Here is a 286,764-nt window from a genome sequence, read left to right on the forward strand (position 1 = left end):
TCATTCGAGTTCTGAATGCTGATGGCTAGACAGGAAAGTCATGGTATATCAGACAGTATACCACAGTAATGACACAAAATACATGTTTTACTGTTCTAATTACATTGGTAACCTGTTTATATAATAGTAATAAGTCACCTCTGAGGTTTGTGGTATATGACCAATATACCATGGCTAAGGGCTGTATCTAGGCACTCCGCATTGCAATGTGCCCAAGAACAACCCTTAGCCTTGGTATATTGGCCATATACCACACCCCCTCAGGCCTTACTGCTTAATTATAACTGTGGACACCCAAGGTACCAATTTCATAGCCTTTAAATCAAATAAAATTTTATTGGTCACATACACAATGTTAGCAGATGTTATTGCGAGTGTAGCGAAATGCTTGTGCTTCTAGTTCCGACAGTGCAGTAATATCTAACAGGTAAGTTAACTACCTAAATACACACAAATCTAAGTAAAGGGATGGAATAAGAATATATACATATATCAAATCAAATCAAATCAAATGTATTTATATAGCCCTTCGTACATCAGCTGATATCTCAAAGTGCTGTACAGAAACCCAGCCTAAAACCCCAAACAGCAAACAATGCAGGTGTAAAAGCACGGTGGCTAGGAAAAACTCCCTAGAAAGGCCAAAACCTAGGAAGAAAGAGAGGAACCAGGCTATGTGGGGTGGCCAGTCCTCTTCTGGCTGTGCCGGGTAGAGATTATAACAGAACATGACCAAGATGTTCAAATGTTCATAAATGACCAGCATGGTCGAATAATAATAAGGCAGAACAGTTGAAACTGGAGCAGCAGCACAGTCAGGTGGACTGGGGACAGTAAGGAGTTATCATGTCAGGTAGTCCTGGGGCACGGTCCTAGGGCTCAGGTCCTCCGAGAGAGAGAAAGAAAGAGAGAATTAGAGAGAGCATATGTGGGGTGGCCAGTCCTCTTCTGGCTGTGCCGGGTGGAGATTATAACAGAACGTGGCCAAGATGTTCAAATGTTCATAAATGACCAGCATGGTTGAATAATAGTAAGGCAGAACAGTTGAAACTGGAGCAGCAGCATGGCCAGGTGGACTGGGGACAGCAAGGAGTCATCATGTCAGGTAGTCCTGGGACATGGTCCTAGGGCCCAGGCCAGTTGAAACTGGAGCAGCAGCATGGCCAGGTGGACTGGGGACAGCAAGGAGTCATCATGTCAGGTAGTCCTGGGGCATGGTCCTAGGGCTCAGGTCCTCCGAGAGAGAGAAAGAAAGAGAGGAGAGAATTAGAGAACGCACACTTAGATTCACACAGGACACCGAATAGGACAGGAGAAGTACTCCAGATATAACAAACTGACCCTAGCCCCCCGACACATAAACTACTGCAGCATAAATACTGGAGGCTGAGACAGGAGGGGTCAGGAGACACTGTGGCCCCATCCGAGGACACCCCCGGACAGGGCCAAACAGGAAGGATATAACCCCACCCACTTTGCCAAAGCACAGCCCCCACACCACTAGAGGGATATCTTCAACCACCAACTTACCATCCTGAGACAAGGCCGAGTATAGCCCACAAAGATCTCCGCCACGGCACAACCCAGGGGGCGCCAACCCAGACAGGCTGACCACAACAGTGAATCAACCCACCCAGGTGACGCACCCCCCCCAGGGACGGCATGAGAGAGCCCCAGTAAGCCAGTGACTCAGCCCCTGTAACAGGGTAGAGGCAGAGAATCCCAGTGGAAAGAGGGGAATCGGCCAGGCAGAGACAGCAAGGGCGGTTCGTTGCTCCAGAGCCTTTCCGTTCACCTTCCCACTCCTGGGCCAGACTACACTCAATCATATGACCCACTGAAGAGATGAGTCTTCAGTAAAGACTTAAAGGTTGAGACCGAGTTTGCGTCTCTGACATGGGTAGGCAGACCGTTCCATAAAAATGGAGCTCTATAGGAGAAAGCCCTGCCTTCAGCTGTTTGCTTAGAAATTCTAGGGACAATTAGGAGGCCTGCGTCTTGTGACCGTAGCGTACGTGTAGGTATGTACGGCAGGACCAAATCAGAGAGATAGGTAGGAGCAAGCCCATGTAATGCTTTGTAGGTTAGCAGTAAAACCTTGAAATCAGCCCTTGCTTTGACAGGAAGCCAGTGTAGAGAGGCTAGCACTGGAGTAATATGATAAATTTTTTTGGTTCTAGTCAGGATTCTAGCAGCCGTATTCAGCACTAACTGAAGGTTATTTAGTGCTTTATCTGGGTAGCCGGAAAATAGAGCATTGCAGTAGTCTAACCTAGAAGTGACAAAAGCATGGATTAATTTTTCTGCATCATTTTTGGACAGAAAGTTTCTGATTTTTGCAATGTTACGTAGATGGAAAAAAGCTGTCCTCGAAATGGTCTTGATATGTTCTTCAAAAGAGAGATCAGGGTCCAGAGTAACGCCGAGGTCCTTCACAGTTTTATTTGAGACGACTGTACAACCATTAAGATTAATTGTCAGATTCAACAGAAGATCTCTTTGTTTCTTGGGACCTAGAACAAGCATCTCTGTTTTGTCCGAGTTTAATAGTAGAAAGTTTGCAGCCATCCACTTCCTTATGTCTGAAACACATGCTTCTAGCGAGGGCAATTTTGGGGCTTCACCATGTTTCATTGAAATGTACAGCTGTGTGTCATCCGCATAGCAGTGAAAGTTTACATTATGTTTTCGAATAACATCCCCAAGAGGTAAAATATATAGTGAAAATATAAATATATGGATGTGTGATGACCGAGCGGTATAGGCAAGATGCAATAGATGGTATAAAAATACAGTATAAACATATGGGATGAGTAATACAAGATATGTAAAGATTATTAAAGTGACATTATTAAAGTGACTAGTGATCTATTTATTAAAGTGTCCAATGAGTTCAAGTCTGTATGTAGGCAGCAGCCTCTCTGTGTTAGTGATGGCTGTTTAAAAGTATGATAGCCTTGAGATAGAATCTATTTTTCAGTCTGTCAGTCCCAGCTTTGATACACCTGTACTGACCTCGCCTTCTGGATGGTATCGGGGCGAACAGAAAATGGTTCGGGTGGTTGTTGTCCTTGATGATCTTTTTGGCCTTCCTGTGCTTATGTACATTCCCCACCTAGTTCATTAGCTATAATCTATAAACTGGTGACGATGGAGAATTGCTAGCTTGTACTGCTAAAACTGCCTCTTCTGAAGTTGCCATGATGGCCCTTTGGCCAGTGTAGCCATCTGGCCTGTTCATTGTATAGCTCTGCCCTGCTACCCTGTGGAGCTTTCCAGTTACTGTTTCCTTATAAAGCATTAGTGCATTTATATCTGTCAGTAGCAATGTGATTTATTTACTGTTATAACAGTTTATGTTATTTCATTGTGATATTGTATTTAATTACTAATCACTCACACATTTAGAACCCCAGGTGAAAATAATTGTCATTAAACATAACTGGAGTTGCTGACATCTTAACGAAGATTGAGGTCATCTTTTGTATAACTAGCAACATTTAGTGATGGTACTACGTTCCTTTACAACGTCCAATATTCACTGCAACTGTTTCAAATAGAACTTCCACTATCCAATCATCAATGAGGTGGTTCACCCATGGCAACCCAGCCAGTCTAAATATAGTAATTTGCAGTCCGGTCAGTACTAGAGTTGTAATGAAGTCTCCTTCCCCCAGCCCAAGCAAGGATTTGAATTGCTCATGCTGAAGTAGATAACCGCATGGCCGCTGCCAGCGTGATTTGTGCTGCTGTGTCTCTTTATAACCACTTACTCCTCATGCATAACACGGCCGTGGAAAGAAAACAGATTCGTATTAATTAGGGATTAAAAATTCCTGGAATTTTCAATAAATTCCCTGGTTTTCCCGAATCCGGTTGGAGGATTCCCTGATGCCTCCAATCAGGATTTCTGGAAAACCAGGGAATTTATTTAAATTTCAAGGAATTTTGCAACCCTAGTATAAATGTTTATCTCGAAAGTTTGGGGCTATGATGATAGGGTGGCAGCAAGGAGGGAGCAAGGAGGGAGCGTCAATTAATTAGCACAACAAGAATGGAGGTGACAGAAAAAGACTGACAGATTGAAAAAACACAATAGAAACAGCCTATTTCATGATTCATTTGAAGTGAGAAGAAGCACATACAGATTCTCTAATGATTTTTAAAAAATGACTCAGTTTCTCTGTTACCGTCTTCAGCCAAACGGGAAGAAATTCTGGTGATACCGGTATTCAGCAACGGTCTATGTATTTTTGCAAACGTGTAGCGGCAACGACGATACATGGAAAGGTATCCATGATTATCTGCTCGAGCAGCACGTGGTATCTTTGATGTAAGGGTTGGAATTCATGAATGATCTCATTGCTGGTATATTTATGTCTTTGATACAATGCTGCCCTCTACAGAAGAAGTAGCACCAAATACTACAGTTTCATTTCAGAGAAAACCAGATTCACATAGTTTGCATGTTCGAAACACAATACCTGCCGCAATAGTGACATATGAGGTTATTCGGGATCACAATACCTAGGGTTATGTCATGGTGATCATGTGTGCCCTCTGTTACTAATTCCGCGTTCAAAATAACTAAGAACTCGGGAAAAATATGAGTTCAAATCATGATGTCCGTGATCTTCAGGTCGGAGCTCTAGAAAGAGGCAGGAGTTCCCGAGTTGGAATACCGATCAAATACATTTTTCCCAGTCGGAGCTCGTTTTTTCCCGAATTCCCAGTTGTTTTGAACGCGGTATAAACATACTAGTCATCCTACAAATATGTATACTCGCTATGTCTGATTAATTAACTGTTCCATAACCTGTCTGAATTTAACATAAAAAGTAAGCGGACCAGATGTTGGATGCAAGTGCCGAGTATCGCCATTAGCGAGGCTGTTGTTGACACGCCGATGGTGTCCAGGAGTGACAGCATCTGCGCACCCGAACTAGTGTCTAGGAAGACAGCTTGGCTTTAGCAGGGTCCAGGGTGTCCTCTATTCTGAATTGAGTCGGGCCAGATGAAGCAGTTAATTGAAGTTCAGTTGATGGTGAACTAAATAATATATACAAAACGTAAAATGCAAAAGCATACCCAAAACGAAAAGTATTCAAACAAACATAAGACAGCCCCCCAGGCAGAGGCAACGAGTCCACCTCTCTCACTGATTACTTGCCGATCACTCACACCTCTGCGCAATCATCACTTACCAGAACCTGACCCAGTTGCTGCTGGACTCTAGGGATGAGATTTTGAATGTAGCCTTGGCACGAACTCCTTTCCTAACACCTCAAAAAATAAAATAAATGATTTTCAATCGATTGCTAAAGAGTAAGAACCAAATATACTTAAATTATTTAATTAAATTATGCTAATCAACACTACAAACGAGTAACATGGAATTCATTTATCAGTTCTTTATTGCGGAGAACATTTTCAAAATGCTTGCATACACCTGAATACTGAGTAAAATGTCACCTAACTGGATGTTGGACAGCAGTGCTGTGGAATTGAACGATCCAGGTTAATATACCCTAAACATGCCGAAAAAGAAAAATCCAGACTGCTCTTGATGGCTATGCTATTTTGTCCAGATTGTCAGAGAAAGTGAATTGACCTGTGGTTAAAGTCGTTTTTCTGTTAAATCTTCTAGTGCAAAGCTGAGGGGGTAGGCCTATACTACAATTGAAGTGAAATCTTTGTAGCACTTCCCTTCCTCTTTTTAAGTGAGATTTACTCAAGGTTTTCTAAGGGTGTTTTCACACTTGGTCCCCCCCTTCCAGGCAATTTTTGTGAACGCATGCAGTTTGCTTAATTTATGCTTTGTGAAAACTCCAAAAGGATCTCAGACCCCTCAAGAGCCCCTGAAGAGAATCAAACAGACCATCAAGAGCTGGTCAAAGTTCAGTTTGCTTGAATTCCACAGCCCAGTTCACTTTTTTAGGGCAATGTGAACACAGCCTGCCCTGGAGCTGGTTAGTTCTAAAAAGGACTCATTGCCATTTAAAAAATGTACCTGGCTCAAAGATGAGCCACTTTCGTGGTACCTATTAACTCAAGAGTTGCCCAAAGTTACCTTGCCAACTCCTCAAAACAATGTACGTAGGATAGAGCTCAGGTCAAGAGTCCCTGTAAGCTTTCCAAGATGCACAAATGCTTCCAAAGTTAAACTTCAGGGAGGTCTCCATACTTCTCTGTAGCTCTAAGTGGATGTAGCAAAGCATCAGGGTCCGTATTCATAAAGCATCTCAGAGTAGGAGGGGTGATCTAGGATGAGTTTTGCCTTAGATAATGAATAAGATTACATGGGCCAGGGAGGACCTGATCAATATCAGCACTGCTACTTTGTGAATACAGGCCCAGCTTAGTCTGCATTAAGCATGACTGCATTACAAATCCACGTGTTTCCCATCAAATGAGGTAAAACTAAATATATTACAAATGGTTAATGCATTTAAATATTTATATTATGCTGAACCAAAGGCAAAGTGAGAAGTTTCTCTTCCATGTTATGCTTCTTAATGAACTGGCATTTACAGACATCTGTTCCTTTACAGTGCTTTCATTACTGACAAATATGAAAATTACCAATTAAACAGTTCTCTCCCCTCCCATTATAACACAATCAAGCAGGTACTCACTTCGCTACCATTTTGTATAGTATTTAATGTGTTTGTGTATACAGTGATTTGCCTAAGTAGGCCTACATTGCTTTTCAAGAGAAATATCACTAAAGTATTTGCATAATATACCAATTTGAAAAACAATCACAGATATTAACCTGGTAATTACTATAAGTGTTAATTAAATGCACTGTCAAAACTAAAGTGCTACCGACGTCTGTGTTCCCACTCAAGAGCTGCCACCTTTCATGGAGCATGCCAAGAGGTGTGACACATCAGGCTGCTCCCCCCCCCCCCAAAAAAAAGCACATTACTTTTTTCAAGAAAAGGGTTGTGTCTAAAATGGCACCCTATTCCCTATGTAGTGCAGTACATTTGACCAGAACCCTATGGGCCCTGGTAAAAAGTAGTTTACTATATAGGGAACAGGTGACTAAACCAAGAGCTGGTGGAGCGCTACTACAGCAAATAAAGTCCACGACAAACCCCACATTATCAGTATGTGCAGTATTCTGCACACTGCACTTTGACATAACATCTGCTTCGCATTGAATATTTAATAAGATTAAAAAAACAAAAAAACATCAAGTGGGAATGTGAATATGTTCTCTATGTTGAAGTAGTGACATTATGAGGAAACTGATTCAGGGTCAGTTTCACAGTCCAGAGTTTGACGCTCCTCCCTGGCTGGGTCCCTCCTGTTTGACCAGGCAGTCGGTGGTCACCCCCTGGGAGGACAGCTCGGACAGCACATTTTCCAGATAGTTGGGGTCCGGGTAGCCGTGGCCTGACACGTTGGACATCATCTCAGTCTTGTGGTGGATCTCATTCCACACCACCGTGTCGGGCTCGCCCGTGGTGCTAGACGTGCCCACTGTGAAGATAAGGCGCCGCGTCCACGCTACCTTCAGCAGCTCAAGCACCTGATGTGAAATAAAAATTAAATTAGAGATGACATGCTCCACACATTTATGTTTTGGATCTTCCTGAAATCAAATCCATGGAAAGGTCCTTTGGGGAAAGGATATATTTGGCATACCTTTGAAGTCTGTATGCAAAACAATTAAGAAATTGATTGAACTGGGACATTTTGGCATTACCTTGGTCTTATTTAAGACACTACAATTACATAGATGCTACAAAGCCGGTCTTTGTGTCATTTGAAACCTTAACATGTGCTCTGAAATATGAGTAGTGTTTAGATTAATAGATCATTAAAAATAAATGTCAAAAGTACCCCTATTGATTGTACATTTTTACAAATTTAATGAGAACTAAAAGATGAACTAGAACATATTGTAATTTGACGATCTCCATAGATATCCAACAGCAAACTTTGCCAAGGTCGCACAACCGGCTGAAGCTATTTGGCGAAAGTGCGAGTTAGCGAATGAAGGTGATTAGGCCCATGTACATTTTACACATCCCAAGAATATGACTTGGTGAAATGGTGCTGCTAGCAATAGACAACAGAATACAGACAGAGGAATTTATACAAAGGGAGGATATATTACTAAGACATTCAGTTATAAAATAAAGAACTTTCCTTTAAATTAATCTGTATATTTTTTATCTGTTACGGTAGAGGTATGTGCATTTGATTTCACATTGACAGTGAGAGATCAGATATGGAAATTGATTTACTTTGCAAATGTATTGGGATGCATTATCAATATACCCAGCATAACATTTACCTCACTGTACAGTAAATAAGCATTCAATAAATTAAGTCAAAAAAAACCATTTGGAGTAGCAGATTTGGTTGCAATGAGTAGAAAATCAAATTAATATGGTAATGAGGAATTGGCACACTACATCAAGGAAGACATGTCATTATTAAATCTCACTCTGCATTTTTACTGAAACTGCATAATCAGACTTCAGACTATTTTTTATCACATACAAGGATTGCGTAAGCAGAGCAGAGTCAGGGGCTATGTTCATTAGAGACCAAATTAAAGAAAGCGGCCTGAAACAGAGGAACTAGGTGGTCTTAAGAAACGCTTATTTTTGTATTTGATTCTGTTTGCAGAGAGTCTGTCCGTTCTGCTATAGAGGCTGTGTTAGCTGCTTACCTTTCGGCCCTTGTCGTTGTCTGGGAGGAAGCAGAAGCGAGGGAAGCCTCTACAGGTGTATGGCTGCCCCGGGTTAGGGTGCTCTGGACCCTGGAGAAAGAAATAATATTTAGTCATTTATCCAGAGCGATTTACAGTCAATGTGCATGCAGTAGCCCCGGGGAGAACAGAGAGAAACACGAGATTAGAACATTGAGTGATGTTCTAGAGTTTTCCCTATTAACACCATCAACGTTTCCCTTTACTGTGGCAATTGTGATCGAATCAACGCAATAGCCACTTTAAATGCAACATACCGAAACAAAAACTACACAAGAGATTCTGTTGTAGGCAGAACGCATTGGAGTAGGATTTTATTGCCCACAACTCAGCCCATAATCTACAACCAGTGCGGCATAACCAATAAGAGCTGCAGTGGGCCTATATACAGAAAGACCATTGGCATATATGGATCTGTGCCATTTACTTTGAACTGGACTGTTTATACAGCTGTGGTCGTGAGTATATGCGCTTGTTTTGAGATCAAAGCAAGAGCTGCATGTAGCCACGTATGCATATTTTGCTAGTTAGTTATTAGCCCAGTTACAGCTAAATTTGTAGTCAGCAATAGGGGAGTGATTGCTTCCAACAAGAGTACAAAGCATGAACATTTCTGGACATATTGGAAAAGGGAGTCCGGTATAAAGAGCTTTTTTTGTCATTAAAGGGGTAGTGTTGTATTTTGAGACCGGCTTGAATAAGCTAAGTAGCCAATAGGCAGAGGGTAGCATAATTTGTGTCATTCGCTGTAATAAGTGGTATGGGAATAATAATGCATTTTATTTTGTAAAGTGGTTTCTTGCGTCAAACACCATAACATTTTCAGTCACCTTATCTGAAAGAGAAGTGGCTAAACAAGTTAATGTCAATCCTTGCATATTTTTTTTCTAAAGTACTATGGAATATAGGACAACATTGAACACCATACAGATTGGCTGCTACTGTAGGCTCAAGGATAGAGCAGCTATTTTCATGTTATGGGATGCATTTCCTCCATTTTTTTTTCCTTCCCCCCAGCAGACCTGAAATTCTCAGGGCCGAAAAAAAAAATAGAGGGAACATTGCTTACAGGAGCAATTAGAGTGTGTGTGTTAATGTGTGTTAATGAGTGAGTGGTGTGTGTGTGTGTCTACCTGTATCCCAGGGGGAATGCTGTAAATTATCTGGATAGTTCCACAGTCTGGGTGGCCGGGGAGGGACTGTGCGATACTATAGATCTCCATCTTGCCCTTGGGCTGGGTCCCAGTCTTCTCCCCGTAGATTGTCTTGCATGACGGGCACTGGAGGCTGCCATCCTGGGAGGGGACACAGTCAGAATCGCAGATAAAAAAAAATAAAAAAAAAATGGCTACACTCAACTGATAAGGTACACCAATCTAGTACCAGGTCTGAACAACCATTTCCTCCAGAACAGCTTGAATTCGTCGGGGCATGGACACTACTAGATATGGCAATCAAATGTTTCACAATTTGTATCAAGGGCCCTAACACGTGCCAGGAAAACATTACTCATAGCATCACACCACCAGCCTGTACCGTTGACACTAGGCAGGATGGGGCCCATGAACTCTCGCTGCTTATGCCAAATCCTGACTGCCATCAGCATGACGGAACAGGGATTCATCGGTACAGGCAATGTTTTTCCACTGCTCAGTAGTCCAGTGTTGGTTATCACATGTCCACTGGAGCCGCTTCTTGTTATTAGCTGGTAGGAGTGCAAACCATTGTGGTCATCTATTGCAATAGCCCATCCGTGACAAGGACCAACGAGTTGTGCGTTCCGAGATGCCGTTCTGCACACCACTTAGTTGCCTGTTTGTGGACTGCTTGTTAGTTGGCACGATTCTTGCCATTCTCCTTCAACCCCTCTCCTCAACGAGCTGGTATCACCCACAGGACTGCCGCTGACGGAATGTTTGTCTCACCATTCTTGATAAACCCTAGACACTGTCGTGCGTGAAAAGCCCAAGAGGCTGGTCGTTTGAGATACTGGAACCAGCACGCCTGACACCAACGATCATACCATGATCAAAGTCGCTTAGGTCACTTGTTTTACCCATTCTAAAGTTCAACCGAACAGTAACTGAATGCCTCGATGCCTGTCTGCTTTATATAGCAAGCAACAGCCATGTGACTCACTGTTTGTTGGAGTTCACAATTTTCTTGAACGTGGTGGTGTACCTATTCAACTGGCCACCGAGTGTATAAGAATATCACCATAAACTAAAATGTTAGCCTGATTTCACCATATGGGATAGTGTTTATGATATGTTGTGGGTAACACTTAACTTTTAGCCTGCAGTTATAATGGTTCATTACTGTAACTATTCAGTCTTTTTTCTTAATTTTTACAAAAAAATAGTTGTTGCTATAAATGAGAACGTGTTCAGTCAACTTAACTGGTAAAATAAATAAAAGGAAAGTACATGCCTTTATAGTTCCTTAAGTCTTATTTTACGTTAATGTCTTTTTAGGACAATATGTGGGCTCAAGACATCAAGCCATTGAATTACATTTGAAAGTCATTATTAGGATCTCTGTGGCGCCCACCTTGGTTCCATTGTTGTACATGGCAAGCATGCAGAGCATGTGCAAGGTGTGTCCACACTTGGTGAACTTTCCCACAGCGCCGGGTGGGATGGATTGTGCTCCCTCGGACGCCACGGCGTAATCCGACGGACACGACAGCCGGTCCATACAGATGATGCAGTCCTAAAACCACAGGGACAATATATTAAGGTGTGAAAAAGGATTTCATTGCTTCCTGTTACACAGAGGTCTGTACACACATTTGCACGGGCAATACATTTATGGTCCTAAAAGTAAAAGATTTGCCATTTAAGAGTTCATTTAAATGTGGCATAAACCAGTCATGTTGTCATCAGTTTGTCAAACAAAGCACTTCAAAAGACTCATGTAGGCTACCTGTGCACGTTCATCCACTCAAATAACTCAAGCATCCAAACATTGCATTGTGCAACCGCCATTTGATAAATGGAAAGAGACATGGTTATAAAAACATCAAAAAGTGTATGCCTAATGACATTCAGCAATTGTCATTAGGTCTTCACTTGAAGCCTTAAATGCTTGATGCCTCCACGGCTGTCCCTGCTCGCCTGTCAGTCAGTCATCGCTGCCTTGGCAAAAAAATTCTGTGCTCAAAAACCACACCGCATTTTGGAGTCCATTCGCACATTTTTCACGTGGTAGTAATACATGAGGGTGTAATAGCATCTTAGTTCATTTTCCACTATTTCATTTGTCGAGAATCTGTACTAGACCATACACTTTCACCCCAGGTTATGCTGTACATGTAATTACATAACAACAATGACAGGATCTGTATATGATATTATATCATGAGTCTATACATTGAGGTTGGGATGACTTGGTGATATGGATGGAGTATTGTTTATTTCTATGCAAAACTGCAGTTGGCTTGTTCAAACTACTTTAGAAATAACCTGTGTTCATTTTAGAGCAATCATATTTCTTTCAACTTGCATATTGCACTTTCTCTGAAAAATAAAATGTTACTTAATACAAAGTGGTTTAGTATAAATATATATATTTTTTTAAATCACCTGTGTCATATGAATGAATCGTCACAAAATGGTTTCAAAAGATCTGAGATGAACTATACCTGCTTTTGTTTACATATAGTTTATTTCATGCCTACCGTGATTCAGTGTACCAGAACGAGGAAACATGACTGATTCTCCTGCAAGAGCCCTTCTTCCGTGAGTGTTGCGTAAAGAGGGCGGGGAGAAGTTTTCCTAGGTACAGATCTAGTGGAAACCTAACCTTAACCATTAGTGGGGAACATGCTAAAATGACCAAAGATAAGCATCTAGGGGCAACTTCACCCAACACCAATAGAAAGAGGCGAGGGAGGAGGGGATCTTTGACATTGAAATGCGTACCTCGTCTTGAGCAGAGGCCACTTCCTCCATGTAGCGGTGAATGACATCCTCTGGTTTCTGGGCTGGGGGGGACAGCGGACAATGAACAGGGTTGGAGAGACGCCCACCAGACGACAGACAAAACCACACTCAGGCCCTCAATTTACAGACAGGACATAGGACAACACAGGAGGGATTATAATAAGAAATTAAATAAAAAACGTAGTCTTTAGTATTGCTTTTTTAAACCATTTCAGTGGAAACTAGTGGTAGCCTAGTTGTTTTGCAGTTTGCTATTGAACACATTATGTTCACCCCCTCCAAAAAATAGCAATAAAAAATAATAATAATAAATTCCAGTTATAAATTATGGCGCAAGTACCATTGAGTAAAAAACAAAACATGAACATGAAACCGCAAACAATGAGACAAGAAAAAACGGACAGAAACACTGACAATTCACTTTGTTGTATTTTATATTTCTGCAGAAATAACCGACTCATCCTGCAGATGTAGCCTACACACTTCACTGCAGCTCAAACTTTTGGCCGGCTTCGTTGGCAAATCTGTACCATACAAAAGTACTGCTCAAAGATGTAACATGAGTCGACAGACTGAGGCACACAGTATTAATGCATGACAGTTGTGGATGAATGGGAGAGAAGAGGGTTAGAGATTGACACTTATCCACCAAAAGCACACTCTTCCTTACTTAGGGGCTGATGTGTCCCAAATGCCACCCTATTCACAACATAGGGCTCTGTTCAAAATCAGTGCACTATGGGGAATAGGGTGCCATTTGGGATGAAGCTTCATTGTTAGATGATTTGTGAGTATCAGTCTGTTCTGGAACAGCTACAGGGTATGATGTCAGCAACTCAGCGTTGAGTTTAGGGGTTCTGTTTTGAGCTGCAACCTTTGTAACCAAACAGCAAGATTAGGGCCTAGTTCACACCATTGTTAGCTAATGAACACTGTCGACTGCCAAGCAACAATTACAACTCACTGATTTATGGATAGGATAGGAATGATTGAGTCACAGATTGGCAAATTATTCTTACAGAGAAAGTGAGCATTGGAATGCGATAGAAGAGCACACTATACAAGCCTGCAGAAAATCTAAACAGTGCCTTTGATTCAGGTTAAGAACACAATATTTGATTTTAAAAGGACAAGTTTGATATTTTTACAATTTATTGATAGAAGGTTCCTTACCCTGAAAGTAGTGTGCGCCAGGAGAAAATGTAAATCGATGGTTCAGGTTTCTTTAAACAGCCACGACAAAAAGCTGAAAGTCAATGGGAGTGATAGGGACACCGTGCAATGTCCATGTTTTTTGGCAAATCACCTTTAAGTAAAGTCAAACCCAGTAAATTTCAGTTTCCCCCCACCACTCCCATTGATTCTAAGAATTGTGTATTGAATAGAGAGATCCCAAAACTGAGTGAGAATAGGAATTACTGGCTCGGACGTCTCCAAGGTTTCACAAGGCAGGCATTCGTTTTTAACCACAAGGCACATAAAAAATATCAACATGCATAACAAGCCAAATATTCTAAATGAGGGATTTGGGATGACAACGATGGAAAGCATTGGATGTGACGAAGCACAGAGCTGGATGCAAGCCAATGGGGAGTTGGTGGGGGAAGGTGGCGTAGCTACCTGTCCTGTGCTGCCTCTTTGCCCTCCTAACCGAGCTGCTGCTGTGAGTTTTGGAGCCTGCGGGCCTGCTGGTGCTGCTGGGGGGAGGAGGAACGGAGGAGGGGTGCGGGAGGGGGGCACTCGTGAAGCGCACGCCGAGTCCCACTGCTGACATCAAAATGGAGGCCATGCCTGGAGTGATAGGCCCCGGGGAGACATGCAGAGGGGGTGGGGTCAGTCAGGGGGAGGAGAAACCAAACAGATGAGACATGGTGGATAAAGCAGTGAGTGAATAAGGGGGGGTGACTTACTCATGGACAAGAGGGCATTATATTAGGAAGTTTGGTAGGCGCTTCCAGCTTGGTATGGCTAGATAACGTCAGATTCAGGAATAATAAGTCATCAGGATTTATACAGTAAATAACATGTGTTGGACTAATAAATGTGGGCTGATATGATAGTGCATTTATTGCAGTTCTGTAATTGATTTCCTTTTAAAAAGCGCTATTGTTCGGTTCTGCCTCAATACTACATGGTATTGTGTAATTTTTATATTGGAGTAATTTCATGAAATGTAAAAAAATAAAAAAATATGCCAAAGGAAAATCTACAGAAACTGTCAAATTAACTTCACATTAGCCCTCCACAAAACATTTCAGCACAAATGTGTTCCTCACAGATCATGGCCCACAACCTTTTGAACAGTCACTAACAAAAGAAGCTGAATTGCTGTCAGTATCCATTTCTAGGCTAGCTGCTGGCTCAACGGCATAGTCCTCTTGAAAAAAAAAAGAAGAAGGTTTTAGCGCAAAAAGCTAAACTGCTAGCTAAGAGATTCTGGACATTCCTAAATAACCAGCAAAAAAAAAAAGTTTGGATGAAACACCACCCAAGGAGTAACGAAAATAAAAATAGTGTTCTGGGACTCCTGAGTGGCGCAGCGGTCTAAGGCACTGAGGCGTCACTACAGACCCGGATTGATCCCGGGCAGTATCACAACCGGCAGTGATCGGGAGTCCCATATGGCGGGGGGGGGCTTTACATGACTCATCGCGCTCTAGCGACTCCTGGCAGGCCGGGCGCCTGCAGGCTGACCTAGGTCGTCAGGTGAACAGTGTTTCCTCCAACACATTGCTCCGGCTGGCTTCCGGGTTATGAGAGCAGGTGTTAAGCAGTTTGGCAGGTCATGTTTCGGAGGACGCATGACTCAAATTTCACCTCCCAAGCCTGTAGGGGAGTTGCTGCGATAAGACAATATCAAAATTGGGGAGAAGGGGGTAAAATACAAAATAAAGTAACCCCTTTTCACTAAGCCCCCAAACCCAAGACTACATTGGAAAACAAAACGCCATCGTGGGTGGGCAAACGACCAGAGCAAAACAGGGCCTGGTCTGTGGAGATGATGTACAGCGATAGGCCAGCTGTCCAGAGAGACACAAATTACTTTCCCACCACCGACAGGAGCTATGGTAACTGCCATGAAATCACAAAAAAAAAGATGTATCGCTGCTTTAATAACTGATAAACAAAAAGGTGTGCCTCTAAAATCTGTCAGGTCTATAAGATAAGCTTACTAAACCACGGTTGCTGAACAGTGCAGTCGAATGTGTAAACCATTTCTGGTGTATCAGCAGTCTTTGTTAAGACTTCAGCTTGCTATAGGCCACACATTTGGCTGAAACAATGTATGCTTACTAATATTGATTTTAGAGTTGTTCTATTTTTGTCAAGTTTTGCCCCCGAACAGACTGACACTCAGAAGATAACTTGTCAGTGTAGACACGCAACACTCTTTACTGTTACTTTCAAACCAAGGTATAAAATTCATGGAGCAGACAGTTCTGCCATCACCACCAAGAAAAACAATGCTTGATCCAAACCACTACAATTCACATTGATAGTAACTGAAAATACAGGTAGTATCACCATGGTGGACGTTTGGATCAATTGCTTGGGACCGCTTTACCTGCAAGGGCTGAGCTCATACTGGTGGATCCATTCCGTTGCAGAGGGATGGCGGGGACACTGCAGCAGAGGAAACAGGAAAACGGACATTAATGAATCCATACACCATTGCTTCTGCAAACAAGTGAGAAACTGATGTGGTCGGGTCTCTGAAAGTTTGAACACACTAAATCAGGAGTCTCCAACCTTTTCTTACATGAGAGCTACTTAAAATATATACACTACCGTTCAAAAGTTTGGGGTCAGTTAGAAATGTCCTTGCTTTTGAAAGCAAAGCACATTTGACCATTAAAAATATCAAATTGATCAGAAATACAGTGTAGACATTGTTACGGTTTTTTATGGAATATCTACAGAGGCCCATTATCAGCAACCATCACTCCTGTGTTCCAATGGTACGTTGTGTTAGCTAATCCATGTTTATCATAAAAATAAAAAAAAGGCAAATTGATAATTTCATAACCATTTTGCAATTATGTCAGCACAGCTGAAAACTGTTGTTCAGATTAAAGAAGCAATAAAACTGGCCTTCTTTAGACTAGTTGAGTATCTGGAGCATCAGCATTTGTGGGTTCAATTCCAGGCTCAAAATGGCTAGAAACAAAGATCTTTCTTCTGAAAATCGTCAGTCTATTCTTGTTCTGAGAAACTAAAGCTATTCCATGCGAGAAATTGCCAGGAAACTGAAGATCTCGTACAATGCGGTGTACTACTTAAAATGATAAACTTGGATTAGCTCACAACAAGCCATTGGAAAACAGGAGTGTTGGAAAATAGCCATTTCCAGCTACAATAGTAATTTACAACAGTATCAATGTCTATCTACACTGTATTTCTGATCAATTTGATGTCATTTAAAAATGGACAAAAAAAATTGCTTTTATTTCAAAACCAAGAATTTCTAAGGGACCCCAAACTTTTGAACAGTAGTGTACATCCGAGGTGAGGATTTACAGATTTCCTGCCGTGTACACCTGTGTCACGGCTGGTGTCTGCCCCTATATGTACACCCCATTGCCACGACACACGTTCTCTACATCTTTGAGGCAACGTGGAGGATTGGAGTGATCCATATAGCTGGTTACATACAACCTTAATTATGTTTCACTATATCCAGAAAATCACATTGTATGATTTTTAATGAATTTATTTGCAAATTATGGTGAAAAATAAGTATTTGGTCACCTACAAACAAGATTTCTGGCTCTCACAGACCTGTAACAACTTCTTTAAGTGGCTCCTCTGTCCACCACTACCTGTATTAATGGCACCTGTTTGAACTTATCAGTATAAAAGACACCTGTCCACAACCTCAAACAGTCACACTCCAAACTCCACTATGGCCAAGACCAAAGAGCTGTCAAAGGACACCAGAAACAAAATTGTAGACCTGCACCAGGCTGGGAAGACTGAATTTGCAATAGGTGAGCAGCTTGGTTTGAAGAAAGCAACTGTGGGAGCAATTATTAGGAAATGGAAGACAAGACCACTGATAATCTCCCTCAATCTGGGGCTCCACGCAAGATCTCACCCCGTGGGGTCAAAATGATCACAAGAACAGTGAGCAAAAATCCCAGAACCACACGGGGGGACCTAGTGAATGACCTGTAGAGAGCTGGGACCAAAGTAACAAAGCCTACCATCAGCAAGGGCATTGAAGATGAAACGTGGCTGGGTCTTTCAGCATGACAATGATCCCAAACACACCGCCTGGGCAACAAAGGAATGGCTTCGTAAGAAGCATTTCAAGGTCCTGGAGTGGCCTAGCCAGTCTCCAGATCTCAACCCCATAAATCTTTGGAGGGAGTTGAAAGTCCGTGTTGCCCAGCAACAGCCCCAAAGCATCACTGCTCTAGAAGAGATCTGCATGGAGGAATGGGCCAAAATACCAGCAACAGTGTGTGAAAACGTTTGACCTCTGTCATTGCCAACAAAGGGTATATAACAAAGTATTGAGATAAACTTTTGTTATTGACCAAATACTTATTTTACACCATAATTTGCAAATAAATTCATTAAAAATCCTACAATGTGATTCTCTGGATTTTCTGTCATAGTTGAAGTGTACCTATGATGAAAATGACAGGCCTCTCATATTTTTAGGTGGGAGAACTTGCACAATTGGTGGCTGACTACATACTTTTTTGCCCCACTGTATACCCGTAACAGATATAGTTGGTGCTAGAGGGACATGGCCAGCCAGCGGCAAAGTCCTAGCCCGGGATGAGACACAGGGGGCGTCAATGTGGAAGGGGTGTCCCGGAAAGATGTCCCTGGAAGGGGAAGCGACACCCAGGACCGCCGAATCAACCGCAGAGGGAGGTGCACATTTACCAGATGGTACATAGCAAAGGTGCAAGATGAAGCCCAGCTGGCCGCAGCACAGATTTCAGTGAGGGGCACTCCTCTCAGTAGTGCTGCGCCACCTGGGGATGTAGGCTCCAGTCCCATGGTGGCTGGCCCGCACTCGAGAGCATATCCACTGCCACATTCAGGATGCCAGGTACGTGCACATAGAGACGCTAGATGTTCCTGAGCCCAGAGAAGGAGCTCCCGTGTAAGCCACCACTATGGGTGTTGTCCTGGTGAGAACGGACATGTCTTCACTTGAGATGTACAAAGAAAGACTGAAGGGCCAGCAGTAGAGCTCAGAGCTCTAGTGTATAGATGTGCCTGCCACTCCAAGGGGGTAGACGACAGCCGACCTGCTCTTGGTCACACCCCCCCAGCCAATCTGGGAGACGTCTGTGCTGACCGGCGGCACAATCTCAGAATCTCCACCCCACCTCAGAGAAAGGAATGACGTCGCCACCTCAATGCCCTGAGGCACTGCGTGGTCACTCACAGCTGGCGGTGCCGCTTCGGGTGCAGCCAATGGGAGTTGAACCACCATTGAAGAGGCCGGAGATGGAGCAGGCCCAGGGGAATCAGCAATGAGGCCCGCCATCAGCAAGCCCAACAGGAGTTGGCAGGTTAGGGGGGATACCACCCGCACCTGTCGAAAGTGGTCTTGGCAAGATAAGATCGCCTGAACACTTCTGGTGGACAGGCGTGCTCTCAAGAGGACTGAGTCCAGTTCCATGCCAATGAAGGCCACCCTCTGGGTGTGCACCAGACAACTCTTGTTGTTTGCAGTAATGCCTAGCCCACCGATGTGGGTCAGGGGCATGTCTGTCTGACAGGACCTGGGTCCTCGTTGGGGCACAAATCAGCCAATTGTCCAGGTAATTGACGATCAACAACCCTCAGGATGTGAGAGGTGCAAGGACAGCATCCATGCACTTTGTGAAAGTGTGGGGTGCCAAAGAGAGGCCGAAGGGAAGAACCATGAATTCGTAAGCCGCCCATTTGAAAGCGAATCGGAGATACTGCCAATGAGCTGGGTGAACAGGAACATGGAAGTACGCATCCCTCAGGTCCAGCTTCACAAACCACTGGTCCCTGGACACGGCCTGCAAAACACAGGCCGGGGACAACATGTGGAAACCTCAGTACCTTCAAGTACCCATTGAGGTTGCGGAGGGCCAAAATCGTACTACATCACAAAATAAGTGTAGTAGAACCCACCTAGCAGTTCTATTGTCTCGATCCTGTGGATGGCACCCTTGTCCAGGAGTGAGGAGATCTCCAGCCACAGGGTTTTCTTCAGTGGGTCGGCCACTGTGGTGACAAGAAAGCCCCTGAAAGATGGAGGCCGGCAACGGAATTGGAGTCGGTACCCCTTAAGCATTGTGGACAACACCCATGGGGACTCCACACGCTCCTCCCACTTTTCCCTGTGAGATCAGAAGAAGTGGCAGAGGAAGGGTGTATCAGGGTGTGCCCACCTCTCCTCTGGCGCCCCGAGCACCTGGGACTCCCAGGCACGTCCCTATGGCGGTGACAATTGACAGGCTGTTTCTCCACCACACGCTGTGCCCCTCCCAGCTTTCGTTCCTCAGCATGAGGCGATGGGGCAAGAGGGGGAATCCTCCACTTGGAGGAATAGGAACCTGGTGAGGGATAAATTACCCAGTACCTCTGCAAAAAACAGTGAAGACCCATGTGGGAAAAACAGGCAGACAAAATAAAATAAAAAACAGCAACCAGGTAATGGATTTGATATGCGTTTTATTTACTTTAATTTTTTTTAAATTATGCCAACTACAATATTACCTAGCCGGTTTAATATCCAAGCAGAAAACAAAACAGAACCATATGATGGAGTAACTCCGTTAAGGAACTCCAAAGTTAATGTCTCAACGTAGTGGCAGTCCACCACGATATTCTTACATTCTGCAGGGGAAGAACAAGAAGAAAAAAAAACCTGTAGGGTAATTAGCAGAGAGCCCGGGCATGTTAAAGCAATTCACAACATACATAACTTGCCGTCCGGCTTGTTCTGTGTAAGGAAAACAGTTTGTGGCAGCAAGAGCCACCAATATATTAATAGATGCACAAGGAGTTCTAGTGTAACGCTAACAAAATACAAGCATGACAAACCACGGGCGGAAGATACAGATCAACCGTGCACAGCAAGTGGAGCACTCAAGGGGGGGTGGCCACATGGCCAGCTGTTCCAGGCTACAAACAGCCAGTGAGTATACTTCCACGCAATATATTACACTTACCAGTGACTTACCAAGCGATTTTCAGAAAGTTTGTACCTCAAACCATACGGACGTCCACCGAGAAAATGAAAGAGAATGTGTGTCGCAGCCATGGGGTCTAACATACATACACATAGTGAAACATTACACACACAGAGGGCCTACCGAAGTTGAGCACATCCAGTGTCAGACGCTTTTCTGTGTGCTTTTTCTCCAAGTTGATAAGGCTCTGGAGTACAATGTGAATGTCACAGTATGTTCATTTTTATGTTAAACATTGCGCCATGCTGCCATCTTTTTTCCACAAAATGTATTTTAGCGCTCTGTGGCATCACAGCTGCCTCAAAGCTTTCAACAAAAAGTGCCAGGAAGGTATTCTTGAAAAAAAAAAAAAAAGAAGCAATAACTGTCACAAGAATAACATACTGGTATGCACACTTTCTTCGCTCTGCTTTGTTCGTCAGAAGGAGTGAGAAAGCTTAAGCCTACTACTATCAGGGACCGCATGGTAACAACAATGGGAGGAAGTGTGTGAGATGCACCAGTTAATGTAATGTGACCCTTACATCAGCTGGCTTACTGACCGAGCAGAGCTTTGGGTCCCAAATCTGGTTTCCTATCCACTGCAAAACAATTCTGCATATCACCACTTCCTCTTTAGAGGACATCAATCACTGTGACATATTGTAACCCCAAACCAATGTGTCAAATAGCTCAACATAACATTTTAAAACATAAATAAATTTATTCAAAACAACAATTTGGTTTAAGTATGCATTTACACAAACAGTCCAATTCTGATCTTTGCCACTAATTGGGCAAAATATCAGAATTGGACTGCCTGTGTAGACGCATCCTCAATGTCAGAGCCCCTAACAGTAGGCTGTTTAATTAGTGCTCGTCAACCGATCGCTGCCCGCACCTGCCCGCCCAGCATCACTACTCTGGACGGTTCTGACTTAGAATATGTGGACAACTTCAAATAAAATTGTGTCTGGTTAGATTGTAAACTCTCCTTCCAGACTCAGATTAAGCATCTCCAATCCAAAATTAAATCTAGAATTGCCTTCCTATTTCGCAACAAAGCATCCTTCACTCATGCTGCCAAACCTACCCTCGTAAAACAGACTATCCTACCGATCCTTGACTTCGGCAATGTAATTTACAAAATAGCCTCCAACACTCTACTCAGCAAATTGGATGTAGTCTATCACAGGGCCATTCGTTTTGCCACCAAAGCCCCATATACAACCCACCACTGCGACCTGCATGCTATCGTTGGCTGGCCCTCGCTTCATATTCACCGCCAAACCCAATGGCTCCAGGTCATCTATAAGTCTTTGCTAGGTAAAACCCTGCCTATTCTCAGCTCACTGGTCACCATAGCAGCACCCACCCGTAGCACACGCTCCAGAAAGTATATTTCACTGGTCATCCCCAAAGCCAATTCTTCCTTTGGCTGCCTTTCCTTCCAGTTCTCTGCTGCCAATGACCAATGAACGAATTGCAAAGATCACTGAAGCTGGAGATCCATATCTCCCTCTCTAACTTTAAGCACCAGCTGTCAGAACAGCTCACAGATCACTGCACCAGAACATAGCCCATCTGTAAACAGCCCATCCAACTACCTCATCCCCATACTGTTATTTTTTTTCTTCTCCTTTGCACCCGTATCTCTACTTGGACATTCAGCTTCTGCACATCAGTCCAGTGTTTAATTGCTAAATTGTAGTTATTTCGCCACTATGGCCTATTTATTGCCTTACCTCTCTAATCTTCTCATTTGCACACACTGTATATAGACTTTTCTATTGTGTTATTGACTGTATGTTTGTTTATTCCATGTGTAACTCTGTGTTGTTTAGTCGCACTGCTTTGCTTTATCTTGGCCAGGTCGCAGTTGTAAATTAGAAATTATTCTCAACTGGCCTACCAGGTTAAATAAAATAAAAATAAAATGTAAAAAAATCAGCGCATAGAGTTACTCAAGTGGGTAGTATAAATAGATAAGCTGCTAAATTAGACAACAATGACCAGTCAAACAAAGCCAACCTACCTTAAGCCATTGCCAGTGGTAGGGTAAGACAGTGGAGGTCCAGGGAACTGACTAGCGGAGGGTGTCGGGGGCCAGGGACCACCCCACGCCATGCCCCCCACAGAAAGAGGCCTCCTGGGGTAGGGCGAGTACACCGAGGTGGGGTGAGCTCCAGCCGCCCTGCTGGGGCCCTGGAAGCTGGGCCGGCTCAGCTGCCCAGAGGAGAAGGAGTGGCGTGAACGGCTGGGCATGGGGCCAGTGCAGCTGTGGCTCAGACACTGGTGGCAGGAGCAAGCCGGGCCCGAGTGGATGACGGAGGCGCCAGACGCCAGCGGGTAGGGGAAGTTACCCTGCCGACGGACCTGCCGCCTGAAGCCTGTGGCCTTGTTGACCTGGGCCAGCGCTGTGAGGTCCACTATGTAGTTATAGCCATGTGAGGCCATATCCGCAGTGGCCTGCCGTGCCAGGTAGCTGTGTTCTAGTAGAATAGAAGTGCGAGTCTCATACGGAGTCCATCCTCCTTCGTCATTTGCCCACTCCCAATATACTCCGCTACCCAAGCCTGAGGACTGGGCAAACAATTGACGGCGTACAGACCGCGTTTTCCCTGGAAAGATAACACAGTGAATTCATACTTAGAGGTAAAGGTGCCTCGCACAGACAATTTTGCAGTAGACGTCACACGTCAGTGAATGTCTAACTGTGTATTATAGTCTAGTACCTAGTGGTGTGCCTTCATAATGTCAGCTAAGCATTACACTACACATCCTGTGCTATTGAGAAGACTTCCTGCTGTTTTTCTCCCTTTTCCTGGACAAGTTTGTATCACAGGCTGCAGGTGTCAAAGGACATTTGGACTTGTCCAAACCGCCCCACTTTCCAACAAAGAGACTTGGCTGTATCACTGCCTACTATCACGTCTGTCACGTTCGTTTTCAAGTTAGCCAGCTACCCAATTAGTTACCCAAAGAAAACATTGACATCGCTGGACAACAACAAGACTGTTCGCTATAGATGTTAGCAAGATAAGCAATGCTATTATCTTTGGTTTATGGAGGCTAACTACAACAGCTAGCTAAAGTAAATTAAGGAGGCGTTAGCTAGGGCACAACAAAGCTCGAAAGCTTCAGTTAATTGGTAAATGTAATAACTAGCTACTGTTAGCTAGCTACATCACACACACACGCGCGCATAATTCCCTTACCTGTATCTTGGCGGAACTGGTTCAAGCTTGGTATGTCTATGAGATAAGGCGACAAGCTGGGATCGGATTGTCCTAGGCTGATGCTGGTAGAGCCAGGACCCCCACCTCTGTGTCCCCGCGGAGAGAAGTATTGTTCGATATAGCCGCTCACCTGGCCGCTATATGGTCGCCAGAAGCCAAGATCATCCTGCCATTCCCATACAACGACCATAGGCTGAGATTGTCCAGGTGCTACCAATGTCGGTGTAGAGAGAGAGGGTCCATTTCTAGACCCATTTATCCCCACACATGAGCTAGAGGCAGTAGCCATATTTTACAGATAGTAGCGATACGTCAAATTCAGTAAACGATAGAAAAAGCTGATGCTAGCTAATTCAGCTAACGTAGCAAGCTAGGCTAAGAAGCTAAGTCAGATGGACAAAACACGTTTTAACACTTTGCCAAACTACAGGACACCCTGCAGCTACCCTAGCAATAAATTGTAGCGATCAAACCTAACTAAGTTAGCTAGCTAGCTAGCAAAACATCTTCAATTTGCAAGATGTAGCTAAAGTTAGCTTGCTTGGATTATTAAAATGACCCATTTTTACAAGACTGATTCGAGGTCAGGCGGCAAACACTCAAGCAAATTGTTTAAAAGCATTTTGGCAAACCTTGCGAAGCAATAAATCTTTAGATGCGGAAATATATTGAGCTATGCTAGCTTACTAATCATTGCATTCCAACAAACTCAAACTGGCTAGCTACGCAAACCACAGATAAACCAAACAGTCGGAACAATCGTTGCTTGGCAAATGACGACATGCGCACATCATTGTATTTTTAAAGCTCCAATGCAGCCGTTTTTACCTCAATATCAAATCATTTCTGGGTAACAATTAAGTACCTTACTGTGATTGTTTTCAATTAAAATGGTCAAAAACAAACAAAATTATAAATTTCTCAAGCAACAATTTAGCTAGGACTGCTGAGAGTGGTGAGGGGTAAACTGACAACTAGCTGTCATTGGCAGAAAGCTTTGGAACTCTCTTTCTTATTGGTCTATTAACTAATTTACTGCCTGGTGATGTCACTACACAGGCCAAAATTCCATCCCACCAAAACAGGCAGACATTTCATGTGGCCTTTTCAAACAGCACTTAATACTAAAAGTGCATTATCATAATTTCAAAGTATTATTTCAACCTCAGTGTTGAAATATATATAAAACAAATTATGTTTTTGACGGCACTGGAGTAGTTTTAATAACTCTGTTGTCCTTTCAAACCTCAATGATTATATACTTTTCATTTCTCCATGATACCATGGCATTCTGAAGGAAACAATAATACGAAAGTAGTAGGTTTAAACTTTCTATAGATTTTTTTTTTTACACTTGCATTCATCACACACAAAGTCACTGCAGTCCTATAAAAGTGCAAGGCAACACATTTTATTTCAAAGGCCTAAATGGCATTAAGGTACAGCATATAAATACTGGTGAATCCAGAGATAGCTGTTACAGGATAACACAGACCATTCTTTCTTTAACACACATTACATTCATGTTGACTTTAAGATTTACTTAGCACAGATGTGCTACAAACATAAAAGCCTAGCTGAGAAAATCTCAACTCCACGTACAAGTACTCAGCAAAAGAAAAGCCATGAGGAGTTTTACAAAATATGAAAATTTGTCTTAGATATAGTGCTATCACCTTGGGTTATTCCTACCACGGAGTATACCGGTACGCACACCTGAAGGTGAACATATTTCAGTTGATATACTTTGAGTTACATACAGTAGTAGTTAGTGTTGTAGAGACATTTGATTCAGTACTTAGATTACTGAACATTGTAATTTACATCCCTGCACATGATGTTTGTTTTTAATCTTCAAAATAAATAAATAAATAAATCATACAAACAAATATCTGAATGTTGTAAAGCCAGATTGATCCAAGACATTTGTGCTGTAGTTACACCCCATAACAAAAGTTTATGATAGATCAGACAAAAATAACCTAAAATGGTGAATACTTCAATGATTGTAAATTCCATAAGCTTAGTGCCATAACATAACCCCAGTCGGTTGGAATCACTTTTCTTTTGGAGAGCATTTTGAAAAAGGTGTATCAAGAAAATACCACCAGTGCTTGTGGGGATGAACAACTGTATATAAACACTAGATTTCTGAAGCTATGTATTGGCCAATGAGAGGCTTTGAAGCCACAAATCGGCCATATTGGCACTCCTCAGAAGAAGCAGTCCTTCATTGGTATTCAGTATTTAAATTAAAATGTTTCAAGGACAAAATTACATGTATTTAAGTATTTATTTTGTTGTTGTAGTGGGGACAGTAACAATGTCTTTCTGTATTTTGTTTAGCGCACATAATATAATTTAAAAGTATGCATTAAGTTGTCTATAATAGAATAAACATGGCTAGAATGAATGCAGACATTAATAAATGCATTTATATAGCTTCCAAAATATTTTTTACAATGGTGGAGGAGTAATAAAATGGAGGCGCAGTGGCTTCAAAGCAGCACTCCCTGCCTGTCATCTAGTGTATATAAATCATTGAAAGAAACAAAATGAAAGAAAGCACTTATCTTGTAACAAATTATGCACAGATCCAATTGTTCCTCCTCACATTTCCACCCAAGCCACCATTTAAAAACATATCCAAACCTATATTTTCAGTCAGTAAAGTTTTTAAGCAATAGCACTCGGGCAAAGCTGAAACTTGGCAATACGATTATAAGTATTGGTTTGATAAAGTCCTCTCATTATATCCTCTTCCTGTAGCAGAGTATCTGTTTTTTTTAATCTTCTAGTATTTCACCTTCCCAGGGACTTGCCCATTCACTCCACTGTAGTCCACCATGTACATGGGCCATTGCTAAATGTAGACGGAGACAAAGCAAAAGGAGGATAAATTAAGAGAGAGCATGAGGGAGATCAGTTATGCCGTTGCAGAAGCAAATGATGGCCCATCAATTACACAACCTTATTAGTGCCTTTTACAAATGCCTTTAAAACCTACAAATATAATATGAATGTATCAATAAAGTCAACTGTATCAAAGTATCAAATCAGAGCATTTCCGTTATGTATTTTTGATAATGAAAGGGAAAGGGGGACACCTAGTCAGTTGTACAACTGAATTAATTCAACTGAAATGTGTCCACATTTATCACAACCCCTCTGAATCAGACAGGTGTGGAGGGCTGCCTTAACCGACATCCACGTCTTCGGGGCCCGGGGAACAGTGGGTTAACTGCCTTGCTCAGGGGCAGAACAACAGATTTTTACCTTTATCAGCTCGGAGATTCGATCCAGCAACCTTTCGGTTACTGGCCCAACGCTCCTACAAGCCAGGCTACAATAACCACTAAATATTGTACAACAAACTGTTATATAATAGCTTTATTAGTACCACATACCATCACTGGAATCTGATTGGTTGATACCCCTGACTCAGAGGGTAAGGAAACTCGGCTGCTCTCCAGGACTCTTTTGCGCTTGCGTCGATTGGTAGAAACCTCTTTCCCTTCTTAAACCACAAAAACAACATAACCGTTTTGGAAGTACTTCTAAAACACGTGTCCTTATGGACTGCATTACTTAAAACAAAACATTTATTGGCTACTGTATAACAATCCTTACCTGTGTTACATGTTTGGGTGCATATTTCCGCAAAAGGCCTGTAGAAAAGAAAATGTATTAAATATGAATTTCAATTCTGTAGATGGACAGAGAAGGGAGCCTGGCTTTTGCTCAAGAGTGAGTCTTTCTACTAAAATTTCAAATTGTAGTTATTTCATGTCCTTCTTTCACATTTTAGGCTTTTAATCCAAAATCTAGGATATTTCTACAAACTCCAGATTCATACAATTATTACACTGACAAAGACACTCACTGTAGCTGGCTCTTGATGTTGATGGTGATATCATCTCGGGCTTGAAGGATCTTTTCCAGGCGGACTATGTCGTAAGTGTTGGGATTTCGGAAGGGAATATCATCCGGAAGGCCAATAACTTCAACAGAGTCGGGACTGGCACGGATCAGCTTGTATGGGACTATGACGGAGCGGTCCAGGCCCAGAGCGTCACCTGAACATTAAGCTATTCAGTCAGTTTGGGCCAGATTTTAACTCCCAATAAATTAGAATTTTAACTAAGTTTGCATTGCATTGCATTGATGTCAATGGGAGATAAAGTGAATATTTAATTTATGTGTAAATTGGGATTTACCCCTTTAGGAATAAATCACTAGAAGTTTATACTTTAACTCAATTTTTTTAGTAAGGCTTATATAGATAAAGCAAATTGTACAAATGGAGGATATACACTGACCATATTTCTGGTTGAAGAGTTCTTTCACTTGCTCACGGAGGATCACTTTCTCCCCCATGCGGTTGACCTCCTCGTCATCTGTCGGTTCAGGAGGAGAGGAGTCAAACAGAATTGGTGGGGACAGTTTAGCAGATGTTACAGTGCCTTCAGAAATTATTTACACTCCTTGACTTTTTCCACATTTGGTGGTGTTACAGCCTAGTTTACAATGGAATAAATTGAGATTCATGGGCATTGGCCTACACATAATAACCCATAATGTCAAAGTGGAATGATGTTTTCAATTTTTATACTAATTCAATAGAAATTCATAGCTGACAGTGGTGTAAAATACTTAAGTAAAAATACTTTAAAGTACTACTTAAGTAGTTTGTTTGGGTATCTGCAATTTACTTTTTATACTTTTGATAACTTTTACTCTCCATCATTCCTAAAGAAAATAATGTACTTTTAACTCCATACATTTTCCCTTACATCCAAAAGTATTTGTTTAATTTAGAATGCTTATCAGGACAAGAAAATGGTCCAATTCACACACTTATCAAGAGAACATCCCTGGTCAACCCTCTCATCTGGCGGACTCACTAAACACAAACGATTGATGTCTGAGTGTTGGACTGTGCCCCTGGCTATCCATAAATTAAAATAACAAGAAAATCATGCCGTCTGGTTTTCTTAATATAAGGAATGTGAAATGATTTATACTTGTACTTTTACTTTTGATACGTAAGTATATTTGAGCAATTCCAATTACTTTTGATACTTAGGTATATTTAAAACCAAATACTTTTAGACTTTTAATCAGCTAGTATTTTACTGTATGATTTTCACTTTTACTCGAGTCATTTTCTATTAAGGTACCTTTACTTTTACTCAAGTATAACAATTGGGTACTTTTTCAAGTCAGTAAGTATTCAACCCCCTTGTTATGGCAAGCCTAAATAAGTTCAGGAATAAACATTTGCTTAACAAGTCACACAATAAGTTGCATGGACTCACTCTGTGTGCAAAAATAGTGTTTAACATGATTATTGAATGACTACCTCATCTCTGTACCCCACACATACAATTATCTGTAAGGTCCCTGAGTCGAGCACTGAATTTCAAACACAGATTCAACCACAAAGTCCAGGGAGGTTTTCCAATGCCGTGCTAAGAAGGGCAGCTATTGCTAGATGGGTAAAAATGTAAAAAGCATGCATTCACCATGAGGCCAATGGGGACTTTAAAACAGTTATGTTAAAACAGTAATGGCGATGATAGGATAAAACTGAGGATGGATCAACAACATTGTAGTTACTCCACAATACTAACCTAATTGACAGAGTAAAAAGAGGAAAGCCTGTACAGAATACAAATATTCCAAAACATGCATCTTGTTTGCAACAATGCACTACAGTAATACTGCAAATAATGTGGCAAAGCAATACACTTTTTTTCCTGAATCCAAAGTGTTACGTTCGTGGCAAATCCAATACAACACATTACTGAGAACCACTCTCCATATTTTCAAGCATAGTGGTGGCTGCATCATGTTATGGGTATGCTTGTCGTAAAGGACTAGGGAGTTTTTTCGGGACAAAAAAGAAACAGAACGGAGATAAGCACAGGCAAAATCCTAGGGGAAAACCAGGTTCAGTCTACTTTCCACCAAACACTGGGAGATTAATTGACCTTTCAGCAGGACAATAACCTAAAACACAAGGCCAAATCTACACTGGAGAGGCTTACGAAGAAGACAGTGAATGTTCCTGAGTGGCCAACTTACAGTTTTGACTTACAGTACCAGTCAAAAGTTTGGACACACCTACTCATTCAAGGGTTTTTCATTATTTTTTTACTATTTTCTACATTGTAGAATAATAGCGAAGACATCAAAACCATGAAATAACACATATGGAATACTGTAGTAACCAAATAAGTGTTCAACAAATTAAAATATATTTTATATTTGAGATTCTTCAAAGTAGCCACCCTTTGCTTTGATGACAGCTTTGCACACTCTTGGCATTCTCTCAACCAGCTTCATGAGGTGAATGCATTTCGATTAACAGGTGTGCCTTGTTAAACGTTAATTTGTGGAATTTCTTTCCTCCTTAATGCGTTTGATCTAATCAGTTGTGTTGTGACAAGGTAGGGGTGGTATACAGAAGTTAGCTCTATTTGGTAAAAGACCAAGACCATTTATGGCAAGAACAGCTCAAATAAGCAAAGAGAAACGACAGTCCATAATTACTTGAAGACATGAAGGTCAGTCAATGCGAAACATTTCAAGAACTTTCAAGTGCAGTTGCAAAAACCAATGATGAAACTGTCTCTCATGAGGACCGCCACAGGAAAGGAAGACCCAGAGTTTCCACTGCTTCAGAGGATAAGTTCATTTGAGTTAACTGCACCTCAGATTGCAGCCCAAATAAATGCTTCACAGAGTTCAAGTAACAGACACATCTCAACATCAACTGTTCAGAGAAGACTGCGTGAATCAGATCTTAATGGTAGAATTGCTGCAAAGAAACCACTACTAGAGGACACCAATAATAAGAAGAGACTTGCTCGGGCCAAGAAACACGAGCAATGGACATTAGACTGGTGGAAATCTGTCCTTTGGACTGATGAGTCCAAATTTGAGATTTTTGGTTCCAACCGCTGTGTCTTTGTGAGACACATAGTAGGTGAACGGATGATCTCTGCATATGTGGTTCCCACCATGAAGCATGGAGGAGGTGTGATGGTGTGGGGATACGTTGCTGGTGACACTGACTGTGATTTATTTCGAATTCAAGGTACACATAACCAGCATGCCTACCACAGCACTCTGCAGCGATACAGCATCCCATCTGGTTTACGCTTAGTGGGACTATCATTTGTTTTTCAACAGAACAATGACCCTAAACACACCTCCAGGCTGTGTAAGGGCTATTAGGAAAGTGATGGAGTGCTGCATCAAATGACCCAACCTCCACAATCACCCAACCTCAACCCAATTGAGATGGTTCGGGATGAGTTGGACCACAGAGTGAAGGAAAAGCAGCCAACAAGTGCTCAGCATATGTAGGAACTTCTTCAAGACTGTTGGAAAAGCATTCACCATGAAGCTGGTTGAGAGAATGCCAAGAGTGGGCAAAGCTGTCATAGAGGCAAAGGGTGGCTACTTTGAAGAATCTCAAATATAAAATATATTTTGATTTATTTAACTCCATTTTGCTGCAGGGGCAGTATTGAGTAGCTTGGATGAAAAGGTGCCCATTGTACACGGCCAGCTCCTCAGTTTCAGTTGCTAATATATGCATATTATTATTAGTATTGGATAGAAAACACTCTAAAGTTTCCAAAACGGTCAAAATATTGTCTGTGAGTATAACAGAACTGATATTGCAGGCGAAACCCTGAGGGAAATCAAAGCAGGAAGTGGCTTCTATTTTGAAAACTCCATGTTCCATAGCCCCCCTTTGCTCCATTTAAAGGGATATGAACCAGATTCCTTTTCCTATCGCTTCCTCAAGGTATCAACAGTCTTCAGACAAAGCTTCAGGCTTTTATTTTGAAAAATGAGCCAGAACGATAACATCGCGTCAAGTGGTCACATGAGTTTTCCTTGCACAACAGAATTTGGACAGCCATTGTTTCCCCCTCTCCTACTGTGAAAGACATTTGCGGTTGATATATTATCGATTATATATTTTAAAAACAACCTGAGGATTGATTATAAAAAATGTTTGACATGTTTCTGTGGACATAATGGAAACTATTTGGAATTTTCGTCTGCGTTGTCGTGACCGCTCTTTCCTGTGGATTTCTGAACATAACGTGACAAACAAACAGAGGTATTTTGGATATAAAAATCATCTTTATGGAACAAACGGAACATTTGTGGTGTAACTGGGAGTCTCGTGAGTGAAAACATCCGAAGATCATCAAAGGTAAACGATTAATTAGATTTTTGCTTTTCTGATTTTCGTGACCGAGCTACCTGATGCTAAGTGTACTTAATGTTTTATCGTGCGATCGATAAACTTACACAAACGCTTGGATTGCTTTCGCTGTAAAGCATAATTTCAAAATCTGACACGACAGGTGGATTAACAAAAGGCTAAACTGTGTTTTCCTATATTGCACTTGTGATTTCATGAATATACATATTTATAGTAATATTTATTGTATGTAGAGTCTATGCTATTCAGCGGTTGTTGATGACACTTATCCCGATAGGGGGATTGCAGCCATAACAGGTTAAAACTTTTTGGGTTACTACATGATTCCATATGTGTTATTTCATAGTTTTGATGTCTTCACTACTATTCTATATTGTAGAAAATAGTAAAAAGAAAAACCCATGAATGAGTAGGTGTGTCCAAACTTTTGACTGGTACTGTAAATCTACTTGAAAATCTATGGCAAGACCTGAACATGGTTGTCTAGCAATGATCAACAACCAATTTGACAGAGCTTGAAGAATTTTTTAAATAATAAATTGGCAAATGTTGCACAATCCAGTTGTGGAAAAGTCTTAGAGACTTATTAAAAAAGACTCACAACTGTAATATCAGCCAAAGGTGATTCTACAAAGTATTGGCTCAAGCGTGTGAATACTTATGCAACTAGCGCCTAACAGTGCAGCAAATGTCAAACAACTACACAAATAATAAATAATAAAAAACTAGAAACAAGAAATCAAGAATTTCAGATCTAATCAAATGCACAACCCAAATAACACTGTATCTGTAATCCAAATGCAATATATGCGTATATACATGTTTATAAAATAAATACATATATCTGGTGATAAGTATACTTTATTTTTTCTTGCTCTGGGCATCTGCATGCTCCTATTTAATGGATGCAATCATGACAGTTTCAAACCAGGTATTATTACAGCTGTTACATGCTTTGTTTTTCCATTTATGTTTTGGGGTTAGACTTTAGCACGTACAGCTCGTTAGCACGTATTGCGCACCGATTGGTATCACATCATTGGTCAGTATGTGTTACACCTCTGCAGGTTGCCATCTGGTTAGTGGGAAGGTGTTTCACCTGTGCTGGCCCAGGTGCTATTTAAGAGTGGCTGCCCCAGAGCTCTAGTTGTCTTGGTCGATGCAGAGGGTTATCACCTTTAGGGTGCCTTTGTTTTTTGATTTCTAGACAAACAATCTTTTATCTGATTTCCCTGATTTTGTTTTGCACCATCTTTTTGATGTGCTTCCTGTGTTTAAGTTTGGAGTGGATTTTATTTTGTTTGCCTCTTCTTGGGCAAATTTAGTGGGTGCTCATGGTGACTGTCTTAAGTTCTAGTTGCTGATGCTCGTCAACTTTTAGTGGACATCCCCATGAGTGTCTTTCAGAACCCCTCCTAAAACCCCACCTGTTTAGTTGTGGTTGTTGGTCAGATCCTTCTATTTGAGTGACATTTTTGTTTTTCTTGCTGGGGAACGTAACACAGCATCAAAATAAACAGGCAACACAATTAGAATGCTCACCACTTATTGAGGCGTAGGCCTTCTTCAATAAAGTGATCCGACGAGGTGCTAAGAGGGAGACAAATGTAATGTCATTTTTATATTACTACACTAGTAATATAAAACAAACAGTTGGGCCTGACATAGGATATTTCCTATCCAATCATGCTCTTTAATTGGAAATTCATAAATATGAATTGAATATGCCATTAATATAGTGTTACCTGGTTTAGGGATGAGTCCTTGGAAAGGTCTGCAAGAGACAAAGATGGAATCTTAACATCAGTAAACCAACTACCAGGGAGAAAAGAAAAGTAGCAGTATTTTGTCCACTGAGGGTTGGTAGTTGAGTAGCCCTGCCGTATGCCTTATTTTCACAATACCATGAAAAGGTGAAGGAGAACTACCCACCTGGTGATGGTGAAGCAGATCTTGTCAGCCACCGCCAAGATCCTCTCCAGGTTTTGCGAGCCAAAGGTACATGGTTTCCTGAAAGGGATGCCAGGGGGCAGGCCCTCGATGATCACCGAGCCCGGGTTGCTCTTGATCCTCTTGTAAGGCACCTGGACTGGGTATTTTATGCCAAGTGCCTCCCCATACTTCCTGTTGAACAGGTCCTGGACCTGCTCTCTCAGGGTGTTGGCAAGGTCGATCCTGGACAGCTTGGCCTCTAAGCTATCTGTTAACAGAACCACATGACGATATCAGATGAATGGATAAGTTTAATTACACATTTTCAGCTTTTGGTATTTTATTAGGATCCCCATAAGCTGTTGCAATAGCAGCAGCTACTCTTCCTGGGGTCCACACAAAACATGAAACAATATAGAACATTAATAGACAAGAACAGCTCAAGGACAGAACTACATCAATTAAACATTTTTTTTTAAAGGCATACATAGCCTACATATCAATACATACACACAAACTCTCTAGGTCAAATAGGAGAGAGGCGTTGTGCCATGAGGTGTTGCTTTATCTGTTTTTTAAAAGCAGGTTTGCTGTTCATTTGAGCAACACATTAATGTTTCTTATAAAATAAGAAGTGATGCAGTCAGTCTCTCCTCAACTCTTAGGCAAGAAAGACTGGCATGCATAGTATTATTATCACCCATCTGATTACAATGAACAGCAAGATGTGCCGCTCTGTTCTGGGCCAGCTGCAGCTTAATTAGGTATTTCCCTGCTGCACTCGACCATAAGACTGGACAATAATCAAGATAAGACAAAACTGGAGCCTGCAGAACTTGCTTTTTATATGTTATTTATATATTTTTTCTATATGTTTTGGCCATGACAGTTTACAATCTAAGGTAAAACTAAGTAATTTAGTCTCCTAAACTTGTTCAACAGCCACACCATTCATTGCCAGATTCAGCTGAGATCTAGAACATAGAGAATGATTTGTATCAAATACAATGCTCTCAGTTTTAGAGTTCAGGACCAGTTTATTACTGGCCACTCATTCCAAAAAAAGACTGCAACTCTTTGTTAAGGGTTTCAGTGACTTCATTAGCTGTGGTTGCTAATGCGTATATGTTTAATCATCAGCATACATGGACACACATGCTGTGTTTAATGCCAGTGGCAGGTCATTGGTAGAAATAGAAAATAGTAGAGGGCCTAGAGAGCTGCTCTGCAGTACACCACATTTTACATGTTTGACATTATAGAAGCTTCCATCAAATAAAATCATTTGAGTTCTATTAGATAGATAGTTCTGAATCCACGATATGGCAGAGGTTGAAAAGCCATAACACATACATTTTTTCAACAACAGATGGTCAATAATATCAAAGGCTGCACTGAAATCTAACAGTACAGCTCCCACAATCTTCTTATTATCAATTTATTTCAACCAATCATCAGTGAGTGCAGTACATGTTGAGTGCCCTTCTCTATAAGCATGCATTCATTTGTTTACAGAGAAATGTCATTGTATTTGGTGTCATGACGTTGGCCTGGGGGGTAGGTTTATGACAGTCATAAATACCTCTTTCCCCCTGTTTCCTCTCTCTACCTTACTGATGTGACATTTGAAAACCCCCCTACGTATATACTGCACTCTATATCATCTACTGCATCTTTATGTAATACATGTATCACTAGCCACTTTAAACTATGCCACTTTGTTTACATACTCATCTCATATGTATATACTGTACTCGATACCATCTACTGCATCTTGCCTATGCCGCTCTGTACCATCACTCATTCATATATCTTTATGTACATATTCTTTATCCCTTTACACTTGTGTGTATAAGGTAGTAGTTTTGGAATTGTTAGTTAGATTACTCGTTGGTTATTACTGCATTGCAGCATTAGCATCTGCTAACAATGTGTATGTGACAAATAAAATTTGATTTGATTTGATTCGAATGGTATGAACTTTGAACTCTTATTCACTACAGAAGTGATACCTCCTAGCCGTTGAGTTAGCAACAGCAGCTGCAAACGGGGGCTAGGAAAGAACAGACAGAGTATCCCATCTACCACACAACAACGTTACTACAGCGTATTCAATTTACCACCAGAGACATTCTTCAAAGGACTCGGTTGGGCAACACGGCCTTCCATCTACCACCAACCTACCGAAGCGCAGCTCAGAGTAAATATTTATTGCATTTTCCTTTTCCAAATGGGCGGTAATTTAGAATGCATAAGATACTGTATTTACGATAGTACAGCTTCTCCCTTTTTTCCTCAGTCTTCCCGCTCTTTCACTCAAACCCAGCCCTTTTCTTTTGTGTAACCAGCTGTCATATCTGTTCCGCCCGCTAGGGATGTTTTCCTTTATGATGTAATTTGTAATCAAGGTATAATTAATTCTGTGTATATTTAATGCTGTGTGATTAGTTAGGTATTTAGTAAATAAATAATTAAACACAATTTTGTATTGCTGATTCAACCCTTTAGCGGGGTTCCTGAAGATAACCAAGAATTTACAACTTTCAGATGAGACTGAATTAAGGTGACGATTAATATTGACTGCTATAGATGTAAAATATTACTAGGTCTTTAAGAGTTTATTCGGAAGATAACAGCTCTATAAATATTATTTTGTGGTGCCCCGACTCTCTAGTTAATTACATTTACATGATTAGCTCAATCAGGTAATATTAATTACAGAGAAATGATTTTATAGAATAGCATGTCATATCACTTAATCCGGCATAGCCAAAGACACGACATTGGTCAAAGACAATTCTTTCTAACAGTTTGCTAAGAGCTGGCAGCAAGCTTATAGGTCTGCTGTTAGAACCAGTAAAGGCCGCTTTACCACTCTTGGGTAGTTACTTTGGCTTCCCTCCAGGCCTGAGGACAAATACTTTCCTCTTGGCTCAGATTAAAAATAAGACAGATAGGAGTGGCTATAGAGTCAGCTACCATCCTCAGTAACTTTCCATCTAAGTTGTCAATGCAAGGAGGTTTGTCACTAACAATAATTTTACAAAATTCAAACTTGCAATGCTTTTCTTTCAATATTAGTTTTTTATGCACGAACACAATGACTCACTGTTCGTTGTTGGCATTTCCTGCCTAAGTTTGCCCACTTTGCCAATGTTAACATCAAATGGTTTTGAAATTTTAAAAAAGCCATCTGATTTGATAAAAGATGGAGTTGAATTTGTCTTTCTGACCATAATTTTATTTCAAGTACTCAAGTTTTTTTCCATCATTGTTTATATCATTGATCTTGGCTTCATAATACAATTTCTTCTTCTTTTTGTTGAGTTTAGACATATAATTTCTCAATTTGTAGTAAGTAAGTCAGTCAGATCTGCAGCCAGACTTTTTAGCCACTCCTCATCAATCCACGAAGCCTTCACAGTTCTAACAGTCAGTTTCTTAACAGGTGCATGTTTATCAATAATTGGAAGAAGCAATTTCATAAATTCATGAAGTACAGCATCTGGATGCTTTTGGAACTTTCGCTTTCCTGGATATAGCCACAATATTGTGATCACTCTAGCCAATGGGTACAGATACAGCTTTAGCAGTGGTGTAAAGTACTTAAGTAAAAATACTTGAACGTTCTACTTAAGTAGTTTTTTCAGGTATCTGTACTTTACTATTTATATTTTTGACAACTTTTACTTTTACTTCACTATATTCCTAAAGAAAATGAAGTACTTTTTACTCCATACATTCTCCCTGACACCCAAAAGTAGTTGTTACATTTTGAATGCTTAGCAGGACAGAAAATGGTCTAATTCGCACACTTATCAAGAGAACATCCCTGGTCATCCCTACTTCCTCTGATCTGGCGGACTTACTAAACACAAATTATTTGTTTTTACATGATGTCTGAGTGTTGGAGTGTGACCCTGGCTATCAGTAAATAAAAATAAATAAAACATTGTGCCATCTGGTTTTGCTCAATATAAGTAATTTTAAATTATCCATACTTTTACTTTTGATACTTAAGTATATTTTAGCAACTACATTTACTTTTGATGCTTCAGTATATTTTAAACCAAATACTTTTAGACTTTTACTCAAGTAGTATTTTACTGGGTGACTTTCACTTTTACTTTCGTCATTTTCTATTAAGGTATTTTTACTTTTACGCAAGTATGACAATTTAGTACTTTTTCCACCACTGAGCTTTAGAACAAAGTTCTACATTATTAGTAAAAATGTGATCAATACATGTGGATGATCTTATTCCTGTAGTGTTTGTAAACACCCTGGTTGATTAATAACCTGAACCAGATTACAGGCACTCATTACAGTGAGAAGCTTCCTCTTGAGCGGACAGCTTGATGAAAACCAGTCAATATTCAGGTCCCCAAGACAGTAGACCTCCCAGTTTACATCACATACGCTATTAAGCATTTGACACATATTATTTTAGATACTGACTGTTAGCACTTGGTGGCCTATAGCAACACCCCAAAAGAAAAGGCTTTAGATGTGCTAAGTAAACCTGCAACACTTCATTAACACTTGACATAAGATATTTTAAGCATTACAGGCATATGGCTCTGAATATATACAGCAACACATCCCCCATAAACATTTCTGTATCTTCTATAGATAACTTGAAGCTGAATTGCAGCATATAAATAGCACTTCTCTTCTCTATAAGTGAACAAGCAAGGGGAAAAACAAATCCTAACCAGGACTCCATAAGTACTCGACTATGTATTGCTTAAAGTATTGGAGGGCAAAGTAATCTACTGGTATTGGCTGAAGTATTTGGTCTCCCTATTACCTGAGAAGCCTGGTCTCTTCGAATCGGCCCCTGCATCTTCTGTCAAAGCATCTTTGGAGTCGAGGTCTGTGGAAAAAATATTAGCAGAGTTGTCTAAACTTGCAGTGAATACATCCAGTTCACCAGACCCATCTAAAAGCTACATTGAAAAATATGGATCCTAACAACTGGTTCAACTGTGGAATTACCAGTTAATTCTAATTAATTACAGCGTTAATAACATTGAATTACTGAGTAAATTGTAATTCTATGCGCTCAACATTTGTAGGCTAAGGGTTTCTTGAAGATTTGCTCACTGGGGTAATGGACCATCATGCCCCAGTAAGAAATCCATCTCCATGGATTGATGATGAACTGGGTGAGGCATTTTCTCAAAGAAATATGGCAAACGTCTTAGCAGCCAAATCTAAACTAGAAATCGTTTAACAGAATTATAGAACACTATGTAATTAGGCAGCTAAATTAAACAGTAAGAAAAACACTTTATTTTACAAAAATGGTTTTATTGATTGTAAAAATGATTTAAAAAAGGTATAGAATACAGTTAAGGGTATCACGTTCTGACCTTTATTTCCTTTGTTTTGTCATTATTTAGTATGGTCAGGGCGTGAGTTGGGGTGGGCAGTCTATGTTTGTTTTTCTATGATTTGGGTATTTCTATGTTTCGGCCTAGTATGGTTCTCAATCAGAGGCAGGTGTCATTAGTTGTCTCTGATTGAGAATCATACTTAGGTAGCCTGGGTTTCACTGTGTGTTTGTGGGTGATTGTTCCTTTCTCTGTGTTTGCACCAGATAGGGCTGTTTTGGGTTTTCACGGTTCTTGTTGTGTTCGTGTTTATCTTTGAATTAAACATGAATCAGAATAACCACGCTGCGCTTTGGTCCACCTCTCCGTCAATGGAAGAAATCCCTTACAAAGGGCTTACTTGGTACATCTATCTCATCATACCCATCTAGTGTGGAGATTGACGGGAGAACAATAACAACATCAGCTGATATTGCCAATCATTTTGCAGATTTTTTAAAATTCTTTTACAAATGTATTTACTCAGAGATAATGGAAATTCACCCATTCTTCTAAACAAGCTATTGTCCAAAAGATTGATGATCATATTTTGAGCAAAATAAATGCTATTTGAATCTACAAATGCTGTAAATAAAAGGTGTTAAACCTATTGAAGCTATTACCCAATGGTAAATCAATGTTTTACTTCGCTATGCTGCTCCCCAGATTCCAGCTCCACTGAAATACAGTGGCAAGAAAAGGTATGTGAACCCTTTGTAATTACCTGGATATCTGCTTAAATTAGTTATCAAATTTGATCTGAACTTCATCTCAGTCACAACAATAAACAAAAATAGTGTGCTTAAACTAATAAAACAAATTATTGTATTTTTGGTGGTGTTCATGGGAGGACACCACGGATGAAGCCACTGCTGCCACTGCTGAAGCCACTGCTGTCTACAAAAAACATTGCTGCACATCTGAAGTTTGCAAAAGTGCACCTGGATGTTCCACAGCTACTGGCAAAATATTCTGTGGACAAATGAAACTACAGTTGAGTTGTTTGGAAGGAAGACAACACTGTGTGGAGAAAAAAGGTACGGCACACCAACATCAATATTTCATCACAACTGTAAAGTATGGTGGAGGGAGCATTGTGGTTTGGGGCTGATTTGATTCCTTAGGGCCTGGACAGCTTGCTATCGTTGACAGAAGAATTAATTCCCATGTTTATGAAGACCTTTTGTTGGAGAATGTGCGCCAATTTAAGCTCAACAGAATTGGGTGATGCAACAGGACAACGACCCAAAACACAGAAATAAATCAACAGAATGGCTTCAACACAATACATTTTTCCTTCTGGAGTGGCCCAGTCAGAGTCCTGACCTCAAACCATTCACACCAGACATCCCAACAATATTGCTGAACTGAAACAGTTCTGTAAAAAGGAATGGTCCAAAATTCTTCCTGGCCGTTGTGCAGGTCTGATCCGCAACTACAGAAAACGTTTGGTTGAGGTTATTGCTGCCAAAGTGGGGACAACCAGTTATTAAATCCAGGTGTTCACATACTTTTTTCCACCCTGCACTGTGAATGTTTACACAGTGTGTTCAATAAAGACATGAAAACGTATCATTGTTTGTATGTTATTAGTTTAAGCAGACTGTGTTTGTCTATTGTTGTGACCTAGATGAAGTTCAGATCAAATTTCATGACCAATTTATGCAGAAATCCAGGTATTTCCAAAAGGTTCACATACCTTTTCTTACCATGCTACATATTTAATTGGTCACTGGAAAAGGGGACATTTGGCCTCCTGGGTGGCGCAGTGGTTAAGGGCGCTGTACTGCAGCGCCAACTGTGCCACCAGAGACTCTGGGTTCGCGCCCAGGCTCTGTCGTAACTGGCCACGAACAATTGGCATAGCGTCGTCCGGGTTAGGGAGGGCTTGGCCGGTAGAGATATACTTGTCTCATTGCGCACCAGCGACTCCTGTGGCGGGCCGGGCACAACCAGGGTTGCCAGGTGCACAGTGTTTCCTCCGACACATTGGTGCGGCTGGCTTCCAGGTTGGATGCGCACTGTGTTAAGAAGCAGTGCGGCTTGGTTGTGTGTATCGGAGGACGCATGACTTTCAACCTTCGTCTCTCCCGAGCTGAGTTGTAGCGATGAGACAACATAGTAGCTACTAACAATTGGATTTTTAGATTTTGTGCAGCATTTGATTCAGTGGCTAATGAAATAATTTAGACAAAATTATTGCATTATGGGTTTAAGGAGGCAGCATTGAATTGGGTACAGTCATATCTAACTGACAGGAAACAGTCCACCTATATAAATGGGTTGTTTTCTTCCACTCATGCTTTAAACTGTGGAATACCACAGGGCAGCTGCCTTGGGCCCCTTCTTTACTTCCTTATGCCTTATCTGAAACTCAAGCTACTATATTTGATGCTACAATTTATACAGCAAGACAATTGGTTCAACAGGTACATCAAGCTTTACAAGTAGATCTGGGAAATATCAGGGAGTGGGTTTGCCAGAACAAACTTGTTTTGAAAACCAAGGTTATGTTGGTCTGTTCCACCAGGAAAAGGCCAACACAGCATGGGATAGAATTAAGTATGGGGGGCGTAAAATTGGGGAAGTGTCAGAAACCAAACAACTAGGGGTTCAGCTAGACAACTGTTTATCATGTTCGTCTCACATAACTCATCTATGTAAAAAAAAATGCATGCATGCATGATCAGAAGGATAGCTAAATATTTACCGGGAAAGATTCTTAAGCAAACAACCCAAGCATTAATTGGGAGTCAGGTGAACTACTGTTCTGTGGTCTAGGGGAATGTATCAGCAAGTGAAATTAGGAGGCTGCAGATTGCACAGAACAAAGCAGAGATATGGTTATTCTGTTGTAGTCATGCACAATGCTCTTGGTTGGTCATCTATCAACAAGATCATTGAAAAAACATGCTTATTTTATTTCACAATGTACACCATTTAAAACAGTATTCCGTTGGTAAGAGACAGACATTCAGTAAATACTAGGAATTGTCCACCTGTCCACATGTGTTATCCAGACAGAACAGAGAAATAGGCAAAATAACATTGAGATTCAGAGCAATAAAGAAATTGTATATTTTTTATCTGAGCAAACCAGACACCTTTCAATATATAAATTCAAACAATACTTTATAACCATTTAAATATAATAAATTGAAAGGTTATGCAGGACTATGGTAGATGAAGGAATCAATCTATAATTTCAGACTGTTAGAGTATTTATCGGGTCAATATGTCAGTGTATTATGTTTGTTTGTAACAGTGTGTTACATGTGAAAATGTAATCGTATTATAAATTGTATTTTAACGACTCTTGGAAGATTAGTCCAAATTAGGACTAAAATATATCCTTATCAAATCAAATCAAATAGGAGGGCTTGGCTCATTTACTCTCAGTCAATTCAGGAATGAACTGACATTTAACTAATTTAGTTTGTAAACTTACTATTTTTAATAATAAAACATTATATTAACTGTGATATAATTATTAAATCAGCTGGCATTTAGAATGAAGATGTATTCACCTGAATCACAGGCCAGGAAAGGAGGCGTCTCTAGCTTGACTTGATCCGTTAAAAGTTCTGGCCTGGATAGGAAACCACAACAAAACATGGTTCGAACATCATAAAAAAAGTGTAACCTGTTGTCCTTTATTCCTGCACCAACATATACAACATTTCACCTATATCCTCTTCATACAACAACAATTCGCATACTAGGGCCATGTTCCAGGCTGACTACACGTTAGATGCCTTCCATATCTCACAACGCCTGGACAGGTGTTGAACATATCAGTTAACCACATCATATTATATACCAGTCTGATGCCGACTGCGCAGTTGATGATGCAACCGCTGGTTGATGTAATACAATGTCAGCAATGTAGTCAGCCTGGAACGTGACCAAGACCATGCGCGAGTCACAATGATCCCTACTTCCTCCTAAAGTGTACACTCGTTCACTACTCCCCACAAATGTAAAAGCATTGGATTGGTGTAGGCATTGGCTTAAGGGTTTCCATATACCAGTCCATTCCCTTCAAATCAATGAAGGGACGTGGACAAGTGCAAGCTTTCGGAGAAAGGAGAGATTATTGGGATGCACTCCTTGAATGACTTGCGAAGGTTCTTTCCCCTATGTGACAATGTATGATCTCTGACCTTTTGATGACAAACTGAATCTGACTGCCAACGGCCAGGATCTTGCGCAGCTTGGCCGCTCCGAAACAGTTGGGTCTGCGGAAAGCCACACCCTCCGGTAGCCCTTTGACACACAGCTCCTCTGGGTACATCTGAAACTTGGAGTAGGGCACCTTCGCAGGTTCAAGTAGTCCAAGCGCCTCGGCTACAGTGGGATGGTGGGATGGAAAATGGAGAGTGGAATACAGGTGAATTATTTTATGCAAAAGATGTTGCTCAGTACTTAACTATTCCCAGGACAGTCAAATAGATTTTTAGAAGAATCATTGCTTTCTCTGTGACACCTTAAAAAGGCTAGAAAATAACGTGGCTGTGTAGAAACTGTTGACTAAGTCGGTGTAATTTATGATTTAGTGCTCGAGTCAATTTCTCTTGCTTGGCCAGTCTGAACATTGAGCATGCAAGTAAGTGCATTGGGTAACTTACCGTACTTAGTGCTGAATATGCTTTCCACCTGCCTCCGAAGCTGGAGGATCATTTCACCTATGTCCTCAGCGATATTTCCTGTCAGGAAAAATTAAAATGAAGAGAAATGTTTAAGTGGGTTTTATTCAGAGCTGAAAGAAAGAACACGATTAGTGAATGTGTCTGAATCAGTCTGAATAAACAGTTGAACTAAGCTAATGAGGCATTTACTCTGAACAAAAATATAAACACAACATGCAACAATTTCAATTTACTACAATTAATTTAAGGAAATCAGTCAATTGGAAAATTCATTAGGCCCTAATCTATGGATTACACATGACTGAGAATACAGATATGCATCTGTTGGTAACAGATACCTTTGTTTTTAAGTAGGGGTGTGGATCAGAAAACCAATCAGTATTTGGTGTGACCACCATTTTCCTCATGCAGCGTGACACATTTCCTTCGCATAGAGTTGTTCAGGCTGTTGATTGTGGCCTGTGGAACACGCTATCATACACGTCAGTACAAAGCATCCCAAACATGCTCAATGGATGACATGTCTGGTAAATATGCAGGCCATGGAAGAACTGGGACATTTTCTGCTTTCAGGAATTGTGTACAGATACTGGTGACATGGGGCCGTGCATTATCATGCTGAAACATGAGGTGATGGCAGTGGAACAATGGGCCTCAGGATCTCGTAACGGTATATCTGTGCATTCAAATTGCCATTGACAAAATGCAATTGTGTTTGTTGTCCATAGCTTATGTCTGCCCATACCATAACCCAACTGCCACCATGGGGCACTCTGTTCACAATGTTGACATCAGCAAACAACTCGGCCACACAACACCATACACGCTGTCTGCCATCTGCCCGGTATAGTTGAAACCAGGATTCAGTGTGAAGAGCACACTTTACCAGTGTGCCAGTGCCATTGAATGTGAGCATTTGCCCAATTAAGTTGGTTAAGACCCTGGTGAGTACGACAAACACGCATATGAGCTTCCCTGAGACGGTTTCTGACCGTTTGTGCAGAAATTCTTCCGTATTGGCTGGTCTCAGATGATCCCGCAGGTGAAGAAGCCGGATGTGGAGATCCTGGTTTGGCGTGGTTACAGTTGGTCTGCGGTTGTGAGGCCGGTGGACGTACTGCCAAATTCTCTAAAACAAGGTTGGAGGCGGCTTATGGTAGAAAAATGAACATTCAATTCTCTGGCGACAGCTCTGGTGGACATTCCTGCAGTCAGCATGCCAATTGCACGCTCCTTCAAGACTTGAGATATCTGTGGCATTGTGTTGCGTGACAAAACTGCACATTTTAGAGTGGCCTTTAATTGTCTCCAGCACAAGGTGCACCTGTGTAAGGATTATGCTGTTTAATCAGCTTCTTGTAATGCCACACCTGTCAGGTGGATTAACTATCTTTACAAAGGAGAAATGCTCACTAACAGGGATGTAAACTAATTTGTGCACAACATTTTAGAGAAATAAGCTTTTGGTGTGCATGGAACATTTCTGGGATCTTTTATTTCAGCTAGAGGTCGATCGATTATGATTTTTCAACGCCGATACCGATTCCAATTATTGGAGGACCAAAAAAAGCCGATACCGATTAATCGGCTGATTTTTATATAAATATATTTGTAATAATGACAATTACAACAATACTGAATGAACACTTATTTTAATTTATATAATACATCAATAAAATCTATTTAGTCTCAAATAAATAATGAAACATGTTCAATTTGGTTTAAATAATGCAAAAACAAAGTGTTGGAGAAGAAAGTAAAAGTGCAATATGTGCCATGTAAAAAAGCTAACGTTTAAGTTCCTTGCTCAGAACATATGAAAGCTGGTGGTTCCTTTTAACATGAGTCTTCAATATTTCCCGGTAAGAAGTTTTAGGTTGTAGTTATCATAGGAATTATAGGACTATTTCTCTCTATACCATTGACTATTGGATGTTCTTATAGGCACTTTAGTATTGCCATTGTAACAGCATAGCTTCCGTCCCTCTCCTCGCCCCTACCTGGCTCAAACCAGGGACACATCGACAACAGCCACCCTCGAAGCATCGTTACCCATCGCTCCACAAAAGCAGAGCAGAGCAAGGGGAACAACTACTTCAAGAGTGAGTGACGTCACCGATCGAAACGCTATTAGCGCGCAGCCCGCTAACTAGCTAGCCATTTCACATCGGTTACACGAGCCTAATCTCGGGAGTTGATAGGCTTGAAGTCATAAACAGCTCAATACTTGAAGCACAGCGAAGAGCTGCTGGCAAATGCACAAAAGTGCTGTTTGAATGAATGCTTACGAGCCTGCTGCTGCCTACCACCGCTCAGTCAGACTGCTCTATCAAATATCAAATCATAGACTTAACATAATAACACACAGAAATACGAGCGTTAGGTCATTAATATGGTCAAATCCGGAAACTATCATTTTGAAAACAAAACGTTTATTCTTTCAGTGAAATACGGAACCGTTTCGTATTTTATCTAACGGGAGGGGAGGCATCCCTAAGTCTAAATATTGCTGTTACATTGCACAACCTTCAATGTTATGTCATAATTATGTACAATTCTGGCAAATTAATTACGGCCTTTGTTAGGAAGAAATGGTCTTCACACAGTTCTCAACGAACAGGCGGCCCAAACTGCTGCATATACCCTGACTCTGCTTGCACGGAACGCAAGAGAAGTGACACAATTCCCCTAGTTATAAGAAATTCATGTTAGCAGGCAATATTAACTAAATATGCAGGTTTAAAAATATATACTTGTGAATTGATTTTAAAGAAAGGCATTGATGTTTATGGTTAGGTACATTGGTGCAATGACAGTGCTTTTTTCGCGAATGCGCTTGTTAAATCATCACCCGTTTGGCGAAGTAGGCTGTGATTCAATGAGAAATTAACAGGCACCGCATCGATTATATGCAACGCAGGACAAGCTAGATAAACTAGTAATATCATCAACCATGTGTAGTTAACTAGTTAAGATTGATTGTTTTTTATAAGATAAGTTTAATGCTAGCTAGCAACTTACCTTGGCTTCTTGCTGCACTCGCGTAACAGGTAGTCAGCCTGCCACACAGTCTCCTCGTGGAGTGTAATGTAATCGGGCACAATCGGTGTCCAAAAATGCAGATTACCGATCGTTATGAAAACTTGAAATCTGCCCTAATTAATCGGCCATTCCGATTAATCGGTCGACCTCTAATTCCAGCTCTTGAAACATGGGACCAACACTTTACATGTTGTGTTTATATCTTTGTTCAGTATATAAATTATATTAATCAAGAATTTATGTAACAATCACAGATAACACCTTTTAAAAATCAATCATTTGAAATGGAGGTGAGGCTTTGTCTATTGTAAGCCTACAGTGAATCCAACAGATAGATCTTAGGGAGAGGTTGCCAATCCTACTGTACCTTCAGATGATCTTCTGAGGCCTTGCGAAGCTGGTTTAGGTGACAGTGCTTCAGTTTAAAGGAAGAGGGCAAAGAGGTGAGTAGGGTTGACAAGTTTCAAAGGTTTCACATAACTACTTTCGGTTCAGGTTACTACTGTATGTCGAGCCAAGAAATACTGTTTTGAATGAGACAAAGCCCAAACTACAGTAGAACCTCAAAGAATTACGGACTGACCGATCAACCAAACCGGCAATATCAAACTGGGAGGACATGTATTAGAAGAAGCACACTTCAAAGATAATTTACATATCTTTCAAAAAAATACTGCAGAAAAAATTGCATGATATTTAAATAAACACTGAAATCTAGTGTCTATTTTCTGCACTTACCCGCAAATTCTTCCTTCATGATCAATGATGGAAAAGAGAACTTTAACAAAACATGAAAGCAACCAAAATAAAACAAACAAAATGTCTAAGGATCTAGACTAGAGGTTAATGTGGACACTTGAGTACCATTCTTTTTCTTTCCTATTCTCTACAAATCTTCAAATATTAAATCTAGCCTGGTCCCAGATCTGTTTGTTTTTGACAATAAGTGACAAGGAGTTGACATGATAGCACAAACAGACTGGCACTCAGGCTAGTATATCTCTACAGCTATAGCACAACTTAGAATTGAGGTTAAGAAAAAGAGTGGTCCTTTGTAGCTCAATTGGTGGTAGAGCATGGCGCTTGTAACGCCAGGGTAGTGGGTTCGATTCCCGGGACCACCCATATGTAAAATGTATGCATGCATGACCCTAAGTTGCTTTGGATAAAAGGCATATATTATTATTATTATCGCATGTTGTGTACTCAAGTGTTCTTAGTTACCTCGTGCTACTAAACTACAATAAGGGCTTGGGGAAGGGTGACTAATGTAAGGGACATAATTATCTCAGAGTACTAAACTGGGTGTTCAGGTGTCTTAAAGGGACTCTAGACAAATCACAGGACTGGTAGAGATAGGGAGCATGAGAAACAGGCTAATTCTATACAGGGTTGGGCTGCAAGGGCTGGGGTTGAGACGAGAAGGTGTGTATGGTGAATATACTATACAACCAAACCTGAGACAGAGTCCAGATTTAAAACATACTCACAAACTGGACAAAATAAACCCAGGTTTGGTAAATGCTCCAATTTAAAAATATATATATATTGAGAGTTGCTATTGCAGTGTTTCTACAAATAACCTTTAGACTAGAAAACTGAAACTGCTCTGGATGTCTTGCAAAATGGTGTCATATGTTCCAATCCCAGTAAACAGATTCGATGGTGACCAATCTTTCTTTAAGTATGTTTTGTGGGAAAACAGGCTTGACTGTGAAATCTGTGTTTAATCTGAGGTATTGCTTATGGACACCAGCTCAAATATGCACAATCCATCATATTCTAATGACACAAAAATGACACATCCAATGATGAAAGCCAATTCGTATATACCATCAAAAATAGGATTCAAAATGATAAATCAAACTGATGGAAAGTGTCTAGAGCAGGCAGCCTATTACTTACTTAGTGTGCTACAGGTTTGGCAGAGACTCTTGTGGGTGGGAGGTGGGGGCGTAAGGGGTGATACTGGGTACTAGTGACTCTGGGTGGAGTACGAAGTGTGAAAGAGGGACAAGGAGACAGGGAGAGGGGAGTATCTGTGAAAAGTGGTTTCATACGTGTACTGGTAACCTAGCTCCCTAACAGAGGGAGAGAGCTTGTTGGCGGTGGTGGACCCAGGGTGGCGGCGGGCCTGGGCTGTCCTGATGCAACCATGCGGTGGAGGGGACTGGGACGGAAGGCGGGGCTGCAGTTACCTGCGTGGGTCTCCAGAGAGCGACAAGAAGCAGCCTGGGCTGGGGTGGCCACCACCACCACTGCTGCTGCAGCCGGGTCAGCATGAGACTCATTCGGCTCCTCCACTGAAACACTGGCATCTGGGGGAGGAGAAACAACACATTGTTAGGGTACTGGGTATCTTAGGGACAGACAGCACGTTGTTAGGCTACTAGGTATCAAGACAGAGTCACGTGAAGGAGGAGAGAAAGTACCAGCCTGGTCCCAGATCTATTTGTGCTCTTGCCAACTCCACGGCTGTCATCGTCATGCCAAACATGTTTAAGACTGGGTTATGGTAAAATGCTAGGCTGGGTAACAGAAAGCAACTGTAGAGACAAATTCGGGGAGTATAGGGTCAGGCAGACTACAGAGTAGACCTTAGGTACATAGCAAGTAAGGGGAGAGGGGAACAGCCTCACAATGCAAGGGGAATTATTAGAGGTCATTGTAAAGAGGAAATAACATGTGTCAGGATAACAGCAGGTGCATGCATGCACACACGTCCTAGCCCACACAGTCAAATCCAGCGGTGTTGGATTCCTGCTAGCATGTCGCATCTACTACCTCTCAAAACACGTTTAAATATTTCCAAGATTCACGACTCCCCAGATCTTATCTGGTTTAACAGCTAAAGCCATTTCAAATGTAATATAATGACAGAGGTGCACCACTTACCTGGTACAGTCACCTGGATGATTTCCCCATCTGGGGGCTCCGTTTTAATCTTTTTCAAGGGAATACAATCTCCCGAAGGCCCTAAAGGAGTAAGAGTAAAAACAGTTAATATGGCAAGGCGGCATCCCATATGGAACCCTATTCGCTATATAGTGCACTACTTTTGATCAGGGCCCATTGCGCTCTGGTCAAAGGTAGTGTACTATATAGGTAATAGGGTGTCATTTGGGACATAATCAGATCTTCCTCCCATAAAGTGACATTTGAAATGCATCTATAAAATCCAAAGTCACACATTCTGGGAGAAAGATCTGTTCAGTTCCAGACGGTTTAAGTTTTTCATTTGCAATTCCCAAGGGGTTACAGAGTGGATATGGAACATATTTCTTGATGTTAGACTACCATAAAAAGGAGTGCCAACCTGAGAGTTCACGTCTTGGGTTCGCATTACAGTAGTACTATAGTAGGCCATAGCATTGCCTTGTCACTTACCTGCTTCGAAGTCAGCCAATGGACTCACACAAGAGCTTGAAGATCTAAAAGAAAAACAAATCATTTGAATGCACAACTTCGAATTATGACATTGAAATGAACTGGCATAGATAAATTGTGGTGTGTCACTTATTGTGGTACATCAGGCTATGGCCTTCCATTACAAGTGATGGACACGCAGCATTTATTGAAAGGATCTATCAATATATCAAAATGGGTTGAAAGGGTTGTTTGTATTTTCTTCTGATCTAATTGTCTTTTATATCTCTGGATGCAGATTGGGTAAGAGAGGTGCGGAACAGATTTCTCTGATGATTTCAAATAACATCTTGTGTCACTACACCCTCTACATTACTGACTGAGGCCCAGCCGTTGCATACATACCTGCTGCTGTGAGGATTGGTGACCAGCTCCAGTGCAGCCAACGGGACCCGGAGGTTGTCAGGGAAACCGTCCTCGGACGTGGAACCTATGTCATGCTTGCCCTCTTCCTTGGCCACCTTACCAGCAGCTTTGTGACACAACATAACAGAATCAATCAGATCAATCAATCAGATTATCCATGATGCACAGCAAGCTATTACAACTAAACATACACAATATCAAAAGAAAAACAAGGAAATTGCATTGCTAAATGGCATACTAATGGCTTCTTTGGATAGATATCAACAACGCAAGATGAAAATACTCATTATAATCTGGGTGGTTCGAGCCTTTATTGCTTATTGGCTGAAAGCCGTGGTATATCAGATTGTATACCACAGGTATGACCAAAAATGACTTTTTACTGTTCTAATTATGTTGGTAACCAGTTTATAATAACGATACGACACCTATGGGGTTTGTGGTATATGGCCAATATACCAAGGCTAACGGCTGTATCCAGGCACTCCGCTTTGCGTCGTGCATAAGAACAGCCCTTTAGCGGTGGTATATTGGCCATATACCACACCCCCTCGTGCCGAATTGCTGAAGTCTTACCTGTGAAAATCCTTTCGTCAAACATTCTGGAATGAGAACAGAGATGGTCGTTATTGTTAATCAATGTGATTATTGACATTGGTCACAGTCAAGTAGAAAGGGCCCCTGTAGTAAACTGTTGGTGAACAACAGTGGACATGTCAACAGGGGAACAAGATCAAACAGACATCTCTACACGGTCTGCAGGGTTCATGTCTGGGCCATCTTGAATAAACAACAATGACAACAACGCATATCAACAACAACACCAGGAGTGTATGGCTCTTAGATAAAAATTGAATATTCAATCTGCTGGAATTTTATTAACATTAATGACCATGTCGCCTTATGCATGAGAGATGCGCTGATGGCGGTGTCGCCCCAATCTAAATGTATTTCATCACATGGGTTCAGCAACAGCGAGACGTTGGCTCAATATGCCAGAGAGCAGGGGGCACCATACTGTGTGGTTCATGCGGTGGTTACCAGTAAGTGGGGCATTGTCTATTGGAGGGCAGGGAATTTAACCAACAGATGGCCTGGGTTGACACTTCTCCCTTCGTTGAATCAGTTTGCCAAATAGGACATTTTAGATAAATGACAGATGCTGTGCTAGCTCTTGTAGCTCATAAAACAGTGGTTCTCCTCAAACAGGGTTGTTTTCATTAGGGCATGTTTCTTACTGGACAGCTGCAGTAGTAGTAGTTCTTCCCTGTTTCACTCCGTTTTTTTCATTTAGTGCCTTATCACGAAACCCTGGTATGATGCGTTATGCAGCCCTGATATGGGTGCCCTATACACTACAGTGTAATCTCTGGAGGAAAGAATGAGAGACTTTACCAGTATAATCTCAGATGGATCTCAGATCGTTTACCTTTTGACTACAAAGCGGACCCCATGGCGTTCCTCCAGGATGCGTTTGAGTTTGGGCACTCCGTAGGTGCAGGGCCTTTTGAAGGGGATGTTGTCCGGGATGCCGATGATCTCCACGGCCTCTGGGTCACAGGCTATCTTCCGGTACGGCACTGGAACCATGTGGTCCAAGCCCAGGGCCTCCGCTGAAAATACAGGAGTTGTCAGAAATCAGTGACGGACATCAATCATGAGACCCTACAATACTGTCTTAATAAGTATGTAATGAATGGATCAATTAATGGATGGATGGGTGGGTGTGGATAGATTAATAAGCAGTCATGACAGCTGAAAACGGAATAAAGACAATCATTCTATAGTAAAGAAATTACTTGAGAAAATGACCAATTGTATAAGGGACATTTTCCCAGAGACTAGGACTAACTTTAATATGGGTCTGGGAAACAGGAACGTTTTAAAACCCTAAACATTTTTATCAGCTAATGCCCTACAATAGGAAACCATGCTGAGAAAGAGTGGTTGACCATCTCACCATAGCGACTGTTGAACAGGATCTGCACACATTCTCTCAGTGTGTTTATGTCCTCAGTCTCTCGAATGAACGAGTCCCATTTTTCTGTTGAGCGCAAAAGAGAATAACGTAAACATAAAAATGTGGGTAAAAAATGGGAGAAAAAAAAGAAAGTTCTTCCATCTGTATGTCTACTTTCCACATGTATACTAACAGGGTTTTTTCCTTCTCAAAATAGGGCTTAGGTGGTGGGCATCAGGGTTGGGGTGAAATCAAATTTTAATTTACAAATAAATGATTTAATTCACTCATGAAGTGGAGGATTTATGTTGAATTCCATTCGAATTTCAACAATCTTAAAGTTATAAAATTTAATTGGAATTAGACTTTTTGTATTGGAATTCAATTTGAATTGTAAAAAATGTATTCTTTGGAATTTAATTGGATTTCAATATTTGCATATTTCCAAGTTAATGGAATTAATGCACTTAGTATCACAAACTGTCTACATGATTTGTTTTAGGTCAATTCAACTTGTATTCCTATATTTCAAGTATAGCTAGGCTGTCTAAACAGTGACATGATCAGCCACCTAAGGAAATTGCATTTGAATTTGTGGAATTGTTGGGGATAATATTAAATTGTGATTTTCATTTTTGGAATTGACCTAACATTGGAATGGAATTTACAGGGTAAGAGAATTGAATTAGAATTGCATTTGTGGAATTAACCCCAACCCTGGTGGCCATGTCAGGGTGTAATATGCCCGTGTGTGTGGCGCAAGGCTGAAATCCCTATTCAAAATTAGGTATACAGTATGACAGCAAGAGTCATAATACCCATAAAAGGCTCAAACAGGGAAATGGTTCCAATCACTTTTTACACCATTAATTTTTCCCAAAGGGGATTTTTAGAAACACTTGAAATAAGGGCTGTGTAAATCTCTCTAGGACAAGGTGACTGTCGTCCTTCGGTCTGGAGTCCAAATTGGAGATTTTTGGTTCCAACCGCTGTGTCTTTGTGAGACGTGGTGTGGGTGAACAGATGATCTCCGCATGTGTATTTCCCACCGTAAAGCAAGGAGGAGGAGGTGTTATGGGGTGGTTGTGCTTTGCTGGTGACACTGTCAGTGATTTATTTAGAATTCAAAGGCACACTTAACCAGCATGGCTACCACAGCATTCTGCAGCGATACGCCATCCCATCTGGTTTGGGCTGTGTGGGACTATCATTTAACGATGTGGCCTATAGGTGTGTGTCTATCTGTGTCTAGTTCCAGTTCAAGCCTACCTGACTTCTCATGAACTATGGAAAACAGGAGGCGCTTGGAGACGTGGATGCTGGGAGGACTCTGGCCCAACTCCCCTTGGAGTCCTATCCACTCACCTGAACAGACAAAATGGCAGAAATTAAACATTGATAAACATCATACTGATGCTTTCAGAGTCGAGCAAGTCTTGAAAAATCTAAATCCCATAATCAAAAGAGATTCTCTATCAAATAACTTATGTGAAATGACAGCCAGTAGTACAACCACTCACAAAAATGACAGGGAGAATAGTAACCACTCTCCTGCCAAATGAATAAAATCACAGACAATAATTAGTGCATAAACAAGTGACTCAAAAAGGTGAGGGGCTTTTCAGAAGTAACCTGGATATCCATCAACTGCTACCTCAGTAACAGCTTGTTCCTGTGGGGTCAAATATCTCTTACCATTGTCGGAACTGTCCTTGGCGGCCGTCCCTTTCTCCGCCCAGGCCCCCAGGCGGTCTTTACCCAGGTTGAAGAGGGATGTGGGCTTGAGGTCCAGCTTGCCGTCGGGGTGTGGCTGGGAGGACATGGGCATGCCATACAGGAAGCTGGAGAGCATGGAGTTGCTGGCTGAGACTGAAGCGTTGGACACTTCCTGGGCGGCGGCGGCAGGCTTGGAGGCCGGGCCATGGATAGCTAGGCTCTTGGTGGCGCCCGAGGAGGAGTTGTGGTTTCTGACGTCGCCGGCGGTTGACTTAGCCTCCCGCGAGGGCTCTGCTGTTGTTCTATAAACAGATGAAGAAGGAAACAGGAGAAGATAAAGCTGTGTGTCCATGTGAAACCTAATTATGACACACCAATAGCAACTTGTCACAATGTGCCTTATTCTTGGCAGAGAAATCCTCCAGTTACTTTCTGTTGTTCAAAAGTGATCTAGAATCAGCTCTCCTCCTATCGCCTAACCATGAAGTCAACAACAAGACCAGCCCTGTATCAATCCTAATTATGCTGCTACACTTCTGCCATTTTTGCACAGGATCAAGTAACGTAAGGGATTATACAGTTGAAGTCAGAAGTTAGCCAAAAACATTTAAACTCAGCTTTTCACAATTTTTGACATTTAATCCTAGTAAACATTCCCTGTGTTAGGGTCAGTTAGGATCTCCACTTTATTTTAAGAATGTGAAATGTAAGAATAATAGTAGAGAGAATTAATTATTTCAGCTTTAATTTCTTTTATCACATTCCCAGTGGGTCAGAAGATTACATACATTTGGTAGCACTGCCTTTAAATTGTTGGACTTGGGTCAAACGTTTTGGGTAGTCTTCCACAAGCTTCCCACAATAAGTTGGGTGAATTTCAGCCTATTCCTCGTGACAGAGCTTGTGTAACTGAGTCAGGTTTGTAGGCCTCCTTGCTCGCCATCGCTTTTTTGTTTCTCCCCACAAATGTTCTACAGGATCCACATCATTTTCCTCCCTCATGATGCTATCTATTTTGTTAAGTGCACCAGTCCATCCTGCAGCAAAGCACGCCCGCAACATGATGCTTCCACCCCCGTGCTTCACGGTTGGGATGGTGTTCTTCAGCTCGAAGCCTCACCCTTTTTCCTCCAAACATAACGATGGTCATTATGGCCAAACAGTTCTATTCTTGTTTCATCAGACCAGAGGACAATTCTCCAAAAAGTATGATCTTTGTCCCCATGTGCAGTTGCAAACCGTAGTCTGGCTTTTGTATGGCGGTTTTGGAGCAGTGGCTTCTTCCTTGCTGAGCGGCCTTTCAGGTTATGTCAAAATAGGACTCGTTTTACTGTGGATATAGATATTTTTGTACCTGTATCCTCCAGCATCTTCACAAGGTCCTTTGCTGTTCTGGGATTGATTTCGCACAAAAGTACGTTCATCTCTAGGAGACAGAATGCGTCTCCTTCCTGAGTGGTATGACGGCTACGTGGTCCCATGGTGTTTATACTTGCATACTACTTGCGTACTATTGTTTGTACAGATGAACGTGGTACCTTCAGGCATTTGGAAATGGCTCCCAAGGATGAACCAGACTTGTGGAGGCCGACAATTTTTTTCCTAAGGTCTTGGCTGATTTCTTTTCATTTTCCCATGAGGTCAAGCAAAGAGGCACTGAGTTTGAAGGTAGGCCTTGAAATACATCCTCAGGTACACCTCCAATTGACTCAAATGATGTAAATTAGCCTATCAGAAGCTTCTAAAACCATGACATAATTTTCTGGTATTTTCCAAGCTGTTTAAAAGCATAGTCAACTTAGTGTATGTAAGTTTCTGACCCACTGGAATTGTGATACAGTGGATGATAAGTGAAACAATCTGTCTGTAAACAATTGTTGGAAAAATGACTTGTGTTATGCACAAAGTAGATGTCCTGACCGACTTGCCAAAACTATAGTTTGTTAACAAGAAGTTTGTGGAGTGGTTGAAAAACAAGTTTTAATGACTCCAACCTAAGTGTACGTAAACTTCCGACTTGAACTGTATGTACGTTATGGTGTACTGTATGGAGTCAGGTCACCTTTTGACAGTGAAGTGGATGCGGTTGCTCTGCTCAAGGATCTTCATTAAGGTCTTGGTGTCGTACTCGGCAGGTTTCCTCAGGGCGATCCCCTCAGGCAGGCCGTGGGCCACCACAGAGCTGGGGTCCTTCAGGATCCACTCATAAGGCACAGGGACCAGGCTACTCTTCCCAACGGCCTCGCCTGGCAAATCATCACATACATACAGCATCAAATGAATAATGACTAATGAAGGTAGAAATGAGAAAAGGACATGTCAAATGATTGTTTGACACGTAGACACTGTAAAAATCAACATTCAATCACATCTGAAATTTGATTTCAGTTATGAGAAGGTTGAAATTAGAATGTTAAATGAGAAATTAGAAAGAATTCAAATGGTGCAGACCTATACAAATTATATTTGTTCTGTGCTGTATTTTGAAGCCCTTACTGTAAAGCACACTGAATACTTCTTCCACCATTTTTCTCAAGACAAAGATGTTAGATTGGGCATCTGTTGAGGCCCTCTGTTTGCCGTGCCCGCCCTCTTTGCCAAACTTGCATGATTCATTTTCCTGGACACTGACATGGGCATTCACTGTGGTCAGCCCTTGTAGACAGGGCATCTCTGAAAAAGAGTCAAGCATGAGAAACTGAAGGGATTATATTTCTACTTTTCACCCTGTAAGTTTCACACAAGGAAGGTCTATTCTGGATCTCACTTGCTTTAGAAGAAGTAATGCTCTGGATAAGAGCCAATGGATAATGACAAAAAAATAAAACTAAAGATCATCTTACTTATTTAATTCAAAACCTTAATAGACTCAGATAAAAACTGTTCAGCTCCAAGACAACAGTAGGATCTGTGAGCAAAATGTAGTTGCAATTTTGATCCAAGTGAAAAATCTAACCTAATCGTTAACCTGATTCACCTTTTTTTGCCCACTACACAGGGAACACTCACTGCAAAACTTGTGGAAGTCTGTTTGTATTTCCCTCCGCGAGTTGAGGAAGACTCTTCCCTTCTCTGTTCCCACGGTGATCACGCTGTCCTCGTGCACGGTGACGCAAGCTACCTCGGCATTGAGCTTTGACATGGCTGTGCACTGGAACACAGGTTAAAGACAGGGTCATAGGTAAATCCACCTAATGGTCAGTTAATAAAAACAAAGATCTGCTATGGCTACTGTGAAGCTCAGGGTACACTTTATCCATTAAACATTTAGCCTATCATCCTATACACAGGTTGGTTGTTTAGCAACAAAACCGTTGAGTGCGCAATTATGGGGCAAAACAGACTGGTCTGGCTTAGATTGTTGACAACATGTACACTATATTCTCCAATGTTTATTGAAAACATAAATAAATGTGCGAGTCGAAAAAAGCTAAATTAGCATGATACAAGCTGAATTAATTGGAAAAGGCTGTGAAAATAAAAAGCCCGGTACACACTTAGCGCTCTGTTGACATTTCAGAGATACGCTTTGTTTTGGTGAGAAATCTCCCCCAAAAATAACAGGAATTTCAAATGAATATGAAAAGCTCATACTAAAATATCTTAAAATTGATAGCCATCTTATCGATATTGTTTTATGTCCTGCGGATTCAAGAAGAGAGATGACGAGTTCAACAGGAATGTCAGCCTGTCAGGTAGCCAGTAGCCTTAATTCTTAATTATTACACAGAATCTTTTTAACACTTTTTTTTCTCTGGCCTCCATTCATTTAAGTCACCCTAATTCTGGTCATCCTACAAGGGTAAAAACTCCAGTTTTACCTATTGGTCAAAATATGTGTTTTTGAAAAACAAGATAAAACTAGCTGAAATTAGCCATCTACGATTCCCCACATTGCAGCTTCTTGTCATTGTTGCTAGCTATCTGGCCATTCAGAATCACAACAACACAAAGACTTCTGCCCATTGAAGCATGCGAATCGTTTTCGTGACGTTGTCAGCTAACCCATCTATTCAATTACTCTTCTTCCGGCTTCATCAGTGGTTCACTTCACAATGTTTTCTAAGGTCAATTTATTTTTGTAAAGAGTCATTGAAATAAGACGTCATCAAAATAAGACTGACTAATCAGTCTTATTCATATGGTTTTCCATGGCCAGATTAATAATGTGTGTGTGTGTGTGTGTGTGTGTGAGACTGGTCATACCACTGAGTCCAACGCAGACACTAGGCTGGTGAGGATCTCCTGTCTGGCTGACACCTGTGGGACCCGCAGCTCAGCCCGGGAGTTAGTTCTTATCCCATCACATCCTGACTTCCTCATCTGCGCCATTCCTCCACTTAGGGGACACAAAACAGAGAGCAAAGTTGAGTAATCAAGAAGATGAACCGAAACGGTCATTTGTGTGTGTCTGTGTAAATTCAATAAATGTGTAAGGTGTCTCATCTGCATTCCACCAGTCACTTCTGGGAGTAGGGTGAAGTTGTCCCCTGACCTTGATCTTGGGTCAGTTTTGCATTTTCCACACTGATGGTTAAGGTAAAGATTGGGGAGGGGAAACTTCACCCTGGAGCTTGGTCTGAGTATGACAACAAGGAGGATGTGTATACGTGGTCAAAGTAAATTGGTTATGCTTGATAGACAAAGGCATGTCCTGCCATTTAAGATAGCTAAAGCCTACAAATGAATGAGCAGTAACCAAATGCACATGACATTGATCTGGAGGGAATACGGTGTCACTCTGCCATTCATTGCTTCAATAAAACAACAAGTAATCAATTTTGTTTGATTCTGACAACATGGTCAGGCTGCATTTTGAATTGTGATGAAACATGGCAGTTGGAGGGGGGGAGGGATGTCGTTGGGTTGGAGGGGGGAGGTTTCTTCTCATTAAGAGGCTTTAAAAGTGACGGTAATACCCTGCATGTTATGCTAATGCCCAAATCCGTCACACACGTGAAAGTACCTAATTACGATAAGCCTTTGTCAGCCAATTAAAGGTAGCTCAGATTATTTATTTGAATCCCTTCATCCTTAACTTGCTCTCCTTAGACGGTACTCTTGGCAAAGAAATTATGTTTGCCCCCCCCCCCATTGGGCCTAATTTCAATGTAATTTGGAAATGGATGGCCGAGTAGGAGCAAACTCGTAATTAGCCTATTTGCAGGGAGTAACCTAACATTTTCATCACAAACATGTCAGCTGGCCACTACACACTCCGTGTCAAGACAAAGTCAAGGAAAGATAGGGTAAATAGAAGAGGGCTGGAAAGAGTGGGGCATAAAAATAATAAAATCGCAATCCTAATTCCAGGCCCTGCGTTCTCATGGCAACTGCAATCCGTCTCCTTGGAAACTAATCTCGAGGCATTTGAACAATGCAGCTCTGGCCTTTAATCTCTTCAGACACTGGGAGCTATTATCCTAGCCTCCGGGCAGCCCCAAACCACAGACTCAACACTGGGGGAGGACATAGAGAGAGAGAGATAGCCTCAGCTGCACCAATATGCCTGTCTGAAATCGGCATCCCCTGAGCCCACAGCAAACATGAACCCCCTCCATCTATTTCGGTGGCGTAATCGTTTGTCTCTTCCACTCGTTATCTTTAAGGCAAAAGAGGCACGAAAAATGAGAGAAGGGGGCACCGTCATTTTGTTCGCAGCCAGAGAAAGCCACCGCTAGTGAACTTAAAGGATGACTTTTGTGGCTGGCAGAGTTTAGGATACTTCAAATGCAATGTCACTCAGTCACAAGCACAAATGTCAAAACAAAGAACATAATAGACAATGACAAAAGCCACTGATGTTGAGATTGAAAAATGCAAATGAACGAATATGGTTCCAGTTCCAATTTAGCTACTGGAAGTCAACACAAATAACCTATTTGTGTCCTACTCCTTTCACAGAACAGCACAAACTGGCTCTGACCAGGAAGAGTGGGAGACCCCGGTGCACAACTGAGCAAGAGGACAAGTACATTGGAGTGTCTAGTTTGAGAAACAGATGCCTCACAAGTCCTCAACTGGCAGCTTCATTAAATAGTACCAGCAAAACACCAGACTCAACGTCAACAGTGAAGAGGCGTCTCTGGGGTGCTGGACATTAACAATGTCTACACTGTATTTCTGATCAATTTGATGTTATTTCAATGGTCTTTTTTTTATTTTTAGCTTTTCTTTAAAAAACAAGGACATTTCTAAGTACCACAAACTTTTGAACGGTAGCGTGTGTGTGTGTGTGTATATATATATATATGAACTCAGCAAAAAAAATAAACATCCTCTCAATGTCAACTGCGTTTATTTGAAGCAAACTTAACATGTGCAAATATTTGTATGAACATAAGATTCAACAACTGAGACATAAACTGAGCAAGTTCCATAGACATGTGACTAACGGAAATGGAATAATATGTCTCTGTACAACGGGGGGGGGGTCAAAAACAAAAGCAACAGTCAGTATCTGGTGTGGCCACCAGCTGCATTAAGTACGGAAGTGCATCTCCTCCTCATGGACTGCACCAGATTTGCCAGTTCTTGCTGTGAGATGTTACCCCACTCTTCCACCAAGGCACCTGCAAGTTCCCAGACAATTCTGGGGGGGAATGGCCCTAGCCCTCACTCTCCGATCCAACAGGTCCCAGACGTGCTCAATGGGATTGAGATCTGGGCTCTTCGCTGGCCATGGCAGAACACTGACATTCCTGTCTTGCAGGAATTCACGCACGGAACGAGCAGTATGGCTGGTGGCATTGTCATGCTGGAGGGTCATGTCAGGATGAGCCAGTAGGAAGGGTACCACATGAGGGAGGAGGATGTCTTCCCTGTAACGCACAGCGTTGAGATAGCCTGCAATGACAACAAGCTCAGTCCGATGATGCTGTGACACACCGCCTCAGACCATGACAGACCGTCCACCTCCAAATTGATCCCGCTCCAGAGTACAGGCCTTGGTGTAACGCTTATTCCTCCGACGAAAAACGTTAATCCGACCATCACCCCTGGTGAGACAAAACAGCGACTTGTCAGTGAAGAGCACTTTTTTGCTAGTCATGTCTGGTCCAGCGACGGTGGGGTTGTGCCCATAGGCGACGTTGTTGCCGGTGATGTCTGGTGAGGACCTGCCTTACAACAGGCCTACAAGCCCTCAGTCCAGCCTCTCAGCTTATTGCAGACAGTCTGAGCACTGATGGAGGGATTGTGCATTCCTGGTGTAACTCGGGCAGTTGTTGCCATCCTGTACCTGTCCCACAGGTGTGATGTCCGGATGTACCGATCCTGTGCAGGTGTTGTTACACGTGGTCTGCCACTGCGAGGACAATCAGCTGTCCGTCCTGTCTCCCTGTAGCACTGTCTTAGGTATCTCACAGTACGCACATTGCAATTTATTGCCCTGGCCACATCTGCATTCCGCATGCCTCCTTGCAGCATGCCTAAGGCACGTTCATGCAGATGAGCAGGGACCCTGGGCATCTTTCTTTTAGTGTTTTTCAGAGTCAGTAGAAAGGCCTCTTTAGTGTCCTAAGTTTTCATAACTGTGACCTTAATTGCCTACCGTCTGTAAGCTGTTAGTGTCTTAACGAGCGTTCCACAGATGCATGTTCATTAATTGTTTATGGTTCATTGAATAAGCATGGGAAACAGTGTTTAAACCCTTTACAATGAAGATCTGTGAAGCTATTTGGATTTTTACTAATTATCTTTGAAAGACAGGGTCCTGAGAAAGGGACATTTCTTTTTTTGCTGAGTTTATTTTATATACACACACACACAAAAAAAAAAAAAACATAGCAAACTTTGACTACTGGCAAGGTTAAAACAAATATATTAAACTGGTTGCAATATTAGCTTATTTCTCTACTTACGGCCAGTCATTTCAGACTGTAGGCTAAACATAGACCTAAAATGCAATGATACCAACAGGCTACAGTACTTAAAATGTGTTGCCTGTTCCTTAATTGTAAAATGAACTAGTCTAGACCTAAGAAACAAAAGGAACAGTATAGCTACACTTCAGAACACTGGTCTGCCACTGGTATGTGAGTACACCCTGATCTTAAAATGATACAACTCTGCTCTGGCTGCCATCCTTAAATGCTCCAGCTAATGACATCCTAAATCCTAACCCATTTGAGTCTCCCCTGAGGAAGCTGGCAATGTTATTTTCTTCATGCCATGCAAACCTCTCCAGGCTGCAGGGGGCAGAGCTTATCCTTTACTTGTTGAATAATTGCCCAAGCAGTGTTTAGCCAGATATATTAGGCTACAATGTTCTCAGAAGAAGGGGTATCGTGGTTTTCTGAGCTAATTTTAGTAATTTTTTAAAATTCTAGCCACTCCCTTGGCTGAGAAGCAACCCCACACCTGAATGGTCTTAGGATGCTTGCACGACACAGGACTGATGCTAGTGCTCACCTTGTCTTCTCCGGACAAGCTTTTTCCCAGATGCCCCAAACCATCAGAAAGGGGATTCATCAGAGAAAATGGCTTTACCCCAGTCCTCAGCAGTCCAATCCCTGTACCTTCTGCATAATATCAGTCTGTCCCTGATGTTTTTCCTGGAGAGAAGTGGCTGCTTTGCTGCCCTTCTTGACACTAGGCCATCCTCCAAAAGTCTTCGCCTCACTGTGCGTGCAGATGCACTCACACCTGCCTGCTGCCATTCCTGAGCAAGCTCTGTACTGGTTGTCCCCCTGATCCCACAGCTGAATCAACTTTAGGAGACGGTCCTGGCGCTTGCTGGACTTTCTTGGGCGCCCTGAAGCCTTCTTCACAACAATTGAACCGCTGTTGAATTAGGTGCAATCTTACTGGCAGCAATATCCTTGCCTGTGAAGCCCTTTTTGTGCAAAGCAATGATGATGGCATGTGTTTCCTTCCAGGTAACCATGGTTGACAGAGGAAGAACAAGCACCACCCGCCTTTTGAAGCTTCCAGTCTGTTATTCGAACTCAATCAGCATGACAGAGTGATCTCCAGCCTTGTCCTCGTCAACACTTGCACCTGTGTTAACGAGATAATCACTGACATGATGTCAGCTGGTCATTTTGTGGCCGGGCTGAAATGCAGTGGAAATGTTTTTGGGGGATTCAGTTCATTTGCATGGCAAAGAGGGACTTTGCAATTAATTGCAATTCATCGGATAACTCTTCATAACATTCTGGAGTAGTATATGCAAATTGCCATCATATAAACTGAGTCAGCAGACTTTGTGAAAATTAATATTTGTGTCATTCACAAAACTTTTGGCCACGACTATACAGTTGAAGTCGGAAGTTTACATACACCTTAGCCAAATATATTTAAACTTAGTATTATTTTTTACAATTCCTGACATTTAGCAAAAAGTCCATCTTAGGTGAGTTAGGATCACCACTTTATTTTAAGAATGTGAAATGCCAGAATAATTGTAGAGAGAATGATTTATTTCAGCTTTTATTTCTTTCATCACATTCCCAGTGGGTCAGAAATTTACATACACTCAATTAGTATTTGGTAGCATTGCCTTTAACTTGTTGAACTTTGGTCAAACGTTTCAGGTAGCCTTCCCCAAGCTTCCCACAATAAGTTGGGTGAATTTTGGCCCATTTCTCCTCACAGAGCTGGTGTAACTGAGTCAGGTTTGTAGGCCTCCTTGCTTGCACATGCTTTTTCAGTTCTGCTCCCAAATGTTCTATAGGATTAAGGTCGAGGCTTTGTGATGGCCACTCCAATACCTTGACTTTGTTGTCCTTAAGCCATTTTGCCACAACTTTGGAAGTATGCTTGGAGTCATTGTTCATTTGGAAGACCCATTTGCGACCAAGCTTTAACTTCCTACCTGATGTCTTGAGATGTGCTTCAATATATCCACATAATTTTCCTACCTCATGCCATCGATTTTGTGAAATGCACCAGTCCCTCCTGCAGCAAAGCACCCCCACAACATGATGCTTCCACCCCCGTGCTTCACGGTTGGGATGGTGTTCTTCAGCTCGAAAGCCTCACCCTTTTTCCTCCAAACATAACGATGGTCGTTATGGCCAAACGGTTCTATTTTTGTTTCATCAGACCAGAGGATATTTCTCCAAAAAGTACAATCTTTGTCCCCATGTGCAGTTGCAAACCGTAGTCTGGCTTTTGTTTGGCAGTTTTGGAGCAGAGGCTTCTTCCTTGCTGAGTGGCCTTTCAGGTTATGCCGATATAGGACTAGTTTTACTGTGAATATAGAAACTTTTGTACCTGTTTCCGCCAGCATCTTCACAAGGTCCTTTGCTGTTATTCTGGGATTGATTTGCACTTTTCGCACCAAAGTACATTCATCTCTAGGAGACAGCATGCGTCTCCTTCCTGAGTGGTATGACGGCTGCATGGTCCCATGTTGTTTATACTTGCGTACTACTGTTTGTACAGATGAACGTGGTACCTTCAGGCGTTTGGAAATTGCTCCCAAGGATGAACCAAACTTGTGGAGGTCTACAATTGTTTTTCTGAGGTCTTGGCTGATTACTTTCATTTTCCCATGAGGTCAAGCAAAGAGGCAGTTTGAAGGTAGGCCTTGAATTGCATCCACAGCTACACCTCCAATTGACTCAAATGATGTCAATTAGCCTATCAGAAGCTTCTAAAGCCATGACAAATTTTCTGGTATTTTCCAAGCTGTTTAAAAGCACAGTCAACTTAGTGTATGTAAGTTTCTGACCCACTGGAATTGTGATACAGTGAATGAAGTGAAACAATCTGTCTGTAAACAATTGTTGGAAAAATGACTTGTGTCATGCACAAAGTAGATGTACTAACCGACTTGCCAAATCTATAGTTTGTTAACAAGAAATTGTGACGTGGTTGAAAAACGAGTTTTAATGACTCCAACCTGAGTGTACGTAAACTTCCGACTTCAACTGTAAATCGTTAGACTCAGTGTTGATCATTGACTTTTAATTGTACTGAACTCTGGGCATGCCAGGAATAATCCCTGAGGCTGTATGCCTACTAAATTTTATACATGCATCAACTAGGCTATTATGCCTGCGTTGTGGGATAGGCCGAGCCATGAGAACATGTCCTCTGGTTGGGAGATCCAGCTAGTTCTGAAATAGTTCAACTACATGGAACGGCTTCAAACCTCTTCTCTGGGACCCCCAGTCGTTCCATGTAGTTGAACTATTCCAGAACTAGCGCGCTTGATTAAATTTATCAACTAGACTAATCATCAAGCCCTTAAATACTTGAGTCTCCCCTGACAAAGCCAGCACTGTTATTTTCTTCATGCTAAGCAAACCTCTCCAGGCTACAGAGCTTATCCTTTACTTGTTGAATAATTGCCAAAGCAGTATTTAGCCAGAGATAATAGGCTACAATGTTCTCAGAAGAAGGGGTATCATGGTTTTCTGAGCTGATTTTGCACTAAGAGGCTTGTGGTGCTTGCTGCCATTGATACACAATACTTTGCTAATATCCCTTAAAAAGCCATTCCGGTCACAGACCTTTTGAAGACCACAACTCCATCTAAATCTTTGGGCTCGGTGCTGAACATTGACTTTTAATTGTATTGACCTCTGGGCATGCCAGGCATGATCCCAGAGGTTGTAGGCCTACTTAGCTGTATACATACATCAACTAGGCTATTATGCCTGCGTTGTGGGATAGGCAGAGCCATGAGAACATCTCCTCTGGTTGGGAGATCCAACTAGTTCTGGAATAGTTCAACTACATGGAACGACTGGAGGTCCCCATGGAAAGGTTTGAAGCCGTTCAATGTAGTTTAACTATTGCAGCAGTACCTGAGGATGGGTTTTTTAAAAGGCTGACCTAGAGCCTAGACATAGCCAGGGGTGTCAAACTCATTCCACGGAGGGCCGAGTGTCTGCGGGATTTGGGTTTTTCCTTTCAATTAAGACCTAAACAACTAGGTGAGGGGAGTTCCTTCCTAATTAGTGACCTTAATTAATCAATCAAGTACAAGGGTGGAATGAAAACCCACAACCACGTGTCAATCTAGATAAATGACAGCAAGTACGCCTGCAATTCAGCTAGCTAGGGAAAACATCAGGTGAAATAAAATATTGGGATCATTCAAAAATAGGAAAGATAAAGTCCTAATAATTGAAATGGACCTGTGGCTTTCACAAAATACGTTTAAAATCAGTTACTTTGTGGCAGAGTTTAGGCTAATTATTGGAAGTGACAACCTGTCGCGGGGTGAAGGTCTATCCAAAACTGTTTGTCCAGAAGATATTCTGGGTTGATATGTCCTTATGCCCATATTTGCAATTGCACCTTAGGGTACTTCAACTGTATTGAAATGGTTTAAAAACATGCTTCAATCCAGGAATAGAAGGTGATGTTGTACTCTTAATAATCCCACAACAATTTACGGCAAATGGAGAAGATTGAAATAGGGCTAGTTTTTATTAAACTTTTCTGTCAGCATGCTAGGCTATAGCTAATGTTAAAGCAGCTCATTAGATTCCATGAAAATGTGTCACTATAGTTGTGGTGAGTAGCTGCCAGAAGTGTTGTGGAATTAAATGGGCTGCTTTGGCATTAACTACCAAGAATGAAGATGAAAAGAGCAGTTTACTAAAAATAAAAATATTAAAATTTTCTGGATTTGCTGTAAATTGTTGTGGCATAAGAGTTCAGCAACACCTTCCATCCCTGGATTGCGGTCCATTTTCATACCATTCCACTTGAAGTTCAGAGGTTCACATATGGGCATATGGTTGTTTTCTACTAGAAGAGTATACTCTCTAGTCAGTGTTTTTACTAGTGAAAATCAAGTGCAAATTTACTGCATTTAAAAAAAAAGATTAAATGTTGAAGTCTATCTCGTTAAATCAGTGAGTGGCCAGCTCACATGGGGGGAAAAAACAAAGAAATAAAAGGCACAAGATCCACAAAAATGCTCTTTTTATTTTATTTTAGCGAGCAATTTTAATTGTATTTGTTCAAGCTCCTAGCTAGCTACCTTCCTATCACCTAACGTTACTGGATAATGAGTAGGCTATATGGAGTTACTGCTTGAAACCTTTACTGAGACAGCATGGAGATTGGCTACTGTAGCTAGCTGCCTTTACACACGTCTCAGGTAATGTCAGAAGACCTTGCATGCATTAGGATGTGGCTCTTAGGTAAACTGCATGTGAAGCTTGTTTCAGGTGAGCTTCAGTGATATGTTCATGACATGAAAATCAGCTACACGCCCAACTCCAGATTAGCTAGCTACATTCATTGGGGAGGTTTGGATCCTGACTGTAGCTAACTAGCCAATGTTACAGAAAAGTAGAACGCAAGAGTCACGTTAGCTAGCTAAATGAGATCGGGAAGACCAAACCACAGATGAAATAAATATATTTGACAAAATTGAGCAAGACCGTTGTGAAAGCGTTTTTCAACCAACAATGAATGTGGTCTGGCTAACTACTGTTAGCTAGCTAGGTAATATTGACATGATTGAACAAAACGCTTGCTGCTGAATAATTTAATTAACTAGTTACTGTAGCTAACTAAACTAGCAAGCTACCACCAAAGTAAAATGGTTGACGTGCTATTGAATAAGGTCTTAATGTATCCTCAAACTGTAATGTGCCATCTGCAGGCAACAAAAACACGACCGGAGGGCTGGCTAGCTATATTATCTAGCTAGCTTTCTTTCTTGATAATGTTGGCTATCAAGATAGCTACATTTATCCACGCCAAAACAAGACTTCTCGTATCAGTGTGCAGAATTTAGTTGCAGTTGGCTCGCTGTGAATATAACGCTGTAACGTTACACCGTTTAGCTAGCTACAGAAATGTAAATGAGCTCATACCATTGATTTGCATCTAGCTAGATATATAGCTAAATATAGCGACGAATTAGCTAGCTAGCCACAATAACGGGTTAGCTAACTGGCCCATCTCCTCCCCCAGAATTATAATCTGTAATTTCACAATTTGTACAGTCATAAAGTCACGTGCTCACAAAACACGGTTTTATGTTCGAAGTTAATAAATATTACAATAGCATGAGGCATACCTTACCAAAAACACGTTTAAATGTCGTTATGCTGTCAATCCCGTAATAGGGTTATTCCCCGTTTAATCCAACCGCAACTGTAGAATTCCCATCTAAAATGTAGCATTATCGTGTTTTCGAAACCTTGTGATCTGAAGCATTATGGCACAAAATCGCTTGCAAAACGTTATCGCCGAGATTATTTGTCCATTTTCCCCGTTTCTCTCTCTTTTCTTTAACAGTGGAGTATGTCCCCTTTCCCCTTTGTTCTGTAATCCAGTAAAATTGAAAGTCATTCGCCTCCGCTAATCCCAGCCCAACTCAACAACAGCATCTATTGGCTGTAATTTACATATAGGATTAAGCAACCTCTGGGAAACCATGGGGGGGAACTACCTCAATGGGGGAAACTCGTCCGGAGAAGGACGTGATGCGACAAAAACAAACAGGATATTTCACTTTTCAGATTTAAACCTCTGGTAAAAACAAATATACCAGTCAGCATTAAACATTTTACTAAATAGCCTTACAAAACATTTAGACTAGACTGCACCGAAATTACTATTAACACGAATTGACTAATATAATCATATTTATTATAGCGGACAATGTATTAATTGACAGGTTAATAATGTCGGTGAATTATTGGTATTGACTCTACAATAGTGAAAAAGGGAACACCTAAATAATGCATTAGGATAGCAATACAATACCTCTGTATGATATCAAGAGTTTAATTGTGAACTATTTTGGTCAGCCACCTGAGCAGTGCCATAACTGTCCCTATGCATGTGATCCTGCTCGCTTTATTGGTTACATTGGCCAAGTACATAAATCATGAATAGCAGTTTACTTTGCCCCTAGAGTTCGAGAGCAGTATTTTACTCTCAGGTCCCACTTGTAGAAATACATTTCTGGAAACCTTCAAACCATTTGTTGCTACACTTTTTTCACCCCCTCACTTCACAGCCTCTACTTTGGAAAATGTTCCATGAATGATATCCATCACTTCCACAAGTGAGCCAAATTGTTTACACAGTCAGCAGTGGGAGCTTAGGGTTTGGTGTGGGCTAATGTGCATGTGCAACAGTATTTATTCGTGAGTGATTGTACTTAAAGGTTAATAAGTGTTCAATAAAGGCATAACAAAACTTCAGAAAAGACCATCAAATGTCCACTTGAAATAAAACACCACAATCATTTTCCCACATTGTTAATATTTAATGACTCAATCTCAGAAATCATTACAGCAATAAAGGGTATGAAGTGTTTCCCATCTGAAAAAAGGCAATATACATTTTCCAATGACAGTTTGTAGCTTCAGTTTCGCTGAGCGAGGGCCAGCCCAACACTTTGTCCAAGCAATGTCAATCCCAAGTCTTACATTCCACATTACTCACATCAAGATAATGTTCTCCCAAAGACAGTGCATTTCAAATCGCATGCTATTCCCTATATTGTGCACTACTTTTGACCAGTGCCAAAAAGTAGTGCACTATATAGGGAATAGGGTGCCATTTGAGACAGACCAGAATGTCAACCAATATCCCGTAAATACAGTAATGGACTACACTTAGTATTTCCCTGTTGGCTTGTTAAATGGAGATGATATCATTTTGAAGACCATAATGTAACAATTCTGTACGTTATGATTAGGATTTGTTTAAACGTCATCCAGATGTGTGTTCTTCAACCAAGGGAGGGAGCAGTTACAGTAGGGTTGTGTCATAAATAGCACTATATTTCACTACTTTTGACCAGGGTCCATAGGGCTCTAGTCAGAAGTAGTGCACTATATTGGGAACAGGGTGCCATTTGGGATACATATTAGAACATTCCATTGTTTGGATTGTGCTCCAAACAGCCCTTGAGTGGCCTACTCTAATCAAAGGACAAAGTGATCCCATGGCATGGTCAAATGTCTTTAGATAAATGATCAACAATAAGAAGTTAATACTGGTATTTTTTAAAACCCCTGTTTACGGAAACACTACAAAGTGGTACGGTTTCCCACTATCTAGTGAAGCCATAGTGAAATTAATGGATAACTCAGTTCAAATTAGTAAACCATTAAACTGATAGCTATTTGATGCAAATACGGCACTAAGTTGGATTGGTTCAGTTGGCTAAATACACGTTTACAGTATGCACAATTCTGATAATGCAGCTATTTCACAACATCAGCCAAAATCCAGCAGCATAATCGTTTCATTCACGTTCGCTACAGAGCAAGAGGAGGAGCTTGAGAAAATTGTTCTGAACGTAACTGGCCAAATCAAATCAGCTACAGTACTCTAAGAAGGTTCAAAAGCAGTGTGGCAAATAAATAACAAAAAGTGGTGGATTGAGGCCAAATTCTTCTTCTTTGCTTTCAATCAGACACCAGAGTCATTCCATTCTCTGGAGTCACAATTAGTAATTCACAAAATAGTTTCTCATGAGTTGTAGGGGCATGATCTCTAATAAACTACCATAAAGGGTTCTCCCATGTCCAATACCATCCTTGGAGGTAGTCTGCAGGGTAGGTATCAGTTTACAAAGGTCGTACCGATTTATTATTCACCTCCATGTCCATTTTACAGTATCTTTGATCTGTCTTAAGATTGGCTAATGGGTGATTTTATTTTTTGCAACAGATTAAATGTACATATTGAGAGTCATTGTTTTGGTAGTCATTGTTTTGGTAGTAACTGTAAACAGAAAATGGCATCTGGAGTCCAATGGAGTGCTAGTCCCAAGTCTTAACGTCGTAGTGACTTATTTTTCTTTTAAAATGTAGCTATGTATTTCCCCAATTCAAGATGGGCTGTTCTTCTCCTATATTAGTGTTGTTCCTGGGGAGGAAGCCATGAAGTTGAAGAAGAAAAAGTTCAAATAATCTATCAAATACATACTTCAGAATATTAATTTATGTCACAGATGAAATGGAGATTCTCTATTGAGCATGCTTTTAAGTCTAGAACGGGTAGGCAACCCTGTTCCTGGAGTGCCGCAGTATTTTGTTCCAATTAGGCACCACACCTGACCAACTGAGCTAATTGATCAGTTCAGTGATGGTCTAAATTCAACGCACCTGGTCTTCTAAATTCAACACACCTGGTCTTCTTATATCCAAAACATGAAGTGCTTGCGGCACTCCAGGACCAGGGCTGCCTGCCGCTGGTCTAGAACTAGGCTTTATCTGTGTTCGGTAAGCAAGCCATTAATGTTGTATTTATGTAACTCATTGTGGGAATGGCAATAAAGAATAAAAAAGTGCAGCATGCATTCAGCGCATCTCTAGACAGTGAGTTTATATTTAACTGATCTATGAAGCTAAGATACATTTAATTGATGTGACATAGAACATGCATGATTGATATAGGAGGTGTGGTATATGGCCAATATACCACGGCTAAGGGCTTTTCTTATGTACGACGCAACATGCAACATACCTGCTGGATACAGCCCTTAGCCGTGGTATATTGGCCATATAACACAAACCCCTGAGGTGCCTTATTGCTATTATAAACTATTACTAGCATAATTAGAACAGTAAACAAGTCATTCTGCATCATACCCGTGGTATATCTTCTGATATACCACAGCTTTCAGCTAATCAGCATCCAGAACCCAACCTATCCAGTTTATAATGATAAATTAATACCTACATCTTGAGTCAAGGAAGAATCCTGTTGATAAATCCCATTGGCTGAATTTGCTCCACCATGCACCTGAAAGAGAATCATTAAAGAAAACAGCTTGTCAAGCTACTGGTGCATTTTTACATTACTCAAACTCGTATATCCTGACTTTTGTATCAAATGACCTATGGTACCACTTTATATTAAAGGGATACTTCAGGATTTTGGCAATGACACCTTTTATCTACTTCCCCAAAATCAGATGAACTCGTGAATACCATTATTATGTCTGTGTCCAGTAAGAAAAAAGTTAGTTTCACGAGCCAATGCTAACTAGCGTCAGCACGATGACTGGAAGTCTGAGTATTTCAAATCAACTTAAAAAAAACGGAATCAAACTTTATTTGCCAAATACAACAAGTGTAGACTTTACTGTGAAATGTTTACTTACAAGCCATTAACCAACAGTGCAGTTAAAGAAGAAGAAAATATTTACCAAGTAGGCTAAAATAAAAAGTAACAGCATCTGCTAGCGATTTCCAGTCATTGCGCTAGTGCTAGTTAGCAACTTCCTTGTCAAAGTCCCGAAGTATCTGTTAAAATATTACTAAAACCATGTATTTACGGATTTTACGTTTTAGTTACAAAAGGCAGGTACAGTGTAATTACAGTGTTGTTAGTTAGTTCTTTATTACATGGTACATGGACTGATACCTGTTTGACGTAATGTTTTTCATTTGTCAATCAAACTCAGTTGCGGGGCCTGCACACACATTGCAGCAATTGCCAAAAACAGAATGCGACCTAACTGCTGGTAAGACTTCTTGACTTCATTCATTTTTGCCAACACATGGCTAACCTTTGTTTAACCAGCTAAACAGCTGGTATTAGCGAAAATGTGTTTGGAGTTACCATTCTATCGAATTGCTGCAATGTGTGTGCAGGCCCCGCAACTGAGTTTGATTGGCAAATGAAAAACATTACGTTATAGTTTACACTTCCTCGTCCAATTTTCAAAAAAACTATCTACCAAATCTATTAATTTAAAAATGTTGATTACTTCTCCTTGCCATTCAATTGATAAGACAAGACATGTAAAACATCTATTTTTTGGTAATATATGATGGGGTCCATGGGTTGCCGATTTGCCTGGGCAGAGATCCCTGTGCAAGAAAAGGTTGAAGACCCCTGAAGTCGACTCTTTTTCTAAATGGCTACTATGAACAAAATCAGTCCTGGAAAAGACAAAACAAGTACTAGCTAGAGTTGATCCTGGGCTTGTTTACCTGGGTCTTGTCTGGGTGCGTGCGCATGGCTTGCACCAGCTGGTCCACTTCCTGGTTGTGCTCCAGAGCTCCCCTCAGGGCCTCCTCGGTGCTCAGGAGCCGCTGGCGCAGACGGCTCACCTCCGAGTCCAGAGCCGACGGGTCCAGCATAGAGTAGCGCCGGTGGTCTGGGGACGAGCCCCTCTCCCTGCCCTGAGAACACACACATATCATGTGTAGGAATCAACTGGGTGTTCATTAGGCACCAAAATAAAGAAAATGGATTGAAACAGGAAGGATCTACCTTGTCTTTTATAGTGTGCCCTAATGAACAACACTGTTTAGTTATTAAAGCCCTTCCTGGAAAAATGTGGAGGGTTATATCTATCATTGCTAGATCTGCCTTTAGTACAAATACAGGGAGCACATTGTTTTTTTTAATCATATAGAATACAGACCAGAATGAAACAATAGCCATGTAGTGTATCCACTTTGAATATGAAACATGAAATTATTATAATCTTAATCAAGTAGACTTTTCTACTGCTAGACCAGCTTTCATCTGTGTGTGAACAGAAAACACAAAACTTTATTAGTGCACACCGGAGTAAAACGTTTTGCAGCGAAAACAAACGTTCCTCGCGGACTCGGTCTGTTTACTTTCATTTGGTTGCAAGTGAATAACCCTGGGTTGATGCACACATGATGTGCTTCAAGACGGGCGGAAACAATGTGATTGACATCTCCCAGAACCCCCTCCCTCTCACCAGCAGGAGCAGTTTGTCTCTCAGGGTCTTGATGTCATCCTGGAGTTTCTGCTCCTTCACCCTCCATTCCGCCTTGTGCACCTCTCGGCTCAGGTCTCGGTCCAGGCCAAGCGAGTGGCGAGGGGAGTCCAGCAGTAACACCCTCAGCTCGTTCAGACTTCTGAAACAAGAGGACGATACAGTAAAGAAAACCATTAAGATTTACCCTTGCCTTCCTGATTCAGGTTAGCCTGGTCCCAGACCTGATTGTGCTCTTGCCAACGCCAATGCTGTCATTGGCATGACAATTCCATAAGGAGTTGGCAAGAGAGCAGAAAGAGACTGGCACCCAGGCTAGATTAAGAGTTGTTTCATCATCAATGACCCAAACCTATCGACGATACAGGGAACATGCTTTATTGAGCTGTGCTAATAAAAGCGTGTATATATATATATATATATACAGTACCAGTCAAATGTTTGGACAAACCTACTCACTCAAGGGGTTTTCTTTATTTTGACTATTTTCTACATTGTAGAATAATAGTGAAGACATATAAACTATGAAATAACATATGGAATCATGTAGTAACCAAAAAAGTGTTAAACAAATGAAAGTATATTTTAGATTCTTCGAATTAGCCACCCTTTGCCTTGATGACAGCTTTGCACACTCTTGACATTCTCTCAACCAGCTTCACCTGGAATAGTTTTCCAACAGTCTTGAAGGAGTTCCCACATATGCTGAGCACTTGTTGGGTGCTTTTGCATTTGAGCCAATCAGTTGTGTTGTGACAAGCTAGGGTTGGTATACAGAAAGTAGCCCTATTTGGTAAAAGACCAAGTCCATATTGGGCAAGAACAGCTGAAATAAGCAAAGAGAAACAACAGTCCATCATTACTTTAAGACATGAAGGTCAGTCAATGCCGATAATTTCAAGAACTTTGAGTGCAATCACAAAAACCATCAAGCGCTATGATGACACTGGCTCTCAAGGTAGACCCAGAGTTACCTCTGCTGCAGAGTACACGTTCATTAGAGTTACCAGCCTCAGGTTACACCCCAAATAAATGCTTCACAGAGTTCAAGTAACAGACACATCTCAACATCAACTGTTCGGAGGAGACTGCGTGAATCAGGCCTTCATGGTAGAATTGCTGTAAAGAAACCACTACTAAAGGACACCAATAATAAGAAGAGACTTGCTTGGGCCAAGAAACACAAGCAATGGACATTAGATCGGTGGAAATCTGTCCTTTGGTCTGGTGAGTCCAAATTTGAGATTGTTGGTTCCAACCGCCATGTCTTTGTAAGATACAGAGTAGGTGAATGGATGATCTCCGCATGTGTGGTTCCCGCCATGAAGCATGGAAGAGGAGGTGTGATGTTGTTTTGCTGGTGACACTGTCAGTGATTTATTTAGAATTCAAAGGCACACTTAACCAGCATGGCTACCACAGCATTCTGCAGCGATACGCCATCCCATCTGGTTTGTGCATTGGGGGACTGCAATTTGTTTTTCAACAGAACAATAACCCAAAACACACCTCCAGGCTGTGTAAGGACAATTTTACCAAGAAGGAGAATGATGGAGTGCTGCATCAGATGACCTGGCCTCCACAATCACCTGACCTCAATCCAATTGAGATGGTTTTGGATGAGTTGGACCGCAGAGTGAACGAAAAGCAGCCAACAAGAGCTCAGCATATGTGGGAACTCCTTGAAGACGGTTGGAAAAGCATTCTTCATGAAGCTGGTTGAGAGAATGCCAAGAGTGTGTAAAGCTGTCAAGGAAAAGGGTGGCTACTTTTAATAACCTAATTTGTTTCACACTTTTTTGGTTACTACATGATTCCATATGTGTTTGGATGTCTTCACTACTATTCTACAATGTAGAAAATAGCAACAATTATGAAAAACCCTTGAATTAATAGGTGCATCCAAACTTTTGACTGGTACTGTATATACTGTATAACAAATGTATGTGGACACCCCTTCAAATTAGTGGATTTGGCTATTTCAGCCACACATTTTGCTGACAGGTGTATAAAATCGAGCACACAGCCATGCAATCTCCATAGACAAATATTGTAGAATGGTCTCACTGAAGAGCTCAGTGACTATCAACGTTGAACCGTTATAGAATGCCACCTTTCCAACATGTCAGTTTGCTAAAATTTCTGCCCTGCTAGAGCTGCCCCAGTCTACAATAATTGCTGTTATTGTGAAGTGGAAACGTCTAGGAGCAACAACGGCTCAGCCGCAAAGTGGTAGGCCACACAAGTTCATAGAACGGGACTGCCAAGTGCTGAAGTGTGTAGCACATAAAAATAGTCTGTCCTCGTTTCCAAACTACCTCTGGAAGCAATGTCAGCACAAGAACTGTTCGTCGGGAGCATCATGAAATGGGTTTCCATGGTAGAACAGCCGCACGCACACAAGCCATTGCCAAGCGTCGGCTGGAGTGGTGTAAAGCTCGCCGCCATTGGGCTCTGGAGCAGTGGAATCACGCTTCACCATCCGGCAGTCTGATGGACAAATCTGGGTTTGGCGGATGCCAGGACAACACTACCTGTCCCAATGCATAGTGTCAACTGTAAAGTTGGGTGGAGGAGGAATAATGGTATGGGGCTGTTTTTCATGGTTCGGGCTAGGCCCCTTAGTCCATTGAAGGGAAATCTTAACACTACAGCAAATATATATTTTTTATCCATGAAAGGCAAGGTGACACGGTCAACTACTGCAAACTTAGGTGACCGAAGAGTCACTGAGGTACCTCATGTTGCGTTATTGTCTTTTTAATTCATTTTAGCTTATATTTCCAGCCCTAAATTTACTAAGTGCTGTGCGTAATCTCACTAAACACCTTAGAGTAACATAGGATTCTCAGCCATGACAATGCATTGATTTGAAGGCTAAAAAGGCATTTTGGCCCTACTTTTAATCAGGCTAATTATCTCCATTACCTTAACAGCTTTTAACCTAAGTAGGTTGATCCTCATAAAACAGATGTCTAGTGTACATCTAGTGACTGCATATCACAAAGAAGAGTTGTGACCGTTTCGTCAGTCTTTGAAAATGCAAGATTCTAGAAGGAAATTCTGTATATCTAAAGAGTGGGGGCAGTTTCACATGCTTTATCAAACATCTCATCTCCTGCAAAGGAATGTAAGTTCTCTCTTGTAGCAGTGGGTGGGCTGCTGTGAAAATTCTGCGCTGTGGTAGAAAATCAACTGTTCTCTCTCTTTCTCTCTCTCTCTGTCAAATTACCTCTCCTTCTTCAGTAACTCCTGGCTAATGACGACCAGCTGTCCCGATGCATCATGGGACTTCTTGGTCATGGACTCAAGGTCGGCCTCCAGGCGCATCTTCTCCTTGACCAGGGTGTCAGCCTTCTTCTCACCTGAGCGAACTTTGCCCTCCAAGGCTGGTGGACCAAGACAGGTTGGAGAAGGATTTAGAGTTAAATGTTTAGTTTGAACCAAACAGTGCTGCAGTGTTGGAGCTTCAAATATGTATATTCAAAAAAAGATATGTATATTCAAAAAAAGATATGTATATTCACAAAAAGATATGTATATTCACAAAAAGATATGTATATTCAGTTGCCAGTCAGTGACATTTTTTATAAATGTTTCAAAATTCAGGGATTGACATTTTTTACATGCAATATGTTTGAGTGAACATTCAATCTCAGGCAACCAAATACTTACTATACATGTAGTTGATAAAGAGTGAATGTGTCGTATTTGTCAAGACATTCATAGAGTGCAAAATATCATAAATAGAAGAGATTACATACGCACAGAGCAGGTTCTGGATATCAAATCATGTTAAAGGGATGAACTTGTAGATAACATTTTCATGTCTCTGTGTCCAGTATGAAGGAAGTTGGAGGTAGTTTCGCGAGCCAATGCTAACTAGTGTTAGCACAATTACTGGAAGTCTGAGTATCTTGTGCATTGCCAAAATCCCACGGTATTCCTTTAACTAAAACTGCATTCAATGCTCCCATGGGAGTTTATTTGACAATGTTTGGACCACTCAAATCTTCATCAGTTGTAGCAGCATAATTTACCAGTTATCTGTGATTTGAGGGCATCAAACTGTGACGTGAGAGTGGAGACCTCTTTTTCTCTTTTGGTCAGGTTCTCCATAGTTTCTGAAAGAAACGTGAAACTACCATTGGTCAAAAACCTTGGAATCTAACTATGCAATGTCCTCAAAGTACAATCAAAAGCCTACAGAGGTCTGACATTTGAAATACTTTACTATAACACAGGTTTGTTTTAAGGGTCTTTAAAACCATTCTCATTTACATAAAAATATGTGTACAGTAACAACACAACTTAATTAACTAGGTTAACATTTACGATACCTTCGACATTCTGTTTTAGCTTAATCTTCTCCTCTGAGATGTCATTATTTTCTATAACCTGAGTGGGAGACAGAATGGAGAGTTAAAAAGCAAATCCATGACAACTCCGTGCTTCATTTGTTTATTGAGGGCAAAGATGTCGAAACACACAAGGAAGTAGAAATGCATGGATATCATGTGGAAGTGATATTATTTACTCGTGTAAAGAGTGTTTCTAGAAAGTGCTCTCTAATAATGACTGTGAAAAGTAGCTAGCATTAGATCACATGAATAGGGGCTTTAGTTCCACTCTAAACACAACCTTAGTTAATTTTATAGTTGGGTCAAAGGACTCTAATCTCATATGGACCACAGCATAGCATCTACAACTAATTTCTACCACAGCTATCCCCTGGAGGACTCACGTTGGCATCTTGTGGCATGTGGTGGTCATCCTGCACCGCCTGCAGTCGGTTCTCAGTCATCCTCAGCTTTTCCTCCAGGCTGTGGAGCTCGGCCCGACTCTGGGCCTCAGCTTTCTGCAGGGCCTCATAATCCACCATCTTCTTCTCAGCCAGCTCAAGGCGCTCCTGGAGCTCATCCTGGGCCCCGTCCTTCTCTCCCTTCTGCCTCTCCACCTCGCCCACCCTCAGCTGGGCCTTCTGGAGCTCCTCCCGGGCATCTCTCAGCTCCAGGGTCAGCTGGTTGCTTCTGGCCTCCGTCTGGGCCTGGTTCTTCCCGTTCTGGCTGCTCTCGCCCAGCTGGTCCTTGGCGTCCTGCAGGCGGGAGCGCAGATCCTCACGCTCCTTGGCCAGCACAGCCGCCTCGATCTCGTGTCTGGCCTTGAGGTTCTCCAGCTCCAACTGGTGCTCCATGCGCAGACTTTCCAGGGTGGTCCTCAGCTCCTGAGGGTCCTGCTCTTGGCCCTCGGCCGAGCCGTTCTGGCTGGATAGCGAGGTCTTCAGGTCCTCCAGAGAGCGCTGGTGGTCGTTGACCAGGGTGTCCAGCCTGACCTTGAGGAGAGGAGGGGATACACGATTATTAGTACTAAAAAGACACACCCATGCACACACACACAGAGTAAAAGAGAGAAAAGGAGAGTGAGAGAAGCCAAATTGTTGATGTGAGAAAGATGAAAGATTACATTTTAATATAAAAATAAAAGAGAACAGTGCCTCTCACCTTCCAGTTGTCCATCATCTCCATGTTCTCTGTAGTGGCCTGCTGGACTCTCTGCTTCAAATCGATGATCTCCTGGCTCTGTTTGTCCACTGTGGCTTTTAGTCTGTTTGTCTCCTCCTGGCCCGTCACCACTGCCGCCTCGTACTTCTCCCTCAGCTGGCTGCTCTCCTTGTGGTGCTCCCGACCCGCTGTCAGGAGCTGCTCCCGGAGCAGGAAGGTCTCCGACTGGGCCACCGGCCTCTGGGTGGGGTACCCGTCCTCGGCCGTGTTGGGGTGAGAGTCGGGGTCCCTGAGCTGGACATGGAGCTCCTCGATCTCGGCCTGCCTCAGGGCCAGCTCCTCCTCCAGCTGCATTACGTGGCTCTTCTCCTCAACTGTGCTTTGCTGTGTAGGGAGAGAGAGAAAGAACACTTCGTTGCCGTAACATGGTTTGTCATTAACGAAACCGACATGGGTGTCTTTCCCGTAGCGTGGTGATGTCATTTCAGGATGACATCATTCAAGCATAAATCGTTTCGATAAAATGCTTGACTAGAGCATGCATGTCAAAGGAAAAGAGGCATATTGAGAATGATATGAGTGTACAAGCTGGGCCTGTAGAATACAGATGAAATTCCTTGGTTTCAGGAAATCCTTTGTTCGCAGATGTAAAAAAAACAAGTAGAGCTTTTAAATCAGCAAGTGCAATGCAACATATGAGATGAAGTTTGTAAGGAAAATGAAAGGGAAAGCAAGCCATTCTCTGCAGGTTTCTCACTCTACAAGCCAGGCAGAAGCACAAAGCCCATAGCAAACCCCAGACATAACACTACACATAGATAGGAAATCACTAGGAGCACACATAGTAATTAAAGTGTGACATTTACAAACATCCAATTAAAATGACTGAACTCCATGTTTGACCGAGCAGATCTGATGGCACGCAGTGCATAGTATGTTAATGTGGCCATTGAGAGAAACGCAACTCTACAGTTGATCGGTTTCTAGGAAAAGGAGTTATCAGAAAGTTCCCTAATAGCATTCAGACAATAATTAAGTCCAAGAAAAATGCAAGATTGAATGTGCAAGACCCATGTCGTCAACAATAGACAATTGAGAATCAAACAGTTTAGATAGCTTAGCAGATGAGCAGAGCCGAACGAAACGACGAGTCCATTTTGTTTCACCTTGGTTCTTTTATCCAACCTCAAGGGTGCCGCATCAAGTCTGCATCTTCCCTGTAGGTATAAGCAGTATATTTGTAGCTCTATTTAACATTCATGACACAACTGTGCTGTCTAAGTACCTAGCCTTGTGTCTCAACACAAAATGATTGTATAGTTATACACTCAGTAGCCAGTTTATTAGGTACACCCATTTACACTGAACAAAAATATAAATGCAACATGTAAAGTGTTGGTCCCATGTTTCATGAGCTGAAATAAAATAGCCCAGAAATGTGTTGTGTATAAATTTGTATACATCCCTGTTATTGAGCATTTCTCCTTTGCCAAGTTAATCCATTCACAGGTGTGGCATATCAACAAGATTATTATATAGCATGATCATTACACAGGTGCACCTTGTGCTTGGCACAATAAAAGGCCACTCTAAAATGTGCAATTTTGTCACCCAACACAATGCCATAGATGTCTCAAGTTTTACAGGAGGATGTAATTGGCATTCTGACTGCAGGAATATCCACCAGAGCTGTTGCCAGAGAATTGAATGTTAATTTCTTTACCATAAGCCGCCAATTTAGAGAATTTGTCAGTAAATCAATTTTGGCAGGCCTCATAACCGCAGACCACGTGTAACCACGCAAGCCCAGTACCTCCATATCCGGCTTCTTCACCTGCGGGATCATCTGAGACTAGCCACCCGGACAGCTGATGAAACAGAGCAGTATTTCTGTCTGTAAAAAAATTCCTTTTGGGAAAAACAAATTCTGATTGGCTGGGCCTGGCTACCCAGTGGATGGTCCTAAGCCCTCCCAGGCCCACCCATAGCTGCACCCCTGCCCAGTAATGTGAAATCCATAGATTAGGGCCTAATAAATGTACTGATTTCCTTAAATTAAATAGTTGAAGTTGTTGCATTTATATTTTTGTTCAGTATAGTACTGGGTCGGACCCCCCTTTGCCTCCAGAACAGACAGAATCCTTTGGGGCATGGAAACGTTGCTCAATTGGTATCTAGGGACCTTACGTGTGCCAGGAAAACATTCCCCACACTATTGCACCACTGCCACCAGTCTGTACTGTTGAAATCAGGCATGATGGGGCCATGGACTAATGCTGCTTACGCAAAATTCTGACTCTGCCATCAGCATGACGAACCGGGATTCGTCGGACCAGGCAATGTTTTTCCACTCCTCAATTGTCCAGTGTTGGTGATCACGTGCCCACTGGAGCCACTTCTTTTTATTTTAGGCTGATAGGAGTGGAACCCGGTGTGGTCATCTGCTGCAATAGCCCATTCGTGACAAGCATCTACAAGTTGTGCAATTCGAGATGCCAACACCACTGTTGTACTCTGACGTTATTTGCCTGTTGTGGCCCACCTGTTAGCTTACATGATTCTTGCCATACTCCTTCGACCTCTCGTCAACAATCTGTTTTCACCCACAGGAGTGCCATTGACTGGTGTTTTTTTGTTGTACCATTCTGGGTAAACCCTAGACAGTGCTGTGCGTTTTTAAGGCCGGCCGTTTCTGAGATGTTGGAACCGGTGTGCCTGGCATCTACGATCATACCACGCCCAAAGTCACTTAGGAGTGGGGCTCCTTTTGCTCATTCTAACGTTCAACGAACAGTAACTGAATGCCTCGATGCTTGTCTGCTTGCTTTATATAGCAAGCCGCGGCCATGGGGTGGCAGGGTAGCCTAGTGGTTAGAGCGTTGGACTAGTACTAGTAACCGAAAGGTTGCAAGTTCGAATCCCCGAGCTGACATGGTACAAATCTGTCGTTCTGCCCCTGAACAGGCAGTTAACCCACTGTTCCTAGGCCGTCATTGAAAATAAGAATTTGTTCTTGCCTAGTAAAATAAAGGTAAAATAAAATAAAATAAAAATGTGACTCACTGTAGGAGCGAACCATTTTCATGAACAGGCCACCGTGTGTATATTACTATATAACTGTATAAGATAACATTTTGGTCCTCAGCAGAACTCAATGGAAGTGTGACATTTGTGCTAATTCTAACGCAAAATTATGACCAAAATTATGACCTCAACCGCTCCAGCAGTGCACCCTGAGAAATCGAACAAGATTTTGCGAGTGAGCAGCAAAAGGAACAAGGAAAAAGTGATCGCTGCAGGGCAGAGTGAGTGGTCTCCAACACTCCGACACTCTACAGCTGATGGGAAACCGAGTAGGAGTGGGGCTGAGAGCCAAGCGAGATTAGATAGAGGCGGTGTCTCAGGCACCCTATTTCATTATAGAGTGCACTGCTTTTGAACAGGGCTCATACGGCTCTGGTCAAAAGTAGTGCACAATAGGGAATAGGGTGCCATTAGAGACGCAGCCAGAGAGAGAGGGAGTGGTTTTCCCATTACGATGATTCACACTCTGATAGCAGAAAAATTGGAACATGATTTGTGCAATAGAGACCATGAGGACAATTCAATGAGGGGGATTTACCAGAGTTGACTAATATAGATCTACTATTCCACAACTTATATACATGTAGCATCATGTTGTTTTCTCAATTCTTATACCAGAATGTACATTCATTAATTAATTAAATAATCGGTTCAGGTAACACTTATGCAATTTGTTTCTCTCAACATGAAACCTAATGTCATGTTCTAGGCATCTGTACAGAGCATCCTTGATACATAAATCAGGGCAATGGCACCACATTCTGATTGTAGTCTATGCCGTTTGATGACGTAACTGACATAGTATTTTCTGTATGAGTGACTGAGTTTGGGGACCTTTGGAGACAGGTGCTGGACAGGAATGACAAAGACTTGTGTTCAAGTCCCACTGCAACCAAAACAAAAGATACAATCGAAAAGCGCAAAGTAAAATGGATACAGGCAGGAGCTCTAGGCTGGGCTAGCTTTTCCATTTACCCGCTTCACCTCTAATTCTTTCTGAAGCTTTTCTGCTCTCGACTTTTCGAGGAACAGATTCTGCTCAAGTTGCCGAATACGGGCATGCTCCAATTTCGTCTGAGTCTACAGAGAGGGAGAGAGAAAGGAGAGAGACAGGAGGTGGAAAAAAAGACATAGAAGGACAGAAACCTGTACAGGTTGAAGAGACGTGTGAAATACACATCACATGGGATTCTCTGTAACAGCAGTCAACAAATTGAAGGATGAGACATTTTACAGACAGAAACACTGAAAATGTGAAACGTCCCTCTGTCTGTCTTTCCTCACTTACTGTTTGACTCGCTATATGTTTGGCACAGCCTTTTGGTCACTCTAACATAACTGTTGTTATTAGCCTACTAGACTTTAATTAACAGCTTTCACATTGCACTATAGGAAGAGCCAAATTTGATCACTTTTTCTAATGTAATCTTATAAACACACATTCTCATCCCTTCAAAACATGTTAATCAAACTGTTTATCTAAGCTTTTTACCAAACGGTAGACAAATACCTCAAGGTCTCCTTTGGTGATGGACTCCTCCTCCACTCTGAACTGAAGGTCTTCCACTTTCCTGTAATAACACGTCGGCCACTAGGTGTCAGGGAAGTGCCACAGAAGAGCATCACAACCCGACAAAGGCTTTCATTCAAAGCAATTTACAGTAGTGAATGCATACATTTTTGGCATTCATATTTGAGTCCTGTGGAAATTGAATCCAATGACCTTGGCTTTGTTAGCACCACTCTTATCAACTGTGCCACAGGAACACACCTGGGTCAAATATATATGGTCAGTGCTTGAAGTGGAACAAAATAGGGTGACACCATTTTGGGTGACAGCACTCATATTAGAGCGAATGTTCTTTAAACGGTGCCGATACTCCAGCAGTAGAAAATTTGAGTCGGATTCAGTACTCTACAGGAAAGCATTGGCCCACTTCAAAAACTGCATACAGTATGTAAATGCAATCTCTTGATGTACACTTGATTGAGCATGACCAGTGCAATGGAACCAATGGAATAGTCCCCAAAGTAAAAAATCCTCCCACCTTGAAAACTGGACATGCTAAATCAAGCTCACTTCAAGTATATGAAAGATTTTTTCAATACTGTTTTTTTGGGGGGGGGGGGGGGCACGTGCTACGCCACAGCTTATAACTATGAGTTAAATATAACTATACTGAACAAAAATTTAAAGGCAACATGCAACAATTTTTTGTATTTTTATTTTAGCCTTATTTAACTAGGCAAGTCAGTTAAGAACAAATTCTTATTTTAAATGACGGCCTAGGAACAGTGGGTTAACTGCCTGTTCAGGGGTAGAGTGACAGATATGTACCTTTTCAGCTTGGGGATTTGAACTTGCAACCTTCCGGTTACTAGTCCAATGCTCTAACCACTAGGCTACCCTGTCGCCCCCATTTCTTCATATGAAGAAATCAGTCAATTTAAATACATTTATTAGGCCCTAATCTATGGATTTCATATGACTGGGAATGCGGATATGCACCTGTTGGTCACAGATACCTTAAAAAAAATGGGTCTCACGATGGGCCTCAGGATCTCGTCACGGTATTTCTGTGCATTCAAATTGCCATCGATAAAATGCAATTGTGTTGATTGTCTGTAGCTTATGTCTGCCCATACCATAACCCCACCGCCACCACAGGGCACTCTGTTCACAATGTTGACATCAGCAAACCGCTCACCCACATGATGCCATGCACGTGGTTTGCAGTTGGGAGGCCAGTTGGACATACTGCCAAATTCGCCAAATTTTCTAAAAACGATGTTGGAGGCGGCTTATGGTAGAGAAATGAACATTAAATTCTCTGGCAACAGCTCTGGTGGACATTCCTGCAGTCAGTATGCCAATTGCACGCTCCCTCAAAACTTGAGACATCTGTGGCATTGTGCTGTGTGACAAAACTGCACATTTTAGAATGGCCTTTTATTGTATCCAGCACAAGGGGCACTGTGTAATGATCATGCTATTTAATCAGCTTCTTGATATGCCACACCTGTCAGGTGGATGGATTATCTTGGCAAAAGAGAAATGCTCACTAGCAGGGATGTAAACAAATTTGTGCACAACATTTTAGAGAAATAAGCTTTTTGTGTATGTGGAACATTTCTGGGATATTTTATTTCAGCGAATAAAACATGGGAGCTAGACTTTACATGTTGCGTTTATATTTTTGTTCACTGTATAAGAAATCTAAGATGCTATGCATTTGGTTTGCTAACTTGCTAGCTAAGTGGCTAGATGTCAAGATCAAGCTTCTTGGTTCCAGCAAAGACATTCAATCCCCTCCTGGAGCAAGATTCCTGTTGACTAAACAGTTTTGTGCACAATCGGTAATACCGTTTACCGCGGTATGGTACAGAAACGGTATGAACATCTGGATAATGCCCAACCCTAGCGGCTAGCTAATAAACGGTTATGTCTTTCAAAAACAAGGCATATGACAATGAGCTAGAAATGTTCTTCTTAGTACCCCAAATGGATTCTGTTTTAGGGTGTAGGTGTGCAGAAGTTTTTAATCTACAGGTCACAGGAAGGTTTTTGCATTAGTTTCAATGGCCAAGATGTGAATAAGGTCTAAGGCAATAATAATATCCTGTTGTCATATTTTTATTTTATGACAACAGGATATTGAATAGGGATACCTATATTAAAATAGGATATTAAATTGCTCTGTGAAATGTAGTATTTATATATTTATGTGTCACATCTTGTTCACAAATGATTGCCCTAACAAGGCCAAACCAGCCAGATTACTCCATAGAAATCCCAACATTGTACCTTTTCTCTTCTTCGAGCTGATTGGCTAGCTCTACTTTGTCCTTCTGAGTGCTGGCCAACAGAGTTTTGACTTGATGGAGGTTGCTCTCCGTCTCTGTGACATACTGCAATCAGAGAAAACAAACAATATCAGTGATGAAGTGTACCATGCTATCACCGAGAGTGATTTGACAAGTTCTCAGTAAGTAGACACACACTTACCCCTACTAATTTAGGCCTGGTTCACATGTACAGTGACAGAAACATTGATTAAATGAATCATGTTTTCATTGTCAAGTTGAGTAGATTTCTTTGTCAAGTCTGTAGATTATACAATAAGGGTCGGTTTTCCGGGACAAGTTTAGTCCTGGACCAAAAAAGCCCTTTCAATGGAGAATTACTTGATGCAAATCCTCGGGCGAACAAGAGCACATTGGAGATGCTTTCTTGACAGGTAAGTAGCGCTGCGAGTCTGGCAAGCAACACTAAGTACAGTAACGACTAAGTGTGTGTGTGTGTGTGTGTGTGTGTTTGTGTGTGTGTGTGCCAAGGATTTACAGCACACACTACTACAATAGCATTCTTTCATTGGAGCATCACCATTGAGAATGCTTTTTAGCCCTGGACTATGTTTAATGCACAGCTTAATGTACAGTACACATTCATACTGTGTGTCTGACTGATATGTGAAAAATCTGTCTGTGGCCTTGAGCGAGGCACTTAACCCTAATTGCTGCCGTAAGTCATTCTGGATTTAAATTTAAATATGCACTTGCTTTTCTCTTATTGCAGTCAAGAGCCCAGCCATTGACTAATCAATATGGGCAGACTAATGGCAGACTAATTTAGGACTGAGCCACAGAGTGGGTGACAGCATGCAGTGACAGTTACAGCATGCATCTGAAATGGTACCCTATTCCCTTTGTAGTGCACTATGTAGGGGAAATGATGGCATTTCAAATACCCGTCACTGCACACAACATACTCGCACCCATAGGGCTCTGGTGTAACGTAATGCACTATATAGGGGATATGGGGCCTTTTGGAAGCAGCTACACTGTCATCACTGTACCATCGTTATCCCACATTCTGAACAAAAACTATCTTTGTCGGGCCAACCTACATTATATAACAACATGCTGGTCCCAGATCTCTTTGTGGTGTGCTGCCAATTCCTATGGCCAATGTGCAATAGCAGCTCAAACAGATCTGGAATCAGACTCAACATGCAGTGGCCCCTGGGAAGAGTAGCTGTTGTTGCTAATGTAACATCTAATGGGGATCTGAATAAACCAATAGACCAAATATTTTCCTTGTAAGGCAAAAAAAACATTCTTCCAGCGTTCTGTTTCACACAGTCATCACAGTTTTATTGTTTTTGTGAATCACGTACAAGAAAGGTTTGTGTGGCATGCTATTTAATGCTTTGCCATTGCCACTGTCTTGCTATGGTCTTTCTAGGGAAAAATATGAAGTTCTCTAAACTTTCTAGTGAAATAAATGCTAGTTTATTTCCTAGCCATGTGCCTTTGACACAGCATGGTGAGAGACATAAACTTTGGTATGGCTAGCTCAAGGCCAAGATCCTCTTTCTTACCGCTATAAACACTGTCACCTGATTGGTTGAGAGCACTGGACTTACTTGCCTTGGCCACATTCGTTTTGCATCGCGGGTGGGCGGAGTTTGCACATTTTAACCCGTTCCATTAGTGAACTCGCCAACCACCTAGGGCAATGCAAAACGAGTGTGCACCTTGTCTAGCAAAGAGACATCATGGAAGATAACATTCCACTTTGAATTGCTTCATGAATTTGAGGCTCGGGCTTGTTTATGAACGATGCAGATCTCCAGGCGAAGCATTATTCACAGGCTAGTACATCTAGTAAATGAGTCTAGTAAACAAGGCTAAGTACAGTATAGACAAAGTAAATGTGTATGTGTGTGTGTTGATTTATTTGCTTGCATGAGTGTGAACATGTTTGTATGTGTGTGTACTGTACATGTGTAAATGTGTACATGTGCATGCAGACATTCGTGCGTCAGTCAGTTCCAGGGATGTACAGCATTACACACCTGCTCCACTACACCAAACTATTTTCAGTCCATATAAATCCCAAACAGACTGGCACTCAGGCTACTGCCTACCTGCAAGTGCTGGGCCTTGAGGGCGTTGAGCTCCTTCTCTACCTCACAGATGTGGCTGGTGGCCTTGGCCACCTCGGCCCGCTCCAGGTCCCGCTCGGCCAGCAGCTGCTCGATGTGCTGCTGTTTCTCCTTCAGTGCCTCCTGCAGCGCAGTGGTGCCAGAGATCTTGCGGGCATAGCGCGACGACGTCTCCGTGAGCTATGGAGGGGGAGTGGGGAGGGAGGTGGTGGGGGAAGGAGATGGCAGAATGAGAGAATAATGGAGTGAGAGAAGGAAGAAGTGTGGAAAAACGTAGAGGAAGGGAGGCAGAGAAGTAGATAGGATTAGAGGAAATGTGTCTTGTAGCATTACACATGAACTAATAGATACATACTCAATTAAAAATACAAGGAAAAGGAGTGCTTACATTACCAAATCACATAAGTTATTTTATTCTGCATGGATCAGTGCTTTCATGATATGGTTGGATTATTATTTCATTTAGGTTGAGGGCTTTAATTAAGTCTTGGAGCATTAGAAAAACAAATTAGGAGAAAACTAAACATAAATACAGGTCTGGACCATGGGTGGGCAACATATGACACCATGCCGGATCCGGCCCACAAGCCAATAAAATGGTAGATGTCTGTGGATTCCTTTTTTTATAATATATATATATTTTTAAATTACATTATTTTGGATAAAAAAATGACTTGAAGTTGACTCTTGAAGGTCTAAAGCGAAATAGAAAGTATGTAGACATGATAATACATATATTTTCCCCACCCGCAAATTACTTTGATGAACCAAGTCCCGATATGATCCTCGAACCAGAATTGCCTACCCCCGGCCTAAACACGTGATTTGAACAGATCTGCATTGTCATCAAAATAGTATTTAGGGAGTAAGTGAAGAAGGGGACAGATGGAGGGCCAAACTGGGTCCCCCAGGGGCATGTTCACACACACACACCTGAGGCAACGAAAGGTATAGTGACAGTGTGACTACAGCAGACTGTTTGATGACAATAGAGAAGGTGTGTCTGTATTGTACATCAGCCCTAGGGCAAGCACTAAGATGACCGCCTGAGTGAGAGCATGCCAGACAGTTTTAATTAGATTGTCCTAATGCTGGCTGATGGGAAACAGTTAATTAACCCAATGTGCTACATGCACATCCTATGCCTACTCTTCCAAATATGTCACCTGACTGACAGGATGGGGAGGGGGTTCAGAGTACTCAGAGACCTTTACATAAATACTCATAAGATACCAATACTATCTCGCTGTTTCTCTTGTGTATGTATGTGCTGTTCCTCAATAGCCAACGTGTTTTTAGTATTCTATGTAATGTGTCTCTACTGCGTTCATCTGTGATTTATTTTCTCTTAACATCTTTCTCTTTGGCCAAATACCGTATGCATCTTGTTTCATGTATTGCATGTCTCCTTTGTCTTTCATGCAAACATCCCTCTTTGTCCTCTCTAAATATTTTTCTCTCTGTCTGTCTCTTCCTTTCAGTCTGTTTTTGTGTGTCAGATTTCTGAGGGTCTGCAAAAATGTGGAGAATGCAGTTAAACACTTGTCCTATAAAACACTTTGGGATCGTTGTCCTCTCTGATCAAGAACCTGGGAGAAGTGTTTAATGAATGTGCACATACAAGCCCATTAGACGTGCAGTTATAGTCATGAAAATACATTGGTGTGTGTGTGTATGCATGCATGTGTATCTCTCACCAGGCCAGTGCGGCTTGGCCGTCCGCCCACCGAGGAAGCCACAGAGCTAACAGAGCTGATGGATGAACTGCTGGGGCTGTGGGCTAGCGACGACACCCCCATGGCCATCCGCTTGCTCTTCTTAGCCTTGGCTGGGCTGGTGGAGGGGAAGCCGATGCGGATCACCTTGTGGATGGGTGCGAACAGGCCAAACCTGGGCGGACACTGGAAGTACCTGGGTTAGAGGAGAGGAGAAATCTCGGTACCAATTTATTTGGATAGTCCATCTGTAGACTATCAGTAACATTTCAACTAACTATCTACTAACCCTAACCTTAACCCTTAGTTTAACCATTATTCTAAACCTAGCTCTAACCGTAGGTAGGTAGTACACTTTTTGGAAAAATACCATTGGCAACACATACACTACCAGTCAAAAGTTTTAGAACACCTACTCATTCAAGGGGTTTTCTTAATTTTTTACTGTTGTCTAAATTGTAGAATAATAGTGAAGACACCAAAACTATGAAATAACACATATGGAATCATGTAGTAACCAAAAAAGTCTTAAACAATTCAAAATATTTGAGATTCTTCAAATAGCCACCCTTTGCCTTGATGACAGCTTTGCACACTCTTGGCATTTTCTCAACCAACTTCATGACGTAGTCACCTGGAATGTATTTCAATTAATAACAGGCGTGCCTTCTTAAAGGTTAATTTGTGGAATTTCTTTCCTTCTTATTGCGTTTGAGCCAATCAGTTGTATTGTGACAAGGTAGAGGGTATACAGAAGATAGCCCTATTTGGTAAAAGACCAAGTCCTTATTATGGACAGAACATCTCAAATAAGCAAAGAGAAATTACAGTCCATCATTACTTTAAGACATGAAGGTCAGTCAATACGGAACATTTCAAGAACTTTGAACGTTTCTTCAAGTGCAGTCACAAAAAACAAAGCGCTATGATGAAACTGGCTCTCATGAGGACCACCACAGGAATGGAAGACCCAGAGTTGCCTCTGCTGCAGAGGAAAAGTTCATTAGAGCTACCAGCCTGAGAAATTGCAGCCCAAATAAATGCTTCACAGAGTTCAAGTAACAGACACATCTCAACATCAACTGTTCAGATGAGACTGTGTGAATCAGACCTTCTTGGTCGAATTGCTGCAAAGAAACCACTACTAAAGGACACCAATAATAAGAAGAGACTTGCTTGGGCCAAGAAACACCAGAAATGGACATTAGACCGGTGAAAATGTGTCCTTTGGTCTGGATTCCAAATGGGAGATTTTTGGTTCCAACCGCCGTGTCATTGTGAGACGCGGTGTGGGTGAACAGATGATCTTTGCATGTGTATTTCCCAACGTAAAGCATGGAGGAGGAGGTGTTATGGTGTGGGGGTGCTTTGCTGGTGACACTGTCTGGGATTTATTTAGAATTCAAGGCACACTTAACCAGCATGGCTACCACAGCATTCTGCAGCGATACGCCATCCCATCTGGTTTAGGCTATTATTTGTTTTTCAACAGGACAATGACCCAACACACCTCCCGGCTGTGTAAGTGCTATTTTACCAAGAAGGAGAGTGATGGAGTGCTGCATCAGATGATCTGGCCTCCACAATCCCCTGACCTCAACCAAATTGAGATGGTTTGGGATGAGTCTGACCACAGAGTGAAGGAAAAGCAGCCAACAAGAGCCTAGCATATGTAGGAACTCCTTCCAGACTGTTGGAAACGCATTCCAGGTGAAGCTGGTTGAGAGAATGCCAAGAGTGAGCAAAGCTGTCATCAAGGCAAAGGGTGCCTATTTGAAGAATCTCAAATATGAAATATATTTTGATTTGTTTAACACTTTTTTGGTTACGACATGACTCCATATGTGTTATTTCATAGTTTTGATGTAGTCACTATTATTTTACAATGTAGAAAATAGTAAAAATAAAGAAAAACCCTTGAATGAGTAGGTGTTCTAAAACTTTTGACCGGTAGTGTATTACTAAAATGTAAACTTGTGTACTTGCTACGTCTCGACCACTACCTCCGGAGGTAGCGCACGACACTTGCCCGACAGTTGCCCCCCTTGAAGCAGGGTAGTGTAAACAGAATTGTCTAGTTGAGCCAACAGCCCCACAGTAAAAATGGTAATAGCAGAGCAATGTTTTTGAAACATTTGAAATGTATAGACATTTTCCTAATATTTGAGACTTGTTTTATTAAGTTTTTACCTGAAATTGCAGTTACAGCCTGATATATTCTGAAATTGTTGCAGTAACTGCCGGCTGCACTGAGCCACATAAAACTATGGAATCCCATCCCCATCACCAAAAACATGTCAAATGATCATACAAATAGTAATATTATGTGGTGATTTCAGAGGTGGCACGACAGGTCCCAGAGAGGTGGCACGACAGGTCCCAGAGAGGTGGCACGACAGGTCCCAGTGAGGTGGCACGACAGGTCCCAGAGAGGTGGCACGACAGGTCCCAGAGAGGTGGCACGACAGGTCCCAGAGAGGTGGCACGACAGGTCCCAGAGAGGTGGCACGACAGGTCCCAGAGAGGTGGCACGACAGGTCCCAGAGAGGTGGCACGACAGGTCCCAGAGAGGTGGCACGACAGGTCCCAGAGAGGTGGCACGACAGGTCCCAGAGAGGTGGCACGACAGGTCCCAGTGAGGTGGCACGTCAGGTCCCAGAGAGGTGGCACGACAGGTCCCAGAGAGGTGGCACGACAGGTCCCAGAGAGGTGGCACGACAGGTCCCAGTGAGGTGGCACGACAGGTCCCAGAGAGGTGGCACGACAGGTCCCAGAGAGGTGGCACGACAGGTCCCAGAGTGGTGGCACGACAGGTCCCAGAGAGGTGGCACGACAGGTCCCAGAGAGGTGGCACGACAGGTCCCAGTGAGGTGGCACGACAGGTCCCAGTGAGGTGGCACGACAGGTCCCAGAGAAGTGGGGGGGAATTATTTTCCTGGGGCCCAGACTTTTTCCTGATCTGGTAGTAGGCTAACCTGACCAACTCTGGATCCTAGTGGTAGCGTATGACATTGTAATAAATCAGCTGTAAAAAAAAAAAGATTATACGGGCTATGATGGGAACAGATTATTTTTCTAATCAGGTCATATGGTAAAAAAAAAAAAATAAGTCCTGGAAAAACTCCTGGCCCTAGGGAGGATGAAAAATCAGAACCCTTTACACAGACAAAGAGACAAAAACTGCAATTGGACAAAAACGAACAGGTTTCAGCTTGCTGTATGCAGGCTTGCATCGTGTAGGCCTTTCCATTTGTAATTACAAATATTCTCATACAGTATGTCATCATGTTTGTGTTGATTGATTCATTCCAGTCAATCATTTTGGATTAAAAAGGCCTAGGTAGCCTAGCCACCCGAAGTATGAATATAAACCAAATTTGATCAAATTCTAATTTTCTCAGAACACAAATAAATGTGGCCTATTTTACGCTATAAATATATAGCTTAGGCTATAAAAACATGACATTTTCCCTGGCTGAGATGTGAGTAAAGCGCATACTGTAGGCTTCTCTAGGCTACCTGCAGCTGTGGTTGTTATCAGTAGGCTACCGTTGATCAGACTGAAGCACAGACTAACTGTGCATGTTGACAAATCATGAGGCTTAAATTTTTTAATGTTTTTGCAGCGGGTATGGGTTACCATATAAAACAGCTTGTTGTGGTGAATTCACTTGTACCGTATTGTGGCATTTATAATATACTACTGTAAAATGCGTTGCAATGTGATTTGTGACAAGTCATGTCTAGTCGTTGTCGAGTATTCCCTTACATCAACAGGTATTTTATTAGAAATCAGTCACTTTGAGGGCAGAAACCATGCTTCTGGTTAAGTGAGTTGCAATATTTGCAGTGGTAAAATCTTTCAAAAGCAGGTTTCAATAAATCAAATATGAAAGTGGAGGGAACTGGAGCATGGTTCCGCTAGTTTATGCCTTCACAGCTACTGTTCCATCTCAAAACAGAATGTGACATTCATTTTGTAATTAGAAGAAGAGTGAAGCCATATTCTGTTTGCACGGCGATTCATGTTTTCACCATTTTGAAAATAATTCCATTTAATATTGTGTTACAGAGGGGAGCGCCTAGCTCTAATCGTCTACCATACAGAGGAATTGCACCTAAAATTAGAACGATGCCGTCTTGTCTGACACTAAACCACACATAATTGATTTTTGTTTGAAGACACTACTAAGCCAACAGCTAGATCTGCCAGACAGGTGTATGTGTGTGGGGGGGTTTGTGTGTGTGCATGTGAGTGTGTGTGTGTGTGTAGGACAGTAAAGGAGAGAGTGAGAGACAGAAAAATAGAAATAAAGAATGAAAGAGAACGATAAAGGGGGAATAGAGGAGGAATACAGAGAGAGCTTACTGCAGAGATCCAGCAAGAGAATGAGAGAGTGCAACATGCAAGGGATTTAAATCAAGCAGGGGAGGGAGATAAAGAGAGATAGACATAGAGAAAAAGAGGGAGAGAGAGAGAGAGAGATGGGTGACAGATGCTGTATACCTGGTTCCAGCCACTGCACCGTCGTTCTTCCCCAGGGGCTCGTCCAACTCCACACCGCACCACTCACCCTTGGCAAAGTCAGTCTCCCCCACGTAGCGCACCACTCCTGTCTTAGTGCCCCCCACCTGACAAGACAAAGGAGCATGGTGAACAAGTGCAACATCTTGGTAATGATCATGTCCAAAATACACTGCATAGTAAGAGAAAATATAGAAAAACTGCAAATGCGGTTGTCACAACTTCCGCTGAAGTTGGTGCCTCTTCTTGTTCGGGCGGCGTTCGGCGGTCGTCGTCACCGGCTTTCTAGCTGCCACCGATCTACGTTTCTTTTCCCATTTGTTTTGTCTTGATTGTACACACCTGGTTCCCATTACGTTATAATTGATTCCCTATTTAACCCTCTAGTTCCCACATGGTTTTGTGCGTGTCTGTTCTTTGTGTAGTGTTCAAGACTTCTGTGAGCTGGTGTGTTTGCCCTGCGTGGATATATTATTTGTTTCTTTTCGAGTAAAGTACGTATTTTACTCAGTTCTATGTCCTGCGCCTGATTCCGTTCTACCCGCTGCACATTGACACTTGACAGCGGTGTACTTGAGGTTGTCTTTCTTTTTCATTTTGCTTGTTTGTTTTTGGCATGTGGCCCCCAAATGTTGTATAGTTTTAAAAAAGTATTATAGTGCGCAACATACTTTTCCTTCTTCTCATAAGCAACTGCGGTAAAGATTACAGGTTTAAAAATAAGGTATGTATACCACACAAAAGGTAACAATAACTAATAGGCTACTTTCAGTGACAATGGAGTCTTGCCATTTTAGGTGGAAGTGGAGTGTTATGCATAAATACTGTATCCCATAGTGACACTAAAGGACATCAACACTTAAGGGTGAAATCAGACAGGCATCTTAGTGTTGCGAGGGGAGACTTCGGTGTTGACAACTCGGAGGTGACAATGGAGCGCATGACTGGAAAAGCTGACATGGCCTACATTCGGGTGCCTGAAAAGAGGTCACAGCCAGTTACGCTAGTGCGATCAGACAGACTGAGGGATAGACAGAGAGCAGGTTCAGGGGGTTTGAGAAACACAAAGACCACCATGCTACTTTGGGGGTGATCAGTCTCGGCTCAGTGCTGAGTCTCTCCCATGCCGTAACACAAATGACTTCACCTCTAAATGATGCATTGAACGCACCACCACCAAGGGATGCAAATGCAGTAACAGTTACAAAATATTGCAGCTGAGAATGGAAATGGCCAGTGTTTAGACATGATAATCTGAAAACATAAACCCTACTGCTTTATCATTTCTTTCAATTACATTTTCAATAAATTTGTAATTAGACAACCTCAACATGCCTTCAGACTGAGTCATCTCTTCCCCATCTCTGCCCAGGAGGGTCAGGAGCAGGAATGGATAGAAGAACAGGAAAGATGATAAAGAAACATATTCACGGATTCCCTAGGATCACATTTCTCAAGTAAACCGCCCAACCCTGATTACCCAAAACAATAACCTAACAAACAACCAACAATCATTGTCCTAGAGGCCAAACAATGACATCTATGCCAGCGAGTATCTCTTACTCAAAGCCCTGCAAGGAGCAGGACAATGAAATTGAGTCTAAATTCACGTGTGTGTGGTTTTAATCTCATGGCAAAAGCTGGTAAAGCTTTCACTCTCTTTTCAGTCCCCCAAAGGACTTTCCTGTTCTTTCACAGCCATATTGTTTCGCTTCTGACTGTGAGGATATATTTTTCCAAACAGTATGAGATAACACAAAAAGGCAAATAACAAAAGAGATACTGAGATATTGCTTCCCAAGGTTTACAGTGCCTTGTGAAAGTATTCACACCCCTTTCATTGTTTCTACTTTTTGTTGTGTTACAGCCTGAATTGTAAATGTATTAAAATGAAATGTTGTGTCATTGATTAACACACAATAGACCCAGAATGTCAAAGTAGAAATGAAAAGCCTTGAGTCAATAAGTATTCAACCCCTTTCTTATGGCAAGCCAAAATATGCTTAACAAATCGCAATTATAAGTGGCAAGGACTCATTCTTTGTTCAATAAAAGTTGTTAACATGATTTTTTTAAACACTACCTCATCTCTATACCCCACATACAATTATCTGTAACGTCCCTCAATCGAGCTGTGAATTTCAAGGAAAGGTTGAACCACAAAGACCAGGGAGATTTTCCAACACCTAGCAAAGAAGGGCACCGATTGGTTGATTTGAAGAAAAAAAAACACACAAAAAAGCATGGTGAAGTTATTAATTAGGCTTTGGATGGTGTATCAATCGACCCAGTCACTACAAACTCAGTTCACGGAGAGGAAGGGAACTGCTCGGGAATTTCACCATGAGGCCAAAGGTGATTTTAAAACAGTTTCAGTCTGATTTCCAACAGACACTGGGAGTCGAATTTACCTTTCAGCAGGACAATAACCTAAACCACATGGACAAATCTACACTGGAGTTGCTTACCAAGATGACATTGAATGTTCCCGAGTGGCCTAGTTACAGTTTTGACTTAAATCGGCTTGAAAATGTATGGCAAGACTTGAAAATGGCTGTCTAGCAATGATCAACAATCAACTTGACAGAGTTTGAAAAGCTCTTAGAGACTTACCCAAAAAGACTCAGCTGTAATCGCCACAAAAGATACTTCTACAAAGTATTGACTCAGGGCTGTAAATAGTTATGTAAATGAGATTTTTCGGTATTTAATTTTCAATAAATTTGTAAAGATTTCTAAAAACATGTTTTCACTTTGTCGTTATGGGGTATTGCGTGTTGATCTTTAAAAAAATGTTTTAATCCATTTTGAATTCAGGCTGTAACACAACATGTGTAACAAGTCAAGGGGTATGAATACTTTCTGAAAGCATTGTATATACTGGGAAAAATTAGTTCCAAATCACAATTTGGTAACACTTCCTATTGATACCATCTTCATATGTATTAAAATAATTGAGCTATGCATAATGCATTATAAGGCTGTATAATGCCTTATGAAGCAAAATGTTATAATGCCCTCACGCTGTTCTCATCACGTTGTAACGCAATATAAAGAGGAAGAGGGAATTCACAGGGAATGACATTTACAATCATATAAATAATACTAGTTTTTTTGTGTGAATGTAGTAGCCTAGAGAGGGAAAATGTCTGTCACTGAAACGAGTTGGGGAGAACAGCTCTTTGTTCAATTCACAACATCTGACTCATGACTACTGCCCCAGTGTTTGGAATCACATCTTCTCCAGACTGATCCCGAAACACAGAGGCCTTTTTGTGAGTGGGTTAGAGAAGAACCTACTGTAATTGCCTTAATGGAAAGAGCAAAAGTTATTTACAGCACACTGCCCTTATGGATAACATGTCATTGTCAGCACAGGGCAGTTTTTTCCAGTGGATTACAAGTTTGTATTCATCAAATGCATACAAATCAGTTGCACTGTTTCAAGAGCTAACTGCAGATGTTTGAGGATGAAAACTGCACAATTAATGTTGAGGATTGTGAATTGATCGATAAATATGTGCTAATAATAATAATACATTTTTAAAGATAGGGTGATAGTCATCAACAGTGCCCATGTGAGTCAAAACAGGTTGAATATGTGAGGAATGCCACTCTATCACATCCACAGTAAATCACTGAAAACAGTGACGCACATATATATCACATATGGTGCGCATTTGTATGTGAAATACGACTACTGTCACTGGAACATCCTCACTTCCTGCCTCTGAGAAGAGAAGCTCCAACTTGACAAGGCAGACGGACACATTCATCACCCGTGAATCTACACAGAGATAACAAAAACACTCCCAAAGAATGTCCAGTCCTTTCCTCCTCACTCAGGTTGTTTACGTAAACCTGTACGCACTGCGTCCAAAACACTCTTCACGCCAAGGAAAATATACTGCATGAAACAGACTACAACCTAGCTTGTCAAAACACAAGGAGAAGACCTCAGTTTCAAAATAGTAGACCTTGCTGGTTCGCCGTTATAAGTGTTCCCTGGCGTTCCAGAACTTCCATCCCTAACCCGTCCATTTCCTTGGACTTGGATGAGAAAACCATGATGGAAAACAGTGAGGCAGTCTGAAAGCAGAAAGGTAAAACACAGTAGTGGGCAGCTTGTGGTGCAGGTTGGATGGATGGATGGATTCACATATTACAGCCTGAGTGTGCCTGCCAGCAGTGCCCAGACATAGAGTCGGCAACATATGCCTCCACTTGGCTACTGCTTTCTCGAACTTCCTGTTTATCTGAAAGTTGGCCTGAGACATGACTCAGAGCAACTCCGCTTTAATGCCAAGACACAGAGAGCTTCACCAGAGCATTAGGCTCTGATATTTGTTATCTATGATTTCAAATGCAGGTTAGATAGATATCTTAGCCCTTATGCTAGTCTCTCGTAAGACATATTGAGGATGTGTAAGACCAGTCCTATGAAACAGTTAGTTTGCCTCACAGGTCAAATAAAGATAAAGGAAGTTAACTACCAGAAATTATTCACACCCCTTGACGTTTTCCACATTTTGTTGTGTTACAGCCTGAATTTAAAATGGATTAAATTGAGATTTGTGTCACTGGCCTACCCAAAATACCCCATAATGTCAAAGTGGAATTATGTTTTTAGAATGTCAATAAGTACTCAACCCCTTTGACATGGCAAGCCTAAATACATTCAGGAATAAAACATTTGCTTAACAAGATACATAATAAGTTGCATGGACTCACTCTGTGTGCACTAATAGTGAGTGTTTAACATGATTTTTGAATGACTACCTCACTCAAGTGTTTTAGTACTATATCTCCTGACACATTAATGAAATGGCCTCTAAACCTTCAATCTGCATACTGGACTCTATTCCATCTAAACTGCTGAAAGAGCTGTTTACTGTGCTTGGCCCTCCTATGTTAACCATAATAAACGTCTCTCTATCCACCGGATGTGTACCAAACTCACTAAAAGTGGCAGTAATAAAGCCTCTCTTGAAAAAGCCAAACCTTGACCCAGAATTTTTATTTATTTATTAATCGGCCTATATCAAATCTCCCATTCCTCTCAAAAAATATAGAAAAAGATATTGCGCAGCAGCTCACTGCCTTCCTGAAGACAAACAATGTATACGAAACGCTTCAGTCTGGTTTTAGACCCCATCATAGCACTGAGACTGCACGTGTGACAAATCAACTGTAAATGTCAGTGTTCCTCAAGGCTCTGTTTTAGGACCACTATTATTGTTTTCACTATATATTTTACCTCTTGGTGATGTCATTCGGAAACATAATGTTAACATTCACTGTTATAAACTTCAGTTAGTGCTAAAACCGGAGGCTAGAATCTTGACAAGAACCAAATATATTGAAAATATTACTCCAGTGCTAGCCTCTCTAAACTGTCTTCCTGTTAAGGCAAGGACTGATTTCAAGGTTTTACTGCTAACCTACAAAGCATTACATGGGCTTGCTCCTACCTATCTTTCCAATTTGGTACTGCCGTACATACCTAGACGTACGCTACGGTCACAAGACGCAGGCCTCCTTACTGTCCCTAGAATTTCTAAGCAAACAGCTGGAGGCAGGGCTTTCTCCTATAGAGCTAAATTTTTATGGAATGGTCTGCCTACCCATGTGAAAGACGCAAACTTGGTCTCAACCTTTAAGTCTTTACTGAAGACTCATCTCTTCAGTGGGTCATATGATTGAGTGTAGTCTGGCCCAGGAGTGTGAAGGTGAATGGAAAGGCACTGGAGCAACAAACCACCCTTGCGGTCTCTGCCTGGCCGGTTCCCCTCTCTCCACTGGGATTCTCTGCCTCACACCCTATTACAGGGGCTGAGTTACTGGCTTACTGGTGCTCTTCCATGCTGTCCCTAGGAGGGGTGCGCCATTTGAGTGGGTTGAGTCACTGACGTGATCTTCCTGTCCGGGTTGGCGGCCCCCTTGGGTAGTGCAGTGGCAGAGATCTTTGTGGGCTATACTTGACCTTGTCTCAGGATGGTAAGTTGATGGTTGAAGATATCCCTCTAGTGGTATGGGAGCTGTGCTTTGGCAAAGTGGGTGGGGTTATATCCTGCCTGTTTGACACTGTCCGGGGGTATCGTCGGATGGGGCCACAGTGTCTCCCGACCCCTCCTGGCTCAGCCTCCAGTATTTATGCTGCAGTAGTTTGTCGGGGGGCTAGGGTCAGTCTGTTATATCTGGACTACTTCTCCTGTCTTATCCGGTGTCCTGTGTGAATTTAAGTATGCTCTCTCTCTTTCTTTCTCTCTCTCGGAGGACCTGAGCCCTAGGACCATGCCTCAAGACTACCTGGCCTGATGACTCCTTGCTGTCCCCAGTCCACCTGGCCGTGCTGCTGCTCCAGTTTCACCTGTTCTGCCTGCGGCTATGGAACCCTAATCTGTTCACCGGACATGCTACCTGTACCAGACCTGCTGTTTTCAACTCTCTAGAGACAGCAGGAGTGGTAAAGATACTCTGAATGATCAGCTATGAAAAGCCAACTGACATTTACTCCTGAGATGCTGACCTGTTGCACCCTCGACAACCACTGATTATTATTATTTGACCATGCTCGTCATCTGTGAACATTTGAACATCTTGGCCATGTTCTGTTATAATCTCCACCCGGCACAGCCAGAAGAGGACTGGCCACCCCTCATAGACTTGTTCCTTTCTAGGTTTCTTCCTAGGTTCTGGCCTTTTAGGGAGTTTTTCCTAGCCACCGTGCTTCTACACCTGCATTGCTTGCTGTTTGGGGTTTTAGGCTGGGTTTCTGTACAGCACTTTGTGACATCAGCTGATGTAAGAAGGGCTTTATAAATACATTTGATCTGTACCCCACACGTACAATGATCTGTAAGGTCCCTCAGTAGAGCAGTAAGTTTCTAACATAAATTCAACCACAAAGACCAGGGAGGTGTTCTGATGCCTCGCAAAGAAGAGCACCTATTTGGGGAGACAGGGTTTTTTAAAAAGCAGACATTGAATATCCCTTTGAGCATGGTGAAGTTATTAATCAAGCTTTGGATGGTGTAGCAATACACCCAGTCATGACAAAGACATAGGCTTCCTTCCTAACTCAGTTGCCGGAGAGGAAAGAAGCCGCTCAGGGTTTTTAACGTTGACATTTTTACTTTCTTTTTTGACATATTGTGTGTACAAAATCTCAATGTAATCCATTTTTAAATCAGGCTGTAACACAAAATGTGGAAAAAGTCAGGAATGTGAATACTTTTTGAAGGCACTGTACCTGTGGGGTATGGCTGTGAGATTTTCACTCCACGTCAATTTGACATTTTTGGATCCTAGTGAAGTGCAGGCCCTTAAGGATGTATTGTTTGGAGTCCATATGGAAAAAGCAATATGAGGAATTAGATTGCATCCAGTTTAAATGACATTGAGTTGTCCTTGGTGTAGAGCAGCACAGTCAGTCATGGAAATAGGATACCCGGGAGCAGCGCTGGGAATTCTACAGGAAAAATCTTATTTAACAAAAACATTTTTTAGGGGGTAGATCGGCTTTAATATTGCAGATAGATTGTAGCTTCCATCAATGTAATTGTCTGCATCACTTCCAATCCCCCATATATATTTTTGCAAATATATATACTGTATATTTATACATACATACTGTAAATACATACATACACTACTGTTCAAAAGTTTGGGGTCACTTAAAAATGTCCTTGTTATTGACAGAAAAGCATTGTTTTGTCCATTAAAACAACATACAATTGATCAGAAATACAGTGTAGACATTGTTACTGTTGTAAATTACTATTGTAGCTGGCATCTGTGATTTTCAATGGAATATCTACATAGGCGTACAGAGGCCCATGCTGATGCTCCAGATACTCAGTCTAAAGGCCAGTTTTATTCCTTCTTTAATCAGAACAACAGTTTTCAGCTGTGCTAACATAATTGCAAAATGGTTTTCTAATGATCAATTAGCCTTTTAAAATTATAAACTTGGATTAGCTAACATAACGTGCCATTGGATTGATGGTTGCTGATAATGGGCCTCTGTACACCTGTGTAGATATTCCATTAAAAATCAGCTGTTTCCAGCTACAATAGTCATTTACAATATTAACAATGTATACACTCTATTTCTGATTGATTTGATGTTATTTTAATGGATAAAAAATGTGTTTTTCTTTCAAAAACAAGGATATTCCTAAGTGACCCCAAACTTTTGAAAGGTAGTGTAGTGCATCCCTATAAAATATATTTTCCTTTATTACTTTCTAACACTACCACCCCTCCCCTAATTGGAGTAAACTAGTGAAGAACAACACTTAGGCTTCTACTTCCAGCTTATACATACTATATACATTTTACGGGCACAGTCTATTTTACAATAGTTATATTTTGTTTGTTTTTTACTCCTGTCCTTCCTCTAACGTCAACCTCTCCCATTGATTTATTTCACAAAAGTTCTGAAGCTATATACATTTTACAGACACAGTATGTTTTACATTAGTTACCTTGTTGTTATTAGTTGCTATTTTTCCCAACCTTCAGCTCCATTCCTATTTGACATATATGTTTTCACTGTGCTGTTTCACAAAAGTTCTGAACCTTTCTATTCCTATCATTTCTACAGATTGTAAAAAAAAAAAGAGAAAAAAGCTGTTGCTAAAAGTATTATATTATTGATTGATTGACTATGACTTTTCAAATCACCCAATAGTGCAATCTGCAGAGTCAACTACAGGTAAATGTTGCAATTCTTCAGCCAGTCCTGGACCTACGACAAAAAACAAGCTACATATGGGCAGTACTAAAACAAATGATGAAATGATTCTGTCTCTTCACAGCAAATCTGCAGAGCTGGGAAGGTTGTATCCCCCATATCGATAACAGTCTATTTGTTGCAAAAAATTTGTATAATAATTTAAATTGAAAAATGTAATGTTTGCATCCGGTGTCGTTTTGCATATCAGTTCATGTGCCATGGAATCGGTACGTCGAAAATCTCTGCTCAACTATTTTGCAATCTACATGGCACAGCTGTCAATATTTTGGTCCTTAAATTAAACTGGTATACTTTATTTATCACAATTTTCTTTAACCAATTATGGTCTTTAATGCAGGGCTGACAGACAAGTTCCCTATTTTTCCCCCTTCCACTTCCATTTTTGCTGTAATGCTGCAATTAATTGGTTGTAATTTTGAGTAGAGCAGACATTTCCATATATTTTTGTTGTGTGATATAACTCCACCAGTCCTATTTATGATATAATTTACAAAGATTATATATATATTTTTTAGTTTAGAAATAATGTTTATTAGTATACTATATTAGTCACTATTCGTTTATTTGAGTTTAACCACAATATTTGTTGTATTATTTATTCTGTTTTTTTCTGGTCGATTAAATTGAAATTGCAACCAACTTTCAAAGGCTTGTTTTAAAAATAGCAATATTTGAGATTATTTCCTTTTCAAATAACTGAAAGTGTGAGGATGTAATCTGAATAAAGAGAAAAAGGCCATTCTTGGACATAGGGTGAGACATTCTTATTAATTTGTTAGAGAACCAGTTTAAATTTAAGTATAACTTTTGTATGACTGAAGCCTTTAGTGAGAGGTCTAATGCTTTAATGTCTGCCCTCCGAATTAATATTGATTATATAAATAGGCCTGTTTAATTTTGTCTGGTTTGTCGTTCCAAATAAAAGGGAATATTTTGAAATAACTGTTCGCTCGGTGTAGGCAAGAATGTAAGCAAATAGGTAAACTGGAATAAAGAGTTAATCAGGGTGATTTTTCCACAAATAGACAGGTATTTTCCTTTCCATGGTAGCAAGATTGTATCCATTTTTGTTAACTTTCTATAAAAATGCATTGGAGTGAGATCATTTCTTTATTTCAGGATCTGTATACCGAGTATGTCCACATCACCATCAGACCATTTTATTGGTAAACTACACAGTAATGTAAAAGTTTTATTTTTTAGTGTTCCAATACATCATTTGGTTTTAATCCAGAGGTTAGAAAAAGTATCTAGATCCTCTACGAGGCTGTGGAGGGATCAACATAGTGGACTTAAAAGAAAACATGAATCATCAGCGTACCATAACATCTTTGTTTTTAAGCCTTGGATTTCTAAATGCTTGATATTATTGTTAGATCTCGTTTTACTCCTCTTGACAGTTTAAAACTTTGAGAAGTAGCCATTATTTACTATTTTACACCTAGAGTTACTATACATGACTTTAACCCATTTTATAAGGGATTCTCCAAAATTGACATATTCCAGGCATTTATATATAAACTCCAGTCGTACTTTATCAAAAGTCTTTTCAAATGAATCTATGAAAACAGGCCTGGTTTCCCAGATATTTCATAGTATTCTATTGTTTCCAGTACTTGTCTTATATTATCTACAATGTATCGTCCATGTAAAAAACCTCTCTGATTAGAATTAATAATATCCTAAAATACCTTTTTGATTCTATGTGCTATACATTCTGCTAGAATTTTTGCATCACAACACTGAAGTGTAAGGGGCCTCCAATGTTTTAAATAGACTGGATCTTTATATTTACTACTTGTATCCTGTTTCAGTAATAATGAAATTAGACTTTCTTGTTGAGTGTCCGATAATCTACCATTTATATAGGAGTGGTTAAAACATGCTAATAACGGTCCTCTGAGTATATCAAAAAAGTTTGGTATACTGTACCTCAACTGGTATGCCATCCAGCCCTGTAGTTTTCCTGGACTAAAGGCTTTAATTGCATCAAGAAGTTCCTCTGTAATTTGGCCTTCACATGAGTCTTTCTGTACAGCTGTTCATTTTACATTATTCATAGAAAAAAATCCATACAATTAGCTTTGGTTAGAGGATATAGAGGAGACTGAAACAAAAACATATGCTTAAAGTACTTTGCTTCCTCTTTCAAAATATAATTTGGTGAATCATGGGTGACTGTCATTTTTAACAAGTTTCAATAAATTATTTTTTGGTAGCATTTCTATGTAGAAGATTTAAAAAATAATTTGGTGCATTTTTCCCCATATTCCCTACAGTTTGCTTTATTTTTTAAATAATATATTACACTTGATCTTTCTTGAATAAGTTCCTCAATTTTTTCACCCCCCACTAACTTATTCTGAGCCTCTGTTAGAACTTCTGTTTCCTTTGTTAATATGGACTCTTTTGACCTAAATTGCTTTTGTTTTAGAGCTGAGTACTGAATTGCATGGCCTCTAAAGGCACATTTAAGTGTCCCATACAATGGGATCTGCTGTACGTACGTTATGTTGGAAAAATTCAGTTATAAATTCCTGTCCTAGTTTTTGAAAAGTTATCATTCAATAGGCTTTGTGTACCATAGTGATTGAGTGTCCATTAAGCTGTACCATGATATTTGCATTACTACTAAAGCAACCCTCCAATTGTTCTCCACTCTTCCACCCGCTAAAGCCCCTCTCCATCCCAAGTTGGGTTGTCATCCCAGTGACCAGCAGGCCATCCCCACGGATCTCTTTCTAATGGGGTTCAAGAGGGCTCCATCCTGGCCAATTGATCCTCAAACGTCCCCTTCACATTGACAGCTTCTCTAGCTTTTTGACTGAATGTTGATCAAATAAAATTAGCTGCCATTCATTACAGTAAGAGACTATAGACATACGCCTCTAGAAGTGGGGTTAGTCTTAAACAGCCGTCAGAAAAAAATTGTACAACCCCGCTAATCCTGCAACTGTGTTGCGAATGGATCTGAAATATGTATGAAGTACAAGTTAAACACAACTCTTGTCAGGACGAAGTTAATCAAAAATGATTCTACATCTGCAGAAGTTTGCTCCAGTGAAGTGAACATAACATGGCCGACTACAAGAAAACGATCCCATGCAGGCTCTGGGTGGCCCTAGGGAGCCATTTGGGACGCAGGCATTGTTATGACCAAAACACTTGATAACGGGATCCTTCTAACAAGCCAGGGGATGGTAATGCCCATTGTTAGTGACTGAGTGTCCATTATAGGCCTTCAGATCCCCTCTACAACCTGAGGGAATAGGCCCTGGTGTGCTTTCATTTTGTGCTACCTTGTCATTAAGGTACTGCTGAATGTCAATGCTGAGGGGACCTGGTCCACGAAAGCTGTTAATGGTTGATGAGTAGTTTTAGTGGGTGAAGGCTGTTGAGAATGTTGGGAACAAAAATATAAACACAACATGAAACAATTTCAAAGATTTTACTGAGTTACAGTTCATATAAAGAAATCAGTCAATTGAAATTTAATTTATGGATTTCACATGACTGGGAAATCAGATATGCATCTGTTGGTCACAGATACCCCCAAAAAAAGGTAGGGGCGGGGATCATAAAACCCGTCAGTATTTGGTGAGACCACCATTTTCCTCATGCAGCGCGACTCATCTCCTTTGTAGAGTTGTTCAGGCTGTTAATTGTGGCCTGTGGAATGTTGTCCCACTCCTCTTCAATGGCTGTCCGAAATTGCTGGATATTGGCGGGAAATGGAACATTTCGATCCATGTCGATCCAGAGAATTCCAAACACGCTCAATGTCTGTCTGACATGTCTGGTGATGGAAGAACTGGGACATTTTCAGCTTCCAGGAATTGTATACAGATCCTTGCGACATGGGGCCGTGCATTATCATGCTGAAACATGAGGTGATGGCAGAGGATGAATGGCACGACAAAGGGCCTCAGGATATCATCACGGTATCTCTGTGCATTCAAATTGCCATTGACAAAATGCAACTGTGTTCGTTGTCCGTAGCTTGCAGTTGTGAGACCGGTTGGACGTACTGCCAAAATTCTCTAAAAAGACAATGGAGGCGGCTTATGCTAGAGAAATGTACATTCAATTATCTGCAAATAGCTCTGGTGGACAATCCTATAGTCAGCATGCCAATTGCACGTTCCCTCAAAACCCGAGACATCTGTGGCATCGTGTTGTGTAATACAACTGCACATTTTAGAGTGGCCTTTTATTGTCCCCAGCACAAGGTGCACCTGTGTGATGATCATGCTGTTTATTCAGCTTCTTGATATACCACACCTGTCAGGTGGATGGATTATCTTGGCAAAGGAGAAATGCTCACTAACAGGGATGTGCACAAAATTTGAGAGAAATAAGCTGGATGTTTTATTTCAGCTCATGAAATATGGGACCAACACTTTACGTGTTGCATTTATATTTTTGTTCAGTGTATATACATAGAGATCATTGAAGGTGGAGGCCATGGCAAGTGGTTAAAAACTGTGGTCAGACATGAGGTGGTCAGACATCAATTAGACCTGTATTTATGCATGCAAATGGAATGCTTTGATAAACCTTTTAAGGATTTCTCTAAAACAAGGTTTTTAGATTACCATTGTGCAATGTGTAATGTGTACTAAATCGGAAAACAAGTCAGAGCCTAGCACAAAGCTTCAAGATTCAAAGCAGTGCACCAAAATACATATCTCACATTGCAAGAGAGGCTGGCGGTTTTGAGACGAGTTTCACAGCTCCCTATCCAGTATCCATATTGACCAACACACTCACAGAATAGCTGTGAGTTAGAGCAGAGCGGAGAAGCACGGTAAAATGGTGTCAGCGGTGGGATCTCCTGACAGTAATCCAATGTGATTTGCAATATTGACCAGTGGGAAAGCTTTAAGTCCAACGGTAAATGGAATTTGACCCAATTGTTGTTTGGAGATTGTGGTTGGGTTGAAAGAACGTTGTGTAAATGGCAGTCCTTGACCTCTTGTGGGAGTGAGGGTCAAAGCAAACAGGCTCTTTATGTGTGTGTGCGTGTGTGTGTGCACGTGTGCATGTGTGGGGACATGGACTCACCAGCACACGGTCTCCCACTCGAAGGTCCTTATCCCCGCCTTTCTTGACCGAGCCACTGTCGGACATGTTGGAACCTGACTCGTTACCTGTCTTCACAGAGCTGTTGAGCATGCCCTCCCTGAGTGGCATAGCCACACGCTGACCAGCAGGCGAAGTGCCATTGCCGCCATGGAGTGTCAGGTTCTGAGCTGTCAGCGAATCAGTGGAGTGGACTTCGCTTCCGTCGCCCACCGGTTGCCGGGTGAGCTTGGAAGGGCGCGTGAAGATGCCCTGGTGGGGCTGGCACTCAAAGTAGCGCACGCCGCCCACAGAGCCGTCATTTTTCCCCAACAGGTCATTGAGGACCACCCCAGCCCACTGTCCTGGGGCGAACTGGGTCTCACCCAGGTAGGCAATGACGCCTGGTTTGACCCCGTTGACCCAGACACGTTCGCCAACCACGTAGTCCCCAAGGACGTCGTCTCCCACCTCGGATGTCTTGGAGCTTGACTTGTCTGAGGCATTGCTGCTGGGGAGTGGGGAGGTCTGCTTGTGTGGGGAGTCTGTGGAGGTAGAAAGAGAGATTATGGAATTCCTATCTACATCCATTTCTATGGTAGAGATCACAGAATTCTTATATTCATTCAAAATGGCCATGGATCTACAGTATGGTCTTTGATTACAATGCTCTAGAGCAGTGCAGAAGTGGGGAGAGAAAAGGCGATACATACAGGTCTACAAACAAATAATGTGAAAAATAATAAACAAAACAATGTAGCTCGTCTAGAGGATCAATATTTGTGTTGTATGCAGGTTACAGTCCAGTATTCTCATGCATGCAACGTAAACTGCTGAAATAAGGAATTCAGGCATTATAAACACAATGGAACATAAATACAACTTGTCATTATTCACCTTAATCCTCAGCATACTTCTACACATTTTGTTAACGCCAAATATATTTGTTCAAGCCAAACCTGAAGTTGAAACCATTCTCAGTCTGAAATAGTCACTTTTCCAGTATCTATTTATCCAATTTGATCACATCACAAAACGGATCGGCGAAGAATCGGCCGTGCTGCATCCAACACAACAGTGGAGTTTATGCGAGGTTAGGCATTGCTCTACTTCCTATTGAAAACTGGGTCAGTGAGATTTACTCTAATGCACTGATGATTAACGTTGTGATGCTGCACCACAGATGCGGTGCTTTGCTGTTTGGCACATGCTGTTTAGATGAGCACTATCCATTCTGGTGAGAGACACTGGAGCTGTTAACTGTAGCAGGGCACAGAGAGCATGTGATCTGCTGCGCTGGCTGCACTGTAATATATATGTGTGTGTGTGTGTGTGTGAGTACAGTTGGTGCCAGAACTGTCTCTCTGACTGCCCAGGAGTGCTTTTATGCCCCAATTGCTCCCATATGTTGTGAGACTGATAGACATGGTTGCAAAATGGGTACTACAGTGAACTAAATAATGTGTTTTTAGTTTTACCAATAGGCATGATAATTGAGTTTTTAAACTTAATGGGGTCTTAAAATGGCATTTATGGAGGTATGTTCTCCTGCAGGAATGTAACATTCACCACTTAGAAACATTTCGATATGGGCAAAAAAATCTAATTGTGATTTATTTGACCAAATATTGCGATTTGACCTGTGATATAGATCAAAACACTTGGGTGAACTGTTGGAATGATTGAAATAGAATGATTTATGTTAATAAGCAAAGTGGAAAGGAGCATCATTCTTGTTTGAAACAATCTGTTGACTGCATTTGACCTAACAGAACAGCATGCAAAGTTATAGTGAATCTTACAGCGAGGAGGAGGAACTGTGCTGCTTGATTGACAGGGGGCGGGGCTCGGGTGTGTGGGAAGCAGCCACAAGAGAAGAGGGAGAGCGACGACAAACAGAGTAAACTATAAAAATTGACATTACACACGGCTTAGTGGCGTTTGAAAATATTTCATGCTATATGGATCTCTTGTGATATGGATATTGCACATGTCAATATTGCGATTACTGGACTGAAACACTGCCTACATCATTTTTGCCAGGACCCATAAGGCTCTGGTACTATTTAGGGAATAGGGTGCCATTTGGGACGCAATCCCTGTAACAGCTACTCTCTCTGGCCATGACTAATGTGTATTTGTACAGGCTTATTAAATCTCAACTTCCACTACATTTGGGCCTGTTATAGAAAAGGGCATAGCATACAATTTTCAGTTGCTAATGTCATTGAAATAATATTTTAACCCCAAATACTGTGATTTATGAGACGACGAACGGCACTTGTACCCTTCTTATTTCAAGTAACTATACTGAACAAAAATATAAAGGTAACATGTAAAGTGTTGTTCCAATGTTTCATGAGCTGAAATAAAAGATCCCAGAAATGTTCCATACTCACAAAAAGCTTATGTCTCTCAAATTTTCAGAACAAATTTGTTTATGTCCTTGTTAGTGAGCATTTCTCCTTTGCCAAGATAATCCATCCACCTGACAGGTGTGGTATATCAAGAAGCTGAATAAAAAGCAGGCTCATTACACAGGTGCACCTTGTGCTGGGGACAATAAAAGGCCACTCTAAAATGTGCAGTTTTGTCACACAGCACGATGCCACAGATGTCTTAAGTTTTTCTGACTGCAGTAATGTCTACCAGAGCTGTTGCCAGATAATGTTATGTGAATTTCTCTACCATAAGCCGCCTCCAACGTCGTTTTAGATCATTTCTCAGTCCAACTGGCCTCACAACCGCAGACCACGTGTAACCACGCCATCCCAGGACCTCCACATCACATTTCTTAATCTGCGGGATAGTCTAATACCATTCACTTGAACTGTGGGTTTGCACAACCAAATAATTTCTGCACACTGTCAGAAACCGTCTCAGGGAAGCTTATCTGCATGCTCGTCGTCCTCACCAGGATCTTGATCGGACTTACGTTCGGCAACATAACCGACTTCAGTGGGCAAATGCTCACCTTCGTTGGCCACTAGCACGCTGGAAAAGCGCGTTCTTCACAGACAAATTCCGATTTCACCCGTCCCGGGCAGATATCAGACAGCATGTATGGCGTTGTGTGAGTGAGCGGTTTGCTCACCCACACGACGTTTTGAACAGCGCGCCCCATGGTGGCAGTGGGGTTATGGTATGGGCAGGCATAAGCTATAGACAATAAACACAATTGCATTTTTTCAATGGCAATTTGAATCCACACAGATAACGCGATGACATTCTGAGGTCCATTGTCGTGCCATTCCTCCGCCGCCATCACCTCATGTTTCAGCATGATAATGCACGGCCCAATGTCACAAAGATCTGTATAGAATTCCTGGAAGCTGAAAATGTCCCAGCTATTCCATGGCCTGCATACTCAGACATGTCACCCATTGAGTATGTTTAGGATGCTCTGAATCTACATGTATGACAGCGTGTTCCAGTTCCCACCGATATCCAGCAACTTCGCACAGCCATTGAAGAGGAGTGGGACAACATTCCACGGGCCACAATCAACTCTATGTTAAGAAGATGTGTCACACTGCATGAGGCAAATGGTGGTCACACCAGATAGTGACTGGTTTTCTGACAGACTTTTTCTTTTTTAAAGGTGACCAACAGATGCATATCTGCATTCCCAGTCAGGTGATATCCATAGATTATGGCCAAATGAATTCATTTCAATTGACTGATTTCCTTATATGAACTGTAACTCAGTAAAATCTTTGAAATTGTTGCATGTTGCGTTTATATTTTAGTTCAGTGTATAATCTATAGATACAAAAAGATATTATACCTTCAAAACAAATATGATTTTTTTTAACCAAACAAAGCTTTACACATCTCCCTATGATGGTAATGTCCCTGTGAGGTCATGTGTGTGTGTGTGTACAATGTCAGGAATGTGTGCTTGTGTAGGTAATGTATGTGTACTATGCAGTATTTTTGTGCTGGTGTTATTTGTGAGGTAATGCAGTATCTACAGTAGCAGTGTGTGTGTGTGTTGTTTGTATGTGTGTGTGTGCACACTCCTGCTTGTGCATGCATGTGTGTGTAACATGTGTGAGCTTTGTCAACAGCATGGCCCTGGTCCAACACAGAGAAGACCCCTACCCACCCCCTACCCAAGTCCCAGCCAGTCAAACAAGCGTGCACCCAAAAGACTGATGCAGTGCTAGTACAAGTGGTTGGGTTGCCGTGGCAACGGAAGATCGATGGGGAAATGAGGCAGGCAGCAGGAAGAGCAAGAACAGAGGCCTCACTTTCACTATTGTGCCTGGCTACCTCCCACAACCATCTGAATCCCACTATTCACCAGCCCCACACAATGACCCCACCACAACTCCTTAGAACACCCCCGCACACTCCCTCTCTCTTCTCCCTCTCTCCGCCTCTCTCTTTTCCTATTTTTCTCTCTCTGAGAACCAAACTCTTTCATACTTAAGTCCAATAATGTCAAATAAGTTGAAAATAACTTTGGATTCCCTAATAATATACTGATGTTATTTCCTAATTAAAATAAGACACATGTGGGGGGCCTCCCGGGTGGCGCAGTGGCTCTGTGCCACCAGAGATACCATGAAATTGGGGAGAAAAAAAGGGAAAAAATAAAAAATAAGAAAATAAAAATAAGAAACATGGTATCCATTCACTGTTTTGGGGCTGTCACTTCAGATTTCAGGGACAGTCCAAACGGCAACAGAAGAAGATACTAGAACTAGGCCTTTAGGGGCGACTCATTCCTAAACACTTTTGTCTCTGCAACGATGCTTTGGTTCTCGACAGTCCACGAGGATGTGACCTCTAAAGTCAGAACTTTTGGGAGCAGCTTTTGGGAGCAGAGGTAATATAACATCATTTTTTCCTGAGATTGACAGAAACATTTTAGCAGGGTTGGGGTCATTCCAATTTAAATTAGTCAATTTAATTCTCAAGCCAATTTTCCCCAATTTTTCTCTATGAGAAAAAAATATAATTCGAATTTCAGTCTATTTCCTGAATTGAAATTGAATTTACCACCCCTGATTTTGTTGTCCGTAATATGTTGGTGCGCCATCATATACAATCACAACGGATTTCTAAATCGGTATTGGTATTGAAATCCAAGGAGAATGAACATAGGGACAACAGGACATTATCTAGGCCTACTTTCTTATTGTAAAATCTATTGGAACTCAATAAATGGAAGACCATGTACTGTATTATATCACCAATCAACAACAGAAAACCCAGCAATGGTCTTGAACCAAAAGGAAAAAATGAGCAGGGATTTTAGTACACAAGTGGAAATGTGCTGACCAAACAGCTATTCATTCAATGGGCCTATAGCCCTAACCTAATTCAGTGGGTGTGCACTACAGGCAGGCGGTTGATGAACACTGTGGGAAATGCTGACAGTCAATTAGTAGGATTAGCTAAATGACTATGACTACCAGCTGTTCCTGAAATGACACTAATCTAGAAAATAATATCTAAAGGCTATGTTTGGATTTTTTTTGCAGGGGGGAAGGGGGCATGGTTCCAGATGTTCAAAACAGTTTTAAAGATCATTCAATGACATTGCTGCCTATGACGCATGTTATAATGGAATGTAGCAGTTATAAAAGGTATATGAACGTATACATAGGTTAAGTTTGGCGATTTTTTTTTGCAGTGGGGCCATAGTTCCAGATGTTCAAAACTTTCTTAAAGATAATTTGAAAGACAATGTATTGTGTAGCTGTTGTAGGTGTTATGTCTAATGTAGCTGTTTTTGATGTTATAATGTCTTATGTCTTACCTCCTAGAAAAGCGCTGCCTTGACATTAAATAATTAAGATTATATCAAATCTAATTTTATTTGTCACATGCTTCGTATACAACAGGTATAGACTAACAGTGAAATGCTAACATATAGGTACTTCCCAACAATGTAGAGAGAAATCAAATATAGAAATATTACAAAAGTATAAAAACATAATAATAAAAGTAATAATAAATAGACGATGAGTAATGATAACTTGGCTAGATACACGGGGTACCAGTACTGAGTTAGTGTGCCGGGGTACGAGGTAATTGAGGTAGATATGTACATATACAGTTGGGCAAAAAAGTAAGTTCTCCCACTTAAAAAGATGAGGCCTGTAAATTCCATCATAGGTACACTTCAACTATGACAGTAAAAATGAGAAGAAAACAAATCCAGACAATCACATTGTAGGATTTTTAATGAATTTATTTGCAAATTATGGTGGAAAATAAGTATTTGGTCACCTACAAACAAGCAAGATTTCTGGCTCTCACAGACCTGTAACTTCTTCTTTAAGAGGCTCCTCTGTCCTCCACTCGTTACCTGTATTAATGGCACCTGTTTGAACTTGTTATCAGTATAAAAAACACCTGTCCACAACCTCAAACAGTCACACTCCAAACTCCACTATGGTCAAGACCAAAGAGCTGTCAAAGGACACCAGAAACAAAATTGTAGACCTGCACCAGGCTGGGAAGACATAATCTACAATAGGTAAGCAGCTTGGTTTGAAGAAATCAACTGTGGAAGCAATTATTAGGAAATGGAAGACATACAAGACCACTGATAATCTCCCTCAATCTGGGGCTCCACGCAAGATCTCACCCTGTGGGGTCAAAATGATCACAAGAACGGTGAGCAAAAATCCCAGAACCACACGGGGGGACCTAGTGAATGACCTGCAGAGGGCTGGGACCAAAGTAACAAAGCCTACCATCAGCAAGGGCATTGAAGATGAAACGTGGCTGGGTCTTTCAGCATGACAATGATCCCAAACACACCGCCCGGGCAACGAAGGAGTGGCTTCGTAAGAAGCATTTCAAGGTCCTGGAGTGGCCTAGCCAGTCTCCAGATCTCAACCCCATAGAAAACCTTTGGAGGGAGTTGAAAGTCCGTGTTGCCCAGCAACAGCCCCAAAACATCAGTGCTCTAGAGGAGATCTGCATGGAGGAATGGGCCAAAATTCCCACAAGTGTGTGAAAACCTTGTGAAGACTTACAGAAAACGTTTGACCTCTGTCATTGCCAACAAAGGGTATATAACAAAGTATTGAGATAAACTTTTGTTATTGACCAAATACTTATTTTCTACCATAATTTGCAGATAACTTCATTAAAAATCCTACAATGTGATTTTCTGGATTTTTCTTTCTCATTTTGTCTGTCATAGTTGATGTGTACCTATGATGAAAATTACAGGCCTCTCTCATCTTTTTAAGTGGGAGAACTTGCACAATTGGTGGCTGACTAAATACTTTTATGCCCCACTGTAACTTGACGTTGAGGGAGAGATTTTTGTCCTGGCAGTCTCTGACCTCCTCCCTATAGGCTCTCTCGTCGTCAGTGAACAGATCTACCGCCGTTGCGTCGTCAGCAAACTTAATAATGGTGTTGTGGGTGAATAGGGAGTACAGGAGGGGACTAAGCACACAGCCGGAGGTGTTCAGTCCCAGGGTCCTGAGCTTAGTGATGAGCTTGGAGGGCACTATGGTGTTGAATACTGAATACTCAATGAACAGCCATCTCACATAGATGTTATTCTTGTCCAGGTGGGAGAGGGCAATATGGAGTGTCATTTGTGGATCTGTTGGGGCAATATGTGAATTGGAGTGGGTCCGGGGTGTCTGGGATGATGATGTTGATGTGAGCCATGACCAGCCATTCAAAGCATTTTATGGCTAAAGATATGAGTGATAGTCAATTAGACAGGTTACCTTGGCGTTCATGGACATCAGGGACTATAGTGACTGCTTGAAACATGTAGGTATTAAAAACTTGGTCAGGGAGAGGTTGAAAATGTCAGTGAAGACACTTGCCAGTTGGTCAGTACAAGCTTTGAGTATGTGCCCTGGTAATCGGCCTGTGAATGCTAACCTGTTTAAAGGTTTTACTCATATTGGCTATGGAGAGCCTGATCACACAATCGTCCGGAACAGCTGGTGCTCTCAAGCATGGTTCAGTGTTGCTTGCCTCAAAGCAGAGCATAGCAGGCATTTAGCTCGTCTGGTTGGCTCACATCACTGTGCAGCTCATGGCTGGATTTCCCTTAATAATCCATGATAGTTTGCAAGCCCTGCCACATTCGTTGAGTGTCAGAGCCAGCGCAGTACGATACGATCTCAGTCCTGTATTGAGGCTTTGCCTGTTCGGTGGCTCGTCGGAGGTCAGAGCAATATTTCTTATAAGCGTCTGGATTTGTGTCCCGCTCCTTGAAAGCAGCAGCTCAAGCTTTTAGCTCAGTGCAGATGTTGCCTGCAATTCATGGTTTCTGGTTTGGAAATGTACGTAGTCACTGGAGGTACGACATCGTCAATGTACTTGTTAATGATGCCGGTGACTGATGTGGTAACTGTTTGTTTGATGTTTGTTAAGTTACGGTAATTTCTGTTGATGCAATAAAATATAAATAATTATGTCACGTCTTGATTGATGCCTATCTCAGTGGACTAATCCATTCCGGAGGCTGAGGGGAGGCACACCAGTATCATCAGTTTGTACATTTACCATTAATTCCCATAATTTCTACAATGTTTGTTTGGTTACGGTAATTTCTGGTAATGCATTCAATATATTATTATTACAGTCTTTTACAATTCTCATTGTAGGAGTGGACATGTTGTTTGCAGAGGGCACACCCTAGGCTACACTTAAGCATAAAAGTAGGCCTAGGCCACCTGGCCTGCGCAAATGAAGCCTAAATGTGCCCATTTGGGGATTTTATAGTATGGTCTTAACTCACCACCACTAATGAGCTGTGGAGTTTCTCAAAGTAATTTTTTCTTCACCTCATACAGCAAGTAAACAAATTATATTTTTTACATCCATTGAGAATGACAATAGTTCTACAATGTAGCCTATTTGAAAAATCTTTTCAGCTCTCTCCCTTTCGATAACCAAACCACTCCAAGTGAAAAGAAGGAGAAAAACATTCATGCTGATCTGGTGAAAACGTAATAAAATAGGTCTACCTGATTACTTCTTATGCCTTGCACAAATAGCCTACAGCTGTGTCTGTCCGGACCTCACAATCACAGGAAACTCTGAGGGTCCCGAATATTTTATACAATGTTGCAAGTTTGTTAGTGCAAGCTTTTGGCTGGACCAAGTTGATCTTAATTATTTAATCATAGTGTGCTTAAAGCATCATACAAGCTCAGTAGCCAAGAGTGTGCAAAGCTGTCATCAAGGCAAAGGGTGTCTACTTTAAGGAATCTCAAATATAAAATATATTTTGATTAGTTTTTAACACTTTTTGGTTACTACATGATTCCATATGTGTTACTTCATAGCTGTGATGTCTTCACTATTATTCTAAAATTTAGAAAATAGTAAAAATAAAGAGTAGGTGTGTCCAAACTTTTGACTGGTACTGTAGTTGGTTTTTATTAAAACACATAGGGTGTGTCTATATATGGAAAAATTAATGTTTTAACATTTCGACCAGTCGATTGGTTGAAAGAACAGATGACTCTTGGTCAACCAAGATTTTTTTGAGTCTGGGACAGCCCTACTAACACTACAAAATAGTGTTTCTGAAGGAGGCCCTCGAAAATAACAGCCATGTGCACTGCTAAAGGCATTACTGTGTTTTTTCCCCTTTCCTTTCCTCACAGCATTCCACCATCAACTTAAACCATGACATGGTTGCCTCTGATACAACTCTCCCATACAGACTAATGCAAATAACAAAACAGCAGAAGCAGCCCAGACACCCCCAGACTGTGTTTGGCCTCCTGTAGGCTCATATCAGCCTAGTTCAGCTTGGAGGGAGAGAATCTAGCTGTAATTTAGCGGAAAGCCGCGCCAGTGTAACACATGCGTCTGTGACCCTAGGGTCCGGGCTTGTCATGTGATCTAAAACCAGGAAAAATAACAGTGGGAAACGTGTTTGGGTGTCCTATTTCTATTGGCTTTGCACAATGTAAACACTTGGGTCAATGGGGAGTAGGTTTAGGTTTTGTCATATCAAATCAAATATATTTAGCCAAAGTTATTGCGGGTGTAGCGAAATGCTTGTGTTCCTAGCTCCAGCAGAGCAGTAATATCTAACAATTCACAAAAATACACACTAACAAAAAGAATGGAGGAATATATAAACATTATGATGAGCAATGTCTGAGTGGCATTGACTAAAAGACAGTAGAGTAGAATACAGTATATGAAATGAGTAAAGCAGTATGTGACCAGTGATTCCATTTCTGTATATATATATATATATATGAGAGAGAGAGAGAGAGAGAGAGAGAGAGTGCGATAGAGATTGCATCGTCTGTGGATCTATTGGGGCGGTAGGCAGATTGAAGTGGGTCGAGGGTGTCAGGTAAGGTAGAAGTGATATGATCCTTAACTAGCCTTTCAAAGCACTTCCTGATGACAGAAGTGACTGCTACGGGGCGATAATCATTTAGTTCAGTTACCTTTGCTTTCTTTGGTACAAGAACAATGGTGGACATCTTGAAGCAAGTGGGGACAGCAGACTGTGATAGGGAGAGATTGAATATGTCTGTAAACACTCCAGCCAGCTGGTCTGCGCATCCTCTGAGGACCCGGCTAGGGATTCCGTCTGCGAGGGTTAACACGTTTAAATGTCTTACTCACATCGGTCACAGAGAGAATGAGAGCCCACAGTCCTTGGAAGCGGGCCGAGTTGGTCACGAATGTTTGATCTTGAACAGAACTTACAACATCAATCAACATGTTTCAATCAAAATTGTACAGAAAAGAGTGGGAGTCTGTACCTGAACAAATGTATTTTGTTGCAGAGATGGCCAGTCAATTTACGTAACGTTATTGTGTATTCTACGTAATGACGCAGTTTTACGTTATCATGCAATGACTTCACAACGTCATTTAGCAACTTTTAGCAACAAATCAACCTGCCTCTAGCAACTTACCCTGAAAATTAGTTGGCAACACTGACTGTGTTATCCTCAAAGTGGGGCGAAGAAGGTGTTTAGCTTGTCCGGGAGAAAGACATCAGTGTCCACGACGTGGCTGGTTTTCCCTTTGTAATCTGTGATTGTCTGTAGACCCTGCCACATACGTCTCGTGTCTGAGTCATTGAATTGCGTCTCTACTTTGTCTCTGTACTGACATTTTGCCTGTTTGATTGCCTTACGGAGGGAATAACTACACTGTTTGTTTTCGACCATATTCCCAGTCACCTTGCCATGGTTAAATGCAGTGGTTCGCGCTTTCAGTTTTGCGCGAATGCTGCCATCTATACACAATTTCGGTAGGTTTTAATAGTTACAGTGGGAACAACATCCGCTATACACTTCCTGATGAACTCAGAGCCTACCCGGAACATATTCCAGTCTGCGTGCTCAAAACAATCTTGCATCATGGACTCAGACCAGTGTTGAATAGACCTTAGCACAGGTACTTCTTGTTTGAGTTGCTTAATACGGGCAAAACTAAATAAATGTTGCTTTCATGTTCTCATAAGATTGTCTCAGATGGATTACATCGTCATGCATTGGATGGTTCTATAATCTAATGAGTCTCTGCATACAAATACCTTGGTATTTGGATTGACAATGATTTATCGTTTAAAACAACATACAAATGAGCTTGTTAAGAAACTAAGATTTAAAGTGGGATTTGTTTTACAGAAATAGATCTTGTCTCTCTCTAGTCAGCAGGAAGCAGATTGTGCAGTAAACCTTTCTACCTGTTCTCGATTTTGGTGATACTATTTATCAAAGTGCAACTGCCTCTACTCTTAAACTGCTGGATCCCGTTTCTTCAATAGCGCTTTTCGTTTTATCACAGGAGTTTTATTACTCAAAACTATATTCTTTGGCTGGACCTCTTTGAAGTCACATCATTACACTCTTCTTCTTTTTTTTTTTACAAAGCCCTACTCCACAAGCTTCCGACTTAACTTGTAATTTTAAATCTTAATAGTGAAGTTATCAAACCTGGTCACAATGGTTGGTTAACTCTGGAGACTCCTTTGGTGTCTTCAAAGTTAGCTAAATCGCCCTTTCATTTTTATGCTCCGTATGTTTGGAATAATCACCAAAAAACAGTACACATAGAAACCATAGAAACCTTAGAGAGTGGACAGAGGAATTTTACAATGAAGAATTTGTTTGTTTTAAGTGATAGTGTTTTGTGTACATTTATGTTTGTCTGTGTTTTATTTCTATGAAATTGTATATGCAGGACTCTCTTGAAAAAGAAACACTGGTCTCAATGGTGACTCCCTGCTAAAATAAAGATAAAATAAATATATATTTTTTTAAACCTCTGACTGGTACCGGGCCTATCCACAAGGGGTTCTTGGAAAGACTCATAAGAATATAGGCCTAATGATCAATTGCACATTAGGGGGTACTTTGGGCAGAGCAAAATGTGATTGGGGCTACATTAACCAAAGAAGTTTGAAAACCGTTGACCTAAAGCATAATAATGTACCTAGGGCCCTGAGTTTTTACTGACCACAGCTGACCAGAAACAACTCAGGGCCCTGACAACTAACAAACAATCAATTACAATAATCAAGGAATCAAGTCATTTCCAATGATGAAATGCCACCAAGATTGATAGGCTAAGCGATAGGAAATCAGATCTCTTCCTGAGAGTCTAGAGGAAGTCTTGAGGAATGAAGAAGTGACTTACTGTCTTTCTGGCCCACAGTGCCGGAAGCGGACCCCCCAGCAGAGGTTCGTCCCACAGGGCCAGGGGAGTGCTTTGGGCCCCTGCCAGGGATCTTCAGTCCACTGGACTTCAGCATGTTCATCATGTACAGGGAGAAGTGCAGGGATTAAGGCTTTCGGTTTGAGGCACTAGAAGTCGGAATGGTGGCAATACCTCTCCATTTTAGCTGTGGAGATGAGTGGAGGAATCAATGTCTTAGTTATGATGATAGCTTCATCTGTCTGTATATATTTTTTTTCACCTTTATTTAACCAGGTAGGCTAGTTGAGAACAAGTTCTCATTTGCAACTGCGACCTGGCCAAGATAAAGCAAAGCAGTGCAACACAAACAACAACAACAGAGTTACACATGGAATAAACAAACTTACAGTCAATAACACAATAGAGGAAAAAATAATATATTCCGTGTGTACAAATGAGGTAAGATAAGGGAGAGAAGGCAATAAATAGGCCATAGTGGTGAAATAATTACAATTTAGAAATTAAACACTGGAGTGATAGAAGATGAATGTGCAAGTAGAGATACTGGTGTGCAAAGGAGCAAAAAAAAAGAACAGTATGGGGATGAGGTAGTTGGATGGGCTATTTACAGATGGGCTATGTACAGGTGCAGTGATCTGTGAGCTGCTCTGACAGCTGGTGCTTAATGTTAGTGAGGGAGATATGGGTCTCCAGCTTCAGTGATTTTTGCAATTCGTTCCAATCATTGGCAGCAGAGAACTGGAAGGAAAGGCGGCCAAAGGAGGAATTGGCTTTGGGGCTGACCAGTGAAATATACCTGCTGGAGCGCGTGCTATGGGTGGGTGCTGCTATGGTGACCAGTGAGCTGTGATAAGGCGGGGCTTTACCTAGCAAAGACTTATAGATGACCTGGAGCCAGTGAGTTTGGCAACGAATATGAAGCGAGGGCCAGCCAACGAGAGCATACAGGTCGCAGTGGTGGGTAGTATATGGGGCTTTGGTGACAAAACGAATGGCACTGTGATAGACTGCATCCAATTAGCTGAGTAGAGTGTTGGAGGCTATTTTGAAAATGACATCGCCGAAGTTAAGGATGGTCAGTTTTACGAGGGTGTGTTTGGCAGCATGAGTGAAGGATGCTTTGTTGCGAAATAGGAAGCAGGTTCTAGATTTAATTTTGGATTCAAGATGCTTAATGTGAGTCAGGAAGGAGAGTTTACAGTCTAACCAGACACCTAGGTATTTGTAGTTGTCCACATATTCTAAGTCACAACCGTCCAGAGTAGTGATGCTGGACAGGCAGGCAAGTGCGGGCAGCGATTGGTTGAGGAGCATGCATTTAGTTTTACTTGCATTTAAGAGCAGTTGGAGGCTACGGAAGGAGAGTTGTATGGCATTGAAGCTCGTCTGGAGGTTAGTTAACAGTGTCCAAAGAAGGGCCAGAAGTATACAGAATGGTGTTGTCTGCGTAGAGGTGGATCAGAGAATCACCAGCAGCAAGAGCGACATCATTGATGTATACAGAGAAAAGAGTTGGCCCGAGAATTAAACCCTGTGGCACCCCCATAGACTGCCAGAGGTCCGGACAACAGGCCCTCCGATTTGACACACTGAACTCTGTCTGAGAAGTAGTTGGTGAACCAGGCGAGGCAGTCATTTGAGAAACCAAGGCTGTTGAGTCTGCCGATAAGAATGGTGGTGATTGACATAGTCGAAAGCCTTGGCCAGGTCGATGAATACAGCTGCACAGTATTGTCTCTTATCGATGGTGGTTATGATGTCGCAAAGGCTTTGCAGCTAACAAATGTTGGTTCCCAGAACATTCTGTGCTAGCTGAGTTTTCTTGTTGAACACTCCAGCCCTTTTAAAAAGCAGAGGGTCTATGCCTTTTCGGTGTACAAGTCAAGCCATGTCAAGGTGTACCCAGTGTAGCCTATACTATACTACTATATACAAATTGAAATAGTTGAGTGGTCCCTCTTCAAACAAATAGCCTATCTATAGATCAGAAAACAATATTTGTGATTTGGGTTAATCATCTATGTTGCTGAGTCTACTGGACTTAGTAAATCCAGTTTATTGTTTCAAGTGTGTTGATGGTGAATAAATACACATGGAGTTAAATGTGTCACAAGGCTAAAATATGTATTTCAAGAATATTCACTGACAGAAAGAAACATATTTGGTATTGTCTTTGGTTATGCATACATTCTAAATGAATAACCTAGGCCTATGTATTAAATAGTGTTGGTTGGTTATTAGACTACTGTAAGGATTAGGGTGGCTAGTAGCTAGGCCTTGCTGCAACCTGGACTCAAGGGTAGACATAGCAAACGTAAAGCCCTGGTTGGTTTAAAACGTGTACTTAATGCAAGCAAGACTCAGTATATGTTGTTCTCTAATACTCGCAATTAAATTTAAAAAAATCAGAGATGAACTACATATTTACTAATTGGACGGTTCCCTCATCGATTGGGGGCCCGCCTATAAATATCTGGGCATTTAGGTTGACAAAGACTTAATGTTTAAAAAAATGTATGGATGAGCTAGTTAAAAAGCTATGATTTAAAGTGGGCTTCTTTTTTCAAATAGATCTGCCCTCTTTCTAAATAGCAGGAAGCAGATTGTACAGTCAACTTTCCTGACAGTTATTGATTATGGTGACACAATTTACCAGATTGCAGCAGCCACTACTCTTAAATCATTGGATGCCATCTACTATAGCGCCTTTCGCTTTATCAAAGGTGACAGTTTTAATACTCAATACTGAATGCTGTATCAAAAGGTTGGTTGTCCTCATTAAAGTCCTGTAGATCACTTCATTATTCCCTTTTTGTTTACAAAGCTCTACTACACAAGCTTCTAACTTACCTAACTTCGTTGATAACATATAAAAGAATGTACTACCAAACTGTCTCACAGGAACTCTTGAGGTCATGTGGTCTTGTCCAATTTTGGTAAATACTCCTTTTGTTTTAATGCCCCCATTGTTGGAGTAACCTACACAATTCCTTGCATCTCGATTCCCTGGTACCGCTAGGGCAGTAATGACTTCATTATGCATTGCAGTTGTTTTGATTGATTGTAGTGGTTAATTTGTTGAAATTGTGGTGTTGAGATTGTTTTATTTTAAACTTAATTTATTTTCCTGTTTGTGTGAACAATTTGGCACCATTGGTCTCACTTGGGCTACCCTGAATAAATAAAAGTTAATAATAAAATATAAAATCCTTTGGGTTGCTAGACTTTCATGATTTTTTTTTTTTACCTTTATTTTACTAGGCAAGTCAGTTAAGAACAAATTCTTATTTTCAATGACGGCCTAGGAACAGTGGGTTAACTGCATGTTCAGGGGCAGAACGACAGATTTGTACCTTGTCAGCTCAGGGACTCGAACTTGCAACCTTTCGGTTACTAGTCCAACGCTCTAACCACTAGGCTACCCTGCTGCCCCAGGTTATACGCCCATCCATCCTCTCAAACTGGCATAAAGGGAGACTTAAAGATTTTGGCGATGAGGCCCTTTACCTACTTCCCCAGAGTCAGATGAACGTGTGGATACCATTTGTATGTCTCTGTGCGCAGTTTAAAGGATGTTCCTAACAAGTACAAGCACAATTGCTCAGCACAGTTAGCACAATGACTGGAAGTATACGGGTATCTGCGCTACCAGTCATTGCGCTAACAGTAGTTAACATCGGCTCAAGAAACTACTAACTTCCTTCATACTGGACACAGATATATAAAAATGGTATCCATGAGTTAATATGACTATGAGGAAAGGCCTCATCGCCAAAATCCTAAAGCATCCTTTTAAGTAACCTGTTTTATGTAACCATATCAAACATAAATTATACTACTCACAGATTTACATTTACTATGTTACATCTAGTCGTTGAGGCCAGGCTGCTTGCCGAAACACTGAGACCTGATCAGCTGTATTCCCAGTTGCATGCATGGCCTTCAAGACAAATATTTTACATCTCTCCAACTATAATATGTAATTCATGACAACGTTACATCACTATTCTAGCACCACATCTCGCATTTATGCTGGTTATCGAGATGAGATGTCTGAAGAATGCAATAGTGCTTTCACAGTATCAGCACCATTCAGTTTACTCATGTATCGACATCAATTTGTATGTTGTTTTTCGCAATAGGGCAAGGCTTAAATCCTTTTAGAATATTTTCTCAGGGCAGTTTTATGACAGCTCTGCGAAGGGGCTATATTCTTGACAATGCGAAGTTGCTACATGTAGCCTGCTATATGACAGTGCAGTAGAGCTAGGCTACAATGTTACAATTTGATGCTCTAAACATTGGACCATTGGGCTGTTAAATGACACATGGTTGTCTGCTAAGCTTGTTGAATACATTGTTGCTGTTCACACAATTATATTGCGAATGTATATATTTCCGTGACAGGGAAACATAAGGTGCACCCGAGAACATACAACGCAAATGTTTTTCTATTGTTATACCCACTGCAGCGCGGTGTGTATTTCTACTTGAGCTCAACAAATCCCTTAAACGATAAAGATGCAAGAACGAAACGCTTACCTTTTTATATCCAATTTACGCATAAACGTGTCCAAAAAGCGGCGAACTTGCTTTTTTCCTAGAGAGGGGTCCGCGGATCGGTTGATTTATCAGGTTGCCACTCCCTATACCCCCACACAGGGATGAACAAAAAATATGGATGCTTAGATAGAGCTGGAAGGGAGAGTGTGGCAGGATGCGAGCCGCAGTAGGCTAAATCAGGCGAAGATGCCGGTTTATTTTGAGAATGCGACTTTCAGAAATAAAATTAGATTGTTGCTTCAGTTTGCTGTGAATATTCAATGTAACTATATGCAAATCCCTAGGTCTCTCTTTTTGTTAGCGGTTTGGGGGTGCAAAGCAGCAACAGCAACTTCAACCAGCTTCAATCCGCCGTTCAGGACGCTTTAAAACGTTAACCAGTACACACATGTGGCCTATTGAATACAGAGGGATGAGGTTTTCAATGTTTCGCTTTGGGCGCAATGGATTTTCGGTCTCTTTTTTCGCCTCTGTAGAGGATCCTCCCCCTTCGCTGGCTTCAGCCAAACAAAGAGTTTAGGAAGTGGACGGTAATGCTGTGAGAGAAGGCTACAAAGCCAACATTTAACCCAACCAAGCTATGAAGATACAATTGTGTTCTCTGGTTTGAAAGGCATTCATAAATAGTTAAATATGTTGCATAAAAATGTAAGGTGCAGGAGAAAGTAGTATACTATAGGAATTTATCCAGATTATTTACTGGTCCAGATCTCCAATTTGCTCACAGGAATTAATGTGCATCCGGTGCTGAATCACTGCGAATTAGTTATCATTCCTGGAAATCCATGGAATGCCCTCGCATCATAAATTAGTTCCCACTTTGCAATAGCCTAGTGCCCCTAATACGACTTACATACAGTTCTCACTTTTTTGCAATGCACACTTTAAAGGATTTTCAAATAAACAGAGATAATAAACTGACTATGTAATAACATTGTAACAACACTGACTAATGTTATACTACCATGCAGGCTAAAACCCAATGACTGTATATACACATATTTGTGTTAGGAAAACCTTGCCCTTGCCTATATTTTGTCATATTCATGGTAAAAGAAAAAAATAATATTCGGAGACATTTCAACAACTCTCAATAAGTTACTAATGTAATGTGATTTTGTGTCATAAATGTAATGTGCACTGGTCCATCAAATTTCAACAATACCCCTTAAAGCACACAACAATCATTCCCTCAGGCATCTCAATGGCTGCCTGTGGCACAACTTTGATAGACTGAGGCAATTTGTCAGCGTCTAATCTTCACAGTGGCCCTGAGTGTCAAGGATGAGGTTAGCCCTATTGCATGCTTATAAAAAATGCAATTGACAAAGCTGGTAGTGCAATTATAGGCCAAAGATCTTGTTGAAGTGATGCCTCATGGTTAGTAATGTTTGGTCTACAAATTAACCTTGGCTTAGCGGTGGTGAATGATGAATGTAGCAGGTCAAACGGGTAGTTCTCCTCAAATTCAAAGTTTATCAGATGTAAATTGAGCTAAATCCATATTCCAATCCATATCATTGATTGTGTAGACTCCCCTATACTTGTCTGTGGAAAAATCTAAAGGTCTCAATTCCAAATGAATGAGAATTGGGAAACATTGAAATAATTGCAACCTAGATTACTCTTGCATATGAAAATGTCTGACTAACTTAAACCCCTGTTCTGAGTGAAAACAAATGGACTTATAGCTGACAACCAAAATTATGAATAAAGCTTATGGATAAAAATATCAAATTACATTTTCCCATTGATAAAGCTACATTATTGATAGAAATATTTTAAAAAATGAATAGAACATGCACTACAAATTTACAAAAGTAGAAAGTGGATAACCTATCCAAAGTTTGGTTGTGGCATAAACAATTATGTGATATTTTGTCAAATCAGTGGCGGCACCAGGAATTGTTTTGCTTGGTAGTTGCGTAGGGGTGCTTGCCGTCTATGGTGTACATATGAATGTACTAATACATTCTTTCATGGGTGTGCTAGGTCTATTCTTGAGGGTGCGTCAGCACCGGCAAGACCCTCCCTCTGCTTGAGAGGTTTGAGGCCACAACAGGAAGTGAATTCTTTCTGTATGAGCTGAAGACTTCCAATATGAAGGGGTTTCTGTGAATTTGACAGTAATTTACAGGCAGCTAGTGGTAAGTTACTGTATTTCATATTGCAGTACACAACGTCAAAATAAGTACTGTGTAATGACAGTAAAATAACATTTAGTAAAATACCTTAATTGACTGTATTGTATTGCTACTGTAATTGTAATGAATTGATGAATGAAATTCATTGAGGGGAGATGGGGTTTGTATTTCACAGTATTTTACTGTAATTACATGGAGTTGGTGCAAGCAGGTTGGCTGCTAGGTACTGTGTTTACACATTACATATCATGAGAATAGCACTGGAGGGAATAGCAGTGGAGGGAATAGCAGCGGTCTCCTGACCAATTGTGCTATTATTTCTGAACTTTTATTTCTGAACTATTATTTCTGAACTTTTTTTGTACATAATGTTTCCGCCATCGTTTCCTATGACTGGAAAGAGCTTCTGGACATCAGAACACCGATCACTAACCTCAATTTGGATAAGGATTTCTAATTCATTGAGTCGGTGGCGAAGGACATACTGTTCATCCCGGACCAGGCCCAAATCCCCGGAACTCGAAAAATGAAGAGTCAGCTTTATAGAAGCCAGTGTGCGGGATACCTGACGAGACAATGTTGGCGAGTGGATAGACCACCTCTGTCCTCTGTTCTATTGGCTAAAGTGCAATCACTGGAGAATAAACTGGACAAGCTCCGTTCAAGACTATCCCATCAACGTGATCTGAAGAACTGTAATATCCTATGTTTCTCCAAGTTGTGGCTGAACAAGGACATGGAAAATATAAATCTAGCTGAATTTTCTATACATCGGCAGGACAAAACGACAGCGTTGAGTAAACTCAAGGGGTGGTGTGTCCTTTTGTTAACAGCTTGTGCGCAATCTCTATTATATTTTTTTGTTGTTGCACTGACTCTATGCACACTCACTGGACTTCTCACATACTCATACATACTAAACTGACAGGGTTTAGACTGTTTAGTGCCAAAAATAAGGGGTTAAATGATGTACAAAAATAATATATAGAACAGACACTTCAGAACAAACTTCCTTTAGATTTTCTTTGGGGGGGACTATCTGTAGTTCCATAGTGAATCAGTGATTCTATGCATTTGTATGTGCTAATAGCAGTAAGGCCAAAAAGAATACACTTGCTGTTAATAATACAATTATGCATGTGCTCTGGTCACATGCAAAACATTTGAAATTGTTAGAATCTAATATACATTGCACTTGATTAAATCTTAAATTAATGCATTTGGTTTGTAAATAGACAATATTCTATATGGTTATCTACAGTATATCCACACAGTCACTATCCAAGCCAGCACCATATTGGTGTTCAATGTTTAGGTCTACTTTTCTAGCTGGTTTGAATTACATTTATCAATTTCAAACTGTACTTGCAGGTGCTATATGATTTTTTTTTTACTCATATGCCACATGGAGGTAGATACTGCAGAAAGTCCTCCGGTCCTCTGTAGCGCAGTTGGTAGAGCATGGCGCTTGCAACACAAGTATAGTGGGTTTGATTCCCTGGACCACCCATACGTAAAAGATGTATGCACTCATAAATAAGCTGCTTTGGATCAAGTGTCTGCTAAATGGTATATATTATTAAGTACCCTGTACCGTCCAGCTCCAGCTTAAAGTTTCACCAAGGATCAGCTTCTCTTCCCCCAATCATAACATTAACCATTATTGGTTAAAATGCTAAGCTGACCCACGATCAGTGTCTAGAGGCAACGTCAGCCTACAGTTTAACATGGCAGTATAGCACTTCACAAGTAAACAAATGAAACTGAGCCACCTAGTGGTTAATAACAATAACCTATTTTAATGGTTGAACATTTTACATGGCAAAACGGACAGAAAATGCAAACTCAAATGCTCAATATATAAAAATGTACAATATTTAAAATAACACACACACATTGACATACACATAAAAAGGTTAGAATTTACACTGAATGGCAACAAAGGATTTACAATATATTCCACAACACATTTCTGAGAACGTATGAGACTAATCTTTCAGGGGTCTGTCCATTCATTCTCAGTTAACACATGCATTATTATATTTTATACATAAACAATGTATTTTGGTATGCATTTCTCTCCTCATCTGTAAATTCTTTGTGCATGTCAAAAGTCTGTTTACATTAGATCTTGACAACGTTAACACTGTTGCGCAGGTTTGTTCTTTACAGTATTTCAAGCACATAGTCACTTTGAAATGGCACATAGAACACACAACAACAAAACACAGATGTAGCCCATGGCATTAAAAGCCTGTAAGAAAGATTTGGGAACATTACAGTTTCACAAGAAAGACAAAAAAAAAATCAATTTTCTGACAATAAATTAAACTCCTGTGACAATGGTGTATGATCAATTCAATCACTCTTAACAAAGAAATTAATAAACAACCACAGAAAAAAGAAGATGCACCCTCATGGAGAGAGAGCTACTCTATTGATATTCAGAATGTCACTGTTGCCATCAGTTGATATGCTTTCACTAGGCTGATCCTTTTACAAATACTTCAGCGATACTGCTCTTGGTCTCAATCTACTCTTTAGTGTCGCTGCATTATGCATGTACAGTATAAACCCCTTTGTTAACATATCATGTTAAAATTTCCAAGGGTAATATTGACCATACAATCATAATCTTTACATCTGCACTATGTATGGGGGGGGTTGAACCTCAAACACAATCAAATCCAGTCCCCATCAGTGCTTCTTAAAGGGATGTTGCTAGTAGACCTCCTATGAAGTTAATATGAAGAGCAGAACATCGCCCAACACAACTCATCTACAAGAAGAAGTTTATGATGAACATGGTGTAATGACCAAAATGTCTTCACTGATGTTCCATACAAGTTTTCTTGACAAGAAGTCAAAAATAATTAAATGTCAAGAGCTGAGTAAAAAGAATAACATTGAGACTAGGGCTTTGTCCCTTTATAGCGCAATTACCCTATGTGCCCTTGTCACAAGTAGTGCACGATAGAGGGAATTAGGGTGCCATTTTGGACACTAGGCCTGAGAACTGCCTGTTGCATTGACATTATGTTACGTTTGCAGCTCCAGGAGAAAGTTCCTATTCTTTAACCTCTCCTCCTCCTCCACTGCAGTGTGGGAGTTCTGCAGGTCCTGTAGGACACTGAACAACCTTGTGACCCCGTCCAGCTTCTTCTCACCTGGGACATGAGAGGTCAGATAACAGAATGGGACCAACCAGCACAGAAATACAGACACACATCTTTCAAAACACACTTTAGACTCAGCGATATGACGTTGCACGAGCATCACCGCAAATGAACACGATGCACTCGTATACACACATGTGCACGGGTAAGCTTCAAAAGCTATTACCTGAAATCTGCAGGACCGGAAACAGCAGAGAAGTTTAACCTCGCACTTCAATGCTCTTAGTTGTTGCAGAAATCAACCCGATGTTGTTGTTCACTTTGTCGATTGCTGACTCTACCTTTAAACTATAGGGTGGTAGGTAGCCTAGCAGGCAGTGTTAAGCCAGTAACGGCCGCTGGTTCAAATACCCGCGGCGACAAGGTTATAAATTTGCCTTTTTTCTTTTTACTAAGTTAAAACAGTGCAGTATATAAAACATTATAGTTAACCATGACAATCGTGTGCCCTCTTCTAGGAAGGCATACAAGGGTATAGGAGGCCATATCATTACATTTTTTTGATTGTAAAGAAAGACGAGCCATAGAAGAGGCTTTTGTCTTTCTTTACAATCATTTTTTTTAAATGACATTCATTCAAAAGAATAATAACCATTATCTTGATTATATATTGTATATTATTACAGTATCTTTATGAAAAGAAAAAAGCTTCAAGAACCCTACCTTCCAAAGTCTCCCTGTCATCCTCTTCTTCTGGCTTGATCATCGCTTGGTATTTTTTCCTGAAAGAAAAACAATCAAACGTAAAATGTGCATCAGCCTACAGTACCAAAACACAGGAACCTGCAATGCATCTGTGAACAGACTTGGGTTCAAATAGTATTTGCTTTCTTTCAAATACTTTGAGCAATTGATTGAGCCAGAGGAGTGCCAGATGGGTGGGGCTTGCACTTTTGGGACTATTCCATTGGATCCATTGCGCGAGACAAGCTTGATCGAGCGCAGCTAAGTATTTGGAAGAAAACATACAATTTGAACTCAGTTCTGTCTGTGAGAACAAACAAGGGGGATATAGGTTTCTCCAATAGGTTTTGAACTGTACCTCATAGCTTGTCGGACTCCAATAAGGTGTCGATAGATGAGCTGTGATTCCAGATCTGGGTCGAGGGGATCGTACCACTCCTGTAACGTCACCCCGTGTTTGGTCTTGTCACATCCTGGGTCTGGACAGACAAGAGCAGCTATTGACTCAACCCCATAAACATTATTAACCTCCTGTCCAGTACTTGCCACTGGAGTGGCCAAACCACCTCTGTGAGCACTACTATGTGCGCAGAATTTTGTTCCAGACCTACTCCAACACACCTGATTTAACTTATCATCTGGAGTTCGATTTTCTGAACCAGGTGTGTTAGAATAGGGCTAAAACCTTGTACTGTATTCATACGGTAAGAGATCAATGGAACGCAGACCATGGGTGATTGCACCGTGGGTGGTAGGAGGTGACAGCCTAGTGGTTAAGAGCGTTTGGCCAGTAACCAAAAGGTTGCTGGTTTGAATCCCTGTCAATATGCCCTTTACCAAGGCACTTAACACTAATTGCTCCTGTAAGTCACTCTGAATAACAGCATCTGCTAAATGACTTAATGTAAAATGCAAATGTGACATGAACATATATTGGGGTTGACATCCCATCCAAGCATTTTACCAAAACAGTGTGAAATACACATGAATAGTAACCTATATTTAGGCTAATTTTGATGCGCTGCAAATGAGGAGATTCTGGATCTATACCCCACTCTTATCTGATCTATTGTAGCATTGTATTGCATTGCATGGCAGACACGCCAACCTGTGGTACCTGCTTTGTCCTTCTGGTGGCAGCAGCTCCATCGATCTCCTTTGTATATCCCTGGGTGGTAGGAGCTCATAGTGTCTGTGTTGTGGCTGCAAGCTTTTCTCAGGGCCGAGAGCCACTGATTCAGCTCATTCACACTCTAAGGAGCAAAGAGATAGAGAGAGGGGGTAGAGACCCAACTGGGTGCTACACAATGGTGGTGGATGAGGTGAGCATCCCGCTTACTACAATATGTAAAGTGCTTGGGTGTCTAAAAAAAGTCCAATCATTTCTAATTATTATTATCATCATCAATTAATTATTATTAATCCCATAACTCAAATCTGGGCCCGTATTCATAAAGTGCCTCAGAGTAGGGGTGCTGACCTAGGATAATTTCTGCCATTTAAATCATAATGAATAAGACTACATGGATAGGTCAGACCTGATCCTCGATCAGGACTCCTACTCTGAGACTCTTGATGAATACAGGTACTGTACTAACAGTGACCAGCACCAGTGCTGTATGTGGTATGGGTTGTGTGATAGTTAAGTGTTCATCTTGCATGTGTTACCTTATGTATACTGTATTGATGTTTCTTAACTCTGCATGGCTACCCTATTCCCTATATAGTGCACTACTTTTGACCATAGCCCAATGCTGGCCTGGGTCAAATGTGTTCAATATAGGGAATAGGGTGTTATCTGCTTTGGGGGTCTTGTGAAGAAGCTGACCTTACAGTCCAGGTACAATTTCTCCACCAGGCCGTTGTCTCGGCTGGAGATAATCTGCATGACGTTGGCACTGCCAAAGCTCTTCTCCTCCACCTTCTCCACTGCTCGGATTCTGGGAAGGGAGATGAAGGAGCTCTTCTGTGATAGCAGGGAAAACAATTTCATTCAATTTAACCATCTGTCACCTTACCTTAGAATTACTACTGCCCGAATTCCAGTCTGTTTGTGCTATCATGCCAACCCCTCGTCACTCATGTTCATGCAAACCATGACAAATAACATGTATGGCTTGACAAAGACAGCAACGGAGTTGGCAAGAGCACAAACAGATCTGGGACAAGGCTAGAATGACTATACTACAGTGGTGTTTCAGACATACAACACACAGGCACAGAAATAGACAATAAGACAAGAATACAGTAATAAAATAAATTCCTCCATGATAGTGGGAAGACAACAGGGGATGTGGGAGAGATTGTGTTTCATGTAGCGTTTTTCACTTAAGAGCCTTGTACTAGCTGCCATTGGACGCCTGGAAACAAATTCCTGGGTAATGTTCATTATAAAGCAAAAGGACAATAATGGGCTGAAACAGAAATTTTCCAATAAAAAAAGTCTACAATATCAATAAATGTCAATGATTGACTTTAACTACAACAGGTGATCTTCCCAAGCTGAGAAGGCACTCACCTTGGAGTGCTGGGTCCGGGCGTAGGACAGGGTGTCTTTGTTGAGGGTGACGTAGTACTTCTTAAAAGGTGATGTCATCAGCATGCTCTTGTCCTTGGTCCTGTGTAGGAGAATGAAGCCCTCCTTCTCCATGGAGCCATACTGGAGACTCATCCTCTGCTGCAGGCCCAGGTCTGGAATACACAGTAGTGTCAAGCCATAGGGAATCACTCACAACTAGCTAGCATGGCTAAAATCTTAGCATCCCTAAACATAACAGTAGCGTTTGACATAACCTCTACTATAGCTCTAGAACACACAGCAGAGTCATGTCAGCCAATAGGGAATCAGATGAATTAAAAAGGAAACAGCACATTGCTCTTGATAGTATCACTGATCTTTAATAAGCTTACGTATCGGCCTCAGTCAGAGATTTTGTCAATTTTAAAAAGTTTATGTAGACCTAGCCCCACCCACATGGGTGGCTCATAGGGAATCACAGCTAGCATATAAGGCTAACTACTTTGTAAGCAGAACTTGTGTTCTGTTATAATCTCCACCCGGCACAGCCAGTAGAGGAAAGCCACCCCTCATAGCCTGGTTCCTCTAAGTTTCTTCCTAGGTTCTGGCCTTTCTAGGGAGTTTTTCCTAGCAACCGTGCTTCTACACCTAATGCAGGTGCAATGCGCTTGCTGTTTGGGGTTTTAGGCTGGGTTTCCGTACAGCACTTTGTGACATCAACTGATGTAAGAAGGGCTTTATAAATACATTTGAATGATTGATTTAAACAATACAGCAGTGTCAGTCCATAGGAAACCACACACAGCTAGCATTGCTAACATCTTAGCAACCCTAAAAGGTAACATACGGTTTGATTTGATATCTACTATCTAAAAAGATAGCTGAATTATACTGAACAAAAATATAAAAAACACACCATGTAGTGTTGGTCCCATGTTTCATGACCTGAAATAAAATATTCCAGATATTTTCCATATGCACAAAAAGCTAATTTCTCTAAAATGTTGAACAAATTTATTTACATCCCTGTTAGTGAGCATTTCTCATTTGTCAAGGTAATCCATCCACATGACAGGTGTGGTATATCAACAAGCTGATTAAACAGCATGATCATTACACAGGTGCACCTTCTGCAGGGGACAACAAAAGGGCACTCTAAAATGTGCAGTTTTGTCACAACAGAATGCCACAGATGTCAGTTGAGGGAGTAGTAAATCATGTAGTAAACAAAAGTGTTAAATCAAAATATATTTTAGATTTGAAATTCTTCAAAAGCCACCCCTTGCCTTGACAACTTTGCACACTTGGCATTCTCTCAACCAGCTTCACCTGGAATGCTTTTCCAACAGTCTTGAAGGAGTTCCCAGTTTTTCTGAGCACTTGTTGGCTGCTTTTCCTTCACTCTGCGGTCCAAGTCATCCCAAACCATCTCAATTCGGTTGAGGTCAGGTGATTGTGGAGACCAGGTCATCTAATCCATCACTCTCCTTCTTGGCCAAATAGCCCTTACACACCCTGGAGGTGTGTTGGGTCATTGTCCTGTTGAAAAACAAATGATAGCCCAAACCAGATGGAATGGCGTATCGCTGCAGCAAAGCACCCCCACACCATAGCACCTCCTCCTCCATGCTTCATGGTGGGAACCACATATGTGGAGATCATCCATTCACCGACTCTGCATCTCACAAAGATACGGTGGTTGGAACCAAAAATCTCAAATTTGGACTAATCTGACCAAAGGACAGATTTCCACCGGTCTAATGTCCATTGCCCATGTTTCTTGGCCCAAGTAAGTCTCTTCTTATTGGTGTCAATTACTAGTGGTTTCTTTGCAGCAATTCGACCATGAAGGCCTAATTCATGCAGTCTCCTCTGAACAGTTGATGTTGAGATGTGTCTGTTACTTGAACTCTGTGAAGCATTTATTTGGGCTGCAATTTGAGGCTGGTAACTAATGAACCTATCCTCTGCAGCAGAGGTAACTCTGGGTCTTCCTTTCCTGAGGCAATCCTCATGAAAGTCAGTTTCATCATAGCGCTTGATGGTTTTTGCGACTGCACTTGAAGAAAGTTCTTGAAATTTTCCCGGATTGACTGCCCTTCATGTGTTAAAGTAAAGTAATGATGGACTGTCATTTCTTTTTGCTTATTTGAGCTGTTCTTGCCATAATATGGACTTGTTCTTTAAGCAAATAGGGCTATCTTCTGTATAACACCCCTACCTTGTAACAACACAACTGATTCCACAAACTTTTAACAAGGCACACCTGTTAATTTAAATGCATTTCAGGTGACTACCTCATGAAGCTGGTTGAGAGAATGCCAAGAGTGCGCAAAGCTGTCATCAAGGCAAGGGGTGGCTACCTTGAAGAATCTCAAATATATTTTGATTTGTTACACACTTTTTTGGCGTTATTTAATCATTTTGATGTCTTCACTATTATTCTACAATGTAGAAAATGGTACAAATAAAGAAAAACCATGGAATGAGTAGGTGTGTTCAAACTTTTGACTGGTACTGCATATGCACATCCCTTCAAAATTAGTGGATTCAACCATTTCAGCCACACCTGTATAAAATCAAGCACACCGCCATGCAATCTCCATAGACAAACATTTGCAATACAACAGCCTTACTGAAGAGCTCAGTGACTTAACGTGGCACCATTAAAGAATGCCACCTTTCCAACAAGTCAGTTCGTCAAATTTCTGCCCTGCTTGAGTTGCCTCGGTCAACTTAAGTGCTGTTATTGTGAAGTGGAAACGTCTAGGAGCATCAATGGCTCAGCCCCAAAGTGGTAGGCCACACAAGCTCACAGAACAGGACAGCAGAGTGCTGAAGCTCGTACAAATCGTCTGTCCTCGGTTACAACACTAACTACCGAGTTCCAAACTGCCTCTGGAAGCGACATTAGTGCAATAACGTTTTGTCAGGAGCTGCATGAAATGGGTTTCCATGGCCGAGCAGCCGCACACAAGCCTAAGATCATCATGCGCAATGCCAAACGTCGGCTGGAGTGGTGTACCGCTCGCCGCCATTGGACTCTGGAGCAGTGGAAATGCCTTCTCTGGAGTAATGAATCACACTTCACCATCTGGCAGTCATAATTCTGGGTTTGGCGGACGCCAGACCAGGAGAGCGCTATGTGCTCAAACGCATAGTGCCCACTGTAAAGTTTGGTGGAGGAGGAATAATGGTCTGGGGCTGTTTTTCATGGTTCGGGCTAGGCCCCTTAGTTCCAGTGAAGGGAAAACTTATCGCTACAGCATAGAATCATCTAGAATGTAATTGTATGTTTCCAACTTCGTGGCAACAGTTTGGGGAATGCCATTTCCTGTTTCAGCATGACAATGCCCCCATGCACAAAGTGAGGTACATACAGAAGTTGTTTGTCGAGATCGGTGTGGAAGAACTTGACTGGCCTGCACAGAGCCCTGACCTCAACCCCTACGAACACCTTTGGGATGAATTGGAACGCCGACTGCAAGCCAGGCCTAATCGCCCTACATCAGTGCCCGACCACACTAATGCTCGTGGCTGAATGGAAGCAAGTCCCTGCAGCAATGTTCCAACATCTAGTGGAAACCTTCCCAGAAGAGTGGAGGCTTTTATCAAATTAAATGTTATTGGTCACATACACATATTTAGCAGATGTTATTGCGCGTGTAGTGAAATGCTTGTTATTGCAGCAAAGTGGGGACCAACTCCATATGAATGCCCATGATTTTGGAATGAGATGTTCAACGAGCAGGTGTCCACATACTTTTGGTCATATAGTGTATGTTATAGTGTTTACCTTCAGAGTTGTCACAGCTGACCAGTCTACTGATGAAGTCTTTGAGCTGGGTGATACCCAGCTGGATGGCTGGCTGCAGTGGCACCATCCAGGGCTCTTTGGAGCAGCAGGTCAGAGTGTCCAGGTTACCAATGGTCTGAATGGCCTGTAGGGGTATGGCGGATGGGAGAAGAAGAGTTGACCACAAAGTATATTTCTAACACAGAGGGCAACCGGGAACTAAATCCACAATTTTGTGCCTACAGTAGCCAGTAGCAGCAGTGCGTAGTACCACCATTTTGTGCCTACCTTAGCGAGTAGCAGCAGTGTGCGGCACCACCATTTTGTGCCTACCTTAGCCAGTAGCAGCAGTGTGCGACTGGTGCGGGCGTCCGCATGTTTCTCCCGGAGGTGGAAAAGCTTGGGGGACATGATAGCCGGAGAGATGAAGCGCAGACACAGGAAACTGGTCACGGCTATAAATTTGACCTTCTGCAAACACAGGCCACACAACAGAGATTACACTGAGTGGGGGAGTTATCATTATCATTTAAGGTTCATTTTGATTTCAACATCCAAGGTATCGAAAATAAACCATTTTTTATTTTTTTATGAGAAATCCCTTCAAGGATGGGATTAGGGCTGTGGCAATCAACCAGTGATTGTCATGCAAATAACGGGCTGTTTTACTGTAATTTGCAGGTAATTAACAAACACATTTAGCATCTCCTGGTTTCCACGCATTGCCTACAAACTACTGATTTGAACCTTCAGCACATCTACATTTTAATAAGTCAAATCCATTTAATATAGCCTACGCCATCACAATAAATCCATTATATATTTTAGATAGGTCTAAAGAAACTGTGTGCTCAGTTGGTAGAGCATGGTGCTTGCAATGCCAGGGTTGCGGATACAATTCCTACGGGAGACCAGTACGAAAAAAATATGAAAAATGTATGCACTCACTACTTTAAGTCGCTCTGGAAAACATGCATATGTTAAAATGTACAAGCGAAGCAATGTGCTTAATATTAGAAAAGTTGAGAAATAGAGGAAGCTGATGGGATGCACTTCCTTTCAATAGAGGCCATCAAACGTCGTTCTCCCACACAATTGTGACCCAATTTGGGAAACTAGACATATGTAGCAAGTCACAACTTCACAGGAGAGCGTGAATAGGAATATTTTCTAGTAATATTTAGGTCCGTTGCGTTATGCTAATTAGTGTCAGTTGATGATTACTCTCCCGGACCCGGGATGGGTAGTATCAAGAGGTTGACAGAGCGCGCATCCAACCAGGAAGCAAGCCGCACCAATGTGTCGGAGGAAACACCGTGCACCTGATAACCTTGGTTAGCGTGCACTGCACCCGGCCCGCCACAGGAGTCGCTGGTGCTCGATGAGACAGAGATATCCCTACCGGCCAAGCCCTCCCCAACCCGGACGACGTTATGCCAATTGTGCGTCGCCCCACGGACCTCCCGGTCGCGGCCGGTTATGACAGAGACTGGGCGCGAACCCAGAGTCTCTGGTGGCACAGCTGGCGCTGCAGTACAGCGCCCTTAACCACTGCGCCACCCGGGAGGCCCCCAGCCCTGCCTTTCTAAGGGCGTCTAACACTGCCTGTACACGGAGTAAGTGGGATTCCCAATCTGGGCTGTAGATCCCCACATCATCTAAATAAGCTGTGGCGTATGCTTGGTGCGGTTTTAGGACCTTGTCCATGAGCCGTTGAAAGGTGGCTGGGGCCCCGTGTAAGCCGAATGGCATGGCGGTGTATTGAAAACAAACCGTCAGGGGTTGCAAACACTGTCTTTTCTTTGGGCCTGGGGGTCAGAGAAATTTGCCAGTACCCTTTTGTCAGGTCCAGGGTCGTAATGTACCAAGCTTTACCAATTTTCTCCAGTAGTTCGTCTACTCGGGGCATGAGGTAAGCATCAAAGTTGGAGATATCATTTACCTTCCGAAAGTCATTACAGAACCGCAAAGACCCATTGGGCTTGGAGACCATCACAATTGGGCTAGACAACTCACTATGTGACTCTTCGATCACTCCAGCTGTCAACATTTTCTCCGTCTCTGCTCTAATCACGGCCTGTCGAGCTTCGGGTTCCCGATATGGCCTCATGCTCACTTTTCTCCCTGGTAGGGAAATTATATCATGAGTCGTAACCTCAGTTCGGCCGGGTACCTCTGAAAACACATCTGTTTTCTGTGTCAGGGTCTTTACTTCCTGTACTTGTGCTGGGGACAGAGTAGGTGAAATATTTACTTCGGCTGTCTCCTGAGTGTGTGTGGGGTACGTGTCCATTAGTGTTTCTCTCTCTCTCCATGCTTTTAACAGGTTTATGTGATAGATCTGTTCCTGGGGCTGTCGACCTGGCTGTCGTATACGATAATTAACTTCTCCTATTCTCTCCAGTACTTCATATGGTCCTTTCCATGTTGCTAGTAGTTTGCACTATACCGTGGGGATCAGCACTAACACCTTATCTCCCGGTTGAAATTCCCTCAGGGTAGCCTGCCGGTTATAAGTGTGCCGCTGGTGCTCTTGTGCTTGTCTCATGTGCTCTCTGACGATGGGCATGACTGTGGCTATCCTGTCTTACATTGCCGTGACGTGCTCTATGACACTAGTATATGGGGTGGATTGGTGCTCCCAGGTTTCCCGGGCGATGTCTAAGATTCCCCAGGGGTGCCTCCCATATACCAGCTCAAAGGGAGAAAACCCCAGCGAGGCTTGAGGAACCTCTAATGGCAAACATCAGATACGGCAACATGCAATCCCAGTTTTTCCCATCCTTATCGATTATCTTCCTGAGCATTGACTTCAGGGTCCGGTTGAATCTCTCAACCAGCCCACCCGTCTGAGGATGGTAAACCGATGTCCTCAACTGTTTCACCTGCCACAATTTACAAAGGTCCGCCATAAGGCGGGACATAAAGGGGGTCCACTGGTCAGTAAGAATCTCCTTTGGAACTCCTACCCTGGTGAACAAGAGCACAAATTCCTTATATTTTTGGAAGCCATCGTCTGAAGGGGAATGGCTTCTGGGTAGCGAGTGGCATAATCTAGAATGATCAGAATGTATTGGTGCCCTCTGGTGGATTTGGGTAGTGGGCCCCACTATATCCATTGCTATCCTCTCAAATGGCATTTCAATTATGGGGAGTGGCACTAACGGGCTTCAAACAGCTGGTCGGGGAGCTGTTAACTGGCACTCCGGGCACTCTCCACAATGCCGAGCCACTTCAACCTGTGAGGTTGGCCCTTAGGAGACCTCTTTTCTTGGCTTTTGTTTGAAGGCCCCATGCTTCTTCCTGGTTGGTCAGGGTTGTTGGCTTCTCAAATATGCCATTCTTTTGGCCTAACTTCGCAAACTTAGGAAAGTATCTACCCAATATTACATCATATGGCATCTTTGGGTCCACGCCGACCTCATAATCCAGCAGACCGTCCTCTGTATGCTCACTAAGGTTGTGGGGTACAGATGGGTATCCCCATGAATGCAAGTAACACTGATATCCTGACTTGTATCCAGTCTATGAGTCGGCACTAGGTTTGCAACGACCAGGGTTAGCATACTGCCGGAATCCAGCAGTGCTTCAACCTCTTTCCCTTCAACCTGCACATATGTTTGTTTCTTGATCTTTCAAGTACAGTGGCTACCACAGGACATGCATACCATATATATCTTTTTCACAGAGGTTACATTGCATTGGCTCTTCTTTAATAGGGCAGTAGGTTGCAATATGTCCTGGTCGATTACAATTGTAACAGATAATAGGGTTTCCTCCACGTCTCCTGATGTACTGGCCTGTCTCCTGGTAGCGCCTCCATGTTCTGGACACTACGCTGACAGACACAGCAAGCCTTCTTGGTTTTGATGTGCCATCCTGGATGAGCTGCACTACCTGAGCCACTTGTGTGGGTTGTAAGACTCCATCTCATGCTACCTCTAGAGTGAAAGCACCGCCAGCATTCAAAAGTGACCAAAACATCAGACAGGAAGCATAGGAACTGAGAAGTGGTCTGTGGTCACCACCTGCAGAACCACTCCTTTATTGGGGTTGTCTTGCTAATTGCCTATAATTTCCACCTGTTGTCGATTCCATTTGCACAACAGCATGTGACATTTATTGTCAATCAGTGTTGCTTCCTAAGTGGACAGTTTGATTTCACAGAAGTGTGATTGACTTGGAGTTACATTGTGTTGTTTAAGTGTTCCCTTTATTTTTTTGAGCAGTGTATTACTAGAAAACATTAATATTCATGAAATCACAAGTGCAATATTGCAAAACACAGCTTAGCCTTTTGTTAATCCACCTGTCGTCTCAGATTTTGAAATTATGCTTTACAGCGAAAGCAATACAAGCGTTTGTGTAAGTTTATCGATCGCTCGACAAAACAATAAGTACAATTAGTATCAGGTAACTTGGTCACGAAAATAGAAAAGCAATCAAATTAAATCGTTTACCTTTGATGATCTTCGAATGTTTTCACTCACGAGACTCCAAGTTAGACAACAAATGTTCCTTTTGTTCCATAAAGATATTTTTTATATCCAAATACCTACATTAGTTTGGTGCGTTATGCCCAGGAATCCACCGGAAAAAGCGGTCACGACAACGCAGACAAAAATTCCAAATTATATCCACAATGTCCACAGAAATATGTCAGATGTTTTTTATAATCAATCCTCAGGGTGTTTTTCAAACATCTATTCTATAATATATCAACCGGGACAGTTGGCTTTTCACTAGGACCGGGAGTAACAATGGCTGCCTTTCTCTTTTGCGCACAATTCACTCAGAGCCCCCACCTATCCACTTACGCAATGTGGTCGTTCACGCTCATTCTTCAAAATAAAAGCCTGAAACTATGTCTGAAGACTGTTGACACCTTGAGGAAGCGATAGGAAAAGGAATCTGGTTGATATCCCTTTAAATGGAGCAATGGGAGGCTATGGAACATGGAGTTTTCCAAATAGAAGCCACTTCCTGGTTTGATTTTTCTCAGGGTTTCGCCTGCAATATCAGTTATGTTATACTCACAGACAATATTTTTACAGTTTTGGAAACTTTAGAGTGTTTTCTATCCCAATCTGTCAATTATATGCACATTCTAGCATCTGGTCCTGAGAAATAGGCCGTTTACTTTGGGAACGTTATTTTTCCAAACATAAAAATAGTGCCCCCTAGCTTCAAGAGGTTAAGCTAAAGTATACTGTTAGCTAGCTAACGTAAGCTGGCTGGCTCCCTAGCTGACATTATTCGTATCCCAGAACCATTTGCTTTTCTAGTTAGAGACTAATGTTACCTGGTTGGTTAGCTCACAGCACTGTGGCATTGTTGGCACTATTCATTGTTGTTTAACTAGCTAATGTTAGCTGGCTGGTTCGTTAGCTAACGTGACATGTGTGAACATACACGGCTGAAAACAAATCATCGCGGGATGAACGAGTGCCCTGCAAAAGTATACTCATCAGGCGTCATCATACGTCATCAGTAGTGTCCACTTAATTTGAGGTCTGAGGGGATAGGGTGTGTCTTTTAAGTGTTTGGACTGCAACCATTGTTCACCTAGCTAGCTAGCTATATGTCTTTATCTAAAGTGTACTGTTCGCTAGCTAGCGTCCCTAGCTGACGTAAACAAATCATCGGCCAGAGTCAAGTGTGCACTCCGAGTGTGAAATGAGATGTGTGGAGCTAAAGCTTAAGAGGGTGTGAACGATGCTGAATGGGTGTATACAAAGAATAGCTATTCACTAGATACCAAAACATTCAAAGGCCATTTTCTCAAAAGTGAGTTTACAAGTTGATCAACTTTCAAAGCAGAATTACTTTCACATTGTTCCTCAAATGCAGTGTATGATATACCATTTTGTAGCTCTGAGTCTCTACGTTTATCCAATGTAAAAAACAATTTCAAAATGTTGCTACATAAGACTGAATCCAGGTAGTGAGTCACAATTGCATAGACTATAGAAATGTTGAGCAAAAGGAGCTCATGGGCTCTCATGAAGTGTTTCATTTGATTTTGGATTTAGTTTGCATTGATGACCGAGTGATTAGAGGGACAATAGAGTGCTGAGTACCAGGCCATTAGCGACTGGCAGTTAGCAAGTTTGGTAGGCTACTTATGACCGTCAGCGGCATCAGAGACATTTTGGAGCCTAGTTACCGTGACCATCGAATTTGACTAACTGCGGTCGTGGCACATGACCTCCGGTGTGGCGGTAATATGGTGACAATAACAGCCCTAGATGGGATTCATATAGGACCCCACCTATACAATGCTAGGAGAAACACTGTTGTTGTACTAACCCTATACTCAGGCTCAGGAAAGCGCTTGTTGACGCAATGGTAGAGCTGTTGGAAGGCCTGGCAGAGTGCAACAGGGCAGTAGGAGGCTGACTGGACGATCGCATGGAGCAACTCAGAAAGGTAGGACTGCAGGAGGCTGGTGCTCTGCTGGATCACCTCAGCCTCAGTGTGCACCCGGTGGAGGCCCGTACACCTACACGCACACGCAGGCAGGCACACACGCAGGCACACACACACACACACACGCAGGCACACGCACACACACACGCAGGCACACGCAGGCACAGGCACACGCAGGCACACGCACACGCACGCACGCACGCGCACGCAGGCACACGCACGCAGGCACACGCACGCAGGCACACGCACGCACACGCAGGCACACACACGCAGGCACACACACGCAGGCACACACACGCAGGCACACACACGCAGGCACACACACGCAGGCACACACACGCAGGCACACACACGCAGGCACACACGCAGGCACACACGCAGGCACACACACGCAGGCACACACACGCACACGCAGGCACACACACACGCAGGCACACACACACACACACACGCAGGCACACACACACACACGCAGGCACGCACACACGCAGGCACACGCAGGCACACACACGCGCAGGCACACACACACACACACACGCAGGCACACACACACACACGCAGGCACGCACACACGCACGCAGGCACACACGCAGGCACACACGCGCAGGCACACACACGCAGGCACACACACGCAGGCACACACACGCAGGCACACACACGCAGGCACACACACGCAGGCACACACACGCAGGCACACACACGCAGGCACACACACACCATTTACAGTAGTCAGAGACTGAATAATGAGATGTAGCATGTGTGGCTAAGTATAAAAATTAAGATGCATCTTATCTTGTGAAAACTAGGAAAAAAAGTCTCTGCACACTTCCAGTCAGATGAACATTTCTTAATTTTACCTGAGCTTTTCGGTCAGTCGACCTTCATCGGAGCATCGACTGACTGAAAGCTCAGCTACAATTAAAGCAATGTGTATTTGACGGGAAGTGTACAAAGACTTTTTCCTATTTCTCCAGTTGCCTTTTGCCTCCAGCACCTTCACTAAATCAACACTGGGTGTGAGGTAGATTCTGCCTACATCATCTTCAAATCTTACCCAGCCTCCTTCAACTCCACTTTGTTAGGGTCCAGCTCTACATACTTCTTCTCCTCAAAGATCCTGTTGATCAAGGGGCCCAGAAGCCTGTGTAGATACTGCATGCCTACCACCTGTGGTAGTCAGATAGCAAAATGGCCACCATGCTACAGTATTTGTGGGATAACATTTTAAGCATCTGTCCAATGCTCCACTTTTCAATGAAAACATAGCTTATGAATTAAAATCATAATAAAATGGATATCCTTCAATACACATGTATGTACACCACCGGTCAAAAGTTTTAGAACACCTACTCATTCAAGGGTTGTTCATATATATATATATATATATTTTTTTTTTTAAATAGAAGACATCAAAACTATGAAATACTACATGATTCAGTATGTGTTAACCCACCCCCCCCAAAAAAAGTATCAAACAAATCAAAATATATGTTATATTTGAGATTATTCAAATAGCCACCCTTTGCCTTGAACTCTATTATGTCTTCTACAGCTTTGCACACTCTTGGCATTCTCAACCAGCTTCACCTGGAATGTTTTTCCAACAGTCTTGAAGGAGTACCCACATATGCTGAGCACTTGTTGGCTGCTTTTCCTTCACTCTGCGGTCTGACTCATCCCAAACCATCTCAATTTGGTTGAGGTTGGGGATTGTGGAGGCCAGGTCATCTGATGCAGCACTCCATCACTCTCCTTCTTGGTAAAATAGCCCTTACACAGCCTGGAGGTGTGTTAGGTCATTGTCCTGTTGAAAAACAAAATGGTAGTCCCACTAAGCCCAAACCAGATGGAATGGCGTATCGCTGCAGAATGCTGTGATAGTCATGCTGGTTAAGTGTGCCTTTAATTTTAAATATATCACAGACAGTGTCACCAGCAAAGCACCCCCACACCATAACACCTACTCCTCCATGCTTTGGGAAATACACATGCGGAAATGATCAGTTCACCCACACCGCATCTCAAAGACACGGCGGTTGAAACCAAATATCTCAAATTTGGACTCCAGACCAAAGTACAAATTTCCACCGGTCTAATGTCAATAAATGCTTGTGTTTCTTGGCCCAAGCAAGTCTCTTCTTCTTATTGGTGTCCTTTAGTAGTTGTTTCTTTGCAGCAACCAGGAAGGCCTGGTTCATGCAGTCTCCTCTGAACAATTGATGTTGAGATTGAACAGCTGCCTCCGGTAAGACAAGGGGTAAAGGTCTGTGTCTATTTGTGAATAACAGCTGGTGAACAAAATCTAATATTAAAACCTCTACGGGATCGGTGTCCCTAAACTGGGATAGTTGTTGCTAACGTGCGCTAATGTGACTAGAATGACGTTGTAAATAAACAGCCAACTTTCCAGGACATAGACATGTCTTATATGGGCAGAAAGCGTAAAGTCTTGTTCACCAAATGCAGTGTCCAATTTACAGTAGCTATTACAGTGAAAAAACACCATGCTACTTATCACGGCAACTGGTTTGATACGTTCACCTCTGAAGGTAAATAATGTACTTACATTCAGTAATCTTGATCTGATTTGTCCCCCTGAGGGTCCCAGAGCTAAAATGTAGCATCGTTTTTTTTTATTATATTCAAAATGTAGGAACTGGGTTCTACAGTTTGCACAGACTGCTGTCACCTGGTGGTCGAAATAAAAATGACACCTAAACCTATCTGATTGTATGGTCTTTCTATTGCATGTCAAAGATGACAAATCATTTTTTTAAAGTGTACACACACACACACAAATTCAGTTTTTCACAATTCCTGACAGTTAATCCTAGTAAAAATTCTCTGTTTTTAGGTCAGTTAGGATCACCACTTTGATTTTAAGAATGTGAAATGTCAAATGAGAGAATGATTTATTTCAGCTTTTATTTCTTTCATCACATTCCCAGTGGGTCAGAAGATTACATACACTCAATTAGTATTTGGTAGCATTGCCTTTAAATGGTTTAACTTGGGTCAAACGTTTCAGGTAGCCTTCCACAAGCTTCCCACAATAAGTTGGGTGAAATTTGGCCCAATCCACATGATAGAGCTGGTGTAACTGGTAGGCCCTCCTTGCTCACACATGCTTTTTCACTTCTGTCCACAAATTGTCTATAGGATCGAGGTCAGGGCTTTGTGATGGCCACTCCAATACCTTGACTTTGTTGTCCTTATGCCATTTTGCAACAACTTTGGAAGTATGCTTGGGGTCATTGTCCATTTGGAAGACCCATTTGCGACCAAGCTTAAACTTCCTGACTGATGTCTTGAGATTTTGCTTCAATATAAGCCACATAATTTTCCATCCTCACGGTGCCATCTATTTTGTGAAGTGCACCAGTCCCTCCTGCAGCAAAGCACCCCCACAACATGATGCTGCCACCCCTGTGCTTCACGGTTGGGATGGTGTTCTTCGGCTTGCAAGCCTCACCCTTTTTCCTCCAAAAATAACGATGGTCATTATGGCCAAACAGTTCTATTTTTGTTTCATCAGACCAGAGGGCACTTCGCCAAAAAGTATGATGTTTGTCCCCATATGCAGTTGCAAACCGTAGTCTGGCTTTTTTATGGTGGTTTTGGAGCAGTGGCTTCTTCTTTGCTGAGCGGCCTTTCAGGTTATGTCGATATAGGACTCGTTTTGCTGTGGATATAGATACTTTTGCACCTGTATCCTCCAGCATCTTCACAAGGTCCTTTGCTGTTGTTCTGGGATTGATTTGCACTTTCCGCACCAAAGTACATTCATCGCTAGGAGACAGCATGCGTCTCCTTCCTGAGTGGTATGACAGCTGCGTGGTCCCATGGTGTTTATACTTGCATACTATTGTCTGTACAGTTGAACGTGGTACCTTCAGGCATTTGGAAATTGCTCCCAAGGATGAACCAGACTTGTGGAGATCTACAATTGTTTTTCTGAGGTCTTGGCTGATTTCTTTTGATTATCCCATGATGTCAAGCAGAGACACTGAGTTTGAAGGTAGGCCTTGAAATGCATCCACAGGTACACCTCGAATTGACTCAAATTATGTCAATTAGCCTATCAGAAGCTTCTAAAGCCATGACATCATTTTCTGGAATTGTCAATTTAGTGTATGTAAACTTTTGACCCACTGGAATTGTGATACAGTGAATTATAAGTGAAATAATCTGTCTGTAAACAATTGTTGGAAAAATGATTTGTGTCATGCACAAAGTAGATGTCCTAACCGACTTGCCAAAACTATAGTTTGTTAACAAGAAATTTGTGGATAAGTTGAAAAACAAGTTTCAATTACTCCAACTGTATATAGTATATTTCTTGCATTAAATGTCAAATACAGCCATTTTTATCTCATTAGCAAATAATTTCTGGGTAACAATTCAGTACCTTACTAACCGCGTTTCCATCCACAGTTATGTGAAAAAAGTCACGACATCTGTGATGGAAACAAAGTTTTGGTGCAACTTTATAAATTCCGACATGGACATGGTGGGATCGTTTGTCTGTAAAATTAATTATGTGAGAAATTGTGGTGTAAACACCTTTAAGCACAAATATTGATATAACAACCATCATATTGAATTACATTTGGAGTCATGCAATATGGTGTGTGTGGTCCTTCCACGACGACTCGGAAAACCATGCAGTTTATTAGGCTACTGATTAAATCAATTATGATGAACTTCACAGGGTGGTGAAAGTGCACAGTGATCTTGATGCTCCTTTCCAATAAATATTGAGGTTCTTATTCTGGTGACATGATGATCGACGCTTGACTGCAGTTTGACAAATAAAAATATTTCGCTCTTATCCTTAATAATCTCATGCGTAGACTAACCTACCCAGCCACACAGCCTACCCACACTATCTGCGAGCAGTTGGCTAGAGTGCACATGCCAAGACCAGAGTAGGCACATTTGCTATTTAACACAAGTTTGTGACAACTATCGGTACAGTTAAATGCAATGGAAACACATTGAACTTTATATTTTTATTCGGTACATGAAAACTTCAGCGAAAAATTACATTTTTTGTAACTAGTCAATTTAGTGGAAACACCACTTATGGAAAAATGTGCGTATTTTTGAAAATTTGCCTGAAAATCTGTTGCCAATTGGATGGAAACTAGATACTGTGATTGTTTTATGTTTGACCATTAAACAAACAGCTTCTTAGCTAAGAGCAATTTCTCAAGCAAGAATTTAGCAAGGACAGTCAGTGATCTGAGTGGTGAGATGAAAACTGAAATCTAGCAGAGGTTTGGAACGCTTTCTTATTGGTCTATCAACTAATGTACCACCTGGTGATGTCACCAAGCAGGCCAAAACACTATCCCACCAAAACAGGCTCTTACACTAAAAGCTAATCATAATTTTCATAGTATTATTATGCACAAAGTAGATGTCCTAACCGACTTGTCAAAAATATAGTTGGTTAACAAGAATTTTGTGGAGTGGTTGAAAAACGAGTTTTAATGACAGGAGTCTCCCTCAGGAGACTGGAAAGATCTGTCATGAGTCCCCAGATCCTCAAAACGTTCTACAGCTGCACCATCGAGAGCATCATGACTGGTTGCATCACCGCCTGGTATGGCAACTGCTCAGCCTCCAACCGTAAGGCATTACAGAGGGTAGTGCGTACGGCCCAGTACATCACTGGGGCCAAGCTACCTGCCATCCAGGACCTAAATACCAGGCTGTGTCAGAGGAAGGCCCTAAAAATTGCCAAAGACTCCAGCCATCCTTGTCACAGACTGTTCTCTCTGCTACTGCACGGCAAGCAGTACCGGAGCGCCAAATCTAGGTCAAAAAGCCTTAACATCTTTTACTCCCAAGCCGTGAGACTCCGGAACAGCTAATCAAAAGGCTAACCGGACTAGTTGCATTGCCCCCCCCCCCACATTTTTACACTGCAGCTACACTGTTTATTATCCACACAGTCACTTTACCCCTACCTACAAGTACATCTTACGTTGCCCCGCTCATTGACTCTGTACCAATACCCCCTGTATATAGCCCCACTACTGCTATTTTATTGTTGTTCCTTAACTTAGTATTTTCTTTATTTTTTACTTCATACTTTAACATGTATTTTTCTTTAAAATGCATTGTTGGTAAAGGGCTTGTAAGTAAGCATTTCACTGTACGGTCTACACCTGTTGTATTCGGCACATGTGAGAAATAAAATTAGATTTGAGCTGTTCTTGCCATAATATGGACTTGGTCTTTTACCAGATATCTTCTGTAAACCACCCATACCTTGTCACAACACAACTGATTGGCTCAAAGGCATTAAGAAGGAAAGAAATTCCACAAATTAATTTAACAGTGCACACCTGTTAATTGAAATGCATTTCAGGTTACCTCATGAAGCTGGTTGAGAGAATGCCAAGAATGTGCAAAGCTGTCAAGGCAAAGTGTAGCTATTTTGAATAATCTCCAATATAAAATATATTTTGATTTGTTTAATTTTTTTAGGGTTACTACATGATTCCATGTATGTTATTTCATAGTTTGATGTATTCACTATTATTCTACAATGTAGAAAATTGTAAAAATAAAGAAACCCTGGAATGAGTAGGTGTCCAAACTTTTGACTGGTACCACACACACACCGCCCCCACTTCAGAAAGTATTCAGACCCCTTGACTTCTTCCACATTTTGTTACATTAGAGCCTTATTGTAAAATGTATTACATTTTTTTAAAGCCTCAGCAATCTACACAAAATACCCAATAATGACCAAGTGAAAAACAAAAATACCTTACATAAGTATTCAAACCTTTTGCTATGAGACTTGAAATTGAGCTCAGGTGCATCCTGTTTCCATTGATCATCCTTGAGATGTTTCTACAACTTGATTGGACATGATTTGGATAGGCACACACCTGTCTATATAAAGGTCCCACAATTGACAGTGTACGTCAGAGCAAAAACTAAGCCATGAGGTCAAAGAAATTGTCAGCATTGAAGGTCCCAAGATCAGTGGCCATAATTCTTAAATGGAAGAAGTTTGTGACCGCCAAGGCTCTTCCTAGAGCTGGCCGCCCGATCAAACTGAGCAATCGGGGATAAGGGCAATGGTCAGGGAACGGACCAAGAACTCGACGGTCACTCTGACAGAGCTCTAGAGTTCCTCTGTGGAGATGGGAGAAGCTTCCAGAAGGACAACCATCTGTGCAGCACTCCAATCAGGCCTTGGAGTTCGCTAAACGGCACCTAGAGACCCTCAGACCCTCTGGTCTGATGAAACCAAGATTGAACTATTTGGCCTGAATGCTAAGCATCACATCTAGAGGACACCTGGCACCATCCCTACGGTGAAGCATGGTAGTGGTAGTAGCATCATGCTGTGGGGATGTTTTTCAGTGGCAGGGACTGGGAGACCAGTCAGGATCGAGGCAAAGATGAACAGAGCAAAGTACAGAGAGATCCTTGATGAAAACCTGCTTAGGGACCTCAGACTGGGGCAAAGGTTCACCTTCCAAAAGGACAACGACCCTAAGCACACAGCCAAGGTTTCGGGACAAGTCTCTGAATGTTCTTAAGTAGCCCAGCCAGAGCCCGGACTTGAACCCGATCGAACATCTCTGGAGAGACCTGAAAATAGCTGTGCAGCAATGCTCCCCATCAAACCTAACAGAGCTTGAGAGGATCTGCAGAGAGGAATGGGAGAAACTTGCCAAATACAGGTGTGCCAAGCTTGTAGCGTCATACCCAAGAAGACGAGGCTGTAATCACTGCCAAAGGTGCTTCAACAAAGTACTGAGTAAAGGGTCTGAATACTTATGGAAATGTAATATTTCCGTTTTTATTTTGAATAAATTAGCAAAGAATTTCTAAAAACCTGTTTTTGCTTTGTCATTATGGTGTAGTGTGCAGATTGATGAGGGGAAAAGACAATTGAATACATTTTAGACTAAGGATGTAACCTAACAACAACAACAAAAAGTAAAGGGGTCTGAATACTTTGAAGGCACTGTATATAGCGATGTTGCCGGAAAGAGGGTTTACCTTTAAAAATGACTCCATGGACTTCGATGCCAAGGAGTTGCTGCGAAACAAGGTGTTGGGTTCACCTGAGGAAAGAGGTCAAAGAGAACAGCCAGCAATGAAATATGTACGGGAAAATCAACGAGGTGCTATGTGTACTCTGGAAAATATAGCACAATGTGGATGCTGAGTGGGACTTAATGCAACTCTGTTGATGGTATCTTACAGACAACGCATAGAGCCCTGAGTTTATTATCCCCTTTATACCATGGATATAAATCTACATTGCTAGTTTAGTAAACCAAAGCATCCTCCTTGCTTGCTATTTTGAAAATCTAATTCAACAATGCCAATGTTTTCAATTCGACTTTTGCAATCAAAAGCAGCTCAAAATAATTAACTTCATAGTCATTGAATTATACCGGGCTTTATAGGGAATTATACAACAGATGGGTCTAATCCTGTATGCTGATTGGTTAAAACCACATTCCAGCCAGTGTGTATTTCACAAATAACCACCAGCTAAATCTATGACGTTGAAAGGTCTATTTACTCTGTTCCATCTGACTGAGCAATCCACTGTCTCATCAGCTCAGCCAGGCAATTTATATACTAGATCTACACTGTAAAAAGCATCTTGAGAGTATCTTTAAGACTAGCAATTGGTTTTCAACAGCGGAGATTTGTAATAACGTTGCTGTCTCTCCTACATTTGCAGCATTGTTTCAATATTTAAAGTTGATCTCCAGCTTTCTGAGACAGACAGGATGGCAGCTTTTCTCAGCCAGTCAAAATCATTAATCAGCATAATTTTTATGGATATAATGTATAAAAAGATGTCCTTTAAAAAAAAAACGAAATGCAGCTAGTTTGCTGTCATTACAGCTTCAGTTTGAAGTGAATGTGTTAGTTGTGTAGTTAGCGATCTCTTCTGAACAGTGGTCTGGCGATAGAAAATGTTCTATGCCAGGCGAAATCGCTCATTTGCTCATTGTTATGATGTATCCCAAACAAAATAATTAGAAAAAAGCTTAAACGCAAATGCAGCTATTTTGCAGTTATTATGGCTTCACTGTTTGACGTGACTGTTAGCCAAAGTTGGAACATTGCCAGCCATCATGGCAACGGATCATTGAGAACGAAAAACTGTGCCCATACATTTAGAACAAAATATAGATAGAACCAATAGCACGAGCTGGCTTGGATAGCAACCCTAGATGTGTGTCGGGACTATATCTCGTGGAAGGATGAAAGTGTGAATAAATCCATAAAAATAATGTTTTTAAAATGAAAATGTCAATCATTATTTGAATAGGTTCATAACGCGTTGTATAAAAGTGATAATACCCCCGAAGCCGGTATTTGGAGGATGTGTGAGACCAGTTTCAAGAAGCCAGGTGTATGTCGCACATCACTACTTCACAGGAGAGTCATTTTAAAGTTTTTTACATTTATTTTTTTAAATCAAGATGGGTTTTTTTATAGCAGAAATGCCTTCTGGAACATGTAAACTTTCATGTGTCTTAATAACAAACCTGTAAAAAAAAGTTAGCCTTCTTGTCAGGACACTCATCAACACTGACTGTTAATTATGAGGAGATCACATTACATTGCATGAAAACAGCTTGTCAAACTAGAAACGTGGGAGGATTTGACATCTTTAGCAGCAGAGGGGACAGGATGAATTCATGCATGTTCATCGCTCACCACGTTAGGTCACCAGATGCTCCCAAAAAATGTCTCTGATTTGTTTTGTAATGCTAGCTAGCATCTTTTCCCTTGTTGAACATGCTTTTACAATGTATCCAATTTCAGTTTGTGTGGTTGTTGGTTTACCTTTTATGTCCTGTTATCTGGTTTTAATGTTCATTCTATAATGCCCTTCTAGGCAATCAGAAAAGAGTATTCACCAACACTGTGGTATTATTAAGCAATAAGGCCAGAGGGGGTGTGGTATATGGCCAATATACCACAGTGAAAGACTCATTTGACATAATATATTTAAATCTAAACATTCCACATTATTGGGCTGTGCTGAACAAGTTTTGTCCAACTCCAATTTAGGTGTGTGAAGTCTGACTTACTAGTCTTGTCCAACTCCAGCTTGAAGAGAACATCAAGGAACTCCTTGGCCAATCCCTGACCCAGGAAGAGCTTCACTAGGTTGGAGGCCACTTCCTGTCGACTCTCTGCTGTAGTGGTCTCATCGACGAGCATGATCAAATCTGGCCAGTTGCCCTATGATACCAAGCCAAGATTTATCATTACAAGCGCTTGTGGTCCTGAGTGACTCAGGTGGTAAGAGCACGGCATTGGCAACACCAAGGTTGTGGTTTTCATTTCCTACAAAGGTACACCAACTAAAAATGAATTCTGTACTGTAAATTGCTATGGATTAAACAGTCTGCTAAGAGGCACATTTTATTGTGCCACATACCATGCAGTAAATCAACACAATATTGGATTTAATGAATCAGGATTAACACCAAGCATATTAAACTCAGCAAAGAAGAAATGTCCCTTTTTCAAGACCCTGTCTTTCAAAGATAATTTGTTTAAACACTGTTTCCCATGCCTGTTCAATGAAAAATAAACAAATAATTAACATGCACCTGTGGAACGGTCGTTAAGACATTAACAGCTTACAGACGGTAGGCAATTAAGGTCACAGTTATGAAATCTCAGGACACTAAAGAGGCCTTTCTACTGACAATGAAAAACACAAAAAGAAAGATGCCCATGGTCCCTGCTCATCTGCATGAACGTGCCTTAGGCATGCTGCAAAGAGGCATGAGAACTGCAGATGTGGTCAGGGCAATAAATTGCAATGTCTGTAATGTAAGATGCCTAAGACAGAGCACAGGGAGACAGGACGGACTGTTGATCGTCCTCGCCGTGGCAGACCATGTGTAACACCTGCACAGGATCGGGACATCCTGCGGGACAGGTACAGGAGGGGAACAACAACTGTCCGAGTTACACCAGGAACGCACAATCCTTCCATCAGTGCTCAGACTGTCCGCATTAGGCTGAGAGAGGCTGGACTGCGGGCTTATAGGCCTGTTGCAAGGCATGTCCTCACCAGACATCACCGGCAAAAACGTCACCTATGGGCACAAACCCACCGTCTTTGAACCAGACAGGACAGGCAAAGAGTGCTCTTCACTGACGAGTTGCGGATTTGTCTCACCAGGGGTGATGGTAGGATTCGCGTTTATCGTTGAAGGAATGACTGGGGCGTTGTTTCACAGCATCTCTGACTGAGCTTGTTGTCATTGCAGGCAATCTCAACACTGTGTGTTACAGGGAAGACATCCTCCTCCCTCATGTGGTACCCTTCCTGCAGGCTCATCCTGACATGACCCTCCAGCATGACAATGCCACCAGCCATACTGCTCGTTCTGTGCGTGATTTCCTACAAGACAGGTATGTCAGTGCTCTGCCATGGCCAACAAAGAACCCGGATCTCAATCCCATTGAGCACGTCTGGGACCTGTTGGATCGGAGGTTGAAGGCTAGGGCCATTCCCCTCCCAGAAATGTCTGGGAACTTGCAGGTGCCTTGGTGGAAGAGTGGGGTAACATCTTACAGCAAGAACTGACAAATCTGGTGCCGTCCATGAGGAGGAGATGCACTGCAGTACTTAAAGCAGCTGGTTGCCACACCAGATACTGACTGCTACTTTTGATTTTGACCCCCCCTTTGTTCAGGGACACATTATTCAATTTATGTTAGTCACACGTCTGTGGCACTTGTTCAGTTTGTCTCAGTTCTTGAATCTTGTTATGTTCATACAAATATTTACAAATGTTAAGTTTGCTGAAAATAAACAGTTGACAGTGAGAGGATGTTTCTTTTTTTGCTGAGTTTATTTAATGTACTTAAAATAGCTTATAAAAACTGTTAATTCAGTCTCTGGTTAAAATGCAAAGGATAAAAACCAGCATACATGGCCCGTGGCTCTCGAGGACTGGAGCTGTATACCCCTGATCTTATGCAACCCAGGCGACACTTGAGAGACTGAGGAGTGGTATTGACTTGGTGCTCACATTAAGATGGGGGCCCACGGATTGGCACAGCAGCTCCGTAAGTGGTTGGTAGTGGCCGGAGGGCAGGACCGTCTCATCTCGGAGGCGCAGCTGCAGGCGCAGAGATCCTAGAGTGCCCCTGGAGCAGAGTAGAAAAGAAATTAACGGGAAGTCATATCAAAACAAAGGAAAATATTTTGGGGGCAAACCCTTACAGAAAATACGAAAAAAGAAAAAAAAAATCTTCAAACATAAATATCTTGAAAAATATATACAGTATCAGTCAAACGTTTGGACTCACCTACTCATTCAAGGGTTTTTCTTTACTTAAAAAAATATTTTCTACATTGTAGAATAATAGGGAAGACATCAAAACTGTGAAATAACACATATGGAATCATTTAGTAACCAAATAAAGTGTTAAATCAAAATATATTTTATCTTTGAGATTCTTCAAATAGCCACCCTTTGCCTTGATGACAGCTTTGCACCCTCTTGGGATTCTCTCAACCAGCTTAATGAAGTCGTCAACTGAAATGCATTCCAATTAACAGGTGTGCCTTGTTAAAAGTTAATTTGTGGAATTTCTTTCCTTCTTAATGCATTTGAGACAATAAGCTGTGTTGTGACAAAGTAGGGTTGGTATACAGAAGATAGCCCTATTTGGTAAAAAAGACCAAGTCCATATTATGGCAAGAACAGCTCAAATAAGCAAACAGTCCATCATTACTTAAAGACATGAAGGTCAGTCAATTCAGAAAATTTCAAGAACTTTGAATGTTTCTTCAAGAGCAATCGCAGAAACCATCAAGCGCTATGATGAAACGGTCTCATGAGGACCACCACAGGAATGGAAGATCCAGAGTTACCTCTGCTGCAGAGTACAAGTTAGAGTTATCAACCTCAGAAAATGCTTCACCGAGTTCAAGTAACAGACCCATCTCAGCATCAACTGTTCAGAGGAGACTTTGTGAGTCAGGCCTTCATGGTCAAATTGCTGCAAAGAAACCACTACTAATGGACACCAATAATAAGAAGAGACTTGCTTGGGCCAAGAAACATGAGCAATAGACCGGTGGGAGTCCAAATTGGAGATTTTTGGTTCCAACCACCGTGTCTTTGTGAGACGCAGAGTAAGTGAACAGATGATCTCCACAAGTGTGGTTCCTATTGTAATGCTTGGAGGAGGTGGTGTGATGGTATGGGGGTGCTTTGCTGGTGACACTGTCTGATTTATTTAAAATTCAAGGCACACTTAACCAGCATGGCTACCACAGCATTCTGCAGCAATATGCCATCCCAGCTGGTTGGTGCTTAGTGGGACTATCGTTTTTTTTTTCCAACAGGACAATGACCCAACACACACCTCCAGGCTGCGTAAGGGTTATTTGACCAAGAAGGAGAGTGATGGAATGATGGAGTGCTGGATCAGATGACCTGGCCTCCACAATCACCCAACCTCAACCCAATTGAGATGGTTTGGGATGAGTTGGACCACAGAGTGCAGGAAAAGCAGCCAACAAGTGCTCAGCATAAGTGGGAACTCCTTCAAGACGGGTGGAAAAACATTCCAGGTAAAGCTGGTTGAGAGAATGCCAAGTACTATTTCATCCTTCCACAAGATATAGTCCTGAAACAAATCTACGGTTGCTCTCAAACTGGCTGGTCGGTCGTTCTATTGTTTCGGTTGCCAGAGATGCGACCCAGTCGTTTAGTCTTTTTGTTCTGTATCTACGGACACGACCCATGCTAATATATCCTCCAAACACCGGCTTCTCTGGCTTTATCATTTAAATTAGGGAAATTTACTCATCAAGCCATATGGAACAAAATTGACAGTCTTACTAGCACTGTGAGCAAAACCAGCTTAATTTTATAGAAGCTAGGGTGTTTGGTGAAGCTGAGGGAATCGTACAAAGTGGTAAAAAATCAAGAACATAATGGCTTGTAAAGTTCAGGGGGAAAAAAATAATATTTTTTTTAAAGACATCTACAAGCCCACACGCATTAGGGTTTCAAAATTCCAGTAACTATCCAGAAATCCTGGTTGGAGGATTCACAACCCTCTACTGAGGAGCTGGCATATAAAGGATTGGATGAGTGATCCAGACTTGACACTCATCATTTCCTGGCACAAAACACACACGACTAGTCAACAAGACTGCAGGCCCCAGATGGCAACCGCCTGTCAGAAATCTAATCAAGAAGTCCAGAGGTGTTTTTTTTTAAAGAGACAATATAAACAACAGCTTGACTGGCTGAAAAGAGTGGGAAGAAAGAAGATAATTTGAGAAGACAAGGATTACGTGGGCTTAATCTGAGAATTTTACCACAGAGTTGATCAAAGTCCTCTGGTGAAAACCGACTTTCATTGGGTTGCAATGCCGACACTGCCCAAAATGTAAAAAAAAAAAAAAGTTTTTATAACTTTCATAAGCATTAATAAACTATTTAGGAATAGAGTATTATCGGTAAAAAATGATAAAGCATTTATAACATGTATAAGAATGTAATGGCTTATTCATGAACATTATTATATAGTGTAACCACGGTTTGACATCTCAACAGCACCAGTACTCATCATGGCATTTGATTTCAATTGTTGTGATTTCATAACTAAGGGTGACATCATGAATATGGAGGTAAATCTTGTTAGAGTTATTGCTTGGAGAGCAGCATAGACACCTCTGAATAATCCTTTGTTTGGGATTGGCATGACATTTTAACAGCCCTCCCTTCTTTCCCGGTTATGAAAATGGAAAGTGAGACAGAGCAGTGACAGACAGATGTCCATCAATAATCGTGACCGGCCACAACAATGTTACGCATCGCCTGAGGGGGAAATGTAGGATTTTTTTCACATGAAAACCTAATTCAATATCCCCAGAATGTATTTAAATCCTTTATTTTCCTCTTGAACAACTTGCCATTACATCATCGCTACAGATTCAACTATACTACTTTCGAGAACCAATTTGATAAATAGAATCCAAAATAGAATGAGCATAAAAATAAAAGGAAGACAGAAGACATTAGAATGAGGCCATTGGGGAAACGTTAAGTTGGTGGAGTTATACTGATTAATTGGGGGGGGGGGGTTAAATCACTGTCTGCATTCTAAATGCCACCCTGTTCCCATAAAAGTACTGCACTATAAAGGGAATAGGGTACCATTTGGGATGCATACACTATGTTCATACAGTACAGTAAAAGCTTTGGCTTTTTAAATCTTACAATTACAACCACTTCCTGATGTATGCAGCACTAAATATATAATACACTGACCTATGGTCCCTGTGACTAATAGCGCATCTGGTCACCTCAGGTCCTTATTTGGTAGTTATTTCCACAGGTTTATACAGTGTCGACCAATCTTCTCCTAGTGAAAGCCACTTATTGGTTAGGGGTTAGGGTAGAGAGACCAATATTTTGGATTTCCCTTTATTAATGGGAAACATCAAGTAAACAGTGAGAATTGAAAGCAGCACACACGATCCACAACCAGTCATGCACTGGTCTATAATACAACCACTTATGAAGTACTTACATGCATAACAATTAGCATTTGTTTACAAACACATTAGGGCCAGATCATAAGCTGCATGCTTGTAAGCTGGTAATGATGATTAAAGACGCTTATGGAGAAGCATGATGACATGACATCAGTTATACATAACGTGATTCTTTATGGTGTTCACGAAAAAGATTTGATGAATGGCTGCACAAAATGACCTAAAGCAGTTCTAATTCTATGGCCATGTACTGCACCAGGAAGAGCATGCCCTCTCAAATCCTCCCCAACCATGATCACATTCAGAGGTTAACGGAGATTCCTTGTCTCTCAATACCAGCCACCAGCTGAAAGAACAACATCCAATGGCCGCTAGTGGCAGCGAGCCATGTAGCCGGCCCAATCGCCCTACATTGCCCTGGTTTCTGGCACTAATCTGGGTTCCCGCGGGGGCATACTGCTTTTGTACCCTCCTGTCCAAAAAGGATGCATATCCTGCTACAGCCCTCTTCCTTTTACATAAGCCCCACTCCTCCTCTCCTCACAATTTCCCTCCCTCTCTCTCTCTCTCTCTCTAATCCCTGCCCAGAGTCCACATGGCCAAATGATCCTTTATGGAGGAGAAATAAACCAGGGATTTAGCCCGGGAAAAGGATTAGCACTTCCTGTCGGCACATGGACCGGAACAGACACACCCGCCCACACATGCATACACACATATACACGCGCACTCACACTCCCATGCGCATAAAAAGCTGAAGCTGGCTAGCTTCAGAAAACCCTGAATAGATCTAGCTTCAATCTTAGTATACCCCTTTGGACTGTGAGATACAAAAATGACTGGAGCCTGCTTCCTCCACCTAATTTACAACACTACTCTATGAGGATACAACGCACTTATCACTCTTCTTTACACTGTGTGTTTCATTACATATTTATTGACATTGGCCAATACCAATAATTATTATTATTATTATTATTAGATTTCAATGTCTATGACTGCCATGTGGGTATAAAATAAAACAAAAAAAATTGGATAGAGGAGTTTGCATGTCACCAAGCCATTTCTATATTGTCAGCTAACAGTTGTTTCCTTGGTGCAAAAAACTTTTTTGCATTTATGATAATGGTGGCAACCCATTGATACTCACTCATGCTGACTATGTTTGGGCTTATCAGGGACCAGGCGAAACCAGCCCTCCTCCTGGTGGGCTGACTGCAATCTGTGGATGTTGAACAAAACCTGAACAGAGGAGAATAAACATCAACACATTTGATTATAATACATTGTAAACTAATTGTATTCAATGTATATGGAGAGTAAATGTTTATCATGTTGTGATCCTGTGTGTCTAAATCTGACGTCTACAGAACATGGCCCAGAGTAAGAGTGCTGATCTAAGGTCAGGTCCCCCCCCCTGTCTAACAGGATAAACTCAGCACTGCTACTCTGAGACTCTTTTTTTGAATATGGACATAACCAGGGTTCCAATTATCCATTCAACATTCATATTTAAAACCCTTGTGGGGGGTGCCCACATATTTTTCACTTTTCAGCTGTGAATGACCGGACTTCAAACCCCAGGTGTCCTGCACAACATAATACCATTCCTTACAAAATATGCCAACTGAGTTAAAGCCTAGGTATTAGCTTAGGGAGATGACTAAGAGCGTAAGACTTGCGTTAAGGTTACACAACCAAACCACCTACATTAAAAAGTAAGTGCTTCACACCACTGTTATTCAGACTTGGTACTAGGGCTACAAAATTCCAGTAACATTCCAAACGTTATCCTGCTTATTCCTTTCTGATTCCGGGAATCTTCCAACCAGGATTTCTGGGAAACCTGGGAAAGTTACCTCAACACATGACTTCTCACCTTTCCCAGGAAGTCATTCTTGCTGACCAGGTCCCAATCCCACACCTCAACACTCAGAGGGGTGTCCAGGGGTGCATCGTCCAGCTCAAACTCAAAGCTCTCGTTCCAGCGTGGATAACAGGACTTCTTGATCACCTGAAACCACAGAAACAACCATTTGCAGATTCCTATATTCAATTCACAAGTCAAAAGGGCTGTTTCAAAACGTTTTTCCAATGAATGTATTAAATATCTTAATGTAAGGACCATGGGTGTGGGCAGGTCTTTGGCTTACCGCACTTTCGTGGGTTTTGCAGTTGTATCGTACTCTGACAAAAGGGTCCGACGCTCCATTGCGATCCTTTTTTGCAAGGTCTCTGAAGCACAAACCCACACAAAAAGGAAAGTTGAGCATTTTACAAATGAGTTGACATTGAAGCACATTGTATCTCCACTCTCCATCAGATCTGGGTCACTTAAAACAGTATGTCTTCTTTCAAACACGTCAGAAGGAGTTTGATTAAGTTCTCTCCGGTGCAATGGGATCAAAGGAATAGTCCCAAAAGTGCAAACCCGCGCACCAGGCAAGCAAAATCAAGCGCACCTAAAGTAATAAGAAAACCAATGTTATATTTTAACCCATAACCACAAGTCTAGTCTCAATCACAAACAAATGCCCTCCCACGCACCATTTGAGATGAGGTCAGTATGAGATCATTGGGGTGAGCTCAGAGAAAGTAATCAACACGCATCATAGAGGAGAGTCAGCCGGGCGTATGTCTGTCTGTGTGAATCCAGCTGCTCTGGCAGATGGGCTGAAATACCCACAGCACAGACGATGCCCCAGGTATTTATGAAGAATGAGTTCACGGAGTTTGGAAGCAGTGTGCCCAGTGCACGTAATGCTCAAACCTGTGAACAATACATAGATGGAACTGTAAGTTTGTAGTAGCCTAAACCAGACTGATTTATCAAGCTGTTTACAGCGCAAACTCAAAATAAAACATTTTTAAAAAAGGCCCAGTGCAGTCAAAAATGTGAAAAATAAAAAATAAAGGGAAAAAAATAAAAAATAAAGGGAACACTTAAACACCACAATGTAACTCCAAGTCAATCACACTTCTGTGAAATCAAACTGTCCACTTAGGAAGCAACACTGATTGACAGTAAATGTCACATGCTGTTGTGCAAATGGAATAGACAACAGGTGGAAATTATAGGCAATTAGCAAGACACCCCCAATAAAGGAGTGGTTCTGCAGATGGTGACCACAGACCACTTCTCAGTTCCTATGCTTCCTGGCTGATGTTTTGGTCACTTTTGAATACTGGCGGTGCATTCACTCTAGTGGTAGCATGAGACGGAGTCTACAACCCACACAAGTGGCTCAGGTAGTGCAGCTCATCCAGGATGACACATCAATGCGAGCTGTGGCAAGAAGCTTTGCTGTGTCTGTCAGCGTAGTGTCCAGAGCATGGAGGCGCTACCAGGAGACAGACCAGTACATCAGGAGAGGTGGAGGAGGCCAACAACCCAGCAGCAGGACCGCTACCTCCGCCTTTGTGCAAGGAGGAGCACTGCCAGAGCCCTGCAAAATGACCTCCAGCAGGCCACAAATGTGCATGTGTCTGCTCAAACGGTCAGAAACAGACTCCATGAGGCTGGTATGAGGGCCTGACGTCCACAGGTGTGGGTTGTGCTTACAGCCCAACACCGTGCAGGACATTTGGCATTTGCCAGAGAACACCAATATTGGCAAATTCGCCACTGGCGCCCTGTGCTCTTCACAGATGAAAGCAGGTTCACACTGAGCACATGTGACAGACGTGACAGTCTGGAGACACCGCGGAGAACGTTCTGCTGCCTGCAACATCCTCCAGCATGACCGGTTTGGCAGTGGGTCAGTCATGGTATGGGGTGGCATTTCTTTGGGGGAGCCGCACAGCCCTCCATGTGCTCGCCAGAGGTAGCCTGACTGCCATTAGGTACCGAGATGAGATCCTCAGACCCCTTGTGAGACCATATGCTGGTGCGGTTGGCCCTGGGTTCCTCCTAATGCAAGACAATGCTAGACCTCATGTGGCTGGAGTGTGTCAGCAGTTCCTGCAAGAGGAAGGCATTGATGCTATGGACTGGTTCGCCCGTTCCCCAGACCGGAATCCAATTGAGCACATCATGTCTCGCTTCAACCACCAACGCATCAAACTGTCCAGGACTTGGCGGATGCTTTAGTCCAGGTCTGGGAGGAGATCCCTCAGGAGACCATCCTCCACCTCATCAGGAGCATGCCCAGGCATTGTAGGAAGGTCATACAGGCACGTGGCGGCCATACACACTACTGAGCCTCATTTTGACTTGTTTTAAGGACATTACATTAAAGTTGGATCAGCCTGTAGTGTGGTTTTCCACTTTAATTTTGAGTGTGACTCCAAATCCAGACCTCCATGGGTTGATAAATTTGATTTCCATTGATAATTTGTGTGATTTTGTTGTCAGCACATTCAACTATGTAAAGAAAAAAGTATTTAATAAGAATATTTCATTCATTCAATCTAGGATGTGTTATTTTAGTGTTCCCTTTATTTTTTTGAGCAGTGTACTATACAGTGCATATAGAAAGTTCACACCCCCTTGAACTTTTTTCACATGTTGTTGTGTTACAAAGTGGGATTTAAATAGATGTAATATATATAAATATATATAACTAAAATATAGTCATTGCATAAACACTCACACATTTTGTATTGGCAAGTCTAAATTAGTTCAAAAGTAACATCACTGTGTGAAATAATAGGGGTTGACATGATTTTTTAATTACTAGCCCTTTCTCTGCCCACCATACACATGACATCTGTAAGGTCCCTCAGTCAAGTATTGAATTTCAAGCACAGATTCAACTAAAGACCAGGGAGCTTTTCAAAAGCCTCAAAGAATGGCAGTGGTTGGTAGATGGGTAACAATAACAAATCAGACATTGCATTCATCTTTAAGCATGGCCAAGTTCATAATTATGCTGTGGATGATGCAGTCGTCCTTCTGAACTGAGCTGCAGGACAGGAATGAAACCGCTTAGGGATGTCAACATGAGGCCATTGGTGATTTTAAGACACCTTCAGAGTTCAATGGCTGAGATGGAGAAAAAAACAAAACAAGGATGGAGCAATATTGTAGTGACTCCACAATAATGACCTAAATGACACCGTTACAAATAAACAGAATAAAAAGTGTTAAACCCTGAATTAAAAATGTATTATATTGAGATTTTTTGGGTCACTGGCCTACTTGCCCACAATAACCCATAATGACAAAGTGGAATTGTGTTTAATTTTTTTTTTTACAGATTAATTAAGAATGAAAAGCTGAAATGTCTTGAGTCAATAAGTATTCAATTGTTATGGAAAGCCTAAATAAGTTCAGGAGTAAAAATGTGCTTAACAAGTCACATAAATTTCATAGACTCACTCACTGCGCAATTATAGTGTTCAACATGATTTTTTAAATGACTACCTCATCTCTGTACCCCACACATACAATTATCTGTAATGTCCCTCAGTCGAGCAGCGAATTTCAAACACAGATTCAACCACAAAGACCAGGGAGGTTTCCCAATGCCGTGCTAAAAAGGCCACCTATTGGTAGACAGGTTAAAAAGCAGACATTGAATATCCCTTATTAGCATGGTGAAGTTATTGCACTTTGGATGGTGCATCAATACACACAGTCACTACAAAGATACAGGCATCCTTCCTAACTCAGTTGTCGTGGAGAGGAAGGAAACCGCTCAGGGATTTCACTATGAGGCCAATGGTGACTTTAAAACAGTTACAGAATTTAATGGTTGTGATTGAAGAGAAATTAGGATATATAAACATTGTAGTTACTCCACAATACTAATCTAATTGACAGAGTGAAAAGGGAGCCTGCACAGAAGGAAAATATTCAAAAACATGCATCCTGTTTGCAATACAGCAATAAACAAAAAATTGGCAAAGCAATTCACTTTCTGTCCTGAATAGAAAGTGTTTCGTTTGGGGTAAATCCAATATGTTACTGAGTACCACGCTGCATAATTTCAAGCATAGTGGCGGCTGTATCATGTTATGGGTATGTCTGTAATCGTTAATGACTGGGAAGTTTCTCAGGATAGAAAATAAACAAAACTGAGTAAAGCACAGGCAAAATCCTAGAGGAAACCTGGTTCAGTCTGCTTTCCACCAGACACTGGGAGATTAATTCACCTTTCAGCAGGACAATAACATAAAATACATGGGCAAATCTACACTGGAGTTACTAACCAAGAAGACAGTGACTATTCCCGAGTGGCCGAGTTACAGTTTTGACTTAAATCTAATTGAAAATCTATGGCAATACCGGAAAATGGTTGTCTAGCAATGATCAACAACCAATTTGACAAAGCTTGAAGAATTTTGAAAATATATATTTTTTAAGTGAGCAAATGTTGCACAATCCAGGTGTGGAAAGCTCTTCGACTTACACAAAGACTCATAGCTGTAGTCGCTGCCAAAGATGACTCTACAAGTATTGACTCAGGAGTGTGAAAACTTATGTAAATGAGATATCTGTATTTTCATTTTCAATAAATTAGCAAACATTTCTAAAAGCATGTTTTCACTTTGTCATTATGGGGTATAGTGTGTAGATGGGTGAGAAAAATGTTTACTTTAATTCAAGCTATAACAAAATGTGGAATAAGTACTTTCTGAAGGCACTGTATATTAGTGTTTTATTTTTGTATTAATCTAGAAAAATAGTATTGTGTAGATAGTTGACAATTTTCTTACAATTAAATACATTTTAAATCACACTTTGTATCACAGTAAAATGTGAAGAAATCCAAGAGATGTTCTATAGGCACTGTATATTTCCACTATGAGGTTGGAATAATACTGTGAAAATTATGATTATTTTCTTTTAGTGTAAGAGCATGTTTTGGTGGGATGGAGATTTGGCCTGCTTGGTGACATCACCAGGTGGTAAATTAGTTTATAGACCAATAAGAAAGAGTTCCAAACCTCTCTGCTAGATTTCAGTTTTCCCCTCACCACTCGGACTGTCCTTGCTAAATTCTTGCTTGAGAAATTGCTCTTTGCTAAGAAGCTGTTTGTTTTTAATGGTCAAACATAAAACAATCACAGTATCTAGTTTCCATCCAATTTGACAGATTCAGGCAAATTTTCAAAAATCCGCATAAAGAAAATACACACATTTTTCCATCAATGGTGTTTCCACCAAATGGACTAGTTACAGATACAATCAGTGAGGGATTACATACAGCACAAAATGTAATTTTTCGTTGAAGTTTTCATGTACCGAATAAAAATATAAAGTTTAATGTGTTTCCATTGCATTTAAATGTACCGATAGTTTTCACAAAAACTTGTGTTAAATAGCAAAAATAGCGCAAAAATAGTTTGTCCTCAGTTAAAACAATCTACCGAGTTCCAAACTGCCACTGGAAGCAACGTCAGCACAATAACTTAGTCGGGAGCTTCATGAAATGGATTTCCATGGCCGAGCTGCCGCACACAAGCCTAAGATCACCATATGCAATGCCAAGTGTCGGCTGGAGCGGTGTAAAACTCGCCACCATTGGACTCTGGAGCAGTGAAAACACAATGACATTCTAGATGATTCTGTGCTTCCAACAGTTTGGGAAGGCCCTTTCCTGTTTCACCAAGACAATGCCCCATTGCAAAAAAGTGTGGTCCATACCAAAATGGTTTGTTGAGATCAGTGTGGAAGACATTTTATTTAACTAGGCAAGTCAGTTCAGAACAAATTCTTATTTACAATGATGGCCTACACCGGCCAAACCCGGACGACACTGGGCCAATTGTGCGCCGCCCTTTGGGATTCCCAATCACAGCCGATTGTGACACAGCCTGGCCTGCACAGAACCCGGACCTCAAACCTCATCGAACACCTTTGGGATTCATTGGAATGTCGACTGCAAGCCAGGCCTAATCGCCCAACATCAATGTCCAACCTCACTAATGCTCTTGTGGCTGAAGGGAAGCAAGTCCCTGCAGCAATTTTTATCTAGTGGAAAGCCTTCACAAAAGAGTGGAGGCTGTTATAGCAGCAAAAGGGGGATCAACTCCATATTTAATGCCTGCGATTTTGGATTGAGATGTTTGACGAGCAGGTGTGCACATAATTTTGATCATGTACTGTATATAACATCCAAAACATCTGAATTATTCATAAACAATTGGTTATACATAGAGAAGTGTTAAAAACATTTTTTTAATGTATACAGTGATGGTAGACCCCACCTCATTCACTACCAATGAGCGATGTAGTTGCTGTACAAAGCGATGCCGTCCGCGTATATAGAGTAAAACCTGAGAAGTAGGTCCACCCTAGATCCCACAGGTAATTTGTCACCTAGGTAATGAATGTGTATGTACGAAGACATTTAGTAGGCAATTTTATCCAACTTCCTGTATGAGATGCATATATTTTGGTATGGATGGCCACCGCGAGAATTAAACCCACAATCCTGGCGTTGTAAGCGCTATGCCCCAACAAATGAGCCATACAGGACTAGCCCAACATCCATGTCTTACCTGGCCTCCAGTACTTGGCAGCGCAGTATTCTGGGGATGTCCCCTAACACTGATATCTGGAGGTGAATCTCCCCTTGCACCTCCTCATCTGGGTCAATCTCAGTTAGGTTCACCCAGCCGTCCAGCCCTTCAACACACAGGAAAGTTAGTGTGGGGACGAACACATGAGATATATGGTCCTATAGCAAATGCACTTTACACGCGAATAAAAAAAATAAAAAAATATATAGAGAAGAAAACATGCTCATAAAAACACTTTCCTGTTTGGGATGGCTTGTGTATTGCTCTGATGAGATAAGGTAATTCATGGAGGGGAATACAGTATGTCGTACACACACATGCTGTGAATAAATCCCACCAATAACATCCTTTCTCTGTGTCTCAGGCTTTTGGAGGCTTAATGTAAAAGACCTAATGCCTGTGATGCATTCGCTTCTGCGAGAGTAGATAGTCTACCCGGTTTAAACCTGCATTCCACAGCCTCCGAACTGGAACAGATCTACATGCACTGCAATTTGGACTCCAATATACTTGTACTCTGAATTAATATCAGACCTGGAAAACCTCTGGATAATACCAATGACTAAGGATAATAACAGATTTAGTCAACCAAGCACAAGCAATAAATTGACGACTTATCGGGAAATAAACCACAGGCAATAAGTTCCTTGATTAAAAGGAAAACATTAGGACAGCCACAGTCTCACTAAATCTGTTATTATCCTTACAGTCATTGGTATTATCCAGAGGTTTTCCAGGTCTGACATTTCAGAGTACAGTAGCTATTTCACATTTATTTCTTACATACGACTCATGTATTTGGTCAGAATTCAGCTCATCATAAAGTCAATGCAGAGAATACAGAAGCTGAATGAAACAACCAGTGAATTGACTCTTCAACCCTCCAGATAACTCTTCAACCAGTAGGCCTATTTCTTCCAGCTTCCCAATGATTTATGAAGTGTCCTATCAAGTCAGCAAGATTTCCCAGAATCGTTCTGCGTTTACCCTTGAAAGAAGTGCTATTTCTGCTGATTGATATTCCAGAGTATGTCTCTAGTCAAGCAACATTATTCTTTATTGCCGGCTGAGTGTAAGACAAAAATAAATCTGGCTACAACCACAGACATTTCCACAAAGCAGGACGGAAAAAAAGATTTGAGGCTTTTTTTTTATTAGGCTGTCTTGTTTCTAATGCAGACACAGATCATTGGTTCAGCGGACTGTGCGTGGGTTACAAACAGCCTGATCATTGGTTCAGCGGACTGTGCGTGGGTTACAAACAGCCTGATCATTGGTTCAGCGGACTGTGCGTGGGTTACAAACAGCCTGATCATTGGTTCAGCGGACTGTGCGTGGGTTACAAACAGCCTGATCATTGGTTCAGCGGACTGTGCGTGGGTTACAAACAGCCTGATCATTGGTTCAGCGGACTGTGCGTGGGTTACAAACAGCCTGATCATTGGTTCAGCGGACTGTGCGTGGGTTACAAACAGCCTGATCATTGGTTCAGCGGACTGTGCGTGGGTTACAAACAGCCTGATCATTGGTTCAGCGGACTGTGCGTGGGTTACAAACAGCCTGATCATTGGTTCAGCGGACTGTGCGTGGGTTACAAACAGCCTGATCATTGGTTCAGCGGACTGTGCGTGGGTTACAAACAGCCTGATCATTGGTTCAGCGGACTGTGCGTGGGTTACAAACAGCCTGATCATTGGTTCAGCGGACTGTGCATGGGTTACAAAACAGATGGAACATTGGGCAATGGTCTATGCTGATAGCTACTTGTGGCCATGGAGGCGATATGGGACCCTATTCCCTACATATTACATACACTATTTTTGTCAAGAGGTGCACAATATAGTGGAAAGGGTATGATTTGGGACAATCGTGGAGGCCTTAAAATTCAGACTGACAGCAGTAGTTTCATCGCCTTTATTTTGAGGGCTGTCTTGATTATCATTTATTTTTCAATCTCCATCTTAGAAGTCAAATTCCCGTTGCACTGAAAAATGTACAATTAACCATCTATTCCAGAACAAACAGTGAGAGGAGTAAGTTGTGTTGGTGACAAAGGCTTTTCTCTGAACATTGTGAAATGTTGGCTGGCATTCAGCCAGGGAACAGAAACTGGAGGAAGCGAGACTCCTGTCTACAATGGGTACAACATTGATGAAGTCATTTCAGAAAAAGTGAACTGAAACAAGAGTCGGTCAGTTTCCATTTAGAGCACAGCATGAAAAGTAATGTCAGTAGTTTTAGAGTAGAAAAATACACCAGTAACACTGAATAGTACATGTACCGTCTCTGGCTCACTAGTCCCTTTATAGGGCACTACATTTTACCAGAGCCATATGGACCCTGGTCAAAAGCAGTGCACTATAAAGGGATTAGGGTGCCATTTGGGACAGAAACCATGTGAAGACCATTCTGAGGAAACGTCGCCATCCTGTCTGTGGTATATGCTATCTCCACAAACATGTACAATGAGGGAAACTGAACTAAAAAAAAACAGAATTATATCAAATATGGATGAGTACGAGTTGACTTGACTTAAAACATTTTAAAATCAAATCACATTTTATAAAGCCCTTTTTACATCAGCAGTGCTTTACAGATACCCAGCCTAAAACACCAAAGAGCAAGAGATGCAGAAGCAGTGGCTAGGAAAAAAAATCCCCAGAAGGCAGAAGGGGTGGCCAGTCCTCTTTGGTCTGTACCAGGTTGAGATTTAAGAATATCAGTGGCCATAAAGGTCAGATAGTTTTTCCAAGATGTTCAAACGCACAAATGTTATCCACAGCATTCTGTTTAGGATTAGTATACACTTGACCAAACCTTGGTAGAGGCCAGTCGGCATCAGTGAAAGGTCTCATCCATGAAAGTGTTCAAACCGTGACTGGCAAATACACACACACACACACACACACACACACACACACTAGGGGTCTCTAACCTTTCAAGCCTTGACCTGCCTGCTTCAAAAGGTGATTCATTGCGCTCAGTCCTCTTTCCCACCCCCTTCCTCAGAGGTCCCTCTCCATACAGCCTGCTTCTCTCAAGGTTACTTCCACAGTAATCCCCCAGACACCTCAAGTGTGAGGCCCCTAGCAGAGAAGCACATTCCCACTGTCAAGCAGTAGAACATGGTCTGACATCACACAAAAGGGATCTATTTTTGTGACGGTTTTCAAACTGGAATGATTCTCATTTAATTATGTCTTCAGAAAAAAAAAGTAACATGTTGAAGGCTCTGATGGTGTAGCAGATAAAAGGGTGAGGCGTGATGACTGTTCGTCTCCTTTAATGTTTGGCCTACCGTTTAAACAAGGACCAATGAAGTCACTGTTCATCCCCTTTAATTTAAGCCTTGGTCTCTCCTTTAAAACTTCTCTGACCAACCAGGCGAAGCCTTTGTTTCCAAAGCAACGCATCTGCAATGGATTACAATGCGGAAACAAGAGGGTAGGAATATGCTTGCCCAACCCGTTATGTATAAGGACTTCCCTTAATCAAAACAATGAGAAAGCAATAGACCCCTGGACAAGTGCTCCATCTAGCCTTTGTGATTATGAGTAAGAGATGTTCTTTCGCTGTTTGTAAATGATTACCAGTCCACAAAACTGAGATCCAATGACACTGTATACAGGAGATGCAATATAAAGAAGCTAACGTTTTTCGTTGTCTTGTAGTGTACGTTGTTTGGTAAAAATGTTTGATCGTAACGCAGACTACACCAAACTGGTACAGTGGGGAGAAGAAATATTTGATAACCTGCTAAATCAGCAGTGTTTCCTACTTACAAAGCATGTAGAGGTCTGTAATTTTTATCATAGGTACACTTCAACCGTGACAGACAGAATCTAAAACAAAAATCCGGGAAATCACATTGTGTGATTTTTAAGTAATTAATTTGCATTTTATTGCATGACATAAGTATTTGATCACCTACCAACCAGTAAGAATTCCAGCTCTCACAGACCTGTTAGTTTTTCTTTAAGAAGCCCACCTGTTCTCCACTCATTACCTGTATTAACTGCACCTATTTGAACTCATTACCTGTATATAAAAGACCTGTCCACACACTCAAACAGACTCCAACCTCTCCACAATGGCCAAGACCAGGGAGCTGTGTAAGGACATCAGGGATTGAATTGTAGACCTGCACAAGGCTGGGATGGGCTACAGGACAATAGGCAAGCAGCTTGGTGAGAAGGCAACAACTGTTGGCGCAATTATTAGAAAATGGAAGAAGTTTAAGATGAGGGTCAATCACCCTCGGTCTGGGGCTCCATGCAAGATCTCACCTCGTGGGGCATCAATGATCATGAGGAAGGTGAGGGATCAGCCCAGAACTACACGGCAGAACCTGGTCAATGACCTGAAGAGAGCTGGGACCACAGTCTCAAAGAAAACCATTAGTAACACTACACCGTCATGGATAAAAATCCTGCAGCGCACGCAAGGTCCCCCTGCTCAAGCCAGCGTATGTCCAGGCCCGTCTGAAGTCTGCCAATGACCATCTGGATGATCCAGCGGAGGAATGGTAGAAGGTCATGTGGTCTGATGAGACAAAAATATATTTTTTTGGTCTAAACTCCACTCGCCATGTTTGGAGGAAGAAGAAGGAAGAACACCATCCCAACTGTGAAGCATGGAGGTGGAAATTCTTTGGGGATACTTTTCTGCAAAGGGGACAGGATGACTGCACCGTATTGAGGGGAGGATGGATGGGGCCATGTATCTCGAGATCTTGGCCAATAACCTCCTTCCCTCAGTAAGAGCATTGAAGATGGGTCGTAGCTAGGTCTTCCAGCATTACAATGACCCGAAACACACAGCCAGGGCAACTAAGGAGTGGCTCCGTAAGAAGCATCAAGGTCCTGGAGTGGCCTAGCCAGTCTCCAGACCTGAACCCAATAGAAAATCTTTGGAGGGAGCTGAAAGTCCGTATTGCCCAGCGACAGCCCCGAAACCTGAAGGATCTGGAGAAAGTCTGTATGGAGGAGTGGGCCAAAATCCCTGCTGCAGTGTGTGCAAACCTGGTCAAGAACTACAGGAAACGTATGATCTCTGTAATTGCAAACAAAGGTTTCTGTACCAAATATTAAGTTATGCTTTTCTGATGTATCAAATACTTGTAATGCAATAAAATGCTAATTAATTACTTAAAAATCAATGTGATTTTCTGGATTTTTGTTTTAGATTCCGTCTCTCACAGTTGAAGTCTACCTATGATAAAAAATTACAGACTTCTACATGCTTTGTAAGTAGGAAAACCTGCAAAATCGGCAGTGTATCAAATACTTGTTCTCCCCACTGTATATCATTGGCCTGTCTTAAGCATTCATGATGCCCTACAAAAATCCTGTATAAACAACATATCAGTCATATTATAAGAAGTAATAAACCATTATACCAGTTGGCTTGCTACCATATGAATATCAGAGTTGATCAATCAGCTCGTAATTATCTAGAAGTATCTTAGGAATTTAAACATGCTGCCACATCTTACAAATACACAATGCTCATTGGAGTTATTAGCTACACCTTTGGCAAGTTCCAGCCACCAAGACTAATGAGTGGTCCCGCCCTCGTGAGTGGCAGAAAGTCACCATCATCCCTGCGTGGGATAAAACGGAGTAAGACTACCCCCCCATGACCAGCATCGGTGTCACAACCCTACTGTGACTCAGGCCCCTCTCTTCACGAAGCTCAGTAGTCACCCCTGTGTTTTGCCCAGTGAGTCAGCCTGCCAACACTAAGGTAAGCCAGCAGGTAGAGACGATCAGACAATGGCTCAAAGCAGCGTTGGTGGGATAAGTGTTATTCTAACCATGTGACCCATTCAAATCCAGTGGGCCTTTTCTCAGTGAAAAACCAGACTTGTGAAACGAGTAAGACTTTGTTTAAAGCGCTCATTCAAGGAGTGTCCACTTGTGAACCTATGTGATCATCGTGTCCGTTATTTAGAAAACAAAAGTATGCTCTAGGGCTATGTGATGACTCACCACACCAGCGTCATGGCAACAGTGGAATGCGGGGATCCTTGAATCAATAGTCCAGATAATGACTAAGCACACAAGATGACTTTACTCCTGAACTCATCTGATCCCTTTTACTCTTACAGGGTAGAGGGAATTCCTTTACTGGAAGGACGAGTTGAAACATACACTACTGGTCAAAAGGTCTACATTGTAGAAGAATAGTGAAGACATCAAAACTATGAAATAACACATATAGAATCATGTAGTAACTAAAAAAAGTGTTAAACAAATCAACACATATTTGAGGAATCTCATTTTTTAAATAGCCACCCTTTGCCTTGATGACAGCTTTGCACACTCTTGGCATTCTCTCAACCAGCTTCATGAGGTAGTCACCTGGATTGCATTTCAATTAACAGGTGTGCCTTGTTAAAAGGTAATTTGTGGAATTTCTTTCCTTCGTAATGCGTTTGAGCCAATAAGTTGTGTTGTGACAAGGTAGGGGTGGTATACAGAAGATAGCCCTATTTGGTTAAAGATCAAGTCCATATTATGGCAAGAACAGCACAAATAAGCAAAATAAATGACAGTCCATTACTTTAAGACATGAAGGTCAGTCAATACGGAAAATGTCAAGAACTTTGAACGTTTCTTCAAGTGCAATCGCAAAAACAATCAAGCGCTATGATGAAACTGGCTCTCAAGGGGACTGCCACAGGAATGGAAGACCCAGAGTTATCCTCTGCAGCAGAGGATGAGTTCACTAGAGTTACCAGCCTCAGAAATACCAGCCTAAATAAATGCTTCTTAGAGTTCAAGTAACAGACACATCTCAACATCAACTGTTCAGGAGACCACTGTCTTGTTTTGAACGCTTTGTACAAAATAATAAAATGCAGTACTACAGGATATGTCTTAACATAGCTCTTTATTAGCTAGCTACAACTTGCATGTTCAGGTATCTCCAACCATGACCAACTGACCATGACCTAACCATCTGGGTGGTCTTAACCAATCATAGGACAGTAAGATACAGCGGTAAGATGCATCTAATATAATTCTGTATGTTTACACATATGAATATTACATCCCCCTTCTTTTAAAACAAACAAAAAATGTTTACATATTATATTCTATGCGTTTCTTTTGAAAACATGCTCTGCAGTTTGAACTCAAGGTAAGTAACCATTTATATATTGCATACTAGACCAACTGAATCAACATAGACTCTGAACAATAATCCAACATACTGTTACTTTTCGAACAAGGGATTCTCAGCAACTCAGCTCTCACAGTAGAAATGACATCTTAACATTTCAAACAAATACAATACCAAAGCATTTAAAGTGAACTTTCAATAACAAGTTTACAGTCTGAAACTCTTCTCGGGCAGCGATCCGCCTACACCCTTTGACATTTCACAGGTCTAGGACAGCTCTGGGTTTGACCTCTCTCCCTGACCTTATGCGATATGATGCTGAGCATGCTTGTGTGTCAGTCAACAGCTCTTGTGGTGTGCAGGTAAGTATGTTGTGCGGTGTGTGTGTGTGTGTAGTTCATCACACTCTCTTTCAGGGGAACAGTTCATCTCATCAGTGTGTTGTTCTTTTGTGTTCAGTAGGTGACGACGATTGCAACTGCTGGCTTCCAGAGGCCATTCTGACTCTCCGTCGATCAGTGGTGGCAGTGGTCTGGCTGACCTGTCGTAGTATCACTTTTGTTGTTGTTGTCTCTGTGCACGTTTTTCATGCATTTCCTTGTAGCTGACGACCTCAGGTTGCAGCTGCTGGTTGGTGCTGGGAAGGATGGAGCGAAGTCTGCGGCTCATCAAGAGCTAGCCCAGCTCTCGAAGTTGTCAACTGGAGTGTTGCGGTATTCAAGGAGACTGAGCTAGGGGTCTCTCTTGTCTGCTTTTGCTTTGTCCATGAATGATTTAGCAATCTGCACAGATTTTTCAGCAAGGCCATTACTTTGAGGGTAATGTGGGCTTGTGATGACATGTGTGAACTCCCATGCTTTTGTGAAGGATTCAAACTCATTTGATTTGTAACAGGGCCCATTGTCAGATATTAAAGTCTCTACAATACCATGCCTGGCAAAGGATGCTTTCAGCTTGTGTATCACAGCTGCAGATGTGGTGCTGTGAAGCTTGTCGAGTTCGAAGTATCTGCTGTAGTAGTCCACTGTTACGATGTAGTCCTCGTTGATCCAGGTGAACAGATCGGTTGTCACGACCTGCTAGGGTCGGTCTGGGATACAGTGAGGTAACATTGGCTCTTTGGTGTTTGAGGGGCGTCATTCAAGACATATGGCGCATTTACTAACAATGTCCTCTATTTGTTTGTACATTCCGGGCCAAAACAAAATGTCCTGTGCTCTCTGTTTGCACTTTTCCATGCCCATGTGTCCAGCATGGATCTTTGTCAAAATCTCTTCTCTGAGACTGGTAGGAATAATGATTTTCTCTCCTTTGAAAATGATTCCGTTGATCTGTGATTGTGATGAACTACGGTTCCAGAATTCCAGATGCTCAGAGGGCATTTTCTCCTCAGGCCATCCATCCTGTATGACTTTCCTCAGCTGTGCGAGTTGTGAGTCCTTTTCTGTTTCTGCTTGGATCTCCTTCAGTTTTGTGTCACTAACTGGTAAGTTGCTGTACACAGTGTGCACTTGCATGTCCATGCCTTCACTGAGGCTGCTGTCCTTATAGGTAAGAAACTTCCTGGAGAGCGTGTCTGCGACAGGGATGTCTTTGCCTGGATGGTGAGTGATTGTGAAGTCGTATTTCTGTAGCCTTGGCGGGGCTGCGGCTAGTGGTTTCCTCATAATTGACTCAAGGGGCTTGTGGTCGGATTCCACAATGACTTGTCGTCCATATACGTACTGATGGAAACATTTACATCCAAACAGAATGGCGTAGAGCTCCTTTTCGATTTGAGCGTAGTTGATTTCACAGTCCAAGAGATTGGGAAGCGTAACCAATGGGCTTTCCTTCTGGCAGTAGCACTGCACCTAGTCCATACTTCACTGCATCCACTTGGGAGTCTGAGCTCTTTGTTGGGGTCATAGTAGGCAAGGATTGGTCCTGGTTCTCTCGTGATCAAGAAACTCGCTGGACTGCTTTAGCAGTAGACGCAGGGGTGCATTAGCCAAGTTCGCACCCAGGCTCTCCAATGCTAAGTAATTGACCATGCCAAGCACTGTTTCCAGCTCTGCACGGTTCTTTGGTGGCACCATTTCTTTTATAGCTAAGATCTTCTGTGGATCTGGCTTGATTCCAGTCGCTCTGAGAAGATGTCCGAAGTAGCTGACCTCTGTAGCGCCGACTGTGCTCTTCTCGGGGTTGAGCCGGACTCCTCTTTAGTTCGACCAAAGACAAGGATGTCGTCCACAATTGTCACAACTCCGTCGAGGCCTTCATACACTTCATCGATCTTTCGCTGAAACTCGTCTTGGGCTGAGATAATCTCAAAAGGCAGGCGACGGAACCTGTAGCGTCCAAACGGTGTGTTGAATGTTGTGAGCTTAGATGACTCTTCTGTGAGCTTGATAACCCAGTAGCCTGATCTAGCGTCCATGACACTGAAGTAGTGTGCTCCCGCTAGCTTGTGTGCGATGCCAACTAGCGTCGGTAAAGGATAATGGGGGCGTTTGATAGCCTTGTTCAAGTCTCTTGGGTCGAGGCATACCCGGAGCTTCCCTGTGCGTGGTTTCTCCACCACCACTAACGCGTTTACCCAGTCAGTCGGTTCTGTAACCTTGGTGACTATGTCAGATTTGGAGAGCATGGAGCACTCTTTCTTCAGATGGGCACGGAGAGCAAGGGGAATATTTCTCAGTGGGTAGACCACAGGGGTTGCGTCTGGGTCAAGATGAATGGTATATTCTCCTGGGAATAATCCTATTCCTTTAAAAACATCAGCAAACTCCTCCAGTACATTTTGTCTCTACTGGTGCTGTCACTGATAAAACTAGCTTGAGGTCCATGTCTAAACATGCTTTAAGACCTAGCACTGCAGGTGCTCCAGTGTCAACAACGTAAAAGTCCAACATCATGTCACTTTCCTTGTATTTGCATTTGAAAGTGCATGTACCTTTTACTGGGAGCTGTTCACCACCATAACCAGTCAGTCTGCATGTGGTGGGCTGTAGCTCGCATTCAGATGTCAAGCTGCGGTACTTATTCAGAGGAATAATGTTTACTTGTGCAGCAGTGTCTAGTTTGAACTTTAGCTCTTTGCCTTGTGTTCCTATCTCAATATCAGCGAAGGCTTGCTCTGTCTCTGATATTTGACTTTTCTGTGTCACTTAATCAATAAACAGTTCATCAGCGTTTGACTTTTTGATTGACATTTCATCTTCACTCACTGCGTGTAACGTTTTTTCCACGGTAAGCTCTGCACACATTTGCAAAGTGATTCCATTTTCCACATTTAGTACACTGTTTGCCTTTAGCTGGGCAATTTCCTTGTTCGCCATGCACTTTGTATCCACAATATCCACATGTTTTGGGGCGTTGTAAGAGTCAAACAGTGTACTAAATGTGGTAAATGGAATCACTTTTCAAAAGTGTGTAGAGCTTACCGTGGAAAAACATTAGAGTGAAGATGAAATGTCTGGTGGATCTTTGTACTTTGGTCTGGATTCCAAATGGGAGATTATTGGTTCCAACCGCCATGTCTTTGTGAGAAGCGGTGTGGGGGAACGATGATCTCCACATGTGTATTTCCCACCGTAAAGCATGGAGGAGGTGGTGTTATTGTGTGGGGGTGATTTGGCTGGTGACACTGTCAGTGATTTATTTAGAATTCAAGGTACACTTAACCAGCATGGCTACCACAGCATTCTGCAGCGATACGCCATCCCACCAGGCTGTGGAAGGGCTATTTTACCAAGAAGGAGAGTGATGGGTGCTGCATCAGATGACCTGGCCTCCACAATCCCCCAAACAAATTGAGATGGTTTGGGATGAGTCAGACCGCAGAGTGAAGGAAAAGCAGTCAACAAGTGCTCAGCATATGTGGGAACTCCTTCAATACTGTTGAAAAAGCATTTCAGGTGAAGCTGGTTGAAAGAATGCCAAGAGTGTGCAAAGTTGTCATCAAGGCAAAGGGTGGCTATTTGAAATATATTTTTATTTAACACTTTTTGGGTTTCTACATGATTCCATGTGTTATTTCATAGTTTGATGTCTTTACTATTATTCTACAATTTAGTGAGTGTTCTAAAACTTTTGACCGGTAGTGTACCGTAGTTCAACAATATGGGTTCATTTGACCCGACAACATGCTAAGATCAACTAGCTTACTCCAGTCTCCTCTCTGTCGTCATTTCTGAGAACATGGAAGTTGCTATAACTCAAAGAAATTGGTCAGTGTTAGCATAAAGGAAAGTGCACATGACTAAATAATTGGACATGTTTTGGGCCAAAACACCGCTTTATATTGCCTCAGGCCATGATTTGAGGAAAACACAGCCACAGCGAGGTCTCACCTTGTGGTTTGGCAGCCAAGGCTTCCTTATTGATCGATACCTTCCCGATGACGTCATCACGGCTGGAACGACACAAGGGCTACAGGTTAGGTATATTCCACTGAACTTGCTCTTCAAGTTTGTACCACTGTCAATAATAAATTCATATGAGTCTGCAGTGTGTATGTTTACCACAATGCAGGCTAGCAGTCACGGGTTTTTCTTGCACAATAGTGTAGTTTTAGCAACTTCTCATGTCCAAAGGTCTTATGATAAGTCAATGGGTCACTTGTATATGCTAGCTCAATCAGCTTACTGGTTTATACCGGCGCAGCCGTTTTTTGCACACCGCAGCTGATTGCAAGCCCAGGGAAAAGAGGACGCTAAATACCCCTGAAATTTGTTGAGACAACTAAATTATAATTTAAAAAATAGGTCTACAGTGCATTCGGAAAGTATTCAGACTGCTTGACTCGTATCACATTTTGTTACGTTACAGCCTTGTTCTAAAATGTATTCAATTGTTTTCCCCTCAAATCTACACACAATACCCCGTAATGACAACGCAAAAACATGTTTAGACATTTTTGCAAATGTATATAAAAAAACAACAACTGAAATATCACTTTTACATAAGCATGCAGACCCTTTACTCAGTACTTTGTTTTAGCATCATTGGCAGCGATTAAAGCCTTGCGTCTTCTTGGGTATGACACTACAAGCTTGACACACCTGTATTTTGAGAGTTTCTCCTTTCTTCTCTGCAGATCCTCAAGCTCTGTCAGGTTGGATGGGGAGCGTTGCTGCACAGCTATTTTCAGGTCTCTCCAGAGATGTTCGATCGGGTTTAAGTCCGGGCTCTGGCTGGGCCACTTAAGGACATTCAGAGACTTGTCACAAAGCCACTCCTGCATTGTCTGTGTGCTTAAGGTCAATTTCTTGTTGGAAGGTGAACTTTTACCCCAGCTTTTGCCCCAGAGGTCCTGAGCAGGTTTTCATCTAGGATCTCTGTACTTGGCTCCGTTCATCTTTGTCTCGATCCTGGCTCCCAGTCCCTGCAGCTGGTGCCAGTTTCCTCCAGACATGATGCTTGGCATTCAGGCCAAAGAGTTCAATCTTGGTTTCATCAGACCAGATAACCTTGTTTCTCATGGTCAGAGTGCTTTAGGTGCCTTTTGGCAAACTCCAAGCGAGCTGTCATGTGCCTTTAATGAGGAGTGGCTTCCGTCTGGCCACTCTACCATAAAGGCCTGATTGGTAGAGTGCTACAGAGATGGTTGTCTTCTGGGAGGTTCTCACATTTCCACAGAGGAATTCTGGAGCGCTGTCAGAGTGACCATTTGGTTCTTGGTCACCTCCCTGACCATTGCCCTTCTCCCCCGGTTGCCCAGATTGGCCGGGCGTCCAGCTCTAGGAAGAGTCTTGGTGATTCCAAACTTTTTCCATTTAAGAATGATGGAGGCCACTGTTCTTGGGTACCTTCAACGCTACAATTTTTTGGGGTATCCTTACTCAGATCTATGCTGACACAATCATGTCTCAGGGCTCTACAGACAAATACTTCAACCTCATGGCTTGGTTTTTGCTCTGAAATGCACTGTAAACTGTGGGACCTTATATATAGACAGGTGTGTGCCTTCCAAATCAGTTGAATATACCACAGATGGACTCCAATCAAGTCGTAGAGACATCTCAAGGATGATCAATGGAAACAGGATGCATCTGAGCTCAATTTTGAGTCTCATATCAAAGGGTCTGAATACTAATGGAAAGAAAGGTTTCGTTTTTTAAAATTATACATTTGCAAACATTTCTAAAAACCTGATTTCACTTTGTCATTATGGGATATTGTGTGTAGATTGATGAGGGGAATTTTTTTTTTTTTTAATCCATTTTAGAATCGGGCTGTAACGTAACAAAATGTGGAAAAGGGGAAGGGGTCTGAATACTTTCCGAATACACTGCATGTTTCCACGTAGCAGATATGACATGGACACCTACTCATTCAAGGGGTTCCCTTAATTTTTACTATTTTCTACATTGTAGAATAATAGTGAAGACATCAAAACTATGAAATAACACGTAGTAACCAAAAACATCTTATTTTAGATACTTCAAAGTAGCCACCCTTTGCCTTGACAGCTTTGCACAATCTTGGCATTCTCTCAACCAGCTTCATGAGGAATGTTTTTCCAACGGTCTTCAAGGAGTTCCCACATATGCTGAGCACTTGTTGGCTGCTTTCCTTCACTCTGCGGTCCAAGTCATCCCAAAACATCTCAATTCGGTTGAGGTCGGATGATTGTGGAGGCCAGGTCATCTGATGCTGCACTCCATCATCACTCTTCTTCTTGGTCATATAGCCCTTACACAGCCTTGAGGTGTGTTAGGTCTTAGTCCCACTAATCCCAAACCAGATGGGATGGCGTATTGCTGCAGAATGTTATGGTAGCCATGCTGGTTAAGTGTGCATTGAATTCTAAATAAATCACTGACAGTGTCACCAGCAAAGCACCCCCACACCATAACACCTCCTCCATGCGTCACGTGGGAACCATACATGCGGAGATAATCATTCACCTATTATGGGTCTCACAAAGACATGGCGGTTGGAACCAAACATCAAATTTGTACTCAGGCCAAAGGACAGATTTCCACCGGTCTAATGTCCATTGCTTATGTTTCTTGGACCAAGCAAGTCTCTTCTTCTTATTGGTGTCCTTTTGTAGTGGTTTCTTTGCAGCAATTCAACCATGAACGCTTGACTCACAAAGTCTCCTCTTAACAGTTGATGCTGAGATGGGTCTGTTACTTTAACTCTGAAGCATTTATTTGGGCTACAATTTCTGAGGTTGGTAATTAACTAACTTATCTGCAGCAGCGGTAACACGATCTTCCATTCCTGTGGCGGTCCTCATGGGAGCCAGTTTTATTCATAGCGCTAGATGGTTTTTGTAACTGCACTTGAAGAAACTTCAAATTTTCCGGATTGATTGACGCTCATGTCTTAAAGTAATGGACTGTTGTTTCTCTTTGTTTATTTGAGCTGTTCTTTCCATATTAAGGACTTGTTTCTTTTACCAAATAGGGCTATATTCTGTATACCACCGCTACCTTGTCACAACAAGTTATTGGCTCAAACATTAAGGAAAGTAATTCCACAAATTAACTTCTAACAAGGCACACCTGTTCACCGTAATGCATTCCAGGTGACTACCTCATGAAGCTGGTTGAGAGAATGCCAAGAATGTGCAAAGCTGTCATCACGGCAAAGGGTGGCTACTTTGAAGAATCTCAAATATATTTAGATTTGTTTAACACCGTTTTGGTTACCACATGATTCCATGTGTTATTTTATAGTTTTGATGTCTTCACTATTATTCTACAATGTAGAAAAGAGTAAAAAATAAAGAAATCGTAGAATGAGTAGGTGTTTCTAAACTTTTGACTGGTACTGTACCTCCTTGAAAAAAGCAGAAGACAACTTCTTCGTAACTTATTCTTTAACCTTTTGGACTCATACCTGTATACTGGTTGAAACTGGCAGATTTTGACACTGATAAGCGCCTAAATTGGAACGGAGTGGCTTTACAATAACATTTCATAAAACAAAGTCAGAGTTCAAGCACTGCGCTTCACAGTTCTGCATGGGTTTTGATTGACAGCCGTTCTGAAATTCAGCACCGCACACGACAAGTTGCCGCCCCCATCTCTCCTGCTAATTGGGCAACTTTATGCAAATGTTTTGTTGTCTGAGTGAGGGAAATGCTGTAAATTAAGAGGACTCAATGTATTTTGCAAGATCAAATGTCATACAAGCAAGCCAAATACCCAAGCACAATATTTTTAGATTAACAAACGTGGCAATAAGTATAGTAAAAATCAACAGCGTAATGTTTATGTTCAGTATTGTGTCAGGTGAACTGTTGTGTCCTCAACCTGTCTAATAATGTTCCCATAATCTCAAAACTGTTTTTCAATTTCCACCATGCTTATGCTTTTCATATTTCCTCTGTAAGAAACATTTAAATGTAGTCCTATCCATATAGACCAATTCCCATGAGTGTAAAGGGTTCATGTACTGTAGTGTTTTGAAATTAGTATTTAAAAAAAGGACTTAAATATATTTGAATAGGGTCCATAATGGATATAAATAATATCAAAATTAAAATACAGTACGGCATAGGACTTGAAAGGATGGTTTACTATTGCTGTAGTAAAAACCTTGTGTGGCAATGATATAAAAGTTGACTTTGAGAAGATACAACCTCCTCATTACCTCAGTGAGTCCTCATCCAGCACATGGAAGGAGATGGTATGGAAGGACGGGGGCAGGTGAACGTTATACTCCTCCCCCCAGAAGGGAGAGAGCGTCTTCCATATCGTAGCCGTCCTGGGAGAGATAGATAAGGTCATACTATTATCAACATTGAAAGGCATATTGAGATAAGGTCATAAGACAACACCATAAAGGCATATTAATAACGTGATGCAGGCATAAATACACAATAATCTATACTAGTCCCCGTATTGATCTGGTAGCACATCTGAGTCATTCAGGAGCCCTGAATTTAAGTAACGATGTGTTTTCCAATGACAGAGATTTATCTTAGTTTGCGTCATTGACCAAACACAATAAACCTTGATTGTTTGTTGCTAATAGGTATCCATCAAGTAATTTGACTGTCATATATTCTGCTGGCTAGCCAAGGATTTATATTCCTGCTAAATGTCTTAAACAACAGGACCATCCAACATTAAGAATGGCTGAGGTATTCATTTATTTCCAAAGGAAAAGGCATTACATAAATCTTTAAAATAACTTTCCCGCGTTTCCAGATATCTATAACATATGACCCAGTAATGAATTACACTGAGTGAAATAGTTTTCCTTCCAAATTCCCAAAAAAATTGAATTAAGAATGTTAAAATCAGCTTTTCTGTTTTGGAATGGTGTGGGTATATACACCGGTCATTGACATGTTCTATGAGGAAAGAGAAAGCATTTTTTTATGATCCTTCCTTAACATGATTCTTCCTTAACCCATAGGAAGTCCCACCCAGTTGACCACTCCAAAATGGTGAAAGTGCTCAATGGTGCTGCCCATATTTAAACAGGCTTTTGCTGTGAGGATGCAGAGTCAGAGTATTTATTTTGGTATTGTCCGTATGTAGCTGATTTTTGGTCACAGGTCCAGGAGTGGCTGAAGAATTGCAACATTTTCCTAGAACTAATGCTGCAGATAGCAATACTGGGTGATTTGAAAATCCATAGTCAATCAATTAATACTATAATAATTATTTTAGCTAAAAAAAATGTATTTTTAATTTACAATCTGTAGAAGCTATGAGAATAGAAAGGTTCAGTACTTTGTGAAGCATCCCAGCACAGTTGAAAAATACATGTCAAATAGAAATTCAATATGGATGGTGTTGAGAGATAGATGAGAGGGGTTGAATGGAGATGAAGGGTGGGACTAACAACAAGATAACCAATGTAAAACATACAGGATCTGTAAAATGTATATAGGTTCAGAACTTTTGTGAAATAGCACAGTTACAAATTGAAATCAAAATGGATGGACATCAGAAAAAGAGGAAGGACTAAAAACAAACCAAATATAACTATTGTAAAATAGATTGAGTCTGTAAAATGTGTATAAGATGTATAAACTGAAGGTAGAAGCCTAGTGTTATTGTTTAATAGTTTACTCCAATTGGCGGATGGGTGGTAGGTAGGGTTTGTGGGGAATAATAAAAGTTATATAAAAAATATTAAAAAAGAGTGTGTATATCTATATAGGTATGTGCATGTATATGGATACATATATTTACCCCCAAAATATATATGGGGGATTGGAAATGATGCAGACAATTACATTGATGGAAGCTACAATCATTCCGCAATATTAAGCTGTTCCACCCCTTAAATTTAAATAAATAAATAAAACAGGCCTCAAATCCTACCCATAGAGAATGATCTTCTGCAATTCATTCTGCAAATCCTAGTATAGGACAAGTCAAAAACATTTGGGTTTGAGTAAACGAAAAAGTAAAAAAATATGTTTTTTAAAGTGTGATTTTGACAAGACATTTACTTAACTCTCCTAAGTAATTTCCCCATTACCCCTCCACCTCCCACTGAATCTCACTATGGAGACAGGCAGGCTCAAATTCCACAATTAAGGATTTACTAGCGAGAGAGCATACAGCCATTGACTTCAGCTTTTTGCAGTCAGCCCCATTCAGCGAGCCAGACGAGAGGTCAAACAGTTAAACATTAACAAGCAAAGCTGGCCTTTTCTTACTTTACTGTTCAGTCTACAGCAGATTGTCAGGCTGAGGCAACCAACTGACTTAACCAGCAGATTGCTCATAACAACAAACGCTTGGTTAAAGATAATGGCCATATTGTCCTAATCCTTTTGGATAACACGGTCCTAAATTAAAGGCATTTCTATTCTATGCAGACAAACCTCAGCTAAAAAAGATTTTAGTCCATCACAATCGACAAACAAGACATTGTAATTCTAGATATAATTCGTGGATTAAAACACACTCTTGGCTTTCATCAAAACACACCCAGGTGGATCTAAATACAAAGCTTTAGCCAGCTGAGATGTGTCAAACTAATTGAAAGTAAGCGGTGCGCTATGGAAATGATCTAATTAATCAAAAGCGGTAAAAATGTATGATAATCGCCTTAGCGCAAACAAAGCAGGGCGGCAGAGAGGATCTTCAGCCGGCTTAATAGGTCTGCCAGAGACAGGACACACAAACACATACCTAATGATGGCCTCATTGTCAATCCTCACGATGCAATATGGATCACTGCTTCCAGTTCTGCAATGGAAATCAGAGGGCATAAACACATTCACTGATGAAACTCGGAGAAGATGACAGTTACACGGTAAGGCATAACTACATAAAGACTTCATAAAACATTATCACTGTACCAAAACGCATTCATAAGCAGTAATAATGCTTATACCAACAACCGCATGTTGAAATTTCATAGCCTGTGTCAGTAATGTCACTTATAATGCGGACATAATATATGAATGCTTATGTACTGATATGTTTGTTAGTAGTAATGAATGTAGAATGCCATCCTTATGTAGGTACCCTTCAAATAAAAAGTGTTGCCCAAATGTCCATAAACACTCAATGGTCTACCCGAGGCAGAGGTTACATATAACTTTATAAATGTTTAATTCTAACAAAAATAAAAAAAAACATTGCAGATGGATGGATAAGCCTAATTGTACTGATGCTAAGCTCTACAACCACAAGGTGTGAGGAAATATTAAAACAAAGGATTGAGCCAGCATAGAAACATTTAACATGCTTTTTTGTGTGTGTGTGTGTGTGTGTGTGTGTGCACGCGCGCTTGTGTGTTCACGTGCATTTCCTTTGGTGTGAGTCAAAGCCCACGGCGAAAGGGCACCAGATGCGCAAACAGCCTCTCTAGTCTAGCCTTTGCAGCTTCCCAGTTCAAAAGAGCCATCCCGGGTACCGGCAGACATCACAACCGGTGATGCTGCTGGCCTTTAAAGCCTCAGGCTGCGTCCCAAATCAAATAAAAAAATCTAATCAAAGTTTATTGGTCACGTACACAGTTTAGCAGATGTTATAGTAGCTACAACGAAATGTTTGTGTTACTAGATCCTAACAGTGTAGTAAAAAATGTCAAACAAAATAATTATTAAATAATTGCAGCAAGACATCAAAAGTTAGGACAAAGTCAAGAATCCAAAAACACCATCAGTATTCTAAATGCAATCTATGCGAATATACAGCGCCTTCAGAAAGAATTCACACCCCTTGACAGTACATGCAGTCACTACAAAGATACAGGCGTCCTTCTTAACTCATTTGCCAGAGAGGAACAAAACCGCTAAGAGATTTTACCATGAGGCCAATGGTGACTTTAAAAAAGTTACAGAGTTAATGTCTGCGATATTGTTGATCCTTCCTCAGGAGAAAACTATTGTAGTTACTCTAAAATACTAACCAAATGAAAGTGAAAAGGAAGCCTGCACAAAATATAAATGTTTCAAAACATGCATCCTGTTTGAATTAAGGCACTAAAGTAAACCCGCAAAAAATGTGGCAAAGAAATTTATACTTTATGTCCTGAATACAAAGCATTGTTTGGGGCAAATCCAAAACACATCACTGAGTACCACGCTTCATATTCTCAAGCATGGTGGTGGATACATCACGTTATGTGAATGCTTGTCATCGGCAAGGACTTGGGAGTTTTTTGGGGGGATAAAAGGAAACGGAATAGAGACAAGCACAGGCAAAATCCTAGAGGAAAACCTGTTTCAGTCTGATTTCCAATTAACACAGACACAAATTCACCTTTCAGCAGGACAATTACCTAAAACAAGGCCAAATATACACTGGAGTTGCTTACCAAGATGACATTAAATGTTCCCGAGTGGCCTAGTTACAGTTTTGACCTAAAAATCGTCTTGAAAAATCTATGGCAAGACTTGCAAATGACTGTCTAGCAATGATCAACAACCAACTCGAAGAATAATGTGCAAATATTGTACAATCCATGTGTGCAAAGTGCTTAAGAGACTTACCCAGAAAGACTCCCAGCTGTAATCACTGCCAAATTTGACTCTAACATGTATTGGCTCAGGGGGTTGAATACTTATGTACAGTTGAAACTCAGGTTTCACAATTCCTGACATTTAATCCTAGTGAAAATTCCCTGTCTTAGGTCAGTTAGGATCAACACTTTATTTTAAGAATGTGAAATGTCAGAATAATAGTAGAAATAATTTTTATTTCAGCATTTATTTATTTCATCACATTCCCAGTGGGTAAATAGTTTACATACACTCAATAAGTATTTGGTAGCATTGCCTTTCAAATTGTTTAACTTGGGCCAAATGTTTTGAGTAGCATTCCACAGGCTTCCCACAATAAGTTGGGTGAATTTTGGCCCATTCCTCCAGACAGAGCTGGTGTAACTGAGTCAGGTTTGTATGATTCCTTGCTCGCACACGCTTTTTCAGTTCTGCCCGCACATTTTCTATGTGACTGAGGTCAGGGCTTTGTGATGGCCACTCATACCTTGTCTTTGCTGTCCTTAAGCCATTTTGCCACAACGTTGGAAGTATGCTTGGGGTCATTGCCCATTTGATAGACCCATTTGCGACCAAGCATTTAAAAAATGACTGCACAAAACAAATAAACACTGAGCCATATTGTATGCTACATTTTTGGGGGGGAAATCACATTCCTTGCTTTTCAGATCTAGATTCAGAGTGTGTGGTTTGAGAAGGCATCTTCTGAAGCCAGACTCTATTGCAAAGTTATCGGCTCTCTACAGCTCAGCTCACCACTAGCAGCCGGGCCAAGCCAGTTTGTGGGTATCAGTGGGTGCTTCCCAATAACATAAGTGTACAGCTGTATGATACATGCCGAAAAAGTAGTTTACTACTTCCCACAAATCGAAAAGTATTGGATTGGTGGAAGGCGAGGCATGTTCTAGTGGGAGTTTATCATATTTCTAATATCAGTAATTTCCCTTCAGTGAATCAGTGAAGGGAAATGAACAAGTACACATTCTTGGAGGAAGGAGAGATATCCCTCCTTCCTCCAATATTCTGGACATAGCCTTTGTTTCTCTGTGAGTCAGATCAGATCCTTCTCATTTTGCCAAGGAAGGAAAACTCAGTCAGTCTTCTAAGAGCCTATGTTATCTAAGGGGTCGTGGCTGGATAGAAAATGTGCAAGTCCCAAATATAGAGCACTCTAGTCAAAAGTAATGCACGGTATAGAAAATAGGGTGCCATTTTGAAACAAAACCAGTGTGTGTATTTCTAATATGGTAGATGACCTGATTAAAATGTTTGGACTAGTACGCATGCCAAACAGTGTCAACAAGAGGCTGTAGAGCCAGGGTGGGCATTGTTTTAGATGGTTTTTTTATTTCACCTTTATTTAACCAGGTAGGCTAGTTGAGAACAAGTTCTCATTTACAACTGCGACCTGGCCAAGATAAAGCATAGCAGTGTGAACAGACAACAGAGTTACACATGGAGTAAACAATTAACAAGTCAACAACACAGTAGAAAAAAAGGAGTCTATACATTGTGTGCAAAAGGCATGAGGTAGGCGAATAATTACGATTTAGCAGATTAACACTGGAGTGAAAAATTATCAGATGGTCATGTGCAGAGATACTGGTGTGCAAAAGAGCAGAAAAGTAAATAAATAAAAATAGTATGGGGATGAGGTAGGTAAATTGGTTGGGCTATTTACAGATGGACTATGTACAGCTGCAGCAACCGGTTAGCTGCTCAGATAGCAGATGTTTAAAGTTGGTGAGGGAGATAAGTCTCCAACTTCAACGATTTTTGCAATTTGTTCCAGTCACAGGCAGCAGAGAACTGGAAGGAAAGGCGGCCAAATGAGGTGTTGGCTTTAGGGATGATCAGTGAGATACACCTGCTGGAGCGCGTGCTACGGGTGGGTGTTGCCATCATGACCAGTGAACTGAGATAAGGCGGAGCTTTACCTAGCATGGACTTGTAGATGACCTGGAGCCAGTGGGTCTGGCGATGAATATGTAGCGAGGGCCAGCCGACTAGAGCATACAGGTCGAAGTGGTGGATGGTATAAGGTGCTTTAGAGACAAAGCGGATGGCACTGTGATAAACTGCATCTAGTTTGCTGAGTAGAGTATTGGAAGCTATTTTCTAGATGACATCGCCGAAGTCGAGGATCGGTAGGATAGTCAGTTTTACTAGGGTAAGTTTGGCGGTGTGAGTGAAGGAGGCTTTGTTGCGAAATAGAAAGCCGATTCTAGATTTGATTTTGGATTGGAGATGTTTGATATGAGTCTGGAAGGAGAGTTTACAGTCTAGCCAGACACCTAGGTACTTATAGATGTCCACATATTCTAGGTCGGAACCGTCCAGGGTGGTGATGCTAGTCGGGCGTGCGGGTGCAGGCAGCGAACGGTTGAAAAGCATGTGTGTTGTATGGCATTGAAGCTCGTTTGGAGGTTAGATAGCAGTGTCCAAGGAAGGGCCAGAAGTATACAGAATGGTGTCGTCTGCGTAGGGGTGGATCAGGGAATCGCCCACAGCAAGAGCAACATCATTGATATATACAGAGAAAAGAGTCGGCCCGAGAATTGAACCCTGTGGCACCCCCATAGAGACTGCCAGAGGACCAAACAACATGCCCTCCGATTTGACACACTGAACTCGGTCTGCAAAGTAGTTGGTGAACCAGGCAAGGCAGTCATTAGAAAAACAGAAGCTACCGAGTCTGCCGATAAGAATATGGTGATTGACAGAGTCGAAAGCCTTGGCCAGGTCGATGAAGACGGCTGCACAGTACTGTCTTTTATCGATGGCGGTTATGATATCGTTTAGTACCTTGAGCGTGGTTGAGGTGCACCCGTGACCGGCTCGGAAACCAGATTGAACAGCGGAGATGGTACGGTGGGATTCGAGATGGTCAGTGATCGGTTTGTTGACTTGGCTTTCGAAGACCTTAGATAGGCAGGGCAGGATGGATATAGGTCTGTAACAGTTTTGGTCCAGGGAGTCTCCCCCTTTGAAGAGGGGGATGACTGCGGCAGCTTTCCAGTCCTTGGGGATCTCAGACGATATGAAAGAGAGGTTGAACTGGATTTGGGTAAAGGAGAAGCTGGGGAGGCGGAGGTGTATTTGGAGGGCCAGTTGGTCAGGATAACGTCTATGAGGGTGCTCTTGTGGAGCTGTTGGCCGTGGTTGGAGTAGCCAGGAGGAAGGCATGGCCATCCTTTGAGAAATGCTTGTTGAAGTTTTCGATTATCATGGATTTATCGGTGGTGGCCGTGTTACCTAGCCTCAGAGGTGGTGCTCTTGTTCTCCATGGACTTTACAGTGTCCCAGAACTTTTGGGAGTTTGTCCTACAGGATGCAAATTTCTCCTTGAAAAAGCTGGCCTTTGCTTTCCTGACTGACTGTGTGTATTGGTTCCTGACTTCCCTGAACAGTTGCATATCGCAGGGACTATTCGATGCTATTGCAGTCCGCCACAGAATGTTTTTGTGCTGGTCGAGGGCAGTCAGGTCTGGAGTGAACCACGGGCTATATCTGATCTTAGTTCTGCATTTTTTGAACGGAGCATGCTTATCGAAGATGGTGAGGAAGTTACTTTTAAAGAATGACCAGGCATCCTCAACTGACGGGATGAGGTCAATGAGGTCAATATCCTTCCAGGATACCCGGTCGATTAGAAAGGCCTGCTCGCAGAAGTGTTTTGGGGTGCGTTTGACAGTGATTAGGGGTGGTCGTTTGACTGCGGACCCATAGCGGATACAGACAATGAGGCAGTGATTGCTGAGATCCTGATTGAAGACAGCGGAGGTGTATTTGGAGGGCCAGTTGGTCAGCATAACGTCTATGAGGGTGCCAGTAGCAGGCGGCAACAGTGAGATTTATTTCTGGAGAGATTCATTTTTAAAATGAGAAGCTTGAACTGTTTGGGCATAGACCTGGAAAGTATGACAGAACTTTGCAGGCTAACTCCTCCCCATTTGGCAGTTCTATCTTGACGGAAAATGTTATAGTTGGGTATGGAAATCTCAGAATTTTTGATGGCCTTCCTAAGCCAGGATTCAGACACAGCAATGACATCAGGGTTGGCAGAGTGTGCTAAAGCAGTGAGTAAAACATACTTAGGGAGGAGGCTTCTGATGTTGACATGCATGGAACCAAGGCTTTTTGGATCCCAGAAGTCAACAAATGAGGGTGCCTGGGGACATGCAGGGCCTGGGTTTACCTCCACATCACCCGCGGAACAGAGGAGGAGTAGGATGAGGGTGCGGCTAAAGGCTATCAAAACTGGTCACCTAGAGCGTTGGGGACAAAGAATAAAAGGAGCAGATTTCTGGGCATGGTAGAATATATTCAGGGCATAATGCGCAGACAGGGGTATGGTGGGGTGCTGGTACAGCGGAGGTAAGCCCAGGCACTGGACATGCTGGTTGTAATGGGTGAGGTCACCGCATGTGTGGGAGGTGGAACAAAGGAGGTATCAGAGGTATGAAGAGTGGAAATAGGGGCTCCATTGTAAACTAAAACAATAACTAACCTGAACAGTATACAAGGCATATTGACATTTGAGAGAGACATACAGTGAGGCATAAAGTAATCGCAGGTGTTGATTGGGAGAGCTAGCTAAAACAACAGGTGAGACAACAACAGCTAATCAGCTAACACAACAACAGCAGGTAAAATGGCGATGACTAGGCAGAGAGGGTCGGATTAACTACACACAGAACCTGAGTTCGCGGCTGGGGCCGACAGATAAAAAAATGTAGAAACAGAATGGAGTACCGTGATTAATGGACAGTCCAGCAGGCATCAGCTATGTAGCCAAGTGATCATAGTGTCCACAGGGCAGCAGTAGATGGAACAGGGGAGCCGCCACTACGCTAGCGACACAGAGTTTAAAGTTAGTAGCCCTGGGCTAGTAGGAGCATCTGCTCCGACGGAGGCCGGATGAAGGCACAGCGGATGGAGTATTCGTCGGCAGACCAGTCGTGGTGGTGCGGCGGGCGCTGTGTCGACAGAGAATCCAAGCCAGATGGCGAAAGAGGTATTGTGGAATTTAGTTTGCTAGCCGGGAGATGTGCCTGGCTCACGGCTAACTGGTGCTAGCTTCGTGGCAGTGGAGTTAGCCACTATATCCAATCGGTAGCAGCGGTGCCAAGGTCCAGAGTTTACAGCAAGGATCCGGTGGGGTTTTGGGCTCTAGCCGTGTATGAGTGGGGTTCGGGTGAACAGCTGAGTAGGCCGGGAGGTGGGCCTCAGGGATAGCGTCGGTACTGGGTGCCACGGTGAGTGCAAGCTGTAAGCTTGCGCAAGCTAGCTAGCTGCAAGCTTGCGCAAGCTAGCTAGCTGCAAGCTAGCTGTGAAGAGCAGAAGTAGTGGTCCAGGGATTACAGCAGGAATCCGGCGTTGTTGTGGAGAGACAGTCCGATACTGGTAGACTAGTGAGTATTATCCAGGCAAAAACAGGGCTGGTATCTGTGCAGAAGGTAAAAGCCGCTAGCAGTAGCTAACAATGACTAAATAGCTTGTATTTAATTAGCTGGTTAGCTTCTGGAGGTTCTTGAATGTGTTCTAAAATTGAAAATAATAGCGATTCCGTATCACATTGGGTGAGGCAGGTTACCGGAAGGTATAATCGAATTAAAAATCAAAAAGAGATTGAAAATAAATTGAAATATATATACAAAAAATACAAAAGTACACAAGAGGACAAAACAAACACGTCTTCACTGCTACACCATCTTGGTATCAAGAATGTTAGGTCAGATAACACTTTGGCCAAAATGGTGAAGTGATATAAAAAGGTACTGCAAATTTCTACCAAGCCAGCCATATGACTGGAGGACAGGCTATACTCTTAAGCTATACTGAACAAAAATATAAAAACGCAACATGTAAAGTGCTGGTCCCATGTTTCAAGAGCAGAAATAAGAGCTCAGAAAATGTCCATAAGCACAAAAAGCTTATTTCTCTCAAATGTTGTGCACAAATATGTTTGCATCCCCGTTTGTGAGCATTTCTTCTTGCCCAGATATGCCACACCTGTCAGGTGGATGGGTTATCAAGAAGTTGATTAAACAGCATGATCCTTACACAGATGCACCTTGTGCTGGGGGCAATAAAAGTGCACTCTAAAATGTGCAGTTGTCACAACACAATGCCACAGATGTCTCAAGTTGAGGGAGCGTACAATTAATATGCCGACAGCTGGAATGTTGCCAGAGAATTGAATGTTAATTTCTCTACCATAAGCCACCTCCAACATTGTTTTAGAGAATTTGGCAACCGTCCAACCGGCCTCACAACCGCAGTCCACACCAGCCATGGACCTCCACATCTGGCTTCTTCACCTGAGACCAGCCACCCGGACAACTGATGAAACTGAGGAGTATTTCTATCTCTATTAAAGCCCTTTTGTGGGGAAACTCATTCTGATTGGCTGGGCCTCCTCCCCAGTGGGTGTGCACATGCCCTCTCAGGCCCACCCATGGCTGTGCCCCTGCCCAGTCATTTGAAATCCATAGATTAGGTCCTTATTAATTTATTTAATTTGATTGACTTCTTTATATGAACTGCAATGCAGTAAAAAAAAAAAATTCAACAGTTACATACAAAAATGAAAAAGTAAAATATAAAAATAAAATCGCTGAAATTGTTGCATTTATATATATATTTTTTTTTGTTCAAGGTTTCTTCCTACCGAAGGAGTTTTTCCCTTGCCATTGTCTCCTCTGTGTGCCATTTGGAAACATTAGTTTTGGCTTGCGGCCAAAAGTGTAACAAAACAATTGGACTCTCCTGCTCAGGTAAATAACGCTAATCAAATAAACTATTTTATTCTCCTGGTTTTCCATTTTGTTTTGTGCCATTTGGCTCTTGTATCACACCATCCAGAGGAAAATGGTTTATCTAAGACACCGTGACAGAACAGTTTCTCACCTTGAACAAGAGACAATCGGCGCTAAGCGCCAACGAGGCGATATAGCCTAGTCAGGGTAGAGTTTACATAAAAAATGTTTTAAAAGAGTAGATTGTTTAGTTGAGGGAATTTAATTATATGTCAGATGCAGGATTAGTGACTTGTAGTACGGCAATTAGCGGGCTGCGGCATCGTTGAGCGCTGAATACTGCTGCGGGTGATTTATTTCATCTCTCTGATGGAGCGAAGCAGTGTCGTCAAGCGAGATATTTTTGCTCAAACGCTTCCACTACGGCGCTCTCTCACCGCAGCTGCTCCAGAGCGCATGCAAATGCAAACATTTGCGGGGAAACAGTTGTACAGTAATGTGTGTTAAACACACAAAAAAGGTTATATCTACCCAAAATAACAATTTAATCAATATAATTAACTAGATAGCAATCCGCGTGGTGGTTCCTGTGCTCTTTGTTTTATTTAGTATGCAAATGTCATTATTTCACACCTTTGTCAATAAAAAAACATTCTGATTGAAGAATTCAAAGGAAGCATGAGCTTACATACAGTGATGGGGAAACTGGGGACTGTCGGAATCAGGTGTTACATTAAACATGGCTCTACTTTTGTCAGTTTAACCACGTAGGCAACGTTTAGTGTGAACCACCTGCAGTACCGTGATAGTCACTGGTGCTAAGGAAACGTTTGTTGGTTGTTGTTTTTTTACCCATGAGCCTCTTACAAATAGCTTCTTCCATTGTGAGGTTGACACTTGTGTATTTAGGGGATGTGTCTGTGGGTAAATGTGGACAAGATAGTTGCTAACAATGGTCACACACAGAAGACATTAGTCACGTACACAAAAATAGTGTGTATTGATAGGAAGAGGATCTGTGTGTTTAGATGAGAAATAGATGGGGTTCAAAGTCATTTCTTGTATCATTTGACAGACAAGCAGTGTAAATCCACTCCCCGTCTGTTTATGTAGAGTGAAGGAGTGAATATTCTCTACCTCCGTCTACTTTACTGTAGCAGCACTTAAAACCCATTGGAAAACATGCATGTCCAAAGAGAAATTCTGCCTGATCCCTCTGCCAAATACTGAAAAGTTGAAGTAAAATTAGAATGACATTTCTCATGACACACTTAGTCTAATCAAATTGGGGCATTTGAGACACAGACCTTTAAGACAGTCATGTTGTTATTCAGGTTGACCGTCTTAAAAAGGAGTTGACCTCAAATCATGTGAAAAGGGTGCAAACAAGCCGTCAACACTTTACACAATGCCCAGCCAATGAATATGTCAATAAACACATTAAATCCAGGATGTGGAGGCAGCTCTTGGTTTTCACTATCCCACACGTCGGTATGTGACAGACCAGGGTTTGACTTTTTACCCGGATCTCCAAGACTATTCGCCCTCAGAGTTAAAGCCTGGGCATTAGTTCAGGGAGCTAATGCAAGTCTCCAGGTCTCGGGGGAATGCTACTCATTCCACAAGTGTTGTTCACCAAACCACCCATGTACAGCACGGGTGTTAAAAGTGTTAAAATGGAGTCAGTGTACATACTTGACACCACAGCTGTCTAAGCAGAGCTAATGCAAGTCTCCAATCCTCTGGGAAGGTGTTAACAATAAAGTTAATTTAGTGTACATACTAGACACAGCAGCTAGTGAACCGGTGCTTACCACCAGTGAAGAAAAGGACATAATTAGCATATTAAAGTGCCATTCTGAAAGAATTCCGGTTGGCCGATTTCACAATTAATTAGTATGAAATACCAGTCTTTCCATCAACACAGCACCAGAAAGGTCACACTATAACAAAGCAAAAAATCTCCTGTGGAATACCTGGATAAATCATTCTCACATATATTTTCTCACATTCCTGCATCATGATACCAGTCTTTCCATCATAAACCTAGCCCTTTATCATGGCTCTCAGTTCAGTTACATTACACGAGACATTGGACAAAGGTCTCTTGTATGGGGGAGTTTTGTTAAGTGTCCCAACGCTAGGTCTGAACTTTAACACACATCACTTGCAGTACAGTTTTGGAAGCATAAGGACCGTATCTTTCATATCAGTGAGAATGTTTTTTTTCTAAAAACAAAAAAAGGTTCAAATTGATAATAGTGATGTACCGATGACATTTTTGGCCAATACCGATATCCAATATTTTCCTTGCAAAAAAACAAACATGATACCAATAATTAACATTTTAGCGTCCTTTTAAGCATTCTAGTACAGTTAAATAGTTAACGCACACATGGACGCAGCGGTCTAAGGCACTGCATCTCCGTGCAAGAGGCGAAACTAAAGTCCCTGGTTCGAATCCAGGCTGTATCACATCCAGCCATGATTGGAGTCCCATAGGGCGGCGCACAATTGGTCCAGCGTTGTCCAGGTTTGGCCGTCATTGTAATAAGAATTCGTTGTCAACTGACTTGCCTAGTTAAATAAAGTTCACACACACCAAAAAGTTATTTTGCTCTGCGGTTTCGTTGTTCATTGGTTCCGTCATTTCATTCTCAACCAGGATTGCTATGGAACGCCGTTTGGGTCCTTCCGTGTAAAAAAATATATACAAATAACACTATTTGACGTGTCAAATAAGCTTGTTGACCAATCAGGACCTGAATATGACTGCACGTCACATAATAATTTAACACGTTCATACATTTTTTACCTAGTTATTACACATTGATTACACTATCACTCGTATTTCATATGTTACAATGATATGTATGCTATGATGCTGGTAAAGTTGTCTCGAGCAGCTGCAGTGCTGGTCATTAAAAAAAGCTAGCTAACTCATGGATGCAAACAATGTTCTTCCTCAAAAACAGAGAACGACAATCTGTTTCAGTAGCTATAGTTAGCTAGCTAAATACAGTGGGGCAAAAAAGTATTTAGTCAGCCACCAATTGTGCAAGTTCTCCCACTTAAAAAGATGAGGCCTGTAATTTTCATCATAGGTACACTTCAACTATGACAGACAAAATGAGAAAACAAAAATCCAGAAAATCACATTGTAGGAATTTTAATGAATTTATTTGCAATTATGGTGGAATTTAATAATTCCATTATCTTGGCTTTAAATCGATTTCGCCTGAGTTGTCTCGCTGAAATTCTCTTACTCTTTCAGATGACTGCTCGATCCACACAGCAGACATTGTGGGCTAGGTTAGGAATGCGGTGTTGCCAGTGTAGCGCAAAATTTTACGTGGCGTCATATAAGTATGCACGTCAAGCTTTGACATCGGTTTTGCACATCGGCGTTAAACTAGACAGATATCGGGCTGATACCGATGTTGGCATTTGAAGCTAATATTGGCCGATTCCGATATGTTCACCGATATCATGCATCCCTAATTGATACACACCTTTATAGGGTTAGTGTTCCCACACGGCTATATCTCCATGTTACTGCGCGTTTACGTAAAATAGACGGAAGACAGAGTCGACTACCTGTGCTAATTAGCTATCTGCGTCTCCTATCAACTGTGTGTAAACGTAAGACGGGCGCCACAAACGTGTTGTCACTGAAAAATATTGTCGGCTGTAAGTGTTTTAAAACAGTGACTGTATATTTTGTATTTTTTAAATTATTTCTCTGATGTGATAAAGTAGAGGGATTCATGTTTCTAGAATCATACCGCATTTGATAATCGATTCAAGTTTAGATTATTTGGCTGTTTCGGCTTCCAAAGACAATTTACCTTTAAACAGAACATGTAAGGTCCTAGGACTATAAGGAGCAACATTAGGCTCCTTTAGTCCATTATTGGGTTAGACCACAACCATGGTTCTGTCCCAAATGGCACTATTATCTATGTAGTGTACCACTTTTTTACTAGAGCTCCATTCAAAAGTAGTGCACTACATAGGGAATAGGGTAGCATTTGGAGCAGGTCATATTGGAGTATAAATGAATGACAGTTGGGAGGATTTTCAGAGGCGGCAAGAATGTTTAGAGTACTTGCAATGGAAAAGCAGAGTTGATATCAAATCCCAACAATGCAGAGAGAAAAAGTAAATAGAGAAATAATAGAAAAGTAAAACATGTAATAATAAATACATAATGAGTGATGATAACTTGGCTATATATATATATATCTCAGAGTAAAGGAAGATGTGGAGCGAAGTATTGTAAATCAGGGGAGCACAGAGCAACAGCTTCGTTTGCCAATTAGCAGTGAGCTGAGTGGGAGATGCTTCTGTTTTTTCAATTGTCCAATGCACTGTCAACCTATGTTTAGTTCAGCTTCAGAGTCTGCTTGTTTCTATCCAAAGCATGGAATTCTGTAAACAGATAAGAGATGTGGAGAGTGATGAGAGATGATATACTACACTATTGGACTCTGGAGAAGTGGAAACACGTTCTCTGCAGTGGTGAACCACACTTCACCATCTCGCAGTCAGATGGACGAATCTGGGTTTGGCGGATGCCAGGAGAAAGCTACCTGCCCGAATGCATAGTGCCAACTGTAAAGTTTGGTGGAGGAGGAACAATGATCTGGGGCCGTTTTTCATGAGTCGGGCTAGGCCCCTTAGTTCCAGTGAAGGGAAATCTTTAAACTACAGCATACAATGACATTCTAGACGATTCTGTACATACAACTTTGTGGCAACAGTTTGGGGAAGGACCTTTCCTGTTTCAATCCCATCGAACACCTTTGGAATGAATTGGAACACCGACTGCAAGCCAGGCCTAATCGCCAAACATCAGTGCCCAACCTCACTCAAGCTCTTGTAACTGAATGGAAGCAAGTCCCTGCAGCAATGTTCCAACATCTAGTGGAAAGCCTTCCCAGAAAAGTGGACGCTGTCATAGCAGCAAAAGGGGGGGACCAACTCCATATTATTGCCCATTATCTATATAATTTATTTTTCTAAGAATGGCTTTCCTTTGAAGTCATGTTGTCATGGTAGAGTAGGCTCTGTTTGATGTGATTGTTGATTGACATACCGCATAGTTCATATTCATTATCCAGGGATGTTTAATTTGATGTGTTTTGTATTATAATCATATATTTACCAAATCAATGATACGTGTTTGAGGAAATAACAACACAATGAACCCATTTGCCAACAATGAAAATATACCAGCGTTTTTTTTTACAGCATCAAAAGGTTGGTTCAGTTTATCATTGAAATACCCTAAAGTAGTTGATTCAATTCACATTTAAATATCAAATACAAATGAGGAGCAAAAGCCTATCAATTAAGTCCTATCCTAAGCAAAGTCTGGTAAATCGGTGAACAAAAAACGAAGAGTAAAACATGTACAGTAACAGTACTTACATGTCCTTAATTGGCAAATTTTTCCCCTCCACAATTCTGATAAATAAAGTGTTTCGTTTTGCCATTTCTCCAAGTCCCAGCGTCCAAACGAAGATGACTCCGCTGTGATATTACGCGCAGATTGTTCCTCCTCAAAAACAGCTCTCAAACAGAATTTGGGGGTTTCGCGCCTGACAGCAGTATATTGAACACACAGACAAACGTCGTCAATATTATTTTTGCCACGTATCATATATCTGTCTGCAACTCGGCGGTTTGTATATATCAACGTACTTGTGACCCACTCGCTCGTTGTTGGAAAGAGAGCGATTGTGAGTATTTGATAGTAGACTACGATCTTCTTCGTTGGAGTTGTACGGAAAGACTACATCCAAAAGTTATTTATGCCGCCACCTACTGTGCGGAATGAAAATTAAAGAAACCGAAAGACAATTATGTGGCTAAAAATACAATACTAACTGTAACCCTGAGTTGGATACGATATCCTGTATAGCATCCAGCTCAGAGTTACATCCAATACAGAGTTGCATCCAGCAACTGGCACAGTTAACCTCTTATGGATCGGACCCTTTTTTCCCCCATTTTCGCCTAAAATGACATACTCAAATCTAACTGCCTGTAGCTCAGGCCCTGAAGCAAGGACATGCATTTTCTTGGTACCATTTGAAAGGAAACACTGAAGTTTGTGGAAATGTGAAAGGAACGTAGGAGAATATAACACATTAGATCTGGTTAAAGATAATACAAAGAAAAGAAAAATGTACAATCATATTTTAAATGTAAGAGAAAGGCCATGTCTTATTCCAGCTGCAAATTAGATTTTGGCAACTAGATGGCAGTATTGTATGTGTAAAGTTTTAGACTGATCCAATGAACCATTGCATTTCTGTTCAAATGTATCAAGACTGTCTAAATGTGCCTAATTTGTTGATTAATAACTTCATGTTCAAAACTGTGTACTCTCTTCAAACAATAGCATGGTATTCTTTCATTGTACAAGACTCCCTAAATTTTATCAGCATACAAGACTCCCTAAATTTTATCAGCATATCGATTGCGCAACCAGGGCAGGAAAAACCTTGGATCACTGCTATTCTAACTTCCGCGACGCATATAAGGCCCTGCCCCGCCCTCCTTTCGGAAAAGCTGACCACGACTCCATTTTGTTGATCCCTGCCTACAGACAGAAACTAAAACAAGAAGCTTCCGTGCTGAGATCTGTTCAACGCTGGTCCGACCAATCTGATTCCACACTTCAAGACTGCTTCCATCACGTGGACTGGGATATGTTTCGTATTGCGTCAGACAACAACATTGACGAATACGCTGAGTCGGTGAGCGAGTTCATTAGAACATGCGTTGAAGATGTCGTTCCCATAGCAACGATTAAAACATTCCCAAACCAGAAACCGTGGATTGATGGCAGCATTCGCGTGAAACTGAAAGCCCGAACCACTGCTTTTAATCAGGGCAAGGTGACCGGAAACATGACCTAATACAAACAGTGTAACTATTCCCTCCGCAAGGCAATCAAACAAGCTTCAGTATAGAGACAAAGTAGAATCTCAATTCAACGGCTCAGACACAAGAGGTATGTGGCAGGGTCTACAGTCAATCACGGATTACAAACAGAAAACCAGCCCAGTCACGGACCAGGATGTCTTGCTCCCAGGCAGACTAAATAACTTTTTTGCCCGCTTTGAGGACAATACAGTGCCACTGACACGGCCCGCAACTAAAACATGCGGACTCTCCTTCACTGCAGCCGACGTGAGGAAAACAGACGGCATCCCCAGCCGCGCCCTCAGAGCATGTGCAGACCAGCTGGCTGGTGTGTTTACGGACATATTCAATCAATCCCTATCCCAGTCTGTTGTTCCCACATGCTTCAAGAGGGCCACCATTGTTCCTGTTCCCAAGAAAGCTAAGGTAACTGAGCTAAACGACTACCGCCCCGTAGCACTCACTTCCGTCATCATGAAGTGCTTTGAGAGACTAGTCAAAGACCATATCACCTCCACCCTACTTGACACCCTAGACCCACTCCAATTTGCTTACCGCCCAAATAGGTCCACAGACGATGCAATCTCAACCACACTGCACACTGCCCTAACCCATCTGGACAAGAGGAATACCTATGTGAGAATGCTGTTCATCGACTACAGCTCGGCATTTAACACCATAGTGCCCTCCAAGCTCGTCATCAAGCTCGAGACCCTGGGTCTCCACCCCGCCCTGTGCAACTGGGTACTGGACTTCCTGACGGGCCGCCCCCAGGTGGTGAGGGTAGGCAACAACATTTCCACCCCGCTGATCCTCAACACTGGGGCCCCACAAGGGTGCGTTCTGAGCCCTCTCCTGTACTCCCTGTTCACCCACGACTGCGTGGCCACGCACGCCTCCAACTCAATCATCAAGTTTGCGGACGACACAACAGTGGTAGGCTTGATTACCAACAACGACGAGATGGCCTACAGGGAGGAGGTGAGGGCCCTCGGAGTGTGGTGTCAGGAAAATAACCTCACACTCAACGCCAACAAAACTATGGAGATGATTGTGGACTTCAGGAAACAGCAGAGGGAACACCCCCCTATCCACATTGATGGAACAGTAGTGGAGAGGGTAGTAAGTTTTAAGTTCCTCGGCGTACACATCACAGACAAACTGAATTGGTCCACCCACACAGACAGCATCATGAAGAAGGCGCAGCAGCGCCTCTTCAACCTCAGGAGGCTGAAGAAATTTGGCTTGTCACCAAAAGCACTCACAAACTTCTACAGATGCACAATCGAGAGCATCCTGTCGGGCTGTATCACCGCCTGGTACGGCAACTGCTCCGCCCACAACCGTAAGGCTCTCCAGAGGGTAGTGAGGTCTGCACAACGCATCACCGGGGGCAAACTACCTGCCCTCCAGGACACCTACACCACCCGATGTCACAGGAAGGCCATAAAGATCATCAAGGACAACAACCACCCGAGCCACTGCCTGTTCACCCCGCTATCATCCAGAAGGCGAGGTCAGTACAGGTGCATCAAAGCTGGGACCGAGAGACTGAAAAACAGCTTCTATCTCATGGCCATCAGACTGTTAAACAGCCATCACTAACATTGAGTGGCTGCTGCCAACACACTGACTCAACTCCAGCCACTTTAATAATGGGAATTGATGGGAAATGATGTAAAATATATCACTAGCCACTTTAAACAATGCTACCTAATATAATGTTTACATACCCTACATTATTCATCTCATATGTATATGTATATACTGTACTCTATATCATCTACTGCATCTTTATGTAAAACATGTATCACTAGCCACTTTAACTATGCCACTTTGTTTACATACTCATCTCAAATGTATATACTGCACTCAATACCATCTACTGTATCTTGCCTATGCCGCTCTGTACCATCACTCACTCATATATCTTTATGTACATATTCTTATCCCCTTACACTTGTGTCTATAAGGTAGTAGTTTTGGAATTGTTAGCTAGATTACTTGTTGGTTATTACTGCATTGTCGGAACTAGAAGCACAAGCATTTCGCTACACTCGCATTAACATCTGCTAACCATGTTTATGTGACAAATAAAATTTGATTTGATTTGATTTGTAATAGCTACTGTAAATTGGACAGTGCAGTTAGATTAACAAGAATTTAAGCTCTCTGCCAATATCAGATATGTCTGTCCTTGTTCCTTACAACCTCATGCTAATACAACGTTAGCTCAACCATCCTGCAGGGAACCCACCGATCCTAAAGAAATTTTAACCTACCCATTTGTTTGTGTTAGCCCAACTCATGTTGCCTCTGACCAGTACGGATGCATCTATGTCATGTCGCTGACTCTACCTTTACATTGTCTGAAATGAATTCCACAAAATTATTCCAGTCTCATCTTCTTCCCTGGGTGAAACAGTGTGAGCTCCCACCAGATCTGTACTGTATTAATAGGCACAACGCCCCATGCGCTTGTTTAAACCTGCGACGAAACAAGAATGGTGTTTATAGGAGGACACCACAGAAGAAGCCACTGTTGTCCAAAAAAGTTCGCAAAACAGCACCTGGCTAAATATTCTGTGGACGGATGAAACTATAGTTGAGTTGTTTGCAAGGAACACACAACACTATGTGTGGAGAGAAAAAGGCACAGCACACCAACATAAAAACCTCACCTGAACTGTAAAATATGGTGGAGGGAGCATCATGGTTTGGGGCTGCTTTGATGCCTTAGGGCCTGGACAGCTTGCTATAGGCAATGGAAAAATGAATTCCCATGTTTATCAAGACATTTTGTAGGAGAATGTAAGGCTATCTGTCCGCTAATTGAAGCTCAACAGAAGTTGGGTGATGCAACAGGATAACGACCCAAAACACAGAAGTAAATCAATAACAGAATGGCTTCAACAGAAGAAAATACGCCTTCTGGAGTGGCCCAGTCAGAGTCCTGACCTCAAACCGATTGAGATGTTGTGGCATGACCCAGAGAGCGGTTCACACCAGACATCCCAAGAATATTGCTGAACTGAAACAGTTTGTAAAGAGGAATGGTCCAAAATTCCTCCTGACCGTTGTGCAGGTCTGATATGCAACTACAGAAAAAGTTTGGTTGAGGTTATCGCTGCCCGTTATTAAATTCAAGTGTTCACATTATTTTTTCACCGTTCACTGTGAATGTTTACACGGTGTGTTCAATAAAGACATGAAAACATATAATTGTTTGTGTGTTATTAGTTTAAGCAGAATGTGTTTGTCTATTGTTGTGATTTAAATGAAAATCAGATAAAACGTTATGACCAATTTATGGAGAAATCCAGGTAATTCCAAAGGGTACACATACTTTTTCTTGCCAGTGTATATATATTATACATCATATGATTTCCTCTTCATCAACAAGTAATATTATATAGAGAGAACCCTGCAGAGTACACAACTTACAGTATGATGTGGGAACTGGTACCTACTCCAAAATCAAAGAAATCAAATGTATAAATAGATTTGTAATGCTTGTTATTTTGACCATTGCCACTGTCAACACAGAAACAAATACCACAATGCAGCATACAGACATTTCTGTAAATAATTATTGAGATACACATAATGAAACAGCATGGGAATGGCAATGTTTTTGGGGCAGCATTAGTAATACATTCAGCTACAAGTGTTTGTGCCAGACAAGACTAACCTAGAGACTGCAGTCAGGATTTATAAAATCATATCAGGAAAGGGTAACAAAATATGTAGTCAACATGTAATTAATAATTCATTTATGATAAAACAGTTTCAATCAAACAATCACTTTATTCACTGTTTTTAGTCTATCTTGTGAGTAATAGCGTTCTGGTGGTTTCTGTTTGATAAACACTGGTTCAAACAGACAGCCTCTTATATAATTATGCCATTTGAAACATTTGGGTTGGGCAGGACCCTTCACAGCCCTTTGTGTCTTTTCCTGTCAGTGTGGAGATGGTTGTAGACATAACATGGACCATATCTGCAGCTACCTGCAGCAGTTCAGATAGAGTTAATGGTGTGGCATCCATCTAGCTCACCCATCCATGCAAAGGAATTTAAAAAGCAGTGTAAGTCAACACATGTAAGACATTCAGTGATACTGAGAGTATCAACATGTTTTGCAATATTGTCCAGATAAACAATATTGTGTTTTTGGTTGTCTCAGACTGGATTCTCACAGACTGGGCTTCGATGTCCCCTCCTTTATCCAGCAGGATCATCACCTCAACACGACCCGCTGTAGCAACCAGGATTAGAGGATTGAAACCTGGGGACAGACAGTTAGATGACTCTTTAACACCATCATACAATTCCACTTCTACACACAAATTATCAAGTTCCCTGAAAGATGGACATATAAACATAAAAATGTAGCTACGTTGTGTGATGTATATGGAGGGTGGGGCCACTGTGGTAATGGGCCACTGTGCTGTAGGTATGGGCGAGGTTGTAATGTTCAACATAGACACTGCTCACCACTACTGTCACAGGGGCGATAGAACTGTTAATAAGAGTCTACCTTCAAATTATAACTACATCATATTACACTAGAATTTGAGATTTAATTTAATACCAGCTGTGAATTATGTTGAAAATGTATTGAAACCATGTTCAGTATTACGAAAAGGAACACTGTCTCTATTGTTTTGTTATTAGAAGAATTAAGGAACCAGCTTCTACTGTAAATGCTCACATACCTGTCATGATGTCGTCCTGAGCAGGGAAGGCCACTATGAGTCAGTCAGGGGCTTGGGTGAGAATGCCCGGTCCCAAGCCTGTCAACTGCTGCCACAACATCTGCTGCTTTCAGATGAATTTGATCTCAATTTAGTTGACTAAGACATTTCAGTTCTCCATAAGAATGCCCATTCAGGTCCTGAACTAAGTGTAATTGTGAGTGTAGAGCTCCCTAGGTGAGCCATCCTCACATTTACTTAACCAGAACTCAAGCTGAGAGTGATCCATGTTCACTTCATGGATCTATTTTGCTGCCACAGTGTGACTGAAAAAACAACAACCGCGACCCGTCTGTCATAGTCTGTTATTAGTGGACAACGGGTCGCAGTCGTAGGCGTTATTTAGCTACATAAAGGAGTTATTATACACCCAGTGTATTATGTTTGTGTATGCCTATGTATACTATTTAGGTTGTTATAGCACTTAGGTGTGCCTTTTCAGTATATTAGTTCTGTTATGAGAGTTAGTGGTTATTAGTTAGTTAACCCTAAAATGGCGCCAGTGCATGTTACTTCAGTATTATGCCCCACTCTTACTGAATCCCACAAGACACCAGAGAGATTCCACCATTCAGTTATGAAGTAATGCACTAGTCATTAATGTGTTACCACTGACACCTAGTGGTGCTTTAGATCAGGCCCTTTATGTGTAGTAAACTTATTGTAATGCCTTTATAGTTTATATTGTAAGTGGTGTCAGGGACACCCTTTTAATGTCATTCTATACAGTAGCTTGCGAAAGTATTCACCCCCTTGACATTTTTCCTATTTTGTTGCCTTACATCCTGGAATTAAAATGGATTTTTGGGGGGTTTGTATCATTTGACATACACAAAATGCCTACCACTTTGAAGATGCTAAATGTGTGTATTTGTGAAACAAACAAGAAATAAGACCAACAAAAAAAACAGACAACTTGAGCGTGCATAACTATTCACCCCCCAAAGTCAATACTTTGTAGAGCCACCTTTTGCAGCAATTATAGCTGCAAGTCTTTTGGGGTATGTCTCTATAAGCTTGGCACATCTAGCCAGTGGGATTTTTGCCCATTCTTCAAGGCAAAACTGCTTAATCTCTTTCAAATTGGATGGGTTCCGCTGGTGTACATCAATCTTTAAGTCATACCACAGATTCTCAATTGGATTGAGGTCTGGGCTTTGACTAGGCCATTCCAAGACATTTAAATGTTTCCCCTTAAACCATTCGAGTGTTGCTTTAGCAGTATGCTTAGTGTCATTGTCCTGCTGGAAGGTGAACCTCCGTCCCAGTCTCAAATCTCTGGAAGACTGAAACAGGTTTCCCTCAATAATTTCCCTCTATTTAGTGCCATCCATCATTCCTTCAATTCTGACCAGTTTCCCAGTCCCTGCCGATGAAAAACATCCCCACAGCATGTTCTCGGGGTGATGAGAGGTGTCGGGTTTGCGCTAGACATAGCGTTTTCCTTGATGCCAAAAAGCTCAATTTTAGTCTCATCTGACCAGAGTACTTTCTTCCATATGTTTGGGGAGTCTCCCACATGCCTTTTGGCGAACACCAAACATGCTTTTCCTGATATTAACGGCACTCTGCTTCCTCCTATAGGACAACCACACACAAGCACTATCACCTTTCCACATCCTCAGTGGTACAAGCAGCCCTGTACATATGGTGTTGTAATTTACTGTCTGTTCCTGTAAACTAGAACCAATCGTTCTCTGTGTCTTGAGATCAGAGGGAGTGTTCATGATTTTTATTTTAAAAAATACACTCAAACAAAATAACAAAAGTGAAAACGAACATGCACAGTTCTGTCAGGTACAGACACTAAACAGAAAACAAGATCCCACAAAACGCAAAAGGAAAATGACAACTTATATATGATCCCCAATTAGAGACCCACACTCGGCCAAAACAAAGAAATAGAAAACATAGACTTTCCCACCCGAGTCCCACCCTGACCTAACCAAACATAGAGAATAATAAGGATCTCTAAGGTCAGGGCGTGACAGGTACCAGTTAATTCAGCCTCATTTACTGACTTTTTTTTTCAAACATAGCTGATATGGCGGACTTGCTTAAACAAATGTAGTTTCTACTGACAATTGAGATGTTCAAACTATGGAATAAGCAAACGACAAGAAGATAAGTGACAATCTGTCATTTCGATTAAGAAATTAGTGAGCTAGGATGGACGTTGTCAATATAACGATTTGTTCAGCACTTTTGAAATGTATTACACAAAAAGTTACACAAAAAGTTTGAAATCGAAAATTCAACAATGAGTGGTTTGGAAGGAATCAGTGGCTGACTGTTTGTCACCGTTATAGTGCAATTATTGATTTGTTTAGTGTTGTGTAGTAGCTTTGAGTTTGCGCCACCATGATTTACATGCTAAAATCGCCACTGCATATACAGTATATTGCAAATCTATGTAAGATTCCAGAGGTGCCTCGATCGCTGCAGGCTTGTTGAGGCCACTGAAAACTGGATGGATGTAATGCATTTGTCCCCACAGGATGGCAGTTTTACCAGAGATTTAATTTAACACGTCAGGAAAATTATGTAATGTCGAACTTCTTCCATGTTCTCGAACTTGATTTTCTTTAACTGTAATTAATGAATGATTACATAGTTTCATCATTGGAACTGAGATGACTGCCAATAATCAATGTGGGAGAAGGTGAACTCTATTTACTTCAGATCACGTGCGAATGTGGTGTTTCCACTTTGGTGCATGGGATTTTAAAGCAACTTTACCGTCTGGTGCTCCGCGTGAGATAAATCGAGTGCACATTAAATGTCATCGTCTTTCCAGTCATGCTAGTGCGTTTTCCTGTGTGATTTTTTTACACACAGGAGGAGGGTGCATTGAGCAGCTGAACGTTGGCTAATGTTGGACCAAAAAACAGGGAGGGGGAGATATTGATGCGTTCTAAATTATGGAGCTAAGGAGGAGAAACCTCGCGTGCAATTGTGTTTTACTATATGGAATAACGTTATGTCTCTTTTTCGGTAAGTAACTTACTGTATACCTTTTAAAAGAAGCTAATAACATGATCGCTATAGTTGTTAGCTAGCCAGTAGCTATAGTAGTTTGCATGCTAACTAGCCGCTAGCAAATTATGCATTAGTTAACTGGCTAGCTAAATATACGATAGTTAGCTAGTTGTGCGTGACTTGGTACGATAGTCGTATTTCAAATCAAGGTGTGTGTGATGTATCTATGAACTATAGAGTGCCAGTTAGCTAGCTAGTTACATTCTTGACTTAGGGTCTGGTTAGCTTAGTTTGTTGGTAGCTAGCTAGGAATGCTAACCTAGCTACCGAACATAAAACCAAAGAATATCAAAATACACAGGGACGCGAGGAAGCGCCTGTTGTTGTGAAACGTGTCACGTGTTGTTCACATAATTAACTAAACATTTCTGAATCTATTGTTTTGTCATGTGTAAGAATTGGCCTACTTATTGGCTAAATATGACGGATTCATAGTCTGTGGACAGCAAGTTAAACATATTTTACTTAGCTCATTTAATTTTTTATAAGAAGTTATAAAATCTGAGACATGATTATTGTAGCGCATCATTTGTGGTCTACTACACTTTTGAGATACAACAATAATATATAATATGCTTCCAATGGACTTGGTTTCCATTTGTGTGTTGTTTGCCCAGTCTGTTTTGGGTTGAAATTCAAAGGCTTTAAGGGAAAGGGTCCACCTGTTTTATTATTGCATTCTATGCTGTCAGCATGTTTTTGTCACACTGCATGCCTTCCTCCCTGACCTGGCTCTTTCTAAATGGAGAAGATGTTGCCAAATAGGTACAGAACTCTGATGACCAACCTGAATTTACCTATGCCAATCTAGTTAACAGCATAGATTAAGAAGCAAATGTCGCGCCAACATAAATAAACATCTCTCTGGGAAGAAGGGCGGGGGTGTATGCTTCATGATTAACGAATCACGAATCGTAACAACACACAGGAACTGATATCCTTTTGTTCACCTGACCTAGAAATCCTCATAATCAAATGTCGACCATATTATTTCCCAAGAGAATTCTTGTCGGTTATTGTCACAGCCATGTATATCCTCCCTCAAGCCGATACCACAACAGCCCTCAAGGAACTTCACTGGACTTGATGCAAACTTGAAACCATATATCCTGAGGCTGCATTTATTGTAGCCGGGGAATTTAACAAAGCAGATTTGAGAACAAGGCTACCTAAATTCTATCAGCATATTGATTGTAGCTCTCATGCGAGCAATACACTGGATCACTGCTACTCTAACTTCCGCGATGCATACAAGGCCCTCCTCAGACACGATATGTATGTGGCAGGGTCTACAGGCAGTCACGGACTACAAAAAGAAAACCAGTCACGGACACCGATGTCTTGATTCCAGATAAACTAAACACCATCTTTGCCCACTGAGTATAATACAGTGCCATCGACGTGGCCTACAACCAAGGACTGCGGGCCTCTTGTTCTCCGTGGCCGACGTGAGTAAGATGTTTAAAAGTGTTAACCCTCGCAAGGCTGCCGGCCCAGACGCCATCCCTAGCCGCGTCCTCGGAGCATGCGCAGACGAGCTGGCTGGTGTGTTTACGGACATATTCAATCTCTCCCTATCCCAGTCTGCTGTCCCCACATGCTTCTCGATGGCCACCATTGTTCCTGTACCCAAGAAGGCAAGGATAACTGAACTTAATGACTGAACTTAATGCCCCGTAGCACTCACTTCTGTCATCATGAAGTGCTTTGAGAGACCATTCAAAGATCATATTACCTCCACCTTACCTGCCACCCTAGACCCACTTCAATTTGCTTACTGCCCCAATAGGTCCACAGACAATGCAATCGCCATCACACTGCACACTGCCCTATCCCATCTGGACAAGAGGAATACCTATGTAAGAATGCTGTTCATTGACTACAGCTCAGCATTCAACACCATAGTACCCTCCAAGCTCATCATTAAGCCTAAGGCCCTGGGTCTCAACCCTGCCCTGTGCAACTGGGTCCTGGACTTTCTGACGGGCCACCCGCTACCTGGTGAAGGAAGGAAACATCTTAGCTGATCCTCAACACTGGGACCCCACAAGGGTGCGTGGTCAGTCTCCTCCTGTACTCTCTGTTCACCCATGACTGCGTTGCCATGCACGCCTCCAACTCAATCATCAAGTTTGCAGACGACACAACAGTAGTGGGCTTGATAAGCAACAACGACAAGACCACCTACAGGGAGGAGGTGAGGGCCCTCGGAGTGTGGTGTCAGGAAAATAACCTCTCACTCAATGTCAACAAAACAAAGGAGATGATCGTTGACTTCATGAAACAGCAGAGGGAGCACCCCCCTATCCACATCAACGGAACCGCAGTGGAGAAGGTGGAAAGTTTTAAGTTCCTCTGCGTACACATCACAGACAAACTGAAATGGTCCACCCACACAGTGTGATGAAGGCGTAATAGCGCCTCTTCAACCTCAGGAGGCTGAAGAAATTTGGCTTGTCACCCAAAACCCTCACAAACTTCTACAGATGCACAATCGAGAACATCCTGTCGGGCTGTATCACCGGCCTGGTACAACAACTGCACCACCCACAACCACAAGGCTCTCCAGAAAGTGGTGTGTTCTGCGCAACACATCACCGGGGGCAAACTACCTGCCCTCCAGGACACCTACAGCACCCGATGCCACAGGAAGGCCAAAAAGATCATCAAGGATAACAACCACCTGAGCCACTGCCTGTACACCCCGCTACCATCCATAAGGCAAGGTCAGTACAGGTGCATCAAAGCTGGGACCGAGAGACTGAAAAACAGCTTCTATTTCAGGGCCATCAGACTGTTAAACAACCATCACTAACACAGAGGCTGCTGCCTACATACAGACATTAAATCATTGGCCACTTTAATAAATGGATCACTGGTCACTTTAATAATGTTTACATATCTTACATTACTCTTCTCTTATGTATATACTGTATTTTATACCGTCTATTGCATCTTGCCTATGCCGCTCAGTCATCGCTCATCCATGTATTTATATGTATATATTCTTATTCCATCCCTTTTACTTAGATGTGTGTGTATTAGGTAGTTGTTGTGGAACTGTTAGATTACAGCACTGTCGGAACGAGAAGCACAAGCATTTCGCTACACTCTCAATAACTTCTGCTGACCATGTGTATGTGACCAATAAAATTTGATTTCATTGGAAATGTGGCTTTCCTTATTTTCTGATAGCTGAACATGTCTTAAGCCTAGCAACTATAAAGCATCAAGGCTTTGATGTAAGCTATACATTTAAGTGGCTATATAGTAGAGGTCGACCGATTAATCGGAATGGCCGATTTAATTAGGGCCAATTTCAAATTTTCATAATTGTAATCTGCAGTTTTTTGACACCGATCATGGCCGATTACATTGCACTCCACGAGGAGACTGCGTGGCAGGCTGACTACCTGTTATGCGAGTGCAGCAAGGGGCCAAGGTAAGGTGCTAGCTAGCATTAAACGTATCTTATAAAAAACAATCAATCTTAACTAGTGATTATGTTAACTACACATGGCTGATGATATTACTAGTTTATCTAGCTTTTCCTGCGTTGCATATAATCGATGCGGTGCCTGTTAATTTATCATTGAATCATAGCGTACTTCGCCAAACTGGTGATTTAACAAGCGCATTCATGAAAATAGCACTGTCGTTGCACCAATGTGTACCTAACCATAAACATCAACGCCTTTCTTAAAATCAATACACAAGTCTATATATTTTTAAACCTGCATATTTAGTTAATATTGCCTGCTAACATGAATTTCTTTTAACTAGGGAAATTGTGTCACTTCTCTTGCGTTCTGTGCCCGCATAGTCAGGGTGTATGCAGCAGTTTGCGCCGCCTGGCTCGTTGCGAACTGTGTGAAGACTTTCTTCCTAACAAAGACAGCCAACTTCTCCAAACGGGGGATGATTTAACAAAAGCGCATTTGCGAAAAAAGCATAATCGTTGCCATAAACATCAATGCCTTTCTTAAAATCAATACACAGAAGTGTATATTTTTAAACCTGCATATTTAGTTAAAATAAATCCAGGTTAGCAGGCAATATTAAACTAGGGAAATTGTCACTTCTCTTGCGTTCATTGCACGCATAGTCAGGGTGTATACAACAGTATGGGCCGTCTGGCTCGTTGCGAACTAATTTGCCAGAATTTTACATAATTATGACATAACATTGAAGGTTGTGCAATGTAACAGGAATATTTAGACTTATGGATGGCACTCGTTAGATAAAATACGGAACAATTCCTTTCACTGAAAGAATAAATGTTTTGTTTTCGAAATGATACTTTCCGGATTTGACCATATTAATGACCTAAGGCGGCTCGTATTTGTGTGTGTTCTGTTAAGTCTATGATTTGATAGAGCAGTCTGACTGAGCGGTGGTAGGCAGCAGCAGGCTCGTAAGCATTCATTCAAACAGCACTTTTGTGCGTTTGCCAGCAGCTCTTCGCTGTGCTTCAAGCATTGAGCTGTTTATGACTAAGCCTATCAACTCCCGAAATTAGGCTGGTGTGACCGATGTGAGATGGCTAGCTAGTTAGCGGGGTGCGCGCTAATAGCGTTTCAATCGGCGATGTCACTCGCTCTGAGACCTTGAAGTAGTTGTTCCCCTTGCAGAGGCTTTTGTGGAGCGATGGTAACGATGTTTCAAGGGTGGCTGTTGTCGATGTGTCCCTGGTTCGAGCCCAGGTAGGGGCGAGGAGAGGGACGGAAGCTATACTGTTACACTGGCAATACTAAAGTGCCTATAAGAACATCCAATAGTCAAAGGTATATAAACTGCAAATGGTATAGAGAGAAATAGTCCTATAATTCCTATAACTACAACCTAAAACTTCTTACCTGGGAATATTGAAGACTCATGTTTAAAGGAACCACCAGCTTTCATATGTTCTGAGCAAGGAACTTAAACATTAGCTTTTTTACATGGCACATATTGCACTTTTACTTTCTTCTCCAACACTTTATTTTTGCATTATTTAAACCAAATTGAACAGGTTTCATTATTTATGTGAGTCTACATTGATTTTATTGATGTATTATATTAAGTTAAAATAAGTGTTCATTCAGTATTGTTGTAATTGTCATTATTATAAATAAATACAATTGGCTGATTTAATCGGTATCTGCTTTTTTTGGTCCTCCAATAATCAGTATCGGCGTTGAAAAATCATAATCAGTCGACCTCTATTATATTGCCCCAATGCCCTCCCGGCTTTTCAATTTTCAATACATTAAGCAACAAATTAAATGTTGGTTCTTTATCAACAGGTACAAATCTAACAGCGGCCATAGAGTTGTATGCCCCGGCGGAGGTGCTGGTTGAGAATGGCACCACGGGGATCCTCAAGTGTTCCTTCAAATCCAGGGAAGTGATCAGCAGCGCAGCCACAGTCACCTGGTCGTTTCGTCCAACGGGATCCGACCCCGGAAGCGCTGTTTCCGTGAGTGATTACTTTCTCTGGGTCTATGAACAACTCCCAAGAAGTTTCTCTCAGATCTTCCACGAGGAGTGTTCGAGCACAACATTTTTCCTCTTACAAAGGCCCACTGCGACAGAAAAGACCTAGGGAGTATGTGTGCGTGTGTTTGTGACTGGTCCAATGGAAGGACATTAGCCTGAGGAGGGTTGCGTTATGTTATAGGCAACTTCTTCCTGACCATCTGCCTCCTTCCAGTTCATGTTTCTCCCAACTTAACCCAAAAACAATCATTTGGTATTTGTTTCATTAGTCTGTTGTTGATATAGTCCCAAATGTGTTTCATGTCAGCAATAAAGTTTAAAAGATATACAACTTTTTGTATTTCTGTATTTTGAAAGTCATATCTTTTAAACTTGATTGTATTCAATTGAGATTTTGTCACTGGACCACACACACAATACTCCGTAATGTCAAAGTAGAATTAAGTTTTTAGGTATTATTTTACAAATGAATTAAAAATGAAAAGCTATAATGTTTTGAGTCACTAAGTATTCAACCCCTTTGTTATGACAAGCCTAAATAAGTCCAGGTGCAAACATTTGCTTAACAAGTCACATAAGTTGCATGGACTCACTCTGTGTGCAATAACAGTGTTTAACATTATTTTTGAATGACTACCTCATCTCTGTACCCCACATGCAATTATCTGTAAGGTTGAGCAGTGAATTTCTAACATGGATTCAACCACAAAGACCAGGGAGGTTGTCCAATGCCTCATAAGTTACATACATGATATGCTTTAGTGAATTTCAGAATGTCTGGAATAGAAAAGGCAGAAATAAAACAATGCAATAAACATTCGTAGCCGGTAGATGGGTAAAAGAAAATAGAAAAAAGCAGACCTAGAATTTCCCTTTGAGCATGGTGAAGTTATCAATACCTCTTTGGATGGTGTATTAATACACCCCGTCACTGCAAACATACAGGTGTCCTTCCTATTTCAGTTGCCGGAAAGTAAAGAAACCGCTCAGGGATTTCACCATTAGGCCAATGGCGTCTTCAAACTTTTACAGAGTTTAATGGCTGTGAAATAAAATCAAATAAAATGTATTTATATAGCCCTTCGTACATCAGCTGATATCTCAGTGCTGTACAGAAACCCAGCCTAAAACCCCAAACAGCAAGCAATGCAGGTGTAGAAGCACGGTGGCTAGGAAAAACTCTCTAGAAAGGCCAAAACCTAGGAAGAAACCTAGAGAGGAACCAGGCTATGTGGGGTGGCCAGTCCTCTTCTGGCTGTGCCGGGTGGAGATTATAACAGAACATGGCCAAGATGTTCAAATGTTCATAAATGACCAGCATGGGCCAATAATAAGGCAGAACAGTTGAAACTGGAGCAGCAGCACGGCCAGGTGGACTGGGGACAGCAAGGAGTTATCATGTCAGGTAGTCCTGAGGCATGGTCCTAGGGCTCAGGTCCTCCGAGAGAGAGAGATAATTAGAGAGAGCACACTTAAAAGAGAGAACTGAGGATGGATCAACAACAGTTGATCGACAGAGGGAAAAGGACACCTGTACAGATTTTAAAATATCCAAAACATCCACCCTGTTTTCAATAAAGCACTAAAGTAAAATTGCTAAAAATGTGTCTAAGAAATTAACTGAATGTCCTGAATACAAAGCGTTGTTTGGGGAAGTTCCTCTCTTCATATGTTCATGCATTGCGGTGGCTTCATCATGTTATGGGTATGCTTGTCATTGGCAAGGACTAGGGAGTTTTTTTAGGATAAAAATAAATGTAATAGAGCTAAGCACAGGCAAAATCCTGGTTGTCTGCTTTCCAACAGACACTGGGAGGCATTCACCTTTCAGCAGAACAATAACCGAAAACACAAGGCCAAATATACACTGGAGATGCTTACCAAGATTACATTATATGTTCCTGAGTGGCCTAGTTACAGTTTTGACCTAATCGGCTTGAAAATCTATGGCAAGACCTGAAAATGGCTTTCGAACTATGATCAACAACCAACTTGACAGAGCTTGAAGAATTGAAAGAATAATGTGCAAATATTGTACAATCCAGGTGTGCAAAGTTCTTAGAGGCATACCTAGAAATACTCACAGCTGTAATTGCTGCCATAAGTGATAAAATAAAATAAATAAATAAAATGTGTATATATATTGACTTACAGGTTTGAATACTTCACAAATTCTAACATTTGTAAAGAAAAATGTTTCTTCCACTTTGACATTAGAGTATTTTGTGTAGATTGTTGACAAAAAAAGAAAAATCCCATTTTTTTATTTAACACAACAAAATGTGGAAAAAGTCAGGAGGTGTGAATAATTACTGAAGGCAATGTATTTTTTGCATTGCTGGGATTTGTATGGAAATGGCAGGAAGAAGCAGAACTTTTACCCCTATTCCCATTTCCCTCCCCTAGAGATCTAGCTAGCTGGCTCATCTTGCTCGTAATGATGCACTTGTATTCGGCCTCGTAACAGTGTTCAGTTGGAGAGGGAGTCACCGACACCCACACTAGTCCACACAGCTATCTGTCCCTCCCATCTTTTAAACAAATTTACTATTGAGGATATCCGCCTGTCATGTACACGCTAAACAAAATCAGCCATCAGTTTGGTACAGTAGCAGATACGAACATAATACAGAGTATCAGGGGAAGATTTGCTGTTGCTTGGCAAAAGTGCCCAGTGATGTAGGTAAGCCAAAAGCTTACAATGGTTAAACCTGTTTGCTTGTCTTTCCCATTTCTATTATGAGTCCTTAGCCAATGACTATGTCCCAAATGGCACACTATTCCCTATATAGCCTAGTATAATACTTCTGACCAGAGCCCCATGGGCACCGTCAAAAGTAGTGCACTATAAGGGGAATAGGTTGCCATTTCGGACTCTTACATTGTGTGCAATTCTTCAACGATATATTTTCTCTTAAGTCAGTCTTATATCGTTTTTTTCTAATGTCTTTTTTAATTATTTTTTTTAGATTTTCTATTACACTTCTGGCAAGCACTACCCAGGGAGCGTGGCTCAATTCAAAGACAGGGTGAAATGGGCGGGAGATCTGAACAAAAAAGACGCCTCTGTCCATTTAATTGAGGCGCAGTTCAACGACAACGGCACCTACTCGTGTGCCGTGATTAACCCGCCTGACATATCTGTCACCGCCGCTCAGACACAGCTCAAAGTCGTCATCAAAGGTAAACTTGCAAATGGATTCACAACAGTACAGCAACACTCAAGTAAATTTTCAGTAGGAAGTGACCATGCTCTCACATTGAAGGATGACTTGGAATAAAAACTGCCAACTGAGCGATTTAACAATATCTTAACCAGGGGTTAAGAAACACTCATACAAGAGATTAAGCATTTTAACACTGATATAATGCCTCAAACATTGAACTGGCAGTATTGGCACAGCTGTGACTTTGTCATACAACATTACAATTATCTTTCAATGCTTACGTTGCCTTGTTTTGCAGAGTCTCTCCCTCAGAACAGCACGGCTGTCATAGTGAGCGCCGTGTGTGGTGCTGTCATCGGGCTCATTCTCATCGCTGTTGTTACCTGCCTGATCATCAAGAGGCATCAAACCAGTCATGAATACGAAGGGTAAGGCATCCTCCCTTGTATAACCATCAGGGTAGTAGATAACTTTAATATCTGGACTTTGGTCAGTATCAATCATTACACCTGACCATCAGTATCTGTAGAGTATTTTAGGGGGCATCAATAAATGCAATATTAAATATTTGATGAAACAAATGAAATCACACCGGAAACCGTTCTATCGTTGTGATATGTTTTGTGTGCAAAGACTACTTGGCTCTGTCAAAAACCAGTTTACTGCATGCAGTTAATGGCTCTTGATGAGGTCAATCAAAAGGAACTGCATCTCAGAAATTAGTTGTCTTTTTCTGAAAGCAACCCTTGCAGTGAATGGAGCTCTACTTTCAATAAATGTTTTCATGGCCTCTTTGGTTGTGGGGCCTGCCTGAATCTCTCTTCTTCCTGACCTCCCCCTGGCATGTCTCTGAGTCACCAACTGACACACGCACACTAACGTTCTTAGTCATCAGACCTTAACACTTAGCCCTAACTCCACTGCATGGGTTATGGGGGTTGAGTTACAATGGCTGCGATTGTCGCATGTGTCCTCTCTCTTGGAATAGAAAATAACATGTTTTCTATGAAAACATTTTGTGTTGGAAATAACGTTCAATGGTAGAGCATGGAGTTTGCAACGTCAGGATAGCGGGTTAGATTCCCGGGACCACCACTACGTAAAAATATGTATGCGCGCTTGACTGTAAGTCGCTTTGGATAAAAGCGCCTGCTTAATGGCATATGTTATTATTATATATTCATTAAAACTCAGAAAGACGCGACTGGATTTTCCAGTGTGTGTGTTGGCTATGTGGGATTAGACTGTACCAGCGGCACTTGTAAATGCCCTATAACCATGATGAATTACTTTCTGACCTAGTAGGTGTCAGATCTGCTTAGCTCAAATGGGTGCTCCAGGTTTACCATTCGAGACCTGAGTGGAGGAAGTCATGCTATCTCTGACAGGAAGGTGTTTAGAGGGTGGCTAAATGCCAAGCGTAGACACTGCTCTCTCTTCGCTCTGATTCACATGATTAGTTACAAGGTTTTTCTTGACCTAGGCCTAATATTAAGCATGATTTGACGCACACCCAAATAAGTAGGGGTGCTGACTAACGGAATAGTACAATTATGAAAACACCCTTAAGATAGATGCAATGATTTAATGGGTATAAAACACCAAGGTGTGATATTTTTTTTCATATCACATTATATTCAAATGGATAGTTTTGATTGCAGTGTTAAAAAAATGATCCATCTTCTAGACTCAATTCGAGAGTGTCGCACGACTCAATTGACAACGATGTCGCACGTCAAAAGACCAGAGATTTTGCTTTCCAAGATCTGTCTGTCAATGCCCACAGTGACGGATTTTTAAAAAATAGGTGCGCCGTTAAGCTTGGCTTGTCATCTAATGTTCATGTCGTTGTCTGCCACTCACATGTCACTCATCCATTACTGACCACTAACCCCTTCCTATTCTGTTTCACTGTCATATGGCTCTCCTGTTTCCTCTAACGCTACCTCCTGAACAATATACATTGCCTTCAGAAAATATTCATACCCCTTGACTTATTCCACATTTGTTGTGTCACAGCCTGAATTCAAAATTGATTAAATTGGGGGGGTTCTTACTAGGGCTGACACCATTTAGTCAACTGGTCGATGGTTTGGTCGACCAAGATACATTTTAGTCGAGCAGTAGCAAATATGTGTAAAAACAGTTATGGGACATGAGACACCTGTCTGAGTGGACTAATCCATTGTGGAGGCCTCGGATGGCACACCAGTATTACCAGTAGTACATTTATTGTAAATTCTCAATTTCTCATCTACACTGTGTTTGGATACGTTCGTTTCTGTTAATGCATTCAATTTATTATTATTATTACTGGTTTACCGTTGTCATTGTAGTGAACACATTGTTTGCAGAGCGCACAACCTAGGCTAAACTTGGTTTATTTCATTTATGTCATGTTCGTTAGTATAGACGGGCCATGGCGCAGCGTATGTAGAGTTTCACATATTTATTTAGACAGTTGAACTTAGAAAAAACAAAACAATATAGAATAAACGAAACGTGACTAACAATGCAGTGCTAACAGGCAACTAAACATAAACAATATCCCATAACCCACAGGTGGAAAAATGCAACTTGAGTATGATCCCCAATTAGAGACAACGATTACCAGCTGCTTCTAATTGGGAGTCGTACACAAACCCCAACATAGAAATAATAAACTAGACTAAAACCCCTAGTCACGCCCTGACCTACTCTACCATAGAAAATACAGGCTTTCTATGGTCAGGACGTGACAATTTACGAGTTGTCAATTTATTAATTGTCTTTTGTTTGGAGCGCTCCTGTCGATCTTGAGTAAGGAGACACACCTGATTACGCATAGAAGTAGGCCTAGGCTACCTGCCCTGCGCACAAATGTAGGCTTATAAATGTGCCCATTTTGGGATTTCTGATTATCTTAACTCACCATCACTGTGGAGCTGACAATATTTCCTCAATGTAGCCTATTTGTAAAATCTTTCCAGCTATCTCCGATCTGGTGGAAACGTCATAAAATAGGCCTACCTGATTACTTATCCCTTGCTCAAATAGCCTACATCTGTGTCTGTCCCGAGATCACTGGAGTGAGGGCCCAGAATATTTTCTATGTTGCAAGTTTGCTAGCATGAGCATTTGGCCGGACCAAGTTAATAGTTGATAGTTGATACAATGTTTCAAGTTCCTTGCAGACAGGCCATGCGGAGCCAATGTGATTTATAGGATATTTATTTTTATCATGATATTTTATAGCTGCAGGCTGCAATGTTTTTATTTGTTGGCTTTATGTAGGCTATTTTTACATGCTGGCAATAGAAGTTACTTTTAGATTTGTATTGTCATTTAGATATATAATTTTGATTAACCACATGACATTGATTTTGAGATATGAAGACTTTATTATAAATTAAACTAACATGAAAATGTGCATATGAAAATCATAACTGACACGCAGATCAGTAGAAATGGTCCGATTTACTTCCCAAATGGAAAAGGTTGCCAACAGCTGGTGTAGCCTATTACCGGCAACTTCAGGAGCGTCGGGTCGGGAACAGGCTATATTAATCTCTGCTACCCTCTTTAGTAATTTGTGTGTCCTTATTTTTAATCGCAGTGCTTAAAGCATCAGACAAGCTCAGTAGTCCACATATAGTTTATTATATTCAAACATAGGGCGTGTCTATATATCTCTATATATATTGTCGAACTGCTTTGCTTTATCTTGGCCAGGTCGCAATTGTAAATGAGAACTTGTTCTCAACTTGCCTACCTGGTTAAATAAAGGTGAAATAAATAAAATAAAATAAATAAAAAATATGGAAAAATACACTCTTTAAAATTTTGACCAATCAATTGGTCGAGAGAACAGACTCGGTTAAACAATTGTTTTTGTTTTTTTGTAGTGAACAGCCCTATTTCTCACACATCTACACACAATACCCCATAATGCAAAGTGAAAACATGTTTTTAGACATTTGTTCAATTAAATTTACATAAGTATTCACATCAAAACATGTTAGAATCTCCTTTGGCTGGGATTACAGCTGAGTTTTTCTGGGTCTTTAAGGGCTTTGCACACCTTGATTGTACAATATTTGCACATTCTTTTTAAAATTCTTAAAATATCAAGTTGGTTGTTGATCATAGCTAGACAGCCATATTCAAGATTTGCCATTTTTAATCCAAAACTGTAAATAGGCCACTCAGGAGCGTTCAATGTTCTCTTGGTAAGCAACTCCAGTATATACAGTTGAAGTCGGAAGTTCACATACACTTAGGTTGCAGTCATTAACTTGTTTTTCAACCACTCCACAAATTTCTTATTAACAAACTATAGTTTTGGCAATTTGGTTTGGACATCTACTTTGTGCATGACACAAGTAATTTTCCCAACAATTGTTTACAGACAGATTATTTCACTTATAATTCACTGCATCACAATTCCAGTGGGTCAGAAGTTTACATATACACTAAGTTGACTGTGCCTTTAAATAGCTTGGAAAATTCCAGAAAATGGTGTCACGGCTTTATAAGCTTCTGACAGGCTAATTGACATCATTTGAGTCAATTGGAGGTGTACCTGTGGATGTATTTCAAGGCCTACCTTCAAACTCAGTGCCCCTTTGCTTGACATCATGGGAAAATGAAAAGAAGTCAGCCAAGAAAAAAAAAAAATTGTAGACCTCCACAAGTCTGGTTCGTCCTTGGGAGCAATTTCCAAACGACTGAACCACGTTGATCTGTACAAACAATAGTACGCAAGTATAAACACCATGGGACCATACAGCTGTCATACCACTCAGGAAGGAGACGTGTTCTGACTCCTAGAGATGAACATACTTTGGTGCGAAAAGTGCCAATCCCAGAACAACCGCAACGGACCTTGTGAAGATGCTGGAGGAAACGGTTGCTCTGCAAGGAAGAAACCACTGCTCAAAAACCGTCATAAAAAAGCCAGACTACGGTTTGCAACTGCACATGGGGACAATGTTTTTACTTTTGGGAGAAATGTCCTCTGGTCTGATGAAACAAAAATAGAACTGTTTGGCCATAATGACCATCGTTATGTTTGGAGGAAAAAGGGGGAGGCTTGCAAGCCGAAGAACACCATCCCAACTCTGAAGCATGGGGGTTGGCAGCATCATGTTGTGGGGGTGCTTTGCTGCAGGAGGGACTGGTGCACTTCACAAAATAGATGGCATCATGAGGATTGAAAATGATGTGCATATATTAAAGCAACATCTCAAGACATCAGTTAAAGCTTGGTCACAAATGGGTCTTCCAAATGTCAAGGTATTGGAGTGGCCATCACAAAGCCCTGACCTCAATCCTATAGAAAATTTGTGGGCAGAACTGAAAAAGCGTGTGCGAGCAAGGAGGCCTACAAACCTGACTCAGTTACACCAGCTCTGTCAGGAGGAATGGTCCAAAATTCACCCAACTTATTGTGGGAAGCTTGTGGAAGGTTACCCAAAACGTTTGACCCAAGTTAAAAAATTTCAAGGCAATGCTACCAAATACTTATTGAGTGCATGTAAACTTCTGACCCAGTGGGAATGTGATGAAAGACATAAAAGCTGAAATAAATAATTCTCTACTATTATTCTGACATTTCACAATCTTAAAATAAAGTGGTGATGTTGAAATCATTTTGGGGGGAAATCCTCCCTGGTATTTGTCGTTGAATCTGTGTTTGAAATGTACAGCTCAGCTGAGGGACCTTAAAATGATCTGTATGTGTGGGGTAGAGGGTAGAGAGATGAGGCATGCAGTCAAAAATTAAGTTAAACACTGTTTCCATGTAACTTATTATGACTCAATAAGCTAATGTTTACTCCTGGACTTATTTAGGCTTGCTTTGGCGCAAGACATTTCACAATTCCACTTTGGCATGGGGTATTATGTGTAGGCCAGTGACACAATCTCAATTTAATCCATGTTAAATCAGGCTTTAACACATCCAAATTTGGCAAAAGTCAAGGGGTGTGAATACTTTATGAAGTAACTGGACACATGCTCTTAAAATCTCACAAACTAAATGCTCACAGTTGTAAGTTGAATTTCTATCACATTTTTAAAAATCTATGAATTTATATTTTGTAGACCTAGGCCCATATTCATAAAGTGTCTCGCGTAAGATAGCTAGTCTAGGATCAGTTTTTACATTTAGACAACGATAAGTAATATTACAGGGGGGACCTGATCCTCTATCCCTCAAACTCAACTCTGGACTTTGAAGCCAATTCCACTACATTTTATCATTGTTCCCTTTGAATCAGGGACTCATTTAATTATCAGGTAGAATGGAATATAGTACGCTACTATTGACCAGCGCCAACATTTGCTTCCGGAGAGTGCCATGTTTGCGTTTCAGTTTTGTTTATTAGGATCCCCATTTACTGTTGCATAAAACATCAACTGTTCTGTACTTCAGTCAAGTATTTATGTGCAAGAACAATATAAGATAGTATTACATTGACAATATTACTTTTGATAAAAATGTTAAACAACCAAGAGACCAAAAAATATGTGAGTTTATTGGACCACTGATTGACATTGGTATGACTAACATACAACACTAATCTTTCAAGTGGGTGATCACATCGTTATCTCATTGGGGTGGAGAATGTTGTTTTTCCCTAATCAACTTTATTTCTTCTCTTATTGGCCAATTTATTGTCACACAGTCTATTAGATATAGTAACTGTTTTTAAGTCAGTGTTTTTTTTGTTACGTTAATGCTGTTTCTTAGTTTTTTGGAAAGCTGCAGTAACTGATCAACTGTATTTATAAGCATCAGCTCCTTGTTCCCATACAGATCCATGCCTTGTTAATCTTCCAGTACAGTGCATCTGCCCATGTATGTCACTCCTGCCAACCTCTCCTCCCAGCCACTTGGAGCAGTCATCTCAAAATGTGCAGCATAACTCATGTGGAATCTGCCCATCTCTCATTTGCATTTGTATCTGTCTACCATGTCTTCTCCTGTGTCTTACTGTATGTGTCCATGTCGCCCATTTCTCTGTGCGCCAACGCTTCCTGAACTGCAAAAAACAAACCTCCGATTCGTAAACCCCTCCCCCGGTGCAAAATCTAGCTGCACTTCAGTGGCGAGTGTGAGCTCCCACGCCACACGCCCGGGGGGGAAGAAGCACGAATCCAGCTTGGAGGGCTCCAGGTGTAGCAGCCCCTCCGCCCCGGTCCAGGTAGGCGCTACAGTGAGTGACTCAAACCAACCATCTACACCCACTGTCTCCCAGGGGACACAAACAGGGGAAGAGAGCTCTAATAATTAACTAGAGCTGAGATGCACAACAGCATTAGCCTTTTCCCAGATCTATTTGTGCTCCTGCCAACTCCATTGCTGTCATTGTCAAGTCAACATTTTGCATGACTATTCCATAAGTAGTTGACAAGAGAACAAAAACAGACTAGTACCTAGCTACTACAGCATAGGCCAGGGTTTCCCAAACCACGTCCACAGCTGATTCAAATAGTCAACTAATCATCAAATTTAGATCATTTGAATCAGTTGTGTGGTTGGGGCGAAAAACACAACGTGCACCCCTTGGGGTCCCGAGGACTGATTTGAAACACTGATTTGAAACGCTGGAACAGGATTTTAAGCTGATCTCTTTGATGGCTTTAGTGTCTGGTTGTCTACCTTTACTTTTTCATCTTTCTGATTTTGGAAATCAGGGTTGTGTTCTGAATGGGAACATTGTAACAAAATGTTGACTTTTCAACCTACTGAATGAGACCCAGGTTGACACACTCCCTAGCATACTAGCAGATACCCATAGACTTTCAGTCATTGCGCTAATGCTAGTTAGCATTGGCTCACGGAACTACCTCTAACTTCCTTCATACTTGACACAGATACATAACATGGTATCCACAAGTTCATCTGACTCTGGGGAAGTAGATAAAGAGCCTCATTGCCAATATCCATTTAAAGGGCCATTACACTCAAATCCAAGTTTGTCATGTTTTTTCACCCCGAAAGTAGTCTAACGTTGAGATTAGTCTATGTCCCAGACAATCTGTTGTGTAGGTCCAGCTATATGCCTCTAACCAAAATCAATGAAAAAATAATTGCCATAAAAGTTTCAGATTTGCGGTACTTGTCTTTCCCATCCATTTGGGGTTGAAGCATAGCTGGATCTGCAAAACCAATGGCATGGGATGTGGACATGTGGACTCATCTTGATGTTAGACAACTTTTGAGGTCTGAAAACATCTGACAAGCATTGGAGTGTAATGTCCCTTTAAGTCTAAGGGAGAGACCCATAGACATTGCTGCCATCAAGTACTGGAGGCGGATACCCTTGCTCTACAGACTTACTAAATCAGTGGTCACCAACCCTGGGCCTGGAGCAGGCTTTTGTTCTAGCCCAGAAGTGACCCACCTGATTCAACAAATCATGAAGACCTTGATGAATGGAATCAGGTGTTTTGGTGCTGGACTGAAACAAAAATCTACACATCCTGTAGCTCTCCAGGACCAGGATTGGTGACCACTGAATGATGTCATGCGTGAGATCACTATTATTCTGGTTAAGCCCTAAATGCTTATGTCAACAACTGGCTGGAGTGTCACAGCATCCTGTTTTGCAAAGCTGAGGCGAGGTAACATAAGCATGTATAGATGTTCATGTAGTGCCTATGAAGGTGTCATGCATTGCTTATGAAAGTTCATGGGAGTCCTCTGATGACGTTATCAAACACTATTGTAGGCCTATGTCTAGGAAAAGGAGAACCTTTAATCTTTGTGTGTCTGAGAGGCTTTTGTTTGCGGTCGATTGGTTTAGTTTGTTGATCTTGTGAGGGACAGTCTTGAAATGTGCCTCTCGCTCATTACATTAAGAGACGTGTTAGGTCAGATCTGTGGTGGCTAGGATAACGCCACCACATTTCTCTGTTAGTCAAAACATGAAGCTGTACTGTACTTGGCCGATGTATGTGTGTTGTTTTTCGCCCTATCTATGTTTTGAGTTTTTATGCGTTTTTGTGTGTGTGTGATTCTTTGATCCCAGTGGTCGGTAGAAATGACACCCTGAAGATGACAAGAGGAAAATGGCGCCCTCTTCTTCTACACACTCACACTGCCCAGATGTAGTCCCAAACTGTGCTAGATGGGAGGAAAAAACATGTTTTCTTTTGCGCAACAATCTGGCATTGTTACAGGCTTTTATCTTGCTTCATTCAGAAGCAATGGGCCAAATTATCTTCCATTAACAACACTGCTTTGATATGTCTTTGTTATTTGACATTGTTATCTGCAGTTGTCCCCACCTAAATCCCACAGCTGTTTACGTTTCCCACGGCCATTTGAACTTGACGGTTAAAACCAGTGAAACAAGTATGGTTACTAACACTGTTTTCCTTCTTCCCCTTTGCCATATCTCCCCACCCATCCATCCGCTCATCACAACAGGGGCCGGTGATATACGCCCAGTTGGATCACTCGGGCACCAAGAACCCCAACTCATTCCACAAGATGGAGCCAGTGGTCTACGCTGACATAAGGAAAAACTGAAACGGGGGTGGGGGGAGAACTGGAGACGAAAAGGGAAAGGCCACCATCGCTCGCTGCTTTGGGGTGGGTGGGGAATGATTAAATACAGGGGGGGGATTGATGCGGTTTAGAATGCTATTTCTGTTTGTGTCATAAAAACCCTTGTCTGCTGAAAGCATTTATTGCATGTTCATGTGTGTGATACAAAATGTATGCTACCAATGCTTTCAATACAACACAGAGATTAGAGAAACACTTAATACATTAACTGCATGCTTAGTAACTGTAAAATACATAGGTTCAAGTTGTTTTTTTACAATACAGGTTAATAACATGTTAACAATCATCTCAGTCCAACATTTTGGATGTTAAATTGACGGTTTAGACATAGGGTTTGGATATCGAATAGGATACCTGAAATACATTGCCGTTTTGGCTGCAATCATGCTACCTTCATCTAATCATGTATACATGTTTACAAGGTAACAATCACATTAACACCATATAATATCACTCTGGTACACAGCCATGGAAAGCTTCTTGGTGAAATTACTTCAGTGTACAGTTTGTTTATTGTGCTGTAGAATTTAACATTGCATTGTTATATCTATGACTAAAACACTGCCTGCCACTGGGTTTGAAACTGAACTGTTCAGCTGAAACAATGATACAAAACAAATTTATATTTTTTACATTGTTTTTATTGTACAGAAATTTATACACTGTTTGCATGTAATTTATTAACTAACCACAACTAATCATGGCAATAACCACGTTTGACACATTTTAGTTTTAACATCCGTTTTAGATTATGTAGGTTTGACGTGATCATGTGAGAGAGATAATATCATCAAATCTTCTCTTCCGTCTTTCAGAAGCAATGGACCAAATATCTTCCGTTAACAAAACTACTTTGATATATCACTGTGCTTTAATATAAAAAAGTTGACATTCCAAGTCTTATTTTACGTTAAAAAGCCAAATGTTTCTGTTCCAATGACTCCCTCTCAATCATGTTTGATTGAAGCGATGCATTAATAATCAGTTCAGATGCTGTATTCATCCCTTCCATATTTGAACGCAGTAGTCTTACCCCAAACAACATCTATGCATATGGATAGTTAACCATGTAAGATCTAGAGCTTGTTACTGTAATTCATTCCTTTCTGGTCAATGGTAGTATCTCTTGGTGTTTTAACAAAATAATCAATTATGTGTTTCAGAATTTCAATTTGATATTGTGTGTCATTTTTGTCAACTAGTTTGAAAAAGCATGGCTGGTGCTCTGTCTTGATGCTATACTTCACACTGTCACGTCTTAAAAATCCTTTAATTCTTTACCCACTGGGGGCACTGGTTGAATCAATGAAATTACATTGAACCAATGTGGAATAGATGTTGACGTGACATCTGTGCCCAGTGGGTAGCGCTTTAGTGTTTTTAACTGTATATTTTTGCAGTTGACAAAATGCTTCTGATCACACGAGAGCTAGAGGAGGTGTCATTCCTGTTTTCCAAAGCTGCCTCATCCACTAGTCCTGCAAAAGTAATTGTTAGTCTACATTCCTAAAAATGAATCAAATGCTGGCGCTTATCTTGCGGCCTCGTGCTTGTGCAGTATTAGTATATTTGTGTAGTAGTTATTAGCATGTGTAATTTGGTGCTTGTTTATATAATATCTTATGTTGCAAAACATGCACTATGTCCTGCGTATCAAAGACCACATGCACTATATGATTTAATTTTTCTCTGTGTCCTGTGCTTCTTTTTGATGTCTTAACTGGAATGTAGTACATTTAGTGCCTTTTGCATTTCATCTACTAACTTGAACACCTGTTCTCTCTCATACATATATACATACATACAGTTGAAGTCGGAAGTTTACATACACTTAGGTTGGAGACATTAAAACTCATTTTTCAACCACTCCACAAATTTCTTAAACTATAGTTTTGTCAAGTCGGTTAGTACGTTTACTATGTGTGTGACACAAATTTTTCTAACAATTGTTTGCAGACAGATTATTTCACTTGTATCACAATTCCAGTGGGTCAGAAGTTTACATACACTAAGTTGACAGTGCCTTTAAACAGCCTGTAAAATTCCAGAAAATGTGTGTGCGAGCAAGGAAGCCTACCAACCTGACTCAGTTACACCAGCTCTGTCAGGAGGAATGGGCCAAAATTCACCCAACTTATTGTGGGAAGCCTGTGGAAGGCCTGGGTCAAACGTTGAAACGTTTGACCCAAGTTAAGCAAATTAAGTCAATACTACAAATACCAATTGAATGTATGTAAACTTCTGACCCACTGGAAATGTGATGAAATAAATAAAAGCTGAAATAAATAATTATCTACTATTATTCTGACATATTCTGACACTTAAAATAAAGTTGTGATCCTAACTGACCTTAAAACAGGGCATTGTTACTAGGATTAAATGTCAGGAATTGTGAAAAATGTAGCTTAAATGTATTTGGCTAAGGTGTATGTAAACTTCCGACTTCAACTGTGTATGTGTTTTTGTATATATACACATAGATACATACAGTTGAAGTTATTTCAGCTTTTATTTCTTTCATCACATTCCCAGTGGGTCAGAAGTTTACATACTCATTTAGCATTGCCTTTAATTTGCTTACCTTGGGTCAAACGTTTCGGCGTTTGACCCAAGCCTTCCACAGGCTTCCCACAATAAGTTGGGTGAATTTTGGCCCATTCCTCCTGACAGAGCTGGTGTAACTGAGTCAGGTTTGTAGGCCTCCTTGCTCGCACACGCTTTTTCAGTTCTGCCCACAAATGTTGTTATTGATTGAGGTCAGGGCTTTGTGATGGCCACTCCAATACCTTGACTTTGTTGTCCTTAAGCCATTTTGCCACTACTTTGGAAGTATGCTTGAGGTCATTGTCTATTTGCGACCAAGCTTTAACTTCCTTACTGATGTCTTGTGATGTTGCTTCAATATATCCACATAATTGTCCTTCTTCATGGAGCCATCTATTTTGTGAAGTGCACCAGTCCCTCCAGCAGCAAAGCACCCCCACAACATGATGCTGCCAACCCCGTGCTTCACGGTATTGATGGTGTTCTTCCCCTTGCAAGCGTCCCCCCTTTTCCTCCAAACATAACGATGGTCATTATGGACAAACAGTTCTATTTGTTTCATCAGACCAGACGACATTTCTCCAAAAAGTACGATCTTTGTCCCCATGTGCAGTTGCAAACCGTAGTCTGGCTTTTTTATGATGGTTTTGGAGCAGAGGCTTCTTCCTTGCTGATCGATATAGGACTCGTTTAACTGTCGATATCGATACATTTGTGCCTGTTTCCTCCAGCGTCTTCACAAGGTCCTTTGCTGTTGTTCTGGGATTGATTTGCACTTTTCGCACCCAAATACCTTCATCTCTAGGAGACAGAACCCGTCTCCTTCCTGAGTGGTATGATGGCTGCTTGGGCCCACGGTGTTTTATACTTGCTTGTACATTATTATACATTATTGTTTGTACAGATGAACGTGGTACATTCAGCATTTGGAAATTGCTCCCAAGGATGAACCAGACTTGTGGAGGTCTACAATTTTTTTATCTGAGGTCTTGGCTGATTGCTTGACATCACGGGAAAATCAAAAGAAAAGAGGCACTGCGTTTGAAGGTAGGCCTTAAAATACATCCACAGGTACACCTCCAATTGACTCAAATGAGGTCAATTAGCCTATCAGAAGCTTCTAAAGCCATGACATAATTTTCTGGAATTTTCCAAGCTGTTTTAAGGCACAGTCAATTTAGTGTATGTAAACTTCTGACCCACTGGAATTGCGATACAGTGAAATAATCTGTAAACAATTGTTGGAAAAATGTATTGTCATGTACAAAGTAGATGTCCTAATCGACTTGCCGAAACTATAGTTTTGTTAACAAGAAATGTGTAGATTGGTTGAAAGAGTTTTAATGACTCCAACCTAACTATGTATACTTCCGACTTCAACTGTGTATGTGTGTAATTAATTTATTTACTTCATTGTATGTACTTTTTATACAGTGCCTTTAGAAAGTATTCATACCCCTTGATTTATTCCACATTTTGATGTTACAGCCTGAATTTAAAATGGATGTATTAAATAAAAAATCTCACCCATCTACACACAATACATCATAATGAGAAAGTGAAAACATGTTTTTAGACATGTATTGAAAATGGAAATGAAATATTTCATTTACATAAGTATTCACACCCCTGAGTTGATGCATGTTAGAACTTTTGGCAGCGATTGCAGCTGTGAGTCTTTCTGGATACGTCTCTTAAGAGCTTTGCAAATAAAATTTATTTATATAGCCCTTCTTATATCAGCTGATATGTCAAAGTGCTGTACAGAAACCCAGCCTAAAACCCCAAACAGCAAGCAATGCAGGTATAGAAGCACACCTGGATTGTACAATATTTGCACAAAGTTCTTTTTTATTCTTCAAGCTCTGTCTAGTTGGTTGTTGATCATTGCTAGATTTTGCCATAGATTTTCAAGCCGATTTAATTCAAAACTGTAACTAGGCCACCCGGGAACATTCAATGTTGTCTTGCTGAGCAACTCCTGTGTATATTTGGCCTTGTGTTTTAGGTTATTGTCCTGCTGAAAGGTGAATTTGTCTCCCTGTGTCTGTTGGAAAGCAGACTGAACCAGGTTTTCCTCTAGGATTTTGCCTGTGCTAAGCTCTTCTGTTTCTTTTATCCTCAAAAACTATTTAGTCCTTGACGATGACAAGCATACCCATAACATGATGCAGCCACCACCATGCATGGAAATATGAAGAGAGGAACTCAGTGATATGTTGTTGGATTTGCCCCAAACATAACGCTTTGTATTCATGACATAACGTTAATTTATTTTTGCAATTTTACTTTAGTGCCTTATTGCAAGCAGGATGCATTTAAAAAAAAATCTGTACAGGTGTCCTTTTCAATCATTTGGGTTAGTATTGTGGAGTAACTACACTGTTGTTGATCCATCCTCAGTTCCTTCTATCGCAGCCATTAAACTTTGTAACTGTCACCATTGGCCTCATGGTGATATCCCTGACATCCAAAGTGTAATTAATAACTTCACCATGCTCAAAAGGATATTCAATGTCTTTAATTTTTACCCATCTACCAATATGTGCCCGTTTTTGCGAGGCATTGGAAAACCTCCCTAGTCTTTGTGGTCGACTCTGTGTTTGAAATTCAATGCTCGACTGATGAGGTAGTTATTCAAAAATCATTTTAAACAGTATTATTGCACACGAGTGAGTCCTTGCAATGTATTATGTGACTTGTTAAGCACATTTCTACTCCTGAACTTATTTCAGCTGGTTTTAACAGAGGTTGAATACTTATTGACTCAAGACATTTGTTTTTAATTTGTAATTCATTTGTTAAAAAAATAATCTAAAAACATAATTTCACTTTGACCTCATGGGGTTAGTCTGTGTAGGCCAGTAACACAACATTTAAATATAATACATTTTAAATTCAGGCTGTAAAACAACAATGTGTAAAAAGTCAAGGTGTGTGAGTACTTTCAGAAGGCACTGTAGTTATACAGAACACTCTGGATCTGATGGTCTAATTTCATATAAAAGCTATTCCTGATTAAATGTCTGTGTGGTTGTTTACAAAGATTGTATTTTGGGTTGTTTACCAGATGGAATGCTGCTGACCGTGCAGGTCAAACATTTGTCGTTCCAAACTTGCTCTACCCATGCACTCCACGGTAAAGTTTCCACTAGGTACAGATCTATGATCAGCTACCCCAATCCTAACCGTAACTATTAGTGGGGATAATACAAAACTGACCTACTCCTACACAAGCATATTTGAAATGTTCTGCATGTCATTTACAGAGGTCAGAAGCCAGAGGGGTATCCTACGAAGCAAGCTAGATCTACTCGGGGTTTTCTAAAGCTAACCAGCTTCAGTTAGCTTCATTTCAGCTCAGGCTTCTTTCGTACTACGACAGTGGGTATTGGCTCCTCCATCTGCTGCAAACTAGCAGGCTTGTAAGTGCGAGTGCATGTCGCAAATGGCTAGTCGAACGCCAAACTTCATTGAGACAATGCTGAAATCAAAATTAAAGAAAATGTATCTTGCAAATTCAGCAGGCTTATGGTGTGAAATAGTCTTAGAAGTGCAGTTTTAGAAATTCATTTTTTTACTTATCATTAATGCCATCTTTGGTGTGCTTATCAATGCATAAGCACCTTTTTTCCCCACATCGGAGGAAAAAGTTATACATTTCAAATGGGAAACTGGGCCCAGGTTAGTTCTGAAGGATTCATTGCCATATAAATTTAGGTGGCTCAAAGGTGAGCCACTTTCGTATGACCGGTTATCCTGAGTTGAACTCAGAGTTGACCAAAATTACCTCGCTAACTACTAAAACCTGCTTTGTAGGATAGCCCTCAGGTCACAGTATACATATAATCAAGTGTTTTAAACATCATTGACAAGAATCCAAGTATCGGGAGCCCAAATCTCTCCATATAACATAGAATGGCATTGAATAACATTAAGGCAAATCACCTGGTTGGGGTGGTATTTGTCCTGAGGTCTATTTAAAATTTTGGAATAAATTAGGTTCACTGTTACTTGAAGTGATTAACACAGCCGTTCACAAAGGTTCATTTGGAAGGGATGTAAATACAGCACAAATGTTGCTCTTATTATGGGGCGGCAGGGTAGCTTAGTGGTTAGAGCGTTGGACTAGTAACCGGAAGGTTGCAAGTTCAAACCCCCGAGCTGACAAGGTACAAATCTGTCGTTCTGCCCCTGAACAGGCAGTTAACCCGCTGTTCCTAGGCCGTCATTGAAAATAAGAATTTGTTCTTAACTGACTATGGAGCCTTTGGTCCAGGTAATTGAAGATGTTCTCACTGTCGCCCCCTATCTCTGATAAACACTTTTTTTTTTTTTTTACAATTACATTCTGTCATCCTGTCTCAACTTATTTACCCAAATTGGTACATCTGGACCAAAGCGGGTCTGTTAAACTCATCCCCTACGTGTGGGGTAACTGGGGAGGGAGGAGCGCACACAATCCATATTATTGTCTATGGAGCCTCTGGTCCAGGCAATTCGAAAGAAATTACACCAATATCTCTCAATTCTATGGATCTTGTCATCTCATTATAAGCCTACGTTATGTTACTTTTTGTAGACAATGTATCTCAATCCCTCCCAAACGCTTTGAAGATCATAGACAAATTCAGCGACATAGTTCAATGCTTCCCTTGTCTCTCCCTTCTGGCTATTGAAAAAAAATCCATAGTGCAGTTTTGAAATGTAAACTCAGAAACGTCCCTTTTTCAGGACCCTGTCTTTTAAAGATAATTCGTAAAAATCCAAATAACTTCACAGATCTTCATTGTAAAGGGTTTAAACACTGTTTCCCATGCTTGTTCAATGAACCATAAACAATTAATTGTTGTTAATACACTAACAGCTTACAGGCGGTAGGCAATTAAGGTCACAAAACTTAGGACACTAAAGAGGCCTTTCTACTGACTGAAAAAAAAAAAAAAAAAAGATGCCCAGGGTCCCTGCTCATCTGTGTGAACATGCCGTAGGCATGCTGCAAGGATGCATGAGGACTGCAGATGTGGTCAGGGATATAAATTGCAACGTCCGTACTGTGAGACGCCTAAAACAGAGCTACAGGGAGACAGGATGGACAGCTGATTGTGTGCCTGTGCTCTGGAGCGGGATCGATTTGGAGGTAGAGGGTCCGTCATGGTCTGGGGCGGTGTGTCACAGCATCATCGAACTGAGCTTGTCATTGCAGGCAATCTCAACGGTGTGTGTTACAGGGAAAACATCCTCCTCCCTCATGTGGTACCCTTCCTGCAGGCTCATCCTGACATGACCCTCCAGCATGACAATGCCACCAGCCATACTGCTCGTTCTGTGCGTGATTTCCTGCAAGACAGGTATGTCAGTGTTCTGCCATGGCCAGCGAAGAGCCCGGATCTCAATCGCATTGAGCACGTCTGGGACCTGTTGAATCAGAAGGTGAGGGCTAGGGCCATTCCCCCCAGAAATGTCCGAGAACTTGCAGGTGCCTTGATGGAAGAGTGGGGTAACATCTCACAGCAAGAACTGGCAAATCTGGTGCAGTCCATGAGTAGGAGATGCACTGCAGTACTTAATTCTGCTGATGGCCACACCAGATAGTCACTGTTTCTTTTGATTTCGACCCCACTTTTGTTCATGGACACATTATTCAATTTCTGTTAGTCACATGTCTGTGGAACCTGTTCAGTTTATGTCTCAGTTGTTGAATCTTGTTATGTTCATACAAATATTTACACGTTAAGTTTACTGAAAATAAACGCAGTTGACAGTGAGAGGATGTTTCTTTTTTTACTGAGTTTATTTGGCAAGTTAAGCAATCACTGATAAAATTAACAAACTTACAAAGAGTGAAAGAGAAGGAAGATTATCCGTACATGTCACGCCCTGACCTTAGAGAGCTGTTTTGGGGTGGGCATTCTATGTTTTGTATTTCTTTGTGTTTGGCCAGGTGTGGTTCCCAATCAGAGGCAGCTGTCTATCGTTGTCTCTGATTGGGAATCATACTTAGGTAGCCTTTTTCCCACCTATGTTGTGGGATCTTGTTTTTGTACAGCTCTTGTAGCCTACGGAATGGTACATTCATCTTGGTTTCACTTTGTTATTTTTTTTGCTGGTTCTCATTTAACCCCCCTACTTTTTAAAATTTCCGCCTGAAGACATACCCAAATCTAACAGCCTGTAGCTCAGGCACAGAACCAAGGATATGCATATTCTTGGTACCATTTGAAAGAAAAAACACTGAAGTTTGTGTAAATGTGAATTGAATGTAGGAGAATATAACACAATAGATCTGGTTTAAATAATACAATGAAAAAAACATGTTTTTTCTTTTTGTATCATCATCTTTGAACAAGATAAAACAAACATTCAGACAGGATGATGGGGACAATTTCAGTGAAAAACATAAGAGGGTAACAGTACTTGTGCAAAGTTTCAGAATGATAACTTCCAAAATGAGTGTGCTACATGACATTTATCATGAAGTCACCCAGGTGTTCCACACAAGTAGCCCAAATGTACCCAAGTGGCCAAATTGGTGAAGGTATACATTTTGAAACAAATAACTATATACAAAATACCAAAATGGTATTCTTAACACACCACCCCCCAAAAAATGGAGAAAAAAACACGAAGAAAAAAATATATACATTTACAAAAAAACATGGGTAACTATTTACACACTTTCAATATTTGGAAGACCCTCAGTCCTCTATCAAATCAAATGTATTTATATAGCCCTTCGTACATCAGCTAATATCTCAAAGTGCTGTACAGAAACCCAGCCTAAAACCCCAAACAGCAAGCAATGCAGGTGTAGAGGCACGGTGGCTAGGAAAAACTAGAAAGGCCAAAACCTAGGAAGAAACCTAGAGAGGAACCAGGCTATGAGGGGTGGCCAGTCCTCTTCTGACTGTGCCGGGTGGAGATTATAACAGAACATGGCCAAGATGTTCAAATGTTCATAAATCACCAGCATGGTCAAATAATAATAATCACAGTAGTTGTAGAGGATGCAACAGGACAGCACCTCGGGTAAATATGAACAGTTTAGGGTTCCATAGCCGCAGGCAGAACAGTTGAAACTGGAACAGCAGCAAGGCCAGGTGGACTGGGGACAGCAAGGAGTCATCATACCAGGTAGTCCTGACGCATGGTCCTAGGGCTCAGGTCCTCCGAGAGAGAGAAAGAGAGATTTAGAGAGAGCATACTTAAATTCCCACAGGACACTGGATAAGACAGAAGAAGTACTCCAGATATAACAAACTGACCCTAGCCCCCCGTCACATTAACTACTGCAGCATAAATACGAGGCTGAGACAGGAGGGGTCAGGAAACACTATGGCCCCATCCGATGAGACCCCCGGACAGGGCCAAACAGGCAGGATATAACCCCACCCACTTTGCCAAAGCTCTACACAATATTGTGATGCTGATGCCAGGTGCCATAGCAGTCTCTTTCTACTGTAAAGCAGAGGGTCACCAAGCATGTGGCGCAGGTGATGGGGGACTTCATTTGTCAAAGAACACAGCGACCCATCCATGCTGTGCCCTTTTGGCCCTGAGGCACATCCATGCCTGCAGAAATACATTTGGGAAGATGAACACCACTTGTGGCAGGAGCTGGATGAACCAGCTTCAGTGGGGGATGGACACCTTGGCCCTGGGGGCTGCCATTCGGAGTCAGTGTCACTGTGAAAGAAAATGTTCAGTTAGAATAGTTTCACATATGAGCCCTGTATCAACAGGTATAATAAACATATATATATATGTACAGGGAACATAAGGTTGAATATATTATGACAGACCAGCTAGATCTACTGTCTTTATTATATTACAACAGACCAGCTGTATCTACCGTCTCCATTTCACTTTGGCCATTGTTGTGGGCCTGCCCTCCCCTCAACAGCCTCAAATAAGCGATTTCATGTGGGTTGGGGTGGGGCGGCAGACACACGCATCTCACATTTCATGACATTACATGTTCATATATTGCTTCTAAAATTTTAATATCACAAATAATATTTTATATTATTAATTTCAAACAAGGGCATTAGCATGAGAAGAACTTACCAGTCCAAAACGATGTCCTCTCCCGTTCAAAAAATATTCCTCCACTTGGGAATCGCTAAATGAATCGTCCTACAACAATCTCTGTCTCACTTTCCCAATCAATTTATTCTAAAATTGTGTGTACATCTGTATATCTAGACTTAGATTTAGCTTTCCCTGACTTAGTCGCCATAATGATTGATATATAAACAGCTGAATATGCGAAACAACACTGTGCGTAATATGTGTTGCTCCTTCCGGTATGAAACTTCAATAGCAAATTACTCTCTTTACGCCGGAGCTTACTACATGGGTTGGTCTTGCAACACATAAACATGACCTATTGCCGTTTACCTCAGCTCATTGGCTATATACCCATCTAGATTTCAAGACGATCAGTGGTCATTGGGTTAAAATACAGTCAATCAACGAAACAGCGGGCAAATCATTGGTGCACAATGATGTCATTACTTGTTGTCTTCAAATCGGTTTCTTTCAGTCAATACGTCCTGCAAAATGACCCATCAGGTTTGATTGTGTTACAAATTGTGTTACAAACAAACCAGTTGATTGCAGTGAAACCAAACATGACTGGAAAAGTCACGTTCTGTGTGGGTTATTTACCTGGAATGTGTCGTTGAAAATGGAATGAGACAGAATTCACGACACAAACGGTTCACAAAATGTTTCGTGTTAGGCTATAAAAACTGATTTTATCAAACAAAAGATAATTCATTGTGTAACAATGAGCAGATGAAGATCGTCAAAGGTAAACAATTTATTTTAATGCAGTTTGTGATTTTGTTAGCCTGTGCTGGTTGAAATTGTTGTTTTTTATGGGGCTCTATACTCAGATAATCGCATCGTATTCTTTCTCAGTAAATCCTTTTTTAAATCTGACAACGCAGTTGGATTAGCAAGATTCTAGGCTTTCGATACATGTGAGACACTTGTATTTTCATGAATGTTTAATATGACTATTTATGTAGGGATCACCGTATGTTGTGGAATTTCAGCCCGCTACCGGGTTCCGTGCTCAGAGAGGTTAAACCCCCATCTTTATCAAATTATCCATTAAAGATACCAACTCAAAACCTACGTACGTCTACGAATAGGTGGTTTAAATTGTATCTAATGATATTCTCAGCATTACTTTAACAAATCTCTAGTAATTAATTATACACACATACAATTTATCATAATTTCAAATATTCACAGAATCCATATCAAACGTAAGAAAATCTTAGGTACTCACACAGAACTTTAAGGATCACCCACACAGGATTGGTCAGATGTTCACACAGAACTGGTCAGACGTTACTCACACAGAGTCAACCTACCCCGCTCACACGGAACGCTCCGACAAATATTACCTAGTGATCCCATAATAAAATACTCAGACAGAGTGACCCAGGGCATACCTGGCTAGCACATTTACAATCATTGGAATTCACCACCTCTGAGGGTCACTTAGACAATCACACAGACACACAGAATGAGGTCCTTCTTCCAATAGGGCTTCACCAAGTACCATGTTTCACACAGAACACACAGTCACCCTGGCACTGAATTGATCACAGACCGCACCAATCCCCACTGTGATCAATTCAGTGTCAGGACAGCTCTTGGTCACTCGCAACCGGACAGTGGCAGAGTATCTTTGAGTCCACAAACTCTCAGATTACTCTCCTCTGACTCGGCCCTGCTGACGCCTCCAAGGTGCCCTCCTTACAAAGGAATTCTCATTCAGAGTATACGTAACAGAGGCATATTTTTTAAAAACTCGACTTCAAGTGTGTGTGGTTCGCTCACCTCTTTCTTTAAAAAAAAACTAAGTTTGAGATGTGGTATCCACTCGGCTCGCTTCCTCTCAGATCAAAGGTTGGTCCATCTGCTTCGTTCCCGAAGTGTAGTTTCTCTAAGATCCCAAGTTTGAGGGATCCCTCGTGCACGATTTATTTACCTAGATCGTCAGGAACGGTCACCGAGTGAAGATTCACATCCCTTCCTCGTCGCCAAATGTCGTGGAAATTTCCTTGTATTACCAAATCATGAGAGAGCAAACCACACACAAGTCCATCTTTAATTATATGAGCTTCACCATAGCCATGTGACTCTCAGATCAATTCAGTGTATATAAATTAATTCTCTGAGAGTGCTTACAAAACAGTTCTTAGTATCATTTATAGCCAAGACACACCCCTCTCAACTCACATGGCAAATAACACAGATCTTAGGAACATTACAAAAAGGAAGATTTACTTTAGAGAGGAGTATCCCATAGCCAGACAGCATTAGCTATAAATTATTGTTCAGTTTGCTCTCCTAAAAGTTCTTATCTCGTTCTTGGTACCACTTAGGACCAAAACATTATCTCATCCAATGGCATATATCAATTGTCAATTCTAGATACTCCCATCAAAAAAACAACCCCTCCTGGACAAGATCACGGAGAGGAGTGACTTGCACACAGACATTGTGGAGCCAACTAACTGGTTCCCCATTAATCACACCATCCCTTCACATGGTTTAGGAATAGTTACAGACACATTCACAGATAAGACTAACCTGACCTCTCCCCTCTCTGGGCCCCAAGTAACTTTCCCACGTAAGCATACTTATGAAAATTGATAAAACATCTTCTATAACAATGTTACCTAAAGGATTCTGATTCTGCCACAACAAATGTCAAGTCATTATGCCTACAGAATGTTTGGTGCCAGGCATTGTCCATCAAGGATGTTAGAGAACTCACGGTGGAACGCCGCAGTGGCTTGTATTGGCTAGTATTCATGGATGCCAAGGGAAGCCTGGCTTCCCCAAAACATTTACCAATAATAAATACATTATTTTATATCTTTCATCTCTCTGTGTTTAATAATTTTCCTTCAATTCGCAGGAGACTGAATGTATCTCACCGGAGAAAGCATCTGAGCAAGTGAGACAGTGCCCCACTGTCTCAGAATGTGTAGGCCATCTATCTGATGCTGTCTGGCCAAAAAGAGTATGACATTGTTGCTGCCCATAGCATTGAATGCAAAGGAAGCGAAAGAGGGGTGGGTATAATTTGTGGAACGTTCCAACAGGAATCTGTTCCAAAAACTTCGTAAATAACAAGGTTGTGTTAGTAATTAGATATGTAGATGGGTGAGCCGGTCAAGGATCGATTCAGACAAAGTGGTAAATTTTATGACAAGTGACAGTTTATTCAGAGTGAAGATATCTAGTACAGCGTAATTACGGCTCTTCCGTTCGCTCGCACAGAACAGCAGGAAAAGAGGCCGCCAACAATCAGTACAGCCCTAATATACGGCACAGAAAGTCGGTTGACTCCGGAAGATCGGATCTCCGGATTGGTTCAGCTGGGTGTAGTCTGTAGTCTTCCGCCATTGGCTCAGTTGTCTGTCCGTCATCGTAGAATCCTCTTCGGGCACACAGTGTTCGGTTAAAAGGGAGATTATGTGTGTAATGTGGGAGCTATCCTGTAGGGGACCCCACAGGCTTTACTGTGAGTTGTAGCCATGTATTTAGCAGTAGGCTGGTCACTTGCATAAGAAATAGCAATTCTTTACAGTTGCCAACAAGCAACGCATACAGAGTCGTATAACAGTAGAATGAGATACCGGGTAGGGAGTGAGCTATGTAATTACGTTTTTCACTCATCACGTTTATTCGGGAAAAAATGTCTCTTCGTTCTAGTAGCCTCCACCATTTCTCATTCGTTGGTTTAGTTATTATTTCCGGTGTTCCTGCATTTGCGGGTGAACTCTGTTGCGCCTCAATTGGGGAATCGCTGTGGTTGAAATGTAACTAATGACCGCAAGCCCCAGTATTTTATTAGCTAGGTGGCTTGTACACAATTGTTACCGATGATACTGTATATACCTACTCGTACTACAGAAGCATGCATTGTATTTTGCCAAGTTCTCTCTGTGTTAATCCGTTCCCCCAAATATAGCAGGTAACTTGTGTCTATGTCGATGTTGTTGAGTTCATCTTGCCTAGTTAAATAAAGATAAAATAAATTAGAACATTTAAAATATATACTTTGACCTATTTCAGTTAACCCCAAGATGCTTGATTCACTACACCTGCTTTTGAATAACTTTCCAGTCGTTTTTGCTTTACATTCCGACTTTTGAACGTCTGTTTATTGGACATATATATTAGTGTCTAATAAAAAATAGCTACTAATGTAAAGCATCCCATCTGTGTTAAGGTTAAAGTGTGTGTGTGTGTGTGTGTGTGTATATATATATATATATATACACACACACACACGTGTGTGTAGTGTAGGTCTTCTTGATGTCCACTAGGTGTCAGCACAGCTCCAATAATGTCACACCAGGTTCACAACATGTTTTTCATGTGTAACAAATCAAATTGTATTTGTCACATGCGCCGAATACTACATGTGTAGACCTTACAGTGAAATGCTGAAATGAAGCCCTTAACCAACAATTTAGTTGTAAGAAAAATGTGTTAAGTAAAAAATAAGAAATAAAAGTAACAAATAATTAAAGATCAGCAGTAAAATAAAAATAGCAAGGCTATATACAGTGCCTTGCGAAAGTATTCGGCCCCCTTGAACTTTGCGACCTTTTGCCACATTTCAGGCTTCAAACATAAAGATATAAAACTGTATTTTTTTGTGAGGAATCAACAACAAGTGGGACACAATCATGAAGTGGAACGACATTTATTGGATATTTCAAACTTTTTTAACAAATCAAAAACTGAAAAATTGGGCGTGCAAAATTATTCAGTAATCATTGCTTAGACAGGAATGGGCGGGTGAAACCAAGGGCTCCACTACATGGCTTTAACCTGTCTAGTCATTTCTAATCAGTGATTACTTCTAGGGAGGACAAAAGGAGGGTTATATATAAAGATTGAGCGAGCCACTACTGTCAGCTACACAACCCAATCCTGTTATTTGCATATAATATACTTTTGACCTCTCACCTGTAAATTGTCTGTAACCATTCCACAGATATCTTGTACAGTGGAAACACTTGAGCCTCTGCCTCGTCCACATCAGCAATAACTCATCACTCCTACTCCAGATAAATTCATTAGCATGAAGTTTGATACCCACATGACCCCACTCAACCCCAGGGGCCAAGTGTTAACATTCAATCTAACCTGGGGCCTTACGTATCAAGTGTCTCAGAGTAGGAGTGTCTCTCTCGGATCAGTTTTGCAGTTTACAACAAGAATAAGATTATAGACACATCCTAGATCAGCAATTACTGTGAGATGATTTGTGTATGAAGTCCCAGGTCCCCCTCTGTCCATGTTATGTTGTTCATTTGGATCTTAACGTGGCTTTTGGGGGCCCTAACCAATATTTGGTTTGGGGGCTGCCCACCTCGCTGGCAAAGTGTTGTTGTGCTGTCTGGTTTGCTTAATATATGGAAGGTCAAATAATTTATACTTTTACCACTGACACTTAAGTATCTTTTAGCAATGAGGTTTACTTTGTATTTTACTGGTTCACTTTTACTTGAGACATTTTCTATTAACATATCTTTACTTTTACTGAAGAATGACAATTGGGTACTTTTTCAACCACTGTTCAAGACGTTTAGCACCCAATACCCAACATTCACTTGGTGGCTTGAAGTAGGAGTGCTGAACTAGGATCTGTTTAGCATTTGTGAGTAGAATGAATAACATTACTGGTATGATTCCAGTCTAGCATTTTTAGCCTGAGACATTTCATAAATGCGTACAGAGGAGCACTTTTCTACGATCAGCTTTGCCTAGATCATTCTGAATCAGTTGTCTCTGGAATAACTTTATATGGACAGCGGTGGGTTTGTTTGTAGATCAGCACTCCTTCTCAACACCAGTTGCTGTACCCTAACATTTTATAATCCAATTTCCCTTAATGTCTATGTCCTTCCGGAACCCCACCTCAACATTGTTCTGTCAAGGCAACAAAAGCAAGTTGGCATGCTCTTGAAATTAATTTAACTCACAACCTCTCCTTGAGCATTTTTTAGAGAGCCATTTTTGATTGTGCCTTTTGTTGGCATGAAAGAGCTAACTTGAGGTTTGTTGGGGTGTAGGGGTAGTTCCCATCAAAAAGAAGTAATGAAGTGACACCTTGTATAGAATGTCCTTTTAATAGAGTTGTGATAACATACTATGTCGTGGAGTAACAATATATTATCCTTGTCTGCAAAAGCCAACTTTGACCTGGGGGCATGCTTTGTAGACCATTCAAAAGCATTTCCGATACCTTGTCCCCAAGAAAAAACCCACGTGTTATGATAGCTTATAGACAGTAGTAGGCAAATGGAGGGACAAAGTTCCAATATTAAGATTTTGGAATAACATTTCTAGGGTCTATTTGTTGGTAATTGGAAATACGCCTCTTTCGAATTTCGTCCCCCGTTCCTAAACACATCCATCCTATAGTGTAGGTTTTGAAGAATCATAATCTCTGTTTGTAGTCATCAAAAGAAGATTGAGGAATGGTTGGTGGACCCAAGAAGTACAAGTCCCCACACCATTCTCTAACCTCTGAAATGTTGTCTTTGAAATGTGCATTTTGAAGTATCCCTTAACATCTAGTCCCTGTCTCTCTGGTAGAGTAGTGGTTATGGCGTTTGCTTCCTGAACTAGACTTTGAGAGTTCAAATCTGAGGAGAGCATTTTTTAGAGAGCCATTTTTGATGTTGTCATGAAAGAGCTAACTTGAGGTATGTACCCCCTAGTTCAAATCCCAGAGAAACAGTTAATGTAGCAACTTCTTTCTTCTTGCCTTTGTGGGTCTGAAAGAACAAACCAGAGGTATATAGGGGAAAAGGGGCTAGTTCCCATCAAAAAGCAAGAATGAAGTGACACCTTGTTTCAAATTTCATTTCAATAGAGTTGTGTCACGGTTCATGAATCCACTGCCTCCCTCTCTCTTTCTCTTTCTCTCTAGCATTCGTACTCACACTGTTATCAGGCAAAGCGGCTCTTTGGGGAACGGCGGTGTGGGCGAACCAGGACCCATGCTGCACCTCTTTCCAGACACTCTCCGAGGAGATGAGAAGGGTCTTCGATCGGGCCGTGGCGGGTAGGGATGCGGCCAGACTACTCGCTGACCTTCGCCAAGGAGACCGTTCAGTATCGGAATACTCCATCCAATTCCGCACTCTGGCCGCAGAGTGTCATTGGAACGAGGAGGCGCAGTGGGACATGTTCCTGCATGGGCTGGAGGACCGGATCCAGAAGGAGATTTATGTTCTGGACCTTCCCAGGAATTTAAATGGACTAGTGGAACTAGCCTTGAGGGTCGACGCTCGTCTGAGTCGTATTGGCCGCCGAGCATGCCCTAACAGACCGTATAACGACACGGAGGGCTGGCATGCCAGCGGCGGGAACACGGCCAGTTCAGCCTCCGCTCACGAACCCATGCAGCTGGGGAGAGCTCGCCTCTCCCGGGAAGAGAGGGAGAGGCGGAGATCCCAAGGACTCTGTCTCTACTGTGGTAGAGCGGGCCACTTTATCCACTCCTGCCCGGTAAAAGATCAGGCCCGGTAGTAAGCATGAGGCTACTATCGGGTGGTGTCACCACAGAGAAGACCTCATCATCTACTCTCCTCCCGGTAAGACTAAGATGGGCCACCCACACGCACGACACCCAAGCCTTACTGGACTCAGGAGCAGAGGGTAATTTCATGGACTTCAAGCTCGCTCACAAACTCCAGATTCCTATCACCTCACTCACGCACAAGATATCCGTCAACGCTCTCAATGGTCAAGAACTCCCCAACATTTCTCACACCACTGAACCTATCACACTCACCACTTCTGGCAATCACACTGAGACACTATCATTTCTACTCATGGACTCACCCCTTGCACCATTAGTTCTCGGCCACCCTTGGCTCACCCAACACAACCCCAGAGTTGACTGGGGTCATAACTCTATATCCATGTGGAGTAACAAGTGTCTTGAGTCCTGTTTAGTGTCTGCTTGTTCGTCTGTGTCTGATTCTGTGTTTCTAGAGGAGGCAGTGGATTTGTCTAACGTGCCCGTTGAATACCTCGACCTGAAGGAGGTGTTCAGTAAGTCCCGTGCTGCTTCTCTTCCTCCGCATCGTCCCTATGACTGTGCAATAGAATTATTGCCAGGTGAGTCTCCGCCTAAAGGCAAGTTATATTCACTCTCTGTTCCTGAGAGGGAGGCTATGGAGAGATACATCTCTGATTCTCTGGCATCTGGATTCATTCGTTCTTCCTCTTCTCCAGCGGGGGCGGGGTTCTTCTTTGTGGGGAAGAAGGACGGATCTCTGCGTCCTTGCATTGATTACCGTGGGTTGAATAACATCACAGTGAAGAATACCTATCCCTTACCGTTGATGTCCTCAGCCTTTGAAAGGTTACAGGGAGCATCCGTGTTCACTAAGTTGGATTTACGTAATGCATATCATTTGGTTCGCATAAGGGGGGGGGGCGAATGGAAGACCGCGTTTAACACCCCCAGAGGGCACTTCAAATATTTGGTCATGCCTTTTGGGCTATCCAACTCCCCAGCGGTTTTCCAGGCACTCGTCAATGACGTGCTGAGAGATATGATTGATCAGTTCATATATGTTTACCTGGATGACATACTGATTTTTTCTTCTTCTCTCCAGGAACACGTTCAGCACGTCAGACGAGTGCTTCAGAGGTTGTTGGAGAATGGACTTTTTGTCAAGGCGGAGAAATGCATTTTTCATGCACAATCCGTTCCATTCCTAGGTTACATCGTCTCGACTGAAGGTATTCGCATGGATCCTGACAAGGTTAAGGCTGTGGTGGATTGGCCAAGCCCAGATTCCCGTAAGGCCCTACAGAGGTTGCTGGGATTCGCCAATTTCTACCGGCGTTTCGTTCGCAACTTTAGCCAGATAGTCGCTCCTCTTACCGCCTTAACCTCCCCAGAGTGACGTTCAGGTGGTCCGATACAGCCGAGGCTGCATTCGCCAAACTCAAGAGCCGCTTTGTTTCGGCTCCCATCCTCATAGCTCCCGATCCCTCGCGTCAGTTCGTGGTGGAGGTGGACGCTTCAGAGGTGGGGGTAGGTGCGGTACTTTCCCAACGTTCCTCTTCTGACGACAAGATGCACCCTTGCGCGTTCCTTTCCCATCGGTTATCACCTGCGGAACGCAACTACGACATTGGCAACAGAGAGTTGTTGGCAGTGAAGTTAGCACTGGAGGAGTGGCGCCATTGGTTAGAGGGTTCGGGGGTATTTATTTATAGTTTGGACCGATCACAAAAATTTGGAATATATCAGAACCGCCAAGCGACTCAACTCCAGGCAGGCGCGGTGGGCACTCTTTTTCGGACGTTTTGACTTCTCTCTCTCGTATCGCCCAGGTTCCAAGAATGTCAAACCCGATTCCGCTTTTTGGTTAAGCAACGCTTTTGGTGGCCACTGATGGCTCGTGACATTCACAGTTTTGTCTTGGCTTGCTCGGTTTGTGCCACTGGGAAGACTTCTAATCGACCCCCAGATGGGTTACTCCAACCGCTGTCGGTCCCTTCGAGACCCTGGTCCCACATCGCGCTAGATTTTGTTACCGCCCTCCCGCCCTCCCAGGGCAAGACGGTTGTTTTGACCGTGGTGGACCGGTTCTCGAAGGCGGCTCATTTTATTCCCTTGCCTAAATTACCATCTGCCAAGGAGACAGCGGTAACTGTCGTGGATCACGTCTTTCGCTTACATGGCCTGCCGATGGACGTAGTTTCTGACAGGGGGCCCCAATTTGTGTCCAAGTTTTGGCAAGAGTTTTGTAGGTTACTGGGAGCGAGTGTCAGCCTGTCTTCAGGGTTTCATCCCCAGAGCAACGGTCAAACGGAGAGGGCCAACCAAGATTTGGAGAGAGTGTTGCGATGTTTGGTTTCTAAGAATCCCTCTTCCTGGAGTCAACAACTCTCTATGGTTGAGTACGCTCACAATTCGTTGCCAGTGGCAGCCACGGGTCTCTCTCCGTTTGAGTGTAGTTTAGGTTACCAGCCACCTATCTTTCCCAGTACGGAGTCCGAGGTCACTGTTCCCTCCGTTCACGCTTTCATCCAGAGGTGCCGTCACGCATGGAGCAGAGCCCGTGAGACTCTTCTCCGGGTGGGGGCGCGCACCAGGGCTAAGGCCGATCGCCACCGGTCGAAGCCTCCGGTATACGTCGTTGGCCAAAGAGTGTGGCTTTCTACTAAGAACATTCCACTCCGATCCGTTTCGAACAAGCTTGCCCCCAAATTTATCGGCCCGTTCAAAGTCACCAGGATCATTAGTCCGGTGGCGGTCCGGCTCATGCTTCCTCTGGCGTATAGGAGAATTCATCCTACCTTTCATGTGTCTAAAATAAAACCTGTGTTTCAGGCACGCATTAACCCGCCGGTCCCGGTTCCCCCGCCGCCACGACTTGTTGATGGGGAACCCACCTTTTCTGTCAATCGTATTTTGGACTCTAGAAGGAGGGGACGCCGATTCCAGTACCTGGTGGACTGGGAGGGTTACGGCCCGGAGGAGAGAAGTTGGGTACCTTCTAGGGACATTCTGGATCACTCCCTTATCGATGATTTCAATCGACAGGTAAATTAGCCTGGGAACGCCAAGAGGCGTTCCTAGGGGGGGGGGGTATTGTCACGGTTCATGAATCCACTGCCTCCCTCTCTCTTTCTCTTTCTCTCTCTCTCTCTCTCTCTCTCCCATGTTTGTGTGGGCGTGGTTCCCAATCTCGGCCTGATTGTCTGCGCCAGCTGGAATCACTTATCTTCCCTTTATATGTTCTGTAACCAGTGTTTCTTGTTGTCAGATCGTTGTTACTTCTCTGAGGTTGTGTCGTGTGTCCGTGCTCATCTCTCACCGCCCTTGTGTGGATTATCTGCTGTGCTCCTTCCTACCCATCCGGACACACTCCCCTGGATTTCTAAGCACGCTATCATCGGAAGATGCGCCCTAGTCCCTGGGTCGGATTCCGTCTGAGTACAGTCTGTCTGTCCTGTTGCTGCTGTAAACTGTATTCATTAAACCATCGTTGCTTGCATCTTGCATCCGCCTCTGTATTGTCACAAGTTGTGATAGCATACTATGCTGTGGAGTAACAATACAAACATACTCTGCAAAAGCCTACTTTTACCTGGGGCCATTCTTTGTAGACCATTCAAAAGTGTTCCTAGTCTTGGTCCCCCTGAAGAAAGCCACATGTTAAGATAGTTTAAAAATAGTTGTAGTAGTAGATATGGTGGTGAATTCCCAAAGGAGAGGTTGTGAGTTAAATTAATTTCAAGAGCATGCCAACTTGCTTTTGTTGCCTTGACAGAACAATGTTGAGGTGGGGTTCCGGAAGGACATAGACATTAAGGGAAATTGGATTATAAAATGTTAGGGTACAGCAACTGGTGTTGAGAAGGAGTGCTGATCTACAAACAAACCCACCGCTGTCCATATAAAGTTATTCCAGAGACAACTGATTCAGAATGATCTAGGCAAAGCTGATCGTAGAAAAGTGCTCCTCTGTACGCATTTATGAAATGTCTCAGGCTAAGAATGCTGAACTGGAATCATACCAGTAATGTTATTCATTCTACTCACAAATGCTAAACAGATCCTAGTTCAGCACTCCTACTTCAAGCCACCAAGTGAATGTTGGGTATTGGGTGCTAAACGTCTTGAACAGTGGTTGAAAAAGTACCCAATTGTCATTCTTCAGTAAAAGTAAAGATATGTTAATAGAAAATGTCTCAAGTAAAAGTGAACCAGTAAAATACAAAGTAAACCTCATTGCTAAAAGATACTTAAGTGTCAGTGGTAAAAGTATAAATTATTTGACCTTCCATATATTAAGCAAACCAGACAGCACAATTCTCTTGTATTTTTAATTATGAAATAGCCATGGGAACACTCAGACATAATTTACAAACGAAGCATGTGTTTAGTGAGTCCGCTAGATCAGAGGCAGTAGGGATGTTCTCTTGATAAGTGTGTGAATTGGACCATTTTCCTGTCCGGCTTAGCATTCAAATGCATAAAGTACTTTTGGGTGCCAGGGAAACTGTATGGAGTAAAAAATATATTAATTTCTTTAGAAATGTGGCAAAGTAAAATTGAATGTTGTAAAGAAACAGAAAGAGTAAAAGTACAGATACAAAAAAAAACCCAGATATAAACAGAATGTAGTGGAGTAGTTTAAATACATTTTTGTTAAGTAATTTACACCACTGGACTTGAAAGGAACACCGGTACCCCATGTATATAGCCTTGCTATTTTTATTTTACTGCTGATCTTTAATTATTTGTTACTTTTATTTCTTATTTTTTACTTAACACATTTTTCTTCCAACTAAATTGTTGGTTAAGGGCTTAATTTCAGCATTTCACTGTAAGGTCTACACATGTAGTATTCGGCGCATGTGACAAATACAATTTGATTTGTTACACATGAAAAACATGTTGTGAACCTGGTGTGACATTATTGGAGCTGTGCTGACACCTAGTGGACATCAAGAAGACCTACACTACACACGTGTGTGTGTATATATATATATATATATATATATATATATATATATATATATATACACACACACACACACACACACACTTTAACCTTAACACAGATGGGATGCTTTACATAAGTAGTTATTTTTTATTAGACACTAATATATATGTCCAATAAACAGACGTTCAAAAGTCGGAATGTAAAGCAAAAACGACTGGAAAGTTATTCAAAAGCAGGTGTAGTGAATCAAGCATCTTGGGGTTAACTGAAATAGGTCAAAGTATATATTTTAAATGTTCTAATTTATTTTATCTTTATTTAACTAGGCAAGATGAACTCAACAACATCGACATAGACACAAGTTACCTGCTATATTTGGGGGAACGGATTAACACAGAGAGAACTTGGCAAAATACAATGCATGCTTCTGTAGTACGAGTAGGTATATACAGTATCATCGGTAACAATTGTGTACAAGCCACCTAGCTAATAAAATACTGGGGCTTGCGGTCATTAGTTACATTTCAACCACAGCGATTCCCCAATTGAGGCGCAACAGAGTTCACCCGCAAATGCAGGAACACCGGAAATAATAACTAAACCAACGAATGAGAAATGGTGGAGGCTACTAGAACGAAGAGACATTTTTTCCCGAATAAACGTGGTGAGTGAAAAACGTAATTACATAGCTCACTCCCTACCCGGTATCTCATTCTACTGTTATACGACTCTGTATGCGTTGCTTGTTGGCAACCTTGTTATTTACGAAGTTTTTGGAACGGATTCCTGTTGGAACGTTCCACAAATTATACCCACCCCGAAAGAGCATTTGGTTTCCCTTGATAAAAAAAATGAATAAAATAATAACCAATCTGCGTTGAGTTAAACTTAGTGAGCTCAACTGTGAATGGTCCTTGTGCAACAAACAAAAAGTGTCAAGGGAAGCCAGTTTAGCTTTGGCTTCACACCAATCACATCAAATCAAAAGCACACGTAATTTACAGAAAGACTTTGCGTCGTCCTCTGGTGGCTAGATACAGTGCATTCGGAAAGTATTCAGACCATTTCGCTCTTTCCACATTTTATGTGGCAACCTTATTCGACAATGCATTAAGTTAAATGTTTTCCTCACCAATCTACCCACAACATCCCATAATGACAAAGTGAAAACAACTTTTGTTTGCATATTTAATGAAAAATAAAAACAGACCTGATTTACATAAGTATTCAGACCCTTTGCTATGAGACTCGAAATTGAGCTCAGGTGAATCCTGTTTCCATTGATCATCCTTGAGATGTTGCTACAACTTGATTGGAGTCAACCTGTGGTAAATTCAATTGATAGCACATGATTTGGAAAGACACACAGCTGTCTATTTAATTTCCCACAGTTTTTTATTTATTTTATTTTTTACCTTTATTTAACTAGGCAAGTCAGTTAAGAACAAATTCTTATTTTCAATGATGGCCTTGGAAGAGTGGGTTAACTGCCTGTTCAGGGGCAGAACGACAGATTTGTACCATTGTCAGCTCAGGGATTTCAACTTGCAACCTTTCAGTTACTAGTCCAACGCTCTAACCACTTGGCTACCCTGCCGCCCCCGGGTTAAGGGAATGGGGTGGGAGCTTATAAAAAAAAATGTATATCTCTTTACATACTCAATTTATTGTTACTTTTTGGCTCTGTGATGCGAGCTAACTATTCAATTATATGAATGTGTGTATTGTTCATGTAGCCCCCACCAACGAGGAAATGAAAACATTTATAAAGATTTGGTCACACAAAAAATTCCTAGTATCAAGATCTTCCTCCTGGTTCTTCATTGGAAGCAGTAGGGGGTGGGGGGAATGCCTTTGACTGCCCATATGACATGTGATGAAAGTATGTAACCTGCCTATTTATCACCATCATTGCTTTTCTGAAGAATGAGATTAGCGTTTGTTTCTCTATACAGATCTCAGTCCTGACTATTCCATGGAAGAGGCCTGTTTTGTTGATAACACTGTGACGTATTTACTATTTCTACTACCAAACATTCAGATCTCATGTAACATGTGTTTAGATACTAATTGGATTTCAGAAGAACAGCTATCAGAGATAATTTCTTCAACCGCCAGGGTCCTCACCTCAGAAACCCTATGGTGTTATTGTCTTATTGCTGAACTGACGATTGAGTGTGATAAGAATGTGTTTTTCTGCTGTAAGTGCTGGTGATGTCATCTATCATGTCAGTCCTCTCTTTTTCATGGAAGCGTCCAATTGCATTGGACCCTATGATCACTCGACTACGCATGCCTCTCCCTAATGTCAATATGCCCTGTCCATTGCTGTTTGGGTTAGTGATTATTGTCTTATTTCACTGTAGAGCCTCCAGCCCTGCTCAGTATGCCTTAGCTAGCCCTTTTGTTCCACCCCCACACATGTGGTGACCTCACCTGGCTTAAATGGCACCTCTAGAGACAAAACCTCTCTCATCGTCACTCAATGCCTATGTTTACCTCCACTGTATTCACATCCTACCATGCCCTTGTCTGTACATTATGCCTTGAATCTATTCTTCTGTGCTCAGAAATCTGCTCCTTTTACTCTCTGTTCCGAACGCACTAGACGACCAGTTCTTATAGCCTTTAGCCCTACCCTTATCCTACTCCTCCTCTGTTCCTCTGGTGATGGAGAGGTTAGCTCCACTCCCAAGTCTCTCACCGTTGCCGCTTGTTATAGACCCCCTTCAGCCCCCAGCTGTGCCCTGGACACCATATGTGAATTGATTGCCCCCCATCTATCTTCAAAGTTCGTACTGTTAGGTGACCGAAACTGAGACATGCTTAACACCCCGGCCACCCTACAATCTAAAATAGATGCCCTCAATCTCACACAAATTATCAAGGAACCTACCAGGTATAACCCTAAATCCATAACCATCGGCACCCTCTTAGATATCATCCTGACCAACTTGCCCTCTAAATATACCTCTGCTGTCTTCAGCCAGGATCTCAGCGATCAATGCCTCATTGCCTGGGTGCGTAATGGGTCCGCGGTCAAACAACCACCCCTCATCACTATCAAACGCTCCCTAAAACACTTCAGCAAACAGGCCTTTCTAATCGACCTGGCCAGGGTATCCTGGAAGTAAATTGACCTCATCCCGCCAGTAGAGGATGCCTGGTTGCTCTTTAAAAGTGCTTTCCTCTCCATCTTAATTAACCATGCCCCATTAAAAAAATATAGAACTAAGAACAGATATAGCCCTTGGTTCACCCCAGACTTGACTGCCCTTGACCAGCACAAAAACATCCTGTGGCATTCTGCATTAGCATCGCCTGCAGCAACTTGCCAAAGCAACCCCCGCTTCTCCTTCACCCAAATCCAGACAGCCGATGTGCTGAAAGAGCTGCACAATCTGGATACCTACAAATCAGCTGGGCTAGACAATCTGGACCCTTTCTTTCTAAAAATTATCCGCCGAAGTTGTTGCAACCCCTATTACTAGCCTATTCAACCTCTCTTTCATATCGTCTGAGATCCCCAACGATTGGAAAGCTGCCGCGGTCATCCCCCTCTTCAAAGCGGGAGACACTCTAGACCCAAACTGTTATAGACCTATTACCATCCTGCCCTGCCTTTCTAAAATCTTCAAAAATCAAGTTAACAAACAGATCACCGACCATTTCAAATCCCACCGTACCTTCTCCACTATGCAATCTGGTTTCCAAGCTGGTCAATCGGTGCACCTCAGCCACGCTCAAGGTCCTAAACGATATTATAACCTCCATCAATAAAAGACAGTACTGTGCAGCCGTCTTCATCGACCTGGCTAAGGCTTTCGACTCTGTCAATCACCGCATTCTTATCGGCAGACTCAATAGCCTTGGCTTCTCAAATGGCCTCACCTGGTTCACCAACTACTTCTCAGATAGAGTTCAGTGTGCCAAATCGGAGGGCCTGTTGTCCGGACCAGTGGCAGTCTCTATGGGGGTGCCACAGGGTTAAATTCTCGGGCCGACTCTTTTCGCTCTTGCTGCTGGTGATTCTCTGATCCACCTCTACGCAGACGACACCATTCTGTATACATCCGGCCCTTCTTTGGACACTGTGCTAACAAACAACCAAACGGATTTCAATGCCATACAACACTCCTTCCGAGGCCAAAAAATGCTTTTAAATGCAAGTACAGTCTGGTTAAACTGTAAACTCTCCTTCCAGACTCACACTAAGCATCTCCAATCCAAAATTAAATCTAGAATTGGCTTCCTATTTCGCAACAAAGCCTCCTTCACTCATGCTGCCAAACATACCCTCGTAAAACTCACTATCCTACCGATTCTTGACTTCGGTGATGTCATTTACAAAATAGCCTCCAGCACTCTACTCAGCAAATTGGATGTAGTCTATCACAGGGCCATTCGTTTTGCCACCAAAGCCCCATATACTACCCACCACTATGACCTGTATGCTCTCGTTGGCTGGCCCTCACTACATATTTGTCGCCAAACCCACTGGCTCCAGGTCATCTATAAGTCTATGCTAGGTAAAGCCCCGCCTTATCTCAGCTCACTGGTCACCATAGCAACACCCACCCATAGCACGCGCTCCAGCAGGTATATTTCACTCGTCACCCCCAAAGCCAACACTTCCTTTGGCTGCATTTCCTTCCAGTTCTCTGCTGCCAATGACTGGAATGAATTGCAAAAATCTCTGAAGCTGGAGTCTTATATCTCCCTCTCTAACTTTAAGCATCAGCTGTCAGAGCAGCTTACCGATCACTGTACCTGTACACAGCCAATCTGTAAATAGCACACTCATACCCATATTGTTACTTATCCTCTTGCTCTTTTGCACCCTAGTATCTATATTCTCTACTTGCACATCATCATCTGCACATCTGTCATTCCAGTGTTAATGCTAAATTGTAATTATTTCAACTCCATGGTCTATTCTGCCTTACCTCCCTACTCTTCTACATTTGCACACACTGGACATAGATTTTTCTATTGTGTTATTGACTGTACGTTTGTTTATGTGTAACTCTGTGTTTTGTCGCACTGCTTTGCTAAATCTTGACCAGGTCACAGTTGTAAATGAGAACGTATTCTCAACTGGCCTACCTGGTTAAATAAAGGTAAAATAATAATAATAATAATAATAATAATAATAAATAAATAAATAAATAATTATATACAGTACCAGTCAAAAGTTTGGTCCCACCTACTCATTCAAGGGTTTTTCTTTATTTTGACTATTTTCTACATCAAAACTCACAATTCCCACGTGAAGCATGGAGGAGGAGGTGTGATGGTGCTTTGCTGGTGACACTGTCAGTGATTTATTTAGAATTCAACGCACACTTAACCATTATGGCTACCACAGAATTCTGCAGCGATACACCATCCCATCTGGATTGCGCTTTTGACACGTATTATACATACACACTATACGTGCTTGCACACACACAAACACACACACACACACACACACACACACACACACACACACACACACACACACACACACACACACACACACACACACACACTCCCTCTCTTTCTCCCTCTTTCCCTTTCTCTCTCTTTCTCTTACACACACTCACATACATGCTCTCTGTTTTTGAATAACGCTGATTAATTATATACCAGTAACCGTAACTATGCAGAGTAGAATAATTACATGTTATTCACATATGATGGCTATCTAGAGAAAAATGGAGAATGTTGGGCAAATGCCCTGCTCTGCTCAAGTGGAATGCATATTTTCAAGTATTGTGGTGGCAGTTTCATCAAATCAAATCAAACTTTATTTTCCACATGCGCCGAATACAACAAGTGTAGACTTTCTGTGAAATGCTTACTTACAAGCCCTTAACCAACAGTGCAGTTCAAGAAGAAACTGCACTGGGTCCCATGTTATGTGGCTCAGTCGGTTGAGCATGTTGCTTGCAACGCAAGAGTCGTGGGTTCGGGTGACCAGGATGAAAAGGTATGCAAATGTATGTACTCACTACTGTAAGTCACTCTAGATACAGTAAGAGCGTCTGCTAAATGACTGAAATGTAAAATGTCTTGTTAGTGGGAGGGACTGGGGAGTTTGTCAGGATCGAAAGGAGCATGGCCCAGGTAAAAAGGTGGTCAACCCGCCTTCTGAAAACCTAAACCTGGGATAGTTTTATTTTTCAGCTGGACAATTACACAAATTGTAATGCCAAAGACACACCAGAATGGCTATCTAAGAGGTGTTGGGTGTTCCTGAGTGGTCCTGTCTAAAATTTGTTTGAAAATCACAGTCAAAGTTTGAATATTGCTGTCCAGTTGGTAGAGCATGGTACTTGTAATGCCAGGGTAGTGGGTTCGATTCCCATGACCACCCATACGTAAAATGGATATACACTGGAGGGAAACATGTTGGATGGGGGGGGGTTAGGGGTGGAGGCTCATTTTATTTTTAATTCTCTTTACATACTCAATGTATTGTTACTTTTTGGCTCTGTAATGCGAGCTAACTATTAAATTATGAATTTGTGTATTGTGCATGTGGTCCCCCCCTCCCAACCTCAACAAGAAAATGCTTTTTTTTATAAAGATTTGGTCACAAATTAGCCTAGTATCAAGATCTTCCTCCTGGTGATTCATTGTAAGAAGTAGGGGGGAAATGCTTTTGCCCATATGACGTGATGAAAGTGATGCCTATTTATCGCCATCATCGCTGTTCTGGAGAATAAGATTAGCATTAGTATCTACAACATCTCAGTCCTGAATATTCCGTGGAAGAGGCATGTTGACAGCACTGTGACGTTTTCAGTAGCAGTGTGTGGGTAAAATCCCTGGGGAAGCCAAGCCAGGGAAAATAAGCAATAAGCCAACCTATGTGGTGTGACAATTGCGTTGTTTGCTCTATAACCTGTTTGTTCATATGCCTAGACACCGTGATATATAGGCCTAAGGCTGAGACAATAAGAAGACACAGTGGCAGAATAAATTTAACAACACCTTGGTTTCATCACAAAACCAGAGATCAACATCTGTTCAGGTAAAATCCACAAAATATGTTGCATGTAACAAACATTTACATGCCCTACAGCAAGTTAATGTTTCCCACATTTTCAAAATGAAAAACAAACAACTACTGATTTAGAAGCACGGAGTTACCGCAAGTCGCAAAGTCCACTATTCCAGCCAATCACTTTTGCTAAATCTAATTCAGTGACAACTAAAAGATACAAAAAACGATTTAGTCCAATCAACGTGAGCTAAATATTTGTCTGTCTATGGTAGATGTGGCTGTCCATGGCACTAATTTCTCTGTGTGTGTGTGTGTGTGTGTTTGTGCTTGCAAGTAGAAAAAAACATGTTGACACCCTAGTTGTAGAGAAATGCCAATGCCATCCTCCTCTTTCATGTTGCCTAACTGCCTATGACTCAATCACACAGTACACGCTTTTAGTTTTTGTTGTCCTAGGCTACCTGGCTAAAATACTTGCTCGCTTGCCTAACTTCCTTTCATGGGAAACTGAAGAGAGAAACTGAAAGAGAGCAGCTCTCCAGTTAGGCTGGTCTGTGATTCACAGACACCTTTCCTGGTCATAGGAATAAGGCAACCTCACAGAGAGTTACACACATGAAATAACTTTATTTCCAGAGGACTTATGAGATGGATGTGGTTCTGTAATGAGATTAATTAATATACTAATAAACAGCATGAGACTGAATCAGTAATAGCATTAGAGCAATAATAATTGACTGTATAAGGAGATGGTGACATAAGCAAAGGACTGTATAACACATACAGTTGAAGTCGGAAGTTTACATACACCTTAGCCAAATACATTTAAACACAATTTTTCACAATTCCTGCCATTTAATCCATGTAAAAATTCCCTGTTTTAGGTCAGTTAGGATCACCACATTATTAAGAATGTGAAATGTCAGAATAATAGTAGAAAGAATTATTTATTTCATCTTTTATTTCTTTCAGCACATTCCCAGTGCGTCAGAAGTTTACATAAACTAAATTATTATTTGGTAGATTTGCCTTTAATTTGTTTAACTTGGGTCAAACGTTTTGGGTAGCCTTCCACAAGCTTCCCACAATAAGTTGGGGGAATTTTGGCCCATTCCTCCTGACAGAGCTGGTGTAACTGAGTCCGGTATGTAGGCCTCCTTCCTTGCATACACTTTTTCAGTTCTGCCCACAAATTTTCTACGGGATTGAGGTCAGGGCTTTGTGATAGCCACTCCAATACCTTGACTTTGTTGTCCTTAAGCCATTTTGCTACAACATTGGAAGTATGCTTGGGGTCATTGTCCATTTGGAAGATCCATTTGCGACCAAGCTTTAACTTCCTGACTGATGTCTTGAGATGTTGCTTCAAAATATCCACATACTTTTCTCTCCTCATGATGCCATCTATTTTGTGAAGTGCACCAGTCCCTCCTGCAGCAAAGCACCCCCACAACATGATGCTGCCACCCCTGTGCTTCACGGTTGGGATGGTGTTCTTTGGTTTGCAAGCCTCCCCCTTTTTCCTCCAAACATAACAATGGTCATTATGGCCAAAAAGTTATATTTTTGTTTCATCAGACCAGAGGACATTTCTGTCAGGTGTCCTTCCCCTCCAGCAACCTCCCTAGCAACCTATCAGTGGCCACTGGCAGTTTGGGGAGACCGTTTATGAGCCCCTAGTCATCCTGGCACTATAGGGGGAATGGGTGGAGTGAGCTGTATGACGTTTTAAAACTCACAGGCAGTGAAATCCATAACAGCAAGGATGCACATTAGCCTACTACATCTAGCAACACGTTGAACTTCAAGCCTCTCAGGCCAGGGGCACAATGTATGCATTTATGGTTGGATCAGAATCACTGTTATAATCATTGTCCAGTACAAAGAATTAAGTAAAACCACAAGTGCAAATCCCTATCTCCATCCATGGCTAATTTAGGACCGATTTTGTGGGACAACAACACAATGACATGCAGCAATTCAACTTTTTTACAACGGTTGGCTTCTGAGGTGAAGTGATTGGTGTAAAACCAAATCCAAACTGGTTTCCTTTGACACTTTTTTTGGTGTGCCAGGATCATTCACAGTTTGAGCTCACTCGGTTTAGCTGAAGGCTGATTGGCTATTATTAGTATTTATTTTTTATCAAAGGAGGCCAAATGTTCGCTCGCTGCTCTTGCATGGTTAGAGCATTGGGCCAGTAACAGAAAGGTTGCTGGATCAAATCCTTGAGCTGACAAGGTAAAAATCTGTCGTTCTGCCCCGAGCAAGGCAGTTAACCCACTGATCCCCCGGGCGCCGAAGACGTGGATGTTGATTATGGCAGCCCCCCGCACCTCTCTGATTCAGAGGGGTTGGGTTAAATGCGGAAGACACATTTCAGTTGAATGCATTCAGTTGCCGTTTCTCTTTCCATTCAATGCTATGGGCGGCAACAATGTCATACTCTTTTTGACCAGACAGCATCAAATAGATGTGCTACACATACTGAGACAGAGGGGCGCTGTTTTGTTCAATTGGATGCTTTCTAGCGTGAGATACATTCAGCCTCTTGCAAATTGAAGGAAATTTATGAAACACTTGAGATCAATTATTTTCTTTCTTGGTAATTTTTTCGGGGAAGCCTTGGCATCCATGAATATACACCACTGTTTCAAGTGGACCTAAACCATGCCAGGACAATTCACCCCACACCATAACATATTATTTGTATACCTCATTTACTCAAGTGTTTCCTTTATTTAGTCAATTACCAGTTGCCTACAGTCGGGAAGGCCTCAATTTAGCCAGCATGCACACCAAATATAGCCTACAGCTTGTTGCTTTGTTGCCATAGACATGTAATAGAAGGGTTTTGGAACCCCTGGCAGTTTGACTATTAAACTTGTGTGTGTTACAACTTCTAACAGTGGTGAGTGGAGGAGTCAAGCGCAGAGAGCAGGTAATTCAGTTCGTGGATATGTTATTCCATAGACTGTGGAGCCACTACATGCAAAACACCAGGGCGCATGAAACAACCCGTCTCAAAATACAATGACTAAAACTGTCCGGAAAAATACTGATTACACTCATACACCAGATAACAGGAAAACAAGCCTGCACAAATACCCAGCGGGCCTAGTGCCCTTAAATAGCCTACAAACAAACACTAACTCAAAACAGGTGTACCCAAATACCCAATAAACATAAACAAACGGAAAGGGAATCGATGGCAGCTAATAGGCCGGCAACGACGACCGCCGAGCGCCGCCCGAACAGGAAGAGGCACCATCTTCGGCGAGATTCGTGACAGTGTGTACCCTAGCAATGGCTGCTAGTTCTGGTTACTGCCATCTTTGGATTTTCATCCAGCCATGAAAACATCACTAAGCCTTGACACATTTCTGGTAGCATTCGTGCGAAACTGAAAGCGCAAACCACCGCATTTAACCATGGCAAGGTGACTGGTAATATGGCAGAATACAAACAGTGTAGTTATTCACTCCGCAAGGCAATCAAACAAGCTAAACATCAGTATAGAGATAAAGTGGAGTCGCAATTGAATGGTTCAGACACCAGACGTATGTGGCAGGGACTACAGACAATCCCGGACTACAAAAGGAAAAGCAGCCACATCGCCGAGACCGAAATCTTGCTTCCGGACAGGCTAAACACATTCTTCACACGCTTTGAGAATAAGACCCGCTACCAAGGACTGGGGGCTCTCCTTCCCCGTGGCTAAAGTGAGTAAAACATTTAAACGTGTTAACCCTCACAAGGCTGCCGTTCCAGACGGCATCCCTAGCCGCGTCCTCAGAGCATGCGCAGACCAGCTGGCTGGTGTGTGTCACGTTCTGACCATAGTTCTGTTATTTTATTATTTGTTTTAGTAGGGTCAGGGCATGAGTTGGGGTGGGCAGTCTATGTTTGTTTTTCTATGTTGGTTTTTGTGTTAGGCCTAGTATGGCTCTCAAACAGAGGCAGGTGTCGCAGGTGTCGTTAGTTGTCTCTGATTGAGAATCATACTTAGGTAGCCTGGGTTTCACTTTTGGTTTGTGGGTGTTTGTTTCCTTGTGAGTCGCAGGTGTCGTTAGTTGTCTCTGATTGAGAATCATACTTAGGTAGCCTGGGTTTCACTTTTGGTTTGTGGGTGTTTGTTTCCTTGTGAGTGTTTGGGCCACACGTTACTGTTTCGGTTTTGTAAATTCACGTTGTCATTTATTGTTTAGTGTTCTGAGTTTTAATAAAAAATCAGCATGAACACTTACCACACTGCGCTTTGGTCTGATCCTTCTTCCACCGACGACAACCCTTACAGAAACACCCACCAAAAAAGGACCAAGCAGCGTGGTAACGGGCAGCAGCAGCGATCGCAGGACTCGTGGACTTGGGAGGAGATTCTGGACGGCAAGGGACCATGGGCACAGGCTGGAGAATATCGCCGCCCCAAGGCTGAGCTGGAGTCAGCGAAAGCCGAGAGGCGGTGGTATGAGGCAGCACGGCGGCGCAGCTGGAAGCCCGAGAGGCAGCCCCAAAAATGTCTTGGGGGGGGGGCACACGGGGAGTGTGGCTAAGTCAGGTAGGAGACCTGAGCCAACACCCCGTGCTTACCGGAGAGCGAGAGGGAGACCAGATGCGAGAGCCAGCAGGCACCGTGTTATGTGGTGGAGCGCACGGTGTCCCCGGTGCGTGTGCATAGCCCAGTGCGGTACATTCCAGCTCCTCGTATCGGCCGGGCTAGAGTGGGCATCGAGCCAGGTGCCATGAAGCCGGCTCTACGCATCTGGTCTCCAGTGCGTCTCCTCGGGCCGGCGTACATGGCACCAGCCTTACGCATGGTGTCCCCGGTTCGCCAGCACAGCCCAGTGTGGGCTATTCCACCTCGCCGCACTGGCCTGGCTACGGGGAGCATTCAACCAGGTAAGGTTGGGCAGGCTCGGTGCTCAAGAGCTCCAGTGCGCCTGCACGGTCTGGTCTGTCCGCCAGAGCCGCCACCGCGGACAGACGCCCACCCAGACCCTGTCGTGGATAATTGTTTCAGAAATATAATACTCTCAGAAGAACTTTATGAATTCAATGTAGACTTTAATACAAGTTATTAAGAGCCGTGCTGGTCCGCGGAACAGCCGCCGCTTCTTAGCACTAGCTCTGCTTTTATACATACATAGTATTTGTGTACATCACATATGTAAATAAAGTTACCAGGTAAGGTTGGGCAGGCTCGGTGCTCAAGAGCTCCAGTGCGCCTGCACGGTCTGGTCTGTCTGGTGCCACCTATACGTACCAGCCCTCCTGTGGCAGCCCCTCGCACCAGGCTGTCTCTCCGTCTTCTCCCTACAGGTGCTCCCGCCTGTTCATTCAGTGCTGTCAGAGCCTTCCTCCTCTCCAGCACTGCCAGAGTCTCCCGTCTGTCCTAAGCCGCCAAAGCCGGCACTCAGCCAGGAGCCGCCGGAGTCTCCCGCCTGTCCGGCACTGCCAGACGCCCACCCAGACCCTGTCGTGGATAATTGTTTCAGAAATATAATACTCTCAGAAGAACTTTATGAATTCAATGTAGACTTTAATACAAGTTATTAAGAGCCGTGCTGGTCCGCGGAACAGCCGCCGCTTCTTAGCACTGGCTCTGCTTTTATACATACATAGTATTTGTGTACATCACATATGTAAATAAAGTTACTCCCCCTTAGTATCTGCTTTTGGTTACAACGATGGCAGAACTCTTTACATGTTCTAAAAATAATGTATGTACTGCATGCTTATGTTTTACGCGTTAGTCATCAGTTATCTTGCCTACATCTTTCATCCTGTATCCTGCTGACCATAGCACGTTCAGCTGTCATGAATGCACGTATGGTCTTGGTTAATGTATTCTTTCAAAAATAGAGTATGGTCTGGGTGTCATGTGGCCTGGATATCATTTCTCTTAATGTGCATGTCCTTGCTACTTCAGCCTAGCAGCCAAAACTATCTACATGCAATGCTGAGCTTTCCTCAATGGTTCGCTCCAACAACCCTCCCCTATAGGTTCAGGTTTTGCGGCCGGAGTCCGCACCTTTGGGGGGGTACTGTCACATTCTGCATTCTGACCATAGTTCTGTTATTTTATTCTTTGTTTTAGTATGGTCAGGGCATGAGTTGGGGTGGGCAGTCTATATTTGTTTTTGTGTTCGGTCTAGTATGGTTCTCAATCAGAGGCAGGTGTTGTTAGTTGTCTCTGATTGAGAATCATACTTAGGTAGCCTGGGTTTCAATTTTGGTTTGTGGGTGTTTGTTTCCGTGTGAGTGTTTGGGCCACACGGTACTGTTTCAGTTTTGTAAATTCACGTTGTCATTTAATTGCTTAGTGTTCTGAGTTTGAATTAAAAATCATCATGAACACTTACCACGCTGCACTTTGGTCCGATCCTTCTTCCACCGACGACAACCCTTACAGTGGGTTTACGAGGCCACCCGGGTGGCGCAGTGGTTAAGGGCGCTGTACTGCAGCGCCAGCTGTGCCACCAGAGACTCTGGGTTCATGTCCAGGCTCTGTCGCGACCGGGAAGTCCGTGGGGCGACGCACAATTGGCATAGCGTCGTCCGGGTTAGGGAGGGTTTGGCCGGTACGGAAATCCTTGTGTCATCGCTCACCAGCGACTCCTGTGGGGGGCCGGGCGCAGTGCGCGCTAACCAAGGTTGCCAGGTACACAGTGTTTCCTCTGACACATTGGTGTGGCTGGCTTCTGGGTTGGGTGGCGCTGTGTTAAGAAGCAGTGCGGCTTGGTTGGGTTGTGTATCGGAGGACGCATGACTTTCAACCTACGGGAGTTGTAGCGATGAGACAAGATAGTAGCTACTAAACAATTGGATACCACGAAATTGGGGAGAAAAAGGGGTAAAATTCAAAAAAAAAAAACGGTGTTTACGGGCATATTCAATCTCTCCCTGTCCCAGTCTGTTGTCCCCACATGCTTCAAGATGGACACAATTTTTTCCTGTACCCAAGATAACTGAATTTAATGACTTAATTTAATTTAAGCACTCACCTCTGTCATCATGAACTGCTTTGAGAGACTAGTCAAGGATCATATCACCACCTCTACCTTACCTGCCACCCTAGACCCACTGCAATTTGCCTCCTCTCCGCTGATCCTCATCAATGTATTTGAGAGACAAGTGCTCATTATGCAAATGTATTTATGCTTTCAATAAACATTGGAGACTAAATATTGCTTACATGTTGTCAACAATCTAAGCCAACCCCGTCTACTTTGTCCCATCGTTGTGCACGAATCGCTAAACAACCTTTTAAGGTTGGTTGAATAATGGTTTATAAATACACTTAAAATGGTCATAAGACAAACTCTTATTCCATCATGTAATCTTGCAAGGGTTTCACTGTTGAGGAACATTCTCACTTTAGGATTGGTTACATTGGTGCAATTATTTATTTATCCCAGGAAATAACGCATTATGTCAAGATCTGTCCATCTATGCAACACACTCAAAATAACATCAATCTCAAATGTGCCCACGTGTTGACACTGACGTCATGTAACAGTGCAAAAATAATGGGGTCAAAAAGGTCCGTGTGCAAAATCCAGACATGAAAGATTGACGCGAAAGAAACTAAGTATTGTAGGTCAAAAATGGCAACACATGAGAAAGCACGTTTCCCATGCTATTTGTTAAGCTTTTTTGGATACATGAATTCTGCTGGACGATTTGGCATAGGTAGTTAGCTAGCGTTTAGCTAGCGTCAACACAAGCACTATCATTGTTAGCTGGATAACATAACAACTAGCTGGGCCTGACTAGCTATATTCAATTCAATTCAAGGGGCTTTATTGGCATGGGAAACATGTGTTAACATTGCCAAAGCAAGTGAGGTAGATAATATACAAAAGTGAAATAAACAATAAAAATTAACAGTAAACATTACACATACAGAAATTTAAAAACAATAAAGACATTACAAATGTCATATTATACATATATATATATATATATATATACAGTGTTGTAACAATGTACAAATGGTTAAAGAACACAAGGGAAAATAAATAAGCATAAATATGGGTTGTATTTACAATGGTGTTTGTTCTTCACTGGTTGCCCTTTTCTTGTGGCAACAGGTCACACATCTTGCTGCTGTGATGGCACACTGTGGAATTTCCCCAGTAGATATGGGAGTTTATCAAAATTGGATTTGTTTTCGAATTCTTTGTGGATCTGTGTAATCTGAGGGAAATATGTATCTCTAATATGGTCATACGTTGGACAGGAGGTTAGGAAGTGCAGCTCAGTTTCCACCTCATTTTGTGGGCAGTGTGCACATAGCCTGTCTTCTCTTGAGAGCCAGGTCTGTCTACGGTGGCCTTTCTCAATAGCAAGGCTATGCTCACTAAGTTTGTACATAGTCAAAGCTTTCCTTAAGTTTGGGTCAGTCACAGTGGACAGGTATTCTGCCACTGTGTACTCTCTGTTTAGGGCCACATAGCATGTGTCAAGTAATTATCTTTTTGTTTTCTCATGATTTGGTTGGGTCTAATTGTGCTGCTGTCCTGGGGCTCTGTGGGGTCTGTTTGTGTTTGTGAACAGAGCCCCATGACCAGCTTGCTTAGGGGACTCTTCTCCAGGTTCATCTCTCTGTGGGTGATGGCTTTGTTATGGAAGGTTTGGGAATCGCTTCCTTTTAGGTGGTTGTAGAATTTAACAGCTCTTTTCTGGATTTTGATAATTAGTGGGTATCGGCCTAATTCTGCTCTGCATGCATTATTTGGTGTTTTATGTTGTACACGGAGGATATTTTTGCAGAATTCTGTATGCAGAGTCTCAATTTGGTGTTTGTTCCATTTTGTGAAGTCTTGGTTGGTGAGCGGATCCCAGACCTCACAACCGTAAAGGGCAATGGGCTCTATGACTGATTCAAGTATTTTTAGCCAGATCCTAACAGGTATGTTGAAATTTATGTTCCTTTTGATGGCATAGAATGCCCTTCTTGCCTTGTCTCTCAGATCGTTCACAGCTTTGTGGACGTTACCTGTGGCGCTGATGTTTAGGCCAATGTATGTATAGTTTTTTGTGTGCTCTAGGGCAACAGTGTCTAGATGGAATTTATATTTGTGGTCCTGGCGACTGGACCTTTTTTGGAACACCATTATTTTGGTCTTACTGAGATTTACTGTCAGGGCCCAGGTCTGACAGAATCTGTGCAGATGATCTAGGTGCTGCTGTAGGCCCTCCTTGGTTGGTGACAGAAGCACCAGATCATCAGCAAACAGTAGACATTTGACTTCAGATTCTAGCAGTGTGAGGCCGGGTGCTGCAGACTTTTCTAGTACCCGCGCCAATTCATTGATATAAATGTTGAAGAGGGTGGGGCTTAAGCTGCTATATGCCTAAACTATAGAAATCATGATGATGATGGTAACTAGGGGTAATGTATAGTGTCTATGAAAACTGTCATACTCTTCTTCTCTGATTAAAAAACATGAGCTGGCGCACCCAGAAAAATGTGTTTGTGTGGAGGTGCTGACTAACGGCAGTTTATTTTGATAGTTTATACTCTTCTTCTCTTCCACAGATTCCCAAAATGTCTCAGACTCCAGGAATGGGAAAATGCTTACAAGAAAGAAACGGATGAAGACAGAGACTGAGTTGTCGATTTCCATTGTTTCTTGTAATGTTAAAAATGGAAGAAAAAGACAATCCCGTTTTTCTAAATTAGCTAGCTATCTAGGCTACTCACCATACTATAGGCTACAGATTTGAGTCACCTCTAGAATAGTTATTTTTATGTTATTGAGTAGACCTATATATCTTTGTTTAATGTAATTCATCGAATTATTAATCTAACAACAAAAATCCTTATTGTTTTGTAAGAAATATAAGGTATTTTTTACATGTTGCAATAAAATGTACTAAAGTAGAAGCTCTTATTTGTTTGTAGGTATTTTCAATTGGTAATGAGTAATTAAATAGAAATGTATCATAGGTATCTGTAAAGTTACACTTCACTTTAAATAGCTAAATCCTGTGTAAGAACTATCGACAACTTTGTATTTATTACAGATATGTAAGTACACCTCAAGATACACTTCATTTTAACTAGCCAAATCCTGTGTAACACTTAGTAATTACATTGTACTTATGCAGATATTACATGTACTCTCTGGTGTACTTGTGGGTTTATCCTCTGACTCAGATGGCAAGGAGGTTCAGGTTGTCATAATGGGTAATCTAGATTAAAAAGCATGAGCTGGCACACACCCAGAAAAATGTGTTTGTGTGGAGGTGCTGACTAACGGTGAATAACGGTAATCTACACAATAATTATACATTTGTTTTTAAATTATAATCTGTTATGACAGCCGTATGGTAGACCCCAGTCAGAGGTTTATCGATGTCTGATCTGTTATTGTAAACCCAACCAAATGAACCCAGATGGTACACTTTTTGGGGACAAGTGCTAGCAACCACATTGAGTGGAGATTTTGAAGAGTGCACATTCACGGGTAGGTAATTAAAGCCTATTGATCCGCCAACCTCTGTAATCTTGGACACCCAGCACATCTGTCGACAAGAGATTACAACCTTGTGACAGTTATTACTGAATCAGATGCAGCTGAGAAGAAACTACACACTGAATTGGAGATTTTAGGGGAAACTTTCCCATGTGTAACAAGTATTTGCTACTCCTCTGTAATTACAGACCGCAATAACCACCAGTTACATGTTGTTGTTACAGTGTAACTATGAGCTATTACAATGAACTACAATACTTGTTACAGTGTAATTAAACATGCAATTACACTGTATTAAGGACCCCTTAAAATGAAGTGTTACCCTACTTTCTTAAGAAGACATTCCTATCTACAGTACATGAGAACCTTTTCAATTTCCCCATTTCAGGTCAGTTCTCTAAGGAAGCTTGAGAGGGATGTTGCCTTAGGTTTTCTAAGAAACTTCAAAACTGGTCTGATGGTGACTTGTTTGTTTGTTCCCGTACATCAGTCCCATAATACCAGTAGAGTAAAGATAGATATCTGATACCACTGTGCCATCTCTGGAATGTAACCAGACGCTTCCATGAAAAAGAGAGGATTAAGATAACAGATGATATCACAACAGCTCTTACAGCAGAAAAATACAATTTCTTATCATACTCAAGAGTCAGTGGTCAAATATTTTGGCAAATGCGATGACCACCTTAGGGTTTCTGAGGTGAGGACCCTGGAGGTTGACGAAATTATTTCCAATTGCTGTTCCTCTCAGTTCCAATTAGTGTCTTAACAATGTCTAAATTGTCTAAATAATAGTAAAAACGTCCAATGGCATGTTTTCATGGATGCCAAGGGAAGCCAGGCCTCCCCAAAAATCTAACTGAAAACTGTCTGAGATTGTAGCTCACCATAACAGCACTGTTGCAGACTACAGGGAACATTGTCAGTTTCAATTATCTGATATCTATTTATCCAGAAATGTATTCAATACCTTCACTGTAGGAACATCAGCTTTATTGGAATCTCACACTTAAATTAGTAATAATCAAAAATACTTAACCTAGTCAGCCAAAAAACAGAAAACACTGGAAAACAATATTGGCATGTCAATCACATTGTATGGGTATGAGCTGGAAAGTTTGCACAGTGATTCCTTCATTCAAATGGAAAGTTAACTCAGCATTAGAATATAACTTCTTCTTTTTTTAAAAAAGTGATTAGGGAGTTCAGGTATGTACATCATACACATACAGTATGTTTCATATTGAAGTATGGGATTCAGATTTGAGTGGAAAGTGTCATTCAATTCAAATTGTGACCTAGTTTCTTCATACACTAAAACATTTACAAAAAGGGAACTATATGAATACATACAACTGACCAGGTTAGAGTGAAGATAAACATTCAAATAAGTTTTATCTACAAAATAAGTATGGTTACTGTTAAAAAATAATTCATTTGTGCTATGTGGTCAGTGTTCTGTCGTGGAAATTCAGTACTGAGAGAGACTTGGTCATTTCTTCAAACAATCATCTTTATGTAATATCGATTAATTATTGCAATAATGAAACTGTCGGCTGAGAGCCTAACTGATAAGGAATAAAGATATATTATATAGGCCCTAAAAATGCTTAGTCAGTCATTTCTAACCTTCCCATAAGCCCCCTTGGTTGATGTCCTGGTTATCTGCATGGGATGTTGTTTTACTTCCAAAGCAGCTTAGTTTCCCAGATGCCAGGAAGATGAGAAAATGAGGCATTGTTCTAAACTCTTCCAGGTTATCTCTATCTCGGGTCACACACACCACATCTTGGAAAACAATATTGGCATGTCAATCACATTGTATGGGTATGAGCTGGAATGTTTGCACAGTGATTCCTTCATTCAAATGGAAAGTTAAATCAGCATTAGAATACAATTTAAAAAAAAGGGATTATGGAGTTCAGGTATGTACATCCTACACATACAGTATGTTTCATATTGAAGTATGGGATTTCCTGTCTGAAAGTGTCGTTCAATTCAAATTGTGACCTAGTTTCTTCACACTAAAACATTTACGTAAAGGAAACTATATGAATACATACAACTGACCAGGTTAGAGTGAAGATAAACATTCAAATAAGTTTTATCTACAAAATAAGTATGGTTACTGTTAAAAAATAATTCATTTGTGCTATGTGGTCAGTGTTCTGTCGTGGAAATTCAGTACTGAGAGAGACTTGGTCATTTCTTCAAACAATCATCTTTATGTAATATCGATTAATTATTGCAATAATGAAACTGTCGGCTGAGAGCCTAACTGATAAGGAATAAAGATATATTATATAGGCCCTAAAAATGCTTAGTCGGTCATTTCTAACCTTCCCATAAGCCCCCTTGGTTGATGTCCTGGTTATCTGCATGGGATGTTGTTTTACTTCCAAAGCAGCTTAGTTTCCCAGATGCCAGGAAGAGGTTATCTCTATCTCGGGTCACACACACCACATCTTGGAAAACAATATTGGCATGTCAATCACATTGTATGGGTATGAGCTGGAATGTTTGCACAGTGATTCCTTCATTCAAATGGAAAGTTAAATCAGCATTAGAATACAATAAAAGGAACACACCACATCTTGTCTATGAGTGCCAACTTTAGGTTTTTATCAGCAAGCCATTGTTAGCTCAAGGAAAAACCCATTTTCCTTAACTATATGCCCAGACTAACTGCAGGAATCTAGAGTGGAAACCATCTCTTCAACAGTTGCCAGCCCATGCTTCAAAAGACTCCTCTCAGTTAACTCAGAAAGAGAGTCCTAAGAACCTTATACTCTATTTCATAAAACAACAATTTGGTGTATAAACATAACATAATCTTGTAATTATGCTATCACAGTTCTTAAAAGTACTGTTCTGTTTTCTCTTTTGATAACTTGGTCATTGTGATCTGTGCGCATCACTGAAAGTTTATGGGCTCTATTCAATCCGTATCACGGAAGTTAGTGGAGACTGTATTCACGTGGTAAACACTGCAAATGCCGGCACTATCGGAAATTACCTTTACATTTCTATTACGCTTCAGCACTACAGGTTGAACAGAGCCCTGGATGTATGTAAGTCTCCCATTTACATCAATAAATGATTAAATCCGAGTTATGCATGTGGATCTCAAGTTAGGATTCATGTCAAGTGCTTGTTGATCAATGTCTGTTCATATGCTGTCAGTTATGAGGCAATAATTACTTAAAATGCAGGAACTGAAGGACCTGTCTGCTGTATTAAGTGCTAAGGGGTGAATCCTGACTACATATTTTCTAAGTCAAAATCATATTTGAGTGGAAATGAGGATTTGCCCCTTAGACTGTGTATAAGCAATACATACAAGTAGATGTGGTCACTAAACCATCACAAACATTTGTCTCAGATCATTTAACTGAACCTGAATCTAAATCAAAGCGTAGGTAAGGGTGGCCAGATGCCTACTTTTCTCATGCTTCAAATGACAGGAGACTACAGGTAGTGATAATTCATCAGAACACTAGAAGTCTCTATTTAGTTCATAAGAAATCTTGTTTCACTATCTGTTTCTAACCAGTAATTACAGGCCATCAACTGTGGAATGTAAGCCTGTGGAATGTAAGCCTTGATGTGATTTTATCATGTCTCATCTGCACTTGATATGGAATCTCCTCCTCTTTGTATCTGTGTGGTATACCTGTCACAGCATTGTGCAATCTATATCTCCAAAATGGCACCCTACTCCCTATATAGTGCACTACTTCTGTTCAGAGCCTACACTATAGGGAATAGGGTGCCATTTGGGACACAAACAGAGTTGACAATGAGGTTCCTCATCTGACAGTCTTGTTGAGGTCATTGTCAGGATCGAGGCCAAATGGATAATAAGAAAAAAATGCAGGATGGAAGGTTCCTAAAGGTGCCATTTATTTAAAAAAAACAATTGGCACTCAAGGAACCCTTCCATTGAAGCAAGGTCACTAAAGTGAGCAAATGTGTAAGTGTACACCACCTTTCAAAAGTTTGGAGTCACTTAGAAATGTCCTCGTTTTTGAAAGAAAAGCAAAAATGTTGTCCATTAAAATAACATAAAATTGATCAGAAATACAGTGTAGACATTGTTAAAGTTGTAAATGACTTATAGCCGGAAACGGCAGATTTTTTATGGAATATCTAGGCGTACTGAGGCCCATTATCAGCAACCATCACTCCTGTGTTCCAGTGGCACGTTGTGTTAGCTAATCCATGTTGATCATTTTAAAAGGCTAATTGATCATTAGAAAAACATTTTGCAATTATGTTAGCACAGCTGAAAACTGTTGTTCTGATTAAAGGAGCAATAAAACTGGCCTTTAGACTAGTTGTGTATCTGGAGCATCAGCATTTGTGGGTTCGATTACAGGCTCAAAATGGCCAGAAACATGTACACCGGGGCCACCCACTCCTCTTTCTATTCTGGTTAGAGCCAGTTTGAGCTATTCTGTGAAGGGAGTAGTACACCGCGTTATACGAGATCTTCAGTTTATTGGCAATTTCTCGCATGTAATAGCCTTAATTTCTCAGAACAAGAATAGAATGATGAGTTTCAGAAGAAAGTTCTTTATTTCTGGCCATTTTGAGCCTGTAATCGAACCCTCAAATGCCTACGCTCCAGATACTCAACTAGCCTACAGAAGGCCAGTTTTATTGCTTCTTTATTTAGAACAACAGTTTTCAGCTGTGCTAACATAATTGCAAAAGGGTTTTCTAATGATCAATTAGCCCTTTAAAATGATAAACATGGATTAGCTAATAAGTCGTGCCATTGGAACACAGGAGTGATGGTTGCTGATAATGGGCCTCCGTACGCCTACGTAGATATTCCATTTAAAAAATCTGCCGTTTCCAGCTACAATATTCATTTAAAACATTAACAATGTCTACAATGTATTTCTGATCAATTTGATGTTATTTTAATGGACGAAAAATTTGCATTTTTAAGTGACCCCAAACATTTGAACGGTAGTGTATGTTCTGGGCCTCTTCCTCAATTAAATGGCATCTAACAACATATTACATAAATACAAAACTGACAAGGCGTTGAAGCAACAACCTCAAAACGTGAGGTCTGGGCCGTCTCTTGTCGCCTCTTATCATTCTTGTGGTCTATAGATGGGGGAGGGAGTTGTAAGTACTTTCATCCAATAGTAGCAGGCTATGGGAACATGATTCAGTCAACTGCCAATCATCAGGCAGCAGCCCAGGTTCTGGGGTGAAGTTTCCCCTAGGTACAGAGCTAGGATCAGCTTCTCCTCCCCCAAAACTACCTTTAACCATTAGTATAACTGACCCATGATCAGCGTCTAGTGGCAACTTCCACCTACACCTCAGTGGGTCTTCTTTGGTGGCCACTGGGTGACAGTGACACAACCGTGGTAGCTGACACTGCGTGACATGGGCTTCTCGTCTGTCAGCTTGCCGCTCTCAGGACTGTAGGCCCAAACCTGGTCGGTGGCCGAGGCACAACTATCTCTCCCCGACGATGTAGACCTTCCCCTCACACACAGTCAGGCCACAGCTCTCCTGATAGACAGACACAGAGACATAAGGGTCAGGGGCCTTATTCATAAAGGGTCTCAGAGTAGGAGTGCTGATCTAGGATCAGGTCGCCCCTGTCCCTGTGATCTTGTTCATTATGTTCCAAAAGATAAAACTAAAAGATAAAATCCTAGATCAGCACACCTACTCTGAAAAGCCTCATGAAAACCGTCCCAGGATTCCTTTCCCTGGATAATATGTCATTTGGAACTTCCTGACTGAATGAATTTCAACCCATACAAGCCAAACTAATGTGTGACAGGCAGCTCCAAAATCATGTGGCTTTAGAAGCTTTACAACCCACAAATTATAAATGAATGGCCTACTGCTCCTCAACTCCTGTTTCTTCTCATATGTGGCCATATCAGAAATTATAATCCCATTCGCTGTACACGGGTGTCTACATAGGGATTGTTTTTGTTGTGATTTCAACAATTATGATTGTAAATCCTTATCTGGCACTTGACAAACAGGAGTTGTCAAAAGCAAAGTGATTTCCCTATTTTATGTAACCCACTGGTTACACCTACTAGTATCAAATTCACTTACCAGCTTCATTGGTAAGTCCACCACTTTGCTCCAGTTATCGGTCTTTGGTGTGTAGCTGTAAATCTGGTCCAGGAGTCCTCCCACCACATAGATGGTGTTATTGTGTGTGGTGGCATTGATGCATCTCTGAGAGAAGGGACAGGATGACACATACTGCCATTGGTCCTCTTCTGTGTTATAGCACTGAACCTGTATGGACCATAGAATTACATTTAGAACATACACTATGACCAAACGTATGTGGACACCTGCTTGTCAAACATCTCATTCCAAAATCACTGGTATTAATATGGAGTTGGTCCCCCCTTTGCTGCTATAACAGCCTCCACTCTTCTGGGTAAGCTTTCCACTAGATGTTGGAACATTGCTGCAGGGACTTACTTCAATTCAGCCACAAGAGCATTAGTAAGGTTGGGCACTGATGTTGGGCGATTAGGTCTGGCTTGCAGTCTGCATTCCAATTCATCCCAAAGGTGTCCGATGGGGTCGAGAGCAGGGCTCTGTGCAGGGCACTCAAGTTCTTCCACACCGATCTCGACAAACAACTTCTGTATGGACCTCACTTTGTGCACAGAAATGGGCCTTCCCAAACTGTTGCCACAAAGTTGGAAGCAAAGAATCATCTGGAATGTCATTGTATGCTGTAGCGTTAAGATTTCCCTTCACTGGAGCTTAGGGGCCTAGCCCGAACCATGAAAAACAGCCCCAGACCATTATTCCTCCGCCCCCAAACTTTACAGTTGGCACTATGCGGTTGGTGATCTTAGGCTTGTGTGCGGCTGCTTGGGCACGGAAACCCATTTCATTAAGCTCCTGACGAACAGTTCTTGTGCTGACGTTGCTTCTAGAGGCAGTTTGGAACTTGGTAGTGAGTGTTGCAACTGAGCGAGGACAGACTATTTTTACTCGCTCGCACTTCAGCACTCTGCGGTCCCGTTCTGTGAGCTTGTGTAGCCTACCACTTCGCGGCTGAGCCGTTGTTGCTCCTAGACATTTCCACTGCACAATAACAGCACTTACAGTTGACCGGAGCAGCTCTAGCAGGGCAGAAATTTGATTAACTGATATGTTGGAAAGGTGGCATCCTAGGACAGTGCCACGTTGAAAATCACTGAGCTCTTCAGAGGGGTCATTCTACTGCCAATGTTTGTCTATGAAGATTGCATGGCTGTGTACTCGACGTTATACACCGGTCAGCAACGGGTGTGGCTGAAATAGACGAAATCACTCATTTGAAGGGGTGTCCAAATACTTTTGTATATATATTGTATAAAACAATAGGATCTCTATGGTATGGACAGCACAAGCAGGGTTGTTTAAGAGAAGGTTAAAGATAAAATTAGGTGTGCTAGAGATATAGAGATCACATATTAGGCATTACATATATTTTTTTACGTATGCATGTGTATATAAATAGCAAAACCCCAGTCAGAGGTTTATCTATGTCTGATCTGTTATTGTAAACCCAACCAAATGAACCCAGATGGTACACTTTTTGGGGACAAGTGCTAGCAACCACATTGAGTGGAGATTTTGAAGAGTGCACATTCACGGGTAGGTAATTAAAGCCTATTGATCCGCCAACCTCTGTAATCTTGGACACCCAGCACATCTGTCGACAAGAGATTACAACCTTGTGACAGTTATTACTGAATCAGATGCAGCTGAGAAGAAACTACACACTGAATTGGAGATTTTAGGGAAACTTTCCCATGTGTAACAAGTATTTGCTACTCCTCTGTAATTACAGACCGCAATAACCACCAGTTACATGTTGTTGTTACAGTGTAACTATGAGCTATTACAATGAACTACAATACTTGTTACAGTGTAATTAAACATGCAATTACACTGTATTAAGGACCCCTTAAAATGAAGTGTTACCCTACTTTCTTAAGAAGACATTCCTATCTACAGTACATGAGAACCTTTTCAATTTCCCCATTTCAGGTCAGTTCTCTAAGGAAGCTTGAGAGGGATGTTGCCTTAGGTTTTCTAAGAAACTTCAAAACTGGTCTGATGGTGACTTGTTTGTTTGTTCCCGTACATCAGTCCCATAATACCAGTAGAGTAAAGATAGATATCTGATACCACTGTGCCATCTCTGGAATGTAACCAGACGCTTCCATGAAAAGAGAGGATTAAGATAACAGATGATATCACAACAGCTCTTACAGCAGAAAAATACAATTTCTTATCATACTCAAGAGTCAGTGGTCAAATATTTTGGCAAATGCGATGACCACCTTAGGGTTTCTGAGGTGAGGACCCTGGAGGTTGACGAAATTATTTCCAATTGCTGTTCCTCTCAGTTCCAATTAGTGTCTTAACAATGTCTAAATTGTCTAAATAATAGTAAAAACGTCCAATGGCATGTTTTCATGGATGCCAAGGGAAGCCAGGCCTCCCCAAAAATCTAACTGAAAACTGTCTGAGATTGTAGCTCACCATAACAGCACTGTTGCAGACTACAGGGAACATTGTCAGTTTCAATTATCTGATATCTATTTATCCAGAAATGTATTCAATACCTTCACTGTAGGAACATCAGCTTTATTGGAATCTCACACTTAAATTAGTAATAATCAAAAATACTTAACCTAGTCAGCCAAAAAACAGAAAACACTGGAAAACAATATTGGCATGTCAATCACATTGTATGGGTATGAGCTGGAAAGTTTGCACAGTGATTCCTTCATTCAAATGGAAAGTTAACTCAGCATTAGAATATAACTTCTTCTTTTTTTTAAAAAGTGATTAGGGAGTTCAGGTATGTACATCATACACATACAGTATGTTTCATATTGAAGTATGGGATTCAGATTTGAGTGGAAAGTGTCATTCAATTCAAATTGTGACCTAGTTTCTTCATACACTAAAACATTTACAAAAAGGGAACTATATGAATACATACAACTGACCAGGTTAGAGTGAAGATAAACATTCAAATAAGTTTTATCTACAAAATAAGTATGGTTACTGTTAAAAAATAATTCATTTGTGCTATGTGGTCAGTGTTCTGTCGTGGAAATTCAGTACTGAGAGAGACTTGGTCATTTCTTCAAACAATCATCTTTATGTAATATCGATTAATTATTGCAATAATGAAACTGTCGGCTGAGAGCCTAACTGATAAGGAATAAAGAGATATTATATAGGCCCTAAAAATGCTTAGTCAGTCATTTCTAACCTTCCCATAAGCCCCCTTGGTTGATGTCCTGGTTATCTGCATGGGATGTTGTTTTACTTCCAAAGCAGCTTAGTTTCCCAGATGCCAGGAAGAGGTTATCTCTATCTCGGGTCACACACACCACATCTTGGAAAACAATATTGGCATGTCAATCACATTGTATGGGTATGAGCTGGAATGTTTGCACAGTGATTCCTTCATTCAAATGGAAAGTTAAATCAGCATTAGAATACAATAAAAGGAACACACCACATCTTGTCTATGAGTGCCAACTTTAGGTTTTTATCAGCAAGCCATTGTTAGCTCAAGGAAAAACCCATTTTCCTTAACTATATGCCCAGACTAACTGCAGGAATCTAGAGTGGAAACCATCTCTTCAACAGTTGCCAGCCCATGCTTCAAAAGACTCCTCTCAGTTAACTCAGAAAGAGAGTCCTAAGAACCTTATACTCTATTTCATAAAACAACAATTTGGTGTATAAACATAACATAATCTTGTAATTATGCTATCACAGTTCTTAAAAGTACTGTTCTGTTTTCTCTTTTGATAACTTGGTCATTGTGATCTGTGCGCATCACTGAAAGTTTATGGGCTCTATTCAATCCGTATCACGGAAGTTAGTGGAGACTGTATTCACGTGGTAAACACTGCAAATGCCGGCACAATCGGAAATTACCTTTACATTTCTATTACGCTTCAGCACTACAGGTTGAACAGAGCCCTGGATGTATGTAAGTCTCCCATTTACATCAATAAATGATTAAATCCGAGTTATGCATGTGGATCTCAAGTTAGGATTCATGTCAAGTGCTTGTTGATCAATGTCTGTTCATATGCTGTCAGTTATGAGGCAATAATTACTTAAAATGCAGGAACTGAAGGACCTGTCTGCTGTATTAAGTGCTAAGGGGTGAATCCTGACTACATATTTTCTAAGTCAAAATCATATTTGAGTGGAAATGAGGATTTGCCCCTTAGACTGTGTATAAGCAATACATACAAGTAGATGTGGTCACTAAACCATCACAAACATTTGTCTCAGATCATTTAACTGAACCTGAATCTAAATCAAAGCGTAGGTAAGGGTGGCCAGATGCCTACTTTTCTCATGCTTCAAATGACAGGAGACTACAGGTAGTGATAATTCATCAGAACACTAGAAGTCTCTATTTAGTTCATAAGAAATCTTGTTTCACTATCTGTTTCTAACCAGTAATTACAGGCCATCAACTGTGGAATGTAAGCCTGTGGAATGTAAGCCTTGATGTGATTTTATCATGTCTCATCTGCACTTGATATGGAATCTCCTCCCTCTTTGTATCTGTGTGGTATACCTGTCACAGCATTGTGCAATCTATATCTCCAAAATGGCACCCTACTCCCTATATAGTGCACTACTTCTGTTCAGAGCCTACACTATAGGGAATAGGGTGCCATTTGGGACACAAACAGAGTTGACAATGAGGTTCCTCATCTGACAGTCTTGTTGAGGTCATTGTCAGGATCGAGGCCAAATGGATAATAAGAAAAAAATGCAGGATGGAAGGTTCCTAAAGGTGCCATTTATTTAAAAAAAACAATTGGCACTCAAGGAACCCTTCCATTGAAGCAAGGTCACTAAAGTGAGCAAATGTGTAAGTGTACACCACCTTTCAAAAGTTTGGAGTCACTTAGAAATGTCCTCGTTTTTGAAAGAAAAGCAAAAATGTTGTCCATTAAAATAACATAAAATTGATCAGAAATACAGTGTAGACATTGTTAAAGTTGTAAATGACTTATAGCCGGAAACGGCAGATTTTTTATGGAATATCTAGGCGTACTGAGGCCCATTATCAGCAACCATCACTCCTGTGTTCCAGTGGCACGTTGTGTTAGCTAATCCATGTTGATCATTTTAAAAGGCTAATTGATCATTAGAAAAACATTTTGCAATTATGTTAGCACAGCTGAAAACTGTTGTTCTGATTAAAGGAGCAATAAAACTGGCCTTTAGACTAGTATCTGGAGTATCAGCATTTGTGGGTTCGATTACAGGCTCAAAATGGCCAGAAACATGTACACCGGGGCCACCCACTCCTCTTTCTATTCTGGTTAGAGCCAGTTTGAGCTATTCTGTGAAGGGAGTAGTACACCGCGTTATACGAGATCTTCAGTTTATTGGCAATTTCTCGCATGTAATAGCCTTAATTTCTCAGAACAAGAATAGAATGATGAGTTTCAGAAGAAAGTTCTTTATTTCTGGCCATTTTGAGCCTGTAATCGAACCCTCAAATGCCTACGCTCCAGATACTCAACTAGCCTACAGAAGGCCAGTTTTATTGCTTCTTTATTTAGAACAACAGTTTTCAGCTGTGCTAACATAATTGCAAAAGGGTTTTCTAATGATCAATTAGCCCTTTAAAATGATAAACATGGATTAGCTAATAAGTCGTGCCATTGGAACACAGGAGTGATGGTTGCTGATAATGGGCCTCCGTACGCCTACGTAGATATTCCATTTAAAAAATCTGCCGTTTCCAGCTACAATATTCATTTAAAACATTAACAATGTCTACAATGTATTTCTGATCAATTTGATGTTATTTTAATGGACGAAAAATTTGCATTTTTAAGTGACCCCAAACATTTGAACGGTAGTGTATGTTCTGGGCCTCTTCCTCAATTAAATGGCATCTAACAACATATTACATAAATACAAAACTGACAAGGCGTTGAAGCAACAACCTCAAAACGTGAGGTCTGGGCCGTCTCTTGTCGCCTCTTATCATTCTTGTGGTCTATAGATGGGGGAGGGAGTTGTAAGTACTTTCATCCAATAGTAGCAGGCTATGGGAACATGATTCAGTCAACTGCCAATCATCAGGCAGCAGCCCAGGTTCTGGGGTGAAGTTTCCCCTAGGTACAGAGCTAGGATCAGCTTCTCCTCCCCCAAAACTACCTTTAACCATTAGTATAACTGACCCATGATCAGCGTCTAGTGGCAACTTCCACCTACACCTCAGTGGGTCTTCTTTGGTGGCCACTGGGTGACAGTGACACAACCGTGGTAGCTGACACTGCGTGACATGGGCTTCTCGTCTGTCAGCTTGCCGCTCTCAGGACTGTAGGCCCAAACCTGGTCGGTGGCCGAGGCACAACTATCTCTCCCCGACGATGTAGACCTTCCCCTCACACACAGTCAGGCCACAGCTCTCCTGATAGACAGACACAGAGACATAAGGGTCAGGGGCCTTATTCATAAAGGGTCTCAGAGTAGGAGTGCTGATCTAGGATCAGGTCGCCCCTGTCCCTGTGATCTTGTTCATTATGTTCCAAAAGATAAAACTAAAAGATAAAATCCTAGATCAGCACACCTACTCTGAAAAGCCTCATGAAAACCGTCCCAGGATTCCTTTCCCTGGATAATATGTCATTTGGAACTTCCTGACTGAATGAATTTCAACCCATACAAGCCAAACTAATGTGTGACAGGCAGCTCCAAAATCATGTGGCTTTAGAAGCTTTACAACCCACAAATTATAAATGAATGGCCTACTGCTCCTCAACTCCTGTTTCTTCTCATATGTGGCCATATCAGAAATTATAATCCCATTCGCTGTACACGGGTGTCTACATAGGGATTGTTTTTGTTGTGATTTCAACAATTATGATTGTAAATCCTTATCTGGCACTTGACAAACAGGAGTTGTCAAAAGCAAAGTGATTTCCCTATTTTATGTAACCCACTGGTTACACCTACTAGTATCAAATTCACTTACCAGCTTCATTGGTAAGTCCACCACTTTGCTCCAGTTATCGGTCTTTGGTGTGTAGCTGTAAATCTGGTCCAGAGTCCTCCCACCACATAGATGGTGTTATTGTGTGTGGTGGCATTGATGCATCTCTGAGAGAAGGGACAGGATGACACATACTGCCATTGGTCCTCTTCTGTGTTATAGCACTGAACCTGTATGGACCATAGAATTACATTTAGAACATACACTATGACCAAACGTATGTGGACACCTGCTTGTCAAACATCTCATTCCAAAATCACTGGTATTAATATGGAGTTGGTCCCCCCTTTGCTGCTATAACAGCCTCCACTCTTCTGGGTAAGCTTTCCACTAGATGTTGGAACATTGCTGCAGGGACTTACTTCAATTCAGCCACAAGAGCATTAGTAAGGTTGGGCACTGATGTTGGGCGATTAGGTCTGGCTTGCAGTCTGCATTCCAATTCATCCCAAAGGTGTCCGATGGGGTCGAGAGCAGGGCTCTGTGCAGGGCACTCAAGTTCTTCCACACCGATCTCGACAAACAACTTCTGTATGGACCTCACTTTGTGCACAGAAATGGGCCTTCCCAAACTGTTGCCACAAAGTTGGAAGCAAAGAATCATCTGGAATGTCATTGTATGCTGTAGCGTTAAGATTTCCCTTCACTGGAGCTTAGGGGCCTAGCCCCGAACCATGAAAAACAGCCCCAGACCATTATTCCTCCGCCCCCAAACTTTACAGTTGGCACTATGCGGTTGGTGATCTTAGGCTTGTGTGCGGCTGCTTGGGCACGGAAACCCATTTCATTAAGCTCCTGACGAACAGTTCTTGTGCTGACGTTGCTTCTAGAGGCAGTTTGGAACTTGGTAGTGAGTGTTGCAACTGAGCGAGGACAGACTATTTTTACTCGCTACGCACTTCAGCACTCTGCGGTCCCGTTCTGTGAGCTTGTGTAGCCTACCACTTCGCGGCTGAGCCGTTGTTGCTCCTAGACATTTCCACTGCACAATAACAGCACTTACAGTTGACCGGAGCAGCTCTAGCAGGGCAGAAATTTGATTAACTGATATGTTGGAAAGGTGGCATCCTAGGACAGTGCCACGTTGAAAATCACTGAGCTCTTCAGAGGGGTCATTCTACTGCCAATGTTTGTCTATGAAGATTGCATGGCTGTGTACTCGACGTTATACACCGGTCAGCAACGGGTGTGGCTGAAATAGACGAAATCACTCATTTGAAGGGGTGTCCAAATACTTTTGTATATATATTGTATAAAACAATAGGATCTCTATGGTATGGACAGCACAAGCAGGGTTGTTTAAGAGAAGGTTAAAGATAAAATTAGGTGTGCTAGAGATATAGAGATCACATATTAGGCATTACATATATTTTTTTACGTATGCATGTGTATATAAATAGCAAAACCCCAGTCAGAGGTTTATCTATGTCTGATCTGTTATTGTAAACCCAACCAAATGAACCCAGATGGTACACTTTTTGGGGACAAGTGCTAGCAACCACATTGAGTGGAGATTTTGAAGAGTGCACATTCACGGGTAGGTAATTAAAGCCTATTGATCCGCCAACCTCTGTAATCTTGGACACCCAGCACATCTGTCGACAAGAGATTACAACCTTGTGACAGTTATTACTGAATCAGATGCAGCTGAGAAGAAACTACACACTGAATTGGAGATTTTAGGGGAAACTTTCCCATGTGTAACAAGTATTTGCTACTCCTCTGTAATTACAGACCGCAATAACCACCAGTTACATGTTGTTGTTACAGTGTAACTATGAGCTATTACAATGAACTACAATACTTGTTACAGTGTAATTAAACATGCAATTACACTGTATTAAGGACCCCTTAAAATGAAGTGTTACCCTACTTTCTTAAGAAGACATTCCTATCTACAGTACATGAGAACCTTTTCAATTTCCCCATTTCAGGTCAGTTCTCTAAGGAAGCTTGAGAGGGATGTTGCCTTAGGTTTTCTAAGAAACTTCAAAACTGGTCTGATGGTGACTTGTTTGTTTGTTCCCGTACATCAGTCCCATAATACCAGTAGAGTAAAGATAGATATCTGATACCACTGTGCCATCTCTGGAATGTAACCAGACGCTTCCATGAAAAAGAGAGGATTAAGATAACAGATGATATCACAACAGCTCTTACAGCAGAAAAATACAATTTCTTATCATACTCAAGAGTCAGTGGTCAAATATTTTGGCAAATGCGATGACCACCTTAGGGTTTCTGAGGTGAGGACCCTGGAGGTTGACGAAATTATTTCCAATTGCTGTTCCTCTCAGTTCCAATTAGTGTCTTAACAATGTCTAAATTGTCTAAATAATAGTAAAAACGTCCAATGGCATGTTTTCATGGATGCCAAGGGAAGCCAGGCCTCCCCAAAAATCTAACTGAAAACTGTCTGAGATTGTAGCTCACCATAACAGCACTGTTGCAGACTACAGGGAACATTGTCAGTTTCAATTATCTGATATCTATTTATCCAGAAATGTATTCAATACCTTCACTGTAGGAACATCAGCTTTATTGGAATCTCACACTTAAATTAGTAATAATCAAAAATACTTAACCTAGTCAGCCAAAAAACAGAAAACACTGGAAAACAATATTGGCATGTCAATCACATTGTATGGGTATGAGCTGGAAAGTTTGCACAGTGATTCCTTCATTCAAATGGAAAGTTAACTCAGCATTAGAATATAACTTCTTCTTTTTTTTAAAAAAGTGATTAGGGAGTTCAGGTATGTACATCATACACATACAGTATGTTTCATATTGAAGTATGGGATTCAGATTTGAGTGGAAAGTGTCATTCAATTCAAATTGTGACCTAGTTTCTTCATACACTAAAACATTTACAAAAAGGGAACTATATGAATACATACAACTGACCAGGTTAGAGTGAAGATAAACATTCAAATAAGTTTTATCTACAAAATAAGTATGGTTACTGTTAAAAAATAATTCATTTGTGCTATGTGGTCAGTGTTCTGTCGTGGAAATTCAGTACTGAGAGAGACTTGGTCATTTCTTCAAACAATCATCTTTATGTAATATCGATTAATTATTGCAATAATGAAACTGTCGGCTGAGAGCCTAACTGATAAGGAATAAAGAGATATTATATAGGCCCTAAAAATGCTTAGTCAGTCATTTCTAACCTTCCCATAAGCCCCCTTGGTTGATGTCCTGGTTATCTGCATGGGATGTTGTTTTACTTCCAAAGCAGCTTAGTTTCCCAGATGCCAGGAAGAGGTTATCTCTATCTCGGGTCACACACACCACATCTTGGAAAACAATATTGGCATGTCAATCACATTGTATGGGTATGAGCTGGAATGTTTGCACAGTGATTCCTTCATTCAAATGGAAAGTTAAATCAGCATTAGAATACAATAAAAGAACACACCACATCTTGTCTATGAGTGCCAACTTTAGGTTTTTATCAGCAAGCCATTGTTAGCTCAAGGAAAAACCCATTTTCCTTAACTATATGCCCAGACTAACTGCAGGAATCTAGAGTGGAAACCATCTCTTCAACAGTTGCCAGCCCATGCTTCAAAAGACTCCTCTCAGTTAACTCAGAAAGAGAGTCCTAAGAACCTTATACTCTATTTCATAAAACAACAATTTGGTGTATAAACATAACATAATCTTGTAATTATGCTATCACAGTTCTTAAAAGTACTGTTCTGTTTTCTCTTTTGATAACTTGGTCATTGTGATCTGTGCGCATCACTGAAAGTTTATGGGCTCTATTCAATCCGTATCACGGAAGTTAGTGGAGACTGTATTCACGCGGTAAACACTGCAAATGCCGGCACAATCGGAAATTACCTTTACATTTCTATTACGCTTCAGCACTACAGGTTGAACAGAGCCCTGGATGTATGTAAGTCTCCCATTTACATCAATAAATGATTAAATCCGAGTTATGCATGTGGATCTCAAGTTAGGATTCATGTCAAGTGCTTGTTGATCAATGTCTGTTCATATGCTGTCAGTTATGAGGCAATAATTACTTAAAATGCAGGAACTGAAGGACCTGTCTGCTGTATTAAGTGCTAAGGGGTGAATCCTGACTACATATTTTCTAAGTCAAAATCATATTTGAGTGGAAATGAGGATTTGCCCCTTAGACTGTGTATAAGCAATACATACAAGTAGATGTGGTCACTAAACCATCACAAACATTTGTCTCAGATCATTTAACTGAACCTGAATCTAAATCAAAGCGTAGGTAAGGGTGGCCAGATGCCTACTTTTCTCATGCTTCAAATGACAGGAGACTACAGGTAGTGATAATTCATCAGAACACTAGAAGTCTCTATTTAGTTCATAAGAAATCTTGTTTCACT

The 286,764-nt window shown here is 41.6% G+C and overlaps 5 protein-coding genes across 17 annotated transcripts; 1 reads left to right on the plus strand and 4 right to left on the minus strand.

Annotated features, from left to right (window-relative positions):
* Positions 1 to 5,396: 5,396 nt before the first annotated feature.
* dtx2 (deltex 2, E3 ubiquitin ligase) lies at positions 5,397 to 25,023 on the minus strand. 2 transcript variants are annotated; one of them, XM_029671543.2, is made up of 9 exons: positions 24,068 to 25,023; positions 22,885 to 23,470; positions 16,241 to 16,299; positions 14,296 to 14,466; positions 12,655 to 12,716; positions 11,282 to 11,443; positions 9,865 to 10,026; positions 8,693 to 8,782; positions 5,397 to 7,540 (listed from the first exon to the last, which is right to left on the minus strand). In XM_029671543.2, the coding sequence occupies exons 1-9, from the start codon at positions 24,375 to 24,377 to the stop codon at positions 7,274 to 7,276; spliced, it is 1,869 nt and encodes a 622-aa protein (XP_029527403.1). In that variant the 5' UTR covers positions 24,378 to 25,023; the 3' UTR covers positions 5,397 to 7,273. The 2 variants fall into 2 exon arrangements, with proteins under 2 accessions (XP_029527403.1, XP_029527404.1); XM_029671544.2 differs by lacking the exon at positions 14,296 to 14,466 and having other exon boundaries at positions 24,068 to 25,022.
* A 454-nt stretch (positions 25,024 to 25,477) lies between these two features.
* On the minus strand, positions 25,478 to 69,132 carry gtf2ird1 (GTF2I repeat domain containing 1). Of its 3 annotated transcripts, none has more exons than XM_029671551.2 (27): positions 68,807 to 69,132; positions 59,012 to 59,144; positions 57,815 to 57,956; positions 57,302 to 57,478; positions 56,868 to 57,051; positions 54,785 to 55,107; positions 54,359 to 54,454; positions 53,090 to 53,173; positions 52,559 to 52,742; positions 51,706 to 51,731; positions 51,109 to 51,235; positions 50,725 to 50,768; positions 50,233 to 50,313; positions 49,536 to 49,655; positions 47,705 to 47,752; positions 44,275 to 44,352; positions 43,810 to 43,993; positions 43,174 to 43,235; positions 39,082 to 39,147; positions 34,272 to 34,539; positions 34,085 to 34,113; positions 33,882 to 33,929; positions 28,408 to 28,485; positions 27,972 to 28,164; positions 27,719 to 27,756; positions 27,496 to 27,605; positions 25,478 to 26,951 (listed from the first exon to the last, which is right to left on the minus strand). In XM_029671551.2, exons 2-27 carry the CDS (start codon positions 59,135 to 59,137, stop codon positions 26,883 to 26,885), a joined length of 2,985 nt encoding a protein of 994 aa, XP_029527411.2. In that variant the 5' UTR covers positions 59,138 to 59,144; positions 68,807 to 69,132; the 3' UTR covers positions 25,478 to 26,882. The 3 variants fall into 3 exon arrangements, with proteins under 3 accessions (XP_029527411.2, XP_064879873.1, XP_064879874.1); XM_065023801.1 differs by having other exon boundaries at positions 68,802 to 69,132; XM_065023802.1 differs by lacking the exon at positions 59,012 to 59,144.
* Positions 69,133 to 69,980: 848 nt separating this feature from the next.
* clip2 (CAP-GLY domain containing linker protein 2) lies at positions 69,981 to 126,716 on the minus strand. 6 transcript variants are annotated; one of them, XM_029671545.2, is made up of 19 exons: positions 126,236 to 126,715; positions 121,673 to 121,877; positions 109,052 to 109,593; positions 95,209 to 95,333; positions 90,684 to 90,897; positions 88,969 to 89,166; positions 86,844 to 86,947; positions 84,549 to 84,609; positions 84,023 to 84,118; positions 81,121 to 81,171; positions 79,955 to 80,338; positions 79,198 to 79,785; positions 78,794 to 78,851; positions 78,494 to 78,577; positions 77,686 to 77,842; positions 74,436 to 74,595; positions 73,690 to 73,881; positions 72,431 to 72,493; positions 69,981 to 71,614 (listed from the first exon to the last, which is right to left on the minus strand). In XM_029671545.2, the coding sequence occupies exons 2-19, from the start codon at positions 121,794 to 121,796 to the stop codon at positions 71,603 to 71,605; spliced, it is 3,213 nt and encodes a 1,070-aa protein (XP_029527405.1). In that variant the 5' UTR covers positions 121,797 to 121,877; positions 126,236 to 126,715; the 3' UTR covers positions 69,981 to 71,602. The 6 variants fall into 6 exon arrangements, with proteins under 6 accessions (XP_029527405.1, XP_029527407.1, XP_029527408.1 ...); XM_029671547.2 differs by lacking the exon at positions 81,121 to 81,171; XM_029671548.2 differs by lacking the exon at positions 84,023 to 84,118 and having other exon boundaries at positions 126,236 to 126,714.
* A 3,459-nt stretch (positions 126,717 to 130,175) lies between these two features.
* rasa4 (RAS p21 protein activator 4) lies at positions 130,176 to 201,606 on the minus strand. Of its 4 annotated transcripts, XM_029671552.2 has the most exons (21): positions 201,264 to 201,606; positions 187,250 to 187,306; positions 184,743 to 184,856; positions 180,485 to 180,546; positions 169,005 to 169,131; positions 162,710 to 162,791; positions 162,436 to 162,570; positions 161,707 to 161,798; positions 157,066 to 157,183; positions 155,101 to 155,254; positions 153,038 to 153,102; positions 146,058 to 146,170; positions 144,884 to 145,076; positions 138,908 to 139,045; positions 138,575 to 138,719; positions 134,779 to 134,951; positions 134,089 to 134,226; positions 133,378 to 133,513; positions 132,619 to 132,739; positions 132,240 to 132,298; positions 130,176 to 131,567 (listed from the first exon to the last, which is right to left on the minus strand). In XM_029671552.2, the coding sequence occupies exons 1-21, from the start codon at positions 201,326 to 201,328 to the stop codon at positions 131,440 to 131,442; spliced, it is 2,415 nt and encodes an 804-aa protein (XP_029527412.1). In that variant the 5' UTR covers positions 201,329 to 201,606; the 3' UTR covers positions 130,176 to 131,439. The 4 variants fall into 4 exon arrangements, with proteins under 4 accessions (XP_029527412.1, XP_029527413.1, XP_029527414.1 ...); XM_029671553.2 differs by lacking the exon at positions 187,250 to 187,306; XM_029671554.2 differs by lacking the exons at positions 180,485 to 180,546; positions 184,743 to 184,856; positions 187,250 to 187,306; positions 201,264 to 201,606 and adding an exon at positions 171,961 to 172,340.
* An 8,560-nt stretch (positions 201,607 to 210,166) lies between these two features.
* Positions 210,167 to 230,453, plus strand: LOC115136115 (myelin protein zero-like protein 1). Of its 2 annotated transcripts, none has more exons than XM_029671556.2 (6): positions 210,167 to 210,517; positions 215,848 to 216,020; positions 219,010 to 219,223; positions 219,506 to 219,635; positions 226,286 to 226,406; positions 228,626 to 230,453. In XM_029671556.2, the coding sequence occupies exons 1-6, from the start codon at positions 210,445 to 210,447 to the stop codon at positions 228,725 to 228,727; spliced, it is 813 nt and encodes a 270-aa protein (XP_029527416.1). In that variant the 5' UTR covers positions 210,167 to 210,444; the 3' UTR covers positions 228,728 to 230,453. The 2 variants fall into 2 exon arrangements, with proteins under 2 accessions (XP_029527416.1, XP_029527417.1); XM_029671557.2 differs by having other exon boundaries at positions 210,170 to 210,517; positions 226,286 to 226,394.
* Positions 230,454 to 286,764: the final 56,311 nt, after the last annotated feature.

This window comes from Oncorhynchus nerka, linkage group LG10 (assembly GCF_034236695.1).
Source record: "Oncorhynchus nerka isolate Pitt River linkage group LG10, Oner_Uvic_2.0, whole genome shotgun sequence".
NCBI lineage: Eukaryota > Metazoa > Chordata > Actinopteri > Salmoniformes > Salmonidae > Oncorhynchus > Oncorhynchus nerka.

What these genes read in the sequence shown, in the direction of transcription:
- dtx2 (XM_029671543.2), bottom strand. Translation starts at nt 24,377, where the DNA reads ATGGCTACTGCCTCTAGCTCATGTGTGGGGATAAATGGGTCTAGAAAT. An exon ending in TGTACAACAATGGAACCAAG is followed by an intron (nt 10,027 to 11,281) that starts GTGGGCGCCACA and finishes GTCCCCTCCCAG; the next exon opens with GATGGCAGCCTCCAGTGCCC. An exon ending in GCATTCCCCCTGGGATACAG is followed by an intron (nt 8,783 to 9,864) that starts GTAGACACACAC and finishes TTCTTTCTCCAG; the next exon opens with GGTCCAGAGCACCCTAACCC.
- gtf2ird1 (XM_029671551.2), bottom strand. Translation starts at nt 59,137, where the DNA reads ATGGCGCAGATGAGGAAGTCAGGATGTGATGGGATAAGAACTAACTCC. An exon ending in TTTCCTGGCCTGTGATTCAG is followed by an intron (nt 39,148 to 43,173) that starts GTGAATACATCT and finishes TTTTTTCCACAG; the next exon opens with ACCTCGACTCCAAAGATGCT. An exon ending in CACCCAAACATGTAACACAG is followed by an intron (nt 27,606 to 27,718) that starts GTAAGGATTGTT and finishes TTGTGGTTTAAG; the next exon opens with AAGGGAAAGAGGTTTCTACC.
- rasa4 (XM_029671552.2), bottom strand. Translation starts at nt 201,328, where the DNA reads ATGGCAAAACGAAACACTTTATTTATCAGAATTGTGGAGGGGAAAAAT. An exon ending in CAGCTGTGACAACTCTGAAG is followed by an intron (nt 134,952 to 138,574) that starts GTAAACACTATA and finishes TGTGTATTCCAG; the next exon opens with ACCTGGGCCTGCAGCAGAGG. An exon ending in CCACCAGAAGGACAAAGCAG is followed by an intron (nt 132,740 to 133,377) that starts GTACCACAGGTT and finishes TTGTCTGTCCAG; the next exon opens with ACCCAGGATGTGACAAGACC.
- clip2 (XM_029671545.2), bottom strand. Translation starts at nt 121,796, where the DNA reads ATGATGAACATGCTGAAGTCCAGTGGACTGAAGATCCCTGGCAGGGGC. An exon ending in GGTGCAGTGGCTGGAACCAG is followed by an intron (nt 90,898 to 95,208) that starts GTATACAGCATC and finishes CCTCTAACCCAG; the next exon opens with GTACTTCCAGTGTCCGCCCA. An exon ending in AGCTTCAGAAAGAATTAGAG is followed by an intron (nt 81,172 to 84,022) that starts GTGAAGCGGGTA and finishes TTATACCTACAG; the next exon opens with GGAAGATGCAGACTTGATGC.
- LOC115136115 (XM_029671556.2), top strand. Translation starts at nt 210,445, where the DNA reads ATGGAGCTAAGGAGGAGAAACCTCGCGTGCAATTGTGTTTTACTATAT. An exon ending in AACGTTATGTCTCTTTTTCG is followed by an intron (nt 210,518 to 215,847) that starts GTAAGTAACTTA and finishes CTTTATCAACAG; the next exon opens with GTACAAATCTAACAGCGGCC. An exon ending in ACCAGTCATGAATACGAAGG is followed by an intron (nt 219,636 to 226,285) that starts GTAAGGCATCCT and finishes TGCAAAATCTAG; the next exon opens with CTGCACTTCAGTGGCGAGTG.